Source organism: Salmo salar, chromosome 13 (genome assembly GCF_965601325.2).
Source record: "Salmo salar chromosome 13, fSalSal1, whole genome shotgun sequence".
Taxonomy (NCBI): domain Eukaryota; kingdom Metazoa; phylum Chordata; class Actinopteri; order Salmoniformes; family Salmonidae; genus Salmo; species Salmo salar.
This window is the reverse complement of record NC_138303.1, coordinates 11,840,599-12,095,000: the sequence shown is the minus strand read 5'-3', so window position 1 is coordinate 12,095,000 and position 254,402 is coordinate 11,840,599. Positions and strand designations below refer to the sequence as shown.

The following is a 254,402-nucleotide window of genomic DNA, read 5'->3' as shown; positions in this document are numbered from 1 at the left end:
ATGTTCACGCTGGGAGAGTCATTGGTTGAATCATTGGTTGATTGAGCCTGCTGTCTGATTTAAAAATGGAGTCATGTTTTGTAGCAATCGGTGTTTCACCGATTGCAAGATTATGCTAGCAGCAAGTATGGTTGTCCTTGTTCAATAGAGCCGTTGGGCTTGTTTATCTGCCAGGACAGTGCAGGATATCTAGGTTGATTAACTTCCCCTGGCTTTGTAAGGACTACAGCCTGAAGGAAGCCCTACTTCTTTGTTCCCACCCTCGAAGGCAGGCTTTTCAAAATCGGGGGCGATACTAGTTTACAGGTTCACGGAAGCTATATTACCATGCACTGATTTTGCTAAATAATTCGCTACAATCGTTGCTTCTGATGATTCCCCTTTCCAAGAAGAGCTGGACAACCATTTGTTTTAATGCTCTTTTACATAGGAACATACAGCCCTATTTATTTCAGCCAGAATACACAAAAGAGGAGCTGAGACAGCAAGGAAAAATAATTGCAAGACCAGCAAGCAGTGGCGGCAGCCTATACCAGCTGGACCAGGACTCTGGAGGGCAAATGACAAGTTGTTTTGTTGTCGGTAGCTAGCTAGCAATACAAGCTCTCTTTTTACACGAGGCAGTGTTGTACAGTACAATTTGGTAATTGATTCAGCCATAACGGGGCTTGCTAGTACCACTACAAGGCAAGCTAGTCAAGTTTAGCAAGCTAGTTAGCTGTGTATTTGTTATACCTAAAATGTACTGTAGTCTAAAGTTATAGCTAACTAGCTAACTGGCCTCTCATTAGGTGCAAAATTGGAGAAATGTTTTGATGATGATGGCGGACAGTAAAGTAATGACTTAAATTGGTCTTGGAGTAACTATACCTGTGTATTGTAGCTAGCTCGCTAACATGTGTCCATGAGATATCTCATATTAGTTTTGGAGTAACTAAACCTGTGTGTTTTAGCATGTGTCTGAGATGTCTCATATTCTACACCATTTATTTAACTAGGCAAGTCAGTTAAGAACAAACTCTTATTTTTAATGGTGGCCTAGGAACAGTGGGTTAACTGTCTTGTTCAGGGACAGAAGAACAGATTTTTACCATGTCAGCTCAGGGATTCAGTCTTGCAACCTTTTCGGTTACTAGTCCAACCCTCTAACCACTAGGCTACCTGCCACCCCTACCATGCTGCTATAGTAGAAATACAGACCGTACCAACGATTGCCCAAGAAAGTGTTATAGCGTTTTTGACTTTCTCCCACAGACAATACTGCTTTGATATAAATAAATTGATGACTCTCAAAAGCAGATCCCATAACAATTATCCCTTGTATCAAACTGACTCTGATCAACTCACTACACCACCCAAACGAAAGTATTCCCTTTGTAGAACTGTAGTATTTAGGCATTAGTAGTATATTTTTCTTCTACTGCACATTTTTTTTATTTGACCTTTTATTTAACTAGGCAAGTCAGTTAAGAACGGCAGAACGACAGATTTTTACCTCGTCAGCTCAGGGATTCAATCTTGCAGTCTTTCAGTTTCTAGTTCAACACTAACCACTAGCCTTCCTGCCACTCATATACATTGCCATAACTCTTCCTGCATATTGCTGTGTAACTCAGTCTCCAGAGCAAATAAACTTTGTCTTGAATACAAGCCATGTCTATTTATTTGCTATATTGACAGACTAATCGACTGTTTTATTGAAACATGTTTACTTGCCAACAAATTAAAGTTTAAATGAAACACCAACTCCATGCATCATTTGTTTTAGCAGTAAGACTGAAGCTAGTTTAGCCAAACACATGTCATGAATATCACAATGAATCGATCCAGAAGTTGAAGTCAAAACTTTATTGGTTTCTGATGCTGCTGGAATCATTTCGTCACTTGTCAGTATCTTTTATAAAAACTATTATATTAAACAACTCACCATTATATACATATGTACAACAGCTAGCAATATCTATACCGCAATGCAGTTGTGAGCATACTAGGCATTCTATAGTATACTACTACAATCTAACTGAATATGGATGTTGTGTTGGTTGAATGTTTCAGCCAGGTTCCAGAATGTTCTTCAGCTGGTGAACCTCTTCTTGTGTTGGGTTATGACAGCTGGTTTAGCAAGCTTTGGTGCTGTGGAAATGTTGGCAGGGATGTTAGGTTTGCGGGGGCTGTAATACTTAAACATTTTGTGATGTGTAACATTTAAGTTGGATGTATTTGAAACTATCTACATTGGTAAGTCCAAAATTACTTTTTAATTCTGTCATGGAAATAAATGTATTTCCTGTTACCAAGTCATTTACAGTTTCTATGCCTTTAGTTTTCCATGTGGACCAATTTATTGATGAATTCTGAAAAGCTATCCAAGGATTGTTCCATAAGATTGTGTTTTTAGGGAGTGATATTAGTTCTCGTAGAATACGTTACATTTTCTTCCATATTGTTATCAATACACACTCAAACAAGGTACTATATCCACCCACCCCACTCATTTCAATAGATCATGCATACTAACCTTCACAAACAATACCCACCCCCAACAGACACCAGTCAGTCACCCACACCATGCCCTCCTCACGAATACCTCCTTTTCTCCAATTTAGACTTCAAGCCTTGCATGAACAATCAACTAAGCTTCCATAATACAGAGAACTGCAGCAGAAGTTGTAGCATACTTGTAAACACACCAACTATGACAACAAGACACAGACCATGTTTATCCCTAGCACCAGTATAAGTATATGTTCATCATGGATTCATGTAAAGATTTAGTAGATTTTAGTAACATTTTTGGTGACTTGTTGCTGGGCTTGATGTTAATGCCTCTGCAAATGTTGATGGGATCAGACTCTAAATAGAACACATAGTCACGTTAGTCTCTGCGGTAGTTAGTTAGCCGGCTCCTGCACATACAGTTGTATACACTCTTAGAAATAAAGTAGAACCATACACGTTTCTTCGGGAACCCCTTTTTGGTGCTGGATAGAACCCTTTGCAGAGGGATCTAGAACCCTCTACTGTATGAAGGGTTCTTTAAACCTAGAAACCTTTATGAAGGGTTCTGCCTAGAACCCTCTATGACGGGTTCTAACAAGAACCATTTTATAATCTAAAGGTTCTTCCTAGAACCGTCTATGAAGGGTTCTACTGAGAACTGTTTTATCTTTGGAGGGTTCTTCCTAGAGCCCGCTGTGAACGGTTGCACCAGCCTTATTAGCCTTTAAAATGTCATTATTTATGACAGTCCTTTACATAAATCATAAGGCCTTTCTTTGAGGGACTAGTTATACCCTGACACGGTGGTGTTAGGAATCTCCTGGTTTACAGGCCCATCAGGCCTGTAAATCAAATTATGCTGGCTTGCAAAGTGATGTGTAATACCTATTGGAATCCAGCCATAGTTAAGATATCCAACAAGTGGAATTGTTATTGATTGAACACTGAGACTACCTCAACCATCCCAGTAATGGGTGCAATAATCTAATTAGAAACAGATTGGATACATTTACAAAACGAATGTGTAGCATCAAATTAATCAACCAATCAATGTGAAACACAGATATTACAGTAAAACAAAGAATAAATAAAATCTCCCTGAAATAGATCATGCTGAAAAATATTATACATGGTTCTATGTTGAAACCTTCTTGCCTTCCAAAGAATCATCAAAGGATGTTAAAGGTTCTAGGTAGAACCCTTTGCCTTACAAAGAAACCTTGTCTTTCAAAAAGGGTTCTTCTAATCAAAACGGTTCTTGGTAGATGGCTACCCGGACTATTTGCATTGTGTGCCCCCCCCCCCCCCCCCCCCCCCCGGACGTGATTTGATTTCATTTAGAACCCTATCCCTCCGCAAAGAACACTTTTTTCAGAGTGCAGTGGGACCCCCACACCAACATAGCAGCACCCACCTGTAGCGCGCGCTCCAGCAGGTATATATCTCTGGTCACCCCCAAAGCCAATTCCTCCTTTGGCCGTCTCTCCTTACAGTTCTCTGCTGCCAATGACTGGAACGAACTACAAAAATCTCTGAAACTGGAAACACTTATCTCCCTCACTAGCTTTAAGCACCAGCTGTCAGAGCAGCTTACAGATCACTGCACCTGTACATAGCCCATCTATAATTTAGCCTAAACAACTACCTCTTCCCCTACTGTATTTATTTATTTATTTATTTTGCTCCTTTGCACCCCATTATTTCTATTTCAACTTTGCAGTTTGTTCGACTACAATGTTTTACTTTCTATATTTTATTTACTTTGCCACCATGGCCTTTTTTGCCTTTACCTCCCTTAACTCACCTCATTTGCTCACACTGTATATAGACTAATTTTTCTACTGTATTATTGACTGTATGTTTGTTTAACTCCATGTGTAACTCTGTGTTGTTGTATATGTCGAACTGCTTTGCTTTATCTTGGCAAGGTCGCATTTGGAAATGAGAACTTGTTCTCAACTTTCCTACCTGGTTAAATAAAGGTGGAAAAAAAAAATATATATATGAATTTAGAGAGCCTAAATTAGTCCTTAATTAAAACTGTTTCAAATACTCTCTCTCCTTTCTCCCTCTCTGTCTCTCCCAATCTGGGACATTGATGTTGACAGTCTGAAAGGGTACATCTATATTTAAATTTTGTAGATGGTAATGATATTTACACTATTCTGTTGGTTATTATTCTGATAGAGTGCAAGCGGGGGATTGTACTGCATTCACAGGACAGCAAACCCAATTTCCTTTTAATTTGACAAGAAACAAGCTACAGCCAGGGAAATAAGAGATATCTGCTATTTCAAGCGCTCCTTTTTCATGCTTGTGTGTTTCATGTTTTCATGGAAACCGAGGAAGGGAGGTCACGAATATTAATGCCAGGGTATCAAGGGTAAGTGCAACTATGAAATAGCAATGATGCTATGAAATATACAACACACTTTCAATGTCAATGAAGAAAAAGTCATCCATTTCCTATCGTCTGTATGACTGGAGGAGTAGGTGCTAGGCTTTTCTGTCAGGGTTCTGTTCTCCTGTACTTCTTGCTGCCCTACAATATTAATGGCTGCCATTCTCTGTAATGATTCTGTTATTTTCCTCACAACAACAAAATAACATAACTACAACTCACATTCCCCAAAAATCACACACACACACGCACAAACACACAGATAATTATACACGCATGCACACATTCACACACACACTCAATAAAACGTAACTTCAACACCTGGTCCCAAGGATCACCAGCCTGCACAACGTTAAACACAGCTTTAGAAATATGACTCAAGGCAGCAAAACATCCCTTCTACAGGGTACCAGCAGAAACAACATGTTTGACCTAGATTTCTCTCACACACACACGTACACACGCACACACATACACACACAAACACATGCACACACACTCATACAAAATCACACACTTGTCAAAATCCCAATTTTCTAAAGCATCTTTTAAAAGAGGAATTGGGTCAAATGTTTGCGCAGCAGGTTGACTAAAGGTTGATTTAATATTATTATTTACTAGGAAACTATGAAATGACTCAGGGACGGACACAAGACAACGAGAGCCATGTCTAGTCAGACCTTTATCAGTCATTCTGGGATTGCAGTGCACACATGCCTTTTTTTCCCCCACCAGATTAAGATTCTGTGTTTTGTGGGTTTTGTCATCAGTTCTTTCCTCTCCTTCCATCCCTCCATTTATCCCATTTGTCTCCCTCTCTCTCTTTTGGTATCTGTCTCTCTTACTCCCTATTTCTCTTTCCTCTTCTCTCTCCACTCTAATATGCTCCTCCACTAGGTTCCTCTGAACAGTAGGGCTGTGGGAGCTCTCTGTTGCCTGGGAGGAGAGGAGAGGAGGATGCAGAATAGTGGGAGGCTGATTTCAAAGAGAAACACCTGACTAGTTGTGAAACCATGGTAATTACAGTTTTTAACAATCACTTTGGCAGTCATTTCAGAAACTTGTGGTCATTTTTCAAAACTCTAGACACAACTCAAAAGGGTCATCACTTGTAACACAGGCTGTCCAATGTTCAAAACATTGCATTGTGCATTCATATCTTTAAAGAAACCTTTGCACTTGCAGAATCATTGGTTCAAATAACTTATTTATCATGAAATACCATAGGAACATTCATTTAGATCACCCACACACAAGATACCGATAGTTTCACTGTGTAGTTGTTCGTACAATAATTAAACATTGTAGTACAAAATATGTGATACATGTTTCATTATGGTACTACACGTAAATACATCACTGTAAAAGGACTAGTAGAGAGAATACTACAGACACAGTGGAATCATTGAACAAAATATGACATTTATTGATGAAAAACAATAAAATCACAACATAGGTTTCTTTGAATCAAAGCAAAAATAATTAGCTACAAAAAAAGAAAAACAGTTAAAGGTCAACTGCAGTGTTCCTCACCTGGCTCACTGTAAAAAGCAAAACAAAGGTTTGATTACTGTACTTCTTTATTTCCATCAACCCTGTCTTGTGGATTTGGCCACAGGTTCTCATCCACATAACAATGGATGTTTTCATTAGCCAAACATCTTGGGAAGAATCTTCGGGCATGGGGAATCCAGGCCTGACACTGGTCTGACATGATGTCATTGCATGCGTCATCCATGGCCTGGAGAAGGGTGGCTTGTTCATGAGGGCGCCTATCATATACCTTCCACCTCCATGTGGAGAAAAAGTCCTCAATCGGGTTAAGGAAAGGAGAGTATGGGGGTAAGTACAGGGTGGTAAATTGTGGATGGGCCTGAAACTACGCTTGAGCATGGTGGAACCTGACATTATCCCACACAATGACATAGGTCATGCCATCAGCTCTACAGACCTGATTTAGCTCATCAAGGAAGGTTACATTCAAACAGCGAATCATGTGGCTGCCTGCAACTCAATATACAAAGTATATAGAATAGAGAGCTTTAGATGTTGATCGACCAAACATTAGAACGGGCAAGATGCGTAATCTAAGCAACTTTGACCATGGTATGATTGTTGATGCCACACATGGTGATTCCAGCATCTCAGAAACAGCTGCCTTCCTGTGATTTTTACGCACTGCAGTCTCTAGAGTTTACAGAGAATGGTGCGATAAACAAAACACATTCAGTGAGCGACAGTTCTGTGGGCAAAACACCTTGTTAATGAGAGAAGTCAGAGGAGAATATCCAGACTTCAAGCTAACAGAAAGGCCACAAATGCTCAAATAACAGCTGTTTAAAACAGTGGTGTGCAGAAGGGCATCTCTTAACGTACAACACCGTGAATAATTCAGGCTGTTGTGAAGGCAGGGGGGTCCTACCCAGTACTAGATAGGTGTACCTAATAAAGTGGCCAGTGTACAGTAATGTCAAATCTGAAAACATGGTCTGGAAAAGTGGTACATGGGACCATAGAAACAGTGTCTGATAAAGAATGATGATGAAATATTACATCCATAGATAATGTAGTCCAATTGGTTCATGTTCCACGGTAATTGGTGTTAATGGATCTCGTTATCCTGAAACTTTCATGATCTAAACATGGAATATTGTTTGTCAGTTTCCATAAAACTATGCATTAAGAGTAACGCAACATTTACTTATCATTTTGATCAGTTGTATCAACTGATAGTTAGATCATTGTAATGAAATGAATAGACAGTCATCTCAGATGTAATGTGTGAATTGCATTTTGAAATGGTAATACTTTGATGTTAAGTTGTGTCATTTTGAACAGGTGATTTTAGTTCAATGAACAAATGATCTTAACTGTATGTGTATTGTATCCAAGCAATTGGAAAAAGTGTTAGAGTTTTGAAAAATTTGCATTTTGATCATTGGTTGTGAGTTTTGTGTCTAGAGTTTTGAAAAATGACATCAAGGTTCCGAATCAAGGTTCCGAATTCAGTTTCTACCTGGAGAACTGCGCCAGGAGGCCCTTGGCAGTAATCCAATGGTCCTCTTCCAAATGTCTCTCTTTCACACACAAACACTACCCCCCCCATACTCCCCCAACACACACATTTTAAATACTTTTAAAAAAATCCACAAATCACATTACAGTCGAGAATAATTCGAACATTTTCAAATGTCATGGATATATGGACACTTATAGATACAGAAAGCACCTTCTTCTTATCCTCAGCCTTCTACTAGCTAGCTGCTGCTGTTGCACAACAGCCAAGTTGCACCCGGCTTTAGAACTCTGAGATTCAGCTAAAAAGATGTGACCGTTGTCAGAAATGCTACAAAAAGGTAGCACATCGTTGGCAGAAATATTCACGTGAGAGAGTTAAATTTAATTAAAACTATTGCGACAACAAACTTCTTCAGTCCAAATGAATCTAAGTCTAATAGTCACCTCATGGATGCTGTAGCCTCGTTTTAATCCAACGTCTAGGGTTGGGCAAATTTTTTGGGGATGTTAATGACCCTATCAAAAATATGGTGTAGTGGATCTCAGTAACGTTCATGCCAACGGTGGGTGTGGCTGGTGTGTGGAAGTCAGGCACAGGAGAGCAGAGATGAGTGGACAAAGCACTTTACTGAAGCAATCATTTGAAACAGAACGCAACTGCGTCACAAACAAACAAAAAGAACAAGTGAGGTAGCACAAAGTACAAAACCCACAGTACAAAGTACCGGCTGACACAAAGCACGGGTACAAAAACAACACCCGGCGCAAACCAGCCAGAAGCGTGAAACCTGACAATAAACAATTCCACACACAGACATGGGGGGAACAGAGGGTTAAATACATGACAAGTAATGAGGAAAATGTAAACCAGGTGCGTGGGAAAAACAAGACAAAACAAATGGAAAATTAAAGGTGGATCGGCGATGGCTAGAAGACCGGTAACGTCGATCGCCGAACGCCGCCCGAAAAAGGAGAGGAACCGACTTCGGCGGAAGTCATGACAGTACACCCCCTTGACGCGCGGCTCCAGCAGTGCGCCGACACCGGCCTCAGGACAACCCGGAGGGCGAAGACGAACAGAGTACGCCGGGGCCCCCTCGATGTCCAGGGGCGGAGGAACCTCCCACACCTCAGACTCCTGGAGCGGGCCAGCCATCACCGGCCTGAGGAGAGACACATGGAACGAGGAGTTAATACGAGATTATCGTAACCTGTAACTCACCTCGTTCAGTCTCCTCAGGACTTTAAATGGCCCCACAAACCGCGGACCCAGCTTCTGGCAGGGCAGGCGGAGGGGCAGGTTTCGGGTCAAGAGCCAGAGCCGGTCCCCCGGTGCGAACACCGGGGCCTCACTGCGGTGACGGTCTGCGCTGGCTTTCTGGTGCAGCATGGCGTGCTGAAGGTGAACATGGGCAGCGTCCCATGTCTCCTCCGCGTGCCGGAACCAGTCGTCCACTGCAGGAGCCTCAGTCTGACTTTGATGCCAAGGAGCCAGAACCGGCTGATTCCCCAGTACACACTGGAAGGGGGAGAGGTTAGTGGAGGAGTGACGGAGCGAGTTCTGGGCCATCTCTGCCCAGGGCCCGAACGCCGCCCACTCCCCCGGCCGGTCCTGGCAATAAGACCTCACCTTCTGGGAACCTCACCTTCTGGGAACCTGGTCTGTAAGAAAGGGTGAAAACAAAATGGGTGAAAAACATGGCCCACCTTGCCTGGCGAGGGTTCAATCTCCTCGCCGCCTGGATGTACTCCAGATTGCGGTGGTCAGTCCAGATGAGAAAAGGGTGTTTAGCCCCCTCAAGCCAATGTCTCCATGCCTTCAAAGCCTTGACGGCAGCCAACAGCTCCCGGTCCCCCACATCATAGTTTCGCTCCGCCAGGCTGAGCTTCCTCGAGAAGAAGGCACAGGGGTGAAGCTTCGGTGGCGTACCCGAGTGCTGAGAGAGCACGGCTCCTATCCGAGCCTCGGACGCGTCCACCTCCACTATGAATGCCAAAGAGGGATCTGGATGGGCCAGCACGGGAGCCGAGGTAAACAGAGCCCTCAGGTGACCAAAAGCCCTGTCCGCCTCAGCCGACCACTGCAAACGTACCGGTCCCCCCTTCAGCAGGGAGGTAATGGGAGCCGCTACCTGACCAAAACCCCGGATAAACCTCCGGTAGTAATTGGCAAACCCTAGCCACCGCTGCACCTCCTTTACCGTGGTGGGAGTCGGCCAATTACACACGGCTGAAATGCGGTCACTCTCCATCTCCACCCCTGGGGTGGAAATGCGGTACCCTAGGAAAGAGACGGACTGTTGGAAGAACAGGCATTTCTTAGCCTTGACATACAGGTCATGCTCCAACAGTCGACCAAGCACCCTGCGCACCAGGGACACATGCTTGGCGCGTGTAGCGGAGTATATCAGAATGTCGTCAATATACACCACTACACCCTACCCATGCAGGTCCCTGATAATCTCGTCTACAAAGGCTTGGAAGACTGATGGAGCATTCATCAACCCGTACGGCATGACGAGGTACTCATAATGCCCTGAGGTTGTACTGAACGCCGTCTTCCACTCGTCTCCCTCCCGGATACACACCAGGTTCTAAGCGCTCCTGAGATCTAGTTTGGTGAAGAAGCGCGCCACGTGCATTGACTCAATCGCAGTGCCGATAAGAGGTAGCGGGTAACTGTACCTCACAGTGATCTGACTAAGGCATCGATAGTCAATACACGAGCGCAGACCTCCCTCCTTCTTCTTCACAAAAAAGAAACTCGAGGATGCGGGTGAAGTGGAGGGCCGAATGTACCCCTGATGCAGGGATTCAGAGACATATGTTTCCATAGCCGCCGTCTCTGCCTGTGACAGGGGATACACGTGACTCCTGGGAAGTGCGGCGTCTACCAGGAGATTTATCGCACAATCCCCCCGTCGATGGGGTAGTAATTGAGTCGCCTTCTTTTTGGAGAAAGCGAGAGCCAAATCGACATATTCGGGGGGGAATGCGCACGGTGGAGACCTGGTCTGGACTTTCCACCGTAGTAGCACCAACGGAAGCTGAAACCTGACATTAAACAATTCCACACACAGACATGGGGGGAACAGAGGGTTGAATACACGACAAGTAATGAGGGAAATGTAAACCAGGTGTGTGGGGAAAAACAAGACAAAACAAATGGAAAATGAAAGGTGGATCGGCGATGGCTAGAAGACCAGTGACGTCGACCGCCAAACGTGTCATATTGGCTTACATAATGCATATGAATTATACTGAGATTTGAATTTAACACTGAGCTTCAAATAATGGATAAGTGACTATAATGAATAAGGTCGCTGCAGCTTAACAGGGTTTTCATCCTCTCCTAAGGCCAGGACTTTTTCCAGGATTTATTTTTAAACCATGTCACCTGATTAGAAAAACTGTTCCCATCATAGCCCATATGAAACGTTTCAACAACTAATGAATCACTGTCATACCCGAAAGGGTCTGGATTTATATTTGGTTAGGTTACCAAATCATGAAAAACTCTGTGCCCCAGCAAAAACATTTTCCCCCAACACTCTGGGACCTATGATGCCTCCTCTGGGACCTATGATGTCTCCTCTGGGACCTATGATGCCTCCTCTGGGACCTATGATGCCTCCTCTGGGCCTGTGGTGCCTCCTCTGGGCCTGTGGTGCCACCTCTGGGCCTGTGGTGCCACCTCTGGGCCTGTGGTGCCACCTCTGGATCTGTGCTCCAGTACATGACTACAGAATTAATATATATATAAAATCATTTTTAATTACATTATTCTAAAAGTATACTATGAAGATAGAAGATTAGATATTAGATCATGAAGTCATTTTTTAAGAGTATTGGTGATAAATCACAATCTGAAAAAAATACAAATAAAATGACTGTTCTAGTAATCTAGCTACAGTACAATAGCTAGCCATTTTGTTAACTGTAGCAAATGGTACATTACTATTATTAAAGTGAATGAGATTAAGGGTTATTTATTTGTGACATTTAATTTGCCATTAAGATGTGGCCATCTATTGCTACTATGGAACTAAATAATCAAAGTCATAATTTCTCAACGAGTCTGTGACCTTGGTTGCAGGGATTTGTTTTTGGGAGGTGCCCGTTTGAGCACATGCCCCCTAAAATGTCTGTGCACGGCCCTGCTGCGTGGGTCAAACATGAAATTTCAATGTGTCATGCATGATCAAGCCATTCACCTTGATATTTATAAAAAGCTGAAAAATTGTTAGTATTGCTATCTCTGTCTCCCTTTCTCTCTCTCTCTCTCTCTCTCACTCTATTAATCTCTTCCTCTCTCTCTCTCTCTCTCTGACACCCTCTCTCCCCCTCTCTCTCCCTGTCTTTGCCTCCCTCCCTCCCTCTCTCTCTGTTTCTAGTTGAAATCCATGAGCTGTGTGTTCCACAGTTAAGCATTGTTTACACACTAATCTAATTTGTAAATCAAATCAAATCAAATCAAATGTATTTATAAAGCCCTTCTTACATCAGCCAATGTCCCAAAGTGCTGTACAGAAACCCAGCCTAAAACCCCAAATAGCAAGCAATGCAGGTGTAGAAGCATGGTGGCTAGGAAAAACACCCTAGAAAGGCCAGAACCTAGTAAGAAACCTAGAGAGGAACCAGGCTATGAGGGGTGGCCAGTCCTCTTCTGGCTGTGCCGGGTGGAGACTATAACAGAACATGGCCAAACTGTTCAAATGTTCATAGATGACCAGCAGGGTCAAATAATAATAATAATCACAGTGGTTGTCGAGGGTGCAACAGGTCAGCACCTCATGAGTAAATGTCAGTTGGCTTTTCATAGCCGATCATTCAGAGTAACTCTACTGCTCCTGCTGTCTCTAGAGAGTTGAAAACAGCAGGTCTGGGACAGTTGGCATGTCCAGTGAACAGGTCAGGGTTCCATAGCCTCAGGCAGAACAGTTGAAACTGGAGCAGCAGCACGGCCATGTGGACTGCGGACAGCAAGGATTCATCAGGCCAGGTAGTCCTGAGGCATGGTCCTAGGGCTCAGGTCCTCCGAGAGAGAGAAAGAGAGAGAGAAAAAGAGAGAGCATACTTAAATTCACACAGGACACCGGATAAGACAGGAGAAATACTCTAGATACAACAGAATGACCCTAGCCCCCCGACACATAAACTACTGCAGCATAGATACTGGAGGCTGAGACAGGAGGGGTCGGGAGAAACTGTGGCCCCATCTGACGATACCCCCGGACAGGGCCAAACAGGCAGGATATAACCCCACCCACTTTGCCAAAGCACAGCCCCCACACCACTAGAGGGGTATCTTCAACCACCAACTTACTACCCTGAGACAAGGCCCACAGATCTCCGCCACGGCACAACCCAAGGGGGGGCTCCAACCCGGACAGGAAGATCACGTCAGTGAATCAACCCACTCAAGTGACGCACCTCTCCTAGGGACGGCATGGAAGAGCACCAGTAAGCCAGTGACTTAGCCCCTGTAATAGGGTTAGAGGCAGAGAGTTCCAGTGGAGAGAGGGGAACCGGCCAGGCAGAGACAGCAAGGGCGGTTCGTTGCTCCGGTGCCTTTCCGTTCACATTCACACTCCTGAGCCAAACTACACTCAATCATAGGACCTACTGAAGAGATGAGTCTTCAATAAAGACTTAAAGGTTGAGAACGAGTATGCGTCTCTCACATGGGTAGGCAGACCATTCCATAAAAATGTAGCTTTGTAGGAGAAAGCCCTGCCTCCAGCTGTTTGCTTAGAAATTCTAGGGACAGTAAGGAGGCCTGCATCTTGTGACCGTAGAGTACGTATAGGTATGTACGGCAGGACCAAATCGGAAAGATAGGTACAGTGAGGGAAAAAAGTATTTGATCCCCTGCTGATTTTGTACGTTTGCCCACTGACAAAGAAATGATCAGTCTATAATTTTAATGGTAGGTTTATTTGAACAGTGAGAGACAGAATAACAACAAAAAATCCAGAATAATGCATGTCAAAAATGTTATAAATTGATTTGCCTTTTAATGAGGGAAATAAGTATTTGACCCCCTCTCTATCAGAAAGATTTCTGTCTCCCAGGTGTCTTTTATACAGGTAACGAGCTGAGATTAGGAGCACACTCTTAATAAAGGGAAACTCTTAAACCTAATCTTAGTTTGTTACTTGTATAAAAGACACCTGTCCACAGAAGCAATCAATCAATCAGATTCCAAACTCTCCACCATGGCCAAGACCAAAGAGCTCTCCAAGGATGTCAGGGACAAGTTTGTAAACCTACACAAGGCTGGAAGGGGCTACAAGACCATCGCCAAGCAGCTTGGTGAGAAGGTGACAACAGTTGGTGCGATTATTTGTAAGTGGAAGAAACACAAAAGAACTGTCAATCTCCCTCGGCCTGGGGCTCCATGCAAGATCTCACCTCGTGGAGTAGCAATGATCATGAGAACAGTGAGCCCAGAACTACATGGGATGATCTCCCCCCTGCTCAAGAAAGCACATATACATGCCCGCCTGAAGTTTGCCAATGAACATCTGAATGATTCAGACGACAACTGGGTGAAAGTGTTGTGGTCAGATGAGACCAAAATGGAGCTCTTTGGCATCAACTCAACTTTGGAGGAGGAGGAATGCTGCCTATGACCACAAGAATACCATCCCCACCGTCAAACATGGAGGTGGAAACATTATGCTTTGGGGGTGTTTTTCTGCTAAGGGGACAGGACAACTTCACCGCATCAAAGGGATGATGGACGGGGCCATGTACCGTCAAATCTTGGGTGAGAACCTCCTTCCCTCAGCCAGGGCATTGAAAATTGGTCGTGGATGGGTATTCCAGCATAACAATGACCCAAAACACACGGCCAAGGCAACATAGGAGAGGCTCAAGAAGAAGCACATTAAGGTCCTGGAGTGGCCTAGCCAGTCTCCAGACCTTAATCCCAAAGAAAATCTGTGGAGGGAGCTGAAGGTTTGAGTTGCCAAAAGTCAGCCTCGAAACCTTAATGACTTGGAGAAGATCTGCAAAGAGGAGTGGGACAAAATCCCTCCTGAGATGTGTGCAAACCTGGTGGCCAACTACAAGAAACGTCTGACCTCTGTGATTGCCAACATGGGTTTTGCCACCAAGTACTAAGTCATGTTTTGCAGAGGGGTCAAATACTTATTTCCCTCATTAAAATGCAAATCAATTTATAACATTTTTGACATGCGTTTTTCTGGATTTTTTTGTTATTCTTTTTTGTAATTTTTGATATTTTGTTATTCTGTCTCTCACTGTTCAAATAAACTTACCATTAAAATTATAGACTGATAATTTCTTTTTCAGTGGGCAAATGTACAAAATCAGCAGGGGATCAAATACTTTTTTCTCTCACTGTAAGAGCAAGCCCATGTAATGCTTTGTAGGTTAGCAGTAAAACCTTGATATCAGCCCATGCCTCAAAAGGAAGCCAGTGTAGAGAGGCTAGCACAGGAGTAATATGATCACATTTTTTGGTTCTCGTCAAGATTCTAGCAGCCGTGTTTAGCACTAAATGAAGTTCATTTTGTGCTTTATCCGGGTAGCCAGAAAGTAGAGCGTTGCAGTTGTCTAACCTAGAAGTGACAAAAGCATGGATACATTTTTCTGCATCATTTTTGGACAGAAATGTTATGATTTTTGCAATGTTACGTAGATGGAAAAAAGCTGTCCTTGAAACAGTTTTGATATGTTCGTAAAAAGAGAGATCAAGGTCCAGAGTACTGCCGAGGTCCTTCACAGTTATATTTGAGACGACTGTACAACCATCAAGATTAATTGTCAGATTCAACAGAAGATCTCTTTGTTTCTTGGGACCTAGAACAAGCATCTCTGTTTTGTCCGAATTTAAAAGTAGAACATTTGCAGCCATCCACTTCCTTATGTCTGAAACACAGGCTTCCAGGGAGGGCAATTTTGGGACTTCACCATGTTTCATTGAAATGTACAGCTGTGTGTCAGCCGCATAGCAGTGAAAGTTAACATTTTGTTTCTGAATGACATCACCAAGAGGTAAATAGTGAAAACATAGTGAAAACAATAGTGGTCCTAAAACGGAAACTTGAGGAACACCGAAATTTACAGTTGATTTGTCAGAGGACAAACCATCCACAGAGACAAACTGATATCTTTCCGACAGATAAGATCTAAACCAGGCCAGAACTTGTCCGTGTAGACCAATTTGGCTTTCCAATCTCTCCAAAAGAATGTGGGGATCGATGGTATCAAAAGCAGCACTAAGGTCTAGGAGCACGAGGACAGATGCAGAGCCTCGGTCTGACGCCATTTAAAGGTAATTTACCACATTCACAAGTGCATTCTCAGTGCTATGATGGGATCTAACACCAGACTGAAGCGTTTCGTGTACATTGTTTGTCTTCAGGAAGGCAGTGAGTGGCTGCGCAAAAGCTTTTTCAAACATTTTTGAGAGGAATGGGAGATTCGATATAGGCCGATAGTTTTTATATTTCCTGGGTCAAGGTTTGGCTTTTTCAAGAGAGGCTTGAGAGGCTTAAAGAGAGGCTTAAATGGTGTTTCATGAAGCTCAGGCTTTCCCTGGGGAACTGCTCCAGGAGGCCAATGGCAGGGTTCAGAGAAAGAGCTGCATCATGAGGCCCATGGCAGGGTTCAGAGAAAGAGCTGCGTCATGAGGCCCATGGCAGGGTTCAGAGAAAGAGCTGCGTCAAGAGGGATCCGACATTACTCTACTATGAACTGGCCCTCCTCCAACTGTCTCAATCTCTCACACACACGCACACATGCGCACACACACACACACACACACACACATATATATATCTCGGTTGATTTATAGTTGTGTTTGTTCTTCACTGGTGGCCCTTTTTCTTTTGGTAACATGTCACACATTTTAAATACTATATTTGAATCTACAAATCACATTACAGTCGAGAAGGATTTAAACATTTCATAAGTCATGGATACAGTATATGGACACTTATGGATACAGAAAGCACCTTCTTCTCCATGCTGCAAAGCTGCCCAGCACAGGTGACATGGAGCAGTACCTTGCCAGCTCCTATGCAGGCCTGCAATCTGAAGGTCACATACTGTCAGCCTATGTACATGGCAGAGAATCCCAAATATCAGCACTACAAGATTGCACTAATAAGGAAGACTGTTTAGGCGTGACACGAGGGGATGGTATTTCAAGGACTTGTCAGCAATGGCCTGCTCCATGTAAGAGTCAAAATAACAAACCACTTTCTAAATGAGCACCACACACACACACACACATACAAACACATGCCTCTCTCCTCGCCCCCACAGCCATGGGAACCACGCAGTCCCAGAGAATAAGGAGGAAATAATCCTCCTGACTCCTGTCAACTAGCTAGTGGGGTACAACAAAACATTATTCCCTGGAAAGATCATGAAGGGAATGACCAATGAGCCAAATGAACGATGAAGGAACTCAATGAAAAACAACAACTACGCCTGCGTCACTGGAAAATATCTAGTGAGTGGACAAAGGCCTTTTGTCCTAAATGGCCCCCTATTCCCTATGGAGTGCACTACTTTTCACTAGGGCCTAGAGGGAATAGGGTGCCATTTGTGATACATTCAAGATATTATCTTCCAATGTGCTGTAGATAAACAACATACCCACAGCAACAGATTCAGTGAAGCATCTGTGTGATAACCAGGAAGCCATAACTACATGATGCCAACTGGCTTGCTGAGAGACCAGCTGTTGACTTTCCATTTCCACATTGTCAGCTCCAGCTCAGCTCCAGCTATCTCTGTGAGTAGTGGTCGATAGCCACACAATTGTGTGTGTGTGTGTGTGTGTGTGTGTGTGTGTGAGTAGTTGTTGTCTAGAGTGGGATCGTTGATGGCTCTCTCTCTCTCTCTCTCTCTCAATTAATTCAATTCAATATACTTTATCGACATGGTAAGTAAAACACTTCCATTGTCAAAGTAAATATATAACAACAACAGTCCAGTTAGACAAGAATATACTAGACTAGTAATAATTATGATATTCAACAATAATTACAACAAATATTTAGAAAAGGATAATATTAATAATCACGCTATATTTTCCACTGGCTGTCCCTCAGTTTACACACCCGGAAGCTTATAAGAAATCCTCCGACAAACCATCAAACAGGCAAAGCGAAAATACAGGACTGAGATCAAATCGCACTACACCGGCTCCAACACTCGTCGGATGTGGCAGGGCTTGCAAACCATTACAGAATACAAAGGGAAGCACAGCTGAAAGCTTCCCAGTGACACGAGCCTACCAGACAAGCTAAATTACTTCTATGCTCGCTTTGAGGCAAGTAACAATGAAACATGCATGAGAGTATCAGCTGTTCCGGATGACTGTGAGATCACACTCTCCGCAGCCGATATGAGTAAGACCTTTAAACAGGTCAACATTCACAAGGCCGCAGGGCCAGACAGATTACCTGGACATGTACTCCAAACATGCGCTGACCAACTGTCTTCGCTGACCAACTTTCTTCAACCTCTCCCTGTCTTAGTCTGTAATACCAACATGTTTCAAGCAGACCACCATAGTCCCTGTGCCCAAGAACACTAAGGTAACCTGCCTAAATGACTACCGACCCGTAGCACTCATGTCTGTAGCCATGAAAAGTTTTGAAAGGCTGGTCATGGCTCACATCAACACCATCATCCCAGATACCCTGGGCCCACTCCAATTCACACACCGCCCCAAGAGATCTACAGATGACGCAATCTCTATTGCACTTCACACTGCCCTCTCTCACTTGGACAAAAGGAACACCTACGTGAGAATGTTGTTCTTTGACTACAGCTCACCGTTCAAAACCCTAGTGCCCTCTAAGCTCATCACTAAGCTAAGTTCTCTGGGACTGAACACCTCCCTCTTCAACTGGATCCTGGACATCCTGACGGGCTGCCCCCAGGTGGTGAGGGTAAGCAATAACATATCCGCCACGCTGACCCTGAAATCGAAGACCCCTCAGGGGTGTGTGCTTAGTCCCCTCCCTGTTCACCAACAACTGCGTGGCCACATACAACACCAACTAAACTTTGCTGACGCCACGACGGTGGAAAGCCTGATCACCGACAATGATGAGACAGCCTATAGAGAGGAGGTCAGTGACCTGGCAGTGTGGTGCCAGGATAACAATCTCTCCCTCAACCTCAGCAAGACAAAGGAGCTAATCGTGGACTACAGGAAACGGCGGGCCGGGCACGCCCCCATTCACATCGACGGGGCTGTAGTGGAGCAGTTCGAGAGCTTCAAGGTCCTCGGTGTCCACATCAGTAAGTATCTATCATGGTCCTCACACACCAACACAGTAGTGAAGAGGGCACGACAACGCTTCTTCCCCCTCAGGAGGCTGAAAAGATTTGGCATGGGCCCCCAGATCCTCTTCTACAGTTGCACCATTGAGAGCATCTTTCTTGACTGGCTGCATCACTGCTTGGTATGGCAACTGCATGGCATCCGACCGCAAGGCGCTACAGAGGGTAGTGCGTACGGCCAAGTAGATCATCCAGGACCTCTATACCAGGCAGTGTGAGAGGAAGGCCCTAAAACTTTTCAAAGACTCCAGCCACCCAAGTCATAGGTTGTTCTTTCTGCTACCGCACGTTAAGTTGTACCGATGCACCAAGTCTGGAACCATCAGGACACTGAACCGCTTCTACCCCCAAGCCATAAGACTGCTAAAAAGTTTGTTAAATAGTTAACTATAGCTACCTGGACTATGTGCGTTTACCTTTTTTTGTCATCACATTTGCTGCTACTACTGTTTGATGTCTATCCTGTTGCATAGTCACTTTATTCCTAGTTAAATGTACAGTGCCTCCAGAAAGTATTCATACCCCTTGACTTATCCGCATTTTGTTGTGTTACAGCCTGAATTCAAAAATCCTTTAGGATTTTACCTGTGCTTAGCTCCATTCAGTTTATTTTTTATCCTGAAAAACTCCCCAGTCCTTAACAATTACAAGCATACCCATAACATGATGCATCAACCACTATGCTTGAACATATGACGAGAGGTACTCAGTAATGTGTTGTATTGGATTTTCCCCAAATATAACACTTTGTATTCTGGACATAAGGTTTACTGCTTTGCCACATTTTTAGCAGTATTACTTTAGTGCCTTGTTGAAAACAGGATGCATGTTTTGGAATATTTTTATTCTGTTCAGGCTTCCTTCTTTTCTATCAATTAGGTTAGTATTGTGGAGTAACTACAATGTTGTTGATCCATCCTCAGTTTTCTCCTATCACAGCCATTAAATTTTTTTAACTATTTTAAAGTCACCATTGTCCTCATGATGAACTCCCTGAGCGGTTTCCATCCTCTCCTGCAACTGAGTTAGGAACTACGCATGTATCTTTGTAGTGACGGGGTGTGTTGATACACCATCTAAAGGGTAATTAAAAACTTCACCATGCTCAAAGGGATATTCAATGTCTTTTTTTTTACACATCAACCAATAGGTGCCCTTCTTTTCAAGGCATTGGAAAACATCCCTAGTCTTGTGGTTGAATCTGTGTTTGAATTTCACTGCTCGACTGAGGGACCTTACAGATAATTGTATGTGTGGGGTACAGAGATGAGGTAGTCATTCGAAAACCATGTTAAACACTATTATTGCACAGAGAAAAATTTGTTAATGCAAATTAATTCAGGCTATAACACAACATAATGTGGAAAAAGTCAAGGAGTGTGAATACTTTCTGAAGGCACTGTACGTCCACTGTCTACCTCAATTACCTTGTACCCCTGCACATTGACTCTGTACAGGTAGCCCGTGTACTGTATATAGCCAAGTTATTGCTACTCATCGTGTATTTATTATTACTTTTATTATTATTATTATTATTATGTGTAATTACTTTTCTATTATTTCTCTATTTTCTTTCTCTCTGCATTGTTGGGAAGGGCCCGTAAAGTAAGCATGTCACTGTTAGTCTACACCTGTTGTTTACCAAGCATGTGACGGATAAAATTATATTGCATTTGACAGGCTCCCTATCTGTGTGTCACACGGCTCCTGTCAGTAGTTGTATTAACAAAAGGTGCAGCTCCAGTCATAGTTTATTATTTTAATGTCATACCAAGGATCATGGTCATACCAAGGATCATTTAGATATAAAAACATATATAGAACCAAATTGTTTAATGCTATTAGCCCATAGAAACCCATTGAATAACAGATTCATACATGGGAAAACAGACTTCAAAGGGAAGTATGTTTTGATGTCCTTGTTCAGCCACAACTCAGAGAAACGTAGGATATTACAGTCTTGATAGAATATGTCCGTCATATGAAATGATGGCAGAAACATTATGCACAACAACAAAAAAACGAGAAAAAAAAACCGTACAAAAACACAGAATTGGCCAGGAGCTATCTATTGCAGCATCATTTTTGCTTGTGGAGACAGCGGTGTGATCCAATGGTACCCTAGGCCCTTCATAGTGCGCTACTATTGACCAGGGCCCATATGGCCATTTGTGAAAACAGTAAGGCTGGCATACTTTGTTATGAATCAACATTAGCTTTACAACACTGTGGAGACTTTAGAGTCTAATGTGCTGTGGGGCATATTGTCAGCCTGGTGAGAGGTCTTTATACAGAGCTGTTATCTGTAGCCTGTAGACTTCTGGTAGAGGGACTCCTCTTGAGAGAGATAAATAGAGAGAGTTAGAGAGAGCTAGACAGAGAGAGAAAAGAGCCGTTAAATTCTACAACCACCTAAAAGGAAGCGATTCCCAAACCTTCCATAACAAAGCAATCACCTACAGAGAGATGAACCTCGAGAAGAGTCCCCTAACCAAGCTGGTCCTGGGGCTCTGTTCACAAACACAAACAGACCCCACAGAGCCCCAGGACAGCAACACAATTAGACCCAACAAAATCATGAGAAAAAAATAGATAATTACCAGACACATTGGAAAGAATTAACAAAAAAGCTGAGCGACCTAGAATGCTATTTGGCCCTAAACAGAGAGTACACAGTGGCAGAATACCAGACCACTGTGACTGACCCAAACTTAAGAAAAGCTTTGACTATGTACAGACTCAGTGAGCATAGCCTTGCTATTGAGAAAGGCCTCCATAGGCAGACCTGGCTCTCAAGAGAAGACAGGCTATGTGCACACTGCCCACAAAATGAGGTGGAAATTGAGCTGTACTTCATAACCTCCCGCCAAATGAATGACCATATTAGAGACACATATTTACCTCAGATTACACAGATCCACAAAGAATTCGAAAACAAACCCAATTTTGTAAACTCCCATATCTTTTGGGTGAAATACCACAGTGAGCCATCACAGCAGCTAGATTTGTAACATGTTACCAAAAGAAAAAGGGCCACCAGTGAAGAACAAACACAACTATAAATACAACCGAGATGTGTGTGTGTGTGTGTGTGTGTGTGTGTGTGTGTGTGTGTGTGTGTGTGTGTGTGTGTGTGTGTAAACTGAGGGACAGCCAGTGGAAAATATAGTGTGATTATTAATATTATCCTTTTCTAAATATTTGTTGTAATTGTTGTTTAATACCATAATTATTACTAGTCTAGTATATTCTTGTCTTACTGGACTGTTGTTGTTATATATTTACTTTGACAATGGAAGTGTTTTACTTACCATGTCGATAAAGTATATTGAATTGAATTCATTGAGAGAGAGAGCGATGCCAACGATACACTCCAGACCAGCATTTCTAAAACTCGCTCCTGGGGACCCCAAGGGGTCAATGTTTTGTTTTTTGCTTGATGATTAGTTGATTATTTGAATCAGTTGTGTAGTGCTAGGGCAAAAACCAAAACGTGCACCACTTGGGGTTCCGAGGACTGAGTTTGTGAAAACACTGCTCTAGACATATGCCATACTGACACCGTGACCTCCCCTGCTGGGTCCTGGAAATCAACAACTACTCACTCACACACACACACACACACACACACACACACACACACACACACACACACACACACACACACACACACACACAATTGTGTGGCTATCGACCACTACTCACAGAGATAGCTGGAGCTGAGCTGGAGCTGACAATGTGGAAATGGAAAGTCAACAGCTGGTCTCTCAGCAAGCCAGTTGGCATCATGTAGTTATGGCTTCCTGGTTATCACACAGATGCTTCACTGAATCTGTTGCTGTGGGTATGTTGTTCATCTACAGCACATTGGAAGATAATATCTTGAATGTATCACAAATGGCACCCTATTCCCTCTAGGCCCTAGTGAAAAGTAGTGCACTCCATAGGGAATAGGGGGCCATTTAGGACAAAAGGCTTAATCCTCCTTATTCTCTGGGACTGCGAGGTTCCCATGGCTGTGGGGGCGAGGAGAGAGGCCTGTGTGTGTGTGTGTGTGTGTGTGTGTGTGTGTGTGTGTGTGTGTGTGTGTGTGTGTGTGTGTGTGTGTGTATGTGTGGTGCTCATTTAGAAAGTGGTTTGTTATTTTGACTCTTACAGGGGGCAGGCCTTTGCTGACAAGTCCTTGAAATACCATCCCCTCGTGTCACGCCTAAACAATCTTCCTTATCAGTGCAATCTTGTAGTGCTGATATTTGGAAGTCTCTGCCATGTACATAGGCTGACAGTATGTGACCTTCAGATTGCAGGCCTGCGTAGGAGCTGGCAAGGTACTGCTCCATGTCACCTGTCCTGGGAAGCTTTGCAGCATGGAGAAGAAGGTGCTTTCTGTATCCATAAGTGTCCATATACTGTATACATGACCTATGAAATGTTTAAATCCTTCTCGACTGTAATGTGATTTGGAGATTCAAATATAGTATTTAAAATGTGTGTGTGTGCGTGTGTGTGAGAGATTGAGACAGTTGGAGGAGGGCCAGTTCATGGTAGAGTAATGTCGGATCCCTCCTCATGCAGCTCTTTCTCTGAACCCTGCCATGGGCCTCATGACGCAGCTCTTTCTCTGAACCCTGCCACGGGCCTCATGACGCAGCTATTTCTCTGTACCCTGCCATGGGCCTCCTGGCGCAGTTCCCCAGGGAAAGCCTGAGCTTCATGAAACACCATTTACAAATTAGATTAATGTGTAAACAATGCTAAATTGTGGAACACACAGCTCATGGATTTCAACTAGAAACAGAGAGAGAGGGAGGGAGGCAAAGACAGGGAGAGAGAGGGGGAGAGAGGGTGTCAGAGAGAGAGAGAGAGGAAGAGAGAAAGAAAGAGAGAGAGCGAGAGAGAGAGAGAGAGAGAGAGAGAGAAAGGGAGAGGGAGACAGAGATAGCAATACTGACAATTTTTCAGCTTTTTGTAAATATCAAGGTTAATGGCTTGATCATACATGACACATTGACATTTCATGTTTGACCCACACAGCAGGGCCATTCACAGACATTTTAGGGGGCATGTGCTCAAACGCGCACCTCCCAAAAACAAATCCCTGCAACCGAGGTCACAGACTCGTTGAGAAATGATGACTTTGATTATTTAGTTCCATAGAAGCAATACATTGCCACATCTTAATGTCAAATTAAATGACACAAATAAATAACCCTTAATCTCATTCACTTTAATAATAGTAATGTACCATTTGCTACAGTTAACAAAATGGATAACTAGCTACTTTTCTTTTATTGTGATTTTTCACCAATACTCTTATAAAATAATTTCACAATCGAATATCTAATCTTCTAGTGCCACGACTTCCGCCCAAGTTGGTTCCTCTCCTTGTTCGGGCGGCGTTCAGTGGTCGGCGTTGCCGGTCTTCTAGCCATCATCGATCCACTTTTCATTTTCCATTTGTTTTGTCTTGTCTTCCCACACACCTGGTTTCAATTCCCTCATTACATTTTGTGTATTTAATCCTCTGTTTCCCCCCATGTCCTTGTCTGGAATTGTTTATTGTAAGTACTTGTGCACGTTATGTCTGGTGTGCGACGGGTTTTGTACCCATTGATATATTGTTCTGTTTTCCGGTGGGTTTTCTAATTAAACTGCGCCGTTGTAAACACAGTTTTTACTCTCCTGCTCCTGACTTCTCTGCCGCCAGTACGCACCCCTTACATCTAGCTTCATAGTATACTTTTAAAATAATGTAATTTTAAAGTAATTTTAAATATAATAACTCTGTAGTCATGTACTTGACCACAGATCCGGAGGTGGCACCACAGGTCCCGCATTGTTGGGGTAAAATGTTTTTTTTGCTTGCGCTCTAAGTTTGTGATTTGGTTACCTAACCAGGTATAAATCCAGACCCTTTCGGGTATGACAGAGATTATGACAGACTAATTATTTGTTCAAAGGTTTTGTATGGGCTATAATAGGTTGTGGGGTGGCAGGTAGCCTAGTGGTTAGAGCTTTAGGCCAGTAACGGAAAGGTTTCTGACAAAGTAAAAATCTGTTTTTCTGCCCCTTAACAAGGTGTCACAGCTGTCATGGAAGAGAGAATGGGACCAAGGCGCAGCGGGTTGCGTGCTCAACATATTTATTATAAAAATGAGAACACCACGGAAAAACAATAAACAAACTAATGACAGGACCAGAGAAGCAGGCTCAACAAAAGCAGTGCTAACAAATAACTACCCACAAGTGACAAACAAAACACACACCTACTTATAGGACTCCCAATCAGAGGCAACTAGAAACACCTGCCTCCAATTGAGAGTCCAGCACCCAACCTACACATAGAATAACTAACCTAGAATATACCCATAGAAATACAAACATAAACCAGTGACCAACAAACCCCGTAATACATAAATCAACTACCTTCTGCCACGTCCTGACCAAACTACAATAACAAAATATCCTCTATACTGGTCAGGACGTGACACAAGGCAATGTTCCTAGGCTGTCATTGTAAATAATAAATTTTCTAAACTGACTTACCTAGTAAAAAATTATGAGGACAGTTTTTCTAATCAGGTGACATGGTTTAGAAAAACTCCTGGCCCTAGGGATGGTGAAAACCCTGTCAAACTTATGTATTGATTGAAGCTCAATGTTAAATTCAAATCTCAGTACAATTCATTTGCAGTATTTAAGACAATATCACACCAATGATTGGAGGATCACAACACACTCTCCGCCTCTCCTCATGATGCGTCTGGCCGTTACTGAGATCCACTACACCGTATTTTTGACAGGGTCATTAACATTAGGGTCATCAGAATTTTGCCCAAACCTAGACGTTGGATTAAAACCAGGCTACAGCGTACAGCGTCCATGAGGTGACTGAAGAAGTTTGTAGGCAAAACAGTTTTTTATACATTTTTTTTTTCAATTTAACTCTCTCACGTGAATCTTTCTGCCAAAATAAAAACTAACGATGTGCTACCTTTTTGTAATATTTCTGACAACGGTCACATCTTTTCAGCTGAATATCAGAGTTCTAAAACCGGGTGCAACTTGGCTGTTGTGCAACAGTAGCAGCTAGCTAGTAGAAGGCTGAGGATAAGAAGAAGGTGCTTTCTGTATCTATAAGTGTCCATATATCCATGACCTTAGAAATGTTTGAATTCTTCTCGACTGTAATGTGATTTGTGGATAAAAAAAAAGGATTTATAATGTGTGTGTGTGTGGGGGGAGGGGGGATGTTTGTGTGTGAGAGAGCGGCATTTGGAAGAGGTCCATAGGAGAGTAATGTCAGATCCCTGCCATGGGCCTCCTGATGAAGGTCTCTCTCTGAACCCTGCCATGGGCCTCCTGATGAAGTTCTCTCTCTGATCCCTGCCATGGGCCTCCTGATGAAGGTCTCTCTCTGAACCCTGCCATGGGCCTCCTGATGAAGTTCTCTCTCTGAACCCTGCCATGGGCCTCCTGATGAAGTTCTCTCTCTGAATCCTGCCATGGACCTCCTGGCGCAGTTTTCCAGGGAGTGCCTGAGTGTCATGCAACATTATTTACAAATAAGATTAATGTGATAAATATGTAATTAATATGCCGGGTACATATCAACAAGTCCCTTATACAATTAGAACACTCTCAACATTCTCTACATTCCCTACGTTCTCTACATTCTCAACATTCTCAACATTCGCAGCATTCTCTACATTCTCTACATTCCCTACGTTCTCTACATTCTCAACATTCTCTACATTCCCTACGTTCTCTACATTCTCAACATTCTCTACATTCTCTGTGTACTGAACACATGCAGGCAGAATATTCATCCTTAATTATTACCATGGTTTCACAACTAGTCAGGTGTTTCTCTTTGAAATCAGCCTCCCACTGTTCTGCATCCTCTTCTCTCCTTTCCTCTCCACTCCTCTCCTCTCCTCCCAGGCAACAGAGATCTCCCACAGCCCTGTAGCCTTACTGTTCAGAGGAAGCTAGTGGAGGAGCATATTAGAGAGGAGATGAGAGAGAGAGAGAGAGAGAGAGAGAGAAGAGGAGAGAGAGAGAGAAGTGGGGAGAGAGAGAAAGAACAGGAGAGAGAAGAGGAGAGAGAGAGAGAAGTGGGGGGAGAGAGAGAGAGAAGAGGAGTGAGAAGAGGAGAGAGAGAGAGAAGTGGGGAGTAAGAGAGACAGAGAGACCGAAAGAGAGAGGGGGGAGACAAATGGGTTAAATGGAGGGATGGAAGGAGAGGAAAGAACTGATGACAAAACACACAAAATACAGAATTTAATCGGGGGGGCATGTGTGCACTGCACTCCCAGAATGATGGATAAAGGTCTTATTGGACATAATAATCATATTAAATCAGCCTTTAGTCAACATGCTGTGCAATCATTTGACCCGATTCCTCTTTTAAAAGATGCTTTAGAAAACAGGGATTTTGACAAGTGTGTGTTTTTGTATGAGTGTGTGTGCATGTGTTTGTGTGCATACGTGTGTGTGTGTGTGTGTGTTTGTTTGTGTGTGCGTGCGTGAGATCATTGGGGGATTTGAGTTGTAGTTATGTTATTTTGTTGTTGTGAGGAAAATAACAGAATCCTTACAGAGAATGGCAGCCATTAATATTGTAGGGCAGCAAGAAGTACAGGAGAGCAGAACCCTAACAGAAAGGCCTAGCACCTACTCCTCCAGTCATACAGACCATAGGAAATGGATGACTTTTTCTTCATTGACATTGAAAGTGTGTTGTATATTTCATAGCATCATTGCTATTTCATAGTTGCACTTACCCTTGATACCCTGGCATTCATATTCGTGACCCACCTCGGTTTCCATGAAAACATGAAACACACAAGCATGAAAAAGGAGCGCTTGAAATAGCAGATATCTCTTATTTCCCTGGCTGTTGCTTGTTTCATGTCAAATTAAAAGGAAAATGTGTTTACTGTCCTGTGAATGGAGTAATATCCCCCGCTAGCACTCTATCAGAATAATAATCAACAGAGTAGTGTAAATATCATGACCACCTGCAATATTTAAAAATAGCTGAAACCTTTCAGACTTTCAACATCAATGTCTCTAAGAGAGAGAGAGAGAGAGAGAGAGAGGAGATTAGGAGAGACTGTGTGTTTGAAATAGTTTTAATGAATTTATGCTCACTCACATCTGACTCCCATTTTCTTGTTTCTCTCTCGCTGTCTCTCTCTCTCTAATGATTTACATTAACTGATTAATTAACCTCTTGAGGATACCGTAGGATAGGGGGCGCCACAGCGCATTTTGAAAAAAAATCGTTCCCATTTTCAACGGCCTACTAATCAAACTCAGAAGATAGGGCATGCATATACTTATTATATATGGATAGAAAACACTCTAAAGTTTCTAAAACAGTTTGAATGGTGTCTGTGAGTATAACAGAACTCAAATGGCAGTCAAAACCCCGAGACCGATTGAAACAGGAAGTGGAATTCTGAATTGTGGACTTGACTTCTCATCTTTCCTTATTAATCACACCGTTAACCATGGTTCAGTGAGCACTTCCTATTGCTTCCACTAGATGTCGCCAGTCCTTTCACAGTGGTTTGAGCCTTATAGAGTCAAAACTCAGTGAATGACACGAGTTTGAAATTGGTCACAGGGGATGGGCCATCACCATTATGACGCCGGCGGCCATGTCTGCCCCCACCTTTGGATACGGTTTTAAAGGCCATGACATCATCCCCCTCGAATCTTATTGGCTCTCTTGGTGTTAGAGGCCCTGAAGATTTATTTTATACAACGTTTGACATGTTTGAACGAACCTACATGCGCGAGCATTGCATTCATTCTGAACTTCAGAGCTGCGCTTCGAGAGAGCCATAGGACGCGCTACCAACATCAGGCTAATGGAACGTGAAGTATGGACTTTTTGACCGAAAATACATCTGTTGTGGACCTGGGATGCTTTCTGATGAAGACAACTAAAGGTAGGCGATTATTGACAATATTATAGAAGATAAGACGTGACATGAGATTCTTTCCAAGATGGCGCCGAGCTCTGTATATTAGCTAATTTTCTGAGTATCGCATCTCCTTTTATCGCAAAGTGTGATTACCCAGTAAAGTTAATTTAAAATCTGGTATGACGGGTGTTCTCAAGAGATATTCATCTATAAATGTTAGATTGACAATATACATTTAAAAAATCGTTATAGTATAGTAATTTAGGCAAATGCAGCATTGTTTACCGGGACGCTTTTGAGGGGAAATAATGAAGTCAACGTCAGACAGAGATGTAAAATGCTGTTTTTATATATAAATATGACCTTTATTGAACAAAAGAATGCATGCATTGTATAACATGATGTCCTAGGGGTGCCATCTGATGAAGTTTGTAAAAGGTTAGTGCTGCATTTAGCTGTTTTTTGATTATATGTGATGCAAGTGGTTGGTCGGAAAATGGCTATGAAGCTGCTTTTTACGATGGACTCATCTAATATAATCTAATGATTTGCTTTTCCTGTAAAACCTTTTTGAAATCGGACGACGTGGGTCGATTCAGGAGAGGTGTATCTATAAAAAAAAAAAAAAAAAAAAAAATTTTTTTTTTTTAAAATTATGATATTTTTTTAATGCTAATTGGCGATATGATTTTTCGCTGGATTTTGATCCCGCTAACGGGATCAGACGCTGAAGAGGTTTTAATCTACTATTTCTGAGGAGACTCAAATAAAAAATGGATTGTCCTCGAACGTTTACTCATAGCTTGGGACCCATCTCTCACTTGCTAACACCATATATAAAAATTAGATCTATGGGCGCTGTGGCTTAGTTGGTTAAAGCGCATGTCTAGTAAACAGGAGATCCTGAATTCAAATTTCAGCAGAGCCTTTTCAAGCATTTCATTGTACACATTGGCGGGGAGGTAATTCTGCTTTTCTCACCAATGGGTTTAGAGAATAAGGCGAGAGGAGATAACACGTTAGGAGTATGCAATTGAGATATTAAATGTCACAGAAAAAGGGTACTTTTTGAAGGAGTTCAAAGTTACCGACTGTCTAAAGCGCAACTGCTTCTTCAGTTTAATGTCAGTTCAAAAGGGTTGTATTTTGAACGAGTTAAAGCTTATTATGTGAGCGAAGAAACTCAAGAACTCTGCTTTTGGACAAAGTCCCCCAGCTCATGATAGGTAAAATACTTACATTAACTGATTCGTCTGCTGTTTCAGAGGATTTGACCATTTTTAAGCTCGAGAGCCAAATGTGAAATGTAGTGTCATCGAACAACCGAAATTCTAAAGAAATAGTGTATGATTCTGAATGTTTACTCATATCTCGCGACCCACCTATCACATATTAATAACCACTTTGGGTCCCAAACCATAGTTTAAGAATCCATGTCAGAGGTTCTTGAGGTTATTCATCTCGAAACCGAAATGTAAAATGTACTGTCGTCGAATGACCATAATTAAAAATAAATAGTATGTGGTTACAAAGATTTACTGATATCTCGCTACCCAGCTCTCACATGCTCAGGCCCACTTTGGTTCCCAAAACATAGATTAACAAACCCTGTTGCTAGACAATTGAAGGTGTCCATATCGATTCCAATATTAGTAAATGACATCTGTTTTGTGACGTGATTTTGCCAGACAGTGAAATGGGTTAAATGAATGAGACTGGTTTGATTCACATCGGTGTGGGTGTTAGTTACGCAACATACATCAATTCAATGGGTGCTGTGGCTTAGTTGGTTAAAGTGCCTGTCTAGTAAACAGGAGGTCCTGAGTTCAAATCTCAGCAGTACCTTTTCAAGCATTTCATTGTACACATTGGTGGAGAAGGTCAGAGGGGAGGGCACTCTGCTTTTCTCACCAATGGGTTTAGAGAATTAGGCAAGTCGAGAGAAGAGAAGACGTGAGGAGGATGCAATTGAGATATTCCAATGTCACGGAAAAAGGGCACTTTTTGAATGATTTAAAACGTACCGACTGTCAAAAGCTCAACTGCTTCTTCAGTTTATTTGTTATCGAGACCCAAATGAAAAGAGTTTCGCCAGGTTGTACACGTCACTTTCACAGAATAAGTAGGCTCTATAAGGCTGCTCTTGCAGCCAGCTGTGATCGTATAATGGTTAGTACTCTGCGTTGTGGCTGCAGCAACCCTGGTTTGAACCTGACTTACAGCACTGCAATGTCAGTTCAAAAGGGTTGTATTTTGAACGAGTAAAAACGTATTGTGTGAGCAAAGAAACTCAAGAACTCTGCTTTTGGACAAAGTCCCCCAGCTCATGATAGATAAAATACTGACATTAACTGATTCGTCTGCTGTTTCAGAGGATTTTACAATTTTTAAGCTCGAGAGCCAAATGTGAAATGTAGTGTCATCGAACAACCGAAATTCTAAAGAAATAGTGTTTGATTCTGAATGTTTACTCATATCTCGCGACCCACCTATGACATGTTAATAACCGCTTTGGGTCCCAAACCATAGTTTAAGAATCCATGTCAGAGGTTCTTGAGTTTATTCATCTCGAAACCCAAATGTAAAATGTTTTGTCCTCGAATGACTATAATTAAAAATAAATAATACGTGATTACAAATATTTGCTGATATCTCGCTACCCACCTCTCACATGCTCAGGCCCACTTTGGTTCCCAAAACATAGCTTAACAAACCCTGTTGCTAGACAATTGAAGGTGTCCATATCGATTCCAATATTGGTAAATGACATCTGTTTTGTGACGTGATTTTGCCAGACAGTGAAATGGGTTAAATGAATGAGACTGGTTTGATTCACATCAGTTTGGGTGTTGGTTACGCAACATACATCAAATCAACGGGTGCTGTGGCTTAGTTGGTTAAAGTGCCTGTCTAGTAAACAGGAGATCCTGAGTTCAAATCTCAGCAGTACCTTTTCAAGCATTTCATTGTACACATTGGTGGAGAAGGTCAGATGGGAGGGCACTCTGCTTTTCTCACCAATGGGTTTAGAGAATTAGGCAAGTCGAGAGAAGAGAAGACGTGAGGAGGATGCAATTGAGATATTCCATTGTCACGGAAAAATGGCTCTTTTTGAATGAGTTAAAACGTGCCGACTGTCAAAAGCGTAACTGCTTCTTCAGTTTATTCGTTATCGAGACCCAAATGAGAAGAGTTTCGCCAGGTTGTACACGTCACTTTCACAGAATAAGTAGGCTCTATAAGGCTGCTCTTGCAGCCAGCCGTGATCGTATAGTGGTTAGTACTCTGCGTTGTGGCTGCAGCAACCCTGGTTTGAACCCGGGTTACGGCACTGCAATGTCAGTTCGAAAGGGTTGTATTTTGAACGAGTAAAAACTTATTGTGTTAGCAAAGAAACTCAAGAACTCTGCTTTTGGACAAAGTCCCCCAGCTCATGATTGGTAAAATACTTACATTAACTGATTCGTCTGCTGTTTCAGAGGATTTTACCATTTTTAAGCTCGAGAGCCAAATGTGAAATGTAGTGTCATCGAACAAACGAAATTCTAAAGAAATAGTGTATGATTCTGAATGTTAACTCATATCTCACGACCCACCTATCACATATTAATAACCACTTTGGGTCCCAAACCATAGTTTAAGAATCCATGTCAGAGGTTCTTGAGGTTATTCATCTCGAAACCGAAATGTAAAATGTACTGTCCTCGAATGACCATAATTAAAAATAAATAGTATGTGGTTACAAAGATTTACTGATATCTCGCTACCCAGCTCTCACATGCTCAGGCCCACTTTGGTTCCCAAAACATAGATTAACAAACCCTGTTGCTAGACAATTGAAGGTGTCCATATCGATTCCAATATTAGTAAATGACATCTGTTTTGTGACGTGATTTTGCCAGACAGTGAAATGGGTTAAATGAATGAGACTGGTTTGATTCACATCGGTGTGGGTGTTAGTTACGCAACATACATCAATTCAATGGGTGCTGTGGCTTAGTTGGTTAAAGTGCCTGTCTAGTAAACAGGAGGTCCTGAGTTCAAATCTCAGCAGTACCTTTTCAAGCATTTCATTGTACACATTGGTGGAGAAGGTCAGAGGGGAGGGCACTCTGCTTTTCTCACCAATGGGTTTAGAGAATTAGGCAAGTCGAGAGAAGAGAAGACGTGAGGAGGATGCAATTGAGATATTCCAATGTCACGGAAAAAGGGCACTTTTTGAATGATTTAAAACGTACCGACTGTCAAAAGCTCAACTGCTTCTTCAGTTTATTTGTTATCGAGACCCAAATGAAAAGAGTTTCGCCAGGTTGTACACGTCACTTTCACAGAATAAGTAGGCTCTATAAGGCTGCTCTTGCAGCCAGCTGTGATCGTATAATGGTTAGTACTCTGCGTTGTGGCTGCAGCAACCCTGGTTTGAACCTGACTTACAGCACTGCAATGTCAGTTCAAAAGGGTTGTATTTTGAACGAGTAAAAACGTATTGTGTGAGCAAAGAAACTCAAGAACTCTGCTTTTGGACAAAGTCCCCCAGCTCATGATAGATAAAATACTGACATTAACTGATTCGTCTGCTGTTTCAGAGGATTTTACAATTTTTAAGCTCGAGAGCCAAATGTGAAATGTAGTGTCATCGAACAACCGAAATTCTAAAGAAATAGTGTTTGATTCTGAATGTTTACTCATATCTCGCGACCCACCTATGACATGTTAATAACCGCTTTGGGTCCCAAACCATAGTTTAAGAATCCATGTCAGAGGTTCTTGAGTTTATTAATCTCGAAACCCAAATGTAAAATGTTTTGTCCTCGAATGACTATAATTAAAAATAAATAATACGTGATTACAAATATTTGCTGATATCTCGCTACCCACCTCTCACATGCTCAGGCCCACTTTGGTTCCCAAAACATAGCTTAACAAACCCTGTTGCTAGACAATTGAAGGTGTCCATATCGATTCCAATATTGGTAAATGACATCTGTTTTGTGACGTGATTTTGCCAGACAGTGAAATGGGTTAAATGAATGAGACTGGTTTGATTCACATCAGTTTGGGTGTTGGTTACGCAACATACATCAAATCAACGGGTGCTGTGGCTTAGTTGGTTAAAGTGCCTGTCTAGTAAACAGGAGATCCTGAGTTCAAATCTCAGCAGTACCTTTTCAAGCATTTCATTGTACACATTGGTGGAGAAGGTCAGATGGGAGGGCACTCTGCTTTTCTCACCAATGGGTTTAGAGAATTAGGCAAGTCGAGAGAAGAGAAGACGTGAGGAGGATGCAATTGAGATATTCCATTGTCACGGAAAAATGGCTCTTTTTGAATGAGTTAAAACGTGCCGACTGTCAAAAGCGTAACTGCTTCTTCAGTTTATTCGTTATCGAGACCCAAATGAGAAGAGTTTCGCCAGGTTGTACACGTCACTTTCACAGAATAAGTAGGCTCTATAAGGCTGCTCTTGCAGCCAGCCGTGATCGTATAGTGGTTAGTACTCTGCGTTGTGGCTGCAGCAACCCTGGTTTGAACCCGGGTTACGGCACTGCAATGTCAGTTCGAAAGGGTTGTATTTTGAACGAGTAAAAACTTATTGTGTTAGCAAAGAAACTCAAGAACTCTGCTTTTGGACAAAGTCCCCCAGCTCATGATTGGTAAAATACTTACATTAACTGATTCGTCTGCTGTTTCAGAGGATTTTACCATTTTTAAGCTCGAGAGCCAAATGTGAAATGTAGTGTCATCGAACAAACGAAATTCTAAAGAAATAGTGTATGATTCTGAATGTTAACTCATATCTCACGACCCACCTATCACATATTAATAACCACTTTGGGTCCCAAACCATAGTTTAAGAATCCATGTCAGAGGTTCTTGAGGTTATTCATCTCGAAACCGAAATGTAAAATGTACTGTCCTCGAATGACCATAATTAAAAATAAATAGTATGTGGTTACAAAGATTTACTGATATCTCGCTACCCAGCTCTCACATGCTCAGGCCCACTTTGGTTCCCAAAACATAGATTAACAAACCCTGTTGCTAGACAATTGAAGGTGTCCATATCGATTCCAATATTAGTAAATGACATCTGTTTTGTGACGTGATTTTGCCAGACAGTGAAATGGGTTAAATGAATGAGACTGGTTTGATTCACATCGGTGTGGGTGTTAGTTACGCAACATACATCAATTCAATGGGTGCTGTGGCTTAGTTGGTTAAAGTGCCTGTCTAGTAAACAGGAGGTCCTGAGTTCAAATCTCAGCAGTACCTTTTCAAGCATTTCATTGTACACATTGGTGGAGAAGGTCAGAGGGGAGGGCACTCTGCTTTTCTCACCAATGGGTTTAGAGAATTAGGCAAGTCGAGAGAAGAGAAGACGTGAGGAGGATGCAATTGAGATATTCCAATGTCACGGAAAAAGGGCACTTTTTGAATGATTTAAAACGTACCGACTGTCAAAAGCTCAACTGCTTCTTCAGTTTATTTGTTATCGAGACCCAAATGAAAAGAGTTTCGCCAGGTTGTACACGTCACTTTCACAGAATAAGTAGGCTCTATAAGGCTGCTCTTGCAGCCAGCTGTGATCGTATAATGGTTAGTACTCTGCGTTGTGGCTGCAGCAACCCTGGTTTGAACCTGACTTACAGCACTGCAATGTCAGTTCAAAAGGGTTGTATTTTGAACGAGTAAAAACGTATTGTGTGAGCAAAGAAACTCAAGAACTCTGCTTTTGGACAAAGTCCCCCAGCTCATGATAGATAAAATACTGACATTAACTGATTCGTCTGCTGTTTCAGAGGATTTTACAATTTTTAAGCTCGAGAGCCAAATGTGAAATGTAGTGTCATCGAACAACCGAAATTCTAAAGAAATAGTGTTTGATTCTGAATGTTTACTCATATCTCGCGACCCACCTATGACATGTTAATAACCGCTTTGGGTCCCAAACCATAGTTTAAGAATCCATGTCAGAGGTTCTTGAGTTTATTCATCTCGAAACCCAAATGTAAAATGTTTTGTCCTCGAATGACTATAATTAAAAATAAATAATACGTGATTACAAATATTTGCTGATATCTCGCTACCCACCTCTCACATGCTCAGGCCCACTTTGGTTCCCAAAACATAGCTTAACAAACCCTGTTGCTAGACAATTGAAGGTGTCCATATCGATTCCAATATTGGTAAATGACATCTGTTTTGTGACGTGATTTTGCCAGACAGTGAAATGGGTTAAATGAATGAGACTGGTTTGATTCACATCAGTTTGGGTGTTGGTTACGCAACATACATCAAATCAACGGGTGCTGTGGCTTAGTTGGTTAAAGTGCCTGTCTAGTAAACAGGAGATCCTGAGTTCAAATCTCAGCAGTACCTTTTCAAGCATTTCATTGTACACATTGGTGGAGAAGGTCAGATGGGAGGGCACTCTGCTTTTCTCACCAATGGGTTTAGAGAATTAGGCAAGTCGAGAGAAGAGAAGACGTGAGGAGGATGCAATTGAGATATTCCATTGTCACGGAAAAATGGCTCTTTTTGAATGAGTTAAAACGTGCCGACTGTCAAAAGCGTAACTGCTTCTTCAGTTTATTCGTTATCGAGACCCAAATGAGAAGAGTTTCGCCAGGTTGTACACGTCACTTTCACAGAATAAGTAGGCTCTATAAGGCTGCTCTTGCAGCCAGCTGTGATCGTATAATGGTTAGTACTCTGCGTTGTGGCTGCAGCAACCCTGGTTTGAACCTGACTTACAGCACTGCAATGTCAGTTCAAAAGGGTTGTATTTTGAACGAGTAAAAACGTATTGTGTGAGCAAAGAAACTCAAGAACTCTGCTTTTGGACAAAGTCCCCCAGCTCATGATAGATAAAATACTGACATTAACTGATTCGTCTGCTGTTTCAGAGGATTTTACAATTTTTAAGCTCGAGAGCCAAATGTGAAATGTAGTGTCATCGAACAACCGAAATTCTAAAGAAATAGTGTTTGATTCTGAATGTTTACTCATATCTCGCGACCCACCTATGACATGTTAATAACCGCTTTGGGTCCCAAACCATAGTTTAAGAATCCATGTCAGAGGTTCTTGAGTTTATTCATCTCGAAACCCAAATGTAAAATGTTTTGTCCTCGAATGACTATAATTAAAAATAAATAATACGTGATTACAAATATTTGCTGATATCTCGCTACCCACCTCTCACATGCTCAGGCCCACTTTGGTTCCCAAAACATAGCTTAACAAACCCTGTTGCTAGACAATTGAAGGTGTCCATATCGATTCCAATATTGGTAAATGACATCTGTTTTGTGACGTGATTTTGCCAGACAGTGAAATGGGTTAAATGAATGAGACTGGTTTGATTCACATCAGTTTGGGTGTTGGTTACGCAACATACATCAAATCAACGGGTGCTGTGGCTTAGTTGGTTAAAGTGCCTGTCTAGTAAACAGGAGATCCTGAGTTCAAATCTCAGCAGTACCTTTTCAAGCATTTCATTGTACACATTGGTGGAGAAGGTCAGATGGGAGGGCACTCTGCTTTTCTCACCAATGGGTTTAGAGAATTAGGCAAGTCGAGAGAAGAGAAGACGTGAGGAGGATGCAATTGAGATATTCCATTGTCACGGAAAAATGGCTCTTTTTGAATGAGTTAAAACGTGCCGACTGTCAAAAGCGTAACTGCTTCTTCAGTTTATTCGTTATCGAGACCCAAATGAGAAGAGTTTCGCCAGGTTGTACACGTCACTTTCACAGAATAAGTAGGCTCTATAAGGCTGCTCTTGCAGCCAGCCGTGATCGTATAGTGGTTAGTACTCTGCGTTGTGGCTGCAGCAACCCTGGTTTGAACCCGGGTTACGGCACTGCAATGTCAGTTCGAAAGGGTTGTATTTTGAACGAGTAAAAACTTATTGTGTTAGCAAAGAAACTCAAGAACTCTGCTTTTGGACAAAGTCCCCCAGCTCATGATTGGTAAAATACTTACATTAACTGATTCGTCTGCTGTTTCAGAGGATTTTACCATTTTTAAGCTCGAGAGCCAAATGTGAAATGTAGTGTCATCGAACAACCGAAATTCTAAAGAAATAGTGTATGATTCTGAATGTTTACTCATATCTCACGACCCACCTATCACATGTTAATAACCGCTTTGGGTCCCAAACCATAGTTTAAGAATCCATGTCAGAGGTTCTTGAGTTTATTCATCTCGAAACCGAAATGTATAATGTACTGTCCTCGAATGACCATAATTAAAAATAAATATTACGTGATTACAACTATTTACTGATATCTCGCTACCCACCTCTCACATGCTCAGGCCCACTTTGGTTCGCAAAACATAGCTTAACAAACCCTGTTGCTAGACAATTGAAGGTGTCCATATCGATTCCAATATTGGTAAATGACATCTGTTTTGTGACGTGATTTTGCCAGACAGTGAAATGGGTTAAATGAATGAGACTGGTTTGATTCACATCAGTTTGGGTGTTAGTTACGCAACATACATCAAAACAACGGGTGCTGTGGCTTAGTTGGTTAAAGTGCCTGTCTAGTAAACTGGAGATCCTGAGTTCAAATCTCAGCAGTACCTTTTCAAGCATTTCATTGTACACATTGGTGGAGAAGGTCAGAAGGGAGGGCACTCTGCTTTTCTCACCAATGGGTTTAGAGAATTAGGCAAGTCGAGAGAAGACGTGAGGAGGATGTAATTGAGATATTCCAATGTCACGGAAAAGGGCACTTTTTGAATGAGTTAAAACGTACCGACTGTCAAAAGCGCAACTCCTTCTTCAGTTTATTCGTTATCGACACCCAACTGAAAAGAGTCTCGCCAGGTTGTACATGTCACTTTCACAGAATAAGTTGGCTCTATAAGGCTGCTCTTGCAGCCAGCCATGATCGTATAATGGTTAGTACTCTGCGTTGTGGCTGCAGCAACCCTGGTTTGAACCCGGGTTACGGCACTGCAATGTCAGTTCAAAAGGGTTGTATTTTGAACGAGTAAAAACTTATTGTGTTAGCAAAGAAACTCAAGAACTCTGCTTTTGGACAAAGTCCCCCAGCTCATGATAGGTAAAATACTTACATTAACTGATTCGTCTGCTGTTCCAGAGGATTTTACAATTTTTAAGCTCGAGAGCCAAATGTGAATTGTAGTATCATCGAACAACCGAAATTCTAAAGAAATAGTGTATGATTCTGAATGTTTACTCATATCTCGTGACCCACCTATCACATGTTAATAACCGCTTTGGGTCCCAAACCATAGTTTAAGAATCCATGTCAGAGGTTCTTGAGGTTATTCATCTCGAATCCCAAATGTAAAATGTACTGTCCTCGAATGACCATAATTAAAAAGAAATAGTATGTGATTACAAATATTTACTGATATGTCGCTACCCACCTCTCACATGCTCAGGCCCACTTTGGTTCCCAAAACATAGCTTAACAAACCCTGTTGCTAGACAATTGAAGGTGTCCATATTGATTCCAAAATTAGTAAATGACATCGGTTTTGTGACGTGATTTTGCCAGACAGAGATTAAATAGGTTAAATGAATGAGACGGGTTTGATTCACGTCGGTGTGGGTGTTAGTTACGCAACATACATCAAATCAACGGGTGCTGTGGCTTAGTTGGTTAAAGTGCCTGTCTAGTAAACTGGAGATCCTGAGTTCAAATCTCAGCAGTACCTTTTCAAGCATTTCATTGTACACATTGGTGGAGAAGGTCAGAAGGGAGGGCACTCTGCTTTTCTCACCAATGGGTTTAGAGAATTAGGCAAGTCGAGAGAAGACGTGAGGAGGATGCAATTGAGATATTCCATTGTCACGGAAAAATGGCTCTTTTTGAATGAGTTAAAACGTGCCGACTGTCAAAAGCGTAACTGCTTCTTCAGTTTATTCGTTATCGAGACCCAAATGAGAAGAGTTTCGCCAGGTTGTACACGTCACTTTCACAGAATAAGTAGGCTCTATAAGGCTGCTCTTGCAGCCAGCCGTGATCGTATAGTGGTTAGTACTCTGCGTTGTGGCCGCAGAAACCCCGGTTCGAATCTGGGTCACGGCACTCCAATGTCACCTCAAAAGGATTGTATTTTGAACGAGTAAAAACGTATTGTGTGAGCGAAGAAACTCAAGAACTCTGCTTTTGGACAAAGTCCCCCAGCTCATGAAAGGTAAAATACTTACATTAACTGATTCGTCTGCTGTTCCAGAGGATTTTACCATTTTTAAGCTCGAGAGCCAAATGTGAAATGTAGTGTCATCGAACAACCGAAATTCTGAAGAAATAGTGTATGATTCTGAATGTTTACTCATATCTCGCGACCCACCTATCACATGTTAATAACCGCTTTGGGTCCCAAACCAAAGTTTAAGAATCCATGTCAGAGGTTCTTGAGTTTATTCATCTCGAATCCCAAATGTAAAATGTACTGTCCTCGAATGACCATAATTAAAAAGAAATAGTATGTGATTACAAATATTTACTGATATCTCGCTACCCACCTCTCACATGCTCAGGCCCACTTTGGTTCCCAAAACATAGCTTAACAAATCCTGTTGCTAGACAATTGAAGGTGTCCATATCGATTCCAATATTGGTAAATGACATCTGTTTTGTGACGTGATTTTGCCAGACAGTGAAATGGGTTAAATGAATGAGACTGGTTTGATTCACATCAGTTTGGGTGTTGGTTACGCAACATACATCAAATCAACGGGTGCTGTGGCTTAGTTGGTTAAAGCGCCTGTCTAGTAAACAGGAGATCCTGAGTTCAAATCTCAGCAGTACCTTTTCAAGCATTTCATTGTACACATTGGTGGAGAAGGTCAGAGGGTAGGGAACTCCGCTTTTCACACCAATGGGTTTAGAGAATTAGGCAAGTCGAGAGAAGAGAAGACTTGAGGAGGATGCAATTGAGATATTCCAATGTCACGGAAAAAGGGCACTTTTTGAATGAGTTAAAACGTACCGACTGTCAAAAGCGCAACTGCTTCTTCAGTTTATTCGTTATCGAGACCCAAATGAAAAGAGTCTCGCCAGGTTGTACACGTCACTTTCACAGAATAAGTAGGCTCTATAATGCTGCTCTTGTAGCCAGCCATGATCATATAATGGTTAGTACTCTGCGTTGTGGCTGCAGCAACCCTGGTTTGAACCCGACTTACGGCACTGCAATGTCAGTTCAAAAGGGTTGTATTTTGAACGAGTAAAAACGTATTGTTTTAGCGAAGAAACTCAAGAACTCTGCTTTTGGACAAAGTCCCCCAGCTCATGATTGGTAAAATACTTACATTAACTGATTCGTCTGCTGTTTCAGAGGATTTTATCATTTTTAAGCTCGAGAGCCAAATGTGAAATGTAGTGTCATCGAACAACCGAAATTCTAAAGAAATAGTGTATGATTCTGAATGTTTACTCATATCTCGCGACCCACCTATAGCATGTTAATAACCGCTTTGGGTCCCAAACCATAGTTTAAGAATCCATGTCAGAGGTTCTTGAGGTTATTCATCTCGAATCCCAAATGTAAAATGTACTGTCCTCGAATGACTATAATTAAAAATAAATAATACGTGATTACAAATATTTGCTGATATCTCGCTACCCACCTCTCACATGCTCAGGCCCACTTTGGTTCCCAAAACATAGCTTAACAAATCCTGTTGCTAGACAATTGAAGGTGTCCATATCGATTCCAATATTGGTAAATGACATCTGTTTTGTGACGTGATTTTGCCAGACAGTGAAATGGGTTAAATGAATGAGACTGGTTTGATTCACATCAGTTTGGGTGTTGGTTACGCAACATACATCAAATCAACGGGTGCTGTGGCTTAGTTGGTTAAAGTGCCTGTCTAGTAAACAGGAGATCCTGAGTTCAAATCTCAGCAGTACCTTTTCAAGCATTTCATTGTACACATTGGTGGAGAAGGTCAGATGGGAGGGCACTCTGCTTTTCTCACCAATGGGTTTAGAGAATTAGGCAAGTCAAGAGAAGAGAAGACGTGAGGAGGATGCAATTGAGATATTCCATTGTCACGGAAAAATGGCTCTTTTTGAATGAGTTAAAACGTACCGACTGTCAAAAGCGTAACTGCTTCTTCAGTTTATTCGTTATCGAGACCCAAATGAGAAGAGTTTCGCCAGGTTGTACACGTCACTTTCACAGAATAAGTAGGCTCTATAAGGCTGCTCTTTCAGCCAGCCGTGATCGTATAGTGGTTAGTACTCTGCGTTGTGGCCGCAGAAACCCCGGTTCGAATCCGGGTCACGGCACTGCAATGTCACCTCAAAAGGATTGTATTTTGAACGAGTAAAAACGTATTGTGTGAGCGAAGAAACTCAAGAACTCTGCTTTTGGACAAAGTCCCCCAGCTCATGATAGGTAAAATACTTACATTAACTGATTCGTCTGCTGTTCCAGAGGATTTTACAATTTTTAAGCTCGAGAGCCAAATGTGAATTGTAGTATCATCGAACAACCGAAATTCTAAAGAAATAGTGTATGATTCTGAATGTTTACTCATATCTCGCGACCCACCTATCACATGTTAATAACCGCTTTGGGTCCCAAACCATAGTTTAAGAATCCATGTCAGAGGTTCTTGAGGTTATTCATCTCGAATCCCAAATGTAAAATGTACTGTCCTCGAATGACCATAATTAAAAAGAAATAGTATGTGATTACAAATATTTACTGATATGTCGCTACCCACCTCTCACATGCTCAGGCCCACTTTGGTTCCCAAAACATAGCTTAACAAACCCTGTTGCTAGACAATTGAAGGTGTCCATATTGATTCCAAAATTAGTAAATGACATCGGTTTTGTGACGTGATTTTGCCAGACAGAGATTAAATAGGTTAAATGAATGAGACGGGTTTGATTCACGTCGGTGTGGGTGTTAGTTACGCAACATACATCAAATCAACGGGTGCTGTGGCTTAGTTGGTTAAAGTGCCTGTCTAGTAAACTGGAGATCCTGAGTTCAAATCTCAGCAGTACCTTTTCAAGCATTTCATTGTACACATTGGTGGAGAAGGTCAGAAGGGAGGGCACTCTGCTTTTCTCACCAATGGGTTTAGAGAATTAGGCAAGTCGAGAGAGAGAGACGTGAGGAGGATGCAATTGAGATATTCCAATGTCACGGAAAAAGGGCACTTTTTGAATGAGTTAAAACGTACCGACTGTCAAAAGCGCAACTGCTTCTTCAGTTTATTCGTTATCGAGACCCAAATGAGAAGAGTTTCGCCAGGTTGTACACGTCACTTTCACAGAATAAGTAGGCTCTATAAGGCTGCTCTTGCAGCCAGCCGTGATCGTATAGTGGTTAGTACTCTGCGTTGTGGCCGCAGAAACCCCGGTTCGAATCCGGGTCACGGCACTGCAATGTCAGTTCCAAAAGGATTGTATTTTGAACGAGTAAAAACGTATTGTGTGAGCGAAGAAACTCAAGAACTCTGCTTTTGGACAAAGTCCCCCAGCTCATGATAGGTAAAATACTTACATTAACTGATTCGTCTGCTGTTTCAGAGGATTTTACCATTTTTAAGCTCGAGAGCCAAATGTGAAATGTAGTGTCATCGAACAACCGAAATTCTAAAGAAATAGTGTATGATTCTGAATGTTTACTCATATCTCGCGACCCACCTATCACATGTTAATAACCGCTTTGGGTCCCAAACCATAGTTTAAGAATCCATGTCAGAGGTTCTTGAGTTTATTCATCTCGAATCCCAAATGTAAAATGTACTGTCCTCGAATGACCATAATTAAAAAGAAATAGTATGTGATTACAAATATTTACTGATATCTCGCTACCCACCTCTCACATGCTCAGGCCCACTTTGGTTCCCAAAACATAGCTTAACAAATCCTGTTGCTAGACAATTGAAGGTGTCCATATCGATTCCAATATTGGTAAATGACATCTGTTTTGTGACGTGATTTTGCCAGACAGTGAAATGGGTTAAATGAATGAGACTGGTTTGATTCACATCAGTTTGGGTGTTGGTTACGCAACATACATCAAATCAACGGGTGCTGTGGCTTAGTTGGTTAAAGTGCCTGTCTAGTAAACAGGAGATCCTGAGTTCAAATCTCAGCAGTACCTTTTCAAGCATTTCATTGTACACATTGGTGGAGAAGGTCAGAGGGGAGGGCACTCTGCTTTTCTCACCAATGGGTTTAGAGAATTAGGCAAGTCGAGAGAAGAGAAGACGTGAGGAGGATGCAATTGAGATATTCCAATGTCACGGAAAAAGGGCACTTTTTGAATGAGTTAAAACGTACCGACTGTCAAAAGCGCAACTGCTTCTTCAGTTTATTCGTTATCGAGACCCAAATGAAAAGAGTCTCGCCAGGTTGTACATGTCACTTTCACAGAATAAGTAGGCTCTATAAGGCTGCTCTTGCAGCCAGCCATGATCGTATAATGGTTAGTACTCTGCGTTGTGGCTGCAGCAACCCTGGTTTGAACCCGGGTTACGGCACTGCAATGTCAGTTCAAAAGGGTTGTATTTTGAACGAGTAAAAATGTATTGTGTGAGCGAAGAAACTCAAGAACTCTGCTTTTGGACAAAGTCCCCCAGCTCATGATAGGTAAAATACTGACATTAACTGATTCGTCTGCTGTTTCAGAGGATTTTACAATTTTTAAGCTCGAGAGCCAAATGTGAAATGTAGTGTCATCGAACAACCGAAATTCTAAAGAAATAGTGTATGATTCTGAATGTTTACTCATATCTCGCGACCCACCTATCACATGTTAATAACCGCTTTGGGTCCCAAACCATAGTTTAAGAATCCATGTCAGAGGTTCTTGAGTTTATTCATCTCGAAACCGAAATGTAAAATGTACTGTCCTCGAATGACCATAATTAAAAATAAATAGTATGTGGTTACAAATATTTACTGATATCTCGCTACCCAGCTCTCACATGCTCAGGCCCACTTTGGTTCCCAAAACATAGATTAACAAACCCTGTTGCTAGACAATTGAAGGTGTCCATATCGATTCCAATATTAGTAAATGACATCTGTTTTGTGACGTCATTTTGACAGACAGAGATTAAATAGGTTAAATGAATGAGACTGGTTTGATTCACATCGGTGTGGGTGTTAGTTACGCAACATACATCAAATCAATGGGTGCTGTGGCTTAGTTGGTTAAAGTGCCTGTCTAGTAAACAGGAGATCCTGAGTTCAAATCTCAGCAGTACCTTTTCAAGCATTTCATTGTACACATTGGTGGAGAAGGTCAGAGGGGAGGGCACTCTACTTTTCTCACCAATGGGTTTAGAGAATTAGGCAAGTCGAGAGAAGAGAAGACGTGAGGAGGATGCAATTGAGATATTCCAATGTCACGGAAAAAGGGCACTTTTTGAATGAGTTAAAACGTACCGACTGTCAAAAGCGCAACTCCTTCTTCAGTTTATTCGTTATCGAGACCCAAATGAAAAGAGTTTCGCCAGGTTGTACATGTCACTTTCACAGAATAAGTAGGCTCTATAAGGCTGCTCTTGCAGCCAGCCGTGATCGTATAGTGGTTAGTACTCTGCGTTGTGGACGCAGCAACCCCGGTTCGAATCCGGGTCACGGCACTGCAATGTCAGTTCCAAAAAGGTTGTATTTTGAACGAGTAAAAATGTATTGTGTGAGCGAAGAAACTCAAGAACTCTGCTTTTGGACAAAGTCCCCCAGCTCATGATAGGTAAAATACTTACATTAACTCATTCGTCTGCTGTTTCAGAGGATTTTACAATTTTTAAGCTCGAGAGCCAAATGTGAAATGTAGTGTCATCGAACAACCGAAATTCTAAAGAAATAGTGTATGATTCTGAATGTTTACTCATATCTCGCGACCCACCTATCACATGTTAATAACCGCTTTGGGTCCCAAACCATAGTTTAAGAATCCATGTCAGAGGTTCTTGAGTTTATTCATCTCGAAACCGAAATGTAAAATGTACTGTCCTCGAATGACCATAATTAAAAATAAATAGTATGTGGTTACAAATATTTACTGATATCTCGCTACCCAGCTCTCACATGCTCAGGCCCACTTTGGTTCCCAAAACATAGATTAACAAACCCTGTTGCTAGACAATTGAAGGTGTCCATATCGATTCCAATATTAGTAAATGACATCTGTTTTGTGACGTGATTTTGCCAGACAGTGAAATGGGTTAAATGAATGAGACTGGTTTGATTCACATCGGTGTGGGTGTTAGTTACGCAACATACATCAAATCAATGGGTGCTGTGGCTTAGTTGGTTAAAGTGCCTGTCTAGTAAACAGGAGATCCTGAGTTCAAATCTCAGCAGTACCTTTTCAAGCATTTCATTGTACACATTGGTGGAGAAGGTCAGAAGGGAGGGCACTCTGCTTTTCTCACCAATGGGTTTAGAGAATTAGGCAAGTCGAGAGAAGAGAAGACGTGAGGAGGATGTAATTGAGATATTCCAATGTCACGGAAAAAGGGCACTTTTTGAATGAGTTAAAACGTACCGACTGTCAAAAGCGCAACTGCTTCTTCAGTTTATTCGTTATCGAGACCCAAATGAAAAGAGTTTCGCCAGGTTGTACATGTCACTTTCACAGAATAAGTAGGCTCTATAAGGCTGCTCTTGCAGCCAGCCGTGATCGTATAGTGGTTAGTACTCTGCGTTGTGGCTGCAGCAACCCCGGTTTGAATCCGGGTCACGGCACTGCAATGTCAGTTCAAAAGGGTTGTATTTTGAACGAGTAAAAACGTATTGTGTGAGCGAAGAAACTCAAGAACTCTGCTTTTGGACAAAGTCCCCCAGCTCATGATAGGTAAAATACTTACATTAACTGATTCGTCTGCTGTTTCAGAGGATTTTACCATTTTTAAGCTCGAGAGCCAAATGTGAAATGTAGTGTCATCGAACAACCGAAATTCTAAAGAAATAGTGTATGATTCTGAATGTTTACTCATATCTCGCGACCCACCTATCACATGTTAATAACCGCTTTGGGTCCCAAACCATAGTTTAAGAATCCATGTCAGAGGTTCTTGAGTTTATTCATCTCGAAACCCAAATGTAAAATGTACTGTCCTCGAATGACCATAATTAAAAAGAAATAGTATGTGATTACAAATATTTACTGATATCTCGCTACCCACCTCTCACATGCTCAGGCCCACTTTGGTTCCCAAAACATAGCTTAACAAACCCTGTTGCTAGACAATTGAAGGTGTCCATATCGATTCCAATATTAGTAAATGACATCTGTTTTGTGACGTGATTTTGCCAGACAGTGAAATGGGTTAAATGAATGAGACTGGTTTGATTCACATCGGTGTGGGTGTTAGTTACGCAACATACATCAAATCAACGGGTGCTGTGGCTTAGTTGGTTAAAGTGCCTGTCTAGTAAACAGGAGATCCTGAGTTCAAATCTCAGCAGTACCTTTTCAAGCATTTCATTGTACACATTGGTGGAGAAGGTCAGAAGGGAGGGCACTCTGCTTTTCTCACCAATGGGTTTAGAGAATTAGGCAAGTCGAGAGAAGAGAAGACGTGAGGAGGATGCAATTGAGATATTCCATTGTCACGGAAAAATGGCTCTTTTTGAATGAGTTAAAACGTACCGACTGTCAAAAGCGCAACTGCTTCTTCAGTTTATTCGTTATCGAGACCCAAATGAGAAGAGTTTCGCCAGGTTGTACATGTCACTTTCACAGAATAAGTAGGCTCTATAAGGCTGCTCTTGCAGCCAGCCGTGATCGTATAGTGGTTAGTACTCTGCGTTGTGGACGCAGCAACCCCGGTTCGAATCCGGGTCACGGCACTGCAATGTCAGTTCCAAAAAGGTTGTATTTTGAACGAGTAAAAACGTATTGTGTGAGCGAAGAAACTCAAGAACTCTGCTTTTGGACAAAGTCCCCCAGCTCATGATAGGTAAAATACTTACATTAACTGATTCGTCTGCTGTTTCAGAGGATTTTACCATGTTTAAGCTCGAGAGCCAAATGTGAAATGTAGTGTCATCGAACAACCGAAATTCTAAAGAAATAGTGTATGATTCTGAATGTTTACTCATATCTCGCGACCCACCTATCACATGTTAATAACCGCTTTGGGTCCCAAACCATAGTTTAAGAATCCATGTCAGAGGTTCTTGAGTTTATTCATCTCGAAACCGAAATGTAAAATGTACTGTCCTCGAATGACCATAATTAAAAAGAAATAGTATGTGATTACAAATATTTACTGATATCTCGCTACCCACCTCTCACATGCTCAGGCCCACTTTGGTTCCCAAAACATAGCTTAACAAACCCTGTTGCTAGACAATTGAAGGTGTCCATATCGATTCCAATATTAGTAAATGACATCTGTTTTGTGACGTGATTTTGCCAGACAGTGAAATGGGTTAAATGAATGAGACTGGTTTGATTCACATCGGTGTGGGTGTTAGTTACGCAACATACATCAAATCAACGGGTGCTGTGGCTTAGTTGGTTAAAGTGCCTGTCTAGTAAACAGGAGATCCTGAGTTCAAATCTCAGCAGTACCTTTTCAAGCATTTCATTGTACACATTGGTGGAGAAGGTCAGAAGGGAGGGCACTCTGCTTTTCTCACCAATGGGTTTAGAGAATTAGGCAAGTCGAGAGAAGAGAAGACGTGAGGAGGATGTAATTGAGATATTCCAATGTCACGGAAAAAGGGCACTTTTTGAATGAGTTAAAACGTACCGACTGTCAAAAGCGCAACTCCTTCTTCAGTTTATTCGTTATCGAGACCAAAATGAAAAGAGTTTCGCCAGTTTGTACATGTCACTTTCACAGAATAAGTAGGCTCTATAAGGCTGCTCTTGCAGCCAGCCGTGATCGTATAGTGGTTAGTACTCTGCGTTGTGGACGCAGCAACCCCGGTTTGAATCCGGGTCACGGCACTGCAATGTCAGTTCCAAAAGGGTTGTATTTTGAACGAGTAAAAACTGTATTGTGTGAGCGAAGAAACTCAAGAACTCTGCTTTTGGACAAAGTCCCCCAGCTCATGATAGGTAAAATACTTACATTAACTGATTCGTCTGCTGTTTCAGAGGATTTTACCATGTTTAAGCTCGAGAGCCAAATGTGAAATGTAGTGTCATCGAACAACCGAAATTCTAAAGAAATAGTGTATGATTCTGAATGTTTACTCATATCTCACGACCCACCTATCACATGTTAATAACCGCTTTGGGTCCCAAACCATAGTTTAAGAATCCATGTCAGAGGTTCTTGAGTTTATTCATCTCGAAACCCAAATGTAAAATGTATTGTCCTCGAATGACTATAATTAAAAAGAAATAATATGTGATTACAAATATTTACTGATATCTCGCTACCCACCTCTCACATGCTCAGGCCCACTTTGGTTCCCAAAACATAGCTTAACAAATCCTGTTGCTAGACAATTGAAGGTGTCCATATCGATTCCAATATTGGTAAATGACATCTGTTTTGTGACGTGATTTTGCCAGACAGTGAAATGGGTTAAATGAATGAGACTGGTTTGATTCACATCAGTTTGGGTGTTGGTTACGCAACATACATCAAATCAACGGGTGCTGTGGCTTAGTTGGTTAAAGCGCCTGTCTAGTAAACAGGAGATCCTGAGTTCAAATCTCAGCAGTACCTTTTCAAGCATTTCATTGTACACATTGGTGGAGAAGGTCAGATGGGAGGGCACTCTGCTTTTCTCACCAATGGGTTTAGAGAATTAGGCAAGTCGAGAGAAGAGAAGACGTGAGGAGGATGCAATTGAGATATTCCAATGTCACGGAAAAAGGGCACTTTTTGAATGAGTTAAAACGTACCGACTGTCAAAAGCGCAACTGCTTCTTCAGTTTATTCGTTATCGAGACCCAAATGAAAAGAGTCTCGCCAGGTTGTACATGTCACTTTCACAGAATAAGTAGGCTCTATAAGGCTGCTCTTGCAGCCAGCCATGATCGTATAATGGTTAGTACTCTGCGTTGTGGCTGCAGCAACCCTGGTTTGAACCCGGGTTACGGCACTGCAATGTCAGTTCAAAAGGGTTGTATTTTGAACGAGTAAAAACGTATTGTGTGAGCGAAGAAACTCAAGAACTCTGCTTTTGGACAAAGTCCCCCAGCTCATGATAGGTAAAATACTTACATTAACTGATTCGTCTGCTGTTTCAGAGGATTTTACAATTTTTAAGCTCGAGAGCCAAATGTGAAATGTAGTGTCATCGAACAACCGAAATTCTAAAGAAATAGTGTATGATTCTGAATGTTTACTCATATCTCGCGACCCACCTATCACATGTTAATAACCGCTTTGGGTCCCAAACCATAGTTTAAGAATCCATGTCAGAGGTTCTTGAGTTTATTCATCTCGAAACCCAAATGTAAAATGTACTGTCCTCGAATGACCATAATTAAAAATAAATAGTATGTGATTACAAATATTTACTGATATCTCGCTACCCACCTCTCACATGCTCAGGCCCACTTTGGTTCCCAAAACATAGCTTAACAAACCCTGTTGCTAGACAATTGAAGGTGTCCATATCGATTCCAATATTAGTAAATGACATCTGTTTTGTGACGTGATTTTGCCAGACAGTGAAATGGGTTAAATGAATGAGACTGGTTTGATTCACATCGGTGTGGGTGTTAGTTACGCAACATACGTCAAATCAACGGGTGCTGTGGCTTAGTTGGTTAAAGTGCCTGTCTAGTAAACAGGAGATCCTGAGTTCAAATCTCAGCAGTACCTTTTCAAGCATTTCATTGTACACATTGGTGGAGAAGGTCAGAAGGGAGGGCACTCTGCTTTTCTCACCAATGGGTTTAGAGAATTAGGCAAGTCGAGAGAAGAGAAGACGTGAGGAGGATGCAATTGAGATATTCCATTGTCACGGAAAAAGGGCTCTTTTTGAATGAGTTAAAACGTACCGACTGTCAAAGGCGCAACTGCTTCTTCAGTTTATTCGTTATCGAGACCCAAATGAGAAGAGTTTCGCCAGGTTGTACACGTCACTTTCACAGAATAAGTAGGCTCTATAAGGCTGCTCTTGCAGCCAGCCGTGATCGTATAGTGGTTAGTACTCTGCGTTGTGGACGCAGAAACCCCGGTTCGAATCCGGGTCACGGCACTGCAATGTCACCTCCAAAAAGGATTGTATTTTGAACGAGTAAAAACGTATTGTGTGAGCGAAGAAACTCAAGAACTCTGCTTTTGGACAAAGTCCCCCAGCTCATGATAGGTAAAATACTTACATTAACTGATTCGTCTGCTGTTCCAGAGGATTTTACAATTTTTAAGCTCGAGAGCCAAATGTGAATTGTAGTATCATCGAACAACCGAAATTCTAAAGAAATAGTGTATGATTCTGAATGTTTACTCATATCTCGCGACCCACCTATCACATGTTAATAACCGCTTTGGGTCCCAAACCATAGTTTAAGAATCCATGTCAGAGGTTCTTGAGGTTATTCATCTCGAATCCCAAATGTAAAATGTACTGTCCTCGAATGACCATAATTAAAAAGAAATAGTATGTGATTACAAATATTTACTGATATGTCGCTACCCACCTCTCACATGCTCAGGCCCACTTTGGTTCCCAAAACATAGCTTAACAAACCCTGTTGCTAGACAATTGAAGGTGTCCATATCGATTCCAATATTAGTAAATGACATCTGTTTTGTGACGTGATTTTGCCAGACAGTGAAATGGGTTAAATGAATGAGACTGGTTTGATTCACATCGGTGTGGGTGTTAGTTACGCAACATACATCAAATCAACGGGTGCTGTGGCTTAGTTGGTTAAAGTGCCTGTCTAGTAAACAGGAGATCCTGAGTTCAAATCTCAGCAGTACCTTTTCAAGCATTTCATTGTACACATTGGTGGAGAAGGTCAGAAGGGAGGGCACTCTGCTTTTCTCACCAATGGGTTTAGAGAATTAGGCAAGTCGAGAGAAGACGTGAGGAGGATGTAATTGAGATATTCCAATGTCACGGAAAAAGGGCACTTTTTGAATGAGTTAAAACGTACCGACTGTCAAAAGCGCAACTCCTTCTTCAGTTTATTCGTTATCGACACCCAACTGAAAAGAGTCTCGCCAGGTTGTACATGTCACTTTCACAGAATAAGTTGGCTCTATAAGGCTGCTCTTGCAGCCAGCCATGATCGTATAATGGTTAGTACTCTGCGTTGTGGCTGCAGCAACCCTGGTTTGAACCCGGTTACGGCACTGCAATGTCAGTTCAAAAGGGTTGTATTTTGAACGAGTAAAAACTTATTGTGTGAGCAAAGAAACTCAAGAACTCTGCTTTTGGACAAAGTCCCCCAGCTCATGATAGGTAAAATACTTACATTAACTGATTCGTCTGCTGTTTCAGAGGATTTTACAATTTTTAAGCTCGAGAGCCAAATGTGAAATGTAGTGTCATCGAACAACCGAAATTCTAAAGAAATAGTGTATGATTCTGAATGTTTACTCATATCTCGCGACCCACCTATCACATGTTAATAACCGCTTTGGGTCCCAAACCATAGTTTAAGAATCCATGTCAGAGGTTCTTGAGTTTATTCATCTCGAAACCGAAATGTAAAATGTACTGTCCTCGAATGACCATAATTAAAAAGAAATAGTATGTGATTACAAATATTTACTGATATCTCGCTACCCACCTCTCACATGCTCAGGCCCACTTTGGTTCCCAAAACATAGCTTAACAAACCCTGTTGCTAGACAATTGAAGGTGTCCATATCGATTCCAATATTAGTAAATGACATCTGTTTTGTGACGTGATTTTGCCAGACAGTGAAATGGGTTAAATGAATGAGACTGGTTTGATTCACATCGGTGTGGGTGTTAGTTACGCAACATACATCAAATCAACGGGTGCTGTGGCTTAGTTGGTTAAAGTGCCTGTCTAGTAAACAGGAGATCCTGAGTTCAAATCTCAGCAGTACCTTTTCAAGCATTTCATTGTACACATTGGTGGAGAAGGTCAGAAGGGAGGGCACTCTGCTTTTCTCACCAATGGGTTTAGAGAATTAGGCAAGTCGAGAGAAGAGAAGACGTGAGGAGGATGCAATTGAGATATTCCAATGTCACGGAAAAAGGGCACTTTTTGAATGAGTTAAAACGTACCGACTGTCAAAAGCGCAACTGCTTCTTCAGTTTATTCGTTATCGAGACCCAAATGAAAAGAGTTTCGCCAGGTTGTACACGTCACTTTCACAGAATAAGTAGGCTCTATAAGGCTGCTCTTGCAGCCAGCCGTGATCGTATAGTGGTTAGTACTCTGCGTTGTGGACTGCAGCAACCCCGGTTCGAATCCCGGTCACGGCACTGCAATGTCAGTTCCAAAAAGGTTGTATTTTGAACGAGTAAAAACGTATTGTGTGAGCGAAGAAACTCAAGAACTCTGCTTTTGGACAAAGTCCCCCAGCTCATGATAGGTAAAATACTTACATTAACTGATTCGTCTGCTGTTTCAGAGGATTTTACCATGTTTAAGCTCGAGAGCCAAATGTGAAATGTAGTGTCATCGAACAACCGAAATTCTAAAGAAATAGTGTATGATTCTGAATGTTTACTCATATCTCGCGACCCACCTATCACATGTTAATAACCGCTTTGGGTCCCAAACCATAGTTTAAGAATCCATGTCAGAGGTTCTTGAGTTTATTCATCTCGAAACCCAAATGTAAAATGTACTGTCCTCGAATGACTATAATTAAAAAGAAATAATATGTGATTACAAATATTTACTGATATCTCGCTACCCACCTCTCACATGCTCAGGCCCACTTTGGTTCCCAAAACATAGCTTAACAAATCCTGTTGCTAGACAATTGAAGGTGTCCATATCGATTCCAATATTGGTAAATGACATCTGTTTTGTGACGTGATTTTGCCAGACAGTGAAATGGGTTAAATGAATGAGACTGGTTTGATTCACATCGGTGTGGGTGTTGGTTACGCAACATACATCAAATCAACGGGTGCTGTGGCTTAGTTGGTTAAAGTGCCTGTCTAGTAAACAGGAGATCCTGAGTTCAAATCTCAGCAGTACCTTTTCAAGCATTTCATTGTACACATTGGTGGAGAAGGTCAGAAGGGAGGGCACTCTGCTTTTCTCACCAATGGGTTTAGAGAATTAGGCAAGTCGAGAGAAGAGAAGACGTGAGGAGGATGCAATTGAGATATTCCAATGTCACGGAAAAAGGGCACTTTTTGAATGAGTTAAAACGTACCGACTGTCAAAAGCGCAACTGCTTCTTCAGTTTATTCGTTATCGAGACCAAAATGAAAAGAGTTTCGCCAGTTTGTACATGTCACTTTCACAGAATAAGTAGGCTCTATAAGGCTGCTCTTGCAGCCAGCCGTGATCGTATAGTGGTTAGTACTCTGCGTTGTGGACGCAGCAACCCCGGTTCGAATCCGGGTCACGGCACTGCAATGTCAGTTCCAAAAAGGTTGTATTTTGAACGAGTAAAAATGTATTGTGTGAGCGAAGAAACTCAAGAACTCTGCTTTTGGACAAAGTCCCCCAGCTCATGATAGGTAAAATACTTACATTAACTGATTCGTCTGCTGTTTCAGAGGATTTTACAATTTGTAAGCTCGAGAGCCAAATGTGAAATGTAGTGTCATCGAACAACCGAAATTCTAAAGAAATAGTGTATGATTCTGAATGTTTACTCATATCTCGCGACCCACCTATCACATGTTAATAACCGCTTTGGGTCCCAAACCATAGTTTAAGAATCCATGTCAGAGGTTCTTGAGGTTATTCATCTCGAATCCCAAATGTAAAATGTACTGTCCTCGAATGACCATAATTAAAAAGAAATAGTATGTGATTACAAATATTTACTGATATCTCGCTACCCACCTCTCACATGCTCAGGCCCACTTTGGTTCCCAAAACATAGCTTAACAAATCCTGTTGCTAGACAATTGAAGGTGTCCATATCGATTCCAATATTGGTAAATGACATCTGTTTTGTGACGTGATTTTGCCAGACAGTGAAATGGGTTAAATGAATGAGACTGGTTTGATTCACATCGGTGTGGGTGTTAGTTACGCAACATACATCAAATCAACGGGTGCTGTGGCTTAGTTGGTTAAAGCGCCTGTCTAGTAAACAGGAGATCCTGAGTTCAAATCTCAGCAGTACCTTTTCAAGCATTTCATTGTACACATTGGCGGAGAAGGTCAGATGGGAGGGCACTCTGCTTTTCTCACCAATGGGTTTAGAGAATTAGGCAAGTCGAGAGAAGAGAAGACGTGAGGAGGATGCAATTGAGATATTCCATTGTCACGGAAAAAGGGCTCTTTTTGAATGAGTTAAAACGTACCGACTGTCAAAAGCGTAACTGCTTCTTCAGTTTATTCGTTATCGACACCCAACTGAAAAGAGTCTCGCCAGGTTGTACATGTCACTTTCACAGAATAAGTTGGCTCTATAAGGTTGCTCTTGCAGCCAGCCATGATCGTATAATGGTTAGTACTCTGCGTTGTGGCTGCAGCAACCCTGGTTTGAACCCGGTTTACGGCACTGCAATGTCAGTTCAAAAGGGTTGTATTTTGAACGAGTAAAAACGTATTGTGTGAGCGAAGAAACTCAAGAACTCTGCTTTTGGACAAAGTCCCCCAGCTCATGATTGGTAAAATACTTACATTAACTGATTCGTCTGCTGTTTCAGAGGATTTTACCATTTTTAAGCTCGAGAGCCAAATGTGAAATGTAGTGTCATCGAACAACCGAAATTCTAAAGAAATAGTGTATGATTCTGAATGTTTACGCATATCTCGCGACCCACCTATCACATGTTAATAACCGCTTTGGGTCCCAAACCATAGTTTAAGAATCCATGTCAGAGGTTCTTGAGTTTATTCATCTCGAAACCGAAATGTAAAATGTACTGTCCTCGAATGACCATAATTAAAAATAAATAGTATGTGGTTACAAATATTTACTGATATCTCGCTACCCAGCTCTCACATGCTCAGGCCCACTTTGGTTCCCAAAACATAGATTAACAAACCCTGTTGCTAGACAATTGAAGGTGTCCATATCGATTCCAATATTAGTAAATGACATCTGTTTTGTGACGTGATTTTGCCAGACAGTGAAATGGGTTAAATGAATGAGACTGGTTTGATTCACATCGGTGTGGGTGTTAGTTACGCAACATACATCAAATCAATGGGTGCTGTGGCTTAGTTGGTTAAAGTGCCTGTCTAGTAAACAGGAGATCCTGAGTTCAAATCTCAGCAGTACCTTTTCAAGCATTTCATTGTACACATTGGTGGAGAAGGTCAGAAGGGAGGGCACTCTGCTTTTCTCACCAATGGGTTTAGAGAATTAGGCAAGTCGAGAGAAGAGAAGACGTGAGGAGGATGTAATTGAGATATTCCAATGTCACGTAAAAAGGGCACTTTTTGAATGAGTTAAAACGTACCGACTGTCAAAAGCGCAACTCCTTCTTCAGTTTATTCGTTATCGAGACCAAAATGAAAAGAGTTTCGCCAGTTTGTACATGTCACGTTCACAGAATAAGTAGGCTCTATAAGGCTGCTCTTGCAGCCAGCCGTGATCGTATAGTGGTTAGTACTCTGCGTTGTGGACGCAGCAACCCCGGTTCGAATCCGGGTCACGGCACTGCAATGTCAGTTCCAAAAAGGTTGTATTTTGAACGAGTAAAAATGTATTGTGTGAGCGAAGAAACTCAAGAACTCTGCTTTTGGACAAAGTCCCCCAGCTCCTGATAGGTAAAATACTGACATTAACTGATTCGTCTGCTGTTTCAGAGGATTTTACAATTTTTAAGCTCGAGAGCCAAATGTGAAATGTAGTGTCATCGAACAACCGAAATTCTAAAGAAATAGTGTATGATTCTGAATGTTTACTCATATCTCGCGACCCACCTATCACATGTTAATAACCGCTTTGGGTCCCAAACCATAGTTTAAGAATCCATGTCAGAGGTTCTTGAGTTTATTCATCTCGAAACCGAAATGTAAAATGTACTGTCCTCGAATGACCATAATTAAAAATAAATAGTATGTGGTTACAAATATTTACTGATATCTCGCTACCCAACTCTCACATGCTCAGGCCCACTTTGGTTCCCAAAACATAGATTAACAAACCCTGTTGCTAGACAATTGAAGGTGTCCATATCGATTCCAATATTAGTAAATGACATCTGTTTTGTGACGTGATTTTGCCAGACAGTGAAATGGGTTAAATGAATGAGACTGGTTTGATTCACATCGGTGTGGGTGTTAGTTACGCAACATACATCAAATCAATGGGTGCTGTGGCTTAGTTGGTTAAAGTGCCTGTCTAGTAAACAGGAGATCCTGAGTTCAAATCTCAGCAGTACCTTTTCAAGCATTTCATTGTACACATTGGTGGAGAAGGTCAGAAGGGAGGGCACTCTGCTTTTCTCACCAATGGGTTTAGAGAATTAGGCAAGTCGAGAGAAGAGAAGACGTGAGGAGGATGTAATTGAGATATTTCAATGTCACGTAAAAAGGGCACTTTTTGAATGAGTTAAAACGTACCGACTGTCAAAAGCGCAACTCCTTCTTCAGTTTATTCGTTATCGAGACCAAAATGAAAAGAGTTTCGCCAGTTTTTACATGTCACGTTCACAGAATAAGTAGGCTCTATAAGGCTGCTCTTGCAGCCAGCTGTGATCGTATAGTGGTTAGTACTCTGCGTTGTGGACGCAGCAACCCCGGTTCGAATCCGGGTCACGGCACTGCAATGTCAGTTCCAAAAAGGTTGTATTTTGAACGAGTAAAAATGTATTGTGTGAGCGAAGAAACTCAAGAACTCTGCTTTTGGACAAAGTCCCCCAGCTCCTGATAGGTAAAATACTGACATTAACTGATTCGTCTGCTGTTTCAGAGGATTTTACAATTTTTAAGCTTGAGAGCCAAATGTGAAATGTAGTGTCATCGAACAACCGAAATTCTAAAGAAATAGTGTATGATTCTGAATGTTTACTCATATCTCGCGACCCACCTATCACATGTTAATAACCGCTTTGGGTCCCAAACCATAGTTTAAGAATCCATGTCAGAGGTTCTTGAGTTTATTCATCTCGAAACCAAAATGTAAAATGTACTGTCCTCGAATGACCATAATTAAAAATAAATAGTATGTGGTTACAAATATTTACTGATATCTCGCTACCCAGCTCTCACATGCTCAGGCCCACTTTGGTTCCCAAAACATAGATTAACAAACCCTGTTGCTAGACAATTGAAGGTGTCCATATCGATTCCAATATTAGTAAATGACATCTGTTTTGTGACGTGATTTTGCCAGACAGTGAAATGGGTTAAATGAATGAGACTGGTTTGATTCACATCGGTGTGGGTGTTAGTTACGCAACATACATCAAATCAATGGGTGCCGTGGCTTAGTTGGTTAAAGTGCCTGTCTAGTAAACAGGAGATCCTGAGTTCAAATCTCAGCAGTACCTTTTCAAGCATTTCATTGTACACATTGGTGGAGAAGGTCAGAAGGGAGGGCACTCTGCTTTTCTCACCAATGGGTTTAGAGAATTAGGCAAGTCGAGAGAAGAGAAGACGTGAGGAGGATGTAATTGAGATATTCCAATGTCACGGAAAAAGGGCACTTTTTGAATGAGTTAAAACGTACCGACTGTCAAAGGCGCAACTGCTTCTTCAGTTTATTCGTTATCGAGACCAAAATGAAAAGAGTTTCGCCAGTTTGTACATGTCACTTTCACAGAATAAGTAGGCTCTATAAGGCTGCTCTTGCAGCCAGCCGTGATCGTATAGTGGTTAGTACTCTGCGTTGTGGACGCAGCAACCCCGGTTCGAATCCGGGTCACGGCACTGCAATGTCAGTTCCAAAAAGGTTGTATTTTGAACGAGTAAAAATGTATTGTGTGAGCGAAGAAACTCAAGAACTCTGCTTTTGGACAAAGTCCCCCAGCTCATGATAGGTAAAATACTTACATTAACTCATTCGTCTGCTGTTTCAGAGGATTTTACCATTTGTAAGCTCGAGAGCCAAATGTGAAATGTAGTGTCATCGAACAACCGAAATTCTAAAGAAATAGTGTATGATTCTGAATGTTTACGCATATCTCGCGACCCACCTATCACATGTTAATAACCGCTTTGGGTCCCAAACCATAGTTTAAGAATCCATGTCAGAGGTTCTTGAGGTTATTCATCTCGAAATCCCAAATGTAAAATGTACTGTCCTCGAATGACCATAATTAAAAAGAAATAGTATGTGATTACAAATATTTACTGATATCTCGCTACCCACCTCTCACATGCTCAGGCCCACTTTGGTTCCCAAAACATAGCTTAACAAATCCTGTTGCTAGACAATTGAAGGTGTCCATATCGATTCCAATATTGGTAAATGACATCTGTTTTGTGATGTGATTTTGCCAGACAGTGAAATGGGTTAAATGAATGAGACTGGTTTGATTCACATCGGTGTGGGTGTTAGTTACGCAACATACATCAAATCAACGGGTGCTGTGGCTTAGTTGGTTAAAGCGCCTGTCTAGTAAACAGGACATCCTGTGTTCAAATCTCAGCAGTACCTTTTCAAGCATTTCATTGTACACATTGGCGGAGAAGGTCAGATGGGAGGGCACTCTGCTTTTCTCACCAATGGGTTTAGAGAATTAGGCAAGTCGAGAGAAGAGAAGACGTGAGGAGGATGCAATTGAGATATTCCATTGTCACGGAAAAAGGGCTCTTTTTGAATGAGTTAAAACATACCGACTGTCAAAAGCGTAACTGCTTCTTCAGTTTATTCGTTATCGACACCCAACTGAAAAGAGTCTCGCCAGGTTGTACATGTCACTTTCACAGAATAAGTTGGCTCTATAAGGTTGCTCTTGCAGCCAGCCATGATCGTATAATGGTTAGTACTCTGCGTTGTGGCTGCAGCAACCCTGGTTTGAACCCGGTTTACGGCACTGCAATGTCAGTTCAAAAGGGTTGTATTTTGAACGAGTAAAAACGTATTGTGTGAGCGAAGAAACTCAAGAACTCTGCTTTTGGACAAAGTCCCCCAGCTCATGATAGGTAAAATACTTACATTAACTGATTCGTCTGCTGTTTCAGAGGATTTTACAATTTTTAAGCTCGAGAGCCAAATGTGAAATGTAGTGTCATCGAACAACCGAAATTCTAAAGAAATAGTGTATGATTCTGAATGTTTACGCATATCTCGCGACCCACCTATCACATGTTAATAACCGCTTTGGGTCCCAAACCATAGTTTAAGAATCCATGTCAGAGGTTCTTGAGTTTATTCATCTCGAAACCGAAATGTAAAATGTACTGTCCTCGAATGACCATAATTAAAAATAAATAGTATGTGGTTACAAATATTTACTGATATCTCGCTACCCAGCTCTCACATGCTCAGGCCCACTTTGGTTCCCAAAACATAGATTAACAAACCCTGTTGCTAGACAATTGAAGGTGTCCATATCGATTCCAATATTAGTAAATGACATCTGTTTTGTGACGTGATTTTGCCAGACAGTGAAATGGGTTAAATGAATGAGACTGGTTTGATTCACATCGGTGTGGGTGTTAGTTACGCAACATACATCAAATCAATGGGTGCCGTGGCTTAGTTGGTTAAAGTGCCTGTCTAGTAAACAGGAGATCCTGAGTTCAAATCTCAGCAGTACCTTTTCAAGCATTTCATTGTACACATTGGTGGAGAAGGTCAGAAGGGAGGGCACTCTGCTTTTCTCACCAATGGGTTTAGAGAATTAGGCAAGTCGAGAGAAGAGAAGACGTGAGGAGGATGTAATTGAGATATTTCAATGTCACGTAAAAAGGGCACTTTTTGAATGAGTTAAAACGTACCGACTGTCAAAAGCGCAACTCCTTCTTCAGTTTATTCGTTATCGAGACCAAAATGAAAAGAGTTTCGCCAGTTTGTACATGTCACGTTCACAGAATAAGTAGGCTCTATAAGGCTGCTCTTGCAGCCAGCCGTGATCGTATAGTGGTTAGTACTCTGCGTTGTGGACGCAGCAACCCCGGTTCGAATCCGGGTCACGGCACTGCAATGTCAGTTCCAAAAAGGTTGTATTTTGAACGAGTAAAAATGTATTGTGTGAGCGAAGAAACTCAAGAACTCTGCTTTTGGACAAAGTCCCCCAGCTCCTGATAGGTAAAATACTGACATTAACTGATTCGTCTGCTGTTTCAGAGGATTTTACAATTTTTAAGCTCGAGAGCCAAATGTGAAATGTAGTGTCATCGAACAACCGAAATTCTAAAGAAATAGTGTATGATTCTGAATGTTTACTCATATCTCGCGACCCACCTATCACATGTTAATAACCGCTTTGGGTCCCAAACCATAGTTTAAGAATCCATGTCAGAGGTTCTTGAGTTTATTCATCTCGAAACCGAAATGTAAAATGTACTGTCCTCGAATGACCATAATTAAAAATAAATAGTATGTGGTTACAAATATTTACTGATATCTCGCTACCCAACTCTCACATGCTCAGGCCCACTTTGGTTCCCAAAACATAGATTAACAAACCCTGTTGCTAGACAATTGAAGGTGTCCATATCGATTCCAATATTAGTAAATGACATCTGTTTTGTGACGTGATTTTGCCAGACAGTGAAATGGGTTAAATGAATGAGACTGGTTTGATTCACATCGGTGTGGGTGTTAGTTACGCAACATACATCAAATCAATGGGTGCTGTGGCTTAGTTGGTTAAAGTGCCTGTCTAGTAAACAGGAGATCCTGAGTTCAAATCTCAGCAGTACCTTTTCAAGCATTTCATTGTACACATTGGTGGAGAAGGTCAGAAGGGAGGGCACTCTGCTTTTCTCACCAATGGGTTTAGAGAATTAGGCAAGTCGAGAGAAGAGAAGACGTGAGGAGGATGTAATTGAGATATTTCAATGTCACGTAAAAAGGGCACTTTTTGAATGAGTTAAAACGTACCGACTGTCAAAAGCGCAACTCCTTCTTCAGTTTATTCGTTATCGAGACCAAAATGAAAAGAGTTTCGCCAGTTTTTACATGTCACGTTCACAGAATAAGTAGGCTCTATAAGGCTGCTCTTGCAGCCAGCTGTGATCGTATAGTGGTTAGTACTCTGCGTTGTGGACGCAGCAACCCCGGTTCGAATCCGGGTCACGGCACTGCAATGTCAGTTCCAAAAAGGTTGTATTTTGAACGAGTAAAAATGTATTGTGTGAGCGAAGAAACTCAAGAACTCTGCTTTTGGACAAAGTCCCCCAGCTCCTGATAGGTAAAATACTGACATTAACTGATTCGTCTGCTGTTTCAGAGGATTTTACAATTTTTAAGCTTGAGAGCCAAATGTGAAATGTAGTGTCATCGAACAACCGAAATTCTAAAGAAATAGTGTATGATTCTGAATGTTTACTCATATCTCGCGACCCACCTATCACATGTTAATAACCGCTTTGGGTCCCAAACCATAGTTTAAGAATCCATGTCAGAGGTTCTTGAGTTTATTCATCTCGAAACCGAAATGTAAAATGTACTGTCCTCGAATGACCATAATTAAAAATAAATAGTATGTGGTTACAAATATTTACTGATATCTCGCTACCCAGCTCTCACATGCTCAGGCCCACTTTGGTTCCCAAAACATAGATTAACAAACCCTGTTGCTAGACAATTGAAGGTGTCCATATCGATTCCAATATTAGTAAATGACATCTGTTTTGTGACGTGATTTTGCCAGACAGTGAAATGGGTTAAATGAATGAGACTGGTTTGATTCACATCGGTGTGGGTGTTAGTTACGCAACATACATCAAATCAATGGGTGCCGTGGCTTAGTTGGTTAAAGTGCCTGTCTAGTAAACAGGAGATCCTGAGTTCAAATCTCAGCAGTACCTTTTCAAGCATTTCATTGTACACATTGGTGGAGAAGGTCAGAAGGGAGGGCACTCTGCTTTTCTCACCAATGGGTTTAGAGAATTAGGCAAGTCGAGAGAAGAGAAGACGTGAGGAGGATGTAATTGAGATATTTCAATGTCACGTAAAAAGGGCACTTTTTGAATGAGTTAAAACGTACCGACTGTCAAAAGCGCAACTCCTTCTTCAGTTTATTCGTTATCGAGACCAAAATGAAAAGAGTTTCGCCAGTTTGTACATGTCACGTTCACAGAATAAGTAGGCTCTATAAGGCTGCTCTTGCAGCCAGCCGTGATCGTATAGTGGTTAGTACTCTGCGTTGTGGACGCAGCAACCCCGGTTCGAATCCGGGTCACGGCACTGCAATGTCAGTTCCAAAAAGGTTGTATTTTGAACGAGTAAAAATGTATTGTGTGAGCGAAGAAACTCAAGAACTCTGCTTTTGGACAAAGTCCCCCAGCTCCTGATAGGTAAAATACTGACATTAACTGATTCGTCTGCTGTTTCAGAGGATTTTACAATTTTTAAGCTCGAGAGCCAAATGTGAAATGTAGTGTCATCGAACAACCGAAATTCTAAAGAAATAGTGTATGATTCTGAATGTTTACTCATATCTCGCGACCCACCTATCACATGTTAATAACCGCTTTGGGTCCCAAACCATAGTTTAAGAATCCATGTCAGAGGTTCTTGAGTTTATTCATCTCGAAACCGAAATGTAAAATGTACTGTCCTCGAATGACCATAATTAAAAATAAATAGTATGTGGTTACAAATATTTACTGATATCTCGCTACCCAACTCTCACATGCTCAGGCCCACTTTGGTTCCCAAAACATAGATTAACAAACCCTGTTGCTAGACAATTGAAGGTGTCCATATCGATTCCAATATTAGTAAATGACATCTGTTTTGTGACGTGATTTTGCCAGACAGTGAAATGGGTTAAATGAATGAGACTGGTTTGATTCACATCGGTGTGGGTGTTAGTTACGCAACATACATCAAATCAATGGGTGCTGTGGCTTAGTTGGTTAAAGTGCCTGTCTAGTAAACAGGAGATCCTGAGTTCAAATCTCAGCAGTACCTTTTCAAGCATTTCATTGTACACATTGGTGGAGAAGGTCAGAAGGGAGGGCACTCTGCTTTTCTCACCAATGGGTTTAGAGAATTAGGCAAGTCGAGAGAAGAGAAGACGTGAGGAGGATGTAATTGAGATATTTCAATGTCACGTAAAAAGGGCACTTTTTGAATGAGTTAAAACGTACCGACTGTCAAAAGCGCAACTCCTTCTTCAGTTTATTCGTTATCGAGACCAAAATGAAAAGAGTTTCGCCAGTTTGTACATGTCACGTTCACAGAATAAGTAGGCTCTATAAGGCTGCTCTTGCAGCCAGCCGTGATCGTATAGTGGTTAGTACTCTGCGTTGTGGACGCAGCAACCCCGGTTCGAATCCGGGTCACGGCACTGCAATGTCAGTTCCAAAAAGGTTGTATTTTGAACGAGTAAAAATGTATTGTGTGAGCGAAGAAACTCAAGAACTCTGCTTTTGGACAAAGTCCCCCAGCTCCTGATAGGTAAAATACTGACATTAACTGATTCGTCTGCTGTTTCAGAGGATTTTACAATTTTTAAGCTCGAGAGCCAAATGTGAAATGTAGTGTCATCGAACAACCGAAATTCTAAAGAAATAGTGTATGATTCTGAATGTTTACTCATATCTCGCGACCCACCTATCACATGTTAATAACCGCTTTGGGTCCCAAACCATAGTTTAAGAATCCATGTCAGAGGTTCTTGAGTTTATTCATCTCGAAACCGAAATGTAAAATGTACTGTCCTCGAATGACCATAATTAAAAATAAATAGTATGTGGTTACAAATATTTACTGATATCTCGCTACCCAGCTCTCACATGCTCAGGCCCACTTTGGTTCCCAAAACATAGATTAACAAACCCTGTTGCTAGACAATTGAAGGTGTCCATATCGATTCCAATATTAGTAAATGACATCTGTTTTGTGACGTGATTTTGCCAGACAGTGAAATGGGTTAAATGAATGAGACTGGTTTGATTCACATCGGTGTGGGTGTTAGTTACGCAACATACATCAAATCAATGGGTGCCGTGGCTTAGTTGGTTAAAGTGCCTGTCTAGTAAACAGGAGATCCTGAGTTCAAATCTCAGCAGTACCTTTTCAAGCATTTCATTGTACACATTGGTGGAGAAGGTCAGAAGGGAGGGCACTCTGCTTTTCTCACCAATGGGTTTAGAGAATTAGGCAAGTCGAGAGAAGAGAAGACGTGAGGAGGATGTAATTGAGATATTTCAATGTCACGTAAAAAGGGCACTTTTTGAATGAGTTAAAACGTACCGACTGTCAAAAGCGCAACTCCTTCTTCAGTTTATTCGTTATCGAGACCAAAATGAAAAGAGTTTCGCCAGTTTGTACATGTCACGTTCACAGAATAAGTAGGCTCTATAAGGCTGCTCTTGCAGCCAGCCGTGATCGTATAGTGGTTAGTACTCTGCGTTGTGGACGCAGCAACCCCGGTTCGAATCCGGGTCACGGCACTGCAATGTCAGTTCCAAAAAGGTTGTATTTTGAACGAGTAAAAATGTATTGTGTGAGCGAAGAAACTCAAGAACTCTGCTTTTGGACAAAGTCCCCCAGCTCCTGATAGGTAAAATACTGACATTAACTGATTCGTCTGCTGTTTCAGAGGATTTTACAATTTTTAAGCTCGAGAGCCAAATGTGAAATGTAGTGTCATCGAACAACCGAAATTCTAAAGAAATAGTGTATGATTCTGAATGTTTACTCATATCTCGCGACCCACCTATCACATGTTAATAACCGCTTTGGGTCCCAAACCATAGTTTAAGAATCCATGTCAGAGGTTCTTGAGTTTATTCATCTCGAAACCGAAATGTAAAATGTACTGTCCTCGAATGACCATAATTAAAAATAAATAGTATGTGGTTACAAATATTTACTGATATCTCGCTACCCAGCTCTCACATGCTCAGGCCCACTTTGGTTCCCAAAACATAGATTAACAAACCCTGTTGCTAGACAATTGAAGGTGTCCATATCGATTCCAATATTAGTAAATGACATCTGTTTTGTGACGTCATTTTGACAGACAGAGATTAAATAGGTTAAATGAATGAGACTGGTTTGATTCACATCGGTGTGGGTGTTAGTTACGCAACATACATCAAATAAATGGGTGCTGTGGCTTAGTTGGTTAAAGTGCCTGTCTAGTAAACAGGAGATCCTGAGTTCAAATCTCAGCAGTACCTTTTCAAGCATTTCATTGTACACATTGGTGGAGAAGGTCCGAGGGGAGGGCACTCTACATTTCTCAACAATGGGTTTAGAGAATTAGACAAGTCAAGAGAAGACGTGAGGAGGATGCAATTGAGATATTCCAATGTCACGGAAAAAGGGCACTTTTTGAATGAGTTAAAACGTACCGACTGTCAAAAGCGCAACTCCTTCTTCAGTTTATTCGTTATCGAGACCAAAATGAAAAGAGTTTCGCCAGTTTGTACATGTCACGTTCACAGAATAAGTAGGCTCTATAAGGCTGCTCTTGCAGCCAGCCGTGATCGTATAGTGGTTAGTACTCTGCGTTGTGGACGCAGCAACCCCGGTTCGAATCCGGGTCACGGCACTGCAATGTCAGTTCCAAAAAGGTTGTATTTTGAACGAGTAAAAATGTATTGTGTGAGCGAAGAAACTCAAGAACTCTGCTTTTGGACAAAGTCCCCCAGCTCCTGATAGGTAAAATACTGACATTAACTGATTCGTCTGCTGTTTCAGAGGATTTTACAATTTTTAAGCTCGAGAGCCAAATGTGAAATGTAGTGTCATCGAACAACCGAAATTCTAAAGAAATAGTGTATGATTCTGAATGTTTACTCATATCTCGCGACCCACCTATCACATGTTAATAACCGCTTTGGGTCCCAAACCATAGTTTAAGAATCCATGTCAGAGGTTCTTGAGTTTATTCATCTCGAAACCGAAATGTAAAATGTACTGTCCTCGAATGACCATAATTAAAAATAAATAGTATGTGGTTACAAATATTTACTGATATCTCGCTACCCAGCTCTCACATGCTCAGGCCCACTTTGGTTCCCAAAACATAGATTAACAAACCCTGTTGCTAGACAATTGAAGGTGTCCATATCGATTCCAATATTAGTAAATGACATCTGTTTTGTGACGTGATTTTGCCAGACAGAGATTAAATAGGTTAAATGAATGAGACTGGTTTGATTCACATCGGTGTGGGTGTTAGTTACGCAACATACATCAAATCAATGGGTGCTGTGGCTTAGTTGGTTAAAGTGCCTGTCTAGTAAACAGGAGATCCTGAGTTCAAATCTCAGCAGTACCTTTTCAAGCATTTCATTGTACACATTGGTGGAGAAGGTCAGAGGGGAGGGCACTCTGCTTTTCTCACCAATGGGTTTAGAGAATTAGGCAAGTCGAGAGAAGAGAAGACGTGAGGAGGATGCAATTGAGATATTCCAATGTCACGGAAAAAGGGCACTTTTTGAATGAGTTAAAACGTACCGACTGTCAAAAGCGCAACTGCTTCTTCAGTTTATTCGTTATCGAGACCCAAATGAAAAGAGTTTCGCCAGTTTGTACATGTCACTTTCACAGAATAAGTAGGCTCTATAAGGCTGCTCTTGCAGCCAGCCGTGATCGTATAGTGGTTAGTACTCTGCGTTGTGGACGCAGCAACCCCGGTTCGAATCCGGGTCACGGCACTGCAATGTCAGTTCCAAAAAGGTTGTATTTTGAACGAGTAAAAATGTATTGTGTGAGCGAAGAAACTCAAGAACTCTGCTTTTGGACAAAGTCCCCCAGCTCATGATAGGTAAAATACTTACATTAACTGATTCGTCTGCTGTTCCAGAGGATTTTACCATTTTTAAGCTCGAGAGCCAAATGTGAAATGTAGTGTCATCGAACAACCGAAATTCTAAAGAAATAGTGTATGATTCTGAATGTTTACGCATATCTCGCGACCCACCTATCACATGTTCATAACCGCTTTGGGTCCCAAACCATAGTTTAAGAATCCATGTCAGAGGTTCTTGAGTTTATTCATCTCGAATCCCAAATGTAAAATGTACTGTCCTCGAATGACCATAATTAAAAATAAATAGTATATGATTACAAATATTTACTGATATCTCGCTACCCACCTCTCACATGCTCAGGCCCACTTTGGTTCCCAAAACATAGCTTAACAAACTCTGTTGCTAGACAATTGAAGGTGTCCATATCGATTCCAATATTGGTAAATGACATCTGTTTTGTGACGTGATTTTGCCAGACAGTGAAATGGGTTAAATGAATGAGACTGGTTTGATTCACATCGGTGTGGGTGTTAGTTACGTAACATACGTCAAATCAACGGGTGCTGTGGCTTAGTTGGTTAAAGTGCCTGTCTAGTAAACAGGAGATCCTGAGTTCAAATCTCAGCAGTACCTTTTCAAGCATTTCATTGTACACATTGGTGGAGAAGGTCAGAAGGGAGGGCACTCTGCTTTTCTCACCTATGGGTTTAGAGAATTAGGCAAGTCGAGAGAAGAGAACACGTGAGGAGGATGGAATTGAGATATTCCATTGTCACGGAAAAATGGCTCTTTTTGAATTAGTTAAAACGTACCGACTGTCAAAAGCGCAACTCCTTCTTCAGTTTATTCGTTATCGAGACCCAAATGAGAAGAGTTTTGCCAGGTTGTACACGTCACTTTCACAGAATAAGTAGGCTCTATAAGGCCGCTCTTTCAGCCAGCCGGGATCGTATAGTGGTTAGTACTCTGCGTTGTGGCCGCAGAAACCCCGGTTCGAATCCGGGTCACGGCACTGCAATGTCACCTCAGAAGGATTGTTTTTGAACGAGTAAAAACGTATTGTGTGAGCGAAGAAACTCAAGAACTCTGCTTTTGGACAAAGTCCCCCAGCTCATGATAGGTAAAATACTTACATTAACTCATTCGTCTGCTGTTCCAGAGGATTTTACAATTTTTAAGCTCGAGAGCCAAATGTGAATTGTAGTATCATCGAACAACCGAAATTCTAAAGAAATAGTGTATGATTCTGAATGTTTACTCATATCTCGCGACCCACCTATCACATGTTAATAACCGCTTTGGGTCCCAAACCATAGTTTAAGAATCCATGTCAGAGGTTCCTGAGGTTATTCATCTCGAATCCCAAAAGTAAAATGTACTGTCCTCGAATGACCATAATTAAAAAGAAATAGTATGTGATTACAAATATTTACTGATATGTCGCTACCCTCCTCTCACATGCTCAGGCCCACTTTGGTTCCCAAAACATAGCCTGTTGCTAGACAATTGAAGGTGTCCATATCGATTCCAATATTGGTAAATGACATCTGTTTTGTGACGTGATTTTGCCAGACAGTGAAATGGGTTAAATGAATGAGACTGGTTTGATTCACATCAGTTTGGGTGTTGGTTACGCAACATACATCAAATCAACGGGTGCTGTGGCTTAGTTGGTTAAAGTGCCTGTCTAGTAAACAGGAGATCCTGAGTTCAAATCTCAGCAGTACCTTTTCAAGCATTTCATTGTACACATTGGTGGAGAAGGTCAGATGGGAGGGCACTTTGCTTTTCTCACCAATGGGTTTAGAGAATTAGGCAAGTCGAGAGAAGAGAAGACGTGAGGAGGATGCAATTGAGATATTCCATTGTCACGGAAAAATGGCTCTTTTTGAATGAGTTAAAACGTACCAACTGTCAAAAGCGTAACTGCTTCTTCAGTTTATTCGTTATCGAGACCCAAATGAGAAGAGTTTCGCCAGGTTGTACACATCACTTTCACAGAATAATTAGGCTCTATAAGGCTGCTCTTGCAGCTGGCCGTGATCGTATAGTGGTTAGTACTCTGCGTTGTGGCCGCAGAAACCCCGGTTCGAATCCGGGTCACGGCACTGCAATGTCACCTCAAAAGGATTCTATTTTGAACGAGTAAAAACGTATTGTGTGAGCGAAGAAACTCAAGAACTCTGCTTTTGGACAAAGTCCCCCAGCTCCTGATAGGTAAAATACTTACATTAACTGATTCGTCTGCTGTTCCAGAGGATTTTACCATTTTTAAGCTCGAGAGCCAAATGTGAATTGTAGTATCATCGAACAACCGAAATTCTAAAGAAATAGTGTATGATTCTGAATGTTTACTCATATCTCGCGACCCACCTATCACATGTTAATAACCGCTTTGGGTCCCAAACCATAGTTTAAGAATCCATGTCAGAGGTTCTTGAGTTTATTCATTTCCAAACCCAAATGTAAAATGTATTGTCCTCGAATTACTATAATTAAAAATAAATAATATGTGATTACAAATATTTGCTGATATCTCGCTACCCACCTCTCACATGCTCAGGCCCACTTTGGTTCCCAAAACATAGCTTAACAAACCCTGTTGCTAGACAATTGAAGTTGTCCATATCGATTCCAATATTAGTAAATAACATCTGTTTTGTGACGTGATTTTGCCAGACAGTGAAATGGGTTAAATGAATGAGACTGGTTTGATTCACATCGGTGTGGGTGTTAGTTACGCAACATACATCAAATCAATGGGTGCTGTGGCTTAGTTGGTTAAAGTGCCTGTCTAGTAAACAGGAGATCCTGAGTTCAAATCTCAGCAGTACCTTTTCAAGTATTTCATGGTACACATTGGTGGAGAAGGTCAGAAGGGAGGGCACTATGCTTTTCTCACCAATGGGTTTAGAGAATTAGGCAAGTCGAGAGAAGAGAAGACGTGAGGAGGATGTAATTGAGATATTCCAATGTCACGTAAAAAGGGCACTTTTTGAATGAGTTAAAACGTACCGACTGTCAAAAGCGCAACTCCTTCTTCAGTTTATTCGTTATCGAGACCAAAATGAAAAGAGTTTCGCCAGTTTGTACATGTCACTTTCACAGAATAAGTAAGCTCTATAAGGCTGCTCTTGCAGCCAGCTGTGATCGTATAGTGGTTAGTACTCTGCGTTGTGGACGCAGCAACCCCGGTTCGAATCCGGGTCACGGCACTGCAATGTCAGTTCCAAAAAGGTTGTATTTTGAACGAGTAAAAATGTATTGTGTGAGCGAAGAAACTCAAGAACTCTGCTTTTGGACAAAGTCCCCCAGCTCCTGATAGGTAAAATACTGACATTAACTGATTCGTCTGCTGTTTCAGAGGATTTTACAATTTTTAAGCTCGAGAGCCAAATGTGAAATGTAATGTCATCGAACAACCGAAATTCTAAAGAAATAGTGTATGATTCTGAATGTTTACTCATATCTCGCGACCAACCTATCACATGTTAATAACCGCTTTGGGTCCCAAACCATAGTTTAAGAATCCATGTCAGAGGTTCTTGAGTTTATTCATCTCGAAACCGAAATGTAAAATGTACTGTCCTCGAATGACTATAATTAAAAAGAAATAGTATGTGGTTACAAATATTTACTGATATCTCGCTACCCAGCTCTCACATGCTCAGGCCCACTTTGGTTCCCAAAACATAGATTAACAAACCCTGTTGCTAGACAATTGAAGGTGTCCATATCGATTCCAATATTAGTAAATGACATCTGTTTTGTGACGTCATTTTGACAGACAGAGATTAAATAGGTTAAATGAATGAGACTGGTTTGATTCACATCGGTGTGGGTGTTAGTTACGCAACATACATCAAATCAATGGGTGCTGTGGCTTAGTTGGTTAAAGTGCCTGTCTAGTAAACAGGAGATCCTGAGTTCAAATCTCAGCAGTACCTTTTCAAGCATTTCATTGTACACATTGGTGGAGAAGGTCAGAGGGGAGGGCACTCTACTTTTCTCACCAATGGGTTTAGAGAATTAGGCAAGTCGAGAGAAGAGAAGACGTGAGGAGGATGCAATTGAGATATTCCATTGTCACGGAAAAATGGCTCTTTTTGAATGAGTTAAAACGTACCGACTGTCAAAAGCGCAACTCCTTCTTCAGTTTATTCGTTATCGAGACCCAAATGAGAAGAGTTTCGCCAGGTTGTACATGTCACTTTCACAGAATAAGTTGGCTCTATAAGGCTGCTCTTGCAGCCAGCCATGATCGTATAATGGTTAGTACTCTGCGTTGTGGCTGCAGCAACCCTGGTTTGAACCCGGTTTACGGCACTGCAATGTCAGTTCAAAAGGGTTGTATTTTGAACGAGTAAAAACTAATTGTGTGAGCAAAGAAACAAAAGAACTCTGCTTTTGGACAAAGTCCCCCAGCTCATGATAGATAAAATACTGACATTAACTGATTCGTCTGCTGTTTCAGAGGATTTTACAATTTTTAAGCTCGAGAACCAAATGTGAAATGTAGTGTCATCGAACAACCGAAATTCTAAAGAAATAGTGTTTGATTCTGAATGTTTACTCATATCTCGCGACCCACCTATCACATGTTAATAAGCGCTTTGGGTCCCAAACCATAGTTTAAGAATCCATGTCAGAGGTTCTTGAGTTTATTCATCTCGAAACCCAAATGTAAAATGTATTGTCCTCGAATGACTATAATTAAAAATAAATAATACGTGATTACAAATATTTGCTGTTATCTCGCTACCCACCTCTCACATGCTCAGGCCCACTTTGGTTCCCAAAACATAGCTTAACAAACCCTGTTGCTAGACAATTGAAGGTGTCCATATTGATTCCAACATTAGTAAATGACATCTGTTTTGTGACGTGATTTTGCCAGACAGAGATTAAATAGGTTAAATGAATGAGACTGGTTTGATTCACATCGGTGTGGGTGTTAGTTACGCAACATACATCAAAACAACGGGTGCTCTGGCTTAGTTGGTTAAAGTGCCTGTCTAATAAACAGGAGATCCTGAGTTCAAATCTCAGCACTACCTTTTCAAGCATTTCATTGTACACATTGGTGGAGAAGGTCAGAAGGGAGGGCACTCTGCTTTTCTCACCAATGGGTTTAGAGAATTAGGCAAGTCGAGAGAATAGAAGACGTGAGGAGGATGTAATTGAGATATTCCAATGTCACGGAAAAAGGGCACTTTTTGAATGAGTTAAAACGTACCGACTGTCAAAGGCGCAACTGCTTCTTCAGTTTATTCGTTATCGAGACCAAAATGAAAAGAGTTTCGCCAGTTTGTACATGTCACTTTCACAGAATAAGTAGGCTCTATAAGGCTGCTCTTGCAGCCAGCCGTGATCGTATAGTGGTTAGTACTCTGCGTTGTGGTCGCAGCAACCCCAGTTCGAATCCGGGTCACGGCACTGCAATGTCAGTTCCAAAAAGGTTGTATTTTGAACGAGTAAAAACTGTATTGTGTGAGCGAAGAAACTCAAGAACTCTGCTTTTGGACAAAGTCCCCCAGCTCATGATAGATAAAATACTGACATTAACTGATTCGTCTGCTGTTTCAGAGGATTTTACAATTTTTAAGCTCGAGAGCCAAATGTGAAATGTAGTGTCATCGAACAACCGAAATTCTAAAGAAATAGTGTTTGATTCTGAATGTTTACTCATATCTCGCGACCCACCTATCACATGTTAATAACCGCTTTGGGTCCCAAACCATAGTTTAAGAATCCATGTCAGAGGTTCTTGAGTTTATTCATCTCGAAACCCAAATGTAAAATGTATTGTCCTCGAATGACTATAATTAAAAATAAATAATACGTGATTACAAATATTTGCTGATATCTCGCTACCCACCTCTCACATGCTCAGGCCCACTTTGGTTCCCAAAACATAGCTTAACAAACCCTGTTGCTAGACAATTGAAGGTGTCCATATCGATTCCAATATTGGTAAATGACATCTGTTTTGTGACGTGATTTTGCCAGACAGTGAAATGGGTTAAATGAATGAGACTGGTTTGATTCACATCGGTGTGGGTGTTGGTTACGCAACATACATCAAATCAACGGGTGCTGTGGCTTAGTTGGTTAAAGTGCCTGTCTAGTAAACAGGAGATCCTGAGTTCAAATCTCAGCAGTACCTTTTCAAGCATTTCATTGTACACATTGGTGGAGAAGGTCAGAAGGGAGGGCACTCTGCTTTTCTCACCAATGGGTTTAGAGAATTAGGCAAGTCGAGAGAAGAGAAGACGTGAGGAGGATGTAATTGAGATATTCCAATGTCACGGAAAAAGGGCACTTTTTGAATGAGTTAAAACGTACCGACTGTCAAAAGCGCAACTCCTTCTTCAGTTTATTCGTTATCGAGACCCAAATGAGAAGAGTTTCGCCAGGTTGTGCATGTCACTTTCACAGAATAAGTAGGCACTATAAGGCTGCTCTTGCAGCCAGCCATGATCGTATAATGGTTAGTACTCTGCGTTGTGGCTGCAGCAACCCTGGTTTGAACCTGACTTACAGCACTGGCGCAACTGCTTCTTCAGTTTATTCGTTATCGAGACCAAAATGAAAAGAGTTTCGCCAGTTTGTACATGTCACTTTCACAGAATAAGTAGGCTCTATAAGGCTGCTCTTGCAGCCAGCCGTGATCGTATAGTGGTTAGTACTCTGCGTTGTGGACGCAGCAACCCCGGTTCGAATCCGGGTCACGGCACTGCAATGTCAGTTCCAAAAAGGTTGTATTTTGAACGAGTAAAAATGTATTGTGTGAGCGAAGAAACTCAAGAACTCTGCTTTTGGACAAAGTCCCCCAGCTCATGATAGGTAAAATACTTACATTAACTGATTCGTCTGCTGTTTCAGAGGATTTTACCATGTTTAAGCTCGAGAGCCAAATGTGAAATGTAGTGTCATCGAACAACCGAAATTCTAAAGAAATAGTGTATGATTCTGAATGTTTACGCATATCTCACGACCCACCTATCACATGTTAATAACCGCTTTGGGTCCCAAACCATAGTTTAAGAATCCATGTCAGAGGTTCTTGAGTTTATTCATCTCGAAACCCAAATGTAAAATGTATTGTCCTCGAATGACTATAATTAAAAAGAAATAATATGTGATTACAAATATTTACTGATATCTCGCTACCCACCCCTCACATGCTCAGGCCCACTTTGGTTCCCAAAACATAGCTTAACAAACCCTGTTGCTAGACAATTGAAGGTGTCCATATCGATTCCAATATTAGTAAATGACATCTGTTTTGTGACGTGATTTTGCCAGACAGTGAAATGGGTTAAATGAATGAGACTGGTTTGATTCACATCGGTGTGGGTGTTAGTTACGCAACATACATCAAATCAACGGGTGCTGTGGCTTAGTTGGTTAAAGTGCCTGTCTAGTAAACAGGAGATCCTGAGTTCAAATCTCAGCAGTACCTTTTCAAGCATTTCATTGTACACATTGGTGGAGAAGGTCAGAAGGGAGGGCACTCTGCTTTTCTCACCAATGGGTTTAGAGAATTAGGCAAGTCGAGAGAAGAGAAGACGTGAGGAGGATGTAATTGAGATATTCCAATGTCACGGAAAAAGGGCTCTTTTTGAATGAGTTAAAACGTACCGACTGTCAAAAGCGCAACTCCTTCTTCAGTTTATTCGTTATCGAGACCCAAATGAGAAGAGTTTCGCCAGGTTGTACACGTCACTTTCACAGAATAAGTAGGCTCTATAAGGCTGCTCTTGCAGCCAGCCGTGATCGTATAGTGGTTAGTACTCTGCGTTGTGGCCGCAGAAACCCCGGTTCGAATCCGGTTCACGGCACTGCAATGTCACCTCAAAAGGATTGTATTTTGAACGAGTAAAAATGTATTGTGTGAGCGAAGAAACTCAAGAACTCTGCTTTTGGACAAAGTCCCACAGCTCATGATAGGTAAAATACTTACATTAACTGATTCGTCTGCTGTTAAACAGGAGATCCTGAGTTCAAATCTCAGCAGTACCTTTTCAAGCATTTCATTGTACACATTGGTGGAGAAGGTCCGAGGGGAGGGCACTCTACATTTCTCAACAATGGGTTTAGAGAATTAGACAAGTCGAGAGAAGAGAAGACGTGAGGAGGATGCAATTGAGATATTCCAATGTCACGGAAAAAGGGCACTCTTTGAATGAGTTAAAACATACCGACTGTCAAAGGCGCAACTGCTTCTTCAGTTTATTCGTTATCGAGACCAAAATGAAAAGAGTTTCGCCAGTTTGTACATGTCACTTACACAGAATAAGTAGACTCTATAAGGCTGCTCTTGCAGCCAGCCGTGATCGTATAGTGGTTAGCACTCTGCGTTGTGGACGCAGCAACCCCGGTTCGAATCCGGGTCACGGCACTGCAATGTCAGTTGCAAAAAGGTTGTATTTTGAACGAGTAAAAATGTATTGTGTGAGCGAAGAAACTCAAGAACTCTGCTTTTGGACAAAGTCCCCCAGCTCATGATAGGTAAAATACTTACATTAACTGATTCGTCTGCTGTTTCAGAGGATTTTACCATGTTTAAGCTCGAGAGCCAAATGTGAAATGTAGTGTCATCGAACAACCGAAATTCTAAAGAAATAGTGTATGATTCTGAATGTTTACGCATATCTCACGACCCACCTATCACATGTTAATAACCGCTTTGGGTCCCAAACCATAGTTTAAGAATCCATGTCAGAGGTTCTTGAGTTTATTCATCTCGAAACCCAAATGTAAAATGTATTGTCCTCGAATGACTATAATTAAAAAGAAATAATATGTGATTACAAATATTTACTGATATCTCGCTATCCACCCCTCACATGCTCAGGCCCACTTTGGTTCCCAAAACATAGATTAACAAACCCTGTTGCTAGACAATTGAAGGTGTCCATATCGATTCCAATATTAGTAAATGACATCTGTTTTGTGACGTGATTTTGCCAGACAGTGAAATGGGTTAAATGAATGAGACTGGTTTGATTCACATCGGTGTGGGTGTTAGTTACGCAACATACATCAAATCAATGGGTGCTGTGGCTTAGTTGGTTAAAGTGCCTGTCTAGTAAACAGGAGATCCTGAGTTCAAATCTCAGCAGTACCTTTTCAAGCATTTCATTGTACACATTGGTGGAGAAGGTCAGAAGGGAGGGCACTCTGCTTTTCTCACCAATGGGTTTAGAGAATTAGGCAAGTCGAGAGAAGAGAAGACGTGAGGAGGATGTAATTGAGATATTTCAATGTCACGTAAAAAGGGCACTTTTTGAATGAGTTAAAACGTACCGACTGTCAAAAGCGCAACTCCTTCTTCAGTTTATTCGTTATCGAGACCAAAATGAAAAGAGTTTCGCCAGTTTGTACATGTCACGTTCACAGAATAAGTAGGCTCTATAAGGCTGCTCTTGCAGCCAGCCGTGATCGTATAGTGGTTAGTACTCTGCGTTGTGGACGCAGCAACCCCGGTTCGAATCCGGGTCACGGCACTGCAATGTCAGTTCCAAAAAGGTTGTATTTTGAACGAGTAAAAATGTATTGTGTGAGCGAAGAAACTCAAGAACTCTGCTTTTGGACAAAGTCCCCCAGCTCCTGATAGGTAAAATACTGACATTAACTGATTCGTCTGCTGTTTCAGAGGATTTTACAATTTTTAAGCTCGAGAGCCAAATGTGAAATGTAGTGTCATCGAACAACCGAAATTCTAAAGAAATAGTGTATGATTCTGAATGTTTACTCATATCTCGCGACCCACCTATCACATGTTAATAACCGCTTTGGGTCCCAAACCATAGTTTAAGAATCCATGTCAGAGGTTCTTGAGTTTATTCATCTCGAAACCGAAATGTAAAATGTACTGTCCTCGAATGACCATAATTAAAAATAAATAGTATGTGGTTACAAATATTTACTGATATCTCGCTACCCAGCTCTCACATGCTCAGGCCCACTTTGGTTCCCAAAACATAGATTAACAAACCCTGTTGCTAGACAATTGAAGGTGTCCATATCGATTCCAATATTAGTAAATGACATCTGTTTTGTGACGTCATTTTGACAGACAGAGATTAAATAGGTTAAATGAATGAGACTGGTTTGATTCACATCGGTGTGGGTGTTAGTTACGCAACATACATCAAATAAATGGGTGCTGTGGCTTAGTTGGTTAAAGTGCCTGTCTAGTAAACAGGAGATCCTGAGTTCAAATCTCAGCAGTACCTTTTCAAGCATTTCATTGTACACATTGGTGGAGAAGGTCCGAGGGGAGGGCACTCTACATTTCTCAACAATGGGTTTAGAGAATTAGACAAGTCGAGAGAAGAGAAGACGTGAGGAGGATGCAATTGAGATATTCCAATGTCACGGAAAAAGGGCACTTTTTGAATGAGTTAAAACATACCGACTGTCAAAGGCGCAACTGCTTCTTCAGTTTATTCGTTATCGAGACCAAAATGAAAAGAGTTTCGCCAGTTTGTACATGTCACTTTCACAGAATAAGTAGACTCTATAAGGCTGCTCTTGCAGCCAGCCGTGATCGTATAGTGGTTAGTACTCTGCGTTGTGGACGCAGCAACCCCGGTTCGAATCCGGGTCACGGCACTGCAATGTCAGTTCCAAAAAGGTTGTATTTTGAACGAGTAAAAATGTATTGTGTGAGCGAAGAAACTCAAGAACTCTGCTTTTGGACAAAGTCCCCCAGCTCATGATAGGTAAAATACTTACATTAACTGATTCGTCTGCTGTTTCAGAGGATTTTACCATGTTTAAGCTCGAGAGCCAAATGTGAAATGTAGTGTCATCGAACAACCGAAATTCTAAAGAAATAGTGTATGATTCTGAATGTTTACGCATATCTCACGACCCACCTATCACATGTTAATAACCGCTTTGGGTCCCAAACCATAGTTTAAGAATCCATGTCAGAGGTTCTTGAGTTTATTCATCTCGAAACCCAAATGTAAAATGTATTGTCCTCGAATGACTATAATTAAAAAGAAATAATATGTGATTACAAATATTTACTGATATCTCGCTATCCACCCCTCACATGCTCAGGCCCACTTTGGTTCCCAAAACATAGCTTAACAAACCCTGTTGCTAGACAATTGAAGGTGTCCATATCGATTCCAATATTAGTAAATGACATCTGTTTTGTGACGTGATTTTGCCAGACAGTGAAATGGGTTAAATGAATGAGACTGGTTTGATTCACATCGGTGTGGGTGTTAGTTACGCAACATACATCAAATCAATGGGTGCTGTGGCTTAGTTGGTTAAAGTGCCTGTCTAGTAAACAGGAGATCCTGAGTTCAAATCTCAGCAGTACCTTTTCAAGCATTTCATTGTACACATTGGTGGAGAAGGTCAGAAGGGAGGGCACTCTGCTTTTCTCACCAATGGGTTTAGAGAATTAGGCAAGTCGAGAGAAGAGAAGACGTGAGGAGGATGTAATTGAGATATTTCAATGTCACGTAAAAAGGGCACTTTTTGAATGAGTTAAAACGTACCGACTGTCAAAAGCGCAACTCCTTCTTCAGTTTATTCGTTATCGAGACCAAAATGAAAAGAGTTTCGCCAGTTTGTACATGTCACGTTCACAGAATAAGTAGGCTCTATAAGGCTGCTCTTGCAGCCAGCCGTGATCGTATAGTGGTTAGTACTCTGCGTTGTGGACGCAGCAACCCCGGTTCGAATCCGGGTCACGGCACTGCAATGTCAGTTCCAAAAAGGTTGTATTTTGAACGAGTAAAAATGTATTGTGTGAGCGAAGAAACTCAAGAACTCTGCTTTTGGACAAAGTCCCCCAGCTCCTGATAGGTAAAATACTGACATTAACTGATTCGTCTGCTGTTTCAGAGGATTTTACAATTTTTAAGCTCGAGAGCCAAATGTGAAATGTAGTGTCATCGAACAACCGAAATTCTAAAGAAATAGTGTATGATTCTGAATGTTTACTCATATCTCGCGACCCACCTATCACATGTTAATAACCGCTTTGGGTCCCAAACCATAGTTTAAGAATCCATGTCAGAGGTTCTTGAGTTTATTCATCTCGAAACCGAAATGTAAAATGTACTGTCCTCGAATGACCATAATTAAAAATAAATAGTATGTGGTTACAAATATTTACTGATATCTCGCTACCCAGCTCTCACATGCTCAGGCCCACTTTGGTTCCCAAAACATAGATTAACAAACCCTGTTGCTAGACAATTGAAGGTGTCCATATCGATTCCAATATTAGTAAATGACATCTGTTTTGTGACGTCATTTTGACAGACAGAGATTAAATAGGTTAAATGAATGAGACTGGTTTGATTCACATCGGTGTGGGTGTTAGTTACGCAACATACATCAAATAAATGGGTGCTGTGGCTTAGTTGGTTAAAGTGCCTGTCTAGTAAACAGGAGATCCTGAGTTCAAATCTCAGCAGTACCTTTTCAAGCATTTCATTGTACACATTGGTGGAGAAGGTCCGAGGGGAGGGCACTCTACATTTCTCAACAATGGGTTTAGAGAATTAGACAAGTCGAGAGAAGAGAAGACGTGAGGAGGATGCAATTGAGATATTCCAATGTCACGGAAAAAGGGCACTTTTTGAATGAGTTAAAACATACCGACTGTCAAAGGCGCAACTGCTTCTTCAGTTTATTCGTTATCGAGACCAAAATGAAAAGAGTTTCGCCAGTTTGTACATGTCACTTTCACAGAATAAGTAGACTCTATAAGGCTGCTCTTGCAGCCAGCCGTGATCGTATAGTGGTTAGTACTCTGCGTTGTGGACGCAGCAACCCCGGTTCGAATCCGGGTCACGGCACTGCAATGTCAGTTCCAAAAAGGTTGTATTTTGAACGAGTAAAAATGTATTGTGTGAGCGAAGAAACTCAAGAACTCTGCTTTTGGACAAAGTCCCCCAGCTCATGATAGGTAAAATACTTACATTAACTGATTCGTCTGCTGTTTCAGAGGATTTTACCATGTTTAAGCTCGAGAGCCAAATGTGAAATGTAGTGTCATCGAACAACCGAAATTCTAAAGAAATAGTGTATGATTCTGAATGTTTACGCATATCTCACGACCCACCTATCACATGTTAATAACCGCTTTGGGTCCCAAACCATAGTTTAAGAATCCATGTCAGAGGTTCTTGAGTTTATTCATCTCGAAACCCAAATGTAAAATGTATTGTCCTCGAATGACTATAATTAAAAAGAAATAATATGTGATTACAAATATTTACTGATATCTCGCTATCCACCCCTCACATGCTCAGGCCCACTTTGGTTCCCAAAACATAGCTTAACAAACCCTGTTGCTAGACAATTGAAGGTGTCCATATCGATTCCAATATTAGTAAATGACATCTGTTTTGTGACGTGATTTTGCCAGACAGTGAAATGGGTTAAATGAATGAGACTGGTTTGATTCACATCGGTGTGGGTGTTAGTTACGCAACATACATCAAATCAATGGGTGCTGTGGCTTAGTTGGTTAAAGTGCCTGTCTAGTAAACAGGAGATCCTGAGTTCAAATCTCAGCAGTACCTTTTCAAGCATTTCATTGTACACATTGGTGGAGAAGGTCAGAAGGGAGGGCACTCTGCTTTTCTCACCAATGGGTTTAGAGAATTAGGCAAGTCGAGAGAAGAGAAGACGTGAGGAGGATGTAATTGAGATATTTCAATGTCACGTAAAAAGGGCACTTTTTGAATGAGTTAAAACGTACCGACTGTCAAAAGCGCAACTCCTTCTTCAGTTTATTCGTTATCGAGACCAAAATGAAAAGAGTTTCGCCAGTTTGTACATGTCACGTTCACAGAATAAGTAGGCTCTATAAGGCTGCTCTTGCAGCCAGCCGTGATCGTATAGTGGTTAGTACTCTGCGTTGTGGACGCAGCAACCCCGGTTCGAATCCGGGTCACGGCACTGCAATGTCAGTTCCAAAAAGGTTGTATTTTGAACGAGTAAAAATGTATTGTGTGAGCGAAGAAACTCAAGAACTCTGCTTTTGGACAAAGTCCCCCAGCTCCTGATAGGTAAAATACTGACATTAACTGATTCGTCTGCTGTTTCAGAGGATTTTACAATTTTTAAGCTCGAGAGCCAAATGTGAAATGTAGTGTCATCGAACAACCGAAATTCTAAAGAAATAGTGTATGATTCTGAATGTTTACTCATATCTCGCGACCCACCTATCACATGTTAATAACCGCTTTGGGTCCCAAACCATAGTTTAAGAATCCATGTCAGAGGTTCTTGAGTTTATTCATCTCGAAACCGAAATGTAAAATGTACTGTCCTCGAATGACCATAATTAAAAATAAATAGTATGTGGTTACAAATATTTACTGATATCTCGCTACCCAGCTCTCACATGCTCAGGCCCACTTTGGTTCCCAAAACATAGATTAACAAACCCTGTTGCTAGACAATTGAAGGTGTCCATATCGATTCCAATATTAGTAAATGACATCTGTTTTGTGACGTCATTTTGACAGACAGAGATTAAATAGGTTAAATGAATGAGACTGGTTTGATTCACATCGGTGTGGGTGTTAGTTACGCAACATACATCAAATCAATGGGTGCTGTGGCTTAGTTGGTTAAAGTGCCTGTCTAGTAAACAGGAGATCCTGAGTTCAAATCTCAGCAGTACCTTTTCAAGCATTTCATTGTACACATTGGTGGAGAAGGTCAGAGGGGAGGGCACTCTGCTTTTCTCACCAATGGGTTTAGAGAATTAGGCAAGTCGAGAGAAGAGAAGACGTGAGGAGGATGCAATTGAGATATTCCAATGTCACGGAAAAAGGGCACTTTTTGAATGAGTTAAAACGTACCGACTGTCAAAGGCGCAACTGCTTCTTCAGTTTATTCGTTATCGAGACCAAAATGAAAAGAGTTTCGCCAGTTTGTACATGTCACTTTCACAGAATAAGTAGGCTCTATAAGGCTGCTCTTGCAGCCAGCCGTGATCGTATAGTGGTTAGTACTCTGCGTTGTGGACGCAGCAACCCCGGTTCGAATCCGGGTCACGGCACTGCAATGTCAGTTCCAAAAAGGTTGTATTTTGAACGAGTAAAAACTGTATTGTGTGAGCGAAGAAACTCAAGAACTCTGCTTTTGGACAAAGTCCCCCAGCTCATGATAGGTAAAATACTGACATTAACTGATTCGTCTGCTGTTTCAGAGGATTTTACAATTTTTAAGCTCGAGAGCCAAATGTGAAATGTAGTGTCATCGAACAACCGAAATTCTAAAGAAATAGTGTATGATTCTGAATGTTTACTCATATCTCGCGACCCACCTATCACATGTTAATAACCGCTTTGGGTCCCAAACCATAGTTTAAGAATCCATGTCAGAGGTTCTTGAGTTTATTCATCTCGAAACCGAAATGTAAAATGTACTGTCCTCGAATGACCATAATTAAAAATAAATAGTATGTGGTTACAAATATTTACTGATATCTCGCTACCCAGCTCTCACATGCTCAGGCCCACTTTGGTTCCCAAAACATAGATTAACAAACCCTGTTGCTAGACAATTGAAGGTGTCCATATCGATTCCAATATTAGTAAATGACATCTGTTTTGTGACGTGATTTTGCCAGACAGTGAAATGGGTTAAATGAATGAGACTGGTTTGATTCACATCGGTGTGGGTGTTAGTTACGCAACATACATCAAATCAATGGGTGCTGTGGCTTAGTTGGTTAAAGTGCCTGTCTAGTAAACAGGAGATCCTGAGTTCAAATCTCAGCAGTACCTTTTCAAGCATTTCATTGTACACATTGGTGGAGAAGGTCAGAGGGGAGGGCACTCTGCTTTTCTCACCAATGGGTTTAGAGAATTAGGCAAGTCGAGAGAAGAGAAGACGTGAGGAGGATGCAATTGAGATATTCCAATGTCACGGAAAAAGGGCACTTTTTGAATGAGTTAAAACGTACCGACTGTCAAAAGCGCAACTCCTTCTTCAGTTTATTCGTTATCGAGACCCAACTGAAAAGAGTCTCGCCAGGTTGTACATGTCACTTTCACAGAATAAGTAGGCTCTATAAGGCTGCTCTTGCAGCCAGCCGTGATCGTATAGTGGTTAGTACTCTGCGTTGTGGACGCAGCAACCCTGGTTCGAATCCGGGTCACGGCACTGCAATGTCAATTCCAAAAAGGGTGTATTTTGAACGAGTAAAAATGTATTGTGTGAGCGAAGAAACTCAAGAACTCTGCTTTTGGACAAAGTCCCCCAGCTCGTGATAGGTAAAATACTGACATTAACCTGTTGGGTCTAGGGGGCAGCATTTGCACGTCTGGATAAAAAAAATGTACCCGATTTAATCTGGTTACTAATCCTACCCAGTAACTAGAATATGCATATACTTATTATATATGGATAGAAAACACTCTAAAGTTTCTAAAACTGTTTGAATGGTGTCTGTGAGTATAACAGAACTCATTTGGCAGGCAAAACCCTGAGACATTTTCTGACAGGAAGTGGATACCTGATGTGTTGTATTGACTTTAAACCTATCCCATTGAAAAACACAGGGGCTTAGGAATATTTTGGCACTTCCTATTGCTTCCACTAGATGTCACCAGCCTTTACAAAGTGTTTTGAGTCTTCTGGAGGGAGATCTGACCGAACAAGAGCCATGGAACGATGATGTCCCATTAGACACCTGGCGCGCGAGTTCATGTTGGGTACCCTCGTTCCAATACGTTATAAAAGAGTATGCATTCGTCCAGCTTGAATATTATTCATGTTCTGGTTAAAAAAGGCCCTAATGATTTATGCTATACAACGTTTGACATGTTTGAACGAACGGAAATATATTTTTTCCCCTCGTTCATGACGAGAAGTCCGGCTGGCTTACATCATGTGCTAACGAGACGGAGATTTTTGGACATAAATGATGAGCTTTTTTGAACAAAACTACATTCGTTATGGACCTGTGATGTGATACCTGGAAGTGACATCTGATGAAGAGAATCAAAGGTAATGGATTATTTACATAGTATTTTCGATTTTAGATCTCCCCAACATGACGTCTAGTCTGTATCGCAACGCGTATTTTTCTGGGCGCAGTGCTCAGATTATTGCAAAGTGTGATTTCCCAGTAAGGTTATTTTTAAATCTGGCAAGTTGATTGCGTTCAAGAGATGTAAATCTATAATTCTTTAAATGACAATATAATATTTTACCAATGTTTTCTAATTTTAATTATTTAATTTGTGACGCTGACTTGACTGCCGGTTATTGGAGGGAAACGATTTCCTCAACATCAATGCCATAGTAAAACGCTGTTTTTGGATATAAATATGAACTTGATAGAACTAAAAATGCATGCATTGTCTAACATAATGTCCTAGGAGTGTCATCTGATGGAGATTGTAAAAGGTTAGTGCATCATTTTAGCTGGTTTTATGGTTTTGGTGACCCTGTCTTTGACTTGACAAAACATTACACACAACTCTTGTAAATGTACTGTCCTAACATACTCTAAATTTATGCTTTCGCCGTAAAACCTTTTTGAAATCGTAAAACGTGGTTAGATTAAGGAGATGTTTATCTTTCAAATGGTGTAAAATAGTTGTATTTTTGAAAAATTTGAATTTTGACATTTATTTGGATTCAAATTTGCCGCTCTTGAAATGCACCTGCTGTTGATGGAGTGCACCACGGGTGGCACGCTAGCGTCCCACCTAGCCCCAAGAGGTTAACTCATTCGTCTGCTGTTTCAGAGGATTTTACAATTTTTAAGCTCGAGAGCCAAATGTGAAATGTAGTGTCATCGAACAACCGAAATTCTAAAGAAATAGTGTATGATTCTGAATGTTTACTCATATCTCGCGACCCACCTATCACATGTTAATAACCGCTTTGGGTCCCAAACCATAGTTTAAGAATCCATGTCAGAGGTTCTTGAGTTTATTCATCTCGAAACCGAAATGTAAAATGTACTGTCCTCGAATGACCATAATTAAAAATAAATAGTATGTGGTTACAAATATTTACTGATATCTCGCTACCCAGCTCTCACATGCTCAGGCCCACTTTGGTTCCCAAAACATAGATTAACAAACCCTGTTGCTAGACAATTGAAGGTGTCCATATCGATTCCAATATTAGTAAATGACATCTGTTTTGTGACGTCATTTTGACAGACAGAGATTAAATAGGTTAAATGAATGAGACTGGTTTGATTCACATCGGTGTGGGTGTTAGTTACGCAACATACATCAAATCAATGGGTGCTGTGGCTTAGTTGGTTAAAGTGCCTGTCTAGTAAACAGGAGATCCTGAGTTCAAATCTCAGCAGTACCTTTTCAAGCATTTCATTGTACACATTGGTGGAGAAGGTCAGAGGGGAGGGCACTCTGCTTTTCTCACCAATGGGTTTAGAGAATTAGGCAAGTCGAGAGAAGAGAAGACGTGAGGAGGATGCAATTGAGATATTCCAATGTCACGGAAAAAGGGCACTTTTTGAATGAGTTAAAACGTACCGACTGTCAAAGGCGCAACTGCTTCTTCAGTTTATTCGTTATCGAGACCAAAATGAAAAGAGTTTCGCCAGTTTGTACATGTCACTTTCACAGAATAAGTAGGCTCTATAAGGCTGCTCTTGCAGCCAGCCGTGATCGTATAGTGGTTAGTACTCTGCGTTGTGGACGCAGCAACCCCGGTTCGAATCCGGGTCACGGCACTGCAATGTCAGTTCCAAAAAGGTTGTATTTTGAACGAGTAAAAATGTATTGTGTGAGCGAAGAAACTCAAGAACTCTGCTTTTGGACAAAGTCCCCCAGCTCATGATAGGTAAAATACTTACATTAACTGATTCGTCTGCTGTTTCAGAGGATTTTACAATTTTTAAGCTCGAGAGCCAAATGTGAAATGTAGTGTCATCGAACAACCGAAATTCTAAAGAAATAGTGTATGATTCTGAATGTTTACGCATATCTCACGACCCACCTATCACATGTTAATAACCGCTTTGGGTCCCAAACCATAGTTTAAGAATCCATGTCAGAGGTTCTTGAGTTTATTCATCTCGAAACCGAAATGTAAAATGTATTGTCCTCGAATGACTATAATTAAAAAGAAATAATATGTGATTACAAATATTTACTGATATCTCGCTACCCACCTCTCACATGCTCAGGCCCACTTTGGTTCCCAAAACATAGCTTAACAAACCCTGTTGCTAGACAATTGAAGGTGTCCATATCGATTCCAATATTAGTAAATGACATCTGTTTTGTGACGTGATTTTGCCAGACAGTGAAATGGGTTAAATGAATGAGACTGGTTTGATTCACATCGGTGTGGGTGTTAGTTACGCAACATACATCAAATCAATGGGTGCTGTGGCTTAGTTGGTTAAAGTGCCTGTCTAGTAAACAGGAGATCCTGAGTTCAAATCTCAGCAGTACCTTTTCAAGCATTTCATTGTACACATTGGTGGAGAAGGTCAGAAGGGAGGGCACTCTGCTTTTCTCACCAATGGGTTTAGAGAATTAGGCAAGTCGAGAGAAGAGAAGACGTGAGGAGGATGCAATTGAGATATTCCAATGTCACGGAAAAAGGGCACTTTTTGAATGAGTTAAAACGTACCGACTGTCAAAAGCGCAACTGCTTCTTCAGTTTATTCGTTATCGAGACCAAAATGAAAAGAGTTTCGCCAGTTTGTACATGTCACTTTCACAGAATAAGTAGGCTCTATAAGGCTGCTCTTGCAGCCAGCCGTGATCGTATAGTGGTTAGTACTCTGCGTTGTGGACGCAGCAACCCCGGTTCGAATCCGGGTCACGGCACTGCAATGTCAGTTCCAAAAAGGTTGTATTTTGAACGAGTAAAAATGTATTGTGTGAGCGAAGAAACTCAAGAACTCTGCTTTTGGACAAAGTCCCCCAGCTCATGATAGGTAAAATACTTACATTAACTGATTCGTCTGCTGTTTCAGAGGATTTTACCATGTTTAAGCTCGAGAGCCAAATGTGAAATGTAGTGTCATCGAACAACCGAAATTCTAAAGAAATAGTGTATGATTCTGAATGTTTACGCATATCTCACGACCCACCTATCACATGTTAATAACCGCTTTGGGTCCCAAACCATAGTTTAAGAATCCATGTCAGAGGTTCTTGAGTTTATTCATCTCGAAACCCAAATGTAAAATGTATTGTCCTCGAATGACTATAATTAAAAAGAAATAATATGTGATTACAAATATTTACTGATATCTCGCTACCCACCCCTCACATGCTCAGGCCCACTTTGGTTCCCAAAACATAGCTTAACAAACCCTGTTGCTAGACAATTGAAGGTGTCCATATCGATTCCAATATTAGTAAATGACATCTGTTTTGTGACGTGATTTTGCCAGACAGTGAAATGGGTTAAATGAATGAGACTGGTTTGATTCACATCGGTGTGGGTGTTAGTTACGCAACATACATCAAATCAATGGGTGCTGTGGCTTAGTTGGTTAAAGTGCCTGTCTAGTAAACAGGAGATCCTGAGTTCAAATCTCAGCAGTACCTTTTCAAGCATTTCATTGTACACATTGGTGGAGAAGGTCAGAAGGGAGGGCACTCTGCTTTTCTCACCAATGGGTTTAGAGAATTAGGCAAGTCGAGAGAAGAGAAGACGTGAGGAGGATGTAATTGAGATATTTCAATGTCACGTAAAAAGGGCACTTTTTGAATGAGTTAAAACGTACCGACTGTCAAAAGCGCAACTCCTTCTTCAGTTTATTCGTTATCGAGACCAAAATGAAAAGAGTTTCGCCAGTTTGTACATGTCACTTTCACAGAATAAGTAGGCTCTATAAGGCTGCTCTTGCAGCCAGCCGTGATCGTATAGTGGTTAGTACTCTGCGTTGTGGACGCAGCAACCCCGGTTCGAATCCGGGTCACGGCACTGCAATGTCAGTTCCAAAAAGGTTGTATTTTGAACGAGTAAAAATGTATTGTGTGAGCGAAGAAACTCAAGAACTCTGCTTTTGGACAAAGTCCCCCAGCTCATGATAGGTAAAATACTGACATTAACTGATTCGTCTGCTGTTTCAGAGGATTTTACAATTTTTAAGCTCGAGAGCCAAATGTGAAATGTAGTGTCATCGAACAACCGAAATTCTAAAGAAATAGTGTATGATTCTGAATGTTTACTCATATCTCGCGACCCACCTATCACATGTTAATAACCGCTTTGGGTCCCAAACCATAGTTTAAGAATCCATGTCAGAGGTTCTTGAGTTTATTCATCTCGAAACCGAAATGTAAAATGTACTGTCCTCGAATGACCATAATTAAAAATAAATAGTATGTGGTTACAAATATTTACTGATATCTCGCTACCCAGCTCTCACATGCTCAGGCCCACTTTGGTTCCCAAAACATAGATTAACAAACCCTGTTGCTAGACAATTGAAGGTGTCCATATCGATTCCAATATTAGTAAATGACATCTGTTTTGTGACGTCATTTTGACAGACAGAGATTAAATAGGTTAAATGAATGAGACTGGTTTGATTCACATCGGTGTGGGTGTTAGTTACGCAACATACATCAAATCAATGGGTGCTGTGGCTTAGTTGGTTAAAGTGCCTGTCTAGTAAACAGGAGATCCTGAGTTCAAATCTCAGCAGTACCTTTTCAAGCATTTCATTGTACACATTGGTGGAGAAGGTCCGAGGGGAGGGCACTCTACATTTCTCAACAATGGGTTTAGAGAATTAGACAAGTCGAGAGAAGAGAAGACGTGAGGAGGATGCAATTGAGATATTCCAATGTCACGGAAAAAGGGCACTTTTTGAATGAGTTAAAACATACCGACTGTCAAAGGCGCAACTGCTTCTTCAGTTTATTCGTTATCGAGACCAAAATGAAAAGAGTTTCGCCAGTTTGTACATGTCACTTTCACAGAATAAGTAGGCTCTATAAGGCTGCTCTTGCAGCCAGCCGTGATCGTATAGTGGTTAGTACTCTGCGTTGTGGACGCAGCAACCCCGGTTCGAATCCGGGTCACGGCACTGCAATGTCAGTTCCAAAAAGGTTGTATTTTGAACGAGTAAAAATGTATTGTGTGAGCGAAGAAACTCAAGAACTCTGCTTTTGGACAAAGTCCCCCAGCTCATGATAGGTAAAATACTTACATTAACTGATTCGTCTGCTGTTTCAGAGGATTTTACCATGTTTAAGCTCGAGAGCCAAATGTGAAATGTAGTGTCATCGAACAACCGAAATTCTAAAGAAATAGTGTATGATTCTGAATGTTTACGCATATCTCACGACCCACCTATCACATGTTAATAACCGCTTTGGGTCCCAAACCATAGTTTAAGAATCCATGTCAGAGGTTCTTGAGTTTATTCATCTCGAAACCCAAATGTAAAATGTATTGTCCTCGAATGACTATAATTAAAAAGAAATAATATGTGATTACAAATATTTACTGATATCTCGCTACCCACCCCTCACATGCTCAGGCCCACTTTGGTTCCCAAAACATAGCTTAACAAACCCTGTTGCTAGACAATTGAAGGTGTCCATATCGATTCCAATATTAGTAAATGACATCTGTTTTGTGACGTGATTTTGCCAGACAGTGAAATGGGTTAAATGAATGAGACTGGTTTGATTCACATCGGTGTGGGTGTTAGTTACGCAACATACATCAAATCAATGGGTGCTGTGGCTTAGTTGGTTAAAGTGCCTGTCTAGTAAACAGGAGATCCTGAGTTCAAATCTCAGCAGTACCTTTTCAAGCATTTCATTGTACACATTGGTGGAGAAGGTCAGAAGGGAGGGCACTCTGCTTTTCTCACCAATGGGTTTAGAGAATTAGGCAAGTCGAGAGAAGAGAAGACGTGAGGAGGATGTAATTGAGATATTCCAATGTCACGTAAAAAGGGCACTTTTTGAATGAGTTAAAACGTACCGACTGTCAAAAGCGCAACTCCTTCTTCAGTTTATTCGTTATCGAGACCAAAATGAAAAGAGTTTCGCCAGTTTGTACATGTCACTTTCACAGAATAAGTAGGCTCTATAAGGCTGCTCTTGCAGCCAGCCGTGATCGTATAGTGGTTAGTACTCTGCGTTGTGGACGCAGCAACCCCGGTTCGAATCCGGGTCACGGCACTGCAATGTCAGTTCCAAAAAGGTTGTATTTTGAACGAGTAAAAATGTATTGTGTGAGCGAAGAAACTCAAGAACTCTGCTTTTGGACAAAGTCCCCCAGCTCCTGATAGGTAAAATACTGACATTAACTGATTCGTCTGCTGTTTCAGAGGATTTTACAATTTTTAAGCTCGAGAGCCAAATGTGAAATGTAGTGTCATCGAACAACCGAAATTCTAAAGAAATAGTGTATGATTCTGAATGTTTACTCATATCTCGCGACCCACCTATCACATGTTAATAACCGCTTTGGGTCCCAAACCATAGTTTAAGAATCCATGTCAGAGGTTCTTGAGTTTATTCATCTCGAAACCGAAATGTAAAATGTACTGTCCTCGAATGACCATAATTAAAAATAAATAGTATGTGGTTACAAATATTTACTGATATCTCGCTACCCAGCTCTCACATGCTCAGGCCCACTTTGGTTCCCAAAACATAGATTAACAAACCCTGTTGCTAGACAATTGAAGGTGTCCATATCGATTCCAATATTAGTAAATGACATCTGTTTTGTGACGTCATTTTGACAGACAGAGATTAAATAGGTTAAATGAATGAGACTGGTTTGATTCACATCGGTGTGGGTGTTAGTTACGCAACATACATCAAATAAATGGGTGCTGTGGCTTAGTTGGTTAAAGTGCCTGTCTAGTAAACAGGAGATCCTGAGTTCAAATCTCAGCAGTACCTTTTCAAGCATTTCATTGTACACATTGGTGGAGAAGGTCCGAGGGGAGGGCACTCTACATTTCTCAACAATGGGTTTAGAGAATTAGACAAGTCGAGAGAAGAGAAGACGTGAGGAGGATGCAATTGAGATATTCCAATGTCACGGAAAAAGGGCACTTTTTGAATGAGTTAAAACATACCGACTGTCAAAGGCGCAACTGCTTCTTCAGTTTATTCGTTATCGAGACCAAAATGAAAAGAGTTTCGCCAGTTTGTACATGTCACTTTCACAGAATAAGTAGGCTCTATAAGGCTGCTCTTGCAGCCAGCCGTGATCGTATAGTGGTTAGTACTCTGCGTTGTGGACGCAGCAACCCCGGTTCGAATCCGGGTCACGGCACTGCAATGTCAGTTCCAAAAAGGTTGTATTTTGAACGAGTAAAAATGTATTGTGTGAGCGAAGAAACTCAAGAACTCTGCTTTTGGACAAAGTCCCCCAGCTCATGATAGGTAAAATACTTACATTAACTGATTCGTCTGCTGTTTCAGAGGATTTTACCATGTTTAAGCTCGAGAGCCAAATGTGAAATGTAGTGTCATCGAACAACCGAAATTCTAAAGAAATAGTGTATGATTCTGAATGTTTACGCATATCTCACGACCCACCTATCACATGTTAATAACCGCTTTGGGTCCCAAACCATAGTTTAAGAATCCATGTCAGAGGTTCTTGAGTTTATTCATCTCGAAACCCAAATGTAAAATGTATTGTCCTCGAATGACTATAATTAAAAAGAAATAATATGTGATTACAAATATTTACTGATATCTCGCTATCCACCCCTCACATGCTCAGGCCCACTTTGGTTCCCAAAACATAGCTTAACAAACCCTGTTGCTAGACAATTGAAGGTGTCCATATCGATTCCAATATTAGTAAATGACATCTGTTTTGTGACGTGATTTTGCCAGACAGTGAAATGGGTTAAATGAATGAGACTGGTTTGATTCACATCGGTGTGGGTGTTAGTTACGCAACATACATCAAATCAATGGGTGCTGTGGCTTAGTTGGTTAAAGTGCCTGTCTAGTAAACAGGAGATCCTGAGTTCAAATCTCAGCAGTACCTTTTCAAGCATTTCATTGTACACATTGGTGGAGAAGGTCAGAAGGGAGGGCACTCTGCTTTTCTCACCAATGGGTTTAGAGAATTAGGCAAGTCGAGAGAAGAGAAGACGTGAGGAGGATGCAATTGAGATATTCCAATGTCACGGAAAAAGGGCACTTTTTGAATGAGTTAAAACGTACCGACTGTCAAAGGCGCAACTGCTTCTTCAGTTTATTCGTTATCGAGACCAAAATGAAAAGAGTTTCGCCAGTTTGTACATGTCACTTTCACAGAATAAGTAGGCTCTATAAGGCTGCTCTTGCAGCCAGCCGTGATCGTATAGTGGTTAGTACTCTGCGTTGTGGACGCAGCAACCCCGGTTCGAATCCGGGTCACGGCACTGCAATGTCAGTTCCAAAAAGGTTGTATTTTGAACGAGTAAAAATGTATTGTGTGAGCGAAGAAACTCAAGAACTCTGCTTTTGGACAAAGTCCCCCAGCTCATGATAGGTAAAATACTTACATTAACTGATTCGTCTGCTGTTTCAGAGGATTTTACCATGTTTAAGCTCGAGAGCCAAATGTGAAATGTAGTGTCATCGAACAACCGAAATTCTAAAGAAATAGTGTATGATTCTGAATGTTTACGCATATCTCACGACCCACCTATCACATGTTAATAACCGCTTTGGGTCCCAAACCATAGTTTAAGAATCCATGTCAGAGGTTCTTGAGTTTATTCATCTCGAAACCCAAATGTAAAATGTATTGTCCTCGAATGACTATAATTAAAAAGAAATAATATGTGATTACAAATATTTACTGATATCTCGCTATCCACCCCTCACATGCTCAGGCCCACTTTGGTTCCCAAAACATAGCTTAACAAACCCTGTTGCTAGACAATTGAAGGTGTCCATATCGATTCCAATATTAGTAAATGACATCTGTTTTGTGACGTGATTTTGCCAGACAGTGAAATGGGTTAAATGAATGAGACTGGTTTGATTCACATCGGTGTGGGTGTTAGTTATGCAACATACATCAAATCAATGGGTGCTGTGGCTTAGTTGGTTAAAGTACCTGTCTAGTAAACAGGAGATCCTGAGTTCAAATCTCAGCAGTACCTTTTCAAGCATTTCATTGTACACATTGGTGGAGAAGGTCAGAAGGGAGGGCACTCTGCTTTTCTCACCAATGGGTTTAGAGAATTAGGCAAGTCGAGAGAAGAGAAGACGTGAGGAGGATGTAATTGAGATATTTCAATGTCACGTAAAAAGGGCACTTTTTGAATGAGTTAAAACGTACCGACTGTCAAAAGCGCAACTCCTTCTTCAGTTTATTCGTTATCGAGACCAAAATGAAAAGAGTTTCGCCAGTTTGTACATGTCACTTTCACAGAATAAGTAGGCTCTATAAGGCTGCTCTTGCAGCCAGCTGTGAACGTATAGTGTATAGTACTCTGCGTTGTTGACGCAGCAACCCTGGTTCGAATCCGGGTCACGGCACTGCAATGTCAATTCCAAAAAGCTTGTATTTTGAACGAGTAAAAATGTATTGTGTGAGCGAAGAAACTCAAGAACTCTGCTTTTGGACAAAGTCCCCCAGCTCATGATAGGTAAAATACTTACATTAACTGATTCGTCTGCTGTTTCAGAGGATTTTACAATTTTTAAGCTCGAGAGCCAAATGTGAAATGTAGTGTCATCGAACAACCGAAATTCTAAAGAAATAGTGTATGATTCTGAATGTTTACGCATATCTCGCGACACACCTATCACATGTTAATAACCGCTTTGGGTCCCAAACCATAGTTTAAGAATCCATGTCAGAGGTTCTTGAGTTTATTCATCTCGAAACCGAAATGTAAAATGTACTGTCCTCGAATGACCATAATTAAAAATAAATAGTATGTGGTTACAAATATTTACTGATATCTCGCTACCCAGCTCTCACATGCTCAGGCCCACTTTGGTTCCCAAAACATAGATTAACAAACCCTGTTGCTAGACAATTGAAGGTGTCCATATCGATTCCAATATTAGTAAATGACATCTGTTTTGTGACGTCATTTTGACAGACAGAGATTAAATAGGTTAAATGAATGCGACTGGTTTGATTCACATCGGTGTGGGTGTTAGTTACGCAACATACATCAAATCAATGGGTGCTGTGGCTTAGTTGGTTAAAGTGCCTGTCTAGTAAACAGGAGATCCTGAGTTCAAATCTCAGCAGTACCTTTTCAAGCATTTCATTGTACACATTGGTGGAGAAGGTCAGAGGGGAGGGCACTCTGCTTTTCTCACCAATGGGTTTAGAGAATTAGGCAAGTCGAGAGAAGAGAAGACGTGAGGAGGATGTAATTGAGATATTCCAATGTCACGGAAAAAGGGCACTTTTTGAATCAGTTAAAACGTACCGACTGTCAAAGGCGCAACTGCTTCTTCAGTTTATTCGTTATCGAGACCAAAATGAAAAGAGTTTCGCCAGTTTGTACATGTCACTTTCACAGAATAAGTAGGCTCTATAAGGCTGCTCTTGCAGCCAGCCGTGATCGTATAGTGGTTAGTACTCTGCGTTGTGGACGCAGCAACCCCGGTTCAAATTCGGCTCACGGCACTGCAATGTCAGTTCCAAAAAGGTTGTATTTTGAACGAGTAAAAATGTATTGTGTGAGCGAAGAAACTCAAGAACTCTGCTTTTGGACAAAGTCCCCCAGCTCATGATAGGTAAAATACTTACATTAACTGATTCGTCTGCTGTTTCAGAGGATTTTACCATGTTTAAGCTCGAGAGCCAAATGTGAAATGTAGTGTCATCGAACAACCGAAATTCTAAAGAAATAGTGTATGATTCTGAATGTTTACGCATATCTCACCACCCACCTATCACATGTTAATAACCGCTTTGGGTCCCAAACCATAGTTTAAGAATCAATGTCAGAGGTTCTTGAGTTTATTCATCTCGAAACCCAAATGTAAAATGTATTGTCCTCGAATGACTATAATTAAAAAGAAATAATATGTGATTACAAATATTTACTGATATCTCGCTACCCACCTCTCACATGCTCAGGCCCACTTTGGTTCCCAAAACATAGCTTAACAAACCCTGTTGCTAGACAATTGAAGGTGTCCATATCGATTCCAATATTAGTAAATGACATCTGTTTTGTGACGTGATTTTGACAGACAGTGAAATGGGTTAAATGAATGAGACTGGTTTGATTCACATCGGTGTGGGTGTTAGTTACGGAACATACATCAAAGCAATGGGTGCTGTGGCTTAGTTGGTTAAAGTGCCTGTCTAGTAAACAGGAGATCCTGAGTTCAAATCTCAGCAGTACCTTTTCAAGCATTTCATTGTACACATTGGTGGAGAAGGTCAGAAGGGAGGGCACTCTGCTTTTCTCACCAATGGGTTTAGAGAATTAGGCAAGTCGAGAGAAGAGAAGACGTGAGGAGGATGTAATTGAGATATTCCAATGTCACGGAAAAAGGGCACTTTTTGAATGAGTTAAAACGTACCGACTGTCAAAAGCGCAACTGCTTCTTCAGTTTATTCGTTATCGAGACCAAAATGAGAAGAGTTTCGCCAGGTTGTACATGTCACTTTCACAGAATAAGTAGGCTCTATAAGGCTGCTCTTGCAGCCAGCCGTGATCGTATAGTGGTTAGTACTCTGCGTTGTGGACGCAGCAACCCCGGTTCGAATCCGGGTCACGGCACTGCAATGTCAGTTCCAAAAAGGTTGTATTTTGAACGAGTAAAAACGTATTGTGTGAGCGAAGAAACTCAAGAACTCTGCTTTTGGACAAAGTCCCCCAGCTCATGATAGGTAAAATACTTACATTAACTGATTCGTCTGCTGTTTCAGAGGATTTTACCATGTTTAAGCTCGAGAGCCAAATGTGAAATGTAGTGTCATCGAACAACCGAAATTCTAAAGAAATAGTGTATGATTCTGAATGTTTACTCATATCTCGCGACCCACCTATCACATGTTAATAACCGCTTTGGGTCCCAAACCATAGTTTAAGAATCCATGTCAGAGGTTCTTGAGTTTATTCATCTCGAAACCGAAATGTAAAATGTACTGTCCTCGAATGACCATAATTAAAAATAAATAGTATGTGGTTACAAATATTTACTGATATCTCGCTACCCAGCTCTCACATGCTCAGGCCCACTTTGGCTCCCAAAACATAGATTAACAAACCCTGTTGCTAGACAATTGAAGGTGTCCATATCGATTCCAATATTAGTAAATGACATCTGTTTTGTGACATCATTTTGACAGACAGAGATTAAATAGGTTAAATGAATGAGACTGGTTTGATTCACATCGGTGTGGGTGTTAGTTACGCAACATACATCAAATCAATGGGTGCTGTGGCTTAGTTGGTTAAAGTACCTGTCTAGTAAACAGGAGATCCTGAGTTCAAATCTCAGCAGTACCTTTTCAAGCATTTCATTGTACACATTGGTGGAGAAGGTCAGAGGGGAGGGCACTCTACATTTCTCACCAATGGGTTTAGAGAATTAGACAAGTCGAGAGAAGAGAAGACGTGAGGAGGATGCAATTGAGATATTCCAATGTCACGGAAAAAGGGCACTTTTTGAATGAGTTAAAACGTACCGACTGTCAAAGGCGCAACTGCTTCTTCAGTTTATTCGTTATCGAGACCAAAATGAAAAGAGTTTCGCCAGTTTGTACATGTCACTTTCACAGAATAAGTAGGCTCTATAAGGCTGCTCTTGCAGCCAGCTGTGATCGTATAGTGGTTAGTACTCTGCGTTGTGGACGCAGAAACCCCGGTTTGAATCCGGGTCACGGCACTGCAATGTCAGTTCCAAAAAGGTTGTATTTTGAACGAGTAAAAATGTATTGTGTGAGCGAAGAAACTCAAGAACTCTGCTTTTGGACAAAGTCCCCCAGCTCATGATAGGTAAAATACTTACATTAACTGATTCGTCTGCTGTTTCAGAGGATTTTACCATGTTTAAGCTCGAGAGCCAAATGTGAAATGTAGTGTCATCGAACAACCGAAATTCTAAAGAAATAGTGTATGATTCTGAATGTTTACGCATATCTCACGACCCACCTATCACATGTTAATAACCGCTTTGGGTCCCAAACCATAGTTTAAGAATCCATGTCAGAGGTTCTTGAGTTTATTCATCTCGAAACCCAAATGTAAAATGTATTGTCCTCGAATGACTATAATTAAAAAGAAATAATATGTGATTACAAATATTTACTGATATCTCGCTACCCACCTCTCACATGCTCAGGCCCACTTTGGTTCCCAAAGCATAGCTTAACAAATCCTGTTGCTAGACAATTGAAGGTGTCCATATCGATTCCAATATTGGTAAATTACATCTGTTTTGTGAAGTGATTTTGCCAGACAGTGAAATGGGTTAAATGAATGAGAATGGTTTGATTCACATCAGTTTGGGTGTTGGTTACGCAACATACATCAAATCAACGGGTGCTGTGGCTTAGTTGGTTAAAGTGCCTGTCTAGTAAACAGGAGATCCTGAGTTCAAATCTCAGCAGTACCTTTTCAAGCATTTCATTGTACACATTGGTGGAGAAGGTCAGATGGGAGGGCACTCTGCTTTTCTCACCAATGGGTTTAGAGAATTAGGCAAGTCGAGAGAAGAGAAGACGTGAGGAGGATGCAATTGAGATATTCCATTGTCACGGAAAAATGGCTCTTTTTGAATGAGTTAAAACGTACCGACTGTCAAAAGCGTAACTGCTTCTTCAGTTTATTCGTTATCGAGACCCAAATGAGAAGAGTTTCGCCAGGTTGTACATGTCACTTTCACAGAATAAGTAGGCTCTATAAGGCTGCTCTTGCAGCCAGCCGTGATCGTATAGTGGTTAGTACTCTGCGTTGTGGACGCAGCAACCCCGGTTCGAATCCGGGTCACGGCACTGCAATGTCAGTTCCAAAAAGGTTGTATTTTGAACGAGTAAAAATGTATTGTGTGAGCGAAGAAACTCAAGAACTCTGCTTTTGGACAAAGTCCCCCAGCTCATGATAGGTAAAATACTTACATTAACTGATTCGTCTGCTGTTTCAGAGGATTTTACCATGTTTAAGCTCGAGAGCCAAATGTGAAATGTAGTGTCATCGAACAACCGAAATTCTAAAGAAATAGTGTATGATTCTGAATGTTTACTCATATCTCGCGACCCACCTATCACATGTTAATAACCGCTTTGGGTCCCAAACCATAGTTTAAGAATCCATGTCAGAGGTTCTTGAGTTTATTCATCTCGAAACCGAAATGTAAAATGTACTGTCCTCGAATGACCATAATTAAAAATAAATAGTATGTGGTTACAAATATTTACTGATATCTCGCTACCCAGCTCTCACATGCTCAGGCCCACTTTGGTTCCCAAAACATAGATTAACAAACCCTGTTGCTAGACAATTGAAGGTGTCCATATCGATTCCAATATTAGTAAATGACATCTGTTTTGTGACGTCATTTTGACAGACAGAGATTAAATAGGTTAAATGAATGAGACTGGTTTGATTCACATCGGTGTGGGTGTTAGTTACGCAACATACATCAAATCAATGGGTGCTGTGGCTTAGTTGGTTAAAGTACCTGTCTAGTAAACAGGAGATCCTGAGTTCAAATCTCAGCAGTACCTTTTCAAGCATTTCATTGTACACATTGGTGGAGAAGGTCAGAGGGGAGGGCACTCTACATTTCTCACCAATGGGTTTAGAGAATTAGACAAGTCGAGAGAAGAGAAGACGTGAGGAGGATGCAATTGAGATATTCCAATGTCACGGAAAAAGGGCACTTTTTGAATGAGTTAAAACGTACCGACTGTCAAAGGCGCAACTGCTTCTTCAGTTTATTCGTTATCGAGACCAAAATGAAAAGAGTTTCGCCAGTTTGTACATGTCACTTTCACAGAATAAGTAGGCTCTATAAGGCTGCTCTTGCAGCCAGCCGTGATCGTATAGTGGTTAGTACTCTGCGTTGTGGACGCAGCAACCCCGGTTCGAATCCGGGTCACGGCACTGCAATGTCAGTTCCAAAAAGGTTGTATTTTGAACGAGTAAAAATGTATTGTGTGAGCGAAGAAACTCAAGAACTCTGCTTTTGGACAAAGTCCCCCAGCTCATGATAGGTAAAATACTTACATTAACTGATTCGTCTGCTGTTTCAGAGGATTTTACCATTTTTAAGCTCGAGAGCCAAATGTGAAATGTAGTGTCATCGAACAACCGAAATTCTAAAGAAATAGTGTATGATTCTGAATGTTTACGCATATCTCGCGACCCACCTATCACATGTTAATAACCGCTTTGGGTCCCAAACCATAGTTTAAGAATCCATGTCAGAGGTTCTTGAGTTTATTCATCTCGAAACCGAAATGTAAAATGTACTGTCCTCGAATGACCATAATTAAAAATAAATAGTATGTGGTTACAAATATTTACTGATATCTCGCTACCCAGCTCTCACATGCTCAGGCCCACTTTGGTTCCCAAAACATAGCTTAACAAACCCTGTTGCTAGACAATTGAAGGTGTCCATATCGATTCCAATATTAGTAAATGACATCTGTTTTGTGACGTGATTTTGCCAGACAGTGAAATGGGTTAAATGAATGAGACTGGTTTGATTCACATCGGTGTGGGTGTTAGTTACGCAACATACATCAAATCAATGGGTGCTGTGGCTTAGTTGGTTAAAGTGCCTGTCTAGTAAACAGGAGATCCTGAGTTCAAATCTCAGCAGTACCTTTTCAAGCATTTCATTGTACACATTGGTGGAGAAGGTCAGAAGGGAGGGCACTCTGCTTTTCTCACCAATGGGTTTAGAGAATTAGGCAAGTCGAGAGAAGAGAAGACGTGAGGAGGATGTAATTGAGATATTCCAATGTCACGTAAAAAGGGCACTTTTTGAATGAGTTAAAACGTACCGACTGTCAAAAGCGCAACTCCTTCTTCAGTTTATTCGTTATCGAGACCAAAATGAAAAGAGTTTCGCCAGTTTGTACATGTCACTTTCACAGAATAAGTAGGCTCTATAAGGCTGCTCTTGCAGCCAGCCGTGATCGTATAGTGGTTAGTACTCTGCGTTGTGGACGCAGCAACCCCGGTTCGAATCCGGGTCACGGCACTGCAATGTCAATTCCAAAAAGGTTGTATTTTGAACGAGTAAAAATTTATTGTGTGAGCGAAGAAACTCAAGAACTCTGCTTTTGGACAAAGTCCCCCAGCTCATGATAGGTAAAATACTTACATTAACTGATTCGTCTGCTGTTTCAGAGGATTTTACAATTTTTAAGCTCGAGAGCCAAATGTGAAATGTAGTGTCATCGAACAACCGAAATTCTAAAGAAATAGTGTATGATTCTGAATGTTTACGCATATCTCGCGACACACCTATCACATGTTAATAACCGCTTTGGGTCCCAAACCATAGTTTAAGAATCCATGTCAGAGGTTCTTGAGTTTATTCATCTCGAAACCGAAATGTAAAATGTACTGTCCTCGAATGACCATAATTAAAAATAAATAGTACGTGGTTACAAATATTTACTGATATCTCGCTACCCAGCTCTCACATGCTCAGGCCCACTTTGGTTCCCAAAACATAGATTAACAAACCCTGTTGCTAGACAATTGAAGGTGTCCATATCGATTCCAATATTAGTAAATGACATCTGTTTTGTGACGTCATTTTGACAGACAGAGATTAAATAGGTTAAATGAATGCGACTGGTTTGATTCACATCGGTGTGGGTGTTAGTTACGCAACATACATCAAATCAATGGGTGCTGTGGCTTAGTTGGTTAAAGCGCCTGTCTAGTAAACAGGAGATCCTGAGTTCAAATCTCAGCAGTACCTTTTCAAGCATTTCATTGTACACATTGGCGGAGAAGGTCAGATGGGAGGGCACTCTGCTTTTCTCACCAATGGGTTTAGAGAATTAGGCAAGTCGAGAGAAGAGAAGACGTGAGGAGGATGCAATTGAGATATTCCATTGTCACGGAAAAAGGGCTCTTTTTGAATGAGTTAAAACATACCGACTGTCAAAAGCGTAACTGCTTCTTCAGTTTATTCGTTATCGACACCCAACTGAAAAGAGTCTCGCCAGGTTGTACATGTCACTTTCACAGAATAAGTTGGCTCTATAAGGTTGCTCTTGCAGCCAGCCATGATCGTATAGTGGTTAGTACTCTGCGTTGTGGACGCAGGAACCCTGGTTCGAATCCGGGTCACGGCACTGCAATGTCAATTCCAAAAAGGTTGTATTTTGAACGAGTAAAAATGTATTGTGTGAGCGAAGAAACTCAAGAACTCTGCTTTTGGACAAAGTCCCCCAGCTCATGATAGGTAAAATACTTACATTAACTCATTCGTCTGCTGTTTCAGAGGATTTTACAATTTTTAAGCTCGAGAGCCAAATGTGAAATGTAGTGTCATCGAACAACCGAAATTCTAAAGAAATAGTGTATGATTCTGAATGTTTACGCATATCTCGCGACACACCTATCACATGTTAATAACCGCTTTGGGTCCCAAACCATAGTTTAAGAATCCATGTCAGAGGTTCTTGAGTTTATTCATCTCGAAACCGAAATGTAAAATGTACTGTCCTCGAATGACCATAATTAAAAATAAATAGTACGTGGTTACAAATATTTACTGATATCTCGCTACCCAGCTCTCACATGCTCAGGCCCACTTTGGTTCCCAAAACATAGATTAACAAACCCTGTTGCTAGACAATTGAAGGTGTCCATATCGATTCCAATATTAGTAAATGACATCTGTTTTGTGACGTCATTTTGACAGACAGAGATTAAATAGGTTAAATGAATGCGACTGGTTTGATTCACATCGGTGTGGGTGTTAGTTACGCAACATACATCAAATCAATGGGTGCTGTGGCTTAGTTGGTTAAAGTGCCTGTCTAGTAAACAGGAGATCCTGAGTTCAAATCTCAGCAGTACCTTTTCAAGCATTTCATTGTACACATTGGCGGAGAAGGTCAGATGGGAGGGCACTCTGCTTTTCTCACCAATGGGTTTAGAGAATTAGGCAAGTCGAGAGAAGAGAAGACGTGAGGAGGATGCAATTGAGATATTCCATTGTCACGGAAAAAGGGCTCTTTTTGAATGAGTTAAAACATACCGACTGTCAAAAGCGTAACTGCTTCTTCAGTTTATTCGTTATCGACACCCAACTGAAAAGAGTCTCGCCAGGTTGTACATGTCACTTTCACAGAATAAGTTGGCTCTATAAGGTTGCTCTTGCAGCCAGCCATGATCGTATAGTGGTTAGTACTCTGCGTTGTGGACGCAGCAACCCTGGTTCGAATCCGGGTCACGGCACTGCAATGTCAATTCCAAAAAGGTTGTATTTTGAACGAGTAAAAATGTATTGTGTGAGCGAAGAAACTCAAGAACTCTGCTTTTGGACAAAGTCCCCCAGCTCATGATAGGTAAAATACTTACATTAACTCATTCGTCTGCTGTTTCAGAGGATTTTACAATTTTTAAGCTCGAGAGCCAAATGTGAAATGTAGTGTCATCGAACAACCGAAATTCTAAAGAAATAGTGTATGATTCTGAATGTTTACGCATATCTCGCGACACACCTATCACATGTTAATAACCGCTTTTTGTCCCAAACCATAGTTTAAGAATCCATGTCAGAGGTTCTTGAGTTTATTCATCTCGAAACCGAAATGTAAAATGTACTGTCCTCGAATGACCATAATTAAAAATAAATAGTACGTGGTTACAAATATTTACTGATATCTCGCTACCCAGCTCTCACATGCTCAGGCCCACTTTGGTTCCCAAAACATAGATTAACAAACCCTGTTGTTAGACAATTGAAGGTGTCCATATCGATTCCAATATTAGTAAATGACATCTGTTTTGTGACGTCATTTTGACAGACAGAGATTAAATAGGTTAAATGAATGCGACTGGTTTGATTCACATCGGTGTGGGTGTTAGTTACGCAACATACATCAAATCAATGGGTGCTGTGGCTTAGTTGGTTAAAGCGCCTGTCTAGTAAACAGGAGATCCTGAGTTCAAATCTCAGCAGTACCTTTTCAAGCATTTCATTGTACACATTGGCGGAGAAGGTCAGATGGGAGGCCACTCTGCTTTTCTCACCAATGGGTTTAGAGAATTAGGCAAGTCGAGAGAAGAGAAGACGTGAGGAGGATGCAATTGAGATATTCCAATGTCACGGAAAAAGGGCACTTTTTGAATGAGTTAAAACGTACCGACTGTCAAAGGCGCAACTGCTTCTTCAGGTTATTCGTTATCGAGACCAAAATGAAAAGAGTTTCGCCAGTTTGTACATGTCACTTTCACAGAATAAGTAGGCTCTATAAGGCTGCTCTTGCAGCCAGCCGTGATCGTATAGTGGTTAGTACTCTGCGTTGTGGACGCAGCAACCCCGGTTCAAATCCGGGTCACGGCACTGCAATGTCAGTTCCAAAAAGGTTGTATTTTGAACGAGTAAAAATGTATTGTGTGAGCGAAGAAACTCAAGAACTCTGCTTTTGGACAAAGTCCCCCAGCTCATGATAGGTAAAATACTTACATTAACTGATTCGTCTGCTGTTTCAGAGGATTTTACCATGTTTAAGCTCGAGAGCCAAATGTGAAATGTAGTGTCATCGAACAACCGAAATTCTAAAGAAATAGTGTATGATTCTGAATGTTTACTCATATCTCGCGACCCACCTATAGCATGTTAATAACCGCTTTGGGTCCCAAACCATAGTTTAAGAATCCATGTCAGAGGTTCTTGAGTTTATTCATCTCGAAACCGAAATGTAAAATGTACTGTCCTCGAATGACCATAATTAAAAATAAATAGTATGTGGTTACAAATATTTACTGATATCTCGCTACCCAGCTCTCACATGCTCAGGCCCACTTTGGTTCCCAAAACATAGCTTAACAAACCCTGTTGCTAGACAATTGAAGGTGTCCATATCGATTCCAATATTAGTAAATGACATCTGTTTTGTGACGTCATTTTGACAGACAGAGATTAAATAGGTTAAATGAATGAGACTGGTTTGATTCACATCGGTGTGGGTGTTAGTTACGCAACATACATCAAATCAATGGGTGCTGTGGCTTAGTTGGTTAAAGTGCCTGTCTAGTAAACAGGAGATCCTGAGTTCAAATCTCAGCAGTACCTTTTCAAGCATTTCATTGTACACATTGGTGGAGAACATCAGAAGGGAGGGCACTCTGCTTTTCTCACCAATGGGTTTAGAGAATTAGGCAAGTCGAGAGAAGAGAAGACGTGAGGAGGATGTAATTGAGATATTCCAATGTCACGTAAAAAGGGCACTTTTTGAATGAGTTAAAACGTACCGACTGTCAAAAGCGCAACTCCTTCTTCAGTTTATTCGTTATCGAGACCAAAATGAAAAGAGTTTCGCCAGTTTGTACATGTCACTTTCACAGAATAAGTAGGCTCTATAAGGCTGCTCTTGCAGCCAGCTGTGATCGTATAGTGGTTTGTACTCTGCGTTGTGGACGCAGCAACCCCGGTTCGAATCCGGGTCACGGCACTGCAATGTCAGTTCCAAAAAGGTTGTATTTTGAACGAGTAAAAATGTATTGTGTGAGCGAAGAAACTCAAGAACTCTGCTTTTGGACAAAGTCCCCCAGCTCCTGATAGGTAAAATACTGACATTAACTGATTCGTCTGCTGTTTCAGAGGATTTTACAATCTTTAAGCTCGAGAGCCAAATGTGAAATGTAGTGTCATCGAACAACCGAAATTCTAAAGAAATAGTGTATGATTCTGATTGTTTACGCATATCTCACGACCCACCTATCACATGTTAATAACCGCTTTGGGTCCCAAACCATAGTTTAAGAATCCATGTCAGAGGTTCTTGAGTTTATTCATCTCGAAACCCAAATGTAAAATGTATTGTCCTCGAATGACTATAATTAAAAAGAAATAATATGTGATTACAAATATTTACTGATATCTCGCTACCCACCTCTCACATGCTCAGGCCCACTTTGGTTCCCAAAACATAGCTTAACAAACCCTGTTGCTAGACAATTGAAGATGTCCATATCGATTCCAATATTAGTAAATGACATCTGTTTTGTGACGTGATTTTGCCAGACAGTGAAATGGGTTAAATGAATGAGACTGGTTTGATTCACATCGGTGTGGGTGTTAGTTACGCAACATACATCAAATCAATGGGTGCTGTGGCTTAGTTGGTTAAAGTGCCTGTCTAGTAAACAGGAGATCCTGAGTTCAAATCTCAGCAGTACCTTTTCAAGCATTTCATTGTACACATTGGTGGAGAAGGTCAGAAGGGAGGGCACTCTGCTTTTCTCACCAATGGGTTTAGAGAATTAGGCAAGTCGAGAGAAGAGAAGACGTGAGGAGGATGTAATTGAGATATTCCAATGTCACGTAAAAAGGGCACTTTTTGAATGAGTTAAAACGTACCGACTGTCAAAAGCGCAACTCCTTCTTCAGTTTATTCGTTATCGAGACCAAAATGAAAAGAGTTTCGCCAGTTTGTACATGTCACTTTCACAGAATAAGTAGGCTCTATAAGGGTGGTCTTGCAGCCAGCCGTGATCGTATAGTGCTTAGTACTCTGCGTTGTGGACGCAGCAACCCCGGTTCGAATCCGGGTCACGGCACTGCAATGTCAGTTCCAAAAAGGTTGTATTTTGAACGAGTAAAAATGTATTGTGTGAGCGAAGAAACTCAAGAACTCTGCTTTTGGACAAAGTCCCCCAGCTCCTGATAGGTAAAATACTGACATTAACTGATTCGTCTGCTGTTTCAGAGGATTTTACAATTTTTAAGCTCGAGAGCCAAATGTGAAATGTAGTGTCATCGAACAACCGAAATTCTAAAGAAATAGTGTATGATTCTGAATGTTTACGCATATCTCGCGACACACCTATCACATGTTAATAACCGCTTTGGGTCCCAAACCATAGTTTAAGAATCCATGTCAGAGGTTCTTGAGTTTATTCATCTCGAAACCGAAATGTAAAATGTACTGTCCTCGAATGACCATAATTAAAAATAAATAGTATGTGGTTACAAATATTTACTGATATCTCGCTACCCAGCTCTCACATGCTCAGGCCCACTTTGGTTCCCAAAACATAGATTAACAAACCCTGTTGCTAGACAATTGAAGGTGTCCATATCGATTCCAATATTAGTAAATGACATCTGTTTTGTGACGTGATTTTGCCAGACAGTGAAATGGGTTAAATGAATGAGACTGGTTTGATTCACATCGGTGTGGGTGTTAGTTACGCAACATACATCAAATCAATGGGTGCTGTGGCTTAGTTGGTTAAAGTGCCTGTCTAGTAAACAGGAGATCCTGAGTTCAAATCTCAGCAGTACCTTTTCAAGCATTTCATTGTACACATTGGTGGAGAAGGTCAGATGGGAGGGCACTCTGCTTTTCTCACCAATGGGTTTAGAGAATTAGGCAAGTCGAGAGAAGAGAAGACGTGAGGAGGATGCAATTGAGATATTCCAATGTCACGGAAAAAGGGCACTTTTTGAATGAGTTAAAACGTACCGACTGTCAAAGGCGCAACTGCTTCTTCAGTTTATTCGTTATCGAGACCCAAATGAAAAGAGTTTCGCCAGGTTGTACATGTCACTTTCACAGAATAAGTAGGCTCTATAAGGCTGCTCTTGCAGCCAGCTGTGATCGTAGAGTGGTTAGTACTCTGCGTTGTGGACGCAGCAACCCCGGTTCGAAACCAGGTCACGGCACTGCAATGTCAGTTCCAAAAAGGTTGTATTTTGAACGAGTAAAAATGTATTGTGTGAGCGAAGAAACTCAAGAACTCTGCTTTTGGACAAAGTCCCCCAGCTCATGATAGGTAAAATACTTACATTAACTCATTCGTCTGCTGTTTCAGAGGATTTTACAATTTTTAAGCTCGAGAGCCAAATGTGAAATGTAGTGTCATCGAACAACCGAAATTCTAAAGAAATAGTGTATGATTCTGAATGTTTACGCATATCTCGCGACACACCTATCACATGTTAATAACTGCTTTGGGTCCCAAACCATAGTTTAAGAATCCATGTCAGAGGTTCTTGAGTTTATTCATCTCGAAACCGAAATGTAAAATGTACTGTCCTCGAATGACCATAATTAAAAATAAATAGTATGTGGTTACAAATATTTACTGATATCTCGCTACCCAGCTCTCACATGCTCAGGCCCACTTTGGTTCCCAAAACATAGATTAACAAACCCTGTTGCTAGACAATTGAAGGTGTCCATATCGATTCCAATATTAGTAAATGACATCTGTTTTGTGACGTGATTTTGCCAGACAGTGAAATGGGTTAAATGAATGAGACTGGTTTGATTCACATCGGTGTGGGTGTTAGTTACGCAACATACATCAAATCAATGGGTGCTGTGGCTTAGTTGGTTAAAGTGCCTGTCTAGTAAACAGGAGATCCTGAGTTCAAATCTCAGCAGTACCTTTTCAAGCATTTCATTGTACACATTGGTGGAGAAGGTCAGAAGGGAGGGCACTCTGCTTTTCTCACCAATGGGTTTAGAGAATTAGGCAAGTCGAGAGAAGAGAAGACGTGAGGAGGATGTAATTGAGATATTCCAATGTCACGTAAAAAGGGCACTTTTTGAATGAGTTAAAACGTACCGACTGTCAAAAGCGCAACTCCTTCTTCAGTTTATTCGTTATCGAGACCAAAATGAAAAGAGTTTCGCCAGTTTGTACATGTCACTTTCACAGAATAAGTAGGCTCTATAAGGCTGCTCTTGCAGCCAGCTGTGATCGTATAGTGGTTAGTACTCTGTGTTGTGGAAGCAGCAACCCCGGTTCGAATCTGGTTCACGGCACTGCAATGTCAGTTCCAAAAAGGTTGTATTTTGAACGAGTAAAAATGTGTTGTGTGAGAGAAGAAACTCAAGAACTCTGCTTTTGGACAAAGTCCCCCAGCTCCTGATAGGTAAAATACTGACATTAACTGATTCGTCTGCTGTTTCAGAGGATTTTACAATTTTTAAGCTCGAGAGCCAAATGTGAAATGTAGTGTCATCGAACAACCGAAATTCTAAAGAAATAGTGTATGATTCTGAATGTTTATGCATATCTCGCGACACACCTATCACATGTTAATAACCGCTTTGGGTCCCACACCATAGTTTAAGAATCCATGTCAGAGGTTCTTGAGTTTATTCATCTCGAAACCGAAATGTAAAATGTACTGTCCTCGAATGACCATAATTAAAAATAAATAGTATGTGGTTACAAATATTTACTGATATCTCGCTACCCAGCTTTCACATGCTCAGGCCCACTTTGGTTCCCAAAACATAGATTAACAAACCCTGTTGCTAGACAATTGAAGGTGTCCATATCGATTCCAATATTAGTAAATGACATCTGTTTTGTGACGTGATTTTGCCAGACAGTGAAATGGGTTAAATGAATGAGACTGGTTTGATTCACATCGGTGTGGGTGTTAGTTACGCAACATACATAAAATCAATGGGTGCTGTGGCTTAGTTGGTTAAAGTGCCTGTCTAGTAAACAGGAGATCCTGAGTTCAAATCTCAGCAGTACCTTTTCAAGCATTTCATTGTACACATTGGTGGAGAAAGTCAGAAGGGAGGGCACTCTGCTTTTCTCACCAATGGGTTTAGAGAATTAGGCAAGTCGAGAGAAGAGAAGACGTGAGGAGGATGTAATTGAGATATTCCAATGTCACGTAAAAAGGGCACTTTTTGAATGAGTTAAAACGTACCGACTGTCAAAAGCGCAACTCCTTCTTCAGTTTATTCGTTATCGAGACCAAAATGAAAAGAGTTTCGCCAGTTTGTACATGTCACTTTCACAGAATAAGTAGGCTCTATAAGGCTGCTCTTGCAGCCAGCTGTGATCGTATAGTGGTTAGTGCTCTGTGTTGTGGAAGCAGCAACCCCGGTTCGAATCTGGGTCACGGCACTGCAATGTCAGTTCCAAAAAGGTTGTATTTTGAACGAGTAAAAATGTGTTGTGTGAGAGAAGAAACTCAAGAACTCTGCTTTTGGACAAAGTCCCCCAGCTCCTGATAGGTAAAATACTGACATTAACTGATTCGTCTGCTGTTTCAGAGGATTTTACAATTTTTAAGCTCGAGAGCCAAATGTGAAATGTAGTGTCATCGAACAACCGAAATTCTAAAGAAATAGTGTATGATTCTGAATGTTTATGCATATCTCGCGACACACCTATCACATGTTAATAACCGCTTTGGGTCCCAAACCATAGTTTAAGAATCCATGTCAGAGGTTCTTGAGTTTATTCATCTCGAAACCGAAATGTAAAATGTACTGTCCTCGAATGACCATAATTAAAAATAAATAGTATGTGGTTACAAATATTTACTGATATCTCGCTACCCAGCTTTCACATGCTCAGGCCCACTTTGGTTCCCAAAACATAGATTAACAAACCCTGTTGCTAGACAATTGAAGGTGTCCATATCGATTCCAATATTAGTAAATGACATCTGTTTTGTGACGTGATTTTGCCAGACAGTGAAATGGGTTAAATGAATGAGACTGGTTTGATTCACATCGGTGTGGGTGTTAGTTACGCAACATACATCAAATCAATGGGTGCTGTGGCTTAGTTGGTTAAAGTGCCTGTCTAGTAAACAGGAGATCCTGAGTTCAAATCTCAGCAGTACCTTTTCAAGCATTTCATTGTACACATTGGTGGAGAAAGTCAGAAGGGAGGGCACTCTGCTTTTCTCACCAATGGGTTTAGAGAATTAGGCAAGTCGAGAGAAGAGAAGACGTGAGGAGGATGTAATTGAGATATTCCAATGTCACGTAAAAAGGGCACTTTTTGAATGAGTTAAAACGTACCGACTGTCAAAAGCGCAACTCCTTCTTCAGTTTATTCGTTATCGAGACCAAAATGAAAAGAGTTTCGCCAGTTTGTACATGTCACTTTCACAGAATAAGTAGGCTCTATAAGGCTGCTCTTGCAGCCAGCTGTGATCGTATAGTGGTTAGTGCTCTGTGTTGTGGACGCAGCAACCCCGGTTCGAATCTGGGTCACGGCACTGCAATGTCAGTTCCAAAAAGGTTGTATTTTGAACGAGTAAAAATGTGTTGTGTGAGCGAAGAAACTCAAGAACTCTGCTTTTGGACAAAGTCCCCCAGCTCCTGATAGGTAAAATACTGACATTAACTGATTCGTCTGCTGTTTCAGAGGATTTTACAATTTTTAAGCTCGAGAGCCAAATGTGAAATGTAGTGTCATCGAACAACCGAAATCCTAAAGAAATAGTGTATGATTCTGAATGTTTACGCATATCTCACGACCCACCTATCACATGTTAATAACCGCTTTGGGTCCCAAACCATAGTTTAAGAATCCATGTCAGAGGTTCTTGAGTTTATTCATCTCGAAACCGAAATGTAAAATGTACTGTCCTCGAATGACCATAATTAAAAATAAATAGTATGTGGTTACAAATATTTACTGATATCTCGCTACCCAGCTCTCACATGCTCAGGCCCACTTTGGTTCCCAAAACATAGATTAACAAACCCTGTTGCTAGACAATTGAAGGTGTCCATATCGATTCCAATATTAGTAAATGGCGCAACTGCTTCTTCAGGTTATTCGTTATTGAGACCAAAATGAAAAGAGTTTCGCCAGTTTGTACATGTCACTTTCACAGAATAAGTAGGCTCTATAAGGCTGCTCTTGCAGCCAGCCGTGATCGTATAGTGGTTAGTACTCTGCGTTGTGGACGCAGCAACCCTGGTTCGAATCCGGGTCACGGCACTGCAATGTCAGTTCCAAAAAGGTTGTATTTTGAACGAGTAAAAATGTATTGTGTGAGCGAAGAAACTCAAGAACTCTGCTTTTGGACAAAGTCCCCCAGCTCATGATAGGTAAAATACTTACATTAACTGATTCGTCTGCTGTTTCAGAGGATTTTACCATGTTTAAGCTCGAGAGCCAAATGTGAAATGTAGTGTCATCGAACAACCGAAATTCTAAAGAAATAGTGTATGATTCTGAATGTTTACGCATATCTCGCGACACACCTATCACATGTTAATAACCGCTTTGGGTCCCAAACCATAGTTTAAGAATCCATGTCAGAGGTTCTTGAGTTTATTCATCTCGAAACCGAAATGTAAAATGTACTGTCCTCGAATGACCATAATTAAAAATAAATAGTATGTGGTTACAAATATTTACTGATATCTCGCTACCCAGCTCTCACATGCTCAGGCCCACTTTGGTTCCCAAAACATAGATTAACAAACCCTGTTGCTAGACAATTGAAGGTGTCCATATCGATTCCAATATTAGTAAATGACATCTGTTTTGTGACGTGATTTTGCCAGACAGTGAAATGGGTTAAATGAATGAGACTGGTTTGATTCACATCGGTGTGGGTGTTAGTTACGCAACATACATCAAATCAATGGGTGCTGTGGCTTAGTTGGTTAAAGTGCCTGTCTAGTAAACAGGAGATCCTGAGTTCAAATCTCAGCAGTACCTTTTCAAGCATTTCATTGTACACATTGGTGGAGAAGGTCAGAAGGGAGGGCACTCTGCTTTTCTCACCAATGGGTTTAGAGAATTAGGCAAGTCGAGAGAAGAGAAGACGTGAGGAGGATGTAATTGAGATATTCCAATGTCACGTAAAAAGGGCACTTTTTGAATGAGTTAAAACGTACCGACTGTCAAAAGCGCAACTCCTTCTTCAGTTTATTCGTTATCGAGACCAAAATGAAAAGAGTTTCGCCAGTTTGTACATGTCACTTTCACAGAATAAGTAGGCTCTATAAGGCTGCTCTTGCAGCCAGCTGTGATCGTATAGTGGTTAGTACTCTGTGTTGTGGAAGCAGCAACCCCGGTTCGAATCTGGGTCACGGCACTGCAATGTCAGTTCCAAAAAGGTTGTATTTTGAACGAGTAAAAATGTGTTGTGTGAGAGAAGAAACTCAAGAACTCTGCTTTTGGACAAAGTCCCCCAGCTCCTGATAGGTAAAATACTGACATTAACTGATTCGTCTGCTGTTTCAGAGGATTTTACAATTTTTAAGCTCGAGAGCCAAATGTGAAATGTAGTGTCATCGAACAACCGAAATTCTAAAGAAATAGTGTATGATTCTGAATGTTTATGCATATCTCGCGACACACCTATCACATGTTAATAACCGCTTTGGGTCCCAAACCATAGTTTAAGAATCCATGTCAGAGGTTCTTGAGTTTATTCATCTCGAAACCGAAATGTAAAATGTACTGTCCTCGAATGACCATAATTAAAAATAAATAGTATGTGGTTACAAATATTTACTGATATCTCGCTACCCAGCTTTCACATGCTCAGGCCCACTTTGGTTCCCAAAACATAGATTAACAAACCCTGTTGCTAGACAATTGAAGGTGTCCATATCGATTCCAATATTAGTAAATGACATCTGTTTTGTGACGTGATTTTGCCAGACAGTGAAATGGGTTAAATGAATGAGACTGGTTTGATTCACATCGGTGTGGGTGTTAGTTACGCAACATACATCAAATCAATGGGTGCTGTGGCTTAGTTGGTTAAAGTGCCTGTCTAGTAAACAGGAGATCCTGAGTTCAAATCTCAGCAGTACCTTTTCAAGCATTTCATTGTACACATTGGTGGAGAAAGTCAGAAGGGAGGGCACTCTGCTTTTCTCACCAATGGGTTTAGAGAATTAGGCAAGTCGAGAGAAGAGAAGACGTGAGGAGGATGTAATTGAGATATTCCAATGTCACGTAAAAAGGGCACTTTTTGAATGAGTTAAAACGTACCGACTGTCAAAAGCGCAACTCCTTCTTCAGTTTATTCGTTATCGAGACCAAAATGAAAAGAGTTTCGCCAGTTTGTACATGTCACTTTCACAGAATAAGTAGGCTCTATAAGGCTGCTCTTGCAGCCAGCTGTGATCGTATAGTGGTTAGTGCTCTGTGTTGTGGACGCAGCAACCCCGGTTCGAATCTGGGTCACGGCACTGCAATGTCAGTTCCAAAAAGGTTGTATTTTGAACGAGTAAAAATGTGTTGTGTGAGCGAAGAAACTCAAGAACTCTGCTTTTGGACAAAGTCCCCCAGCTCCTGATAGGTAAAATACTGACATTAACTGATTCGTCTGCTGTTTCAGAGGATTTTACAATTTTTAAGCTCGAGAGCCAAATGTGAAATGTAGTGTCATCGAACAACCGAAATCCTAAAGAAATAGTGTATGATTCTGAATGTTTACGCATATCTCACGACCCACCTATCACATGTTAATAACCGCTTTGGGTCCCAAACCATAGTTTAAGAATCCATGTCAGAGGTTCTTGAGTTTATTCATCTCGAAACCGAAATGTAAAATGTACTGTCCTCGAATGACCATAATTAAAAATAAATAGTATGTGGTTACAAATATTTACTGATATCTCGCTACCCAGCTCTCACATGCTCAGGCCCACTTTGGTTCCCAAAACATAGATTAACAAACCCTGTTGCTAGACAATTGAAGGTGTCCATATCGATTCCAATATTAGTAAATTACATCTGTTTTGTGACGTCATTTTGACAGACAGAGATTAAATAGGTTAAATTAATGAGACTGGTTTTATTCACATCGGTGTGGGTGTTAGTTACGCAACATACATGAAATCAACGGGTGCTGTGGCTTAGTTGGTTAAAGTGCCTGTCTAGTAAACAGGAGATCCTGAGTTCAAATCTCTGCAGTACCTTTTCAAGCATTTCATTGTACACATTGGTGGAGAAGGTCAGAGGGGAGGGCACTCCACTTTTCTCACCAATGGGTTTAGAGAATTAGGCAAGTCGAGAGAAGAGAAGACGTGAGGAGGATGCAATTGAGATATTCCAATGTCACGGAAAAAGGGCACTTTTTGAAATAGTTAAAACGTACCGACTGTCAAAGGCGCAACTGCTTCTTCAGTTTATTCGTTATCGAGACCAAAATGAAAAGAGTTTCGCCAGTTTGTACATGTCACTTTCACAGAATAAGTAGGCTCTATAAGGCTGCTCTTGCAGCCAGCCGTGATCGTATAGTGGTTAGTACTCTGCGTTGTGGACGCAGCAACCCTGGTTCGAATCCGGGTCACGGCACTGCAATGTCAGTTCCAAAAAGGTTGTATTTTGAACGAGTAAAAATGTATTGTGTGAGCGAAGAAACTCAAGAACTCTGCTTTTGGACAAAGTCCCCCAGCTCATGATAGGTAAAATACTTACATTAACTGATTCGTCTGCTGTTTCAGAGGATTTTACCATGTTTAAGCTCGAGAGCCAAATGTGAAATGTAGTGTCATCGAACAACCGAAATTCTAAAGAAATAGTGTATGATTCTGAATGTTTACGCATATCTCGCGACACACCTATCACATGTTAATAACTGCTTTGGGTCCCAAACCATAGTTTAAGAATCCATGTCAGAGGTTCTTGAGTTTATTCATCTCGAAACCGAAATGTAAAATGTACTGTCCTCGAATGACCATAATTAAAAATAAATAGTATGTGGTTACAAATATTTACTGATATCTCGCTACCCAGCTCTCACATGCTCAGGCCCACTTTAGTTCCCAAAACATAGATTAACAAACCCTGTTGCTAGACAATTGAAGGTGTCCATATCGATTCCAATATTAGTAAATGACATCTGTTTTGTGACGTGATTTTGCCAGACAGTGAAATGGGTTAAATGAATGAGACTGGTTTGATTCACATCGGTGTGGGTGTTAGTTACGCAACATACATCAAATCAATGGGTGCTGTGGCTTAGATGGTTAAAGTGCCTGTCTAGTAAACAGGAGATCCTGAGTTCAAATCTCAGCAGTACCTTTTCAAGCATTTCATTGTACACATTGGTGGAGAAGGTCAGAAGGGAGGGCACTCTGCTTTTCTCACCAATGGGTTTAGAGAATTAGGCAAGTCGAGAGAAGAGAAGACGTGAGGAGAATGTAATTGAGATATTCCAATGTCACGTAAAAAGGGCACTTTTTGAATGAGTTAAAACGTACCGACTGTCAAAAGCGCAACTCCTTCTTCAGTTTATTCGTTATCGAGACCAAAATGAAAAGAGTTTCGCCAGTTTGTACATGTCACTTTCACAGAATAAGTAGGCTCTATAAGGCTGCTCTTGCAGCCAGCTGTGATCGTATAGTGGTTAGTACTCTGTGTTGTGGAAGCAGCAACCCCGGTTCGAATCTGGGTCACGGCACTGCAATGTCAGTTCCAAAAAGGTTGTATTTTGAACGAGTAAAAATGTGTTGTGTGAGAGAAGAAACTCAAGAACTCTGCTTTTGGACAAAGTCCCCCAGCTCCTGATAGGTAAAATACTGACATTAACTGATTCGTCTGCTGTTTCAGAGGATTTTACAATTTTTAAGCTCGAGAGCCAAATGTGAAATGTAGTGTCATCGAACAACCGAAATTCTAAAGAAATAGTGTATGATTCTGAATGTTTACGCATATCTCGCGACACACCTATCACATGTTAATAACCGCTTTGGGTCCCAAACCATAGTTTAAGAATCCATGTCAGAGGTTCTTGAGTTTATTCATCTCGAAACCGAAATGTAAAATGTACTGTCCTCGAATGACCATAATTAAAAATAAATAGTATGTGGTTACAAATATTTACTGATATCTCGCTACCCAGCTCTCACATGCTCAGGCCCACTTTGGTTCCCAAAACATAGATTAACAAACCCTGTTGCTAGACAATTGAAGGTGTCCATATCGATTCCAATATTAGTAAATGACATCTGTTTTGTGACGTGATTTTGCCAGACAGTGAAATGGGTTAAATGAATGAGACTGGTTTGATTCACATCGGTGTGGGTGTTAGTTACGCAACATACATCAAATCAATGGGTGCTGTGGCTTAGTTGGTTAAAGTCCCTGTCTAGTAAACAGGAGATCCTGAGTTCAAATCTCAGCAGTACCTTTTCAAGCATTTCATTGTACACATTGGTGGAGAAGGTCAGAAGGGAGGGCACTCTGCTTTTCTCACCAATGGGTTTAGAGAATTAGGCAAGTCGAGAGAAGAGAAGACGTGAGGAGGATGTAATTGAGATATTCCAATGTCACGTAAAAAGGGCACTTTTTGAATGAGTTAAAACGTACCGACTGTCAAAAGCGCAACTCCTTCTTCAGTTTATTCGTTATCGAGACCAAAATGAAAAGAGTTTCGCCAGTTTGTACATGTCACTTTCACAGAATAAGTAGGCTCTATAAGGCTGCTCTTGCAGCCAGCTGTGATCGTATAGTGGTTAGTACTCTGCGTTGTGGACGCAGCAACCCCGGTTCGAATCTGGGTCACGGCACTGCAATGTCAGTTCCAAAAAGGTTGTATTTTGAACGAGTAAAATGTATTGTGTGAGCGAAGAAACTCAAGAACTCTGCTTTTGGACAAAGTCCCCCAGCTCATGATAGGTAAAATACTTACATTAACTGATTCGTCTGCTGTTTCAGAGGATTTTACCATGTTTAAGCTCGAGAGCCAAATGTGAAATGTAGTGTCATCGAACAACTGAAATTCTAAAGAAATAGTGTATGATTCTGAATGTTTATGCATATCTCGCGACACACCTATCACATGTTAATAACCGCTTTGGGTCCCAAACCATAGTTTAAGAATCCATGTCAGAGGTTCTTGAGTTTATTCATCTCGAAACCGAAATGTAAAATGTACTGTCCTCGAATGACCATAATTAAAAATAAATAGTATGTGGTTACAAATATTTACTGATATCTCGCTACCCAGCTCTCACATGCTCAGGCCCACTTTGGTACCCAAAACATAGATTAACAAACCCTGTTGCTAGACAATTGAAGGTGTCCATATCGATTCCAATATTAGTAAATTACATCTGTTTTGTGACGTCATTTTGACAGACAGAGATTAAATAGGTTAAATTAATGAGACTGGTTTTATTCACATCGGTGTGGGTGTTAGTTACGCAACATACATGAAATCAACGGGTGCTGTTGCTTAGTTGGTTAAAGTGCCTGTCTAGTAAACAGGAGATCCTGAGTTCAAATCTCAGCAGTACCTTTTCAAGCATTTCATTGTACACATTGGTGGAGAAGGTCAGAGGGGAGGGCACTCTACTTTTCTCACCAATGGGTTTAGAGAATTAGGCAAGTCGAGAGAAGAGAAGACGTGAGGAGGATGCAATTGAGATATTCCAATGTCACGGAAAAAGGGCACTTTTTGAAATAGTTAAAACGTACCGACTGTCAAAGGCGCAACTGCTTCTTCAGTTTATTCGTTATCGAGACCAAAATGAAAAGAGTTTCGCCAGTTTGTACATGTCACTTTCACAGAATAAGTAGGCTCTATAAGGCTGCTCTTGCAGCCAGCCGTGATCGTATAGTGGTTAGTACTCTGCGTTGTGGACGCAGCAACCCTGGTTCGAATCCGGGTCACGGCACTGCAATGTCAGTTCCAAAAAGGTTGTATTTTGAACGAGTAAAAATGTATTGTGTGAGCGAAGAAACTCAAGAACTCTGCTTTTGGACAAAGTCCCCCAGCTCATGATAGGTAAAATACTTACATTAACTGATTCGTCTGCTGTTTCAGAGGATTTTACCATGTTTAAGCTCGAGAGCCAAATGTGAAATGTAGTGTCATCGAAAAACCGAAATTCTAAAGAAACAGTGTATGATTCTGAATGTTTACGCATATCTCGCGACACACCTATCACATGTTAATAACCGCTTTGGGTCCCAAACCATAGTTTAAGAATCCATGTCAGAGGTTCTTGAGTTTATTCATCTCGAAACCGAAATGTAAAATGTACTGTCCTCGAATGACCATAATTAAAAATAAATAGTATGTGGTTACAAATATTTACTGATATCTCGCTACCCAGCTCTCACATGCTCAGGCCCACTTTGGTTCCCAAAACATAGATTAACAAACCCTTTTGCTAGACAATTGAAGGTGTCCATATCGATTCCAATATTAGTAAATGACATCTGTTTTGTGACGTCATTTTGACAGACAGAGATTAAATAGGTTAAATGAATGAGACTGGTTTGATTCACATCGGTGTGGGTGTTAGTTACGCAACATACATCAAATCAATGGGTGCTGTGGCTTAGTTGGTTAAAGTGCCTGTCTAGTAAACAGGAGATCCTGAGTTCAAATCTCAGCAGTACCTTTTCAAGCATTTCATTGTACACATTGGTGGAGAAGGTCAGAAGGGAGGGCACTCTGCTTTTCTCACCAATGGGTTTAGAGAATTAGGCAAGTCGAGAGAAGAGAAGACGTGAGGAGGATGCAATTGAGATATTCCATTGTCACGGAAAAATGGCTCTTTTTGAATGAGTTAAAACGTGCCGACTGTCAAAAGCGTAACTGCTTCTTCAGTTTATTCGTTATCGAGACCCAAATGAGAAGAGTTTCGCCAGGTTGTACACGTCACTTTCACAGAATAAGTAGGCTCTATAAGGCTGCTCTTGCAGCCAGCCGTGATCGTATAGTGGTTAGTACTCTGCGTTGTGGCCGCAGAAACCCTGGTTCGAATCTGGGTCACGGCACTCCAATGTCACCTCAAAAGGATTGTATTTTGAACGAGTAAAAACGTATTGTGTGAGCGAAGAAACTCAAGAACTCTGCTTTTGGACAAAGTCCCCCAGCTCATGATAGGTAAAATACTTACATTAACTGATTCGTCTGCTGTTTCAGAGGATTTTACCATGTTTAAGCTCGAGAGCCAAATGTGAAATGTAGTGTCATCGAACAACTGAAATTCTAAAGAAATAGTGTATGATTCTGAATGTTTACGCATATCTCGCGACACACCTATCACATGTTAATAACTGCTTTGGGTCCCAAACCATAGTTTAAGAATCCATGTCAGAGGTTCTTGAGTTTATTCATCTCGAAACCGAAATGTAAAATGTACTGTCCTCGAATGACCATAATTAAAAATAAATAGTATGTGGTTACAAATATTTACTGATATCTCGCTACCCAGCTCTCACATGCTCAGGCCCACTTTGGTACCCAAAACATAGATTAACAAACCCTGTTGCTAGACAATTGAAGGTGTCCATATCGATTCCAATATTAGTAAATTACATCTGTTTTGTGACGTCATTTTGACAGACAGAGATTAAATAGGTTAAATTAATGAGACTGGTTTTATTCACATCGGTGTGGGTGTTAGTTACGCAACATACATCAAATCAACGGGTGCTGTGGCTTAGTTGGTTAAAGCGCCTGTCTAGTAAACAGGAGATCCTGAGTTCAAATCTCAGCACTACCTTTTCAAGCATTTCATTGTACACATTGGTGGAGAAGGTCAGAGGGTAGGGAACTCCGCTTTTCACACCAATGGGTTTAGAGAATTAGGCAAGTCGAGAGAAGAGAAGACTTGAGGAGGATGCAATTGAGATATTCCAATGTCACGGAAAAAGGGCACTTTTTGAATGAGTTAAAACGTACCGACTGTCAAAAGCGCAACTGCTTCTTCAGTTTATTCGTTATCGAGACCCAAATGAAAAGAGTCTCGCCAGGTTGTACACGTCACTTTCACAGAATAAGTAGGCTCTATAATGCTGCTCTTGTAGCCAGCCATGATCATATAATGGTTAGTACTCTGCGTTGTGGCTGCAGCAACCCTGGTTTGAACCCGACTTACGGCACTGCAATGTCAGTTCAAAAGGATTGTTTTTGAACGAGTAAAAACGTATTGTGTGAGCGAAGAAACTCAAGAACTCTGCTTTTGGACAAAGTCCCCCAGCTCATGATTGGTAAAATACTTACATTAACTGATTCGTCTGCTGTTTCAGAGGATTTTACCATTTTTAAGCTCGAGAGCCAAATGTGAAATGTAGTGTCATCGAACAACCGAAATTCTAAAGAAATAGTGTATGATTCTGAATGTTTACGCATATCTCACGACCCACCTATCACATGTTAATAACGGCTTTGGGTCCCAAACCATAGTTTAAGAATCCATGTCAGAGGTTCTTGAGGTTATTCATCTCGAATCCCAAATGTAAAATGTACTGTCCTCGAATGACCATAATTAAAAAGAAATAGTATGTGATTACAAATATTTACTGATATGTCGCTACCCACCTCTCACATGCTCAGGCCCACTTTGGTTCCCAAAACATAGCTTAACAAATCCTGTTGCTAGACAATTGAAGGTGTCCATATCGATTCCAATATTCGTAAATGACATCTGTTTTGTGACGTGATTTTGCCAGACAGTGAAATGGGTTAAATGAATGAGACTGGTTTGATTCACATCAGTTTGGGTGTTGGTTACGCAACATACGTCAAATCAACGGGTGCTGTGGCTTAGTTGATTAAAGTGCCTGTCTAGTAAACAGGAGATCCTGAGTTTAAATCTCAGCAGTACCTTTTCAAGCATTTCATTGTACACATTGGTGGAGAAGGTCAGATGGGAGGGCACTCTGCTTTTCTCACCAATGGGTTTAGAGAATTAGGCAAGTCGAGAGAAGAGAAGACGTGAGGAGGATGCAATTGAGATATTCCATTGTCACGGAAAAAGGGCTCTTTTTGAATGAGTTACAACGTACCGACTGTCAAAAGCGTAACTGCTTCTTCAGTTTATTCGTTATCGAGACCCAAATGAGAAGAGTTTCGCCAGGTTGTACACGTCACTTTCACAGAATAAGTAGGCTCTATAAGGCTGCTCTTTCAGCCAGCCGTTATCGTATAGTGGTTAGTACTCTGTGTTGTGGCCGCAGAAACCCCGGTTCGAATCCGGGTCACGGCACTGCAATGTCACCTCAAAAGGATTGTTTTTGAACGAGTAAAAACGTATTGTGTGAGCGAAGAAACTCAAGAACTCTGCTTTTGGACAAAGTCCCCCAGCTCATGATAGGTAAAATACTTACATTAACTGATTCGTCTGCTGTTCCAGAGGATTTTACAATTTTTAAGCTCGAGAGCCAAATGTGAATTGTAGTATCATCGAACAACCGAAATTCTAAAGAAATAGTGTATGATTCTGAATGTTTACTCATATCTCGCGACCCACCTATCACATGTTAATAACCGCTTTGGGTCCCAAACCATAGTTTAAGAATCCATGTCAGAGGTTCTTGAGGTTATTCATCTCGAATCCCAAATGTAAAATGTACTGTCCTCGAATGACCATAATTAAAAAGAAATAGTATGTGATTACAAATATTTACTGATATGTCGCTACCCACCTCTCACATGCTCAGGCCCACTTTGGTTCCCAAAACATAGCTTAACAAACCCTGTTGCTAGACAATTGAAGGTGTCCATATTGATTCCAAAATTAGTAAATGACATCGGTTTTGTGACGTGATTTTGCCAGACAGTGAAATGGGTTAAATGAATGAGACTGGTTTGATTCACATCGGTGTGGGTGTTAGTTACGCAACATACGTCGAATCAACGGGTGCTGTGGCTTAGTTGGTTATTGTGCCTGTCTAGTAAACAGGAGATCCTGAGTTCAAATCTCAGCAGTACCTTTTCAAGCATTTCATTGTACACATTGGTGGAGAAGGTCAGAAGGGAGGGCACTCTGCTTTTCTCACCAATGGGTTTAGAGAATTAGGCAAGTCGAGAGAAGAGAAGACGTGAGGAGGATGCAATTGAGATATTCCATTGTCACGGAAAAAGGGCACTTTTTGAATGAGTTAAAACGTACCGACTGTCAAAGGTGCAACTGCTTCTTCAGTTTATTCGTTATCGAGACCAAAATGAAAAGAGTTTCGCCAGTTTGTACATGTCACTTTCACAGAATAAGTAGGCTCTATAAGGCTGCTCTTGCAGCCAGCCGTGATCGTATAGTGGTTAGTACTCTGCATTGTGGACGCAGCAACCCCGGTTCGAATCCGGGTCACGGCACTGCAATGTCAGTTCCAAAAAGGTTGTATTTTGAACGAGTAAAAATGTATTGTGTGAGCGAAGAAACTCAAGAACTCTGCTTTTGGACAAAGTCCCCCAGCTCATGATAGGTAAAATACTTACATTAACTGATTCGTCTGCTGTTTCAGAGGATTTTACCATGTTTAAGCTCGAGAGCCAAATGTGAAATGTAGTGTCATCGAACAACCGAAATTCTAAAGAAATAGTGTATGATTCTGAATGTTTACTCATATCTCGCGACCCACCTATCACATGTTAATAACCGCTTTGGGTGCCAAACCATAGTTTAAGAATCCATGTCAGAGGTTCTTGAGTTTATTCATCTCGAAACCGAAATGTAAAATGTACTGTCCTCGAATGACCATAATTAAAAAGAAATAGTATGTGATTACAAATATTTACTGATATCTCGCTACCCACCTCTCACATGCTCAGGCCCACTTTGGTTCCCAAAACATAGCTTAACAAACCCTGTTGCTAGACAATTGAAGGTGTCCATATCGATTCCAATATTAGTAAATGACATCTGTTTTGTGACGTGATTTTGCCAGACAGTGAAATGGGTTAAATGAATGAGACTGGTTTGATTCACATCAGTTTGGGTGTTGGTTACGCAACATACGTCAAATCAACGGGTGCTGTGGCTTAGTTGATTAAAGTGCCTGTCTAGTAAACAGGAGATCCTGAGTTTAAATATCAGCAGTACCTTTTCAAGCATTTCATTGTACACATTGGTGGAGAAGGTCAGATGGGAGGGCACTCTGCTTTTCTCACCAATGGGTTTAGAGAATTAGGCAAGTCGAGAGAAGAGAAGACGTGAGGAGGATGCAATTGAGATATTCCATTGTCACGGAAAAAGGGCTCTTTTTGAATGAGTTACAACGTACCGACTGTCAAAAGCGTAACTGCTTCTTCAGTTTATTCGTTATCGAGACCCAAATGAGAAGAGTTTCGCCAGGTTGTACACGTCACTTTCACAGAATAAGTAGGCTCTATAAGGCTGCTCTTTCAGCCAGCCGTTATCGTATAGTGGTTAGTACTCTGTGTTGTGGCCGCAGAAACCCCGGTTCGAATCCGGGTCACGGCACTGCAATGTCACCTCAAAAGGATTGTTTTTGAACGAGTAAAAACGTATTGTGTGAGCGAAGAAACTCAAGAACTCTGCTTTTGGACAAAGTCCCCCAGCTCATGATAGGTAAAATACTTACATTAACTGATTCGTCTGCTGTTCCAGAGGATTTTACAATTTTTAAGCTCGAGAGCCAAATGTGAATTGTAGTATCATCGAACAACCGAAATTCTAAAGAAATAGTGTATGATTCTGAATGTTTACTCATATCTCGCGACCCACCTATCACATGTTAATAACCGCTTTGGGTCCCAAACCATAGTTTAAGAATCCATGTCAGAGGTTCTTGAGGTTATTCATCTCGAATCCCAAATGTAAAATGTACTGTCCTCGAATGACCATAATTAAAAAGAAATAGTATGTGATTACAAATATTTACTGATATGTCGCTACCCACCTCTCACATGCTCAGGCCCACTTTGGTTCCCAAAACATAGCTTAACAAACCCTGTTGCTAGACAATTGAAGGTGTCCATATTGATTCCAAAATTAGTAAATGACATCGGTTTTGTGACGTGATTTTGCCAGACAGTGAAATGGGTTAAATGAATGAGACTGGTTTGATTCACATCGGTGTGGGTGTTAGTTACGCAACATACGTCGAATCAACGGGTGCTGTGGCTTAGTTGGTTATTGTGCCTGTCTAGTAAACAGGAGATCCTGAGTTCAAATCTCAGCAGTACCTTTTCAAGCATTTCATTGTACACATTGGTGGAGAAGGTCAGAAGGGAGGGCACTCTGCTTTTCTCACCAATGGGTTTAGAGAATTAGGCAAGTCGAGAGAAGAGAAGACGTGAGGAGGATGCAATTGAGATATTCCATTGTCACGGAAAAAGGGCACTTTTTGAATGAGTTAAAACGTACCGACTGTCAAAGGTGCAACTGCTTCTTCAGTTTATTCGTTATCGAGACCAAAATGAAAAGAGTTTCGCCAGTTTGTACATGTCACTTTCACAGAATAAGTAGGCTCTATAAGGCTGCTCTTGCAGCCAGCCGTGATCGTATAGTGGTTAGTACTCTGCATTGTGGACGCAGCAACCCCGGTTCGAATCCGGGTCACGGCACTGCAATGTCAGTTCCAAAAAGGTTGTATTTTGAACGAGTAAAAATGTATTGTGTGAGCGAAGAAACTCAAGAACTCTGCTTTTGGACAAAGTCCCCCAGCTCATGATAGGTAAAATACTTACATTAACTGATTCGTCTGCTGTTTCAGAGGATTTTACCATGTTTAAGCTCGAGAGCCAAATGTGAAATGTAGTGTCATCGAACAACCGAAATTCTAAAGAAATAGTGTATGATTCTGAATGTTTACTCATATCTCGCGACCCACCTATCACATGTTAATAACCGCTTTGGGTGCCAAACCATAGTTTAAGAATCCATGTCAGAGGTTCTTGAGTTTATTCATCTCGAAACCGAAATGTAAAATGTACTGTCCTCGAATGACCATAATTAAAAAGAAATAGTATGTGATTACAAATATTTACTGATATCTCGCTACCCACCTCTCACATGCTCAGGCCCACTTTGGTTCCCAAAACATAGCTTAACAAACCCTGTTGCTAGACAATTGAAGGTGTCCATATCGATTCCAATATTAGTAAATGACATCTGTTTTGTGACGTGATTTTGCCAGACAGTGAAATGGGTTAAATGAATGAGACTGGTTTGATTCACATTGGTGTGGGTGTTAGTTACGCAACATACGTCAAATCAACGGGTGCTGTGGCTTAGTTGGTTAAGGTGCCTGTCTAGTAAACAGGAGATCCTGAGTTCAAATCTCAGCAGTACCTTTTCAAGCATTTCATTGTACACATTGGTGGAGAAGGTCAGAAGGGAGGGCACTCTGCTTTTCTCACCAATGGGTTTAGAGAATTAGGCAAGTCGAGAGAAGAGAAGACGTGAGGAGGATGTAATTGAGATATTCCAATGTCACGGAAAAAGGGCACTTTTTGAATGAGTTAAAACGTACCGACTGTCAAAGGCGCAACTGCTTCTTCAGTTTATTCGTTATCGAGACCAAAATGAAAAGAGTTTCGCCAGTTTGTACATGTCACTTTCACAGAATAAGTAGGCTCTATAAGGCTGCTCTTGCAGCCAGCCGTGATCGTATAGTGGTTAGTACTCTGCGTTGTGGACGCAGCAACCCCGGTTCGAATCCGGGTCACGGCACTGCAATGTCAGTTCCAAAAAGGTTGTATTTTGAACGAGTAAAAATGTATTGTGTGAGCGAAGAAACTCAAGAACTCTGCTTTTGGACAAAGTCCCCCAGCTCATGATAGGTAAAATACTTACATTAACTGATTCGTCTGCTCTTTCAGAGGATTTTACCATGTTTAAGCTCGAGAGCCAAATGTGAAATGTAGTGTCATCGAACAACCGAAATTCTAAAGAAATAGTGTATGATTCTGAATGTTTACGCATATCTCACGACCCACCTATCACATGTTAATAACCGCTTTGGGTCCCAAACCATAGTTTAAGAATCCATGTCAGAGGTTCTTGAGTTTATTCATCTCGAAACCCAAATGTAAAATGTATTGTCCTCGAATGACTATAATTAAAAAGAAATAATATGTGATTACAAATATTTACTGATATCTCGCTACCCACCTCTCACATGCTCAGGCCCACTTTGGTTCCCAAAACATAGCTTAACAAATCCTGTTGCTAGACAATTGAAGGTGTCCATATCGATTCCAATATTGGTAAATTACATCTGTTTTGTGACGTGATTTTGCCAGACAGTGAAATAGGTTAAATGAATGAGACTGGTTTGATTCACATCGGTGTGGGTGTTAGTTACGCAACATACGTTAAATAAACGGGTGATGTGGCTTAGTTGGTTAAAGCGCCTGTCTAGTAAACAGGAGATCCTGAGTTCAAATCTCAGCAGTACCTTTTCAAGCATTTCATTGTACACATTGGCGGAGAAGGTCAGATGGGAGGGCACTCTGCTTTTCTCACCAATGGGTTTAGAGAATTAGGCAAGTCGAGAGAAGAGAAGACGTGAGGAGGATGCAATTGACATATTCCATTGTCACGGAAAAATGGCTCTTTTTGAATGAGTTAAAACGTACCGACTGTCAAAAGCGTAACTGCTTCTTCAGTTTATTCGTTATCGAGACCCAAATGAGAAGAGTTTCGCCAGGTTGTACATGTCACTTTCACAGAATAAGTAGGCTCTATAAGGCTGCTCTTGCAGCCAGCCGTGATCGTATAGTGGTTTGTACTCTGCGTTGTGGCCGCAGAAACCCCGGTTCGAATCCGGGTCACGGCACTGCAATGTCACCTCAAAAGGATTGTATTCTGAACGAGTAAAAACGTATTGTGTGAGCGAAGAAACTCAAGAACTCTGCTTTTGGACAAAGTCCCCCAGCTCATGATAGGTAAAATACTTACATTAACTGAGTCGTCTGCTGTTCCAGAGGATTTTACAATTTTTAAGCTCGAGAGCCAAATGTGAATTGTAGTATCATCGAACAACCGAAATTCCAAAGAAATAGTGTATGATTCTGAATGTTTACTCATATCTCGCGACCCACCTATCACATGTTAATAACCGCTTTGGGTCACAAACCATAGTTTAAGAATCCATGTCAGAGGTTCTTGAGTTTATTCATCTCGAAACTGAAATGTAAAATGTACTGTCCTCGAATGACCATAATTAAAAAGAAATAGTATGTGATTACAAATATTTACTGATATCTCGCTACCCACCTCTCACATGCTCAGGCCCACTTTGGTTCCCAAAACATAGCTTAACAAACCCTGTTGCTAGACAATTGAAGGTGTCCATATCGATTCCAATATTAGTAAATGACATCTGTTTTGTGACGTGATTTTGCCAGACAGTGAAATGGGTTAAATGAATGAGACTGGTTTGATTCACATCGGTGTGGGTGTTAGTTACGCAACATACGTCAAATCAACAGGTGCTGTGGCTTAGTTGGTTAAAGTGCCTGTCTAGTAAACAGGAGATCCTGAGTTCAAATCTCAGCAGTACCTTTTCAAGCATTTCATTGTACACATTGGTGGAGAAGGTCAGAAGGGAGGGCACGCTGCTTTTCTCACCAATGGGTTTAGAGAATTAGGCAAGTCGAGAGAAGAGAAGACGTGAGGAGGATGTAATTGAGATATTCCAATGTCACGGAAAAAGGGCACTTTTTGAATGAGTTAAAACGTACCGACTGTCAAAGGCGCAACTGCTTCTTCAGTTTATTCGTTATCGAGACCAAAATGAAAAGAGTTTCGCCAGTTTGTACATGTCACTTTCACAGAATAAGTAGGCTCTATAAGGCTGCTCTTGCAGCCAGCCGTGATCGTATAGTGGTTAGTACTCTGCGTTGTGGACGCAGCAACCCCGGTTCGAATCCCGGTCACGGCACTGCAATGTCAGTTCCAAAAAGGTTGTATTTTGAACGAGTAAAAATGTATTGTGTGAGCGAAGAAACTCAAGAACTCTGCTTTTGGACAAAGTCCCCCAGCTCATGATAGGTAAAATACTTACATTAACTGATTCGTCTGCTGTTTCAGAGGATTTTACCATGTTTAAGCTCGAGAGCCAAATGTGAAATGTAGTGTCATCGAACAACCGAAATTCTAAAGAAATAGTGTATGATTCTGAATGTTTACGCATATCTCACGACCCACCTATCATATGTTAATAACCGCTTTGGGTCCCAAACCATAGTTTAAGAATCCATGTCAGAGGTTCTTGAGTTTATTCATCTCGAAACCGAAATGTAAAATGTACTGTCCTCGAATGACTATAATTAAAAAGAAATAATATGTGATTACAAATATTTACTGATATCTCGCTACCCACCTCTCACATGCTCAGGCCCACTTTGGTTCCCAAAACATAGCTTAACAAATCCTGTTGCTAGACAATTGAAGGTGTCCATATCGATTCCAATATTGGTAAATTACATCTGTTTTGTGACGTGATTTTGCCAGACAGTGAAATGGGTTAAATGAATGAGACTGGTTTGATTCACATCGGTGTGGGTGTTAGTTACGCAACATACGTCAAATCAACGGGTGCTGTGGCTTAGTTGGTTAAAGTGCCTGTCTAGTAAACAGGAGATCCTGAGTTCAAATCTCAGCAGTACCTTTTCAAGCATTTCATTGTACACATTGGTGGAGAAGGTCAGAAGGGAGGGCACGCTGCTTTTCTCAACAATGGGTTTAGAGAATTAGGCAAGTCGAGAGAAGAGAAGACGTGAGGAGGATGTAATTGAGATATTCCAATGTCATGGAAAAAGGGCACTTTTTGAATGAGTTAAAACGTACCGACTGTCAAAGGCGCAACTGCTTCTTCAGTTTATTCGTTATCGAGACCAAAATGAAAAGAGTTTCGCCAGTTTGTACATGTCACTTTCACAGAATAAGTAGGCTCTATAAGGCTGCTCTTCCAGCCAGCCGTGATCGTATAGTGGTTAGTACTCTGCGTTGTGGACGCAGCAACCCCGGTTCGAATCCAGGTCACGGCACTGCAATGTCAGTTCCAAAAAGGTTGTATTTTGAACGAGTAAAAATGTATTGTGTTAGCGAAGAAACTCAAGAACTCTGCTTTTGGACAAAGTCCCCCAGCTCATGATTGGTAAAATACTTACATTAACTCATTCGTCTGCTGTTTCAGAGGATTTTACCATTTGTAAGCTCGAGAGCCAAATGTGAAATGTAGTGTCATCTTACAACCGAAATTCGAAAGAAATAGTGTATGATTCTGAATGTTTACGCATATCTCGCGACCCACCTATCACATGTTAATAACCGCTTTGGGTCCCAAACCATAGTTTAAGAATCCATGTCAGAGGTTCTTGAGGTTATTCATCTCAAATCCCAAATGTAAAATGTACTGTCCTCGAATGACCATAATTAAAAAGAAATAGTATGTGATTACAAATATTTACTGATATCTCGCTACCCACCTCTCACATGCTCAGGCCCACTTTGGTTCCCAAAACATAGCTTAACAAATCCTGTTGCTAGACAATTGAAGGTGTCCATATCGATTCCAATATTGGTAAATGACATCTGTTTTGTGATGTGATTTTGCCAGACAGTGAAATGGGTTAAATGAATGAGACTGGTTTGATTCACATCGGTGTGGGTGTTAGTTACGCAACATACATCAAATCTACGGGTGCTGTGGCTTAGTTGGTTAAAGCGCCTGTCTAGTAAACAGGACATCCTGTGTTCAAATCTCAGCAGTACCTTTTCAAGCATTTCATTGTACACATTGGCGGAGAAGGTCAGATGGGAGGGCACTCTGCTTTTCTCACCAATGGGTTTAGAGAATTAGGCAAGTCGAGAGAAGAGAAGACGTGAGGAGGATGCAATTGAGATATTCCATTGTCACGGAAAAAGGGCTCTTTTTGAATGAGTTAAAACATACCGACTGTCAAAAGCGTAACTGCTTCTTCAGTTTATTCGTTATCGACACCCAACTGAAAAGAGTCTCGCCAGGTTGTACATGTCATTTTCACAGAATAAGTTGGCTCTATAAGGTTGCTCTTGCAGCCAGCCATGATCGTATAATGGTTAGTACTCTGCGTTGTGGCTGCAGCAACCCTGGTTTGAACCCGGTTTACGGCACTGCAATGTCAGTTCAAAAGGGTTGTATTTTGAACGAGTAAAAACTTATTGTGTGAGCAAAGAAACTCAAGAACTCTGCTTTTGGACAAAGTCCCCCAGCTCATGATAGATAAAATACTGACATTAACTGATTCGTCTGCTGTTTCAGAGGATTTTACCATTTTTAAGCTCGAGAGCCAAATGTGAAATGTAGTGTCATCGAACAAACGAAATTCTAAAGAAATAGTGTTTGATTCTGAATGTTTACTCATATCTCGCGACCCACCTATCACATGTTAATAACCGCTTTGGGTCCCAAACCATAGTTTAAGAATCCATGTCAGAGGTTCTTGAGTTTATTCATCTCTAAACCCAAATGTAAAATGTATTGTCCTCGAATGACTATAATTAAAAATAAATAATACGTGATTACAAATATTTGCTGATATCTCGCTACCCACCTGTCACATGCTCAGGCCCACTTTGGTTCCCAAAACATAGCTTAACAAACCCTGTTGCTAGACAATTGAAGGTGTCCATATTGATTCCAACATTAGTAAATGACATCTGTTTTGTGACGTGATTTTGCCAGACAGAGATTAAATAGGTTAAATGAATGAGACTGGTTTGATTCACATCGGTGTGGGTGTTAGTTACGCAACATACATCAAATCAACGGGTCCTGTGGCTTAGTTGGTTAAAGTGCCTGTCTAGTAAACAGGAGATCCTGAGTTCAAATCTCAGCAGTACCTTTTCAAGCATTTCATTGTACACATTGGTGGAGAAGGTCAGAAGGGAGGGCACTCTGCTTTTCTCACCAATGGGTTTAGAGAATTAGGCAAGTCTTGAGAAGAGAAGACGTGAGGAGGATGTAATTGAGATATTCCTATGTCACGGAAAAAGGGCACTTTTTGAATGAGTTAAAACATACCGACTGTCAAAAGCGTAACTCCTTCTTCAGTTTATTCGTTATCGACACCCAACTGAAAAGAGTCTCGCCAGGTTGTACATGTCACTTTCACAGAATAAGTAGGCTCTATAAGGCTGCTCTTGCAGCCAGCCGTGATCGTATAGTGGTTAGTACTCTGCGTTGTGGACGCAGGAACCCTGGTTCGAATCCGGGTCACGGCACTGCAATGTCAATTCCAAAAAGGTTGTATTTTGAACGAGTAAAAATGTATTGTGTGAGCGAAGAAACTCAAGAACTCTGCTTTTGGACAAAGTCCCCCAGCTCATGATAGGTAAAATACTGACATTAACTAATTCGTCTGCTGTTTCAGAGGATTTTACAATTTTTAAGCTCGAGAGCTAAATGTGAAATGTAGTGTCATCGAACAACCGAAATTCTAAAGAAATAGTGTATGATTCTGAATGTTTACTCATATCTCGCGACCCACCTATCACATGTTAATAACCGCTTTGGGTCCCAAACCATAGTTTAAGAATCCATGTCAGAGGTTCTTGAGTTTATTCATCTCGAAACCGAAATGTAAAATGTACTGTCCTCGAATGAATATAATTAAAAATAAATAGTATGTTGTTACAAATATTTACTGATATCTCGCTACCCAGCTCTCACATGCTCAGGCCCACTTTGGTTCCCAAAACATAGATTAACAAACCCTGTTGCTAGACAATTGAAGGTGTCCATATCGATTCCAATATTAGTAAATGACATCTGTTTTGTGATGTGATTTTGCCAGACAGAGATTAAATAGGTTAAATGAATGCGACTGGTTTGATTCACATCGGTGTGGGTGTTAGTTACGCAACATACATCAAATCAATGGGTGCTGTGGCTTAGTTGGTTAAAGTGCCTGTCTAGTAAACAGGAGATCCTGAGTTCAAATCTCAGCACTACCTTTTCAAGCATTTCATTGTACACATTGGTGGAGAACGTCAGAAGGGAGGGCACTCTGCTTTTCTCACCAATGGGTTTAGAGAATTAGGCAAGTCGAGAGAAGAGAAGACGTGAGGAGGATGTAATTGAGATATTCCAATGTCACGTAAAAAGGGCACTTTTTGAATGAGTTAAAACGTACCGACTGTCAAAAGCGCAACTCCTTCTTCAGTTTATTCGTTATCGAGACCAAAATGAAAAGAGTTTCGCCAGTTTGTACATGTCACTTTCACAGAATAAGTAGGCTCTATAAGACTGCTCTTGCAGCCAGCTGTGATCGTATAGTGGTTAGTACTCTGCGTTGTGGACGCAGCAACCCCGGTTCGAATCCGGGTCACGGCACTGCAATGTCAGTTCCAAAAAGGTTGTATTTTGAACGAGTAAAAATGTATTGTGTGAGCGAAGAAACTCAAGAACTCTGCTTTTGGACAAAGTCCCCCAGCTCCTGATAGGTAAAATACTGACATTAACTGATTCGTCTGCTGTTTCAGAGGATTTTACCATTTTTAAGCTCGAGAGCCAAATGTGAAATGTAGTGTCATCGAACAACCGAAATTCTAAAGAAATAGTGTATGATTCTGAATGTTTACACATATCTCGCGACACACCTATCACATGTTAATAACCGCTTTGGGTCCCAAACCATAGTTTAAGAATCCATGTCAGAGGTTCTTGAGTTTTTTCATCTCGAAACCGAAATGTAAAATGTACTGTCCTCGAATGACCATAATTAAAAATAAATAGTATGTGGTTACAAATATTTACTGATATCTCGCTACCCAGCTCTCACATGCTCAGGCCTACTTTGGTTCCCAAAACATAGCTTAACAAACCCTGTTGCTAGACAATTGAAGGTGTCCATATCGATTCCAATATTAGTAAATGACATCTGTTTTGTGACGTCATTTTGACAGACAGAGATTAAATAGGTTAAATGAATGAGACTGGTTTGATTCACATCGGTGTGGGTGTTAGTTACGCAACATACATCAAATCAATGGGTGCTGTGGCTTAGTTGGTTAAAGTGCCTGTCTAGTAAACAGGAGATCCTGAGTTCAAATCTCAGCAGTACCTTTTCAAGCATTTCATTGTACACATTGGTGGAGAACGTCAGAAGGGAGGGCACTCTGCTTTTCTCACCAATGGGTTTAGAGAATTAGGCAAGTCGAGAGAAGAGAAGACGTGAGGAGGATGTAATTGAGATATTCCAATGTCACGTAAAAAGGGCACTTTTTGAATGAGTTAAAACGTACCGACTGTCAAAAGCGCAACTCCTTCTTCAGTTTATTCGTTATCGAGACCAAAATGAAAAGAGTTTCGCCAGTTTGTACATGTCACTTTCACAGAATAAGTAGGCTCTATAAGGCTGCTCTTGCAGCCAGCTGTGATCGTATAGTGGTTAGTACTCTGCGTTGTGGACGCAGCAACCCCGGTTCGAATCCGGGTCACGGCACTGCAATGTCAGTTCCAAAAAGGTTGTATTTTGAACGAGTAAAAATGTATTGTGTGAGCGAAGAAACTCAAGAACTCTGCTTTTGGACAAAGTCCCCCAGCTCCTGATAGGTAAAATACTGACATTAACTGATTCGTCTGCTGTTTCAGAGGATTTTACAATCTTTAAGCTCGAGAGCCAAATGTGAAATGTAGTGTCATCGAACAACCGAAATTCTAAAGAAATAGTGTATGATTCTGAATGTTTACGCATATCTCACGACCCACCTATCACATGTTAATAACCGCTTTGGGTCCCAAACCATAGTTTAAGAATCCATGTCAGAGGTTCTTGAGTTTATTCATCTCGAAACCCAAATGTAAAATGTATTGTCCTCGAATGACTATAATTAAAAAGAAATAATATGTGATTACAAATATTTACTGATATCTCGCTACCCACCTCTCACATGCTCAGGCCCACTTTGGTTCCCAAAACATAGCTTAACAAACCCTGTTGCTAGACAATTGAAGATGTCCATATCGATTCCAATATTAGTAAATGACATCTGTTTTGTGACGTGATTTTGCCAGACAGTGAAATGGGTTAAATGAATGAGACTGGTTTGATTCACATCGGTGTGGGTGTTAGTTACGCAACATACATCAAATCAATGGGTGCTGTGGCTTAGTTGGTTAAAGTGCCTGTCTAGTAAACAGGAGATCCTGAGTTCAAATCTCAGCAGTACCTTTTCAAGCATTTCATTGTACACATTGGTGGAGAAGGTAGAAGGGAGGGCACTCTGCTTTTCTCACCAATGGGTTTAGAGAATTAGGCAAGTCGAGAGAAGAGAAGACGTGAGGAGGATGTAATTGAGATATTCCAATGTCACGTAAAAAGGGCACTTTTTGAATGAGTTAAAACGTACCGACTGTCAAAAGCGCAACTCCTTCTTCAGTTTATTCGTTATCGAGACCAAAATGAAAAGAGTTTCGCCAGTTTGTACATGTCACTTTCACAGAATAAGTAGGCTCTATAAGGCTGCTCTTGCAGCCAGCTGTGATCGTATAGTGGTTAGTACTCTGCGTTGTGGACGCAGCAACCCCGGTTCGAATCCGGGTCACGGCACTGCAATGTCAGTTCCAAAAAGGTTGTATTTTGAACGAGTAAAAATGTATTGTGTGAGCGAAGAAACTCAAGAACTCTGCTTTTGGACAAAGTCCCCCAGCTCCTGATAGGTAAAATACTGACATTAACTGATTCGTCTGCTGTTTCAGAGGATTTTACCATTTTTAAGCTCGAGAGCCAAATGTGAAATGTAGTGTCATCGAACAACCGAAATTCTAAAGAAATAGTGTATGATTCTGAATGTTTACGCATATCTCGCGACACACCTATCACATGTTAATAACCGCTTTGGGTCCCAAACCATAGTTTAAGAATCCATGTCAGAGGTTCTTGAGTTTTTTCATCTCGAAACCGAAATGTAAAATGTACTGTCCTCGAATGACCATAATTAAAAATAAATAGTATGTGGTTACAAATATTTACTGATATCTCGCTACCCAGCTCTCACATGCTCAGGCCTACTTTGGTTCCCAAAACATAGCTTAACAAACCCTGTTGCTAGACAATTGAAGGTGTCCATATCGATTCCAATATTAGTAAATGACATCTGTTTTGTGACGTCATTTTGACAGACAGAGATTAAATAGGTTAAATGAATGAGACTGGTTTGATTCACATCGGTGTGGGTGTTAGTTACGCAACATACATCAAATCAATGGGTGCTGTGGCTTAGTTGGTTAAAGTGCCTGTCTAGTAAACAGGAGATCCTGAGTTCAAATCTCAGCAGTACCTTTTCAAGCATTACATTGTACACATTGGTGGAGAACGTCAGAAGGGAGGGCACTCTGCTTTTCTCACCAATGGGTTTAGAGAATTAGGCAAGTCGAGAGAAGAGAAGACGTGAGGAGGATGTAATTGAGATATTCCAATGTCACGTAAAAAGGGCACTTTTTGAATGAGTTAAAACGTACCGACTGTCAAAAGCGCAACTTCTTCTTCAGTTTATTCGTTATCGAGACCAAAATGAAAAGAGTTTCGCCAGTTTGTACATGTCACTTTCACAGAATAAGTAGGCTCTATAAGGCTGCTCTTGCAGCCAGCTGTGATCGTATAGTGGTTAGTACTCTGCGTTGTGAACGCAGCAACCCCGGTTCGAATCCGGGTCACGGCACTGCAATGTCAATTCCAAAAAGGTTGTATTTTGAACGAGTAAAAATTTATTGTGTGAGCGAAGAAACTCAAGAACTCTGCTTTTGGACAAAGTCCCCCAGCTCATGATAGGTAAAATACTTACATTAACTGATTCGTCTGCTGTTTCAGAGGATTTTACAATTTTTAAGCTCGAGAGCCAAATGTGAAATGTAGTGTCATCGAACAACCGAAATTCTAAAGAAATAGTGTATGATTCTGAATGTTTACGCATATCTCGCGACACACCTATCACATGTTAATAACCGCTTTGGGTCCCAAACCATAGTTTAAGAATCCATGTCAGAGGTTCTTGAGTTTATTCATCTCGAAACCGAAATGTAAAATGTACTGTCCTCGAATGACCATAATTAAAAATAAATAGTACGTGGTTACAAATATTTACTGATATCTCGCTACCCAGCTCTAACATGCTCAGGCCCACTTTGGTTCCCAAAACATAGATTAACAAACCCTGTTGCTAGACAATTGAAGGTGTCCATATCGATTCCAATATTAGTAAATGACATCTGTTTTGTGACGTCATTTTGACAGACAGAGATTAAATAGGTTAAATGAATGCGACTGGTTTGATTCACATCGGTGTGGGTGTTAGTTACGCAACATACATCAAATCAATGGGTGCTGTGGCTTAGTTGGTTAAAGCGCCTGTCTAGTAAACAGGAGATCCTGACTTCAAATCTCAGCACTACCTTTTCAAGCATTTCATTGTACACATTGGTGGAGAAGGTCAGAAGGGAGGGCACTCTGCTTTTCTCACCAATGGGTTTAGAGAATTAGGCAAGTCGAGAGAAGAGAAGACGTGAGGAGGATGCAATTGAGATATTCCATTGTCACGGAAAAAGGGCTCTTTTTGAATGAGTTAAAACATACCGACTGTCAAAAGCGTAACTGCTTCTTCAGTTTATTCGTTATCGACACCCAACTGAAAAGAGTCTCGCCAGGTTGTACATGTCACTTTCACAGAATAAGTTGGCTCTATAAGGTTGCTCTTGCAGCCAGCCATGATCGTATAGTGGTTAGTACTCTGCGTTGTGGACGCAGCAACCCTGGTTCGAATCCGGGTCACGGCACTGCAATGTCAATTCCAAAAAGGTTGTATTTTGAACGAGTAAAAATGTATTGTGTGAGCGAAGAAACTCAAGAACTCTGCTTTTGGACAAAGTCCCCCAGCTCATGATAGGTAAAATACTTACATTAACTCATTCGTCTGCTGTTTCAGAGGATTTTACAATTTTTAAGCTCGAGAGCCAAATGTGAAATGTAGTGTCATCGAACAACCGAAATTCTAAAGAAATAGTGTATGATTCTGAATGTTTACGCATATCTCGCGACACACCTATCACATGTTAATAACCGCTTTGTGTCCCAAACCATAGTTTAAGAATCCATGTCAGAGGTTCTTGAGTTTATTCATCTCGAAACCGAAATGTAAAATGTACTGTCCTCGAATGACCATAATTAAAAATAAATAGTACGTGGTTACAAATATTTACTGATATCTCGCTACCCAGCTCTCACATGCTCAGGCCCACTTTGGTTCCCAAAACATAGATTAACAAACCCTGTTGCTAGACAATTGAAGGTGTCCATATCGATTCCAATATTAGTAAATGACATCTGTTTTGTGACGTCATTTTGACAGACAGAGATTAAATAGGTTAAATGAATGCGACTGGTTTGATTCACATCGGTGTGGGTGTTAGTTACGCAACATACATCAAATCAATGGGTGCTGTGGCTTAGTTGGTTAAAGCGCCTGTCTAGTAAACAGGAGATCCTGAGTTCAAATCTCAGCAGTACCTTTTCAAGCATTTCATTGTACACATTGGCGGAGAAGGTCAGATGGGAGGGCACTCTGCTTTTCTCACCAATGGGTTTAGAGAATTAGGCAAGTCGAGAGAAGAGCAGACGTGAGGAGGATGCAATTGAGATATTCCAATGTCACGGAAAAAGGACACTTTTTGAATGAGTTAAAACGTACCGACTGTCAAAGTCGCAACTGCTTCTTCAGTTTATTCGTTATCGAGACCAAAATGAAAAGAGTTTCGCCAGTTTGTACATGTCACTTTCACAGAATAAGTAGGCTCTATAAGGCTGCTCTTGCAGCCAGCCGTGATCGTATAGTGGTTAGTACTCTGCGTTGTGGACGCAGCAACCCTGGTTCGAATCCGGGTCACGGCACTGCAATGTCAATTCCAAAAAGGTTGTATTTTGAACGAGTAAAAATGTATTGTGTGAGCGAAGAAACTCAAGAACTCTGCTTTTGGACAAAGTTCCCCAGCTCATGATAGGTAAAATACTTACATTAACTCATTCGTCTGCTGTTTCAGAGGATTTTACCATTTTTAAGCTCGAGAGCTAAATGTGAAATGTAGTGTCATCGAACAACCGAAATTCTAAAGAAATAGTGTATGATTCTGAATGTTTACTCATATCTCGCGACCCACCTATCACATGTTAATAACCGCTTTGGGTCCCAAACCATAGTTTAAGAATCCATGTCAGAGGTTCTTGAGTTTATTCATCTCGAAACCGAAATGTAAAATGGACTGTCCTCGAATGAATATAATTAAAAATAAATAGTATGTTGTTACAAATATTTACTGATATCTCGCTACCCAGCTCTCACATGCTCAGGCCCACTTTGGTTCCCAAAACATAGATTAACAAACCCTGTTGCTAGACAATTGAAGGTGTCCATATCGATTCCAATATTAGTAAATGACATCTGTTTTGTGACGTCATTTTGACAGACAGAGATTAAATAGGTTAAATGAATGAGACTGGTTTGATTCACATCGGTGTGGGTGTTAGTTACGCAACATACATCAAATCAATGGGTGCTGTGGCTTAGTTGGTTAAAGTGCCTGTCTAGTAAACAGGAGATCCTGAGTTCAAATCTCAGCAGTACCTTTTCAAGCATTTCATTGTACACATTGGTGGAGAACGTCAGAAGGGAGGGCACTCTGCTTTTCTCACCAATGGGTTTAGAGAATTAGGCAAGTCGAGAGAAGAGAAGACGTGAGGAGGATGTAATTGAGATATTCCAATGTCACGTAAAAAGGGCACTTTTTGAATGAGTTAAAACGTACCGACTGTCAAAAGCGCAACTCCTTCTTCAGTTTATTCGTTATCGAGACCAAAATGAAAAGAGTTTCGCCAGTTTGTACATGTCACTTTCACAGAATAAGTAGGCTCTATAAGGCTGCTCTTGCAGCCAGCTGTGATCGTATAGTGGTTAGTACTCTGCGTTGTGGACGCAGCAACCCCGGTTCGAATCCGGGTCACGGCACTGCAATGTCAGTTCCAAAAAGGTTGTATTTTGAACGAGTAAAAATGTATTGTGTGAGCGAAGAAACTCAAGAACTCTGCTTTTGGACAAAGTCCCCCAGCTCCTGATAGGTAAAATACTGACATTAACTGATTCGTCTGCTGTTTCAGAGGATTTTACAATCTTTAAGCTCGAGAGCCAAATGTGAAATGTAGTGTCACCGAACAACCGAAATTCTAAAGAAATAGTGTATGATTCTGAATGTTTACGCATATCTCACGACCCACCTATCACATGTTAATAACCGCTTTGGGTCCCAAACCATAGTTTAAGAATCCATGTCAGAGGTTCTTGAGTTTATTCATCTCGAAACCCAAATGTAAAATGTATTGTCCTCGAATGACTATAATTAAAAAGAAATAATATGTGATTACAAATATTTACTGATATCTCGCTACCCACCTCTCACATGCTCAGGCCCACTTTGGTTCCCAAAACATAGCTTAACAAACCCTGTTGCTAGACAATTGAAGATGTCCATATCGATTCCAATATTAGTAAATGACATCTGTTTTGTGACGTGATTTTGCCAGACAGTGAAATGGGTTAACTTCTTGGGGCTAGGTGGGACGCTAGCGTGCCACCCGTGGTGCACTCCATCAACAGCAGGTGCATTTCAAGAGCGGCAAATTTGAATCCAAATAAATGTCAAAATTCAAATTTTTCAAAAATACAACTATGTTACACCATTTGAAAGATAAACATCTCCTTAATCTAACCACGTTTTACGATTTCAAAAAGGTTTTACGGCGAAAGCATAAATTTAGAGTATGTTAGGACAGTACATTTACAAGAGTTGTGTGTAATGTTTTGTCAAGTCAAAGACAGGGTCACCAAAACCATAAAACCAGCTAAAATGATGCACTAACCTTTTACAATCTCCATCAGATGACACTCCTAGGACATTATGTTAGACAATGCATGCATTTTTAGTTCTATCAAGTTGATATTTATATCCAAAAACAGCGTTTTACTATGGCATTGATGTTGAGGAAATCGTTTCCCTCCAATAACCGGCAGTCAAGTCAGCGTCACAAATTAAATAATTAAAATTAGAAAACATTGGTAAAATATTATATTGTCATTTAAAGAATTATAGATTTACATCTTTTGAACGCAATCAACTTGCCAGATTTAAAAATAACCTTACTGGGAAATCACACTTTGCAATAATCTGAGCACTGCGCCCGGAAAAATACGCGTTGCGATACAGACTAGACGTCATGTTGGGGAGATCTAAAATCGAAAATACTATGTAAATAATCCATTACCTTTGATTCTCTTCATCAGATGTCACTTCCAGGTATCACAGGTCCATAACGAATGTAGTTTTGTTCAAAAAAGCTCATCATTTATGTCCAAAAATCTCCGTCTCGTTAGCACATGATGTAAGCCAGCCGGACTTCTCGTCATGAACGAGGGGAAAAAATATATTTCCGTTCGTTCAAACATGTCAAACGTTGTATAGCATAAATCATTAGGGCCTTTTTTAACCAGAACATGAATAATATTCAAGGTGGACGAATGCATAGTCTTTTATAACGTATTGGAACGAGGGTACCCAACATGAACTAGCGCGCCAGGTGTCTAATGGGACATCAACGTTCCATGGCTCTTGTTCGGTCAGATCTCCCTCCAGAAGACTCAAAACACTTTGTAAAGGCTGGTGACATCTAGTGGAAGCAATAGGAAGTGCCAAAATATTCCTAAACCCCTGTGTTTTTCAATGGGATAGGTTTAAAGTCAATACAACACATCAGGTATCCACTTCCTGTCAGAAAATGTCTCAGGGTTTTGCCTGCCAAATGAGTTCTGTTATACTCACAGACACCATTCAAACAGTTTTGGAAACTTTAGAGTGTTTTCTATCCATATATAATAAGTATATGCATATTCTAGTTACTGGGTAGGATTAGTAACCAGATTAAATCGGGTACATTTTTTTTATCCAGACGTGCAAATGCTGCCCCCTAGACCCAACAGGTTAAATGAATGAGACTGGTTTGATTCACATCGGTGTGGGTGTTAGTTACGCAACATACATCAAATCAACGGGTGCTGTGGCTTAGTTGGTTAAAGTGCCTGTCTAGTAAACAGGAGATCCTGAGTTCAAATCTCAGCAGTACCTTTTCAAGCATTTCATTGTACACATTGGTGGAGAAGGTCAGAAGGGAGGGCACTCTGCTTTTCTCACCAATGGGTTTAGAGAATTAGGCAAGTCGAGAGAAGAGAAGACGTGAGGAGGATGTAATTGAGATATTCCAATGTCACGTAAAAAGGGCACTTTTTGAATGAGTTAAAACGTACCGACTGTCAAAAGCGCAACTCCTTCTTCAGTTTATTCGTTATCGAGACCAAAATGAAAAGAGTTTCGCCAGTTTGTACATGTCACTTTCACAGAATAAGTAGGCTCTATAAGGCTGCTCTTGCAGCCAGCCGTGATCGTATAGTGGTTAGTACTCTGCGTTGTGGACGCAGCAACCCCGGTTCGAATCCGGGTCACGGCACTGCAATGTCAATTCCAAAAAGGTTGTATTTTGAACGAGTAAAAATTTATTGTGTGAGCGAAGAAACTCAAGAACTCTGCTTTTGGACAAAGTCCCCCAGCTCATGATAGGTAAAATACTTACATTAACTGATTCGTCTGCTGTTTCAGAGGATTTTACAATTTTTAAGCTCGAGAGCCAAATGTGAAATGTAGTGTCATCGAACAACCGAAATTCTAAAGAAATAGTGTATGATTCTGAATGTTTACGCATATCTCGCGACACACCTATCACATGTTAATAACCGCTTTGGGTCCCAAACCATAGTTTAAGAATCCATGTCAGAGGTTCTTGAGTTTATTCATCTCGAAACCGAAATTTAAAATGTACTGTCCTCGAATGACCATAATTAAAAATAAATAGTACGTGGTTACAAATATTTACTGATATCTCGCTACCCAGCTCTAACATGCTCAGGCCCACTTTGGTTCCCAAAACATAGATTAACAAACCCTGTTGCTAGACAATTGAAGGTGTCCATATCGATTCCAATATTAGTAAATGACATCTGTTTTGTGACGTCATTTTGACAGACAGAGATTAAATAGGTTAAATGAATGCGACTGGTTTGATTCACATCGGTGTGGGTGTTAGTTACGCAACATACATCAAATCAATGGGTGCTGTGGCTTAGTTGGTTAAAGCGCCTGTCTAGTAAACAGGAGATCCTGAGTTCAAATCTCAGCAGTACCTTTTCAAGCATTTCATTGTACACATTGGCGGAGAAGGTCAGATGGGAGGGCACTCTGCTTTTCTCACCAATGGGTTTAGAGAATTAGGCAAGTCGAGAGAAGAGAAGACGTGAGGAGGATGCAATTGAGATATTCCAATGTCACGGAAAAAGGACACTTTTTGAATGAGTTAAAACGTACCGACTGTCAAAGTCGCAACTGCTTCTTCAGTTTATTCGTTATCGAGACCAAAATGAAAAGAGTTTCGCCAGTTTGTACATGTCACTTTCACAGAATAAGTAGGCTCTATAAGGCTGCTCTTGCAGCCAGCCGTGATCGTATAGTGGTTAGTACTCTGCGTTGTGGACGCAGCAACCCTGGTTCGGATCCGGGTCACGGCACTGCAATGTCAATTCCAAAAAGGTTGTATTTTGAACGAGTAAAAATGTATTGTGTGAGCGAAGAAACTCAAGAACTCTGCTTTTGGACAAAGTTCCCCAGCTCATGATAGGTAAAATACTTACATTAACTCATTCGTCTGCTGTTTCAGAGGATTTTACCATTTTTAAGCTCGAGAGCCAAATGTGAAATGTAGTGTCATCGAACAACCGAAATTCTAAAGAAATAGTGTATGATTCTGAATGTTTACGCATATCTCGCGACACACCTATCACATGTTAATAACCGCTTTGGGTCCCAAACCATAGTTTAAGAATCCATGTCAGAGGTTCTTGAGTTTTTTCATCTCGAAACCGAAATGTAAAATGTACTGTCCTCGAATGACCATAATTAAAAATAAATAGTATGTGGTTACAAATATTTACTGATATCTCGCTACCCAGCTCTCACATGCTCAGGCCCACTTTGGTTCCCAAAACATAGCTTAACAAACCCTGTTGCTAGACAATTGAAGGTGTCCATACCGATTCCAATATTAGTAAATGACATCTGTTTTGTGACGTCATTTTGACAGACAGAGATTAAATAGGTTAAATGAATGCGACTGGTTTGATTCACATCGGTGTGGGTGTTAGTTACGCAACATACATCAAATCAAAGGGTGCTGTGGCTTAGTTGGTTAAAGTTCCTGTCTAGTAAACCGGAGATCCTGAGTTCAAATCTCAGCAGTACCTTTTCAAGCATTTCATTGTACACATTGGTGGAGAATGTCAGAGGGGAGGGCACTCTGCTTTTCTCACCAATGGGTTTAGAGAATTAGGCAAGTCGAGAGAAGAGAAGACGTGAGGAGGATGTAATTGAGATATTCCAATGTCACGGAAAAAGGGCACTTTTTGAATGAGTTAAAACGTACCGACTGTCAAAGGCGCAACTGCTTCTTCAGGTTATTCGTTATCGAGACCAAAATGAAAAGAGTTTCGCCAGTTTGTACATGTCACTTTCACAGAATAAGTAGGCTCTATAAGGCTGCTCTTGCAGCCAGCCGTGATCGTATAGTGGTTAGTACTCTGCGTTGTGGACGCAGCAACCCCGGTTCAAATCCGGGTCACGGCACTGCAATGTCAGTTCCAAAAAGGTTGTATTTTGAACGAGTAAAAATGTATTGTGTGAGCGAAGAAACTCAAGAACTCTGCTTTTGGACAAAGTCCCCCAGCTCATGATAGGTAAAATACTTACATTAACTGATTCGTCTGCTGTTTCAGAGGATTTTACAATTTTTAAGCTCGAGAGCCAAATGTGAAATGTAGTGTCATCGAACAACCGAAATTCTAAAGAAATAGTGTATGATTCTGAATGTTTACGCATATCTCGCGACACACCTATCACATGTTAATAACCGCTTTGGGTCCCAAACCATAGTTTAAGAATCCATGTCAGAGGTTCTTGAGTTTATTCATCTCGAAACCCAAATGTAAAATGTACTGTCCTCGAATGACCATAATTAAAAATAAATAGTACGTGGTTACAAATATTTACTGATATCTCGCTACCCAGCTCTCACATGCTCAGGCCCACTTTGGTTCCCAAAACATAGATTAACAAACCCTGTTGCTAGACAATTGAAGGTGTCCATATCGATTCCAATATTAGTAAATGACATCTGTTTTGTGACGTCATTTTGACAGACAGAGATTAAATAGGTTAAATGAATGCGACTGGTTTGATTCACATCGGTGTGGGTGTTAGTTACGCAACATACATCAAATCAATGGGTGCTGTGGCTTAGTTGGTTAAAGCGCCTGTCTAGTAAACAGGAGATCCTGAGTTCAAATCTCAGCAGTACCTTTTCAAGCATTTCATTGTACACATTGGCGGAGAAGGTCAGATGGGAGGGCACTCTGCTTTTCTCACCAATGGGTTTAGAGAATTAGGCAAGTCGAGAGAAGAGAAGACGTGAGGAGGATGCAATTGAGATATTCCATTGTCACGGAAAAAGGGCTCTTTTTGAATGAGTTAAAACATACCGACTGTCAAAAGCGTAACTGCTTCTTCAGTTTATTCGTTATCGACACCCAACTGAAAAGAGTCTCGCCAGGTTGTACATGTCACTTTCACAGAATAAGTTGGCTCTATAAGGATGCTCTTGCAGCCAGCCGTGATCGTATAGTGGTTAGTACTCTGCGTTGTGGACGCAGCAACCCTGGTTCGAATCCGGGTCACGGCACTGCAATGTCAATTCCAAAAAGGTTATATTTTGAACGAGTAAAAATGTATTGTGTGAGCGAAGAAACTCAAGAACTCTGCTTTTGGACAAAGTCCCCCAGCTCATGATAGGTAAAATACTTACATTAACTCATTCGTCTGCTGTTTCAGAGGATTTTACAATTTTTAAGCTCGAGAGCCAAATGTGAAATGTAGTGTCATCGAACAACCGAAATTCTAAAGAAATAGTGTATGATTCTGAATGTTTACGCATATCTCGCGACACACCTATCACATGTTAATAACCGCTTTGGGTCCCAAACCATAGTTTAAAGAATCCATGTCAGAGGTTCTTGAGTTTATTCATCTCGAAACCGAAATGTAAAATGTACTGTCCTCGAATGACCATAATTAAAAAGAAATAGTATGTGGTTACAAATATTTACTGATATCTCGCTACCCAGCTCTCACATGCTCAGGCCCACTTTGGTTCCCAAAACATAGATTAACAAACCCTGTTGCTAGACAATTGAAGGTGTCCATACCGATTCCAATATTAGTAAATGACATCTGTTTTGTGACGTCATTTTGACAGACAGAGATTAAATAGGTTAAATGAATGCGACTGGTTTGATTCACATCGGTGTGGGTGTTAGTTACGCAACATACATCAAATCAAAGGGTGCTGTGGCTTAGTTGGTTAAAGTTCCTGTCTAGTAAACCGGAGATCCTGAGTTCAAATCTCAGCAGTACCTTTTCAAGCATTTCATTGTACACATTGGTGGAGAATGTCAGAGGGGAGGGCACTCTGCTTTTCTCACCAATGGGTTTAGAGAATTAGGCAAGTCGAGAGAAGAGAAGACGTGAGGAGGATGTAATTGAGATATTCCAATGTCACGGAAAAAGGGCACTTTTTGAATGAGTTAAAACGTACCGACTGTCAAAGGCGCAACTGCTTCTTCAGGTTATTCGTTATCGAGACCAAAATGAAAAGAGTTTCGCCAGTTTGTACATGTCACTTTCACAGAATAAGTAGGCTCTATAAGGCTGCTCTTGCAGCCAGCCGTGATCGTATAGTGGTTAGTACTCTGCGTTGTGGACGCAGCAACCCCGGTTCAAATCCGGGTCACGGCACTGCAATGTCAGTTCCAAAAAGGTTGTATTTTGAACGAGTAAAAATGTATTGTGTGAGCGAAGAAACTCAAGAACTCTGCTTTTGGACAAAGTCCCCCAGCTCATGATAGGTAAAATACTTACATTAACTGATTCGTCTGCTGTTTCAGAGGATTTTACAATTTTTAAGCTCGAGAGCCAAATGTGAAATGTAGTGTCATCGAACAACCGAAATTCTAAAGAAATAGTGTATGATTCTGAATGTTTACGCATATCTCGCGACACACCTATCACATGTTAATAACCGCTTTGGGTCCCAAACCATAGTTTAAGAATCCATGTCAGAGGTTCTTGAGTTTATTCATCTCGAAACCGAAATGTAAAATGTACTGTCCTCGAATGACCATAATTAAAAATAAATAGTACGTGGTTACAAATATTTACTGATATCTCGCTACCCAGCTCTAACATGCTCAGGCCCACTTTGGTTCCCAAAACATAGATTAACAAACCCTGTTGCTAGACAATTGAAGGTGTCCATATCGATTCCAATATTAGTAAATGACATCTGTTTTGTGACGTCATTTTGACAGACAGAGATTAAATAGGTTAAATGAATGCGACTGGTTTGATTCACATCGGTGTGGGTGTTAGTTACGCAACATACATCAAACCAATGGGTGCTGTGGCTTAGTTGGTTAAAGCGCCTGTCTAGTAAACAGGAGATCCTGAGTTCAAATCTCAGCAGTACCTTTTCAAGCATTTCATTGTACACATTGGTGGAGAAGGTCAGAAGGGAGGGCACTCTGCTTTTCTCACCAATGGGTTTAGAGAATTAGGCAAGTCGAGAGAAGAGAAGACGTGAGGAGGATGTAATTGAGATATTCCAATGTCACGTAAAAAGGGCACTTTTTGAATGAGTTAAAACCTACCGACTGTCAAAAGCGCAACTCCTTCTTCAGTTTATTCGTTATCGAGACCCAACTGAAAAGAGTCTCGCCAGGTTGTACATGTCACTTTCACAGAATAAGTTGGCTCTATAAGGTTGCTCTTGCAGCCAGCCATGATCGTATAGTGGTTAGTACTCTGCGTTGTGGACGCAGCAACCCTGGTTCGAATCCGGGTCACGGCACTGCAATGTCAATTCCAAAAAGGTTGTATTTTGAACGAGTAAAAATGTATTGTGTGAGCGAAGAAACTCAAGAACTCTGCTTTTGGACAAAGTCCCCCAGCTCATGATAGGTAAAATACTTACATTAACTGATTCGTCTGCTGTTTCAGAGGATTTTACCATTTTTAAGCTCGAGAGCCAAATGTGAAATGTAGTGTCATCGAACAACCGAAATTCTAAAGAAATAGTGTATGATTCTGAATGTTTACGCATATCTCGCGACACACCTATCACATGTTAATAACCGCTTTGGGTCCCAAACCATAGTTTAAGAATCCATGTCAGAGGTTCTTGAGTTTATTCATCTCGAAACCGAAATGTAAAATGTACTGTCCTCGAATGACCATAATTAAAAATAAATAGTACGTGGTTACAAATATTTACTGATATCTCGCTACCCAGCTCTTACATGCTCAGGCCCACTTTGGTTCCCAAAACATAGCTTAACAAACCCTGTTGCTAGACAATTGAAGGTGTCCATATCGATTCCAATATTAGTAAATGACATCTGTTTTGTGACGTGATTTTGCCAGACAGTGAAATGGGTTAAATGAATGAGACTGGTTTGATTCACATCGGTGTGGGTGTTAGTTACGCAACATACATCAAATCAATGGGTGGTGTGGCTTAGTTGGTTAAATTCCCTGTCTAGTAAACAGGAGATCCTGAGTTCAAATCTCAGCAGTACCTTTTCAAGCATTTCATTGTACACATTGGCGGAGAAGGTCAGATGGGAGGGCTCTCTGCTTTTCTCACCAATGGGTTTAGAGAATTAGGCAAGTCGAGAGAAGAGAAGACGTGAGGAGGATGCAATTGAGATATTCCATTGTCACGGAAAAAGGGCTCTTTTTGAATGAGTTAAAACATACCGACTGTCAAAAGCGTAACTGCTTCTTCAGTTTATCCGTTATCGACACCCAACTGAAAAGAGTCTCGCCAGGTTGTACATGTCACTTTCACAGAATAAGTAGGCTCTATAAGGCTGCTCTTGCAGCCAGCCGTGATCGTATAGTGGTTAGTACTCTGCGTTGTGGACGCAGCAACCCTGGTTCGAATCCGGGTCACGGCACTGCAATGTCAGTTCCAAAAAGGTTGTATTTTGAACGAGTAAAAATTTATTGTGTGAGCGAAGAAACTCAAGAACTCTGCTTTTGGACAAAGTCCACCAGCTCATGATAGGTAAAATACTTACATTAACTGATTCGTCTGCTGTTTCAGAGGATTTTACCATGTTTAAGCTCGAGAGCCAAATGTGAAATGTAGTGTCATCGAACAACCGAAATTCTAAAGAAATAGTGTATGATTCTGAATGTTTACGCATATCTCACGACCCACCTATCACATGTTAATAACCGCTTTGGGTCCCAAACCATAGTTTAAGAATCCATGTCAGAGGTTCTTGAGTTTATTCATCTCGAAACCCAAATGTAAAATGTATTGTCCTCGAATGACTATAATTAACCTCTTGGGGCTAGGTGGGACGCTAGCGTGCCACCCGTGGTGCACTCCATCAACAGCAGGTGCATTTCAAGAGCGGCAAATTTGAATCCAAATAAATGTCAAAATTCAAATTTTTCAAAAATACAACTATGTTACACCATTTGAAAGATAAACATCTCCTTAATCTAACCACGTTTTACGATTTCAAAAAGGTTTTACGGCGAAAGCATAAATTTAGAGTATGTTAGGACAGTACATTTACAAGAGTTGTGTGTAATGTTTTGTCAAGTCAAAGACAGGGTCACCAAAACCATAAAACCAGCTAAAATGATGCACTAACCTTTTACAATCTCCATCAGATGACACTCCTAGGACATTATGTTAGACAATGCATGCATTTTTAGTTCTATCAAGTTGATATTTATATACAAAAACAGCGTTTTACTATGGCATTGATGTTGAGGAAATCGTTTCCCTCCAATAACCGGCAGTCAAGTCAGCGTCACAAATTAAATAATTAAAATTAGAAAACATTGGTAAAATATTATATTGTCATTTAAAGAATTATAGATTTACATCTTTTGAACGCAATCAACTTGCCAGATTTAAAAATAACCTTACTGGGAAATCACACTTTGCAATAATCTGAGCACTGTGCCCAGAAAAATACGCGTTGCGATACAGACTAGACGTCATGTTGGGGAGATCTAAAATCGAAAATACTATGTAAATAATCCATTACCTTTGATTCTCTTCATCAGATGTCACTTCCAGGTATCACAGGTCCATAACGAATGTAGTTTTGTTCAAAAAAGCTCATCATTTATGTCCAAAAATCTCAGTCTCGTTAGCACATGATGTAAGCCAGCCGGACTTCTCGTCATGAACGAGGGGAAAAAATATATTTCCGTTCGTTCAAACATGTCAAACGTTGTATAGCATAAATCATTAGGGCCTTTTTTAACCAGAACATGAATAATATTCAAGGTGGACGAATGCATAGTCTTTTATAACGTATTGGAACGAGGGTACCCAACATGAAGTAGCGCGCCAGGTGTCTAATGGGACATCACCGTTCCATGGCTCTTGTTCGGTCAGATCTCCCTCCAGAAGACTCAAAACACTTTGTAAAGGCTGGTGACATCTAGTGGAAGCAATAGGAAGTGCCAAAATATTCCTAAACCCCTGTGTTTTTCAATGGGATAGGTTTAAAGTCAATACAACACATCAGGTATCCACTTCCTGTCAGAAAATGTCTCAGGGTTTTGCCTGCCAAATGAGTTCTGTTATACTCACAGACACCATTCAAACAGTTTTGGAAACTTTAGAGTGTTTTCTATCCATATATAATAAGTATATGCATATTCTAGTTACTGGGTAGGATTAGTAACCAGATTAAATCGGGTACATTTTTTTTATCCAGACGTGCAAATGCTGCCCCCTAGACCCAACAGGTTAAAAAGAAATAATATGTGATTACAAATATTTACTGATATCTCGCTACCCACCTCTCACATGCTCAGGCCCACTTTGGTTCCCAAAACATAGCTTAACAAACCCTGTTGCTAGACAATTGAAGGTGTCCATATCGATTCCAATATTAGTAAATGACATCTGTTTTGTGACGTGATTTTGCCAGACAGTGAAATGGGTTAAATGAATGAGACTGGTTTGATTCACATCGGTGTGGGTGTTAGTTACGCAACATACATCAAATCAATGGGTGCTGTGGCTTAGTTGGTTAAAGTGCCTGTCTAGTAAACAGGAGATCCTGAGTTCAAATCTCAGCAGTACCTTTTCAAGCATTTCATTGTACACATTGGTGGAGAAGGTCAGAGGGGAGGGCACTCTACTTTTCTCACCAATGGGTTTAGAGAATTAGGCAAGTCGAGAGAAGAGAAGACGTGAGGAGGATGCAATTGAGATATTCCATTGTCACGGGAAAATGGCTCTTTTTGAATGAGTTAAAACGTACCGACTGTCAAAAGCGTAACTGCTTCTTCAGTTTATTCGTTATCGAGACCCAAATGAGAAGAGTTTCGCCAGGTTGTACACGTCACTTTCACAGAATAAGTAGGCTCTATAAGGCTGCTCTTGCAGCCAGCCGTGATCGTATAGTGGTTAGTACTCTGCGTTGTGGCTGCAGAAACCCTGGTTTGAATCTGGGTCACGGCACTGCAATGTCACCTCAAAAGGATTGTATTTTGAATGAGTAAAAACGTATTGTGTGAGCGAAGAAACTCAAGAACTCTGCTTTTGGACAAAGTCTCCCAGCTCATGATAGGTAAAATACTTACATTAACTGATTCGTCTGCTGTTCCAGAGGATTTTACAATTTTTAAGCTCGAGAGCCAAATGTGAATTGTAGTATCATCGAACAACCGAAATTCTAAAGAAATAGTGTATGATTCTGAATGTTTACTCATATCTCACGACCCACCTATCACATGTTAATAACCGCTTTGGGTCCCAAACCATAGTTTAAGAATCCATGTCAGAGGTTCTTGAGTTTATTCATCTCGAAACCGAAATGTAAAATGTACTGTGCTCGAATGACCATACTTAAAAATAAATAGTATATGATTACAAATATTTACTGATATCTCACTACCCACCTCTCACATGCTCAGGCCCACTTTGGTTCCCAAAACATAGCTTAACAAATCCTGTTGCTAGACAATTGAAGGTGTCCATATCGATTCCAATATTAGTAAATGACATCTGTTTTGTGACGTGATTTTGCCAGACAGTGAAATGGGTTAAATGAATGAGACTGGTTTGATTCACATCGGTGTGGGTGTTAGTTACGCAACATACATCAAATCAATGGGTGGTGTGGCTTAGTTGGTTAAAGTGCCTGTCTAGTAAACAGGAGATCCTGAGTTCAAATCTCAGCAGTACCTTTTCAAGCATTTCATTGTACACATTGGCGGAGAAGGTCAGATGGGAGGGCTCTCTGCTTTTCTCACCAATGGGTTTAGAGAATTAGGCAAGTCGAGAGAAGAGAAGACGTGAGGAGGATGCAATTGAGATATTCCATTGTCACGGAAAAAGGGCTCTTTTTGAATGAGTTAAAACATACCGACTGTCAAAAGCGTAACTGCTTCTTCAGTTTATCCGTTATCGACACCCAACTGAAAAGAGTCTCGCCAGGTTGTACATGTCACTTTCACAGAATAAGTAGGCTCTATAAGGCTGCTCTTGCAGCCAGCCGTGATCGTATAGTGGTTAGTACTCTGCGTTCTGGACGCAGCAACCCTGGTTCGAATCCGGGTCACGGCACTGCAATGTCAGTTCCAAAAAGGTTGTATTTTGAACGAGTAAAAATGTATTGTGTGAGCGAAGAAACTCAAGAACTCTGCTTTTGGACAAAGTCCACCAGCTCATGATAGGTAAAATACTTACATTAACTGATTCGTCTGCTGTTTCAGAGGATTTTACCATGTTTAAGCTCGAGAGCCAAATGTGAAATGTAGTGTCATCGAACAACCGAAATTCTAAAGAAATAGTGTATGATTCTGAATGTTTACGCATATCTCACAACCCACCTATCACATGTTAATAACCGCTTTGGGTCCCAAACCATAGTTTAAGAATCCATGTCAGAGGTTCTTGAGTTTATTCATCTCGAAACCCAAATGTAAAATGTATTGTCCTCGAATGACTATAATTAAAAAGAAATAATATGTGATTACAAATATTTACTGATATCTCGCTACCCACCTCTCACATGCTCAGGCCCACTTTGGTTCCCAAAACATAGCTTAACAAACCCTGTTGCTAGACAATTGAAGGTGTCCATATCGATTCCAATATTAGTAAATGACATCTGTTTTGTGACGTGATTTTGCCAGACAGTGAAATGGGTTAAATGAATGAGACTGGTTTGATTCACATCGGTGTGGGTGTTAGTTACGCAACATACATCAAATCAATGGGTGCTGTGGCTTAGTTGGTTAAAGTGCCTGTCTAGTAAACAGGAGATCCTGAGTTCAAATCTCAGCAGTACCTTTTCAAGCATTTCATTGTACACATTGGTGGAGAAGGTCAGAGGGGAGGGCACTCTACTTTTCTCACCAATGGGTTTAGAGAATTAGGCAAGTCGAGAGAAGAGAAGACGTGAGGAGGATGCAATTGAGATATTCCAATGTCACGGAAAAAGGGCACTTTTTGAATGAGTTAAAACGTACCGACTGTCAAAGGCGCAACTGCTTCTTCAGTTTATTCGTTATCGAGACCAAAATGAAAAGAGTTTCGCCAGTTTGTACATGTCACTTTCACAGAATAAGTAGGCTCTATAAGGCTGCTCTTGCAGCCAGCCGTGATCGTATAGTGGTTAGTACTCTGCGTTGTGGACGCAGCAACCCTGGTTCGAAACCGGGTCACGGCACTGCAATGTCAATTCCAAAAAGGTTGTATTTTGAACGAGTAAAAATGTATTGTGTGAGCGAAGAAACTCAAGAACTCTGCTTTTGGACAAAGTCCCCCAGCTCCTGATAGGTAAAATACTGACATTAACTCATTCGTCTGCTGTTTCAGAGGATTTTACAATTTTTAAGCTCGAGAGCCAAATGTGAAATGTAGTGTCATCGAACAACCGAAATTCTAAAGAAATAGTGTATGATTCTGAATGTTTACTCATATCTCGCGACCCACCTATCACATGTTAATAACCGCTTTGGGTCCCAAACCATAGTTTAAGAATCCATGTCAGAGGTTCTTGAGTTTATTCATCTCGAAACCGAAATGTAAAATGTACTGTCCTCGAATGACCATAATTAAAAATAAATAGTATGTGGTTACAAATATTTACTGATATCTCGCTACCCAGCTCTCACATGCTCAGGCCCACTTTGGTTCCCAAAACATAGATTAACAAACCCTGTTGCTAGACAATTGAAGGTGTCCATATCGATTCCAATATTAGTAAATGACATCTGTTTTGTGACGTCATTTTGACAGACAGAGATTAAATAGGTTAAATGAATGAGACTGGTTTGATTCACATCGGTGTGGGTGTTAGTTACGCAACATACATCAAATCAATGGGTGCTGTGGCTTAGTTGGTTAAAGTGCCTGTCTAGTAAACAGGAGATCCTGAGTTCAAATCTCAGCAGTACCTTTTAAAGCATTTCATTGTACACATTGGTGGAGAAGGTCAGAGGGGAGGGCACTCTGCTTTTCTCACCAATGGGTTTAGAGAATTAGGCAAGTCGAGAGAAGAGAAGACGTGAGGAGGATGTAATTGAGATATTCCAATGTCACGTAAAAAGGGCACTTTTTGAATGAGTTAAAACGTACCGACTGTCAAAAGCGCAACTCCTTCTTCAGTTTATTCGTTATCGAGACCAAAATGAAAAGAGTTTCGCCAGTTTGTACATGTCACTTTCACAGAATAAGTAGGCTCTATAAGGCTGCTCTTGCAGCCAGCTGTGATCGTATAGTGGTTAGTACTCTGTGTTGTGGACGCAGCAAACCCGGTTCGAATCTGGGTCACGGCACTGCAATGTCAGTTCCAAAAAGGGTGTATTTTGAACGAGTAAAAATGTGTTGTGTGAGAGAAGAAACTCAAGAACTCTGCTTTTGGACAAAGTCCCCCAGCTCCTGATAGGTAAAATACTGACATTAACTCATTCGTCTGCTGTTTCAGAGGATTTTACCATTTTTAAGCTCGAGAGCCAAATGTGAAATGTAGTGTCATCGAACAACCGAAATTCTAAAGAAATAGTGTATGATTCTGAATGTTTACTCATATCTCGCGACCAACCTATCACATGTTAATAACCGCTTTGGGTCCCAAACCATAGTTTAAGAATCCATGTCAGAGGTTCTTGAGTTTATTCATCTCGAAACCGAAATGTAAAATGTACTGTCCTCGAATGACCATAATTAAAAATAAATAGTATGTGGTTACAAATATTTACTGATATCTCGCTACCCAGCTCTCACATGCTCAGGCCCACTTTGGTTCCCAAAACATAGATTAACAAACCCTGTTGCTAGACAATTGAAGGTGTCCATATCGATTCCAATATTAGTAAATGACATCTGTTTTGTGACGTCATTTTGACAGACAGAGATTAAATAGGTTAAATGAATGAGACTGGTTTGATTCACATCGGTGTGGGTGTTAGTTACGCAACATACATCAAATCAATGGGTGCTGTGGCTTAGTTGGTTAAAGTGCCTGTCTAGTAAACAGGAGATCCTGAGTTCAAATCTCAGCAGTACCTTTTCAAGCATTTCATTGTACACATTGGTGGAGAAGGTCAGAGGGGAGGGCACTCTACTTTTCTCACCAATGGGTTTAGAGAATTAGGCAAGTCGAGAGAAGAGAAGACGTGAGGAGGATGCAATTGAGATATTCCAATGTCACGGAAAAAGGGCACTTTTTGAATGAGTTAAAACGTACCGACTGTCAAAGGCGCAACTGCTTCTTCAGTTTATTCGTTATCGAGACCAAAATGAAAAGAGTTTCGCCAGTTTGTACATGTCACTTTCACAGAATAAGTAGGCTCTATAAGGCTGCTCTTGCAGCCAGCCGTGATCGTAGAGTGGTTAGTACTCTGCGTTGTGGACGCAGCAACCCCGGTTCGAAACCAGGTCACGGCACTGCAATGTCAGTTCCAAAAAGGTTGTATTTTGAACGAGTAAAAATGTGTTGTGTGAGAGAAGAAACTCAAGAACTCTGCTTTTGGACAAAGTCCCCCAGCTCCTGATAGGTAAAATACTGACATTAACTGATTCGTCTGCTGTTTCAGAGGATTTTACAATTTTTAAGCTCGAGAGCCAAATGTGAAATGTAGTGTCATCGAACAACCGAAATTCTAAAGAAATAGTGTATGATTCTGAATGTTTATGCATATCTCGCGACACACCTATCACATGTTAATAACCGCTTTGGGTCCCAAACCATAGTTTAAGAATCCATGTCAGAGGTTCTTGAGTTTATTCATCTCGAAACCGAAATGTAAAATGTACTGTCCTCGAATGACCATAATTAAAAATAAATAGTATGTGGTTACAAATATTTACTGATATCTCGCTACCCAGCTTTCACATGCTCAGGCCCACTTTGGTTCCCAAAACATAGATTAACAAACCCTGTTGCTAGACAATTGAAGGTGTCCATATCGATTCCAATATTAGTAAATGACATCTGTTTTGTGACGTGATTTTGCCAGACAGTGAAATGGGTTAAATGAATGAGACTGGTTTGATTCACATCGGTGTGGGTGTTAGTTACGCAACATACATCAAATCAATGGGTGCTGTGGCTTAGTTGGTTAAAGTGCCTGTCTAGTAAACAGGAGATCCTGAGTTCAAATCTCAGCAGTACCTTTTCAAGCATTTCATTGTACACATTGGTGGAGAAAGTCAGAAGGGAGGGCACTCTGCTTTTCTCACCAATGGGTTTAGAGAATTAGGCAAGTCGAGAGAAGAGAAGACGTGAGGAGGATGTAATTGAGATATTCCAATGTCACGTAAAAAGGGCACTTTTTGAATGAGTTAAAACGTACCGACTGTCAAAAGCGCAACTCCTTCTTCAGTTTATTCGTTATCGAGACCAAAATGAAAAGAGTTTCGCCAGTTTGTACATGTCACTTTCACAGAATAAGTAGGCTCTATAAGGCTGCTCTTGCAGCCAGCTGTGATCGTATAGTGGTTAGTGCTCTGTGTTGTGGACGCAGCAACCCCGGTTCGAATCTGGGTCACGGCACTGCAATGTCAGTTCCAAAAAGGTTGTATTTTGAACGAGTAAAAATGTGTTGTGTGAGCGAAGAAACTCAAGAACTCTGCTTTTGGACAAAGTCCCCCAGCTCCTGATAGGTAAAATACTGACATTAACTGATTCGTCTGCTGTTTCAGAGGATTTTACAATTTTTAAGCTCGAGAGCCAAATGTGAAATGTAGTGTCATCGAACAACCGAAATCCTAAAGAAATAGTGTATGATTCTGAATGTTTACGCATATCTCACGACCCACCTATCACATGTTAATAACCGCTTTGGGTCCCAAACCATAGTTTAAGAATCCATGTCAGAGGTTCTTGAGTTTATTCATCTCGAAACCGAAATGTAAAATGTACTGTCCTCGAATGACCATAATTAAAAATAAATAGTATGTGGTTACAAATATTTACTGATATCTCGCTACCCAGCTCTCACATGCTCAGGCCCACTTTGGTTCCCAAAACATAGATTAACAAACCCTGTTGCTAGACAATTGAAGGTGTCCATATCGATTCCAATATTAGTAAATTACATCTGTTTTGTGACGTCATTTTGACAGACAGAGATTAAATAGGTTAAATTAATGAGACTGGTTTTATTCACATCGGTGTGGGTGTTAGTTACGCAACATACATGTAATCAACGGGTGCAGTGGCTTAGTTGGTTAAAGTGCCTGTCTAGTAAACAGGAGATCCTGAGTTCAAATCTCTGCAGTACCTTTTCAAGCATTTCATTGTACACATTGGTGGAGAAGGTCAGAGGGGAGGGCACTCTACTTTTCTCACCAATGGGTTTAGAGAATTAGGCAAGTCGAGAGAAGAGAAGACGTGAGGAGGATGCAATTGAGATATTCCAATGTCACGGAAAAAGGGCACTTTTTGAAATAGTTAAAACGTACCGACTGTCAAAGGCGCAACTGCTTCTTCAGTTTATTCGTTATCGAGACCAAAATGAAAAGAGTTTCGCCAGTTTGTACATGTCACTTTCACAGAATTAGTAGGCTCTATAAGGCTGCTCTTGCAGCCAGCCGTGATCGTATAGTGGTTAGTACTCTGCGTTGTGGACGCAGCAACCCTGGTTCGAATCCGGGTCACGGCACTGCAATGTCAGTTCCAAAAAGGTTGTATTTTGAACGAGTAAAAATGTATTGTGTGAGCGAAGAAACTCAAGAACTCTGCTTTTGGACAAAGTCCCCCAGCTCATGATAGGTAAAATACTTACATTAACTGATTCGTCTGCTGTTTCAGAGGATTTTACCATGTTTAAGCTCGAGAGCCAAATGTGAAATGTAGTGTCATCGAACAACCGAAATTCCAAAGAAATAGTGTATGATTCTGAATGTTTACGCATATCTCGCGACACACCTATCACATGTTAATAACTGCTTTGGGTCCCAAACCATAGTTTAAGAATCCATGTCAGAGGTTCTTGAGTTTATTCATCTCGAAACCGAAATGTAAAATGTACTGTCCTCGAATGACCATAATTAAAAATAAATAGTATGTGGTTACAAATATTTACTGATATCTCGCTACCCAGCTCTCACATGCTCAGGCCCACTTTGGTTCCCAAAACATAGATTAACAAACCCTGTTGCTAGACAATTGAAGGTGTCCATATCGATTCCAATATTAGTAAATGACATCTGTTTTGTGACGTGATTTTGCCAGACAGTGAAATGGGTTAAATGAATGAGACTGGTTTGATTCACATCGGTGTGGGTGTTAGTTACGCAACATACATCAAATCAATGGGTGCTGTGGCTTAGTTGGTTAAAGTGCCTGTCTAGTAAACAGGAGATCCTGAGTTCAAATCTCAGCAGTACCTTTTCAAGCATTTCATTGTACACATTGGTGGAGAAGGTCAGAAGGGAGGGCACTCTGCTTTTCTCACCAATGGGTTTAGAGCATTAGGCAAGTCGAGAGAAGAGAAGACGTGAGGAGGATGTAATTGAGATATTCCAATGTCACGTAAATAGGGCACTTTTTGAATGAGTTAAAACGTACCGACTGTCAAAAGCGCAACTCCTTCTTCAGTTTATTCGTTATCGAGACCAAAATGAAAAGAGTTTCGCCAGTTTGTACATGTCACTTTCACAGAATAAGTAGGCTCTATAAGGCTGCTCTTGCAGCCAGCTGTGATCGTATAGTGGTTAGTACTCTGTGTTGTGGAAGCAGCAACCCCGGTTCGAATCTGGGTCACGGCACTGCAATGTCAGTTCCAAAAAGGTTGTATTTTGAACGAGTAAAAATGTGTTGTGTGAGAGAAGAAACTCAAGAACTCTGCTTTTGGACAAAGTCCCCCAGCTCCTGATAGGTAAAATACTGACATTAACTGATTCGTCTGCTGTTTCAGAGGATTTTACAATTTTTAAGCTCGAGAGCCAAATGTGAAATGTAGTGTCATCGAACAACCGAAATTCTAAAGAAATAGTGTATGATTCTGAATGTTTATGCATATCTCGCGACACACCTATCACATGTTAATAACCGCTTTGGGTCCCAAACCATAGTTTAAGAATCCATGTCAGAGGTTCTTGAGTTTATTCATCTCGAAACCGAAATGTAAAATGTACTGTCCTCGAATGACCATAATTAAAAATAAATAGTATGTGGTTACAAATATTTACTGATATCTCGCTACCCAGCTCTCACATGCTCAGGCCCACTTTGGTTCCCAAAACATAGATTAACAAACCCTGTTGCTAGACAATTGAAGGTATCCATATCGATTCCAATATTAGTAAATGACATCTGTTTTGTGACGTGATTTTGCCAGACAGTGAAATGGGTTAAATGAATGAGACTGGTTTGATTCACATCGGTGTGGGTGTTAGTTACGCAACATACATCAAATCAATGGGTGCTGTGGCTTAGTTGGTTAAAGTGCCTGTCTAGTAAACAGGAGATCCTGAGTTCAAATCTCAGCAGTACCTTTTCAAGCATTTCATTGTACACATTGGTGGAGAAAGTCAGAAGGGAGGGCACTCTGCTTTTCTCACCAATGGGTTTAGAGAATTAGGCAAGTCGAGAGAAGAGAAGACGTGAGGAGGATGTAATTGAGATATTCCAATGTCACGTAAAAAGGGCACTTTTTGAATGAGTTAAAACGTACCGACTGTCAAAAGCGCAACTCCTTCTTCAGTTTATTCGTTATCGAGACCAAAATGAAAAGAGTTTCGCCAGTTTGTACATGTCACTTTCACAGAATAAGTAGGCTCTATAAGGCTGCTCTTGCAGCCAGCTGTGATCGTATAGTGGTTAGTGCTCTGTGTTGTGGACGCAGCAACCCCGGTTCGAATCTGGGTCACGGCACTGCAATGTCAGTTCCAAAAAGGTTGTATTTTGAACGAGTAAAAATGTGTTGTGTGAGCGAAGAAACTCAAGAACTCTGCTTTTGGACAAAGTCCCCCAGCTCCTGATAGGTAAAATACGGACATTAACTGATTCGTCTGCTGTTTCAGAGGATTTTACAATTTTTAAGCTCGAGAGCCAAATGTGAAATGTAGTGTCATCGAACAACCGAAATCCTAAAGAAATAGTGTATGATTCTGAATGTTTACGCATATCTCACGACCCACCTATCACATGTTAATAACCGCTTTGGGTCCCAAACCATAGTTTAAGAATCCATGTCAGAGGTTCTTGAGTTTATTCATCTCGAAACCCAAATGTAAAATGTATTGTCCTCGAATGACTATAATTAAAAATAAATAATATGTGATTACAAATATTTACTGATATCTCGCTACCCACCTCTCACATGCTCAGGCCCACTTTGGTTCCCAAAACATAGCTTAACAAACCCTGTTGCTAGACAATTGAAGGTGTCCATATCGATTCCAATATTAGTAAATTACATCTGTTTTGTGACGTGATTTTGCCAGACAGTGAAATGGGTTAAATGAATGAGACTGGTTTGATTCACATCGGTGTGGGTGTTAGTTACGCAACATACATCAAATCAATGGGTGCTGTGGCTTAGTTGGTTAAAGTGCCTGTCTAGTAAACAGGAGATCCTGAGTTCAAATCTCAGCAGTACCGTTTCAAGCATTTCATTGTACACATTGGTGGAGAAGGTCAGAGGGGAGGGCACTCTACTTTTCTCACCAATGGGTTTAGAGAATTAGGCAAGTCGAGAGAAGAGAAGACGTGAGGAGGATGCAATTGAGATATTCCAATGTCACGGAAAAAGGGCACTTTTTGAATGAGTTAAAACGTACCGACTGTCAAAGGCGCAACTGCTTCTTCAGTTTATTCGTTATCGAGACCAAAATGAAAAGAGTTTCGCCAGTTTGTACATGTCACTTTCACAGAATAAGTAGGCTCTATAAGGCTGCTCTTGCAGCCAGCCGTGATCGTATAGTGGTTAGTACTCTGCGTTGTGGACGCAGCAACCCCGGTTTGAAACCAGGTCACGGCACTGCAATGTCAGTTCCAAAAAGGTTGTATTTTGAACGAGTAAAAATGTATTGTGTGAGCGAAGAAACTCAAGAACTCTGCTTTTGGACAAAGTCCCCCAGCTCATGATAGGTAAAATACTTACATTAACTGATTCGTCTGCTTTTTCAGAGGATTTTACCATGTTTAAGCTCGAGAGCCAAATGTGAAATGTAGTGTCATCGAACAACCGAAATTCTTAAGAAATACTGTATGATTCTGAATGTTTACGCATATCTCACGACCCACCTATCACATGTTAATAACCGCTTTGGGTCCCAAACCATAGTTTAAGAATCCATGTCAGAGGTTCTTGAGTTTATTCATCTCGAAACCCAAATGTAAAATGTATTGTCCTCGAATGACTATAATTAAAAATAAATAATATGTGATTACAAATATTTACTGATATCTCGCTACCCACCTCTCACATGCTCAGGCCCACTTTGGTTCCCAAAACATAGCTTAACAAACCCTGTTGCTAGACAATTGAAGGTGTCCATATCGATTCCAATATTAGTAAATGACATCTGTTTTGTGACGTGATTTTGCCAGACAGTGAAATGGGTTAAATGAATGAGACTGGTTTGATTCACATCGGTGTGGGTGTTAGTTACGCAACATACATCAAATCAATGGGTGCTGTGGCTTAGTTGGTTAAAGTGCCTGTCTAGTAAACAGGAGATCCTGAGTTCAAATCTCAGCAGTACCTTTTCAAGCATTTCATTGTACACATTGGTGGAGAAGGTCAGAGGGGAGGGCACTCTACTTTTCTCACCAATGGGTTTAGAGAATTAGGCAAGTCGAGAGAAGAGAAGACGTGAGGAGGATGCAATTGAGATATTCCAATGTCACGGAAAAAGGGCACTTTTTGAATGAGTTAAAACGTACCGACTGTCAAAGGCGCAACTGCTTCTTCAGTTTATTCGTTATCGAGACCAAAATGAAAAGAGTTTCGCCAGTTTGTACATGTCACTTTCACAGAATAAGTAGGCTCTATAAGGCTGCTCTTGCAGCCAGCCGTGATCGTATAGTGGTTAGTACTCTGCGTTGTGGACGCAGCAACCCCGGTTTGAAACCAGATCACGGCACTGCAATGTCAGTTCCAAAAAGGTTGTATTTTGAACGAGTAAAAATGTATTGTGTGAGCGAAGAAACTCAAGAACTCTGCTTTTGGACAAAGTCCCCCAGCTCATGATAGGTAAAATACTTACATTAACTGATTCGTCTGCTTTTTCAGAGGATTTTACCATGTTTAAGCTCGAGAGCCAAATGTGAAATGTAGTGTCATCGAACAACCGAAATTCTTAAGAAATACTGTATGATTCTGAATGTTTACGCATATCTCACGACCCACCTATCACATGTTAATAACCGCTTTGGGTCCCAAACCATAGTTTAAGAATCCATGTCAGAGGTTCTTGAGTTTATTCATCTCGAAACCCAAATGTAAAATGTATTGTCCTCGAATGACTATAATTAAAAAGAAATAATATGTGATTACAAATATTTACTGATATCTCGCTACCCACCTCTCACATGCTCAGGCCCACTTTGGTTCCCAAAACATAGCATAACAAACCCTGTTGCTAGACAATTGAAGGTGTCCATATCGATTCCAATATTAGTAAATGACATCTGTTTTGTGACGTGATTTTGCCAGACAGTAAAATGGGTTAAATGAATGAGACTGGTTTGATTCACATCGGTGTGGGTGTTAGTTACGCAACATACATCAAATCAATGGGTGCTGTGGCTTAGTTGGTTAAAGTCCCTGTCTTTTAAACAGGAGATCCTGAGTTCAAATCTCAGCAGTACCTTTTCAAGCATTTCATTGTACACATTGGTGGAGAAGGTCAGAAGGGAGGGCACTCTGCTTTTCTCACCAATGGGTTTAGAGAATTAGGCAAGTCGAGAGAAGAGAAGACGTGAGGAGGATGTAATTGAGATATTCCAATGTCACGTAAAAAGGGCACTTTTTGAATGAGTTAAAACGTACCGACTGTCAAAAGCGCAACTCCTTCTTCAGTTTATTCGTTATCGAGACCAAAATGAAAAGAGTTTCGCCAGTTTGTACATGTCACTTTCACAGAATAAGTAGGCTCTATAAGGCTGCTCTTGCAGCCAGCTGTGATCGTATAGTGGTTAGTACTCTGCGTTGTGGACGCAGCAACCCCGGTTCGAATCTGGGTCACGGCACTGCAATGTCAGTTCCAAAAAGGTTGTATTCTGAACGAGTAAAATGTATTGTGTGAGCGAAGAAACTCAAGAACTCTGCTTTTGGACAAAGTCCCCCAGCTCATGATAGGTAAAATACTTACATTAACTGATTCGTCTGCTGTTTCAGAGGATTTTACCATGTTTAAGCTCGAGAGCCAAATGTGAAATGTAGTGTCATCGAACAACTGAAATTCTAAAGAAATAGTGTATGATTCTGAATGTTTATGCATATCTCGCGACACACCTATCACATGTTAATAACTGCTTTGGGTCCCAAACCATAGTTTAAGAATCCATGTCAGAGGTTCTTGAGTTTATTCATCTCGAAACCGAAATGTAAAATGTACTGTCCTCGAATGACCATAATTAAAAATAAATAGTATGTGGTTACAAATATTTACTGATATCTCGCTACCCAGCTCTCACATGCTCAGGCCCACTTTGGTACCCAAAACATAGATTAACAAACCCTGTTGCTAGACAATTGAAGGTGTCCATATCGATTCCAATATTAGTAAATTACATCTGTTTTGTGACGTCATTTTGACAGACAGAGATTAAATAGGTTAAATTAATGAGACTGGTTTTATTCACATCGGTGTGGGTGTTAGTTACGCAACATACATGAAATCAACGGGTGCTGTGGCTTAGTTGGTTAAAGTGCCTGTCTAGTAAACAGGAGATCCTGAGTTCAAATCTCAGCAGTACCTTTTCAAGCATTTCATTGTACACATTGGTGGAGAAGGTCAGAGGGGAGGGCACTCTACTTTTCTCACCAATGGGTTTAGAGAATTAGGCAAGTCGAGAGAAGAGAAGACGTGAGGAGGATGCAATTGAGATATTCCAATGTCACGGAAAAAGGGCACTTTTTGAAATGAGTTAAAACGTACCGACTGTCAAAGGCGCAACTGCTTCTTCAGTTTATTCGTTATCGAGACCAAAATGAAAAGAGTTTCGCCAGTTTGTACATGTCACTTTCACAGAATAAGTAGGCTCTATAAGGCTGCTCTTGCAGCCAGCCGTGATCGTATAGTGGTTAGTACTCTGCGTTGTGGACGCAGCAACCCCGGTTCGAATCCGGGTCACGGCACTGCAATGTCAGTTCCAAAAAGGTTGTATTTTGAACGAGTAAAAATGTATTGTGTGAGCGAAGAAACTCAAGAACTCTGCTTTTGGACAAAGTCCCCCAGCTCCTGATAGGTAAAATACTGACATTAACTGATTCGTCTGCTGTTTCAGAGGATTTTACAATTTTTAAGCTCGAGAGCCAAATGTGAAATGTAGTGTCATCGAACAACCGAAATCCTAAAGAAATAGTGTATGATTCTGAATGTTTACGCATATCTCACGACCCACCTATCACATGTTAATAACCGCTTTGGGTCCCAAACCATAGTTTAAGAATCCATGTCAGAGGTTCTTGAGTTTATTCATCTCGAAACCCAAATGTAAAATGTATTGTCCTCGAATGACTATAATTAAAAATAAATAATATGTGATTACAAATATTTACTGATATCTCGCTACCCACCTCTCACATGCTCAGGCCCACTTTGGTTCCCAAAACATAGCTTAACAAACCCTGTTGCTAGACAATTGAAGGTGTCCATATCGATTCCAATATTAGTAAATGACATCTGTTTTGTGACGTGATTTTGCCAGACAGTGAAATGGGTTAAATGAATGAGACTGGTTTGATTCACATCGGTGTGGGTGTTAGTTACGCAACATACATCAAATCAATGGGTGCTGTGGCTTAGTTGGTTAAAGTGCCTGTCTAGTAAACAGGAGATCCTGAGTTCAAATCTCAGCAGTACCTTTTCAAGCATTTCATTGTACACATTGGTGGAGAAGGTCAGAGGGGAGGGCACTCTACTTTTCTCACCAATGGGTTTAGAGAATTAGGCAAGTCGAGAGAAGAGAAGACGTGAGGAGGATGCAATTGAGATATTCCAATGTCACGGAAAAAGGGCACTTTTTGAATGAGTTAAAACGTACCGACTGTCAAAGGCGCAACTGCTTCTTCAGTTTATTCGTTATCGAGACCAAAATGAAAAGAGTTTCGCCAGTTTGTACATGTCACTTTCACAGAATAAGTAGGCTCTATAAGGCTGCTCTTGCAGCCAGCCGTGATCGTATAGTGGTTAGTACTCTGCGTTGTGGACGCAGCAACCCCGGTTTGAAACCAGGTCACGGCACTGCAATGTCAGTTCCAAAAAGGTTGTATTTTGAACGAGTAAAAATGTATTGTGTGAGCGAAGAAACTCAAGAACTCTGCTTTTGGACAAAGTCCCCCAGCTCATGATAGGTAAAATACTTACATTAACTGATTCGTCTGCTTTTTCAGAGGATTTTACCATGTTTAAGCTCGAGAGCCAAATGTGAAATGTAGTGTCATCGAACAACCGAAATTCTTAAGAAATACTGTATGATTCTGAATGTTTACGCATATCTCACGACCCACCTATCACATGTTAATAACCGCTTTGGGTCCCAAACCATAGTTTAAGAATCCATGTCAGAGGTTCTTGAGTTTATTCATCTCGAAACCCAAATGTAAAATGTATTGTCCTCGAATGACTATAATTAAAAAGAAATAATATGTGATTACAAATATTTACTGATATCTCGCTACCCACCTCTCACATGCTCAGGCCCACTTTGGTTCCCAAAACATAGCATAACAAACCCTGTTGCTAGACAATTGAAGGTGTCCATATCGATTCCAATATTAGTAAATGACATCTGTTTTGTGACGTGATTTTGCCAGACAGTGAAATGGGTTAAATGAATGAGACTGGTTTGATTCACATCGGTGTGGGTGTTAGTTACGCAACATACATCAAATCAATGGGTGCTGTGGCTTAGTTGGTTAAAGTCCCTGTCTAGTAAACAGGAGATCCTGAGTTCAAATCTCAGCAGTACCTTTTCAAGCATTTCATTGTACACATTGGTGGAGAAGGTCAGAAGGGAGGGCACTCTGCTTTTCTCACCAATGGGTTTAGAGAATTAGGCAAGTCGAGAGAAGAGAAGACGTGAGGAGGATGTAATTGAGATATTCCAATGTCACGTAAAAAGGGCACTTTTTGAATGAGTTAAAACGTACCGACTGTCAAAAGCGCAACTCCTTCTTCAGTTTATTCGTTATCGAGACCAAAATGAAAAGAGTTTCGCCAGTTTGTACATGTCACTTTCACAGAATAAGTAGGCTCTATAAGGCTGCTCTTGCAGCCAGCTGTGATCGTATAGTGGTTAGTACTCTGCGTTGTGGACGCAGCAACCCCGGTTCGAATCTGGGTCACGGCACTGCAATGTCAGTTCCAAAAAGGTTGTATTTTGAACGAGTAAAATGTATTGTGTGAGCGAAGAAACTCAAGAACTCTGCTTTTGGACAAAGTCCCCCAGCTCATGATAGGTAAAATACTTACATTAACTGATTCGTCTGCTGTTTCAGAGGATTTTACCATGTTTAAGCTCGAGAGCCAAATGTGAAATGTAGTGTCATCGAACAACTGAAATTCTAAAGAAATAGTGTATGATTCTGAATGTTTATGCATATCTCGCGACACACCTATCACATGTTAATAACCGCTTTGGGTCCCAAACCATAGTTTAAGAATCCATGTCAGAGGTTCTTGAGTTTATTCATCTCGAAACCGAAATGTAAAATGTACTGTCCTCGAATGACCATAATTAAAAATAAATAGTATGTGGTTACAAATATTTACTGATATCTCGCTACCCAGCTCTCACATGCTCAGGCCCACTTTGGTTCCCAAAACATAGATTAACAAACCCTGTTGCTAGACAATTGAAGGTGTCCATATCGATTCCAATATTAGTAAATTACATCTGTTTTGTGACGTCATTTTGACAGACAGAGATTAAATAGGTTAAATTAATGAGACTGGTTTTATTCACATCGGTGTGGGTGTTAGTTACGCAACATACATGAAATCAACGGGTGCTGTGGCTTAGTTGGTTAAAGTGCCTGTCTAGTAAACAGGAGATCCTGAGTTCAAATCTCAGCAGTACCTTTTCAAGCATTTCATTGTACACATTGGTGGAGAAGGTCAGAGGGGAGGGCACTCTACTTTTCTCACCAATGGGTTTAGAGAATTAGGCAAGTCGAGAGAAGAGAAGACGTGAGGAGGATGCAATTGAGATATTCCAATGTCACGGAAAAAGGGCACTTTTTGAAATAGTTAAAACGTACCGACTGTCAAAGGCGCAACTGCTTCTTCAGTTTATTCGTTATCGAGACCAAAATGAAAAGAGTTTCGCCAGTTTGTACATGTCACTTTCACAGAATAAGTAGGCTCTATAAGGCTGCTCTTGCAGCCAGCCGTGATCGTATAGTGGTTAGTACTCTGCGTTGTGGACGCAGCAACCCTGGTTCGAATCCGGGTCACGGCACTGCAATGTCAGTTCCAAAAAGGTTGTATTTTGAACGAGTAAAAATGTATTGTGTGAGCGAAGAAACTCAAGAACTCTGCTTTTGGACAAAGTCCCCCAGCTCATGATAGGTAAAATACTTACATTAACTGATTCGTCTGCTGTTTCAGAGGATTTTACCATGTTTAAGCTCGAGAGCCAAATGTGAAATGTAGTGTCATCGAAAAACCGAAATTCTAAAGAAATAGTGTATGATTCTGAATGTTTACGCATATCTCGCGACACACCTATCACATGTTAATAACCGCTTTGGGTCCCAAACCATAGTTTAAGAATCCATGTCAGAGGTTCTTGAGTTTATTCATCTCGAAACCGAAATGTAAAATGTACTGTCCTCGAATGACCATAATTAAAAATAAATAGTATGTGGTTACAAATATTTACTGATATCTCGCTACCCAGCTCTCACATGCTCAGGCCCACTTTGGTTCCCAAAACATAGATTAACAAACCCTTTTGCTAGACAATTGAAGGTGTCCATATCGATTCCAATATTAGTAAATGACATCTGTTTTGTGACGTCATTTTGACAGACAGAGATTAAATAGGTTAAATGAATGAGACTGGTTTGATTCACATCGGTGTGGGTGTTAGTTACGCAACATACATCAAATCAATGGGTGCTGTGGCTTAGTTGGTTAAAGTGCCTGTCTAGTAAACAGGAGATCCTGAGTTCAAATCTCAGCAGTACCTTTTCAAGCATTTCATTGTACACATTGGTGGAGAAGGTCAGAAGGGAGGGCACTCTGCTTTTCTCACCAATGGGTTTAGAGAATTAGGCAAGTCGAGAGAAGAGAAGACGTGAGGAGGATGCAATTGAGATATTCCATTGTCACGGAAAAATTGCTCTTTTTGAATGAGTTAAAACGTGCCGACTGTCAAAAGCGTAACTGCTTCTTCAGTTTATTCGTTATCGAGACCCAAATGAGAAGAGTTTCGCCAGGTTGTACACGTCACTTTCACAGAATAAGTAGGCTCTATAAGGCTGCTCTTGCAGCCAGCCGTGATCGTATAGTGGTTAGTACTCTGCGTTGTGGCCGCAGAAACCCCGGTTCGAATCTGGGTCACGGCACTCCAATGTCACCTCAAAAGGATTGTATTTTGAATGAGTAAAAACGTATTGTGTGAGCGAAGAAACTCAAGAACTCTGCTTTTGGACAAAGTCCCCCAGCTCATGATAGGTAAAATACTTACATTAACTGATTCGTCTGCTGTTCCAGAGGATTTTACCATTTTTAAGCTCGAGAGCCAAATGTGAATTGTAGTATCATCGAACAACCGAAATTCTAAAGAAATAGTGTATGATTCTGAATGTTTACTCATATCTCGCGACCCACCTATCACATGTTAATAACCGCTTTGGGTCCCAAACCAAAGTTTAAGAATCCATGTCAGAGGTTCTTGAGTTTATTCATCTCGAATCCCAAATGTAAAATGTACTGTCCTCGAATGACCATAATTAAAAAGAAATAGTATGTGATTACAAATATTTACTGATATCTCGCTACCCACCTCTCACATGCTCAGGCCCACTTTGGTTCCCAAAACATAGCTTAACAAATCCTGTTGCTAGACAATTGAAGGTGTCCATATCGATTCCAATATTGGTAAATGACATGTGTTTTGTGACGTGATTTTGCCAGACAGTGAAATGGGTTAAATGAATGAGACTGGTTTGATTCACATCAGTTTGGGTGTTGGTTACGCAACATACATCAAATCAACGGGTGCTGTGGCTTAGTTGGTTAAAGCGCCTGTCTAGTAAACAGGAGATCCTGAGTTCAAATCTCAGCAGTACCTTTTCAAGCATTTCATTGTACACATTGGTGGAGAAGGTCAGAGGGTAGGGAACTCCGCTTTTCACACCAATGGTTTTAGAGAATTAGGCAAGTCGAGAGAAGAGAAGACTTGAGGAGGATGCAATTGAGATATTCCAATGTCACGGAAAAAGGGCACTTTTTGAATGAGTTAAAACGTACCGACTGTCAAAAGCGCAACTGCTTCTTCAGTTTATTCGTTATCGAGACCCAAATGAAAAGAGTCTCGCCAGGTTGTACACGTCACTTTCACAGAATAAGTAGGCTCTATAATGCTGCTCTTGTAGCCAGCCATGATCATATAATGGTTAGTACTCTGCGTTGTGGCTGCAGCAACCCTGGTTTGAACCCGACTTACGGCACTGCAATGTCAGTTCAAAAGGATTGTTTTTGAACGAGTAAAAACGTATTGTGTGAGCGAAGAAACTCAAGAACTCTGCTTTTGGACAAAGTCCCCCAGCTCATGATTGGTAAAATACTTACATTAACTGATTCGTCTGCTGTTTCAGAGGATTTTACCATTTTTAAGCTCGAGAGCCAAATGTGAAATGTAGTGTCATCGAACAACCGAAATTCTAAAGAAATAGTGTATGATTCTGAATGTTTACGCATATCTCACGACCCACCTATCACATGTTAATAACGGCTTTGGGTCCCAAACCATAGTTTAAGAATCCATGTCAGAGGTTCTTGAGGTTATTCATCTCGAATCCCAAATGTAAAATGTACTGTCCTCGAATGACCATAATTAAAAAGAAATAGTATGTGATTACAAATATTTACTGATATGTCGCTACCCACCTCTCACATGCTCAGGCCCACTTTGGTTCCCAAAACATAGCTTAACAAATCTCACAGAATAAGTAGGCTCTATAAGGCTGCTCTTTCAGCCAGCCTTGATCGTATAGTGGTTAGTACTCTGTGTTGTGGCCGCAGAAACCCCGGTTCGAATCCGGGTCACGGCACTGCAATGTCACCTCAAAAGGATTGTTTTTGAACGAGTAAAAACGTATTGTGTGAGCGAAGAAACTCAAGAACTCTGCTTTTGGACAAAGTCCCCCAGCTCATGATAGGTAAAATACTTACATTAACTGATTCGTCTGCTGTTCCAGAGGATTTTACAATTTTTAAGCTCGAGAGCCAAATGTGAATTGTAGTATCATCGAACAACCGAAATTCTAAAGAAATAGTGTATGATTCTGAATGTTTACTCATATCTCGCGACCCACCTATCACATGTTAATAACCGCTTTGGGTCCCAAACCATAGTTTAAGAATCCATGTCAGAGGTTCTTGAGGTTATTCATCTCGAATCCCAAATGTAAAATGTACTGTCCTCGAATGACCATAATTAAAAAGAAATAGTATGTGATTACAAATATTTACTGATATCTCGCTACCCACCTCTCACATGCTCAGGCCCACTTTGGTTCCCAAAACATAGCTTAACAAATCCTGTTGCTAGACAATTGAAGGTGTCCATATCGATTCCAATATTGGTAAATGACATGTGTTTTGTGACGTGATTTTGCCAGACAGTCAAATGGGTTAAATGAATGAGACTGGTTTTATTCACATCAGTTTGGGTGTTGGTTACGCAACATACAAAAATCAACGGGTGCTGTGGCTTAGTTGGTTAAAGTGCCTGTCTAGTAAACAGGAGATCCTGAGTTCAAATCACAGCAGTACCTTTTCAAGCATTTCATTGTGCACATTGGTGGAGAAGGTCAGATGGGAGGGCACTCTGCTTTTCTCACCAATGGGTTTAGAGAATTAGGCAAATTGAGAGAACACGTGAGGAGGATGTAATTGAGATATTCCAATGTCACGGAAAAAGGGCACTTTTTGAATGAGTTAAAACGTACCGACTGTCAAAAGCGCAACTCCTTCTTCAGTTTATTCGTTATCGAGACCAAAATGAAAAGAGTTTCGCCAGTTTGTACATGTCACTTTCACAGAATAAGTAGGCTCTATAAGGCTGCTCTTGCAGCCAGCCATGATCGTATAATGGTTAGTACTCTGCGTTGTGGCTGCAGCAACCCTGGTTTGAACCTGACTTACAGCACTGCAATGTCAGTTCAAAAGGGTTGTATTTTGAACGAGTAAAAACTTATTGTGTGAGCAAAGAAACTCAAGAACTCTGCTTTTGGACAAAGTCCCCCAGCTCATGATAGGTAAAATACTTACATTAACTCATTCGTCTGCTGTTCCAGAGGATTTTACAATTTTTAAGCTCGAGAGCCAAATGTGAATTGTAGTATCATCGAACAACCGAAATTCTAAAGAAATAGTGTATGATTCTGAATGTTTTCTCATATCTCGCGACCCACCTATCACATGTTAATAACCGCTTTGGGTCCCAAACCATAGTTTAAGAATCCATGTCAGAGGTTCTTGAGTTTATTCATCTCGAAACCCAACTGTAAAATGTATTGTCCTCGAATGACTATAATTAAAAATAAATAATATGTGATTACAAATATTTGCTGATATCTCGCTACCCACCTCTCACATGCTCAGGCCCACTTTGGTTCCCAAAACATAGCTTAACAAACCCTGTTGCTAGACAATTGAAGGTGTCCATATTGATTCCAAAATTAGTAAATGACATCGGTTTTGTGACGTGATTTTGCCAGACAGAGATTAAATAGGTTAAATGAATGAGACGGGTTTGATTCACGTCGGTGTGGGTGTTAGTTACGCAACATACCTGAAATCAACGGGTGCTGTGGCTTAGTTGGTTAAAGTGCCTGTCTAGTAAACAGGAGATCCTGAGTTCAAATCTCAGCAGTACCTTTTCAAGCTTTTCATTGTACACATTGGTGGAGAAGGTCAGAAGGGAGGGCACTCTGCTTTTCTCACCTATGGGTTTAGAGAATTAGGCAAGTCGAGAGAAGAGAAGACGTGAGGAGGATGTAATTGAGATATTCCAATGTCACGGAAAAAGGGCACTTTTTGAATGAGTTAAAACGTACCGACTGTCAAAAGCGCAACTCCTTCTTCAGTTTATTCGTTATCGACACCCAACTGAAAAGAGTCTCGCCAGGTTGTACATGTCACTTTCACAGAATAAGTTGGCTCTATAAGGCTGCTCTTGCAGCCAGCCATGATCGTATAATGGTTAGTACTCTGCGTTGTGGCTGCAGCAACCCTGGTTTGAACCCGGTTTATGGCACTGCAATGTCAGTTCAAAAGGGTTGTATTTTGAACGAGTAAAAACTTATTGCGTTAGTGAAGAAACTCAAGAACTCAGCTTTTGGACAAAGTCCCCCAGCTCATGATTGGTAAAATACTTACATTAACTGTTTCGTCTGCTGTTTCAGAGGATTTTACCATTTTTAAGCTCGAGAGCCAAATGTGAAATGTAGTGTCATCGAACAACCAAAATTCTAAAGAAATAGTGTATGATTCTGAATGTTTACGCATATCTCACAACCCACCTATCACATGTTAATAACCGCTTTGGGTCCCAAACCATAGTTTAAGAATCCATGTCAGAGGTTCTTGAGGTTATTCATCTCGAATCCCAAATGTAAAATGTACTGTCCTCGAATGACCATAATTAAAAATAAATAGTATATGATTACAAATATTTACTGATATCTCGCTACCCACCTCTCACATGCTCAGGCCCACTTTGGTTCCCAAAACATAGCTTAACAAACCCTGTTGCTAGACAATTGAAGGTGTCCATATCGATTCCAATATTGGTAAATGACATCTGTTTTGTGACGTGATTTTGCCAGACAGTGAAATGGGTTAAATGAATGAGACTGGTTTGATTCACATCGGTGTGGGTGTTAGTTACGCAACATACGTCAAATCAACGGGTGCTGTGGCTTAGTTGGTTATTGTGCCTGTCTAGTAAACAGGAGATCCTGAGTTCAAATCTCAGCAGTACCTTTTCAAGCATTTCATTGTACACATTGGTGGAGAAGGTCAGAAGGGAGGGCACTCTGCTTTTCTCACCAATGGGTTTAGAGAATTAGGCAAGTCGAGAGAAGAGAAGACGTAAAATAATGTTTGTTGGGGATATCAATGTAAACGGGTGTGAGATTCCATTCAAGAGCGCAAAGGATTTTATTAAAGTGCTGGGAGTAAACATTGGTGTAAAGGAGAAAGAGGCAAAAGATATAACTTGGACTGGGATCCTTAATAAAGTCAAGCTAACGTTGAATTTCTGGAAAAATAGAAAACTAAAGTTACAAGGGAAAGTAATTGTTGCAAATGCTTTGGTATTATCCAAATTTGTGTATGTTTTGGGAGTCCTGGACATGCCGGAGTGGGTCCTAAATGAATTGAATAATGTGGTGTCAAATTTTATATGGGATGGTAAAGGAGTGAGAATATCTCAGAAAACATTGATTGCTGACTATGTGGATGGAGGTTTAAAACTTGTAGATTTAGGTGTCAAAAGAAAAGCTATTAGGATAAAAACAGTAAAGAAATATTTGTATGACAGTGAAGATTATGGCTGGAAACACTTCTTTAGAGTCTACTTAGAGGAGAGTGGTGGTTGTGAGGATAATGGTTTATTGATGGGGCTTAAAAGGGCAATGTTTGAAAAGGTACCAGATTTTTATAAAGAGGTGCTAAATGCATGGGCAGAGTTGTTGCCTAATGTATATTATGAATGTGGACATATTGACCTGATTATGAATCAACCTATATTTCTGAATGAGAAAATCAAGAACAAAGAAAAAGTTTTGTATAATAAAGTATTTATGAGTGCAGGTCTACGGCAAATAAAAGATTATACTTATGAGGTAATTCCAGGGTTTTTACCTGGGGAAGCTATTTTTGACATAATCAATGAATGGGATGAAGAGGTGGGAAGGGGAACAGTGAATAATATGTATGACAAGATAAAGAATAGTATACCAAGAGCATGGGTTGATTTAATAAATAGTGAAGTTGAAAGAGAAGATTTATTTGTATTTCCTAATTTGTTCATTGGTAGCAGTAAGAAGAAAGTACATTTATCTAGTATACCAGTGAAAAGATTGTATAGAATAATGGTAGGAAAAGTGTGTAGAAGGCCGGCTGCTGAGAAATTTTGGAAAGTAGTTTTTCCGGAATTGGATGAAAAAAAGATATGGGGAAATTTAAATGTAAAATATAATAGTAAGGAGTGTGAAAATAATGATTTCAAACTAAGACATAATAGAATATTTACAAAGGTGGTGCTAAAGAAAATTAATTGTGAGATAGAAAGGGAATGCGACGTATGTGGACGTTTCCCGGAAACGCTTATGCATTTGTTTATAGAATGTGAGGATTTAAAATATTTTTTTTGTAAAGTTAAGGAAATGTTATGTAGAAACTGGGGGGGAGATTTCGTGAAAAAGTATGCGTGGGAGGAACTTTTGTTATTTGGAGTGTCTGGTAAATGTGAGGGTGCTAATGTGTGTTTGTTGAATATGGTTTTGAGTTTTGTGAGGTATGCTATTTTTTGTAGGAGGAATTATGTTTCTTTTGACAGAAAGAGGGTTCAGGTGTGGAGTATCTTTATAGCACTGTTCAGTAAACACATAGATATGTTGTTTAATTATGGGATGGAACATTTTGATGAGTCTTTTGTTGAAGAGAGTGGGTTAATTTCACGAGAGGAGAGTGGAGGTATCACTTATAATTTTTGAAAGCACTGTTTTGATATTTTCTTTGTTGATAATTTGATAGGGGGTGAATTGTTCACCTGCCTCTGTTAGTCTAGTGTCTTCTGTATTGTTCTCTGTGGATTGTACTGTAAACAGTAGATTGTACTGTAAATATTGTAAACAAACATTTTTGATAATAAAAAAATAAAAATAAAAAAAAAGGTGCGGGCTGTGGGGCTGAGTAAACAGGAGATCCTGAGTTCAAATCTCAGCAGTACCTTTTCAAGCATTTCATTGTACACATTGGTGGAGAAGGTCAGATGGGAGGGCACTCTGCTTTTCTCACCAATGGGTTTAGAGAATTAGGCAAGTCGAGAGAAGAGAAGACGTGAGGAGGATGCAATTGAGATATTCCATTGTCACGGAAAAATGGCTCTTTTTGAATGAGTTAAAACGTACCGACTGTCAAAAGCGCAACTGCTTCTTCAGTTTATTCGTTATCGAGACCCAAATGAGAAGAGTTTCGCCAGGTTGTACACGTCACTTTCACAGAATAAGTAGGCTCTATAAGGCTGCTCTTGCAGCCAGCCGTGATCGTATAGTGGTTAGTACTCTGCGTTGTGGCCGCAGAAACCCCGGTTCGAATCTGGGTCACGGCACTGCAATGTCAGTTCCAAAAAGGTTGTATTTTGAACGAGTAAAAATGTATTGTGTGAGCGAAGAAACTCAAGAACTCTGCTCTTGGACAAAGTCCCCCAGCTCATGATAGGTAAAATACTTACATTAACTGATTCGTCTGCTGTTTCAGAGGATTTTACCATGTTTAAGCTCGAGAGCCAAATGTGAAATGTAGTGTCATCGAACAACCGAAATTCTAAAGAAATAGTGTATGATTCTGAATGTTTACGCATATCTCACGACCCACCTATCACATGTTAATAACCGCTTTGGGTCCCAAACCATAGTTTAAGAATCCATGTCAGAGGTTCTTGAGTTTATTCATCTCGAAACCCAAATGTAAAATGTATTGTCCTCGAATGACTATAATTAAAAAGAAATAATATGTGATTACAAATATTTACTGATATCTCGCTACCCACCTCTCACATGCTCAGGCCCACTTTGGTTCCCAAAACATAGCTTAACAAACCCTGTTGCTAGACAATTGAAGGTGTCCATATCGATTCCAATATTAGTAAATGACATCTGTTTTGTGACGTGATTTTGCCAGACAGTGAAATGGGTTAAATGAATGAGACTGGTTTGATTCACATCGGTGTGGGTGTTAGTTACGCAACATACATCAAATCAATGGGTGCTGTGGCTTAGTTGGTTAAAGTGCCTGTCTAGTAAACAGGAGATCCTGAGTTCAAATCTCAGCAGTACCTTTTCAAGCATTTCATTGTACACATTGGTGGAGAAGGTCAGAGGGGAGGGCACTCTGCTTTTCTCACCAATGGGTTTAGAGAATGAGGCAAGTCGAGAGAAGAGAAGACGTGAGGAGGATGCAATTGAGATATTCCATTGTCACGGAAAAAGGGCACTTTTTGAATGAGTTAAAACGTACCGACTGTCAAAGGCGCAACTGCTTCTTCAGTTTATTCGTTATCGAGACCCAAATGAGAAGAGTTTCGCCAGGTTGTACACGTCACTTTCACAGAATAAGTAGGCTCTATAAGGCTGCTCTTGCAGCCAGCCGTGATCGTATAGTGGTTAGTACTCTGCGTTGTGGACGCAGAAACCCCGGTTCGAATCCGGGTCACGGCACTGCAATGTCAGTTCCAAAAAGGTTGTATTTTGAACGAGTAAAAATGTATTGTGTGAGCGAAGAAACTCAAGAACTCTGCTTTTGGACAAAGTCCCCCAGCTCATGATAGGTAAAATACTTACATTAACTGATTCGTCTGCTGTTTCAGAGGATTTTACCATGTTTAAGCTCGAGAGCCAAATGTGAAATGTAGTGTCATCGAACAACCGAAATTCTAAAGAAATAGTGTATGATTCTGAATGTTTACGCATATCTCACGACCCACCTATCACATGTTAATAACCGCTTTGGGTCCCAAACCATAGTTTAAGAATCCATGTCAGAGGTTCTTGAGTTTATTCATCTCGAAACCCAAATGTAAAATGTATTGTCCTCGAATGACTATAATTAAAAAGAAATAATATGTGATTACAAATATTTACTGATATCTCGCTATCCACCCCTCACATGCTCAGGCCCACTTTGGTTCCCAAAACATAGCTTAACAAACCCTGTTGCTAGACAATTGAAGGTGTCCATATCGATTCCAATATTAGTAAATGACATCTGTTTTGTGACGTGATTTTGCCAGACAGTGAAATGGGTTAAATGAATGAGACTGGTTTGATTCACATCGGTGTGGGTGTTAGTTACGCAACATACATCAAATAAATGGGTGCTGTGGCTTAGTTGGTTAAAGTGCCTGTCTAGTAAACAGGAGATCCTGAGTTCAAATCTCAGCAGTACCTTTTCAAGCATTTCATTGTACACATTGGTGGAGAAGGTCAGAGGGGAGGGCACTCTACTTTTCTCACCAATGGGTTTAGAGAATTAGGCAAGTCGAGAGAAGAGAAGACGTGAGGAGGATGCAATTGAGATATTCCAATGTCACGGAAAAAGGGCACTTTTTGAATGAGTTAAAACGTACCGACTGTCAAAGGCGCAACTGCTTCTTCAGTTTATTCGTTATCGAGACCAAAATGAAAAGAGTTTCGCCAGTTTGTACATGTCACTTTCACAGAATAAGTAGGCTCTATAAGGCTGCTCTTGCAGCCAGCCGTGATCGTATAGTGGTTAGTACTCTGCGTTGTGGACGCAGCAACCCCGGTTCGAATCTGGGTCACGGCACTGCAATGTCAGTCCCAAAAAGGTTGTATTTTGAACGAGTAAAAATGTATTGTGTGAGCGAAGAAACTCAAGAACTCTGCTTTTGGACAAAGTCCCCCAGCTCATGATAGGTAAAATACTTACATTAACTGATTCGTCTGCTGTTTCAGAGGATTTTACCATTTTTAAGCTCGAGAGCCAAATGTGAAATGTAGTGTCATCGAACAACCGAAATTCTAAAGAAATAGTGTATGATTCTGAATGTTTACTCATATCTCGCGACCCACCTATCACATGTTAATAACCGCTTTGGGTCCCAAACCATAGTTTAAGAATCCATGTCAGAGGTTCTTGAGTTTATTCATCTCGAAACCCAAATGTAAAATGTACTGTCCTCGAATGACCATAATTAAAAAGAAATAGTATGTGATTACAAATATTTACTGATATCTCGCTACCCACCCCTCACATGCTCAGGCCCACTTTGGTTCCCAAAACATAGCTTAACAAACCCTGTTGCTAGACAATTGAAGGTGTCCATATCGATTCCAATATTAGTAAATGACATCTGTTTTGTGACGTCATTTTGACAGACAGAGATTAAATAGGTTAAATGAATGAGACTGGTTTGATTCACATCGGTGTCGGTGTTAGTTACGCAACATACATCAAATAAATGGGTGCTGTGGCTTAGATGGTTAAAGTGCCTGTCTAGTAAACAGGAAATCCTGAGTTCAAATCTCAGCAGTACCTTTTCAAGCATTTCATTGTACACATTGGTGGAGAAGGTCAGAGGGGAGGGCACTCTACATTTCTCAACAATGGGTTTAGAGAATTAGACAAGTCGAGAGAAGAGAAGACGTGAGGAGGATGCAATTGAGATATTCCAATGTCACGGAAAAAGGGCACTTTTTGAATGAGTTAAAACATACCGACTGTCAAAGGCGCAACTGCTTCTTCAGTTTATTCGTTATCGAGACCAAAATGAAAAGAGTTTCGCCAGTTTGTACATGTCACTTTCACAGAATAAGTAGACTCTATAAGGCTGCTCTTGCAGCCAGCCGTGATCGTATAGTGGTTAGTACTCTGCGTTGTGGACGCAGAAACCCCGGTTCGAATCCGGGTCACGGCACTGCAATGTCAGTTCCAAAAAGGTTGTATTTTGAACGAGTAAAAATGTATTGTGTGAGCGAAGAAACTCAAGAACTCTGCTTTTGGACAAAGTCCCCCAGCTCATGATAGGTAAAATACTTACATTAACTGATTCGTCTGCTGTTTCAGAGGATTTTACCATGTTTAAGCTCGAGAGCCAAATGTGAAATGTTGTGTCATCGAACAACCGAAATTCTAAAGAAATAGTGTATGATTCTGAATGTTTACGCATATCTCACGACCCACCTATCACATGTTAATAACCGCTTTGGGTCCCAAACCATAGTTTAAGAATCCATGTCAGAGGTTCTTGAGTTTATTCATCTCGAAACCCAAATGTAAAATGTATTGTCCTCGAATGACTATAATTAAAAAGAAATAATATGTGATTACAAATATTTACTGATATCTCGCTATCAACCCCTCACATGCTCAGGCCCACTTTGGTTCCCAAAACATAGCTTAACCTCTTGGGGCTAGGTGGGACGCTAGCGTGCCACCCGTGGTGCACTCCATCAACAGCAGGTGCATTTCAAGAGCGGCAAATTTGAATCCAAATAAATGTCAAAATTCAAATTTTTCAAAAATACAACTATGTTACACCATTTGAAAGATAAACATCTCCTTAATCTAACCACGTTTTACGATTTCAAAAAGGTTTTACGGCGAAAGCATAAATTTAGAGTATGTTAGGACAGTACATTTACAAGAGTTGTGTGTAATGTTTTGTCAAGTCAAAGACAGGGTCACCAAAACCATAAAACCAGCTAAAATGATGCACTAACCTTTTACAATCTCCATCAGATGACACTCCTAGGACATTATGTTAGACAATGCATGCATTTTTAGTTCTATCAAGTTCATATTTATATCCAAAAACAGCGTTTTACTATGGCATTGATGTTGAGGAAATCGTTTCCCTCCAATAACCGGCAGTCAAGTCAGCGTCAGAAATTAAATAATTAAAATTAGAAAACATTGGTAAAATATTATATTGTCATTTAAAGAATTATAGATTTACATCTCTTGAACGCAATCAACTTGCCAGATTTAAAAATAACCTTACTGGGAAATCACACTTTGCAATAATCTGAGCACTGTGCCCAGAAAAATACGCGTTGCGATACAGACTAGACGTCATGTTGGGGAGATCTAAAATCGAAAATACTATGTAAATAATCCATTACCTTTGATTCTCTTCATCAGATGTCACTTCCAGGTATCACAGGTCCATAACGAATGTAGTTTTGTTCAAAAAAGCTCATCATTTATGTCCAAAAATCTCCGTCTCGTTAGCACATGATGTAAGCCAGCCGGACTTCTCGTCATGAACGAGGGGAAAAAATATATTTCCGTTCGTTCAAACATGTCAAACGTTGTATAGCATAAATCATTAGGGCCTTTTTTAACCAGAACATGAATAATATTCAAGGTGGACGAATGCATACTCTTTTATAACGTATTGGAACGAGGGTACCCAACATGAACTAGCGCGCCAGGTGTCTAATGGGACATCACCGTTCCATGGCTCTTGTTCGGTCAGATCTCCCTCCAGAAGACTCAAAACACTTTGTAAAGGCTGGTGACATCTAGTGGAAGCAATAGGAAGTGCCAAAATATTCCTAAACCCCTGTGTTTTTCAATGGGATAGGTTTAAAGTCAATACAACACATCAGGTATCCACTTCCTGTCAGAAAATGTCTCAGGGTTTTGCCTGCCAAATGAGTTCTGTTATACTCACAGACACCATTCAAACAGTTTTGGAAACTTTAGAGTGTTTTCTATCCATATATAATAAGTATATGCATATTCTAGTTACTGGGTAGGATTAGTAACCAGATTAAATCGGGTACATTTTTTTTATCCAGACGTGCAAATGCTGCCCCCTAGACCCAACAGGTTAACAAACCCTGTTGCTAGACAATTGAAGGTGTCCATATCGATTCCAATATTAGTAAATGACATCTGTTTTGTGACGTGATTTTGCCAGACAGTGAAATGGGTTAAATGAATGAGACTGGTTTGATTCACATCGGTGTGGGTGTTAGTTACGCAACATACATCAAATCAATGGGTGCTGTGGCTTAGTTGGTTAAAGTGCCTGTCTAGTAAACAGGAGATCCTGAGTTCAAATCTCAGCAGTACCTTTTCAAGCATTTCATTGTACACATTGGTGGAGAAGGTCAGAAGGGAGGGCACTCTGCTTTTCTCACCAATGGGTTTAGAGAATTAGGCAAGTCGAGAGAAGAGAAGACGTGAGGAGGATGTAATTGAGATATTTCAATGTCACGTAAAAAGGGCACTTTTTGAATGAGTTAAAACATACCGACTGTCAAAAGCGCAACTCCTTCTTCAGTTTATTCGTTATCGAGACCAAAATGAAAAGAGTTTCCCCAGTTTGTACATGTCACTTTCACAGAATAAGTAGGCTCTATAAGGCTGCTCTTGCAGCCAGCTGTGATCGTATAGTGTTTAGTACTCTGCGTTGTTGACGCAGCAACCCTGGTTCGAATCTGGGTCACGGCACTGCAATGTCAATTCCAAAAAGCTTGTATTTTGAACGAGTAAAAATGTATTGTGTGAGCGAAGAAACTCAAGAACTCTGCTTTTGGACAAAGTCCCCCAGCTCATGATAGGTAAAATACTTACATTAACTGATTCGTCTGCTGTTTCAGAGGATTTTACAATTTTTAAGCTCGAGAGCCAAATGTGAAATGTAGTGTCATCGAACAACCGAAATTCTAAAGAAATAGTGTATGACTCTGAATGTTTACTCATATCTCGCGACCCACCTATCACATGTTAATAACCGCTTTGGGTCCCAAACCATAGTTTAAGAATCCATGTCAGAGGTTCTTGAGTTTATTCATCTCGAAACCGAAATGTAAAATGTACTGTCCTCGAATGACCATAATTAAAAATAAATAGTATGTGGTTACAAATATTTACTGATATCTCGCTACCCAGCTCTCACATGCTCAGGCCCACTTTGGTTCCCAAAACATAGATTAACAAATCCTGTTGCTAGACAATTGAAGGTGTCCATATCGATTCCAATATTAGTAAATGACATCTGTTTTGTGACGTCATTTTGACAGACAGAGATTAAATAGGTTAAATGAATGAGACTGGTTTGATTCACATCGGTGTGGGTGTTAGTTACGCAACATACATCAAATCAATGGGTGCTGTGGCTTAGTTGGTTAACTCATTCGTCTGCTGTTTCAGAGGATTTTACAATTTTTAAGCTCGAGAGCCAAATGTGAAATGTAGTGTCATCGAACAACCGAAATTCTAAAGAAATAGTGTATGATTCTGAATGTTTACTCATATCTCGCGACCCACCTATCACATGTTAATAACCGCTTTGGGTCCCAAACCATAGTTTAAGAATCCATGTCAGAGGTTCTTGAGTTTATTCATCTCGAAACCGAAATGTGAAATGTACTGTCCTCGAATGACCATAATTAAAAATAAATAGTATGTGGTTACAAATATTTACTGATATCTCGCTACCCAGCTCTCACATGCTCAGGCCCACTTTGGTTCCCAAAACATAGATTAACAAACCCTGTTGCTAGACAATTGAAGGTGTCCATATCGATTCCAATATTAGTAAATGACATCTGTTTTGTGACGTCATTTTGACAGACAGAGATTAAATAGGTTAAATGAATGAGACTGGTTTGATTCACATAGGTGTGGGTGTTAGTTACGCAACATACATCAAATCAACGGGTGCTGTGGCTTAGTTGGTTAAAGCGCTTGTCTAGTAAACAGGAGATCCTGAGTTCAAATCTCAGCAGTACCTTTTCAAGCATTTCATTGTACACATTGGTGGAGAAGGTCAGAGGGGAGGGCACTCTGCTTTTCTCACCAATGGGTTTAGAGAATTAGGCAAGTCGAGAGAAGAGAAGACGTGAGGAGGATGTAATTGAGATATTCCAATGTCACGGAAAAAGGGCACTTTTTGAATCAGTTAAAACGTACCGACTGTCAAAGGCGCAACTGCTTCTTCAGTTTATTCGTTATCGAGACCAAAATGAAAAGAGTTTCGCCAGTTTGTACATGTCACTTTCACAGAATAAGTAGGCTCTATAAGGCTGCTCTTGCAGCCAGCCGTGATCGTATAGTGGTTAGTACTCTGCGTTGTGGACGCAGCAACCCCGGTTCAAATCCGGGTCACGGCACTGCAATGTCAGTTCCAAAAAGGTTGTATTTTGAACGAGTAAAAATGTATTGTGTGAGCGAAGAAACTCAAGAACTCTGCTTTTGGACAAAGTCCCCCAGCTCATGATAGGTAAAATACTTACATTAACTGATTCGTCTGCTGTTTCAGAGGATTTTACCATGTTTAAGCTCGAGAGCCAAATGTGAAATGTAGTGTCATCGAACAACCGAAATTCTAAAGAAATAGTGTATGATTCTGAATGTTTACGCATATCTCACCACCCACCTATCACATGTTAATAACCGCTTTGGGTCCCAAACCATAGTTTAAGAATCCATGTCAGAGGTTCTTGAGTTTATTCATCTCGAAACCCAAATGTAAAATGTATTGTCCTCGAATGACTATAATTAAAAAGAAATAATATGTGATTACAAATATTTACTGATATCTCGCTACCCACCTCTCACATGCTCAGGCCCACTTTGGTTCCCAAAACATAGCTTAACAAACCCTGTTGCTAGACAATTGAAGGTGTCCATATCGATTCCAATATTAGTAAATTACATCTGTTTTGTGACGTGATTTTGCCAGACAGTGAAATGGGTTAAATGAATGAGACTGGTTTGATTCACATCGGTGTGGGTGTTAGTTACGCAACATACATCAAATCAATGGGTGCTGTGGCTTAGTTGGTTAAAGTGCCTGTCTAGTAAACAGGAGATCCTGAGTTCAAATCTCAGCAGTACCTTTTCAAGCATTTCATTGTACACATTGGTGGAGAAGGTCAGAAGGGAGGGCACTCTGCTTTTCTCACCAATGGGTTTAGAGAATTAGGCAAGTCGAGAGAAGAGAAGACGTGAGGAGGATGCAATTGAGATATTCCAATGTCACGTAAAAAGGGCACTTTTTGAATGAGTTAAAACGTACCGACTGTCAAAAGCGCAACTCCTTCTTCAGTTTATTCGTTATCGAGACCAAAATGAAAAGAGTTTCGCCAGTTTGTACATGTCACTTTCACAGAATAAGTAGGCTCTATAAGGCTGCTCTTGCAGCCAGCTGTGATCGTATAGTGGTTAGTACTCTGCGTTGTGGACGCAGAAACCCCGGTTCGAATCCGGGTCACGGCACTGCAATGTCAGTTCCAAAAAGGTTGTATTTTGAACGAGTAAAAATGTATTGTGTGAGCGAAGAAACTCAAGAACTCTTCTTTTGGACAAAGTCCCCCAGCTCATGATAGGTAAAATACTTACATTAACTGATTCGTCTGCTGTTTCAGAGGATTTTACCATGTTTAAGCTCGAGAGCCAAATGTGAAATGTAGTGTCATCGAACAACCGAAATTCTAAAGAAATAGTGTATGATTCTGAATGTTTACGCATATCTCACGACCCACCTATCACATGTTAATAACCGCTTTGGGTCCCAAACCATAGTTTAAGAATCCATGTCAGAGGTTCTTGAGTTTATTCATCTCGAAACCCAAATGTAAAATGTATTGTCCTCGAATGACTATAATTAAAAAGAAATAATATGTGATTACAAATATTTACTGATATCTCGCTACCCACCTCTCACATGCTCAGGCCCACTTTGGTTCCCAAAACATAGCTTAACAAATCCTGTTGCTAGACAATTGAAGGTGTCCATATCGATTCCAATATTGGTAAATTACATCTGTTTTGTGACGTGATTTTGCCAGACAGTGAAATGGGTTAAATGAATGAGAATGGTTTGATTCACATCAGTTTGGGTGTTGTTTACGCAACATACATCAAATCAACGGGTGCTGTGGCTTAGTTGGTTAAAGTGCCTGTCTAGTAAACAGGAGATCCTGAGTTCAAATCTCAGCAGTTCCTTTGCAAGCATTTCATTGTACACATTGGTGGAGAAGGTCAGATAGGAGGGCACTCAGCTTTTCTCACCAATGGGTTTAGAGAATTAGGCAAGTCGAGAGAAGAGAAGACGTGAGGAGGATGCAATTGAGATATTCCATTGTCACCGAAAAATGGCTCTTTTTGAATGAGTTAAAACGTACCGACTGTCAAAAGCGTAACTGCTTCTTCAGTTTATTCGTTATCGAGACCCAAATGAGAAGAGTTTCGCCAGGTTGTACATGTCACTTTCACAGAATAAGTAGGCTCTATAAGGCTGCTCTTGCAGCCAGCCGTGATCCTATAGTGGTTTGTACTCTGTGTTGTGGCTGCAGAAACCCCGGTTCGAATCCGGGTCACGGCACTGCAATGTCATCTCAAAAGGATTGTATTCTGAACGAGTAAAAACGTATTGTGTGAGCGAAGAAACTCAAGAACTCTGCTTTTGGACAAAGTCCCCCAGCTCATGATAGGTAAAATACTTACATTAACTGAGTCGTCTGCTGTTCCAGAGGATTTTACCATTTTTAAGCTCGAGAGCCAAATGTGAATTGTAGTATCATCGAACAACCGAAATTCCAAAGAAATAGTGTATGATTCTGAATGTTTACTCATATCTCGCGACCCACCTATCACATGTTAATAACCGCTTTGGGTCCCAAACCATAGTTTAAGAATCCATGTCAGAGGTTCTTGAGTTTATTCATCTCGAAACCGAAATGTAAAATGTACTGTCCTCGAATGACCATAATTAAAAAGAAATAGTATGTGATTACAAATATTTACTGATATCTCGCTACCCACCTCTCACATGCTCAGGCCCACTTTGGTTCCCAAAACATAGCTTAACAAACCCTGTTGCTAGACAATTGAAGGTGTCCATATCGATTCCAATATTAGTAAATGACATCTGTTTTGTGACGTGATTTTGCCAGACAGTGAAATGGGTTAAATGAATGAGACTGGTTTGATTCACATCAGTTTGGGTGTTAGTTACGCAACATACGTCAAATCAACGGGTGCTGTGGCTTAGTTGGTTAAAGTGCCTGTCTAGTAAACAGGAGATCCTGAGTTCAAATCTCAGCAGTACCTTTTCAAGCATTTCATTGTACACATTGGTGGAGAAGGTCAGAAGGGAGGGCACTCTGCTTTTCTCACCAATGGGTTTAGAGAATTAGGCAAGTCGAGAGAAGAGAAGACGTGAGGAGGATGTAATTGAGATATTCCAATGTCACGGAAAAAGGGCACTTTTTGAATGAGTTAAAACGTACCGACTGTCAAAGGCGCAACTGCTTCTTCAGTTTATTCGTTATCGAGACCAAAATGAAAAGAGTTTCGCCAGTTTGTACATGTCACTTTCACAGAATAAGTAGGCTCTATAAGGCTGCTCTTGCAGCCAGCCGTGATCGTATAGTGGTTAGTACTCTGCGTTGTGGACGCAGCAACCCCGGTTCGAATCCGGGTCACGGCACTGCAATGTCAGTTCCAAAAAGGTTGTATTTTGAACGAGTAAAAATGTATTGTGTGAGCGAAGAAACTCAAGAACTCTGCTTTTGGACAAAGTCCCCCAGCTCATGATAGGTAAAATACTTACATTAACTGATTCGTCTGCTGTTTCAGAGGATTTTACCATGTTTAAGCTCGAGAGCCAAATGTGAAATGTAGTGTCATCGAACAACCGAAATTCTAAAGAAATAGTGTATGATTCTGAATGTTTACTCATATCTCGCGACCCACCTATCACATGTTAATAACCGCTTTGGGTCCCAAACCATAGTTTAAGAATCCATGTCAGAGGTTCTTGAGTTTATTCATCTCGAACCCGAAATGTAAAATGTACTGTCCTCGAATGACCATAATTAAAAATAAATAGTATGTGGTTACAAATATTTACTGATATCTCGCTACCCAGCTGTCACAAGCTCAGGCCCACTTTGGTTCCCAAAACATAGATTAACAAACCCTGTTGCTAGACAATTGAAGGTGTCCATATCGATTCCAATATTAGTAAATGACATCTGTTTTGTGACGTCATTTTGACAGACAGAGATTAAATAGGTTAAATGAATGAGACTGGTTTGATTCACATCGGTGTGGGTGTTAGTTACGCAACATACATCAAATCAATGGGTGCTGTGGCTTAGTTGGTTAAAGTACCTGTCTAGTAAACAGGAGATCCTGAGTTCAAATCTCAGCAGTACCTTTTCAAGCATTTCATTGTACACATTGGTGGAGAAGGTCAGAGGGGAGGGCACTCTACATTTCTCACCAATGGGTTTAGAGAATTAGACGAGAGAAGAGAAGACGTGAGGAGGATGCAATTGAGATATTCCATTGTCACGGAAAAATGGCTCTTTTTGAATGAGTTAAAACGTACCGACTGTCAAAAGCGTAACTGCTTCTTCAGTTTATTCGTTATCGAGACCCAAATGAGAAGAGTTTCGCCAGGTTGTACATGTCACTTTCACAGAATAAGTAGGCTCTATAAGGCTGCTCTGGCAGCCAGCCGTGATCGTATAGTGGTTTGTACTCTGCGTTGTGGCCGCAGAAACCCCGGTTCGAATCCGGGTCACGGCACTGCAATGTCACCTCAAAAGGATTGTATTCTGAACGAGTAAAAACGTGTTGTGTGAGCGAAGAAACTCAAGAACTCTGCTTTTGGACAAAGTCCCCCAGCTCATGATAGGTAAAATACTTACATTAACTGAGTCGTCTGCTGTTCCAGAGGATTTTACAATTTTTAAGCTCGAGAGCCAAATGTGAATTGTAGTATCATCGAACAACCGAAATTCCAAAGAAATAGTGTATGATTCTGAATGTTTACTCATATCTCGCGACCCACCTATCACATGTTAATAACCGCTTTGGGTCCCAAACCATAGTTTAAGAATCCATGTCAGAGGTTCTTGAGTTTATTCATCTCGAAACCGAAATGTAAAATGTACTGTCCTCGAATGACCATAATTAAAAAGAAATAGTATGTGATTACAAATATTTACTGATATCTCGCTACCCACCTCTCACATGCTCAGGCCCACTTTGGTTCCCAAAACATAGCTTAACAAACCCTGTTGCTAGACAATTGAAGGTGTCCATATCGATTCCAATATTAGTAAATGACATCTGTTTTGTGACGTGATTTTGCCAGACAGTGAAATGGGTTAAATGAATGAGACTGGTTTGATTCACATCGGTGTGTGGGTGTTAGTTACGCAACATACGTCAAATCAACGGGTGCTGTGGCTTAGTTGGTTAAAGTGTCTGTCTAGTAAACAGGAGATCCTGAGATCAAATCTCAGCAGTACCTTTTCAAGCATTTCATTGTACACATTGGTGGAGAAGGTCAGAAGGGAGGGCACTCTGCTTTTCTCACCAATGGGTTTAGAGAATTAGGCAAGTCGAGAGAAGAGAAGACGTGAGGAGGATGTAATTGAGATATTCCAATGTCACGGAAAAAGGGCACTTTTTGAATGAGTTAAAACGTACCGACTGTCAAAGGAGCAACTGCTTCTTCAGTTTATTCGTTATCGAAACCAAAATGAAAAGAGTTTCGCCAGTTTGTACATGTCACTTTCACAGAATAAGTAGGCTCTATAAGGCTGCTTTTGCAGCCAGCCGTGATCGTATAGTGGTTAGTACTCTGCATTGTGGACGCAGCAACCCCGGTTCGAATCCGGGTCACGGCACTGCAATGTCAGTTCCAAAAAGGTTGTATTTTGAACGAGTAAAAATGTATTGTGTGAGCGAAGAAACTCAAGAACTCTGCTTTTGGACAAAGTCCCCCAGCTCATGATAGGTAAAATACTTACATTAACTGATTCGTCTGCTGTTTCAGAGGATTTTACCATGTTTAAGCTCGAGAGCCAAATGTGAAATGTAGTGTCATCTTACAACCGAAATTCGAAAGAAATAGTGTATGATTCTGAATGTTTACGCATATCTCGCGACCCACCTTTCACATGTTCATAACCGCTTTGGGTCCCAAACCATAGTTTAAGAATCCATGTCAGAGGTTCTTGAGGTTATTCATCTCGAATCCCAAATGTAAAATGTACTGTCCTCGAATGACCATAATTAAAAAGAAATAGTATGTGATTACAAATATTTACTGATATCTCGCTACCCACCTCTCACATGCTCAGGCCCACTTTGGTTCCCAAAACATAGCTTAACAAATCCTGTTGCTAGACAATTGAAGGTGTCCATATCGATTCCAATATTGGTAAATGACATCTGTTTTGTGATGTGATTTTGCCAGACAGTGAAATGGGTTAAATGAATGAGACTGGTTTGATTCACATCGGTGTGGGTGTTAGTTACGCAACATACATCAAATCTATGGGTGCTGTGGCTTAGTTGGTTAAAGCGCCTGTCTAGTAAACAGGAGATCCTGCGTTCAAATCTCAGCAGTACCTTTTCAAGCATTTCATTGTACACATTGGCGGAGAAGGTCAGATGGGAGGGCACTCTGCTTTTCTCACCAATGGGTTTAGAGAATTAGGCAAGTCGAGAGAAGAGAAAACGTGAGGAGGATGCAATTGAGATATTCCATTGTCACGGAAAAAGGGCTCTTTTTGAATGAGTTAAAACATACCGAGTGTCAAAAGCGTAACTGCTTCTTCAGTTTATTCGTTATCGACACCCAACTGAAAAGAGTCTCGCCAGGTTGTACATGTCACTTTCACAGAATAAGTTGGCTCTATAAGGTTGCTCTTGCAGCCAGCCATGATCGTATAATGGTTAGTACTCTGCGTTGTGGCTGCAGCAACCCTGGTTTGAACCCGGTTTACGGCACTGCAATGTCAGTTCAAAAGGGTTGTATTTTGAACGAGTAAAAACTTATTGTGTGAGCAAAGAAACTCAAGAACTCTGCTTTTGGACAAAGTCCCCCAGCTCATGATAGATAAAATACTGACATTAACTGATTCGTCTGCTGTTTCAGAGGATTTTACAATTTTTAAGCTCGAGAGCCAAATGTGAAATGTAGTGTCATCGAACAAACGAAATTCTAAAGAAATAGTGTTTGATTCTGAATGTTTACTCATATCTCGCGACCCACCTATCACATGTTAATAACCGCTTTGGGTCCCAAACCATAGTTTAAGAATCCATGTCAGAGGTTCTTGAGTTTATTCATCTCGAAACCGAAATGTAAAATGTACTGTCCTCGAATGAATATAATTAAAAATAAATAGTATGTTGTTGCAAATATTTACTGATATCTCGCTACCCAGCTCTCACATGCTCAGGCCCACTTTGGTTCCCAAAACATAGATTAACAAACCCTGTTGCTAGACAATTGAAGGTGTCCATATCGATTCCAATATTAGTAAATGACATCTGTTTTGTGATGTGATTTTGCCAGACAGAGATTAAATAGGTTAAATGAATGCGACTGGTTTGATTCACATCGGTGTGGGTGTTAGTTACGCAACATACATCAAATCAATGGGTGCTGTGGCTTAGTTGGTTAAAGCGCCTGTCTAGTAAACAGGAGATCCTGTGTTCAAATCTCAGCAGTACCTTTTCAAGCATTTCATTGTACACATTGGCGGAGAAGGTCAGATGGGAGGGCACTCTGCTTTTCTCACCAATGAGTTTAGAGAATTAGGCAAGTCGAGAGAAGAGAAGACGTGAGGAGGATGCAATTGAGATATTCCAATGTCACGGAAAAAGGACACTTTTTGAATGAGTTAAAACGTACCGACTGTCAAAGTCGCAACTGCTTCTTCAGTTTATTCGTTATCGAGACCAAAATGAAAAGAGTTTCGCCAGTTTGTACATGTCACTTTCACAGAATAAGTAGGCTCTATAAGGCTGCTCTTGCAGCCAGCCGTGATCGTATAGTGGTTAGTACTCTGCGTTGTGGACGCCGCAACCCTGGTTCGAATCCGGGTCACGGCACTGCAATGTCAATTCCAAAAAGGTTGTATTTTGAATGAGTAAAAATCTATTGTGTGAGCGAAGAAACTCAAGAACTCTGCTTTTGGACAAAGTTCCCCAGCTCATGATAGGTAAAATACTTACATTAACTCATTCGTCTGCTGTTTCAGAGGATTTTACCATTTTTAAGCTCGAGAGCCAAATGTGAAATGTAGTGTCATCGAACAACCGAAATTCTAAAGAAATAGTGTATGATTCTGAATGTTTACTCATATCTCGCGACCCACCTATCACATGTTAATAACCGCTTTGGGTCCCAAACCATAGTTTAAGAATCCATGTCAGAGGTTCTTGAGTTTATTCATCTCGAAACCGAAATGTAAAATGTACTGTCCTCGAATGACCATAATTAAAAATAAATAGTATGTGGTTACAAATATTTACTGATATCTCGCTACCCAGCTCTCACATGCTCAGGCCCACTTTGGTTCCCAAAACATAGATTAACAAACCCTGTTGCTAGACAATTGAAGGTGTCCATATCGATTCCAATATTAGTAAATGACATCTGTTTTGTGACGTCATTTTGACAGACAGAGATTAAATAGGTTAAATGAATGAGACTGGTTTGATTCACATAGGTGTGGGTGTTAGTTACGCAACATACATCAAATCAACGGGTGCTGTGGCTTAGTTGGTTAAAGCGCCTGTCTAGTAAACAGGAGATCCTGAGTTCAAATCTCAGCAGTACCTTTTCAAGCATTTCATTGTACACATTGGTGGAGAAAGTCAGAGGGGAGGGCACTCTGCTTTTCTCACCAATGGGTTTAGAGAATTAGGCAAGTCGAGAGAAGAGAAGACGTGAGGAGGATGTAATTGAGATATTCCAATGTCACGGAAAAAGGGCACTTTTTGAATCAGTTAAAACGTACCGACTGTCAAAGGCGCAACTGCTTCTTCAGTTTATTCGTTATCGAGACCAAAATGAAAAGAGTTTCGCCAGTTTGTACATGTCACTTTCACAGAATAAGTAGGCTCTATAAGGCTGCTCTTGCAGCCAGCCGTGATCGTATAGTGGTTAGTACTCTGCGTTGTGGACGCAGCAACCCCGGTTCAAATCCGGGTCACGGCACTGCAATGTCAGTTCCAAAAAGGTTGTATTTTGAACGAGTAAAAATGTATTGTGTGAGCGAAGAAACTCAAGAACTCTGCTTTTGGACAAAGTCCCCCAGCTCATGATAGGTAAAATACTTACATTAACTGATTCGTCTGCTGTTTCAGAGGATTTTACCATGTTTAAGCTCGAGAGCCAAATGTGAAATGTAGTGTCATCGAACAACCGTAATTCTAAAGAAATAGTGTATGATTCTGAATGTTTACGCATATCTCACGACCCACCTATCACATGTTAATAACCGCTTTGGGTCCCAAACCATAGTTTAAGAATCCATGTCAGAGGTTCTTGAGTTTATTCATCTCGAAACCCAAATGTAAAATGTATTGTCCTCGAATGACTATAATTAAAAAGAAATAATATGTGATTACAAATATTTACTGATATCTCGCTATCCACCCCTCACATGCTCAGGCCCACTTTGGTTCCCAAAACATAGCTTAACAAACCCTGTTGCTAGACAATTGAAGGTGTCCATATCGATTCCAATATTAGTAAATGACATCTGTTTTGTGACGTGATTTTGCCAGACAGTGAAATGGGTTAAATGAATGAGACTGGTTTGATTCACATCGGTGTGGGTGTTAGTTACGCAACATACATCAAATCAACGGGTGCTGTGGCTTAGTTGGTTAAACTGCCTGTCTAGTAAACAGGAGATCCTGAGTTCAAATCTCAGCAGTACCTTTTCAAGCATTTCATTGTACACATTGGTGGAGAAGGTCAGAAGGGAGGGCACTCTGCTTTTCTCACCAATGGGTTTAGAGAATTAGGCAAGTCGAGAGAAGAGAAGACGTGAGGAGGATGTAATTGAGATATTTCAATGTCACGTAAAAAGGGCACTTTTTGAATGAGTTAAAACGTACCGACTGTCAAAAGCGCAACTCCTTCTTCAGTTTATTCGTTATCGAGACCAAAATGAAAAGAGTTTTGCCAGTTTGTACATGTCACGTTCACAGAATAAGTAGGCTCTATAAGGCTGCTCTTGCAGCCAGCTGTGATCGTATACTGGTTAGTACTCTGCGTTGTGGACGCAGCAACCCCGGTTTGAATCCGGGTCATGGCACTGCAATGTCAGTTCCAAAAAGGTTGTATTTTGAACGAGTAAAAATGTATTGTGTGAGCGAAGAAACTCAAGAACTCTGCTTTTGGACAAAGTCCCCCAGCTCCTGATAGGTAAAATACTGACATTAACTGATTGGTCTGCTGTTTCAGAGGATTTTACAATGTTTAAGCTCGAGAGCCAAATGTGAAATGTAGTGTCATCGAACAACCGAAATTCTAAAGAAATAGTGTATGATTCTGAATGTTTACTCATATCTCGCGACCCACCTATCACATGTTAATAACCGCTTTGGGTCCCAAACCATAGTTTAAGAATCCATGTCAGAGGTTCTTGAGTTTATTCATCTCGAAACCGAAATGTAAAATGTACTGTCCTCGAATGACCATAATTAAAAATAAATAGTATGTGGTTACAAATATTTACTGATATCTCGCTACCCAGCTCTCACATGCTCAGGCCCACTTTGGTTCCCAAAACATAGATTAACAAACCCTGTTGCTAGACAATTGAAGGTGTCCATATCGATTCCAATATTAGTAAATGACATCTGTTTTGTGACGTGATTTTGACAGACAGTGAAATGGGTTAAATGAATGAGACTGGTTTGATTCACATCGGTGTGGGTGTTAGTTACGGAACATACATCAAATCAATGGGTGCTGTGGCTTAGTTGGTTAAAGTGCCTGTCTAGTAAACAGGAGATCCTGAGTTCAAATCTCAGCAGTACCTTTTCAAGCATTTCATTGTACACATTGGTGGAGAAGGTCAGAAGGGAGGGCACTCTGCTTTTCTCACCAATGGGTTTAGAGAATTAGGCAAGTCGAGAGAAGAGAAGACGTGAGGAGGATGTAATTGAGATATTCCAATGTCACGTAAAAAGGGCACTTTTTGAATGAGTTAAAACGTACCGACTGTCAAAAGCGCAACTCCTTCTTCAGTTTATTCGTTATCGAGACCAAAATGAAAAGAGTTTCGCCAGTTTGTACATGTCACTTTCACAGAATAAGTAGGCTCTATAAGGCTGCTCTTGCAGCCAGCTGTGATCGTATAGTGGTTAGTACTCTGCGTTGTGGACGCAGAAACCCCGGTTTGAATCCGGGTCACGGCACTGCAATGTCAGTTCCAAAAAGGTTGTATTTTGAACGAGTAAAAATGTATTGTGTGAGCGAAGAAACTCAAGAACTCTGCTTTTGGACAAAGTCCCCCAGCTCATGATAGGTAAAATACTTACATTAACTCATTCGTCTGCTGTTTCAGAGGATTTTACCATGTTTAAGCTCGAGAGCCAAATGTGAAATGTAGTGTCATCGAACAACCGAAATTCTAAAGAAATAGTGTATGATTCTGAATGTTTACGCATATCTCACCACCCACCTATCACATGTTAATAACCGCTTTGGGTCCCAAACCATAGTTTAAGAATCCATGTCAGAGGTTCTTGAGTTTATTCATCTCGAAACCCAAATGTAAAATGTATTGTCCTCGAATGACTATAATTAAAAAGAAATAATATATGATTACAAATATTTACTGATATCTCGCTACCCACCTCTCACATGCTCAGGCCCACTTTGGTTCCCAAAACATAGCTTAACAAATCCTGTTGCTAGACAATTGAAGGTGTCCATATCGATTCCAATATTGGTAAATTACATCTGTTTTGTGAAGTGATTTTGCCAGACAGTGAAATGGGTTAAATGAATGAGAATGGTTTGATTCACATCAGTTTGGGTGTTGGTTACGCAACATACATCAAATCAACGGGTGCTGTGGCTTAGTTGGTTAAAGTACCTGTCTAGTAAACAGGAGATCCTGAGTTCAAATCTCAGCAGTACCTTTTCAAGCATTTCATTGTACACATTGGTGGAGAAGGTCAGATGGGAGGGCACTCTGCTTTTCTCACCAATGGGTTTAGAGAATTAGGCAAGTCGAGAGAAGAGAAGACGTGAGGAGGATGCAATTGAGATATTCCATTGTCACGGAAAAATGGCTCTTTTTGAATGAGTTAAAACGTACCGACTGTCAAAAGCGTAACTGCTTCTTCAGTTTATTCGTTATCGAGACCCAAATGAGAAGAGTTTCGCCAGGTTGTACATGTCACTTTCACAGAATAAGTCGGCTCTATAAGGCTGCTCTTGCAGCCAGCCGTGATCGTATAGTGGTTAGTACTCTGCGTTGTGGACGCAGCAACCCCGGTTCGAATCCGGGTCACGGCACTGCAATGTCAGTTCCAAAAAGGTTGTATTTTGAACGAGTAAAAATGTATTGTGTGAGCGAAGAATCTCAAGAACTCTGCTTTTGGACAAAGTCCCCCAGCTCATGATAGGTAAAATACTTACATTAACTGATTCGTCTGCTGTTTCAGAGGATTTTACCATGTTTAAGCTCGAGAGCCAAATGTGAAATGTAGTGTCATCGAACAACCGAAATTCTAAAGAAATAGTGTATGATTCTGAATGTTTACTCATATCTCGCGACCCACCTATCACATGTTAATAACCGCTTTGGGTCCCAAACCATAGTTTAAGAATCCATGTCAGAGGTTCTTGAGTTTATTCATCTCGAACCCGAAATGTAAAATGTACTGTCCTCGAATGACCATAATTAAAAATAAATAGTATGTGGTTACAAATATTTACTGATATCTCGCTACCCAGCTGTCACATGCTCAGGCCCACTTTGGTTCCCAAAACATAGATTAACAAACCCTGTTGCTAGACAATTGAAGGTGTCCATATCGATTCCAATATTAGTAAATGACATCTGTTTTGTGACGTCATTTTGACAGACAGAGATTAAATAGGTTAAATGAATGAGACTGGTTTGATTCACATCGGTGTGGGTGTTAGTTACGCAACATACATCAAATCAATGGGTGCTGTGGCTTAGTTGGTTAAAGTACCTGTCTAGTAAACAGGAGATCCTGAGTTCAAATCTCAGCAGTATCTTTTCAAGCATTTCATTGTACACATTGGTGGAGAAGGTCAGAGGGGAGGGCACTCTACATTTCTCACCAATGGGTTTAGAGAATTAGACGAGAGAAGAGAAGACGTGAGGAGGATGCAATTGAGATATTCCAATGTCACGGAAAAAGGGCACTTTTTGAATGAGTTAAAACGTACCGACTGTCAAAGGCGCAACTGCTTCTTCAGTTTATTCGTTATCGAGACCAAAATGAAAAGAGTTTCGCCAGTTTGTACATGTCACTTTCACAGAATAAGTAGGCTCTATAAGGCTGCTCTTGCAGCCAGCCGTGATCGTATAGTGGTTAGTACTCTGCGTTGTGGACGTAGCAACCCCGGTTCGAATCCGGGTCACGTCACTGCAATGTCAGTTCCAAAAAGGTTGTATTTTGAACGAGTAAAAATGTATTGTGTGAGCGAAGAAACTCAAGAACTCTGCTTTTGGACAAAGTCCCCCAGCTCATGATAGGTAAAATACTTACATTAACTGATTCGTCTGCTGTTTCAGAGGATTTTACCATTTGTAAGCTCGAGAGCCAAATGTGAAATGTAGTGTCATCGAACAACCGAAATTCTAAAGAAATAGTGTATGATTCTGAATGTTTACGCATATCTCGCGACCCACCTATCACATGTTAATAACCGCTTTGGGTCCCAAACCATAGTTTAAGAATCCATGTCAGAGGTTCTTGAGGTTATTCATCTCGAATCCCAAATGTAAAATGTACTGTCCTCGAATGACCATAATTAAAAAGAAATAGTATGTGATTACAAATATTTACTGATATCTCGCTACCCACCTCTCACATGCTCAGGCCCACTTTGGTTCCCAAAACATAGCTTAACAAATCCTGTTGCTAGACAATTGAAGGTGTCCATATCGATTCCAATATTGGTAAATGACATCTGTTTTGTGATGTGATTTTGCCAGACAGTGAAATGGGTTAAATGAATGAGACTGGTTTGATTCACATCCGTGTGGGTGTTAGTTACGCAACATACATCAAATCTATGGGTGCTGTGGCTTAGTTGGTTAAAGCGCCTGTCTAGTAAACAGGAGATCCTGAGTTCAAATCTCAGCAGTACCTTTTCAAGCATTTCATTGTACACATTGGCGGAGAAGGTCAGATGGGAGGGCACTCTGCTTTTCTCACCAATGGGTTTAGAGAATTAGGCAAGTCGAGAGAAGAGAAGACGTGAGGAGGATGCAATTGAGATATTCCATTGTCACGGAAAAATGGCTCTTTTTGAATGAGTTAAAACGTACCGACTGTCAAAAGCGTAACTGCTTCTTCAGTTTATTCGTTATCGAGACCCAAATGAGAAGAGTTTCGCCAGGTTGTACATGTCACTTTCACAGAATAAGTAGGCTCTATAAGGCTGCTCTGGCAGCCAGCCGTGATCGTATAGTGGTTTGTACTCTGCGTTGTGGCTGCAGAAACCCCGGTTCGAATCCGGGTCACGGCACTGCAATGTCACCTCAAAAGGATTGTATTCTGAACGAGTAAAAACGTGTTGTGTGAGCGAAGAAACTCAAGAACTCTGCTTTTGGACAAAGTCCCCCAGCTCATGATAGGTAAAATACTTACATTAACTGAGTCGTCTGCTGTTCCAGAGGATTTTACAATTTTTAAGCTCGAGAGCCAAATGTGAATTGTAGTATCATCGAACAACCGAAATTCCAAAGAAATAGTGTATGATTCTGAATGTTTACTCATATCTCGCGACCCACCTATCACATGTTAATAACCGCTTTGGGTCCCAAACCATAGTTTAAGAATCCATGTCAGAGGTTCTTGAGTTTATTCATCTCGAAACCGAAATGTAAAATGTACTGTCCTCGAATGACCATAATTAAAAAGAAATAGTATGTGATTACAAATATTTACTGATATCTCGCTACCCACCTCTCACATGCTCAGGCCCACTTTGGTTCCCAAAACATAGCTTAACAAACCCTGTTGCTAGACAATTGAAGGTGTCCATATCGATTCCAATATTAGTAAATGACATCTGTTTTGTGACGTGATTTTGCCAGACAGTGAAATGGGTTAAATGAATGAGACTGGTTTGATTCACATCGGTGTGGGTGTTAGTTACGCAACATACGTCAAATCAACGGGTGCTGTGGCTTAGTTGGTTAAAGTGCCTGTCTAGTAAACAGGAGATCCTGAGTTCAAATCTCAGCAGTACCTTTTCAAGCATTTCATTGTACACATTGGTGGAGAAGGTCAGAAGGGAGGGCACTCTGCTTTTCTCACCAATGGGTTTAGAGAATTAGGCAAGTCGAGAGAAGAGAAGACGTGAGGAGGATGTAATTGAGATATTCCAATGTCACGGAAAAAGGGCACTTTTTGAATGAGTTAAAACGTACCGACTGTCAAAGGCGCAACTGCTTCTTCAGTTTATTCGTTATCGAGACCAAAATGAAAAGAGTTTCGCCAGTTTGTACATGTCACTTTCACAGAATAAGTAGGCTCTATAAGGCTGCTCTTGCAGCCAGCCGTGATCGTATAGTGGTTAGTACTCTGCATTGTGGACGCAGCAACCCCGGTTCGAATCCGGGTCACGGCACTGCAATGTCAATTCCAAAAAGGTTGTATTTTGAACGAGTAAAAATGTATTGTGTGAGCGAAGAAACTCAAGAACTCTGCTTTTGGACAAAGTCCCCCAGCTCATGATTGATAAAATACTTACATTAACTGATTCGTCTGCTGTTTCAGAGGATTTTACCATTTTTAAGCTCGAGAGCCAAATGTGAAATGTAGTGTCATCGAACAACCGAAATTCTAAAGAAATAGTGTATGATTCTGAATGTTTACTCATATCTCGTGACCCACCTATCACATGTTAATAACCGCTTTGGGTCCCAAACCATAGTTTAAGAATCCATGTCAGAGGTTCTTGAGGTTATTCATCTCGAATCCCAAATGTAAAATGTACTGTCCTCGAATGACCATAATTAAAAAGAAATAGTATGTGATTACAAATATTTACTGATATCTCGCTACCCAGCTCTCACATGCTCAGGCCCACTTTGGTTCCCAAAACATAGATTAACAAACCCTGTTGCTAGACAATTGAAGGTGTCCATATCGATTCCAATATTAGTAAATGACATCTGTTTTGTGACGTGATTTTGCCAGACAGTGAAATGGGTTAAATGAATGAGACTGGTTTGATTCACATCGGTGTGGGTGTTAGTTACGCAACATACATCAAATCAATGGGTGCTGTGGCTTAGTTGGTTAAAGTGCCTGTCTAGTAAACAGGAGATCCTGAGTTCAAATCTCAGCAGTACCTTTTCAAGCATTTCATTGTACACATTGGTGGAGAAGGTCAGAGGGGAGGGCACTCTACTTTTCTCACCAATGGCTTTAGAGAATTAGGCAAGTCGAGAGAAGAGAAGACGTGAGGAGGATGCAATTGAGATGTTCCAATGTCACGGAAAAAGGGCACTTTTTGAATGAGTTAAAACGTACCGACTGTCAAAGGCGCAACTGCTTCTTCAGTTTATTCGTTATCGAGACCAAAATGAAAAGAGTTTCGCCAGTTTGTACATGTCACTTTCACAGAATAAGTAGGCTCTATAAGGCTGCTCTTGCAGCCAGCCGTGATCGTATATAGTGGTTAGTACTCTGCGTTGTGGACGCAGAAACCCTGGTTCGAATCTGGGTCACGGCACTGCAATGTCAATTCCAAAAAGGTTGTATTTTGAACGAGTAAAAATGTATTGTGTGAGTGAAGAAACTCAAGAACTCTGCTTTTGGACAAAGTCCCCCAGCTCATGATTGATAAAATACTTACATTAACTGATTCGTCTGCTGTTTCAGAGGATTTTACCATTTTTAAGCTCGAGAGCCAAATGTGAAATGTAGTGTCATCGAACAACCGAAATTCTAAAGAAATAGTGTATGATTCTGAATGTTTACTCATATCTCGTGACCCACCTATCACATGTTCATAACCGCTTTGGGTCCCAAACCATAGTTTAAGAATCCATGTCAGAGGTTCTTGAGGTTATTCATCTCGAATCCCAAATGTAAAATGTACTGTCCTCGAATGACCATAATTAAAAAGAAATAGTATGTGATTACAAATATTTACTGATATCTCGCTACCCACCTCTCACATGCTCAGGCCCACTTTGGTTCCCAAAACATAGCTTAACAAATCCTGTTGCTAGACAATTGAAGGTGTCCATATCGATTCCAATATTGGTAAATGACATCTGTTTTGTGACGTGATTTTGCCAGACAGTGAAATGGGTTAAATGAATGAGACTGGTTTGATTCACATCAGTTTGGGTGTTGGTTATGCAACATACATCAAATCAATGGGTGCTGTGGCTTAGTTGGTTAAAGTACCTGTCTAGTAAACAGGAGATCCTGAGTTCAAATCTCAGCAGTACCTTTTCAAGCATTTCATTGTACACATTGGTGGAGAAGGTCAGAAGGGAGGGCACTCTGCTTTTCTCACCAATGGGTTTAGAGAATTAGGCAAGTCGAGAGAAGAGAAGACGTGAGGAAGATGTAATTGAGATATTCCAATGTCACGGAAAAAGGGCACTTTTTGAATGAGTTAAAACGTACCGACTGTCAAAAGCGCAACTCCTTCTTCAGTTTATTCGTTATCGACACCCAACTGAAAAGAGACTCGCCAGGTTGTACATGTCACTTTCACAGAATAAGTTGGCTCTATAAGGCTGCTCTTGCAGCCAGCCATGATCGTATAATGGTTAGTACTCTGCGTTGTGGCTGCAGCAACCCTGGTTTGAACCCGACTTACGGCACTGCAATGTCAGTTCAAAAGGGTTGTATTTTGAACGAGTAAAAACTTATTGTTTTAGCGAAGAAACTCAAGAACTCTGCTTTTGGACAAAGTCCCCCAGCTCATGATTGATAAAATACTTACATTAACTGATTCGTCTGCTGTTTCAGAGGATTTTACCATTTTTAAGCTCGAGAGCCAAATGTGAAATGTAGTGTCATCGAACAACCGAAATTCTAAAGAAATAGTGTATGATTCTGAATGTTTACGCATATCTCACGACCCACCTATCACATGTTAATAACCGCTTTGGGTCCCAAACCATAGTTTAAGAATCCATGTCAGAGGTTCTTGAGTTTATTCATCTCGAAACCCAAATGTAAAATGTATTGTCCTCGAATGACTATAATTAAAAAGAAATAATATGTGATTACAAATATTTACTGATATCTCGCTACCCACCTCTCACATGCTCAGGCCCACTTTGGTTCCCAAAACATAGCTTAACAAACCCTGTTGCTAGACAATTGAAGGTGTCCATATCGATTCCAATATTAGTAAATGACATCTGTTTTGTGACGTGATTTTGCCAGACAGTGAAATGGGTTAAATGAATGAGACTGGTTTGATTCACATCGGTGTGGGTGTTAGTTACGCAACATAGATCAAATCAACAGGTGCTGTGGCTTAGTTGGTTAAAGTACCTGTCTAGTAAACAGGAGATCCTGACTTCAAATCTCTGCAGTACCTTTTCAAGCATTTCATTGTACACATTGGTGGAGAAGGTCAGAGGGGAGGGCACTCTGCTTTTCTCACCAATGGGTTTAGAGAATTAGGCAAGTTGAGAGAAGAGTAGACGTGAGGAGGATGCAATTGAGATATTCCAATGTCACGGAAAAAGGGCACTTTTTGAATGAGTTAAAATGTACCGACTGTCAAAAGCGCAACTGCTTATTCAGTTTATTCGTTATCGAGACCCAACTGAAAAGAGTCTCGCCAGGTTGTACACGTCACTTTCACAGAATAAGTCGGCTCTATAAGGCTGCTCTTGCAGCCAGCCGTGATCGTATAGTGGTTAGTACTCTGCGTTGTGGACGCAGCAACCCCGGTTCGAATCCGGGTCACGGCACTGCAATGTCAGTTCCAAAAAGGTTGTATTTTGAACGAGTAAAAATGTATTGTGTGAGCGAAGAATCTCAAGAACTCTGCTTTTGGACAAAGTCCCCCAGCTCATGATAGGTAAAATACTTACATTAACTGATTCGTCTGCTGTTTCAGAGGATTTTACCATGTTTAAGCTCGAGAGCCAAATGTGAAATGTAGTGTCATCGAACAACCGAAATTCTAAAGAAATAGTGTATGATTCTGAATGTTTACTCATATCTCGCGACCCACCTATCACATGTTAATAACCGCTTTGGGTCCCAAACCATAGTTTAAGAATCCATGTCAGAGGTTCTTGAGTTTATTCATCTCGAACCCGAAATGTAAAATGTACTGTCCTCGAATGACCATAATTAAAAATAAATAGTATGTGGTTACAAATATTTACTGATATCTCGCTACCCAGCTGTCACATGCTCAGGCCCACTTTGGTTCCCAAAACATAGATTAACAAACCCTGTTGCTAGACAATTGAAGGTGTCCATATCGATTCCAATATTAGTAAATGACATCTGTTTTGTGACGTCATTTTGACAGACAGAGATTAAATAGGTTAAATGAATGAGACTGGTTTGATTCACATCGGTGTGGGTGTTAGTTACGCAACATACATCAAATCAATGGGTGCTGTGGCTTAGTTGGTTAAAGTACCTGTCTAGTAAACAGGAGATCCTGAGTTCAAATCTCAGCAGTATCTTTTCAAGCATTTCATTGTACACATTGGTGGAGAAGGTCAGAGGGGAGGGCACTCTACATTTCTCACCAATGGGTTTAGAGAATTAGACGAGAGAAGAGAAGACGTGAGGAGGATGCAATTGAGATATTCCAATGTCACGGAAAAAGGGCACTTTTTGAATGAGTTAAAACGTACCGACTGTCAAAGGCGCAACTGCTTCTTCAGTTTATTCGTTATCGAGACCAAAATGAAAAGAGTTTCGCCAGTTTGTACATGTCACTTTCACAGAATAAGTAGGCTCTATAAGGCTGCTCTTGCAGCCAGCCGTGATCGTATAGTGGTTAGTACTCTGCGTTGTGTACGTAGCAACCCCGGTTCGAATCCGGGTCACGTCACTGCAATGTCAGTTCCAAAAAGGTTGTATTTTGAACGAGTAAAAATGTATTGTGTGAGCGAAGAAACTCAAGAACTCTGCTTTTGGACAAAGTCCCCCAGCTCATGATAGGTAAAATACTTACATTAACTGATTCGTCTGCTGTTTCAGAGGATTTTACCATTTGTAAGCTCGAGAGCCAAATGTGAAATGTAGTGTCATCGAACAACCGAAATTCTAAAGAAATAGTGTATGATTCTGAATGTTTACGCATATCTCGCGACCCACCTATCACATGTTAATAACCGCTTTGGGTCCCAAACCATAGTTTAAGAATCCATGTCAGAGGTTCTTGAGGTTATTCATCTCGAATCCCAAATGTAAAATGTACTGTCCTCGAATGACCATAATTAAAAAGAAATAGTATGTGATTACAAATATTTACTGATATCTCGCTACCCACCTCTCACATGCTCAGGCCCACTTTGGTTCCCAAAACATAGCTTAACAAATCCTGTTGCTAGACAATTGAAGGTGTCCATATCGATTCCAATATTGGTAAATGACATCTGTTTTGTGATGTGATTTTGCCAGACAGTGAAATGGGTTAAATGAATGAGACTGGTTTGATTCACATCCGTGTGGGTGTTAGTTACGCAACATACATCAAATCTATGGGTGCTGTGGCTTAGTTGGTTAAAGCGCCTGTCTAGTAAACAGGAGATCCTGAGTTCAAATCTCAGCAGTACCTTTTCAAGCATTTCATTGTACACATTGGCGGAGAAGGTCAGATGGGAGGGCACTCTGCTTTTCTCACCAATGGGTTTAGAGAATTAGGCAAGTCGAGAGAAGAGAAGACGTGAGGAGGATGCAATTGAGATATTCCATTGTCACGGAAAAATGGCTCTTTTTGAATGAGTTAAAACGTACCGACTGTCAAAAGCGTAACTGCTTCTTCAGTTTATTCGTTATCGAGACCCAAATGAGAAGAGTTTCGCCAGGTTGTACATGTCACTTTCACAGAATAAGTAGGCTCTATAAGGCTGCTCTGGCAGCCAGCCGTGATCGTATAGTGGTTTGTACTCTGCGTTGTGGCTGCAGAAACCCCGGTTCGAATCCGGGTCACGGCACTGCAATGTCACCTCAAAAGGATTGTATTCTGAACGAGTAAAAACGTGTTGTGTGAGCGAAGAAACTCAAGAACTCTGCTTTTGGACAAAGTCCCCCAGCTCATGATAGGTAAAATACTTACATTAACTGAGTCGTCTGCTGTTCCAGAGGATTTTACAATTTTTAAGCTCGAGAGCCAAATGTGAATTGTAGTATCATCGAACAACCGAAATTCCAAAGAAATAGTGTATGATTCTGAATGTTTACTCATATCTCGCGACCCACCTATCACATGTTAATAACCGCTTTGGGTCCCAAACCATAGTTTAAGAATCCATGTCAGAGGTTCTTGAGTTTATTCATCTCGAAACCGAAATGTAAAATGTACTGTCCTCGAATGACCATAATTAAAAAGAAATAGTATGTGATTACAAATATTTACTGATATCTCGCTACCCACCTCTCACATGCTCAGGCCCACTTTGGTTCCCAAAACATAGCTTAACAAACCCTGTTGCTAGACAATTGAAGGTGTCCATATCGATTCCAATATTAGTAAATGACATCTGTTTTGTGACGTGATTTTGCCAGACAGTGAAATGGGTTAAATGAATGAGACTGGTTTGATTCACATCGGTGTGGGTGTTAGTTACGCAACATACGTCAAATCAACGGGTGCTGTGGCTTAGTTGGTTAAAGTGCCTGTCTAGTAAACAGGAGATCCTGAGTTCAAATCTCAGCAGTACCTTTTCAAGCATTTCATTGTACACATTGGTGGAGAAGGTCAGAAGGGAGGGCACTCTGCTTTTCTCACCAATGGGTTTAGAGAATTAGGCAAGTCGAGAGAAGAGAAGACGTGAGGAGGATGTAATTGAGATATTCCAATGTCACGGAAAAAGGGCACTTTTTGAATGAGTTAAAACGTACCGACTGTCAAAGGCGCAACTGCTTCTTCAGTTTATTCGTTATCGAGACCAAAATGAAAAGAGTTTCGCCAGTTTGTACATGTCACTTTCACAGAATAAGTAGGCTCTATAAGGCTGCTCTTGCAGCCAGCCGTGATCGTATAGTGGTTAGTACTCTGCATTGTGGACGCAGCAACCCCGGTTCGAATCCGGGTCACGGCACTGCAATGTCAATTCCAAAAAGGTTGTATTTTGAACGAGTAAAAATGTATTGTGTGAGCGAAGAAACTCAAGAACTCTGCTTTTGGACAAAGTCCCCCAGCTCATGATTGATAAAATACTTACATTAACTGATTCGTCTGCTGTTTCAGAGGATTTTACCATTTTTAAGCTCGAGAGCCAAATGTGAAATGTAGTGTCATCGAACAACCGAAATTCTAAAGAAATAGTGTATGATTCTGAATGTTTACTCATATCTCGTGACCCACCTATCACATGTTAATAACCGCTTTGGGTCCCAAACCATAGTTTAAGAATCCATGTCAGAGGTTCTTGAGGTTATTCATCTCGAATCCCAAATGTAAAATGTACTGTCCTCGAATGACCATAATTAAAAAGAAATAGTATGTGATTACAAATATTTACTGATATCTCGCTACCCAGCTCTCACATGCTCAGGCCCACTTTGGTTCCCAAAACATAGATTAACAAACCCTGTTGCTAGACAATTGAAGGTGTCCATATCGATTCCAATATTAGTAAATGACATCTGTTTTGTGACGTGATTTTGCCAGACAGTGAAATGGGTTAAATGAATGAGACTGGTTTGATTCACATCGGTGTGGGTGTTAGTTACGCAACATACATCAAATCAATGGGTGCTGTGGCTTAGTTGGTTAAAGTGCCTGTCTAGTAAACAGGAGATCCTGAGTTCAAATCTCAGCAGTACCTTTTCAAGCATTTCATTGTACACATTGGTGGAGAAGGTCAGAGGGGAGGGCACTCTACTTTTCTCACCAATGGCTTTAGAGAATTAGGCAAGTCGAGAGAAGAGAAGACGTGAGGAGGATGCAATTGAGATGTTCCAATGTCACGGAAAAAGGGCACTTTTTGAATGAGTTAAAACGTACCGACTGTCAAAGGCGCAACTGCTTCTTCAGTTTATTCGTTATCGAGACCAAAATGAAAAGAGTTTCGCCAGTTTGTACATGTCACTTTCACAGAATAAGTAGGCTCTATAAGGCTGCTCTTGCAGCCAGCCGTGATCGTATATAGTGGTTAGTACTCTGCGTTGTGGACGCAGAAACCCTGGTTCGAATCTGGGTCACGGCACTGCAATGTCAATTCCAAAAAGGTTGTATTTTGAACGAGTAAAAATGTATTGTGTGAGTGAAGAAACTCAAGAACTCTGCTTTTGGACAAAGTCCCCCAGCTCATGATTGATAAAATACTTACATTAACTGATTCGTCTGCTGTTTCAGAGGATTTTACCATTTTTAAGCTCGAGAGCCAAATGTGAAATGTAGTGTCATCGAACAACCGAAATTCTAAAGAAATAGTGTATGATTCTGAATGTTTACTCATATCTCGTGACCCACCTATCACATGTTCATAACCGCTTTGGGTCCCAAACCATAGTTTAAGAATCCATGTCAGAGGTTCTTGAGGTTATTCATCTCGAATCCCAAATGTAAAATGTACTGTCCTCGAATGACCATAATTAAAAAGAAATAGTATGTGATTACAAATATTTACTGATATCTCGCTACCCACCTCTCACATGCTCAGGCCCACTTTGGTTCCCAAAACATAGCTTAACAAATCCTGTTGCTAGACAATTGAAGGTGTCCATATCGATTCCAATATTGGTAAATGACATCTGTTTTGTGACGTGATTTTGCCAGACAGTGAAATGGGTTAAATGAATGAGACTGGTTTGATTCACATCAGTTTGGGTGTTGGTTATGCAACATACATCAAATCAATGGGTGCTGTGGCTTAGTTGGTTAAAGTACCTGTCTAGTAAACAGGAGATCCTGAGTTCAAATCTCAGCAGTACCTTTTCAAGCATTTCATTGTACACATTGGTGGAGAAGGTCAGAAGGGAGGGCACTCTGCTTTTCTCACCAATGGGTTTAGAGAATTAGGCAAGTCGAGAGAAGAGAAGACGTGAGGAAGATGTAATTGAGATATTCCAATGTCACGGAAAAAGGGCACTTTTTGAATGAGTTAAAACGTACCGACTGTCAAAAGCGCAACTCCTTCTTCAGTTTATTCGTTATCGACACCCAACTGAAAAGAGACTCGCCAGGTTGTACATGTCACTTTCACAGAATAAGTTGGCTCTATAAGGCTGCTCTTGCAGCCAGCCATGATCGTATAATGGTTAGTACTCTGCGTTGTGGCTGCAGCAACCCTGGTTTGAACCCGACTTACGGCACTGCAATGTCAGTTCAAAAGGGTTGTATTTTGAACGAGTAAAAACTTATTGTTTTAGCGAAGAAACTCAAGAACTCTGCTTTTGGACAAAGTCCCCCAGCTCATGATTGATAAAATACTTACATTAACTGATTCGTCTGCTGTTTCAGAGGATTTTACCATTTTTAAGCTCGAGAGCCAAATGTGAAATGTAGTGTCATCGAACAACCGAAATTCTAAAGAAATAGTGTATGATTCTGAATGTTTACGCATATCTCACGACCCACCTATCACATGTTAATAACCGCTTTGGGTCCCAAACCATAGTTTAAGAATCCATGTCAGAGGTTCTTGAGTTTATTCATCTCGAAACCCAAATGTAAAATGTATTGTCCTCGAATGACTATAATTAAAAAGAAATAATATGTGATTACAAATATTTACTGATATCTCGCTACCCACCTCTCACATGCTCAGGCCCACTTTGGTTCCCAAAACATAGCTTAACAAACCCTGTTGCTAGACAATTGAAGGTGTCCATATCGATTCCAATATTAGTAAATGACATCTGTTTTGTGACGTGATTTTGCCAGACAGTGAAATGGGTTAAATGAATGAGACTGGTTTGATTCACATCGGTGTGGGTGTTAGTTACGCAACATAGATCAAATCAACAGGTGCTGTGGCTTAGTTGGTTAAAGTACCTGTCTAGTAAACAGGAGATCCTGACTTCAAATCTCTGCAGTACCTTTTCAAGCATTTCATTGTACACATTGGTGGAGAAGGTCAGAGGGGAGGGCACTCTGCTTTTCTCACCAATGGGTTTAGAGAATTAGGCAAGTTGAGAGAAGAGTAGACGTGAGGAGGATGCAATTGAGATATTCCAATGTCACGGAAAAAGGGCACTTTTTGAATGAGTTAAAATGTACCGACTGTCAAAAGCGCAACTGCTTATTCAGTTTATTCGTTATCGAGACCCAACTGAAAAGAGTCTCGCCAGGTTGTACACGTCACTTTCACAGAATAAGTCGGCTCTATAAGGCTGCTCTTGCAGCCAGCCGTGATCGTATAGTGGTTAGTACTCTGCGTTGTGGCTGCAGCAACCCTGGTTTGAACCCGACTTACGGCACTGCAATGTCAGTTCCAAAAAGGTTGTATTTTGAACGAGTAAAAATGTATTGTGTGAGCGAAGAAACTCAAGAACTCTGCTTTTGGACAAAGTCCGACAGCTCGTGATAGGTAAAATACTTACATTAACTGATTCGTCTGCTGTTTCAGAGGATTTTTACCATTTTTAAGCTCGAGAGCCAAATGTGAAATGTAGTGTCATCGAACAACCGAAATTCTAAAGAAATAGTGTATGATTCTGAATGTTTACGCATATCTCACGACCCACCTATCACATGTTCATAACCGCTTTGGGTCCCAAACCATAGTTTAAGAATCCATGTCAGAGGTTCTTGAGGTTATTCATCTCGAATCCCAAATGTAAAATGTACTGTCCTCGAATGACCATAATTAAAAAGAAATAGTATGTGATTACAAATATTTACTGATATCTCGCTACCCACCTCTCACATGCTCAGGCCCACTTTGGTTCCCAAAACATAGCTTAACAAATCCTGTTGCTAGACAATTGAAGGTGTCCATATCGATTCCAATATTGGTAAATGACATCTGTTTTGTGACGTGATTTTGCAAGACAGTGAAATGGGTTAAATGAATGAGACTGGTTTGATTCACATCGGTGTGGGTGTTAGTTACGCAACATACATCAAGTCAATGGGTGCTGTGGCTTAGTTGGTTAAAGTCCCTGTCTAGTAAACAGGAGATCCTGAGTTCAAATCTCAGCAGTACCTTTTCAAGCATTTCATTGTACACATTGGTGGAGAAGGTCAGAAGGGAGGGCACGCTGCTTTTCTCACCAATGGGTTTAGAGAATTAGGCAAGTCGAGAGAAGAGAAGACGTGAGGAGGATGTAATTGAGATATTCCAATGTCACGGAAAAAGGGCACTTTTTGAATGAGTTAAAACGTACCCACTGTGTAAAGCTCAACTGGTTCTTCAGTTGAGCTTCATAAAAAGAGTTTAGACAGCTTGTACACGTCACTGTCCCAGCATGAGTAGCCTCTATAATTTTGTAATGATGTAATTTTATGTATAATAACTTTGTTGTGATGATCCGTCCGGCTGTTACCAAGACCACCATTTTTCACATTTTTGACCTAGATGTTGGATTAAAACGAGGCTACAATATCCATAAGGTGACTTACATCCATTTGGACTGAATACGTTTGTAGGGGCAACAGGTTTAATTAAATTCACATTGCTGCCCAATAAAAATCAACGATGTACTATCTTTGGTAGTATTTAGGACAATGCTAACATCTTTTCAGACGAATCTCAGAGTGGGTGGAACTCTTTGCTTTGCTACAGTAGCAGCTAGCTAGTAGAAGGTTAGCAGCTGTAGCTAGATAGCTTACACAGTTACATAGCTTACACAGTTGGATAAGAAGCAAATTGAAAGGTAGTTAGGTTGGTATATTTAGCTATGGAAAGTTTTTCATATTGTTGAAGTCATCCAGAGCTCAAACAAATAAGCTAGTGAATGTCTTTGTCTGCTATTATAGCCAGTTTGATAAAACAAACTTTGGGAACTTGGGGAAAACTGCCACGCTGCTAATTTGTAATACATGCACACACCAGAACAGACAAGTGATGTTAGAAGATCCAGAGCAAATTCTGGCCCTTACCTTATTCATTAATTAATTCCACTCCCTCCTCTATCAATGCTTTTTATTATTGTAATTATAATCCAAATTTGCTCTGACTGATCAACACAGTGTCAAGTTACTTTTCAACGTGTTCCCAAAAGCTAAAAGTAGCAAGGGTGCAGGTTGCACACGAAGCAGCATCATAATGATCATTGCTTGCTAACTTGGTTAGCTATATCATAAAACATAACTGTTTTTAAATACATCAACTTATTTAGATTTTTTTTATTTTTTTTATTTTACCAAGCAAGGGAAATAAACTTTCAATCAGTACTGAGCAATTAACAAAAAACATTTTGGAACGAACGTGCACCGTCATCACCAGACTGTCCATTTAAGTAGAGTGTCAAATTGATATAATCTCGGTCGTTTCGAGGACACTACATTTCTCATTTGGGTCTCGAGCTTTAAAATTGTAAAAAAAACTCTGAAATAGCAGAATAATCATTTAATGGGGGACTTTGTCAAATGGCAGAGTTGTTGAGTATCTTAGTTTACACAGTAAGTTTTAACTCGTTCAAAATACAGCCCTTTTGCCATTTCGTAGCTTAACGGTTAGCGTCACCGCCCTGGGATTTGACGGTCCTGGGTTCAGGGATATTTTGACCATTCTCTTTCATGTATGTATGTATGTTTTTGACACCCGCTCCCTTTCCCAAAACACACACACACACCGACGTGTACACGCACGCACAGTGTGTGCTTATTGTAATTTATCAGGTGTCTCTTAAAAGAGCCTTTGGGTTTGTTGGGTATCGTTGAGTCGCAAGGGACAGGGAGTGTGACGTGTACTAGCACTAGTGAGCGTGTCTTTCTGCTACGGAGGAGAGAACGGTGGAGAGACCAGCTCTTAAACTCTCAAGGAAGAAGTCGTTGCCCTCATCTGTCAGATGCACACCATCCCTACGGTAGTAATGCATGCGATAAGTTACACAGGTTGTAAACGTTTCTCCTTTACAGGTGCCACTTTCTGTCATTTGAGAAGAAATGTGTCAAGCTGGCTCACCTGGAGCTGACAAATGACGTATGCTTATTAATTCATATGCACACCAGTGGAGGCTCCTCAGAGGAGAAAGGGGAGGACCATCCTCCTCAGTGAATTTAAGAAAAATGAAAATAGTGAAACATTAAAAAAGTGATCCTTTTTAGATAAAACTATATGAAATATATTCACGTCAACAAATAATTGATCAAAACACAATGTTTTGCAATGAAGCTCTACAGTAGCTTCAACAGCAGTCTGTAGGGTAGCACCATGGTGTAGCCGGGGGATAGCTAGCTTCCGTCCTCCTCTTGTTACATTAACTTCTATACAAAATCTAGCAGGCTCTTGGTTCTCACCACCTTCCATAGACTTACACAGTAATTATGATAACTTCCGGAGGACGTCCTCCAACCTATCAGAGCTGTTGCAGCATGAACTGACATGTTGTCTACCTAATCAAAGGTTCAGAGATTAAATATAGTACTGAAAGCATAAGCTACAGCTAGTTAGCACTGCAGCGCATAAAATGTGATGAGTAGTTGATTCAAAGAGAGAGAAAGACAATAGTTGAACAGTTATAAACAAATTAATTTCTTCCAAAATTAAGGAGAAGCAAGAAAGAGATGTTTTATTTTAACTTACTTAACTAGCAAATGCAGCTAGCTAGTTTAGCCTTCTCAGACACCAGGTTCAAACAGAGAGGGATGCTGCTTTAGCTAGTATCGGAGCACCAAGTGTGTGATAAATATTTTTTTGGGGGTATCTGTACTTTACTATTTATATTTTGGACAACTTTTACATTTACTCCACTACATTCATAAAGAAAAGAATGTACTTTTTACTCCATATATTTTCCTTGACACCCAAAAGTAATAGTTACATTTGAATACTTAGCAGGACAGTAAAATTGTCTAATTCACGCACTTATCAAGAGAACATCCCTGGTCATCCCTACTGTCTCTGATATGGCAGACTCACTAAACACAAATTCTTAGTTTGTTAAATGATGTCTGAGTGTTGAAGTGTGCCCATGGCTGTCCGTAAATGTTTAAAACAAGAAAATCATGCTGTCTGGTTTGCTTAATATAAGGAATTTGAAATTATTTATACTTTTACTTTTGATACTTAAGTATATTTTAGCGATTACATTTACTTTTAATACTTAAGTATATTTAAAACCAAATACTTTTAGACTTTTACTCAAGTTGTATTTTACTGGGTGACTTTCACTTTTACTCAAGTAGGACAATTGGGTACTTTTTCATCACTGTGGTAATGTGTGCTCTTTTACTGGAATTGGACAGCTGTGTACATCATTGTTTAGAACATTTGTAGCTGAAGGATTTAGAGCACCTATCCAATGTAAAATTTGTAAATATGTATTCTTAAAAAAAAATGGTACTTGTCTAATGACTAGTATTTATATGTGTTTCTCAGCAGTTTATCATTTGTCACCGTGTTTGTATCAGGAGTTACCAAAATTGCTATTGACCAGCCACAGGGTTATGCAGGCATATTTTATTAACACACCTGATTCTACCGCTCAGCTGTTCATCAAGACCTCAGCTGTTCATCAAGACCTCAGCTGTTCATTAAGACCTGAGGTGTTCATCAAGACCTCAGCTGTTCATCGAGACCTGAGCTGTTCATCAAGACCTCAGCTGTTCATCAAGACCTCAGCTGTTCATCGAGACCTCAGCTGTTCATCAAGACCTCAGCTGTTCATCAAGACCTGAGCTGTTCATCAAGACCTGAGCTGTTCCTCAAGACCTGAGCTGTTCATCGAGACCTGAGCTGTTCATCGAGACCTGAGCTGTTTATCGAGACCTGAGCTGTTCATCGAGACCTGAGCTGTTCATCGAGACCTTAGCTGTTTATCGAGACCTCAGCTGTTCATCGAGACCTCAGCTGTTCATCGAGACCTGAGTTGTTCATCGAGACCTCAGCTGTTTTACAGGAACGTAGAGTGGTTAGTGGTTTTTCCCTTTCCTCTGGAAAATCAGCTGTTAATATTAAATAAATACTAATAACTACATTATTTCTGTTGCCATTTGTCCTTATTGTGTACTTTACTTTATGGCTATGTCCCATATGGCACCGTATCTCCTATAGAGCCTTCTATGGCTATGTCCCAAATGGCACCGTATCCCCTATAGAGCCTTCTATGGCTATGTTCCATATGGCACTGTATCTCCTATAGAGCACTAGTTTTGATATAATAATATAGCCTATCTAACCAATCAGATACAGCCTATCTAACCAATCAGATACAGCCTATCTAACCAGATACATTACCACTACCTCTGGGATATAGCCTGTCTAACCAATCAGATTCCACCTATCTAACCAATCAGATACAGCCTATCTAACCAATCAGATACAGCATATCTAACCAGAAACATTACCACTACCTCTAGGATATAGACTGTCTAACTAATCAGATACTGCCTATCTAACCAATCAGATACAGCCTATGTAACAAGATACAGTACCACTGGCTCTGTGATATAGCCTGTCTAACCAATCAGATACAGCCTATCTAACCAATCAGATACAGCCTATGTAACAAGATACAGTACCACTGCCTCTGTGATATAGCCTGTCTAACCAGTCAGATACATCCTGTCTAACCAATCAGATCCAGCCTATTTAACCAGATACATTACCACTACCTCTGGGATATAGCCTATCTAACCAATCAGATACAGCCTATCTAACCAATTAGATACAGCCTATGTAACAAGATACAGTACCACTGCCTCTGTGATATAGCCTATCTAACCAATCCGATACCGCCTATCTAACCAATCAGAAAGTATGGAGAGAATGTTGACATGTCATCCAATGTGCCTATATAGCAAACTATTCCTTCATTTCCTTCACACACTATGGCTGCGTCCCAAATGGCACCATATTCCCTACATTGTGCACCCCTTTTCACCAGAGCAGGGCTCACTATGTAGGGAATGGAGTGCCATTTGGGATGAAAGCTATGACAGGTATGAGGCTGTATTTGATATCTTCACTGACTATACTCCATGGAATTCCTCTCTCTACTCTCCTAGGAGCATAGAAACAGACACAATATATATTTGATTAGGAGCTCTGTTTACGCCATGTTGAGCACAGCATCTCTGTTCATCTATTCTCTAGCTCTGGGACCCAGTAAAGCTGCAAAAGAGATATGCGTCCCAAATGGCACCCTATTCCCTATAAAGTGCACTGCTTTTGACCCGAGGGTAGTGCACTAAATAGGGAATGTAGTGCCATTTGGTAGCATCGTATTAACAGACTGTAAATAATTTATGTAAGCTCGCGAGATCTGTCCGGTTGTTTGGGACACACAGAGGGAAGAATATGATGAGTTGTTAATACAAACAAGACATGTGGTTAAAGAGAATGGTGAAACCAACATTTTGTGTGGTCCTCCTCAAAAAACAGAAAGCACAGGTTTGATTGTGCACTTTGGGCAAATTCCAGGACAGCTAGAGTTTGTCTAGCTAACCCCACCAATCATTCTACCTCACCAGCAATTACTCGACGGCTCCAAAAACAGTAAAACACAAGATTAGATATTTAGCTTAAAACAGCAGGTCACAGTTTAACGTAACTGCAACACATAATGTTCTTGTGTAATAACAAACATTACATTATAGGAGTGCACTATGTAATCACAATAAAAAAAAAAAAATTTAAACACTGGTCAATCCCATTATTGCATCACATGCTGTTCTTTAGGCAACAACCAGTGCAGAATTACATGTACAGAAAGGTGAGTCTGTAGGAAAAGAGAACACACACATACACACACACACATACACACACACATTAAATGGTTTTGAGCAGGTGCTGGAGATCAAATATGATAGATTCTGATATAAATGTTTGTCAGTGTCCGTAGTGCACTACTTTGACCATAGGGCTCTGATCAAAAGTATTGCACTACTTTAACCATAGGGCCCTGATCAAAAGTAGTGCACTACTTTGACCATAGGGCCCTGATCAAAAGTAGTGCATTTCATTCGGAATAGGGTACAATTTGGGACGCACAATCAGTATCACCAACATCCTTCATTGTGATGATTGACATGTGTGATCAGTGTCTGACAAAGATGAGCATGTGGTTCCTTCCCCCCTGTAGTTATTGGTTTACCTATCCTCCCCCTCTCTCACCCCTCAAAGCAGGCAGACACTCCTACCTGACTGCATTAAACACTCACCCCTCACCTGAAATTTGATTTGATTTGGAAGGCAGGCAGGTAGTCACAGACTTCCTCCCCCTTCCCCCACTAACCAAGCAGGCAGTCGCACACCTCTCCCCCACTCAGCTCAGCCCACTAACAAGGCAGTCATACACTGTAAAAATACATTTAAAATAATAATAAACACCCACAAATGTAGTTGTTTCAACAAATTATTATGAATTAGCTGGTACCACAGCCTTTTCTTTGTTTACTAAACTTTTCGGTCCAATTGTTACCTGAACAAAACCAAAAAAATGTTAGACCAAACTTAGTTCCAACTTTTGGTTCACAGCATTCCAATCTTCCTGCTACACCACCACGCCTGTGTCAAATATCACTCATCTCTTGACTATCCTCTCATCATTGATTTTATTTTTCTTATTTAAGGAAGTTTAGGTTTTTCTGTATAGTTGTGTAATGTTGGTGGGGTCATATTACTTTGTTTTAATGCTACTCCTTATGAACAATAAAATTGTTTTTCTTGAGGGTACTTTTGACAGAGCTGAGATTTACTTTGAAGTGTAAAGCGACACAATACAGGTGAAATCAATTATTCACACAGACATGGAGGCGTAGCAGGAAGATTGGAATGCTGTGAACCAAAAGATTGTGACTTCAAATCCCAAGTGAGGACATGTTGAGTAATAATTACGGTATGAATTAAAAAGCTTTATATAATCATATTTGGAAAGTATTAAGACCCCTTGACTTTTTCCACATTTTGTTATGTTACAGCCTTATTCTAAAATGGATTACATAGGTTTTTTCCCTCATCAATCTACACACAATAACCCATAATGACAAAGCAAAAACAGTTTTTTAGAAATTTTAGCAAATGTATAAAAAATAATAATATTTCTGATATATCACATTTACGTAAAAATTCTGACCCTTTACTCAGTACTTTGAAGCACCTTTGGCAGCGATTACAGCCTCGAGTCTTCCAGGGTATGACACTACAAGCTTGGCACACCTGTATTTGGGGGGTTTCTCCCATTCTTCTCTGCAGATCCTCTCAAGCTCTGTCAGGTTGGATGGGGAGCATTGCTGCGTAGCTATTTTCAGGATGTTCAATCGGGTTCAAGTCCGGGCTCTGGCTGGGCCACTCAAAAACATTCAGAGACTTGTCCCGAAGCCACTCCTGTGTTGTCTTGGCTGTGTGCATAGGGTTATTGTCCTGTTGGAAAGTGAACTGTCGCCCCAGTCTGAGGTGCTGAGCGCTCTGTAGAAGGTTTTCACCAAGGATCTCTCTGTAATTTTCTCCGTTCATCTTTCCCTCAATCCTGACTAGTCTCCCAGTCCCTGCCGCTGAAAAACATCCCCACAGCATGAAGCTGCCACCACCATGCTTCACCAAAGGGATGGTGCCAGGTTTCCTCCAGACGTGATGCAGTGATGGTTGTCCATTTGAAGGTTCTCCCATCTCCACAGACGAGCTCTGGAGCTCTGGCAGAGTGACCATAGGGTTCTTGGTCACCTCCCTGACCAAGGCCCTTCTCCCCAGATGGCTCAGTTTGGCTTGTGGGCCAGCTCTAGGAAGAGTCTTGGTGGTTCCAAACTTCTTCCATTTAAGAATGATGGAGGCCACTGTGTTCTTGGGGACCTTCAATGCTATAGAAATGTTTTGATACCCTTCCCCAGATCTGTGCCTTGACACAATCCAGTCTCGGATCTCTACGGACAATTCCTTTGACCTCATGGCTTGGTTTTTGCACTGACATCAAATCAAATCAAATTGTATTTGTCACATGTGCCGAATACAACAGGTGTAGACCTTATAGTGAAATGCTTACTTACAAGCCCTTAACTAACAATGCCATTTTAAGAAAAATAAGTGTTAAGTAAAAAATAGATAAGCAAAAAATTGAAAATAAAAGGAGCAAATAATTAAACAGCAGCAGTAAAATAACAATAGCGAGGCTATATGCAGGGGGTAATGTGAATGTGCGGGGGCACCAGTTAGTGAAGGTAATTGAGGTAATATGTACATGTAGGTAGAGTTACGATGATTGTGCATAGATAATAAACAGAGAGTAGCAGCAGCGTAAAAGAGGGGTTTGGGTAGCCCATTTATTAGCTGTTCAAGGCTATTATGGCTTGGTGGTAGAAGCTGCTAAAAAGAAGCCTTTTGGACCTAGACTTGGCACTCCGGTACCGCTTGCTGTGCAGTAGCAGAGAGAACAGTCTATGACTAGGGTGTCTGGAGTCTTTGACTATTTTTAGGGCCTTCCTCTGACATTGCCTGGTATAGCGGTCCTGGATGGCAGGAAGCTTGGTCCCATTGATGTGCTGGGCCGTATGCACTACCCTCTGCAGTGCCTTGTGGTCGAAGGCTGAGCAGTTGCCATGCCAGGCAGTGATGCAACCAGTCAGGATGCTCTCGATGGTGCAGCTGTAGAACCTTTTGAGGATCTGAGGACCCATGCCAAATATTTTCAGTCTCCTGAGGGGGAATAGGCTTTGTCATGCCCTCTTCACGACTGTCTTAGTGTGTTTGGACCATAATAGTTTGTTGGTGATGTGGACACCAAGGAACTTGAAGCTCTCAACCTGCTCCACTACAGCCCTATCGATGTTAATGTGGGTGTGCTCGGTCCTCCTTTTCCTGTAGTCCACAATCATCTCCTTTGTCTTGATCTCATTGAGGGAGAGGTTGTTGTAGTCTGTAATAGTTTGCAAGCCCTGCCACATCCAACGAGCATCAGATCCAATGTAGTAAGATTCAATCTTGATCCTGTATTGACGCTTTGCTTGTTTGATGGTTCGTTGGAGGGTATAGCAGGATTTATTATACGCTTCCGGGTTAGAGTCCCGCTCCTTGAAAGCAGCAGCTCTACCCTTTAGCTCAGTGCGGATGTTGCCTGTAATCCATGGCTTCTGGTTGAGGTAATCTCAGCAAAAAAGGAAACGGCCCTTTTTCAGGACCCTGTCTTCCAAAGATAATTCGGAAAAATCAAAATAACTTCACAGATCTTCATTGTAAAGGGTTTAAACACTGTTTCTCATGCTTTTTCAATGAACCATAAACAATTAATGAACATGCACCTGTGGAACGGTCGTTAAGACACTAACAGCTTACAGACGGTAGGCAATTAAGGTCACAGTTATGAAAACTTAGGACACTAAAGAGGCCTTTCTACTGACTCTGAAAAACAACAAAAGAAAGATGCCCAGGGTTCCTGCTCATCTGCGTGAACGTGCCTTAGGCATGCTGCAAGGAGGCATGAGGACTGCAGGTGTGGCCAGGGCAATAAATTGCAATGTCCGTACTGTGAGATGCCTAAGATAGCGCTACAGGGAGACAGGATGGACAGCTGATCATCCTCGCAGTGGCAGACCACGTGTAACAACATCTGCACAGGATCGGTACATCCGAACATCACAGCTGCGGGACATGTAGAGGATGGCAACAACAACTGCCCGAGTTACACCAGGAATGCACAATCCCTCCATCAATGCTTAGACTGTCCGCAATAGGCTGAGAGAGGCTGGACTGAGGGCTTGTTGGCCTGTTGTAAGGCAGGTCCTCACCAGACATCACCGGCAACAATGTCGCCTATGGGCACAAACCCACCGTCGCTGGACCAGTCAGGACTGGCAAAAAGTGCTCTTCACTGACGAGTCGGGGTTTTGTCTTACCAAGGGTGATGGTCGGATTCGCGTTTATCGTCGAAGGAATGAGTGTTACACAAATAACAAACTAAAAAACGCGGACAACAGCACTATTGGTAAGGGGATTGTAAAACAGCAGCGATCTCCTCCATCGCCATTATTATGTCAACTGTGGGACCTTATATAGAAAGGTGTGTGCCTTTCCAAATCATGTCCAATCAATTGAATTTACCACAGGTGGACTTCAATCAGGTTGTAGAAACATCTCAAGGATGATCAATGGAAACAGGATCCACCTGAGCTCAATTTCGTGTAAATAAGTATTATTTTTAGCAAAAATATCTAAGGACCTGTTTTTGCTTTGTCATTATGGGTATTGTGTGTAGATTGATGAGGATTTTTTTATTAGTGATCCATTTTAGAATAAGGCTGTAACGTAACAAAATGTGGAAAAAGGGAAGGGGTCTGAATACTTTCCAAATGCACTGTATGTCAAATATGCAAATTGAAAACATTGAATGTTAAAAGCATTGTGTGTGTAACTAGTTCCACAGCCTTTCTTTAGGAAACAGGTCCAAATAATTATTTCCAGTTGGATGAAAATATGAGACAATTTGAGCAAACATATTTGAAGTTGACTGAATTTTTGCCCAAGTTTTCTCATGTTGGAGCTGTTTTGCAACTAAAAATGATATTCCCGCCATATTTTGTTTCTGTAAGTATCACATATCCTCTTCTCCTCCAGCTATAGCACATCTGCCCTAGCCTAGCTCCCTGCCCTGCCCATGCTCCTTGCCCTAGCCTCACTCCCTGCCTGCCTGCCTGCCTGCCTGCCTGCCTGCCTGCCTGCCTGCCTGCCTGCCTGCCTGCCTGCCTGCCTGCCTGCCTGCCTGCCTGCCTGCCTGCCTGCCTGCCTGCCTGCCTGCCTGCCTCCTGCCTAGTCCATGTTATGTAAGTGAGTGTAAGAGCACAGTGCACCATCTGGGACCTCTCTCTCTCGCTCTCTCTCTCTTCTCTCTCTCTCTCTCTCTCTCTCTCTCTCTCTTTGAGACAGGACAAGAGCCATCACTCACTCACTGGTGAGCCCAAACCTCACATTGCTGAGTGTTCCACAGACAGAAAACTGGGGATTCATCCCAAATAGCACCCTGTTCTCTATTTAGTGCTCTACTTTTGACCACACTCTAAAGTAGTGTACTAAGGAAAAGAGAGCCATTTGGAGCACGACCTGGGCGAGAAGGCATACTTAAATAGTAATTGATCCTGGGACCATTGATTCTACACTGGACACACTTATTTTGTCTATACTGTTAACGACCTGTTTTAAAATCAGTATTGATTTCTGACTATCACGTATATAGGGAAATTAACTTCGATTCAATATAATTGATCATTTCTAAAGGGTAAGGATGGACACAGTTTATTTAATTGCATCCATAAAGGTATTTGTAATGGTAATTCAAGACCATTAAATCAATATAATTGTCTCTACAGTTATGTATTTTATTCTGGAAATATCATTATTAGTGTCATAAAATCTAAATGCGGCTGTTATAAAAGTTGTCTACTGTAGTGGACCCCAGGAAGTGTAGCTGCTGCCTATACAAGAGCTAATGGGATAACAAAAAAAAACAGGAGAAAAAAAAAGTACTATTTTATTTTTGTTTCTGTAAGTATCACATATCCTTTTCACCCCCTCCAGCTACAGCCAATCTGCCCTACCATGACGTAGCTCCCTGCCCTAGCCTAGCTCCCTTCCCTAGCTCTCTGCCCTAGCTCCCTGTCTTAGCTCCCTGCCCTAGCCTAGCTCCCTGCCCTAGTTGCCTGCCCTAGCCTAGCACCCTTCACTAGCTCCCTGTCCTAGCCTAGCTCCCTTCACTAATCTAGCTCCCTGCCCTAGCCTAGCTCCTTGTACTAACCTAGCTCCCTGCCCTAACCTAGCTCCCTGCCCTAATCTAACTCCCTGCCCTAATTCTAGCTCCCTGCCCGCCTGTCTCCTGCTTAGTCCATGTTATGTAAGGGAGTGTCAGAGCACAGTACACCATCTGGGACCTCTTTCCCTCTTAATGTAGCTCTTTCTCTCTCTCTCTTTTCATTACTCTCTCCCTCTCTGTCTCTCTCGCTCTCTTTCTCTCTCTGTCCACCTTTGAACCAGAGACAGGACAAGAGCCATCACTCACTCACTGGTGAGCCCAAACCTCACACTGCTGAGTGTTCCACAGACACTGCTCTAACACAGACAGAAAACTGGGGATTCATCCCAAATAGCACCCTGTTGTAACGATCGTCGTCGGGTGATGAGGAAGCGGACCAAAACGCAGCTGGGAGTGAACACATGTTTATTCTTTACACTTGAAATAAACACGTACACAAAAACAAGAAAATGCCGATACGTTAACTGCTCTTAACACAAAGAGACAACACCCCACAAACAGCGTGGGGGAAAGAGGAACTTAAATGTGATCCCAATCAGAGACAACTAGCGACAGCTGTCTCTGATTGGGAATCGACAGAACCCAACATAGAAATAAACCGCACAGAGCAAACACAAGGCTATAACGCAAACATCGAAAACAAACCCAGGAAAAATACCCAACATGACACACCCTGACCCAAAATACCCGAGTTCACCTGGTCAGGGCGTGACACCTGTTCCCTATTTAGTGCACTACTTTTGACCACAGCCTAAAGTAGTGTACTAAGGAAAAGAGTGCCATTTGGAACATGACATGGGCGAGAAGGCATACTTAAATAGTAATTGATCCTGGGACCATTGATCCTACACTGGATATACTTATTTTGTCTATAATGATAATGACACGTTTTAAAATCAGTGTTGATTTCTGACTATCACGTATATAAGGGAATTAACTTAGTTTCATTCGATTCAATTGAATTGATCATTTCTAAAGGTTAAGGATGGACACAGTTTATTTAATTGCATCCATAAAAGCATTTGTAATGATAATTCAAGACCATTAAATCAATATAACTGTCTTTACAGTGTCATAAAATCTAAACACATCTGTTATAAAAGTTGTCTACTGTAGTGGACCACAGGAAGAGTAACTGCTGCCTCTACAAGAGCTAATCGGGATCCAAAAAAAGGAAACAAACTAACAATAAGTAGTAGTAATGCTATTATTACAGACTTCTAACAATGGCTGATGCCCCCAGATGACGAAGGTAGGAAACAACATCTCCACTTTGCTGATCCTCAACACTGGGGCCCCACAAGGGTGCGTGCTCAGCCCCCTCCTGTATTCCCTGTTCACTCATGACTGCGTGGCCATGCACACCTCCAACTCAATCGTCAAGTGTGCAGACGACACAACAGTAGTTGGCTTGATGACCAACAACGACGAGACAGCCTGTAGGAAGGAGGTGAGGGCACTCGGAGTGTGGTGTCAGGAAAACAACCTCTCACTCAACGTCAATAAACAAAGGAGATAATCGTGAACTTCAGGAAGCAGCAGAGGGAGCACCCCCCTATCCACATTGACAGGACAGCAGTGGAGAAGGTGGAAATTTTAAGTTCCTCAGCGTACACATCACGGACAAACTGAAATGGTCCACCCACACAGTTAGAGTGGTGAAGAATCCGCAACAGCGCCTGCCTCATTAACCTCAGGAGGCTGAATAAATGTGGCTTGGCACCTAAAACCCTCACAAACTTTTACAGATGCACAATTGAGAGCATCCTGTCGGGCTGTATCACCGCCTGGTACTGCAACTGCACCGTCCACACCCGCAGGGCTCTCCAGAAGGTGGTGCAATCTACACAATGCATCACTGGGGGCAAACTACCTGCCCTCCAGGACACCTACAGCACCCGATGTCACAGGAGGGCCAAAAAGATCATCAAGGAGAACAACCACCCGAGCCACTGCCTGTTCACCCTGCTACCATCCAGAAGGCAAGGTCAGTACAGGTGCATCAAAGCTGGGAAAGAGAGACTGAAAAATGTAATCTATCTCAAGGCTGATGTTAAACAGCCATCACTAACAAAGAAAGGCTGCTGCCTACATACAGACTTTAAATCATTGGCCACTTTAATAAATGGATCACTAGTCACTTAAATAATGCCACTTTAATAATGTTTACATGTCTTGCATTACTCATCTCATATGTATATACTGTATTTTATACCATCTATTGCATCTTGCCTATGCCGCTTGGTCATTGCTCATCCATATATTTATATGTATATATTCTTATTCCATTCCTTTACTTAGATTTGTATGTATTAGGTAGTTGTGGAATTATTAGATATTACTGCACTGTCGGAATTAAGCACAAGCATTTCGCTACACTCGCAATAACATCTGCTAACCACGTGTATGTGACCAATCAAATTTGATTGATTTTAGTTGGACTGCAGTCTACTGCATAACATCCTCTTTTATTTTTCTCTCGTTCATTGTCTCCTATTCGAAGTCTCCTTTCAGAGGGATTTGATTTGAACCACTCACACCCTTGTCACAACAGAGTAATCAACGGGCGATGCCTGAGACACCCGTTGATTGTGAGTAACGTTTCCACAATCGAATTGACACCGGGGCAGTATGGGGTGGGAGGGAGAATAACTAAATCCCAAATAAATAGTCTAGGATATCCTCGGAGTAAACCTACTATATAAATCAAAGAGTGAGTTCAATCGCCATTCGCCCGTTGGCACAAAGAGAGAGAGAGACATCTATGGGACGGCCACGGCAGCACAGTACAACCGTTTTCTCCTTAATTTCTCGATACATTGGAAGAAACAAGAGGGACGCAACTGCAATGGCAGAGTTGGAATTATGGCAATGACCATTGGCTTCAAAAGAATAGTTTGAAATCAGAGAATAGCCTAATGAAACCGGAAAGTGAAATCATAGAATACATTCATGAAACAGAGAAGGTTCAAATCAGAGTAATAGCATAATGACACAGAGAAGGAGAAATCAGAGCGTGTGGGACCAAAACAAAGAAGAGCGAGAGACAAGCGCGAAAAAAAATTATTTTAGGTCACGCATTGCTTTGACTCTCAAAGCACAACGGGAAAGAGCACAGCATGGAGAGAAAGAAACCTCTGCCCACTGGGCACAGACGTCAATTCAACGTCTATTCCAAGTTGGTTCAAATTAATTTCATTGGGTTGTAACAACGTTGATTCAACCAGTGTGTGCTCAGTGTTCGTACTTCGTCCACTAAATACTTTCCAAGACGATTTTTCTTCTTGAAGTGGTATTTTTTTTAAACTGGCAACTGAGAAATTGTAGCTAAAATAGGTTAAGACGAAGATGATGAAGTGACTACCTGGGGGTAAATAATAAACAATACTCGGCGGCACGGTCCCTTCCCCGAGCGCAGGTGGATCCAGCTAAGCGGCGGAACAGGGTTTTGGACGAGGACAGGAGCGGCAACGCACCAACCACAATAACCTCTGAACTACCAGTCTACTACACCGTCAAAGAATAGGCCTGCCATTCATTCCTAGATCTGCTTCTGGGTGTCCATATGATGCTAAATCGCTTCACAAACTGGATGTGTATCAGAACTTCAGTATGGTGAAAATGGAATAATCCAAGTGATGTGGCCACTGTAGAACGGACATTGAATGGGCGCACAGCGCACAAATCAATTTGCACTATAGGAGTGTAACCCTACTCAACTGATTATTTTGTTGGCTTTCCAAGCGTGCTTTTGTTGGAATAATACCTAGTTCTCTCATTTGGACTATAATAGGCTGTAAGGATGTCTGAAGCACTCGCCCCAGCCCAGGTGCTCTACATCGGCATGGAGGTGGTGATTGCCTTTTTTTCCGTCCTGGGTAATGTAATGGTGGTCTGGGCGGTGAAAATTAACAAGTCGTTGAGAGACACAACATTCTGTTTCATCGTTTCTCTGGCCCTGGCGGATATCGCAGTGGGAGCCCTCGTCATCCCCTTGGCGATAACTATCAGCATCGGACTCCAAACTCACTTCTACAGCTGCCTGATGGTCGCGTGCACGGTGCTGGTACTGACGCAAAGTTCCATCCTGGCCCTCCTGGCCATTGCGATTGACCGCTATCTCAGGGTCAAGATTCCAACCAGGTAAACCCAACCAGCTCATTGTGTCTTCTATGTACACTGACCATCACACAGGAGGTTGGTGGCACCTTAATTGGGGAGAACTAGCTCGTGGTAATGACTGGAGTGGAATTAGTGGAATGGTATCAAATATATCAAACACATGGTTTCCATGTGTTTGATGCCATTCTATTTGCTCTGTTCCAGACATTATTATGAGCCTGTTCTCTCCTGTGCCATCCAGTTATAGGTTACTATATTAGCAGGTGGATAAAATGCACTACTGAGGATGATGAGGATGTAAGAAAACGGTTATATGAGGATGAAGGGAAGAAGGAGGTGATGAAGAGGGTGTAATGATGATGAGGAGGAGGGGCTGATGAGGATGTAATGAAGAGGGTGTAGTGATGAGGAGGAGAAGGAGGTGTGGAGGGGGAAGAGGAGAAGGAGTTGTGGAGGGGGAGGAGGATGAGAAGGAGGGGCAGGAGGAGGAGGTGTGGAGGGGGAGGAGGATGAGAAGGAGGTGTGGAGGGGGAAGAGGAGAAGGAGGTGTGGAGGGGAAGGAGGAGGAGAAGGAGAAGGGGTGGTGGAAGAGAAGGAGGTGTGGATGGGGAGGAGGAGGTGTGAAGGGGGAGGAGGAGAAGGAGAGGGGGTGGTGGAAGAGAAGGAAGTGGGGAGGAGGAGGTATGGATGGGGAGGAGGAGATGTGGAGGGGGAGGAGGAGAAGGAGGTGTGGAGGGGGAAGAGGAGAAGGAGGTGTGGAGGGGGAGGAGGAGGTGGTGTGGAGGGGAAGGAGGAGGAGAAGGAGAGGGGGTGGTGGAAGAGAAGGAGGTGTGGATGGGGAGGAGGAGAAGGAGAGGGGGTAGTGGAAGAGAAGGAAGTGGGGAGGAGGAGGTGTGGATGGGGAGGAGGAGATGTGGAGGGGAAGGGGAGAAGGAGGTGTGTACTTGCTTATAGCTGCTATACTCACTCACACACACACATACACACACACACACTCTCTCACACACACATTTCCTCTCCTGACATTCATTTATCTGTTTCTTATTTGACTAGGATGTCCTATATCCTATCCTCACTGCCAATACCCTGTAGGCATGGAGTAGGGAGGGCCTCTGACATACTGGTATTGACATGACAGCTTAACACACACGCACACGCACACACAGTAAGGCAAGCACGCAAACATGTGAAGACACACACACACACACACTGACAGCTTACCATAGCAGAGCTGATACAAGCAGCTCTAATTAGCTTTTTTTGTCCTCAGGAATGCATTGAAGGAAGGATGAGAAACTAACAAGCTGTCACTGTGTGGAGAAAATCACATCTCTGTCTGTCTTACTCTTTCTTCTCTGCTGTCACTGTGTGGAGAAAATCACATCTCTGTCTGTCTTACTCTTCTCTGCTGTCACTGTGCTGCTTTTTGCTGTTCAACTTACAGTATTTGTCCTTTTTCTATGGGACTTACTGAAAGATATTAGAGGAGAATACCATAGAGGATACCGTTGAGGGGCCAAAACGCGTCGGCTTATTTAATTAATAAAAGAGCATCTATGCGTTATACTTTTTTGTTTGTTTTTGCAGTATTTTGGGGAGACAGCTTTCTTTTTTGCAAGATGAGGATATTGGTTTGTGTTACAGTGGACTGAGTGAGTCTGTGACAGTAACATAAATGACACACCTACTACAGCTGCCATGTTCAGAGTGAAACAAAAGGTTTGGGGCTATGCTGCGGAGGAGAAGCAGAGAGAGACTGAGGAGGAGAATGGGGCTATGCTGCTGAGGAGAAGCAGAGGGAGACTGAGGAGGAGCTTGGGGCTATGCTGTGGAGGAGAAGCAGAGAGAGACTGAGGAGGAGAATGGGGCTATGCTGCTGAGGAGAAGCAGAGGGAGGCTGAGGAGGAGCTTGGGGCTATGCTGCGTAGGAGAAGCAGAGGGAGGCTGCGGAGGAGAATGGGGCTATGCTGCTGAGGAGAAGCAGAGGGAGACTGAGGAGGAGCTTGGGGCTATGCTGCGGAGGAGAATCAGAGGGAGACTGAGGAGGAGAGAATGTGGTACATTTGTTGTAGAATATTGTTAGACGGTGATATACTTGCTTTGAATCCTTTTTTAACGAAGCCACTTTGACTTGTGAGATAGATTGGGAATGGTTCATTTGTCATTGCAGAGAGAGAGCTGGAGAGAGATTGGGAATTTATCATGAGAATGAGAGAGACAGAGAGAGAGCGAAAGAAAGAAAGAAAGAAAGAAAGAAAGAAAGAAAGAAAGAAAGAAAGAAAGAAAGAAAGAAAGAAAGAAAGAGAAGAGAAAGAAAGAAAGAGAAGAAAGAAAGAAAGAAAGAAAGAAGGAGAGAGAGATTGGGAATTTGTCATGAGAATGAAAGAGACAGAGAGAGAGAGAGAGACAGAAAGAGAGAAAGAGCTAGGGAGATATTGGGAATTTGTCATGGCAATGAGAGACAGAGAGAGAGAAAGAAAGAAAGAAAGAGAAATAGAGAGAGAGAAAAGGATTGTCTCTTCCTGGCAGTAGCATAGCTGAATCTCATTATTTACTGTCTTTGATGTATTTTTCTATTATTAAACCTTCTCAAGTTATCAGTTAGCTCATACGTGTCATCGCCTCTTTCGCAACACTTTTAACACTTCTACAGAAAATAACACTTCAAATGAGGCAGTACTATAATTCAACTATTTCCCATTATAAACCAATCAATGATTCCACAGTAGTTGTTCTGTATGACCAAAGGACCGTATAAAAAAGGAACTGTCCCTATTGGACCATATGAAAAAATAAATGGTCCCTATTGGACCATATGAAAAAGGAACTGTCCCTATTGGACCATATGAAAAAATAAATGGTCCCTATTGGACCATATGAAAAAGGAACTGTCCACATTGGACCATATGAAAAAATAAATGGTCCCTATTGGACCATATGAAAAAGGAACTGTCCCTATGAAAAAATAAATGGTCCCTATTGGACCATATGAAAAAGGAACTGTCCCTATTGGACCATATGAAAAAAATAAATGGTCCCTATTGGACCATATGAAAAAGGAACTGTCCACATTGGACAATTTAGTGTCAATATTGGATTAAAATCAATTTCTGGATTTTGTTTCATCATTAAACAGTTGTCATCATCATCATCATACATGTAATATACCCTAATAATGCATCAATCTAAATCCAACCTGTAAAATACACACAGGCCTATATAGCTTAAGAGAGGGTAGTTGAAATGCCACTCCCACCACCTCTCACTAATCTACATGATATGCACATGGACAGAGTAACGCAAGAGGAAACAATAGGCGGTGTGAATCATTTTGTACGTTTGATAAGAAACCATTTCTGTTGTTATTAAACCGTCAGGCTGTTATGGGAGCTATGTGCGTTATCTACACTAGAGTGTGTGTGTGTGTGTGCGTGTGTGTGTGTGTGTGTGTGTGTGTGTGTGTGTGTGTGTGTAAATAAAAAGATTGCACAGGTTGGAGGGAGGAGGGATGAAAGAGAAGGCATATCATGAGTATAGTTCTACATTTTGTAGTTTTCTTTATGTTGAAAAGCTGTTTTTAAAAAGGGGTTAGCACGTACACTACCATGCTTTTCTTGTTTGTGGTGCAGGGAGTTACAGAAACAAAGTTAACATTGTACTTTTATTGTCAATGTTTAAAAACCTTTTTTTAAGATCAAGTGAGATTCTCACAAACGTTTTTTGTGAATCTCACTTTTTCTTGAAGCTATAAGTGTGTGGTGAACCAACTCCTTGTGTTATGGTATAGGTGACTAACTCCTTGTGTTATGGTATAGGTGACTAACTCCTTGTGTTATGGTATAGGTGACTAACTCCTTCTGTTATGGTATAGGTGACTAACTCCTTGTGTTATGGTATAGGTGACTAACTCCATGTGTTATGGTACAGGTGACTAACTCCTTGTGTTATGGTATAGGTGACTAACTCCCTAACCGCCTGGTTTCTCTCTATCTCTACAGCTATAAGCGTGTGGTGACAAAGCAGCGAGCGGCCGTGGCGGTGGTGGTGTGTTGGACTGTGGCCTTCATTGTGGGCTTGACCCCCATGCTGGGCTGGAACAACCTCTGGAGGTAGATAGCTATGTATTTTAAATTAGTTGTGTGTTGTTTGCTAATTGCGATGTGACATTGGTTGTGTCCGAAATGGCTTCCTATTCCCTATATAGTGCACTACTTTTGAACAGGGCCCCATAGGGTTGCCGTTTCAGGCTCCCCAATTTTCCTTTCAATCATGTATTTATAAATAATTCACCTATTCTAGTTCTGCTATTGATACTATGTATCTATAATCTACCCAATTCAAAGTAAATAACACCTCTCTCTATCTCGCTCTCCCCCCTCCCCCGTACCCTCTCAATTCAATTCAAGGGCTTTATTGGCATGGGAAACATATGTTAACATTGCCAAAGCAAGTGAAATAGATAATAAACAAAAGTGAAATAAACAATAAAAATTAACAGTAAACATTACAGTTCCAAAATAATAAAGACATTTCAAACGTCATATTATGTATATATAGTGTTGTAACAATGTGCAAATAGTGAAAGTACAAAAAGGAAAATAAATAAACATAAATATGGGTTATATTTACAATGATGTTTGTTATTCACTGGTTGCCCTTTTCTTGTGGCAACAGGTCACACATCTTGCTGCTGTGATGGTACACTGTGGTATTTCACCCAGTAGATATGGGAGTTTATCAAAATTGGTTTGTTTTCGAATTCTTTGTGGATCTGTGTAATCTGAGGGAAATATGTGTCTCTAATATTGTCATACAAGGCTATGCTCACTGAGTCTGTACATAGTCAAAGCTTTCCCTAAGTCTGGGTCAGTCACAGTGGTCAGGTATTCTGCCACTGTGTACTCTCTGTTTAGGGCCAAGTAGCATTCTAGTTTGCTAAAAAAAAAAGTTAATTCTTTCCAATGTGTCAAGTAATGATCTTTTTGTTGTCTCATGATTTGGTTGGTTCTAATTATGTTGCTGTCCTGGGGCTCTGTGGGGTCTGGAGCAGCTTGCTTAGGGAACTCTTCTCCAGGTTCATCTCTCTGTAGGTGATGGCTTTGTTATGGAAGGTTTGGAAATCGCTTCCTTTTAGGTGGTTGTAGAATTTAACCGCTCTTTTCTGGATTTTGATAATTAGCGGGTATCGGCTAATTCTGCTCTGCATGCATTATTTGGTGTTTTACATTGTACACAGAGGATATTTTAGCAGAATTCTACATGCAGAGTCTCAATTTGGTGTTTGTCCCATTTTGTGAATTCTTGGTTGGTGAGCGGACCCCAGACCTCACAACCATAAAGGGCAATGTGTTCTATAACTGATTCAAGTATTTTTTGCCAAATCCTAATTGGTATGTCGAATTTGATGTTCCTTTTGATGGCATAGAAGGCCCTTCTTGTCTTGTCTCTCAGCTCGTTCACAGCTTTGTGGAAGTTATCTGTGGCGCTGATGTATAGGCCGAGGTATGTATAGATTTTTTTGTTTGCTCTAGGGCAACGGTGTCTAGATGGAATTTGTATTTGTGGTCCTGGCGACTGGACCTTTTTTGGAACACCATTATTTTTGTCTTACTGAGATTTACAGTAAAGGCCCAGGTTTGGCAGAATTTGTGCAGAAGATCTAGGTGCTGCTGTAGGCCCTCCTTACTTGGGGACAGAAGCACCAGATCATCAGCAAACAGTAGACATTTGACTTCAGATTCTAGTAGGGTGAGGCCGGGTGCTGCAGACTGTTCTAGTGCCTTCGCAAATTTGTTGATATATATGTTGAAGAGGGTGGGGCTTAAGCTGCATCCCTGTCTCACCCCACGGCCCTGTGGAAAGAAATGTGTGTGTTTTTTGCCCATTTTAACTGCACACTTGTTGTTTGTGTACATGGATTTTATAGTGTCGTATGTTTTTCCCCAACACCACTTTCCATAAATTTGTATAGCAGACCTTCATGCCAAATTGAGTCAAAGGCTTTTTTGAAACCAACAAAGCATGAGAAGACGTTGCCTTTGTTTTGCTTTGTTTGTTTATCATTTAAGGTGTGCAGGGTGAATACGTGGTCTGACGTACGGTAGTTTGGTAAAAAGCCAATTTGACATTTGCTCAGTACATTGTTTTCATTGAGGAAATATACAAGTCTGCTGTTAACCCCCTCTCTATCCCCCCCTTTCTCTTCCTCCCTACAGGCTACAGCAGAACAGTTCCCTGAACGAGGATCTCATCATCACCTGTCAGTTTGAGAACGTAATCAGCATGGACTATATGGTCTACTTCAACTTCTTCGGCTGGGTATTATAACATCTCTCTATATGTAGTATATAATCTGGGTATTATAACATCTCTCTATATGTAGTATATCAGCTGGGTAATATAACATCTCTGTTTATGTAGTATATCAGCTGGGTAATATAACATCTCTCTTTATGTAGTATATCAGCTGGGTATTATAACATCTCTCTTTATGTAGTATATCAGCTGGGTATTATAACATCTCTCTTTATGTAGAATATCAGCTGGGTATTATAACATCTCTCTTTATGTAGTATATCAGCTGGGTATTATAACATCTCTCTTTATGTAGTATATCAGCTGGGTATTATAACATCTCTCTTTATGTAGAATATCAGCTGAGTATTATAACATCTCTCTTTATGTAGTATATCAGCTGGGTATTATAACATCTCTCTTTATGTAGTATATCAGCTGGGTATTATAACATCTCTCTATATGTAGTATATCAGCTGGGTATTATAACATCTCTCTTTATGTAGTATATCAGCTGGGTATTATAACATCTCTCTTTATGTAGTATATCAGCTGGGTATTATAACATCTCTCTTTATGTAGTATATCAGCTGGGTATTATAACATCTCTCTTTATGTAGTATATCAGCTGGGTATTATAACATCTCTCTTTATGTAGTGTATCTTATGTTCATAAGACTTGAAGTCAGGGCGTCTGATGTTTGTTGAATGAACTAAAGCATTTCAGGGATACATACATTGTTGTTTATTAGCTCTGTAGCTCAACTAGTGCATGGGTAAAACATGGTACTGGAGTTAACCAGGACTGGACTATTTTCCACTACAGGTCCTGCCTCCTTTACTCCTCATGCTGGTCATTTACACAGAGATCTTCTACATGATCCACAAGCAACTCAACAAGAAGGTGAGGTGACCACCACCACCTCCTCCCATCTATGTAGCCTCGCCCCACCTCTGTTTGTGATATCTTGCCAATTCCTTGTCACTCATTGTCATGCCAAACAGGAGACCAAACAAGTCTCATAAGTCACACCCGACTACCACATCCCCATAGTATTACTTACCCTCTTGCTATTTTGCACCCCAGTATCTCAATTGCACATCATCATCTGAACTCCAGTATTAATGCTAAATTGTAATTATTTTCACCTCTAGGGCCTATTTATTGCCTACCTCCCTACTTCTACATTTGCACACACTGTACATAGATTTTTCTATTTTTATTTTATTTTGTGTTATTGACTACGTTTGTTTATGTGTAACTCTGTGTTGTTGTTTTTGTCGCACTGCTTTGCTTTATCTTGGTCAGGTCGCAGTTGTATATGAGAACTTGTTCTCAACTGGCCTACCTGGTTAAATAAAGATGAGTTGGCAAAAACAGAAACAGACTAGAACCTAGGCCACTAGATGATCTATCTAGGGGAAAATGGATCCCCTATAAAAGCTATATAAATTATTATTTGTTAATTACAATAATACATTATTAAAGGTAATCTTTATTCTTACAGGCTTGCACCACCAACCACACCGATCCCAACAAGTACTACAACAAGGAACTCAAACTGGCCAAGTCGCTGGCCCTGGTCCTCTTCCTGTTCGCCATCAGCTGGCTTCCCCTCCACATCATCAACTGTATCACGTTGTTCTGTCCGACCTGCGACAAACCCCTGTTCCTGATCTACATCGCTATATTACTCACGCACGGCAACTCAGCCGTCAACCCCATCGTCTACGCCTTCCGCATAAAGAAGTTCCGAGACGCTTTCCTGAAGATCTGGAAGCAGTACTTCTGTTGTAAGGACGTACCTGCCATTTTGAACCAGCCTAGTGAGAAGGATAGGCAAGAGAACCAGAATGGCAATGGAAACGGGAACGGGAATCCTAATCCGAACAGAGACTCACAGCCAGCTCTATCGCCACCGCAAGAAGGGCAGCAGCCTTCACTAGAGCAGATGCAGGAGGCCAAGCCCCAACGGCTACAGTCTCACAATGATGACCCAACACAGCAGAAACCCCCAATGGAGCTCAACAATATCTAACTAACCCCAGAACAAAAGGGCGTTTCTACATTGATGTGTCTGAAACCCTATGAGTTTCTATGTCTTGGGAGATGAATAGAGATTTTTTAACAGGAGTCAGAGGCATCCTCATAGTCATTCTGAATGTATAGCTAGCTACCAATGGATGAGTGTGACATGATGAAAGAAAAGTTTAACCAGTTTACTTTTTGTACCTTGCACCTGAAAGTCATTGGATGTGTGTGTACACTTTTTTTGAATGGAGTGTGGCATGATACCTACTGAATGGAAGGATTCAGGAGCAGAGTTTGGCAACTTGCAGGACTTGTAAAGATATCTTACAGACAGTGAAATCACATTTTAACAGGCGGAGGTGTATTTGAGTTTTAGGCGGAGGAAAAAACATTGAAAAGGAGTATTAGGGTTTATACGGTAAAAACATTGAAAAGGAGTATATAGCCCCACGGTGGAGGTGTCATAATACCCATAATACCTAGCGGTCAAACAGGTAAATGGTTCCAATCGTTTTTCCACCATTCATTTTTCCCATAGGGGACTTTAGAAACACTTCAAATAAGGGCTGTGTTTCATGTATGCTTGCCCTGGCGTGACGGTTTGATAACCATGTAAATCTCTCTCAGACAAAGTGACTTTTATCAATATATTCGCCTCTATTTACTCTCAGATTCGAAAATGCCAGTTAGCATCAAAGTAGAAATCCCTGCACATCATCTCTAGCTGACACCTTTGCTAACAGGTATTGTGTCAGTTTAAAACTTGCATAAGACAATTAACAGAATTGTCCATTTAAAGAAATGTAGCCAATTTATTAATTACCACATTTAGCTAACATTGACCCTGCTGGTTATCTATGAATGTTTGAACATCTTGGCCATGTACTGTTATATTTCTCAATCCGGCACAGCCAGAAGAGGATATGCAGAGGATACCCCTCAGAGCCTGGTTCCTCTCTAGGTTTCTTCCTAGGTTACTGCCTTTCTAGGGAGTTTTTCTTAGCCACCATGCTTCTACATCTGCATTGCTTGGTGTTTGGGGTTTTAGGCTGGGTTTCTGTATAGCACTTTGTGACATCAGCTGATGTAAAAAGTGCTTTATAAATACATTTGATTGATTGATTCATAGTTAATCCAGAGATTCTTACCTTTGCCTCGATTCAGCAGTCTCATCCAGATCAACATGGCATTTTTAGTTCTTTATGATAGCCACACTAGCAACTAATTAGCATTTAATTTTGGGGTGGTGAAAACAGGCAAATATATTGATCAATTTCACCTTGTCCTAGAGAGATTTATATGGTTATCAAAACGTCACGCCAGGGTAAGCCTACAAAAAACATCCCTTATTTTAAGTGTTTTATAAATCCCCTATGGAAAAAAATGTATTGTGGAAAACCGATTGGAATCATTTCCCTCTTTGACCGTTTGGTTTTATGGGTATTATGACTCATTCTGTGGTACTCTATTAGGGTTTATATGGTAAAACCATTGAAAATGAGTATTAAAGTTTATACGGTAAAGACACTGAAAAATAGTATTAGGGTTTATACTGTAAAAACACTGAAAAGGAGTATTAGGGTTTATACTGTAAAAACACTGAAAAAGGAGTATTAGGGTTTATACTGTAAAAACACTGAAAAAGGAATATTTGGGTTTTATACGCTAAAAAAGGGCAATGAAAAAATTGCAATAATGTAAGGGCACTATTCAATCAGATCTGCTTTAGCCGTCATCCGTATAGTGGTTGTTATGGAGGTGTCGGAGATGAAACTGCTTTAGAGCTGTCAAGTCCACAAGCTGCTCCTGGCATTATATCTAAAGCGGACATTGCCATTGGCTGCACGGAATCCTATGTAGCCTTGTTTACAATTTCGAATGTTCGATGTAATCTAGGCTGATAGAAATCCTCATTCTTTTGTATAATGATTTTCAATTTGAGCATCATCTATATAGCCTAGACTTTCTCATTCTGAACTTCTAACGTGAATGGGAGGGGTGTGGCTTTGTGACAATGATTAAGAGCAGCTGCTCACCGATTTGACAGCTCTAACGTAATTACACCTCCGACACAGCCAAAACGTCAGGTATACGGGTTTTCGGTTATCGCCAGTTAACGCTTGATCTGATTGAATCTAGGCCTAAGTCTCTTTGATAATGAGACATTTTAATAACAAACTAATCTGAAGACACTAAGCTTCAACTTACGTTAACAGAACAGTGGGTCTTTATGACATTGTGAAATTGGAAAGGAACTGATAATTGATACGATTCTCATCACAAAATGTGCAAAATACAACACTGACTGTGAGGTTAATCAATGTCACGTTATTAAATGTTTTACATTTTACAATGTACAAAGATGGCTTATGAACCAAATTTTTTTTTGCATTATTTAAAAAAAAATCTTTATTTAACTAGGCAAGTCAAGAACAAATTCTTATTTACAATGACGGCCTACCCCGGGCCAAACCCGGAAGACGCTGGGCCAATTGTGTGCCGCCCTATGGGACTCCCAATCACAGCCGGAAGTGATTCAGCCTGGATAAAACAACATGAAAATGTGACTTAAAAGGGTTCCAGATGTTCCAATTATCAAATGATAAGGTTCATCTTCCTGCTGTTTATTAAACTGTATTGATTTGTGCTGAGAAAGGCTTAATATGAATGTAATGATGTGAATGTCAATTAAATATAGCTACTGTGGCAGCTCATCAGCTGTGAATGAACACATCTTGATTCAGAAGTTAAGACACAAGAAGCACAGCAGAGGAATGAGTGGAGCTCTGTTCTCTTCTCCCCTCCCCTCTACACCACTGCTCTCCCCTCCTGCTCTCCTCTCCCTTCTACACCACTGCTCTCCCCTCCTCCTCTCCCTCCCCTCTACACCACTGCTCTCCCTCCCCTCTACACCGCTGCTCTCCCCTCCTCCTCTTCCTCCCCTCTACACCGCTGCTCTCCTCTCCCTCCCCTCTACACCACTGCTCTCCCCTCCTCCTCTCCCTCCCCTCTACACCACTGCTCTCCCTCCCCTCTACACCGCTGCTCTCCCCTCCTCCTCTTCCTCCCCTCTACACCGCTGCTCTCCTCTCCCTCCCCTCTACACCACTGCTCTCCCCTCCTCCTCTCCCTCCCCTCTACACCACTGCTCTCCCTCCCCTCTACACCGCTGCTCTCCCCTCCTCCTCTCCCTCCCCTCTACACCGCTGCTCTCCTCTCCCTCCCCTCTACACCACTGCTCTCCCCTCCTCTCCCTCCCCTCTACACCGCTGCTCTCCTCTCCCTCCCCTCTACACCACTGTTCTCTTCTCCCTCCCCTTTACACCTCTGCTCTCCTCTCCCTCCCCTCTACACCGCTGCTCTCCTCTCCCTCCCCTCTACACCGCTGCTCTCCTCTCCCTCCCCTCTACACCGCTGCTCTCCTCTCCCTCCCCTCTACACCACTGCTCTCCTCTCCCTCCCCTCTACACCGCTGCTCTCCTCTCCCTCCCCTCTACACCGCTGCTCTCCTCTCCCTCCCCTCTACACCACTGCTCTCTTCTCCCTCCCCTTTACACCTCTGCTCTCTTCTCCCTCACCTCTGCTCTCCTCTCCCTCCCCTCTACACCTCTGCTCTCCTCTCCCTCCCCTCTACACCACTGCTCTCTTCTCCCTCCCCTTTACACCTCTGCTCTCCTCTCCCTCCCCTCTACACCTCTGCTCTCCTCTCCCTCCCCTCTACACCTCTGCTCTCTTCTCCCTCCCCTTTACACCTCTGCTCTCCTCTCCCTCCCCTCTACACCGCTGCTCTCCCCTCCTCCTCTCCCTCCCCTCTACACCGCTGCTCTCCCCTCCTCCTCTCCCTCACATCTACACCACTCCTCTCCCTCCCCTCTACACCACTGCTCTCCTCTCCTTCCCCTCTACACTGCTGCTCTCCTCTCCCTCCTCTCTACACCACTGCTCTCTTCTCCCTCCCCTTTACACCACTGCTCTCCTCTCCTTCCCCTCTACACCTCTGCTCTCCTCTCCCTCCCCTCTACACCACTCCTCTCCCTCCCCTCTACACCACTGCTCTCCTCTCCCTCCCCTCTACACCACTGCTCTCCCTCCCCTCTACACCACTGCTCTCCTCTCCCTCCCCTCTACACCACTGCTCTCCCTTCCCTCTACACCGCTGCTCTCCCCTCTACACCGCTCCTCTCCTCTCACTTCCCTCTCCACCGCTGCTCTCCCTCCCCTCTACACCGCTCCTCTCATCTCACTTCCATCCTCACCGCTGCTCTCCCCTCCCCTCTACACCACTCCTCTCCTTTCCCCCTACACCGCTGCTCTCCTCTCCCTCCTCTCTACACCGCTGCTCTCCTCTCCCTTCCCTCTACACCGCTGCTCTCCCCTCTACACCGCTCCTCTCCTTTCCCCCTACACCACTGCTCTCCTCTCCCTCCCCTCTACACCTCTGCTCTCCTCTCCCACCCCTCCCCACCGCTGCTCTCCTCTCCCTCCCCTCTACACCGCTGGGAGGACAAACGATAAGGACAAAAAGGTGTCTGCGCTGACGCGACGGTTTTGTAACTCCTCAATTTGAATTATCCTTCCCTCCCTCCTTCCTCACTCCATCGCTCCCTCCAATACTACATTCCTCCTTCCCTCCGCCCAATAATACTGATCTGCTACAGAGAGAAGAGACAGAGAGAGAAGAGAGAGAGAGAAATACGCACATGGGAGGGGCTGGGGGGATTCATTCCAACTGAAGGAGCTTTTGAATAAAATTCTCTTTAGCCCTTCCTTTCAGAGCCTGGTATCTGTGTGTGTGATTGGCTGTGGGCTGGGGCTGTGGATGGGGATGTCAGCATAGAGAAGATGCTCTTAAGAAGCGTTTATCCCTCTTCTGAAACCAGCTGGAGATAAGAGTTGCTTGGCTTTTTGATCCCACTCTCTCTGCTCTCTACAGCTTCTCTGTGTCAATGTCCCAAATGGCTCCCTATCCCCTATGTATGTCACAAGTAGTGCACTATATAGAGAATAGGGTGCCATTTGTGACTCAGTCGTACATTAATCGTATTCAAGACTACATGCCACTGAATGTCACTTCTTCGGGCCACAGCCTTAATCAGTGTTTTAATCTGTCTGGACTAACTGACTGACTGGCTGAGGATTCAAAATGAAAATTCAGATTCAGACTGTATCTATAGAATTACTGTATCTAGCTCAACTGTTTTTTGCTTTGTTTGCATAATGCTCCGCTTGTACGTAGCCTGATTGGCCGGCTGCCTGTTTTTGTGTTATCATGCCAACTTCTTGTCACTCACTGTCATGGCTTAATGACAGCTACGGATTTGACAACAGCACAGATCTGGGATCAGGCTAGCTTGGAATGGCATCCTGCACGTCCTTCTTTTTTTGGATATTTTTTTTTACATTGTTTGTGTCTCAAATGGCATCCTGTTCACATATAGAGAACACTACTTTCATCCAGGGCCCATGGTAGTGCATAGGGCTTCGGTCAAAACTAGTGCACTATATCAGGAATAGGGTGCCATTTGTAATGCACACATCATCTTTGACCACACTCGCTATTGGTACAGTGTGAGAAAGAGAATGTATTATATTGAAGTTTGTTGTACAGTATAAATGTCTTTTTTTTACCTTTATTTAACTAGGCAAGTCAGTTAAGAACAAATTCTTATTTGTAATGACAGCCTACCAGGGAACAGTGGGTTAACTGCTTTTTTCAGGGGCAGAACAACAGATTTATACCTTGTCAGCTCGGGGATTTGATATTGCAACCTTCCAGTTACTAGTCCAATGCTCTAACCACTAGACTACCTGCCGCCCCAAATGGCTATATGACTGATGCCATGCCCAGATTGTGTCTAATGATGCTTTAGGCAATAGGTGTATATATGTAATACTGAGATATTATTTCTACAGAAGTCTTATCATAACCATAATCTCTATCCAATGGATGCATACTGAAATAATCAGGGCCCGTATTTACCACAAAGTGTCTCAGAGAAAGAGTGCTGATCAAGGGTCAGGTCCTTCCTTGTCCATGTAATGTTATTTATAATGATCTGAAAGGCTGAACTGATCCTAGATCAGCACAGCTACACTGAGACTGTGAATGCAGACCCAGTTGTGTTAAAAAAATGTCAAAGGGGAAATTGTTTAACTTTAATCCACTACTACCTGTATATTGATGTGATGATGAGATATGTATTTAAATATCACACTTGGAGAATAAACAAAAAAAGAATGACTGAATAAATGTTATTATCATGTTATTCAACAGTTGTGCTACTGTAATGTTACTGGTGCCATGTGGAGATAATGTTGTAATGTTACTAGTGCCATGTAGAGATAATGTTGTAATGTTACTGGCACCATGTAGAGATAATGTTGTAATGTTACTAGTGCCATGTGGAGATAATGTTGTAATGTTATTTGTACCATGTAGAGATAATGTTGTACCGTTACTGGTGCCATGTAGAGATAATGTTGTAACGTTACTGGTGTCATGTAGAGATAATGTTGTAATGTTACTGGTGCCATGTAGAGATAATGTTGTAATGTTATTGGTACCATGTAGAGATAATGTAATGTTATTGGTACCATGTAGAGATAATGTTGTAACGTTACTGGTGCCATGTAGAGATAATGTTGTAATGTTATTGGTACCATGTAGAGATAATGTTGTAATGTTATTGGTACCATGTAGAGATAATGTTGTAACGTTACTGGTGCCATGTAGAGATAATGTTGTAATGTTATTGGTACCATGTAGAGATAATGTTGTAACGTTACTGGTGCCATGTAGAGATAATGCCATAATGTTATTGGTACCATGTAAAGATAATGTTGTAACGTTACTGGTGTCATGCAGAGATATTGCCGTAATGTTATCGGCACCATGTAGAGATAATGTTGTAACATTACTGGTGCCATGTAGAGATAATGCTGTAATGTTATTGGTACCATGTAGAGATAATGTTGTGCATCCTATGAACTAACATGGGCCCTGGATAGGGTTGCAAAGCTACCGGTAATTTACCAAAGTTACGTGAATTTCAGTAATTTTGGTAATTAACAGAAAATATATGGCAATCTATCATAAATTTGGTAATTTATATTTGAATGATTTTGTAAAACAAAAATCTGATTCAAGGGAAAATAGCCTAATTAACGAAAAAAGCATCTAATCAACAATGGCATTATTTTAAATTAACTCTGCAACTCGTCCAACTATTGATTTTTCCCCCAACTGTCATCAGTTTGATGCTAAAACATTGACAACAAATACATATTGACATAGTAAAATAAATTAAAGTGTGTAAAAAAAAATATATATATATATATTTCATTCCCGAAACCCTCATATTATACACCAATGGTATTCACTTAATTGCTGGTTTATATGTAGGATAATGTTTAACAGCTTTGTCATTCAATAGTTTTATTTTTAAATCATATTATTTCATGATTTCATACATTTTACATGTGATCAGGCCAGAGAGCGGGCCAGAGTAAATAACAGACACCTGTGATAATCTGAAGTACCCCCAAAAGGGCAATTAGATGCCTCTTGTAATAGATTACATCAAATCCTTGAAATATTCTACAATTCTGGTAGTTTACTGGTAAACTTTGAAGGTTTCCAGTAATATACCCTTCCTTTGCAACCCTAGCCCTGGGCAAAAGCAATGTACAAAGGGTGTAATTTGGGACGCAGACATTGAATACGTCCACATCACTAAAGTTGCTAGGTGATCACTGATGATCAACAGCTACTTAAAGCTTCCAGAAAGAACAGAGAACTATAGTAACAGACAGTATGTAATGTCATGTAAAATGTAGCATGCCAGCATTCTGTACATTATACCTCCATAAGCAAGCAAGCATATACTTTGGCAACATTACAGCATGTAGGCCAAGACAACAGATTATATGAAGGCATTAGGTCTATACATACAAACACAAAGCATACAGGAAATGTATTTAACCAGTTAAGTGTCAGTGGTTCTTCCTAACTAACGTCACACTTCCATTGGAATGTATTTTGGAACACTTCTTACCAATGGCATTCAAAATCAAGCACATGATACTGATGTGAGCATGGTGCAGAAAGCATATCGTATTATTAGTCACAGTGGCGTAGACAGAAATTCGTAGGTGGGTGGACCTGTGAAAATTTGGGTGGGCCAAAAAATACTTTCAAAAAGTGCAGTTTTATAGCTAATCTCATGCTATTCTACACATTTTGCAATGAGGCTGAGAGAAAATGTTATTTATTTTCTTTAAAGCTAATTTCCTGCAATTCTACACATTTTGACAATGGGAAAAATGGGCAGTTTTGTTGTTGATCTTTCCTCAGTTTTATCCTATCACATCAATAAAACTTTGTAACTGTTTTAAAGTCACCATTGGCCTCATGGTGTAATCCCTGAGCGGTTTCCTTCCTCTCCGGCAACTGAGTTCGGAAGCACGCCTGCATTTTTGTAGTGACTGGGTGTATTGATACACCATCCAAAGTGTAATTAATAACTGCACCATGCTCAAAGGGATATATTCAGTGTCTGCTTATTTTTTTTACCCATCTACAATAGTTGCCCTTCTTTATGAGTCATCTGAAAACCTCCCTGGTCTATGTTGTTGAATCTGTGTTTGAAATTCACTGCTCGACTGAGGGACCTTAAAGATATTTGTATTTGTGCGGTACAGAGATTAGGTAGACATTCAAAAATCATGTTAAACACTATTATTGCAGACAGAGTGAGTCCTTGCAATTTATGATGTGACTTGTTAAGCACATTTTTACTCCTGAATTTATTTAGGCTTATCATAGCAAAGGGGTTGAATAGTTATTAACTCAAGACATTTCAGCTTTACATTTTTTATTACTTTGTACAATTTTTTTCTAACATTATTCCATTTTGACATTATGGGGTAATCATTTTAAATTAAGGCAGTAACACAACAAAATATGGAAAAAGTCAAGGGGTGTGAATACTTTCCGAAGGCACTGTAGCGCATCTCAGGCTTTTCTACACATTTTGCCATGAGGCTGAGATATTTTTAAATAATTTTTAAAGGTAATTAAAGCGAACAATATAGGTGTGTTGACTGTGATAAAGGCACTGGATTATGAGCTGTCTTGTTTGCTAAATGAACAAATGAAATAGGCAGTGGCATGGTGCATATAGCCATAGAAAGCCCAGTGACGTATGCCTCAATGGAGTCAAATTCATGGGTTATTGGGGGTGTGGCTTTCAGTTAGTTATTTTTGGCAACCCATCTCATGTGAGTGAATGTTATTCCAGTTCATCTGTTCTGTTAAATTTTATAAAATCTGACTTACCCACTGCACCACTTGCTATAAATTATATCTGATGGTGTTTGCATGTTTAGGTAAAAATACAAATAATGTCCCATTTGGAACACTGACAAGTAAAGAGCATAAAAATAATCAAAATAAATCAAATAAAAATGTGTTTATTTATTTATTTATTTTGCTCAATCTGATTGGGTGGGCCTGGCCCAACCATGCCTAAGCCCCAGATTAGTCACCACTTCCTGACTCATAATTACCAGAATGACAATCAACAGGTCAACAACATGTTAATGGTAATAGTGGCTACGTAGCTGCTGTCTAAATTGCTTATTATCCCATATGTGATACAGCAAGGCAGTGGGATGGGCACTTGGTTGCTTAAGAGATAAGAGTTATTGCTTGGTTGAGCACTCCAATTCTGTTCTGAGGTCTCTGACTGAATGCAAAGAATATCTGGGTACAAGGTGTGTGTGTATGTGTGCGTGTGTGTCTATGAATGAATTAATGCAAAGAATCTCTGGATATTTGAGGGGCAGCTTGACGTTTCCCCTAGCCTAAGTACCAGATCTGTTCATGCTGTCTTGCCTTCTCCATGACAGCAGTGGAGTTGGCACGACAGCACAAACAGATCTGGGACTCAGGCTAGCCAGACCATGGGGTTCTTGTGATAACTATTTTATTGCAATTTTTTGTAAGGACATGAGACTTAACAACCCCACAGTAGAATCTCATGTCATTTTCTCCTGCTTTTAAAATCAATATGGCAGGAAATGCAGCAGACATCATTATTACAAATTGAAATACAATCTTTTTCGGTTTATATTTACAACAGATGGTCTGGTTTATAATTATACTACAGATGGTCTGGTTTATAATTATACTACAGATGGTCTGGTTTATAATTATACTACAGATGGTCTGGTTTATAATTATACTACAGATGGTCTGGTTTATACAATGAAGGTCGATGTTTTTTTGTTCTATATTCCAGGTGTTTTACATGTAAGGTATAATCAATGAGGGGCTGTGGAGTTCTATGCAAATAGGACTCAATCCTCAGCAATGTGATTCAATTTTCAGACCTGTCCCAAGTCAAACCCTATCACCTACATAGTGCACTACTTTTGACCAAGGCCCAGAGCGGAGTAGTGCACTATGTAGGGTATAGGGTGCCATTTAGGACACATCGCTTGTTACCTTATCTTAGCAGCCCTTCCTGAGCAAATTCCTTCTGTTTCTGGGTGAGAGTGGAGATATCTTGTTAAAGTCCTTCTGTTTCTGGGTGAGAGTGGATATCGTGTTAAAGTCCTGTTTCTGGGTGAGCGAGGAGATATCGTGTTAAAGTCCTTCTGTTTCTGGGTGAGAGTGGATATCGTGTTAAAGTCCTGTTTCTGGGTGAGAGTGGATATCGTGTTGAAGTCCTGTTTCTGGGTGAGCGAGGAGATATCGTGTTAAAGTCCTTCTGTTTCTGGGTGAGAGTGGATATCGTGTTGAAGTCCTGTTTCTGGGTGAGGGTGGATATCGTGTTAAAGTCCTTCTGTTTCTGGGTGAGAGTGGATATCGTGTTGAAGTCCTGTTTCTGGGTGAGAGTGGATATCGTGTTGAAGTCCTGTTTCTGGGTGAGGGTGGATATTGTGTTAAAGTCCTTCTGTTTCTGGGTGAGGGTGGATATCGTGTTAAAGTCCTTCTGTTTCTGGGTGAGAGTGGATATCGTGTTGAAGTCCTGTTTCTGGGTGAGAGTGGATATCGTGTTAAAGTCCTTCTGTTTCTGGGTGAGAGTGGATATCGTGTTAAAGTCCTTCTGTTTCGGGGTGAGAGTGGATATCGTGTTAATGTCCTGTTTCTGGGTGAGAGTGGATATCGTGTTAATGTCCTGTTTCTGGGTGAGAGTGGATATCGTTTTAAAGTCCTTCTGTTTCTGGGTGAGAGTGGATATCGTGTTAAAGTCCTTCTGTTTCTGGGTGAGGGTGGATATCGTGTTAAAGTCCTGTTTCTGGGTGAGAGTGGAGATATTGTGTTAAAGTCCTTCTGTTTCTGGGTGAGGGTGGATATCGTGTTGAAGTCCTGTTTCTGGGTGAGGGTGGATATCGTGTTGAAGTCCTTCTGTTTCTGGGTGAGGGTGGATATCGTGTTAAAGTCCTTCTGTTTCTGGGTGAGGGTGGATATCGTGTTGAAGTCCTGTTTCTGGGTGAGAGTGGATATCGTGTTGAAGTCCTGTTTCTGGGTGAGAGTGGATATCGTGTTGAAGTCCTGTTTCTGGGTGAGAGTGGAGATATCGTGTTAAAGTCCTTCTGTTTCTGGGTGAGGGTGGATATCGTGTTAAAGGTCAAGAGTATAGATAAGAGGACGAGGAAACAGCTACAGCCTTTTACATTAGTGATGCATCTGAAATGGCACCCTACTCTCTTCATAGTGCACTACTTTCGACCAGGGACAGTAGGGACGCATCCCATATCATTCGGGCGCCAAGGAAAGGAAACGGTGACCTTTCTCTCAACTGGCCTATTGTCCTTGAGGCTCCAGTAATGTGGGTGTAGAAACCAACCAGAAACCACAGTTCCACAGGAGGGAGAAGAGGGAGAGAAGGGGGGGAATTCTACCTTTCTCCTTTTTCAACCATCTTGTTTGTTGTTCACATTCTTTCTGAGGTTAACTTTAAAGTCCTTTAGTCCAAAGTGAAGGACTTCTCTTCACACCTAGTCAGACTTTATTTGCAACTTGTAACCTAATGATGTCCTTGTTTAGGATAAAATGCCCTCCACCGTGTATTGTACACAGATGGCTTATGAACCAAAACAAAATAAACATATATACTTTTTTAATAATATATATATATATATATATATATATATATATATATATATACATACATATATATATATATATATATATATATATATATATATATATATATATATACTGCTCAAAAAAATAAAGGGAACACTTAAACAACACAATGTAACTCCAAGTCAATCACACTTCTAGGAAGCAACACTGATTGACAATAAATTTCACATGCTGTTGTGCAAATGGAATAGACAACAGGTGGAAAGTATAGGCAATTAGCAAGACACCCCCAATAAAGGAGTGGTTATGCAGGTGGTAACCACAGACAACTTCTCAGTTCCTATGCTTCCTGGCTGATGTTTTGGTCACTTCTGAATGCTGTCGGTGCTCTCACTCTTGTGGTAGCATGAGACGGAGTCTACAACCCACACAAGTGGCTCAGGTAGTGCAGCTCATCCAGGATGGCACATCAATGCGAGCTGTGGCAGAAAGGTTTGCTGTGTCTGTCAGCGTAGTGTCCAGAGCATGGAGGCGCTACCAGGAGACAGGCCAGTACATCAGGGGACGTGGAGGAGGCCGTAGGAGGGCAACAACCCAGCAGCAGGACCGCTACCTCCGCCTTTGTGCAAGGAGGAGCAGGAGGAGCACTGCCAGAGCCCTGCAAAATGACCTCCAGCAGGCCACAAATGTGCATGTGTCTGCTCAAACGGTCAGAAACAGACTCCATGAGGGTGGTATGAGGGCCCGACGTCCACAGGTGGGGGTTGTGCTTACAGCCCAACACCGTGCAGGACGTTTGGCATTTGCCAGAGAACACCAAGATTGGCAAATTCGCCACTGGCGCCCTGTGCTCTTCCCAGATGAAAGCAGGTTCACACTGAGCATGTGACAGACGTGACAGAGTCTGGAGACGCCGTGGAGAACGTTCTGCTGCCTGCAACATCCTCCAGAATGACCGGTTTGGCGGTGGGTCAGTCATGGTGTGGGGTGGCATTTCTTTGGGGGGCCGCACAGCCCTCCATGTGCTCGCCAGAGGTAGCCTGACTGCCATTAGGTACCGAGATGAGATCCTCAGACCCCTTGTGAGACCATATGCTGGTGCAGTTGGCCCTGGGTTCCTCCTAATGCAAGACAATGCTAGACCTCATGTGGCTGGAGTGTGTCAGCAGTTCCTGCAAGAGGAAGGCATTGATGCTATGGACTGGCCCGCCCGTTCCCCAGACCTGAATCCAATTGAGCACATCTGGGACATCATGTCTCGCTCCATCCACCAACACCACGTTGCACCACAGACTGTCCAGGAGTTGGCGGATGCTTTAGTCCAGGTCTGGGAGGAGATCCCTCAGGAGACCATCTGCCACCTCGTCAGGAGCATGCCCAGGCATTGTAGGGAGGTCATACAGGCACGTGGAGGCCACACACACTACTGAGCCTCATTTTGACTTGTTTTAAGGACATTACATCAAAGTTGGATCAGCCTGTAGTGTGGTTTTCCACTTTCATTTTGAGTGTGACTCCAAATCCAGGCCTCCATGGGTTGATAAATTGGATTTACATTGATTATTTTTGTGTGATTTCGTTGTCAGCACATTCAACTATGTAAAGAAAAAAGTATTTAATAAGATTATTTAATTCATTCAGATCTAGGATGTGTTATTTTAGTGTTCCCTTTATTTTTTTGAGCAGTGTGTATATATATATATATATATATATATATATATATATATATATTACCTTTATTTAACTATGCAAGTCAGTTAACAACAAATTCTTATTTACAATGACAGCCTACACCGGCCCAACCCGGACGACGCTGGGCCAATTGTGTACCGCCCTATGGGACTCCCAATCACGGCCGGTTGTGATACTGCCTGTTAAAGTCCTTCTTAAAGATGTTTGTTTGGTCGTTTTGTTTTTGACTCTTGGAGATAGCGTACCTTCCACCTTCCTCCATACTGTACATGCTGCTCAGAAGGCTTGCTGTTACTTAGTGTTGTGAGTCCCACTGTGGGCCCTAATGACAGACTGCCCTCTGCTGGGCATTAGCGGTAATTCAAGCAGGTTGTGCTCAGTAGTGTTAAAAGGGTATATCAGCCCACAAATAGAGGGCACCAGGGTTACAGCTGTGGTTCTCTAATGCAAAGCCGCAGGAAGTAGGGATGCTGAAGGTGCAGCAGCACCCCTTTAAAAAAAAAAATGATACTAAAATGTTTCTTTTTTTCATGTTTGGAGAAAAAAAATGCACAAAATGATTGAACTAAGCCTTTATTACTCCTGTGTGAGCAGAGAAAACACTCCTCAGCACCGCACAACCAAATGATCTCAGCAGTCTCTCTGTTTTGGCCCTCAGATGAACTGACTAAGAGGTTATATATGCTCTATAAAAGAGCCACGACCTTTATCTCAGTTCATTCATTTATGATTCTACAGCCAAATATAGACAGCAGTGATGGAAAAAGTAAAAGACTAAAGTAAAAGTGAAAATCACCCAGTAAAATACTACTTGAGTAAAAATGTAAAAGTATTTGGTTTTAAATATACTTAGGTATCAAAAGTAAAAGTATATATCATTTTAAATTCCTTATATTAAGCAAACCAGACAGCATCATTTTCTTGTTTTTTTTTATTTACGGATAGCCAGGGACATGCTCCAACACGCAGACATAATTTACAAGCAAAGCATGTGTTTAGTGAGTCCGCCAGATCAGCGGCAGTAGGGATGACCAGGGAGGTTCTCTTGGTAAGTGTATGAGTTAGACCATTTTGTTGTCTTGCTAAGCATTCAAAATGTAACAAATACTTTTGGGTGTCAGGAGTAAAAAGTACATACTTTTCTTTAGGAATGTAGTGAAGTAAAAGTTGTCAAAAATATAAATAGTAAAGTACAGATACCCTAAAAAAAAATATTTAAGTACTACTTTCAAGTATTTTTACTTAAGTACTTTACAACACTGATAGACACAATACACAAACAACATCTAGCAGTTTTGAAATGTCAAATCTGTGACTCTCTGGATGAATTCAGTTTACAGACTCCTCCTGGATGTGGGGTCCATTTCTAACACACATAACATATGACATCAACCCTCCAGCACCAGAACCACATATAGAACATCTAAATAAATATAGCTCCGAAAATATAGTTTCCCTCCAAAAATACTCTAATTTCCCCTTGCCCCGCAGTACAAAGCTATTCCCCACCAAAAGCTTAATTAAAGTAACTCAAGTCACGTTCACCAGCAAATTTGAAAGGTTGTTATGTCTAAAGTTTGAGAGCAGTGGTGTCTATGTTCAGGGGAATTAGGTAGAATATCTTTAACACAGTACCATATAATACTGTTACCCAATTCCCTGTACTGCAGGACAATACTGTTACCCAACTCCCTGTACTGCAGGACAATACTGTTACCCAACTCCCTGTACTATAGGACAATACTGTTACCCAACTCCCTGTACTATAGGACAATACTGTTACCCAACTCCCTGTACTGTAGGACAATACTGTTACCCAACTCCCTGTACTGTAGGGCAATACTGTTACCCAACTACCTGTACTGTAGGACAATACTGTTACCCAACTCCCTGTACTGTAGGACAATACTGTTACCCAACTACCTGTACTGTAGGACAATACTGTTACCTAACTCTCCGTACTGTAGGACAATACTGTTACCTAACTCCCTGTACTGTTGGACAATACATTTACATTTTACATTTACGTCATTTAGCAGACGCTCTTATCCAGAGTGACTTACAAATTGGTGCATTCACCTTATGATATCCAGTGGAACAACCACTTTACAATAGTACATCTATATCTTTTTTTTTTAAACATTTTAATTTTATTAATTATGTTTTTTTTGGGGGGGGGGGGGGTTAGAAAGACTACTATAACCTATCCCAGGTATTCCTTAAAGAGGTGGGGTTTCAGGTGTCTACGGAAGGTGGTGATTGACTCCGCTGTCCTGGCGTCGTGAGGGAGCTTGTTCCACCATTGGGGTGCCAGAGCAGCGAACAGTTTTGACTGGGCTGAGCAGGTACTGTGCTTCCGCAGAGGTAGGGGGGCCAGCAGGCCAGAGGTGGATGAACGCAGTGCCCTTGTTTGGGTGTAGGGCCTGATCAGAGCCTGAAGGTACGGAGGTGCCGTTCCCCTCACAGCTCCGTAGGCAAGCACCATGGTCTTATAGCAGATGCGAGCTTCAACTGGAAGCCAGTGGAGTGTGCGGAGGAGCGGGGTGACGTGAGAGAACTTGGGAAGGTTGAACACCAGACGGGCTGCGGCGTTCTGGATGAGTTGTAGGGGTTTAATGGCACAGGCAGGGAGCCCCGCCAACAGGGAGTTGCAGTAATCCAGACGGGAGATGACAAGTGCCTGGATTTGGACCTGCGCCGCTTCCTGTGTAAGGCAGGGTCGTACTCTGCAAATGTTGTATAGCATGAACCTACAGGATCGGGTCACCGCCTTGATGTTAGCGGAGAACGACAGGGTGTTGTCCAGGGTCACACCGAGGCTCTTAGCACTCTGGGAGGAGGACACAATGGAGTTGTCCACCGTGATGGCGAGATCATGGAAAGGGCAGTCCTTCCCCGGGAGGAAGAGCAGATCCGTCTTGCCAAGGTTCAGCTTGAGGTGGTGATCCGTCATCCACACTGATATGTCTGCCAGACATGCAGAGATGCGATTTGCCACCTGGTTATCAGAAGGGGGAAAGGAGAAGATTAATTGAGTGTCATCTGCCATAGCAATGATAGGAGAGACCATGTGAGGATATGACAGAGCCAAGTGACTTGGTGTATAGCGAGAATAGGAGAGGGCCTAGAACTGAGCCCTGGGGGACACCAGTGGTGAGAGCATGTGGTGCGGAGACGGATTCTCGCCACGCCAACTGGTAGGAGCGACCTGTCAGGTAGGACGCAATCCAAGAGTGAGTCGCGCCGGAGATACCCAACTCGGAATGGGTGGAGAGGAGGATCTGATGGTTCACAGTATCAAAGGCAGCAGATAGGTCTAGAAGGATGAGAGCAGAGGAGAGAGAGTTAGCTTTAGCAGTGCGGAGAGCCTCCGTGACACAGAGAAGAGCAGTCTCAGTTGAATGAACAGCCTTGAAACCTGACTGATTTGGATCGAGAAGGTCATTCTGAGAGAGATAGCAGGAGAGCTGGCCAAGGACGGCACGTTCAAGAGTTTTGGAGAGAAAAGAAAGAAGGGATACTGGTCTGTAGTTGTTGACATCGGAGGGATCGCGTGTAGGTTTTTTGAAAAGGGGTGCAACTCTCGCTCTCTTGAAGACGGAAGGGACGTAGCCAGCGGTCAAGGATGAGTTGATGAGCGAGGTGAGGTAATGGAGAAGGTCTCCGGAAATGGTCTGGAGAAGAGAGGAGGGGATAGGGTCAAGCGGGCAGGTTGTTGGGCGGCCGGCCGTCACAAGACGCAAGATTTCATCTGGAGAGAGAGGGGAGAAAGAGGTCAAAGCATAGGGTAGGGCAATGTGAGCAGGACTATCAAATTGTCAGTGAAGAGCTGATTGGTCACTAGCAATGTGACCAATCAAATCAAATTGTATTGGTCACATACACGTTTAGCAGATGTTATTGCGGTTGTAGCGAAATGATTGTGTTTATAGCTCCAACAGTGCAGTAATATCTAACAAGTAATATCTAACAATTTCACAACATATACATAAAACACACAAGTCTAAGTAAAGGAATGGAATTAAGAATATATAAATATATGGATGAGCAATGTCAGAGTGGCATGGACTAAGATACAGTAGAATAGTATAGGATACGGTATATAAACTCAGCAAAAAAAGAAACGTCCCTTTTTCAGGACCCTGTCTTTCAAAGATAATTCGTAAAAATCCAAATAACTTCACAGATCTTCATTGTAAAGGGTTTAAACACTGTTTCCCATGCTTGTTCAATGAACCATAAACAATTAATGAACATGCACCTGTGGAACGGTCGTTAAGACACTAACAGCTTACAGACGGTAGGCAATTAAGGTCACAGTTATAAAAACTTAGGACACTAAAGAGGCATTTCTACTGACTCTGAAAAACTCCAAAAGAAAGATGCCTAGGGCCCCTGCTCATCTGCGTGAACGTGCCTTAGGCATGCTGCAATGAGGCATGAGGACCGCAGATGTGGCCAGGGCAATAAATTGCAATGTCTGTACTAAGACAGAGCTACAGGGAGACAGGACGGACAGCTGATCGCCCTCGCAGTGGCAGACCACATGTAACAACACCTACACAGGATCGGTACATCCGAACATCACACCTGCGGGACAGGTACAGGATGACAACAACAACTGCCCGAGTTACACCAGGAACGCACAATCCCTCCATCAGTGCTCAGACTGTCCGCAATAGGCTGAGAGAGGCTGGACTGATGGCTTGTAGGCCTGTTGTAAGGCAGGTCTTCACCAGACATCACCGGCAACAACGTTGCCTATGGCCACAAACCCACCGTCGCAGGCACCAGACAGGACTGGAAAAAGTGCTCTTCACTGACGAGTCGCGGTTTTGACTCTCAAGGGGTGATGGTCCGATTCGCGTTTATCATCGAAGGAATGAGCGTTACACCGAGGCCTGTACTCTGGAGTGGGATCGATTTGGAGGTGGAGGGTCCGTCATGGTCTGGGGCGGTGTGTCACAGGATCATCGGACTGAGCTTGTTGTCATTGCAGGCATTCTCAGTGCTGTGCGTTACAGGGAAGACCTCCTCCTCCCTCATGTGGTACCCTTCCTGCAGGCTCATCCTGACATGACCCTCCAGCATGACAATGCCACCAGCCATACTGCTCATTCTGTGTGTGATTTCCTGCAAGACAGGAATGTCAGTGTTCTGCCATGGCCAGCCCGGAGCCCGGATCTCAATCCCATTGAGCACGTCTGGGACCTGTTGGATCGGAGGGTGAGGACTTGCAGGTGCCTTGGTGGAAGAGTGGGATAACATCTCACAGCAAGAATTGGCAACTCTGGTGCAGTCCATGAGGAGGAGATGCACTGCAGTACTTAATGCAGCTGGTGGCCACACCAGATACTGACTTTTGATTTTGACCCCCCCCCCCCTTTGTTCAGGGACACATTATTCAATTTATGTTAGTCACATGTCTGTGGAACTTGTTCAGTTTACGTCTCAGTTGTTGAATCTTGTTATGTTCATACAAATATTTACACATGTTAAGTTTGCTGAAAATAAATGCAGTTGACAGTGAGAGGACTTTTTTTGTTGTTGCTGAGTTTACATATGAGACGGGTAATGCAAATATGTAACATTATTATAGTGACTAGTGTTCCATTTATTAAAGTGGCCAGTGATTTCAAGTCTATGTATGTAGGCAGCGGCCTCTATTGTGCTAGTGATGGCTATTTAACAGTCTGATGGCCTTGAGATAGAAACTGTTTTTCAGTCTCTGATAGCAGTGTGAACAGGCAGTGGCTCAGGTGGTTGTTGTCATTGATGATCTTTTTGGCCTTCCTGTGACATTGGGTGCTGTAGGTGTCCTGGAGTGAAGGTAGTTTGCCCCCAGTGATGCGTTGCGAAGACCACACCACCCTCTGGAGAGCCCTGCGGTTGCGGGCAGTGCAGTTGCCGTACAGGCATTGATAAAAGCCCGACAGGATGCTATCAAATGTGCATCTGTAAAAGTTTGTTTTAGGTGCCACGCCAAATTTCTTCAGCCTCCTGAGGTTGAAGAGTCGCTGTTGCGCCTTCTTCACCACATTGTCTGTGTGGGTGGCCATTTCAGTTTGTCATTGATGTGTACACCAAGGAACTTGAAGCTTTCCACCTTCTCCACTGCGGTCCTGTCAATGTGGATAGGGGGGTGCTCCCACTGCTGTTTCCTGAAGTCCATGATCATCTCCAAGATGGCGTAGCAGTTCAGACGTCCTTTACCCTCCTCTTGTCGTGTCCCGTGTATATATATATTTACATATTTTTCTTCGCATATCTTTTTACATTTTTTCTTCTAAAAACTCAACCTCAAAGCACTCTCCTGCAACCCGCCTCACCAATTTAAAAAAAGAAAGTATTATTTACCTCAAATCTGAAATCCACAACAGAAGCAAGCCAGAGGTTAGCCATTTTCACTGGCTAACGTTGGAGTTCAGCTAGCCATGGTTAGCTGTCCTCAGCTATCCATTAGCTCGAAAAGCTATCGCCAGTTTTTGTACAGCGCGACTCAGACCAGAGCATACCGGACCTATTCTCTCTCCTTTCCCCGATCTCTACCGCAGGCTCTGGACATTTACACCTGGATCTTGCAGCTAAC

At 41.1% G+C, this 254,402-nt stretch overlaps 1 protein-coding gene and 240 non-coding genes across 241 annotated transcripts; all 241 read left to right on the top strand.

The window, feature by feature from the left end:
- The first annotated feature begins 30,964 nt into the window (after positions 1–30,964).
- trnat-agu (transfer RNA threonine (anticodon AGU)) lies at positions 30,965–31,038 on the top strand. The gene has a single exon. It is a non-coding gene; the product is annotated as a tRNA-Thr (tRNA).
- A 1,033-nt stretch (positions 31,039–32,071) lies between these two features.
- trnat-agu (transfer RNA threonine (anticodon AGU)) lies at positions 32,072–32,145 on the top strand. Its single transcript has one exon. It is a non-coding gene; the product is annotated as a tRNA-Thr (tRNA).
- Positions 32,146–33,178: 1,033 nt separating this feature from the next.
- Positions 33,179–33,252, top strand: trnat-agu (transfer RNA threonine (anticodon AGU)). The gene has a single exon. It is a non-coding gene; the product is annotated as a tRNA-Thr (tRNA).
- A 1,033-nt stretch (positions 33,253–34,285) lies between these two features.
- On the top strand, positions 34,286–34,359 carry trnat-agu (transfer RNA threonine (anticodon AGU)). Its single transcript has one exon. It is a non-coding gene; the product is annotated as a tRNA-Thr (tRNA).
- Positions 34,360–35,392: 1,033 nt separating this feature from the next.
- Positions 35,393–35,466, top strand: trnat-agu (transfer RNA threonine (anticodon AGU)). The gene has a single exon. It is a non-coding gene; the product is annotated as a tRNA-Thr (tRNA).
- A 1,033-nt stretch (positions 35,467–36,499) lies between these two features.
- trnat-agu (transfer RNA threonine (anticodon AGU)) lies at positions 36,500–36,573 on the top strand. The gene has a single exon. It is a non-coding gene; the product is annotated as a tRNA-Thr (tRNA).
- Positions 36,574–37,606: 1,033 nt separating this feature from the next.
- On the top strand, positions 37,607–37,680 carry trnat-agu (transfer RNA threonine (anticodon AGU)). Its single transcript has one exon. It is a non-coding gene; the product is annotated as a tRNA-Thr (tRNA).
- Positions 37,681–38,713: 1,033 nt separating this feature from the next.
- trnat-agu (transfer RNA threonine (anticodon AGU)) lies at positions 38,714–38,787 on the top strand. Its single transcript has one exon. It is a non-coding gene; the product is annotated as a tRNA-Thr (tRNA).
- Positions 38,788–39,817: 1,030 nt separating this feature from the next.
- trnat-agu (transfer RNA threonine (anticodon AGU)) lies at positions 39,818–39,891 on the top strand. The gene has a single exon. It is a non-coding gene; the product is annotated as a tRNA-Thr (tRNA).
- A 302-nt stretch (positions 39,892–40,193) lies between these two features.
- trnah-gug (transfer RNA histidin (anticodon GUG)) lies at positions 40,194–40,265 on the top strand. Its single transcript has one exon. It is a non-coding gene; the product is annotated as a tRNA-His (tRNA).
- A 654-nt stretch (positions 40,266–40,919) lies between these two features.
- trnat-agu (transfer RNA threonine (anticodon AGU)) lies at positions 40,920–40,993 on the top strand. The gene has a single exon. It is a non-coding gene; the product is annotated as a tRNA-Thr (tRNA).
- Positions 40,994–42,026: 1,033 nt separating this feature from the next.
- trnat-agu (transfer RNA threonine (anticodon AGU)) lies at positions 42,027–42,100 on the top strand. The gene has a single exon. It is a non-coding gene; the product is annotated as a tRNA-Thr (tRNA).
- A 307-nt stretch (positions 42,101–42,407) lies between these two features.
- Positions 42,408–42,479, top strand: trnah-gug (transfer RNA histidin (anticodon GUG)). Its single transcript has one exon. It is a non-coding gene; the product is annotated as a tRNA-His (tRNA).
- Positions 42,480–43,136: 657 nt separating this feature from the next.
- trnat-agu (transfer RNA threonine (anticodon AGU)) lies at positions 43,137–43,210 on the top strand. The gene has a single exon. It is a non-coding gene; the product is annotated as a tRNA-Thr (tRNA).
- A 305-nt stretch (positions 43,211–43,515) lies between these two features.
- Positions 43,516–43,587, top strand: trnah-gug (transfer RNA histidin (anticodon GUG)). The gene has a single exon. It is a non-coding gene; the product is annotated as a tRNA-His (tRNA).
- Positions 43,588–44,242: 655 nt separating this feature from the next.
- trnat-agu (transfer RNA threonine (anticodon AGU)) lies at positions 44,243–44,316 on the top strand. Its single transcript has one exon. It is a non-coding gene; the product is annotated as a tRNA-Thr (tRNA).
- A 1,036-nt stretch (positions 44,317–45,352) lies between these two features.
- Positions 45,353–45,426, top strand: trnat-agu (transfer RNA threonine (anticodon AGU)). Its single transcript has one exon. It is a non-coding gene; the product is annotated as a tRNA-Thr (tRNA).
- Positions 45,427–45,733: 307 nt separating this feature from the next.
- Positions 45,734–45,805, top strand: trnah-gug (transfer RNA histidin (anticodon GUG)). The gene has a single exon. It is a non-coding gene; the product is annotated as a tRNA-His (tRNA).
- A 655-nt stretch (positions 45,806–46,460) lies between these two features.
- On the top strand, positions 46,461–46,534 carry trnat-agu (transfer RNA threonine (anticodon AGU)). The gene has a single exon. It is a non-coding gene; the product is annotated as a tRNA-Thr (tRNA).
- Positions 46,535–47,567: 1,033 nt separating this feature from the next.
- On the top strand, positions 47,568–47,641 carry trnat-agu (transfer RNA threonine (anticodon AGU)). The gene has a single exon. It is a non-coding gene; the product is annotated as a tRNA-Thr (tRNA).
- Positions 47,642–47,948: 307 nt separating this feature from the next.
- Positions 47,949–48,020, top strand: trnah-gug (transfer RNA histidin (anticodon GUG)). The gene has a single exon. It is a non-coding gene; the product is annotated as a tRNA-His (tRNA).
- Positions 48,021–48,675: 655 nt separating this feature from the next.
- Positions 48,676–48,749, top strand: trnat-agu (transfer RNA threonine (anticodon AGU)). The gene has a single exon. It is a non-coding gene; the product is annotated as a tRNA-Thr (tRNA).
- Positions 48,750–49,056: 307 nt separating this feature from the next.
- Positions 49,057–49,128, top strand: trnah-gug (transfer RNA histidin (anticodon GUG)). The gene has a single exon. It is a non-coding gene; the product is annotated as a tRNA-His (tRNA).
- Positions 49,129–49,784: 656 nt separating this feature from the next.
- On the top strand, positions 49,785–49,858 carry trnat-agu (transfer RNA threonine (anticodon AGU)). The gene has a single exon. It is a non-coding gene; the product is annotated as a tRNA-Thr (tRNA).
- A 1,033-nt stretch (positions 49,859–50,891) lies between these two features.
- On the top strand, positions 50,892–50,965 carry trnat-agu (transfer RNA threonine (anticodon AGU)). The gene has a single exon. It is a non-coding gene; the product is annotated as a tRNA-Thr (tRNA).
- A 307-nt stretch (positions 50,966–51,272) lies between these two features.
- Positions 51,273–51,344, top strand: trnah-gug (transfer RNA histidin (anticodon GUG)). The gene has a single exon. It is a non-coding gene; the product is annotated as a tRNA-His (tRNA).
- Positions 51,345–52,000: 656 nt separating this feature from the next.
- On the top strand, positions 52,001–52,074 carry trnat-agu (transfer RNA threonine (anticodon AGU)). The gene has a single exon. It is a non-coding gene; the product is annotated as a tRNA-Thr (tRNA).
- Positions 52,075–53,101: 1,027 nt separating this feature from the next.
- Positions 53,102–53,175, top strand: trnat-agu (transfer RNA threonine (anticodon AGU)). Its single transcript has one exon. It is a non-coding gene; the product is annotated as a tRNA-Thr (tRNA).
- Positions 53,176–54,210: 1,035 nt separating this feature from the next.
- Positions 54,211–54,284, top strand: trnat-agu (transfer RNA threonine (anticodon AGU)). Its single transcript has one exon. It is a non-coding gene; the product is annotated as a tRNA-Thr (tRNA).
- A 307-nt stretch (positions 54,285–54,591) lies between these two features.
- On the top strand, positions 54,592–54,663 carry trnah-gug (transfer RNA histidin (anticodon GUG)). Its single transcript has one exon. It is a non-coding gene; the product is annotated as a tRNA-His (tRNA).
- Positions 54,664–55,318: 655 nt separating this feature from the next.
- Positions 55,319–55,392, top strand: trnat-agu (transfer RNA threonine (anticodon AGU)). The gene has a single exon. It is a non-coding gene; the product is annotated as a tRNA-Thr (tRNA).
- A 1,033-nt stretch (positions 55,393–56,425) lies between these two features.
- trnat-agu (transfer RNA threonine (anticodon AGU)) lies at positions 56,426–56,499 on the top strand. Its single transcript has one exon. It is a non-coding gene; the product is annotated as a tRNA-Thr (tRNA).
- Positions 56,500–56,806: 307 nt separating this feature from the next.
- Positions 56,807–56,878, top strand: trnah-gug (transfer RNA histidin (anticodon GUG)). The gene has a single exon. It is a non-coding gene; the product is annotated as a tRNA-His (tRNA).
- A 655-nt stretch (positions 56,879–57,533) lies between these two features.
- trnat-agu (transfer RNA threonine (anticodon AGU)) lies at positions 57,534–57,607 on the top strand. The gene has a single exon. It is a non-coding gene; the product is annotated as a tRNA-Thr (tRNA).
- Positions 57,608–57,914: 307 nt separating this feature from the next.
- On the top strand, positions 57,915–57,986 carry trnah-gug (transfer RNA histidin (anticodon GUG)). The gene has a single exon. It is a non-coding gene; the product is annotated as a tRNA-His (tRNA).
- Positions 57,987–58,641: 655 nt separating this feature from the next.
- Positions 58,642–58,715, top strand: trnat-agu (transfer RNA threonine (anticodon AGU)). Its single transcript has one exon. It is a non-coding gene; the product is annotated as a tRNA-Thr (tRNA).
- A 307-nt stretch (positions 58,716–59,022) lies between these two features.
- trnah-gug (transfer RNA histidin (anticodon GUG)) lies at positions 59,023–59,094 on the top strand. Its single transcript has one exon. It is a non-coding gene; the product is annotated as a tRNA-His (tRNA).
- Positions 59,095–59,750: 656 nt separating this feature from the next.
- On the top strand, positions 59,751–59,824 carry trnat-agu (transfer RNA threonine (anticodon AGU)). The gene has a single exon. It is a non-coding gene; the product is annotated as a tRNA-Thr (tRNA).
- Positions 59,825–60,857: 1,033 nt separating this feature from the next.
- Positions 60,858–60,931, top strand: trnat-agu (transfer RNA threonine (anticodon AGU)). Its single transcript has one exon. It is a non-coding gene; the product is annotated as a tRNA-Thr (tRNA).
- Positions 60,932–61,238: 307 nt separating this feature from the next.
- trnah-gug (transfer RNA histidin (anticodon GUG)) lies at positions 61,239–61,310 on the top strand. The gene has a single exon. It is a non-coding gene; the product is annotated as a tRNA-His (tRNA).
- Positions 61,311–61,965: 655 nt separating this feature from the next.
- On the top strand, positions 61,966–62,039 carry trnat-agu (transfer RNA threonine (anticodon AGU)). Its single transcript has one exon. It is a non-coding gene; the product is annotated as a tRNA-Thr (tRNA).
- Positions 62,040–62,346: 307 nt separating this feature from the next.
- On the top strand, positions 62,347–62,418 carry trnah-gug (transfer RNA histidin (anticodon GUG)). The gene has a single exon. It is a non-coding gene; the product is annotated as a tRNA-His (tRNA).
- A 655-nt stretch (positions 62,419–63,073) lies between these two features.
- Positions 63,074–63,147, top strand: trnat-agu (transfer RNA threonine (anticodon AGU)). Its single transcript has one exon. It is a non-coding gene; the product is annotated as a tRNA-Thr (tRNA).
- A 307-nt stretch (positions 63,148–63,454) lies between these two features.
- Positions 63,455–63,526, top strand: trnah-gug (transfer RNA histidin (anticodon GUG)). Its single transcript has one exon. It is a non-coding gene; the product is annotated as a tRNA-His (tRNA).
- A 655-nt stretch (positions 63,527–64,181) lies between these two features.
- On the top strand, positions 64,182–64,255 carry trnat-agu (transfer RNA threonine (anticodon AGU)). Its single transcript has one exon. It is a non-coding gene; the product is annotated as a tRNA-Thr (tRNA).
- A 307-nt stretch (positions 64,256–64,562) lies between these two features.
- trnah-gug (transfer RNA histidin (anticodon GUG)) lies at positions 64,563–64,634 on the top strand. The gene has a single exon. It is a non-coding gene; the product is annotated as a tRNA-His (tRNA).
- Positions 64,635–65,289: 655 nt separating this feature from the next.
- Positions 65,290–65,363, top strand: trnat-agu (transfer RNA threonine (anticodon AGU)). The gene has a single exon. It is a non-coding gene; the product is annotated as a tRNA-Thr (tRNA).
- Positions 65,364–65,670: 307 nt separating this feature from the next.
- Positions 65,671–65,742, top strand: trnah-gug (transfer RNA histidin (anticodon GUG)). The gene has a single exon. It is a non-coding gene; the product is annotated as a tRNA-His (tRNA).
- Positions 65,743–66,400: 658 nt separating this feature from the next.
- Positions 66,401–66,474, top strand: trnat-agu (transfer RNA threonine (anticodon AGU)). Its single transcript has one exon. It is a non-coding gene; the product is annotated as a tRNA-Thr (tRNA).
- Positions 66,475–66,776: 302 nt separating this feature from the next.
- trnah-gug (transfer RNA histidin (anticodon GUG)) lies at positions 66,777–66,848 on the top strand. Its single transcript has one exon. It is a non-coding gene; the product is annotated as a tRNA-His (tRNA).
- Positions 66,849–67,506: 658 nt separating this feature from the next.
- On the top strand, positions 67,507–67,580 carry trnat-agu (transfer RNA threonine (anticodon AGU)). The gene has a single exon. It is a non-coding gene; the product is annotated as a tRNA-Thr (tRNA).
- A 307-nt stretch (positions 67,581–67,887) lies between these two features.
- trnah-gug (transfer RNA histidin (anticodon GUG)) lies at positions 67,888–67,959 on the top strand. The gene has a single exon. It is a non-coding gene; the product is annotated as a tRNA-His (tRNA).
- Positions 67,960–68,614: 655 nt separating this feature from the next.
- trnat-agu (transfer RNA threonine (anticodon AGU)) lies at positions 68,615–68,688 on the top strand. Its single transcript has one exon. It is a non-coding gene; the product is annotated as a tRNA-Thr (tRNA).
- Positions 68,689–68,995: 307 nt separating this feature from the next.
- On the top strand, positions 68,996–69,067 carry trnah-gug (transfer RNA histidin (anticodon GUG)). Its single transcript has one exon. It is a non-coding gene; the product is annotated as a tRNA-His (tRNA).
- A 643-nt stretch (positions 69,068–69,710) lies between these two features.
- trnat-agu (transfer RNA threonine (anticodon AGU)) lies at positions 69,711–69,784 on the top strand. Its single transcript has one exon. It is a non-coding gene; the product is annotated as a tRNA-Thr (tRNA).
- Positions 69,785–70,091: 307 nt separating this feature from the next.
- Positions 70,092–70,163, top strand: trnah-gug (transfer RNA histidin (anticodon GUG)). The gene has a single exon. It is a non-coding gene; the product is annotated as a tRNA-His (tRNA).
- A 654-nt stretch (positions 70,164–70,817) lies between these two features.
- On the top strand, positions 70,818–70,891 carry trnat-agu (transfer RNA threonine (anticodon AGU)). Its single transcript has one exon. It is a non-coding gene; the product is annotated as a tRNA-Thr (tRNA).
- A 307-nt stretch (positions 70,892–71,198) lies between these two features.
- trnah-gug (transfer RNA histidin (anticodon GUG)) lies at positions 71,199–71,270 on the top strand. Its single transcript has one exon. It is a non-coding gene; the product is annotated as a tRNA-His (tRNA).
- A 658-nt stretch (positions 71,271–71,928) lies between these two features.
- trnat-agu (transfer RNA threonine (anticodon AGU)) lies at positions 71,929–72,002 on the top strand. Its single transcript has one exon. It is a non-coding gene; the product is annotated as a tRNA-Thr (tRNA).
- Positions 72,003–74,147: 2,145 nt separating this feature from the next.
- trnat-agu (transfer RNA threonine (anticodon AGU)) lies at positions 74,148–74,221 on the top strand. Its single transcript has one exon. It is a non-coding gene; the product is annotated as a tRNA-Thr (tRNA).
- Positions 74,222–74,719: 498 nt separating this feature from the next.
- On the top strand, positions 74,720–74,791 carry trnah-gug (transfer RNA histidin (anticodon GUG)). The gene has a single exon. It is a non-coding gene; the product is annotated as a tRNA-His (tRNA).
- Positions 74,792–75,446: 655 nt separating this feature from the next.
- trnat-agu (transfer RNA threonine (anticodon AGU)) lies at positions 75,447–75,520 on the top strand. Its single transcript has one exon. It is a non-coding gene; the product is annotated as a tRNA-Thr (tRNA).
- Positions 75,521–75,827: 307 nt separating this feature from the next.
- Positions 75,828–75,899, top strand: trnah-gug (transfer RNA histidin (anticodon GUG)). Its single transcript has one exon. It is a non-coding gene; the product is annotated as a tRNA-His (tRNA).
- Positions 75,900–76,387: 488 nt separating this feature from the next.
- trnah-gug (transfer RNA histidin (anticodon GUG)) lies at positions 76,388–76,459 on the top strand. The gene has a single exon. It is a non-coding gene; the product is annotated as a tRNA-His (tRNA).
- Positions 76,460–77,114: 655 nt separating this feature from the next.
- On the top strand, positions 77,115–77,188 carry trnat-agu (transfer RNA threonine (anticodon AGU)). Its single transcript has one exon. It is a non-coding gene; the product is annotated as a tRNA-Thr (tRNA).
- Positions 77,189–77,495: 307 nt separating this feature from the next.
- Positions 77,496–77,567, top strand: trnah-gug (transfer RNA histidin (anticodon GUG)). Its single transcript has one exon. It is a non-coding gene; the product is annotated as a tRNA-His (tRNA).
- Positions 77,568–78,225: 658 nt separating this feature from the next.
- On the top strand, positions 78,226–78,299 carry trnat-agu (transfer RNA threonine (anticodon AGU)). Its single transcript has one exon. It is a non-coding gene; the product is annotated as a tRNA-Thr (tRNA).
- A 307-nt stretch (positions 78,300–78,606) lies between these two features.
- trnah-gug (transfer RNA histidin (anticodon GUG)) lies at positions 78,607–78,678 on the top strand. The gene has a single exon. It is a non-coding gene; the product is annotated as a tRNA-His (tRNA).
- Positions 78,679–79,333: 655 nt separating this feature from the next.
- Positions 79,334–79,407, top strand: trnat-agu (transfer RNA threonine (anticodon AGU)). Its single transcript has one exon. It is a non-coding gene; the product is annotated as a tRNA-Thr (tRNA).
- Positions 79,408–79,714: 307 nt separating this feature from the next.
- Positions 79,715–79,786, top strand: trnah-gug (transfer RNA histidin (anticodon GUG)). The gene has a single exon. It is a non-coding gene; the product is annotated as a tRNA-His (tRNA).
- A 658-nt stretch (positions 79,787–80,444) lies between these two features.
- trnat-agu (transfer RNA threonine (anticodon AGU)) lies at positions 80,445–80,518 on the top strand. Its single transcript has one exon. It is a non-coding gene; the product is annotated as a tRNA-Thr (tRNA).
- Positions 80,519–80,825: 307 nt separating this feature from the next.
- trnah-gug (transfer RNA histidin (anticodon GUG)) lies at positions 80,826–80,897 on the top strand. The gene has a single exon. It is a non-coding gene; the product is annotated as a tRNA-His (tRNA).
- Positions 80,898–81,552: 655 nt separating this feature from the next.
- On the top strand, positions 81,553–81,626 carry trnat-agu (transfer RNA threonine (anticodon AGU)). Its single transcript has one exon. It is a non-coding gene; the product is annotated as a tRNA-Thr (tRNA).
- Positions 81,627–81,933: 307 nt separating this feature from the next.
- Positions 81,934–82,005, top strand: trnah-gug (transfer RNA histidin (anticodon GUG)). Its single transcript has one exon. It is a non-coding gene; the product is annotated as a tRNA-His (tRNA).
- A 658-nt stretch (positions 82,006–82,663) lies between these two features.
- Positions 82,664–82,737, top strand: trnat-agu (transfer RNA threonine (anticodon AGU)). Its single transcript has one exon. It is a non-coding gene; the product is annotated as a tRNA-Thr (tRNA).
- Positions 82,738–83,044: 307 nt separating this feature from the next.
- trnah-gug (transfer RNA histidin (anticodon GUG)) lies at positions 83,045–83,116 on the top strand. The gene has a single exon. It is a non-coding gene; the product is annotated as a tRNA-His (tRNA).
- Positions 83,117–83,772: 656 nt separating this feature from the next.
- trnat-agu (transfer RNA threonine (anticodon AGU)) lies at positions 83,773–83,846 on the top strand. Its single transcript has one exon. It is a non-coding gene; the product is annotated as a tRNA-Thr (tRNA).
- Positions 83,847–84,153: 307 nt separating this feature from the next.
- Positions 84,154–84,225, top strand: trnah-gug (transfer RNA histidin (anticodon GUG)). The gene has a single exon. It is a non-coding gene; the product is annotated as a tRNA-His (tRNA).
- A 2,101-nt stretch (positions 84,226–86,326) lies between these two features.
- Positions 86,327–86,400, top strand: trnat-agu (transfer RNA threonine (anticodon AGU)). Its single transcript has one exon. It is a non-coding gene; the product is annotated as a tRNA-Thr (tRNA).
- A 307-nt stretch (positions 86,401–86,707) lies between these two features.
- trnah-gug (transfer RNA histidin (anticodon GUG)) lies at positions 86,708–86,779 on the top strand. The gene has a single exon. It is a non-coding gene; the product is annotated as a tRNA-His (tRNA).
- A 655-nt stretch (positions 86,780–87,434) lies between these two features.
- On the top strand, positions 87,435–87,508 carry trnat-agu (transfer RNA threonine (anticodon AGU)). The gene has a single exon. It is a non-coding gene; the product is annotated as a tRNA-Thr (tRNA).
- A 307-nt stretch (positions 87,509–87,815) lies between these two features.
- Positions 87,816–87,887, top strand: trnah-gug (transfer RNA histidin (anticodon GUG)). Its single transcript has one exon. It is a non-coding gene; the product is annotated as a tRNA-His (tRNA).
- Positions 87,888–88,542: 655 nt separating this feature from the next.
- trnat-agu (transfer RNA threonine (anticodon AGU)) lies at positions 88,543–88,616 on the top strand. Its single transcript has one exon. It is a non-coding gene; the product is annotated as a tRNA-Thr (tRNA).
- A 307-nt stretch (positions 88,617–88,923) lies between these two features.
- Positions 88,924–88,995, top strand: trnah-gug (transfer RNA histidin (anticodon GUG)). The gene has a single exon. It is a non-coding gene; the product is annotated as a tRNA-His (tRNA).
- A 658-nt stretch (positions 88,996–89,653) lies between these two features.
- trnat-agu (transfer RNA threonine (anticodon AGU)) lies at positions 89,654–89,727 on the top strand. Its single transcript has one exon. It is a non-coding gene; the product is annotated as a tRNA-Thr (tRNA).
- Positions 89,728–90,034: 307 nt separating this feature from the next.
- On the top strand, positions 90,035–90,106 carry trnah-gug (transfer RNA histidin (anticodon GUG)). Its single transcript has one exon. It is a non-coding gene; the product is annotated as a tRNA-His (tRNA).
- Positions 90,107–90,761: 655 nt separating this feature from the next.
- On the top strand, positions 90,762–90,835 carry trnat-agu (transfer RNA threonine (anticodon AGU)). Its single transcript has one exon. It is a non-coding gene; the product is annotated as a tRNA-Thr (tRNA).
- Positions 90,836–91,142: 307 nt separating this feature from the next.
- trnah-gug (transfer RNA histidin (anticodon GUG)) lies at positions 91,143–91,214 on the top strand. The gene has a single exon. It is a non-coding gene; the product is annotated as a tRNA-His (tRNA).
- A 658-nt stretch (positions 91,215–91,872) lies between these two features.
- trnat-agu (transfer RNA threonine (anticodon AGU)) lies at positions 91,873–91,946 on the top strand. The gene has a single exon. It is a non-coding gene; the product is annotated as a tRNA-Thr (tRNA).
- Positions 91,947–92,253: 307 nt separating this feature from the next.
- On the top strand, positions 92,254–92,325 carry trnah-gug (transfer RNA histidin (anticodon GUG)). The gene has a single exon. It is a non-coding gene; the product is annotated as a tRNA-His (tRNA).
- A 655-nt stretch (positions 92,326–92,980) lies between these two features.
- Positions 92,981–93,054, top strand: trnat-agu (transfer RNA threonine (anticodon AGU)). Its single transcript has one exon. It is a non-coding gene; the product is annotated as a tRNA-Thr (tRNA).
- Positions 93,055–93,361: 307 nt separating this feature from the next.
- trnah-gug (transfer RNA histidin (anticodon GUG)) lies at positions 93,362–93,433 on the top strand. Its single transcript has one exon. It is a non-coding gene; the product is annotated as a tRNA-His (tRNA).
- A 655-nt stretch (positions 93,434–94,088) lies between these two features.
- On the top strand, positions 94,089–94,162 carry trnat-agu (transfer RNA threonine (anticodon AGU)). Its single transcript has one exon. It is a non-coding gene; the product is annotated as a tRNA-Thr (tRNA).
- A 1,037-nt stretch (positions 94,163–95,199) lies between these two features.
- On the top strand, positions 95,200–95,273 carry trnat-agu (transfer RNA threonine (anticodon AGU)). The gene has a single exon. It is a non-coding gene; the product is annotated as a tRNA-Thr (tRNA).
- Positions 95,274–96,307: 1,034 nt separating this feature from the next.
- trnat-agu (transfer RNA threonine (anticodon AGU)) lies at positions 96,308–96,381 on the top strand. Its single transcript has one exon. It is a non-coding gene; the product is annotated as a tRNA-Thr (tRNA).
- A 307-nt stretch (positions 96,382–96,688) lies between these two features.
- trnah-gug (transfer RNA histidin (anticodon GUG)) lies at positions 96,689–96,760 on the top strand. Its single transcript has one exon. It is a non-coding gene; the product is annotated as a tRNA-His (tRNA).
- A 658-nt stretch (positions 96,761–97,418) lies between these two features.
- trnat-agu (transfer RNA threonine (anticodon AGU)) lies at positions 97,419–97,492 on the top strand. The gene has a single exon. It is a non-coding gene; the product is annotated as a tRNA-Thr (tRNA).
- Positions 97,493–97,799: 307 nt separating this feature from the next.
- trnah-gug (transfer RNA histidin (anticodon GUG)) lies at positions 97,800–97,871 on the top strand. Its single transcript has one exon. It is a non-coding gene; the product is annotated as a tRNA-His (tRNA).
- A 655-nt stretch (positions 97,872–98,526) lies between these two features.
- trnat-agu (transfer RNA threonine (anticodon AGU)) lies at positions 98,527–98,600 on the top strand. Its single transcript has one exon. It is a non-coding gene; the product is annotated as a tRNA-Thr (tRNA).
- Positions 98,601–98,907: 307 nt separating this feature from the next.
- On the top strand, positions 98,908–98,979 carry trnah-gug (transfer RNA histidin (anticodon GUG)). The gene has a single exon. It is a non-coding gene; the product is annotated as a tRNA-His (tRNA).
- Positions 98,980–99,637: 658 nt separating this feature from the next.
- trnat-agu (transfer RNA threonine (anticodon AGU)) lies at positions 99,638–99,711 on the top strand. The gene has a single exon. It is a non-coding gene; the product is annotated as a tRNA-Thr (tRNA).
- A 307-nt stretch (positions 99,712–100,018) lies between these two features.
- Positions 100,019–100,090, top strand: trnah-gug (transfer RNA histidin (anticodon GUG)). The gene has a single exon. It is a non-coding gene; the product is annotated as a tRNA-His (tRNA).
- Positions 100,091–100,745: 655 nt separating this feature from the next.
- Positions 100,746–100,819, top strand: trnat-agu (transfer RNA threonine (anticodon AGU)). Its single transcript has one exon. It is a non-coding gene; the product is annotated as a tRNA-Thr (tRNA).
- A 307-nt stretch (positions 100,820–101,126) lies between these two features.
- Positions 101,127–101,198, top strand: trnah-gug (transfer RNA histidin (anticodon GUG)). Its single transcript has one exon. It is a non-coding gene; the product is annotated as a tRNA-His (tRNA).
- Positions 101,199–101,856: 658 nt separating this feature from the next.
- Positions 101,857–101,930, top strand: trnat-agu (transfer RNA threonine (anticodon AGU)). Its single transcript has one exon. It is a non-coding gene; the product is annotated as a tRNA-Thr (tRNA).
- A 307-nt stretch (positions 101,931–102,237) lies between these two features.
- Positions 102,238–102,309, top strand: trnah-gug (transfer RNA histidin (anticodon GUG)). The gene has a single exon. It is a non-coding gene; the product is annotated as a tRNA-His (tRNA).
- Positions 102,310–102,967: 658 nt separating this feature from the next.
- On the top strand, positions 102,968–103,041 carry trnat-agu (transfer RNA threonine (anticodon AGU)). The gene has a single exon. It is a non-coding gene; the product is annotated as a tRNA-Thr (tRNA).
- Positions 103,042–103,348: 307 nt separating this feature from the next.
- Positions 103,349–103,420, top strand: trnah-gug (transfer RNA histidin (anticodon GUG)). Its single transcript has one exon. It is a non-coding gene; the product is annotated as a tRNA-His (tRNA).
- Positions 103,421–104,078: 658 nt separating this feature from the next.
- On the top strand, positions 104,079–104,152 carry trnat-agu (transfer RNA threonine (anticodon AGU)). The gene has a single exon. It is a non-coding gene; the product is annotated as a tRNA-Thr (tRNA).
- A 307-nt stretch (positions 104,153–104,459) lies between these two features.
- Positions 104,460–104,531, top strand: trnah-gug (transfer RNA histidin (anticodon GUG)). The gene has a single exon. It is a non-coding gene; the product is annotated as a tRNA-His (tRNA).
- A 658-nt stretch (positions 104,532–105,189) lies between these two features.
- On the top strand, positions 105,190–105,263 carry trnat-agu (transfer RNA threonine (anticodon AGU)). Its single transcript has one exon. It is a non-coding gene; the product is annotated as a tRNA-Thr (tRNA).
- Positions 105,264–106,297: 1,034 nt separating this feature from the next.
- trnat-agu (transfer RNA threonine (anticodon AGU)) lies at positions 106,298–106,371 on the top strand. The gene has a single exon. It is a non-coding gene; the product is annotated as a tRNA-Thr (tRNA).
- Positions 106,372–107,405: 1,034 nt separating this feature from the next.
- trnat-agu (transfer RNA threonine (anticodon AGU)) lies at positions 107,406–107,479 on the top strand. Its single transcript has one exon. It is a non-coding gene; the product is annotated as a tRNA-Thr (tRNA).
- A 1,034-nt stretch (positions 107,480–108,513) lies between these two features.
- trnat-agu (transfer RNA threonine (anticodon AGU)) lies at positions 108,514–108,587 on the top strand. Its single transcript has one exon. It is a non-coding gene; the product is annotated as a tRNA-Thr (tRNA).
- A 1,034-nt stretch (positions 108,588–109,621) lies between these two features.
- On the top strand, positions 109,622–109,695 carry trnat-agu (transfer RNA threonine (anticodon AGU)). The gene has a single exon. It is a non-coding gene; the product is annotated as a tRNA-Thr (tRNA).
- Positions 109,696–110,729: 1,034 nt separating this feature from the next.
- trnat-agu (transfer RNA threonine (anticodon AGU)) lies at positions 110,730–110,803 on the top strand. The gene has a single exon. It is a non-coding gene; the product is annotated as a tRNA-Thr (tRNA).
- A 1,038-nt stretch (positions 110,804–111,841) lies between these two features.
- Positions 111,842–111,913, top strand: trnah-gug (transfer RNA histidin (anticodon GUG)). The gene has a single exon. It is a non-coding gene; the product is annotated as a tRNA-His (tRNA).
- A 655-nt stretch (positions 111,914–112,568) lies between these two features.
- trnat-agu (transfer RNA threonine (anticodon AGU)) lies at positions 112,569–112,642 on the top strand. The gene has a single exon. It is a non-coding gene; the product is annotated as a tRNA-Thr (tRNA).
- A 1,034-nt stretch (positions 112,643–113,676) lies between these two features.
- trnat-agu (transfer RNA threonine (anticodon AGU)) lies at positions 113,677–113,750 on the top strand. The gene has a single exon. It is a non-coding gene; the product is annotated as a tRNA-Thr (tRNA).
- A 1,037-nt stretch (positions 113,751–114,787) lies between these two features.
- trnat-agu (transfer RNA threonine (anticodon AGU)) lies at positions 114,788–114,861 on the top strand. Its single transcript has one exon. It is a non-coding gene; the product is annotated as a tRNA-Thr (tRNA).
- Positions 114,862–115,168: 307 nt separating this feature from the next.
- Positions 115,169–115,240, top strand: trnah-gug (transfer RNA histidin (anticodon GUG)). The gene has a single exon. It is a non-coding gene; the product is annotated as a tRNA-His (tRNA).
- A 655-nt stretch (positions 115,241–115,895) lies between these two features.
- trnat-agu (transfer RNA threonine (anticodon AGU)) lies at positions 115,896–115,969 on the top strand. The gene has a single exon. It is a non-coding gene; the product is annotated as a tRNA-Thr (tRNA).
- A 1,034-nt stretch (positions 115,970–117,003) lies between these two features.
- On the top strand, positions 117,004–117,077 carry trnat-agu (transfer RNA threonine (anticodon AGU)). The gene has a single exon. It is a non-coding gene; the product is annotated as a tRNA-Thr (tRNA).
- Positions 117,078–118,113: 1,036 nt separating this feature from the next.
- On the top strand, positions 118,114–118,187 carry trnat-agu (transfer RNA threonine (anticodon AGU)). The gene has a single exon. It is a non-coding gene; the product is annotated as a tRNA-Thr (tRNA).
- A 307-nt stretch (positions 118,188–118,494) lies between these two features.
- Positions 118,495–118,566, top strand: trnah-gug (transfer RNA histidin (anticodon GUG)). The gene has a single exon. It is a non-coding gene; the product is annotated as a tRNA-His (tRNA).
- Positions 118,567–119,224: 658 nt separating this feature from the next.
- On the top strand, positions 119,225–119,298 carry trnat-agu (transfer RNA threonine (anticodon AGU)). The gene has a single exon. It is a non-coding gene; the product is annotated as a tRNA-Thr (tRNA).
- Positions 119,299–119,605: 307 nt separating this feature from the next.
- On the top strand, positions 119,606–119,677 carry trnah-gug (transfer RNA histidin (anticodon GUG)). Its single transcript has one exon. It is a non-coding gene; the product is annotated as a tRNA-His (tRNA).
- Positions 119,678–120,334: 657 nt separating this feature from the next.
- On the top strand, positions 120,335–120,408 carry trnat-agu (transfer RNA threonine (anticodon AGU)). Its single transcript has one exon. It is a non-coding gene; the product is annotated as a tRNA-Thr (tRNA).
- A 1,032-nt stretch (positions 120,409–121,440) lies between these two features.
- Positions 121,441–121,514, top strand: trnat-agu (transfer RNA threonine (anticodon AGU)). Its single transcript has one exon. It is a non-coding gene; the product is annotated as a tRNA-Thr (tRNA).
- A 1,032-nt stretch (positions 121,515–122,546) lies between these two features.
- Positions 122,547–122,620, top strand: trnat-agu (transfer RNA threonine (anticodon AGU)). Its single transcript has one exon. It is a non-coding gene; the product is annotated as a tRNA-Thr (tRNA).
- Positions 122,621–122,927: 307 nt separating this feature from the next.
- Positions 122,928–122,999, top strand: trnah-gug (transfer RNA histidin (anticodon GUG)). The gene has a single exon. It is a non-coding gene; the product is annotated as a tRNA-His (tRNA).
- Positions 123,000–124,760: 1,761 nt separating this feature from the next.
- On the top strand, positions 124,761–124,834 carry trnat-agu (transfer RNA threonine (anticodon AGU)). The gene has a single exon. It is a non-coding gene; the product is annotated as a tRNA-Thr (tRNA).
- A 307-nt stretch (positions 124,835–125,141) lies between these two features.
- trnah-gug (transfer RNA histidin (anticodon GUG)) lies at positions 125,142–125,213 on the top strand. Its single transcript has one exon. It is a non-coding gene; the product is annotated as a tRNA-His (tRNA).
- Positions 125,214–125,868: 655 nt separating this feature from the next.
- On the top strand, positions 125,869–125,942 carry trnat-agu (transfer RNA threonine (anticodon AGU)). The gene has a single exon. It is a non-coding gene; the product is annotated as a tRNA-Thr (tRNA).
- Positions 125,943–126,249: 307 nt separating this feature from the next.
- Positions 126,250–126,321, top strand: trnah-gug (transfer RNA histidin (anticodon GUG)). The gene has a single exon. It is a non-coding gene; the product is annotated as a tRNA-His (tRNA).
- Positions 126,322–126,976: 655 nt separating this feature from the next.
- Positions 126,977–127,050, top strand: trnat-agu (transfer RNA threonine (anticodon AGU)). Its single transcript has one exon. It is a non-coding gene; the product is annotated as a tRNA-Thr (tRNA).
- A 307-nt stretch (positions 127,051–127,357) lies between these two features.
- On the top strand, positions 127,358–127,429 carry trnah-gug (transfer RNA histidin (anticodon GUG)). The gene has a single exon. It is a non-coding gene; the product is annotated as a tRNA-His (tRNA).
- A 654-nt stretch (positions 127,430–128,083) lies between these two features.
- On the top strand, positions 128,084–128,157 carry trnat-agu (transfer RNA threonine (anticodon AGU)). The gene has a single exon. It is a non-coding gene; the product is annotated as a tRNA-Thr (tRNA).
- A 1,034-nt stretch (positions 128,158–129,191) lies between these two features.
- Positions 129,192–129,265, top strand: trnat-agu (transfer RNA threonine (anticodon AGU)). The gene has a single exon. It is a non-coding gene; the product is annotated as a tRNA-Thr (tRNA).
- A 307-nt stretch (positions 129,266–129,572) lies between these two features.
- Positions 129,573–129,644, top strand: trnah-gug (transfer RNA histidin (anticodon GUG)). Its single transcript has one exon. It is a non-coding gene; the product is annotated as a tRNA-His (tRNA).
- Positions 129,645–130,299: 655 nt separating this feature from the next.
- trnat-agu (transfer RNA threonine (anticodon AGU)) lies at positions 130,300–130,373 on the top strand. Its single transcript has one exon. It is a non-coding gene; the product is annotated as a tRNA-Thr (tRNA).
- A 1,036-nt stretch (positions 130,374–131,409) lies between these two features.
- trnat-agu (transfer RNA threonine (anticodon AGU)) lies at positions 131,410–131,483 on the top strand. The gene has a single exon. It is a non-coding gene; the product is annotated as a tRNA-Thr (tRNA).
- A 307-nt stretch (positions 131,484–131,790) lies between these two features.
- Positions 131,791–131,862, top strand: trnah-gug (transfer RNA histidin (anticodon GUG)). The gene has a single exon. It is a non-coding gene; the product is annotated as a tRNA-His (tRNA).
- A 658-nt stretch (positions 131,863–132,520) lies between these two features.
- On the top strand, positions 132,521–132,594 carry trnat-agu (transfer RNA threonine (anticodon AGU)). Its single transcript has one exon. It is a non-coding gene; the product is annotated as a tRNA-Thr (tRNA).
- Positions 132,595–132,901: 307 nt separating this feature from the next.
- Positions 132,902–132,973, top strand: trnah-gug (transfer RNA histidin (anticodon GUG)). The gene has a single exon. It is a non-coding gene; the product is annotated as a tRNA-His (tRNA).
- Positions 132,974–133,631: 658 nt separating this feature from the next.
- Positions 133,632–133,705, top strand: trnat-agu (transfer RNA threonine (anticodon AGU)). Its single transcript has one exon. It is a non-coding gene; the product is annotated as a tRNA-Thr (tRNA).
- A 307-nt stretch (positions 133,706–134,012) lies between these two features.
- Positions 134,013–134,084, top strand: trnah-gug (transfer RNA histidin (anticodon GUG)). The gene has a single exon. It is a non-coding gene; the product is annotated as a tRNA-His (tRNA).
- A 655-nt stretch (positions 134,085–134,739) lies between these two features.
- Positions 134,740–134,813, top strand: trnat-agu (transfer RNA threonine (anticodon AGU)). Its single transcript has one exon. It is a non-coding gene; the product is annotated as a tRNA-Thr (tRNA).
- A 306-nt stretch (positions 134,814–135,119) lies between these two features.
- trnah-gug (transfer RNA histidin (anticodon GUG)) lies at positions 135,120–135,191 on the top strand. Its single transcript has one exon. It is a non-coding gene; the product is annotated as a tRNA-His (tRNA).
- Positions 135,192–135,849: 658 nt separating this feature from the next.
- trnat-agu (transfer RNA threonine (anticodon AGU)) lies at positions 135,850–135,923 on the top strand. Its single transcript has one exon. It is a non-coding gene; the product is annotated as a tRNA-Thr (tRNA).
- Positions 135,924–136,230: 307 nt separating this feature from the next.
- Positions 136,231–136,302, top strand: trnah-gug (transfer RNA histidin (anticodon GUG)). Its single transcript has one exon. It is a non-coding gene; the product is annotated as a tRNA-His (tRNA).
- Positions 136,303–136,960: 658 nt separating this feature from the next.
- On the top strand, positions 136,961–137,034 carry trnat-agu (transfer RNA threonine (anticodon AGU)). The gene has a single exon. It is a non-coding gene; the product is annotated as a tRNA-Thr (tRNA).
- Positions 137,035–137,341: 307 nt separating this feature from the next.
- trnah-gug (transfer RNA histidin (anticodon GUG)) lies at positions 137,342–137,413 on the top strand. The gene has a single exon. It is a non-coding gene; the product is annotated as a tRNA-His (tRNA).
- A 658-nt stretch (positions 137,414–138,071) lies between these two features.
- trnat-agu (transfer RNA threonine (anticodon AGU)) lies at positions 138,072–138,145 on the top strand. Its single transcript has one exon. It is a non-coding gene; the product is annotated as a tRNA-Thr (tRNA).
- Positions 138,146–138,452: 307 nt separating this feature from the next.
- Positions 138,453–138,524, top strand: trnah-gug (transfer RNA histidin (anticodon GUG)). The gene has a single exon. It is a non-coding gene; the product is annotated as a tRNA-His (tRNA).
- Positions 138,525–139,182: 658 nt separating this feature from the next.
- Positions 139,183–139,256, top strand: trnat-agu (transfer RNA threonine (anticodon AGU)). Its single transcript has one exon. It is a non-coding gene; the product is annotated as a tRNA-Thr (tRNA).
- A 307-nt stretch (positions 139,257–139,563) lies between these two features.
- trnah-gug (transfer RNA histidin (anticodon GUG)) lies at positions 139,564–139,635 on the top strand. The gene has a single exon. It is a non-coding gene; the product is annotated as a tRNA-His (tRNA).
- Positions 139,636–141,728: 2,093 nt separating this feature from the next.
- trnat-agu (transfer RNA threonine (anticodon AGU)) lies at positions 141,729–141,802 on the top strand. The gene has a single exon. It is a non-coding gene; the product is annotated as a tRNA-Thr (tRNA).
- Positions 141,803–142,109: 307 nt separating this feature from the next.
- trnah-gug (transfer RNA histidin (anticodon GUG)) lies at positions 142,110–142,181 on the top strand. The gene has a single exon. It is a non-coding gene; the product is annotated as a tRNA-His (tRNA).
- Positions 142,182–142,839: 658 nt separating this feature from the next.
- On the top strand, positions 142,840–142,913 carry trnat-agu (transfer RNA threonine (anticodon AGU)). The gene has a single exon. It is a non-coding gene; the product is annotated as a tRNA-Thr (tRNA).
- A 1,037-nt stretch (positions 142,914–143,950) lies between these two features.
- trnat-agu (transfer RNA threonine (anticodon AGU)) lies at positions 143,951–144,024 on the top strand. The gene has a single exon. It is a non-coding gene; the product is annotated as a tRNA-Thr (tRNA).
- A 307-nt stretch (positions 144,025–144,331) lies between these two features.
- Positions 144,332–144,403, top strand: trnah-gug (transfer RNA histidin (anticodon GUG)). The gene has a single exon. It is a non-coding gene; the product is annotated as a tRNA-His (tRNA).
- Positions 144,404–145,061: 658 nt separating this feature from the next.
- Positions 145,062–145,135, top strand: trnat-agu (transfer RNA threonine (anticodon AGU)). The gene has a single exon. It is a non-coding gene; the product is annotated as a tRNA-Thr (tRNA).
- Positions 145,136–145,442: 307 nt separating this feature from the next.
- trnah-gug (transfer RNA histidin (anticodon GUG)) lies at positions 145,443–145,514 on the top strand. The gene has a single exon. It is a non-coding gene; the product is annotated as a tRNA-His (tRNA).
- A 659-nt stretch (positions 145,515–146,173) lies between these two features.
- On the top strand, positions 146,174–146,247 carry trnat-agu (transfer RNA threonine (anticodon AGU)). Its single transcript has one exon. It is a non-coding gene; the product is annotated as a tRNA-Thr (tRNA).
- A 307-nt stretch (positions 146,248–146,554) lies between these two features.
- trnah-gug (transfer RNA histidin (anticodon GUG)) lies at positions 146,555–146,626 on the top strand. Its single transcript has one exon. It is a non-coding gene; the product is annotated as a tRNA-His (tRNA).
- Positions 146,627–147,284: 658 nt separating this feature from the next.
- On the top strand, positions 147,285–147,358 carry trnat-agu (transfer RNA threonine (anticodon AGU)). The gene has a single exon. It is a non-coding gene; the product is annotated as a tRNA-Thr (tRNA).
- Positions 147,359–147,665: 307 nt separating this feature from the next.
- On the top strand, positions 147,666–147,737 carry trnah-gug (transfer RNA histidin (anticodon GUG)). The gene has a single exon. It is a non-coding gene; the product is annotated as a tRNA-His (tRNA).
- A 1,036-nt stretch (positions 147,738–148,773) lies between these two features.
- trnah-gug (transfer RNA histidin (anticodon GUG)) lies at positions 148,774–148,845 on the top strand. The gene has a single exon. It is a non-coding gene; the product is annotated as a tRNA-His (tRNA).
- A 2,093-nt stretch (positions 148,846–150,938) lies between these two features.
- Positions 150,939–151,012, top strand: trnat-agu (transfer RNA threonine (anticodon AGU)). The gene has a single exon. It is a non-coding gene; the product is annotated as a tRNA-Thr (tRNA).
- Positions 151,013–152,045: 1,033 nt separating this feature from the next.
- On the top strand, positions 152,046–152,119 carry trnat-agu (transfer RNA threonine (anticodon AGU)). The gene has a single exon. It is a non-coding gene; the product is annotated as a tRNA-Thr (tRNA).
- Positions 152,120–152,426: 307 nt separating this feature from the next.
- On the top strand, positions 152,427–152,498 carry trnah-gug (transfer RNA histidin (anticodon GUG)). The gene has a single exon. It is a non-coding gene; the product is annotated as a tRNA-Gln (tRNA).
- Positions 152,499–153,153: 655 nt separating this feature from the next.
- Positions 153,154–153,227, top strand: trnat-agu (transfer RNA threonine (anticodon AGU)). The gene has a single exon. It is a non-coding gene; the product is annotated as a tRNA-Thr (tRNA).
- A 307-nt stretch (positions 153,228–153,534) lies between these two features.
- trnah-gug (transfer RNA histidin (anticodon GUG)) lies at positions 153,535–153,606 on the top strand. The gene has a single exon. It is a non-coding gene; the product is annotated as a tRNA-His (tRNA).
- Positions 153,607–154,264: 658 nt separating this feature from the next.
- On the top strand, positions 154,265–154,338 carry trnat-agu (transfer RNA threonine (anticodon AGU)). Its single transcript has one exon. It is a non-coding gene; the product is annotated as a tRNA-Thr (tRNA).
- A 1,037-nt stretch (positions 154,339–155,375) lies between these two features.
- On the top strand, positions 155,376–155,449 carry trnat-agu (transfer RNA threonine (anticodon AGU)). The gene has a single exon. It is a non-coding gene; the product is annotated as a tRNA-Thr (tRNA).
- A 1,034-nt stretch (positions 155,450–156,483) lies between these two features.
- On the top strand, positions 156,484–156,557 carry trnat-agu (transfer RNA threonine (anticodon AGU)). Its single transcript has one exon. It is a non-coding gene; the product is annotated as a tRNA-Thr (tRNA).
- Positions 156,558–157,594: 1,037 nt separating this feature from the next.
- Positions 157,595–157,668, top strand: trnat-agu (transfer RNA threonine (anticodon AGU)). Its single transcript has one exon. It is a non-coding gene; the product is annotated as a tRNA-Thr (tRNA).
- Positions 157,669–157,975: 307 nt separating this feature from the next.
- trnah-gug (transfer RNA histidin (anticodon GUG)) lies at positions 157,976–158,047 on the top strand. The gene has a single exon. It is a non-coding gene; the product is annotated as a tRNA-His (tRNA).
- Positions 158,048–158,702: 655 nt separating this feature from the next.
- Positions 158,703–158,776, top strand: trnat-agu (transfer RNA threonine (anticodon AGU)). The gene has a single exon. It is a non-coding gene; the product is annotated as a tRNA-Thr (tRNA).
- A 1,034-nt stretch (positions 158,777–159,810) lies between these two features.
- Positions 159,811–159,884, top strand: trnat-agu (transfer RNA threonine (anticodon AGU)). The gene has a single exon. It is a non-coding gene; the product is annotated as a tRNA-Thr (tRNA).
- Positions 159,885–160,918: 1,034 nt separating this feature from the next.
- trnat-agu (transfer RNA threonine (anticodon AGU)) lies at positions 160,919–160,992 on the top strand. The gene has a single exon. It is a non-coding gene; the product is annotated as a tRNA-Thr (tRNA).
- Positions 160,993–162,026: 1,034 nt separating this feature from the next.
- Positions 162,027–162,100, top strand: trnat-agu (transfer RNA threonine (anticodon AGU)). Its single transcript has one exon. It is a non-coding gene; the product is annotated as a tRNA-Thr (tRNA).
- A 2,144-nt stretch (positions 162,101–164,244) lies between these two features.
- trnat-agu (transfer RNA threonine (anticodon AGU)) lies at positions 164,245–164,318 on the top strand. The gene has a single exon. It is a non-coding gene; the product is annotated as a tRNA-Thr (tRNA).
- Positions 164,319–164,626: 308 nt separating this feature from the next.
- Positions 164,627–164,698, top strand: trnah-gug (transfer RNA histidin (anticodon GUG)). The gene has a single exon. It is a non-coding gene; the product is annotated as a tRNA-His (tRNA).
- A 655-nt stretch (positions 164,699–165,353) lies between these two features.
- trnat-agu (transfer RNA threonine (anticodon AGU)) lies at positions 165,354–165,427 on the top strand. The gene has a single exon. It is a non-coding gene; the product is annotated as a tRNA-Thr (tRNA).
- Positions 165,428–166,461: 1,034 nt separating this feature from the next.
- Positions 166,462–166,535, top strand: trnat-agu (transfer RNA threonine (anticodon AGU)). The gene has a single exon. It is a non-coding gene; the product is annotated as a tRNA-Thr (tRNA).
- Positions 166,536–167,571: 1,036 nt separating this feature from the next.
- trnat-agu (transfer RNA threonine (anticodon AGU)) lies at positions 167,572–167,645 on the top strand. The gene has a single exon. It is a non-coding gene; the product is annotated as a tRNA-Thr (tRNA).
- A 307-nt stretch (positions 167,646–167,952) lies between these two features.
- On the top strand, positions 167,953–168,024 carry trnah-gug (transfer RNA histidin (anticodon GUG)). The gene has a single exon. It is a non-coding gene; the product is annotated as a tRNA-His (tRNA).
- A 658-nt stretch (positions 168,025–168,682) lies between these two features.
- On the top strand, positions 168,683–168,756 carry trnat-agu (transfer RNA threonine (anticodon AGU)). Its single transcript has one exon. It is a non-coding gene; the product is annotated as a tRNA-Thr (tRNA).
- A 307-nt stretch (positions 168,757–169,063) lies between these two features.
- trnah-gug (transfer RNA histidin (anticodon GUG)) lies at positions 169,064–169,135 on the top strand. Its single transcript has one exon. It is a non-coding gene; the product is annotated as a tRNA-His (tRNA).
- A 654-nt stretch (positions 169,136–169,789) lies between these two features.
- trnat-agu (transfer RNA threonine (anticodon AGU)) lies at positions 169,790–169,863 on the top strand. Its single transcript has one exon. It is a non-coding gene; the product is annotated as a tRNA-Thr (tRNA).
- Positions 169,864–171,497: 1,634 nt separating this feature from the next.
- On the top strand, positions 171,498–171,571 carry trnat-agu (transfer RNA threonine (anticodon AGU)). The gene has a single exon. It is a non-coding gene; the product is annotated as a tRNA-Thr (tRNA).
- A 1,031-nt stretch (positions 171,572–172,602) lies between these two features.
- Positions 172,603–172,676, top strand: trnat-agu (transfer RNA threonine (anticodon AGU)). The gene has a single exon. It is a non-coding gene; the product is annotated as a tRNA-Thr (tRNA).
- A 1,033-nt stretch (positions 172,677–173,709) lies between these two features.
- Positions 173,710–173,783, top strand: trnat-agu (transfer RNA threonine (anticodon AGU)). The gene has a single exon. It is a non-coding gene; the product is annotated as a tRNA-Thr (tRNA).
- Positions 173,784–176,064: 2,281 nt separating this feature from the next.
- trnah-gug (transfer RNA histidin (anticodon GUG)) lies at positions 176,065–176,136 on the top strand. The gene has a single exon. It is a non-coding gene; the product is annotated as a tRNA-His (tRNA).
- A 655-nt stretch (positions 176,137–176,791) lies between these two features.
- Positions 176,792–176,865, top strand: trnat-agu (transfer RNA threonine (anticodon AGU)). Its single transcript has one exon. It is a non-coding gene; the product is annotated as a tRNA-Thr (tRNA).
- Positions 176,866–177,172: 307 nt separating this feature from the next.
- trnah-gug (transfer RNA histidin (anticodon GUG)) lies at positions 177,173–177,244 on the top strand. Its single transcript has one exon. It is a non-coding gene; the product is annotated as a tRNA-His (tRNA).
- A 655-nt stretch (positions 177,245–177,899) lies between these two features.
- Positions 177,900–177,973, top strand: trnat-agu (transfer RNA threonine (anticodon AGU)). The gene has a single exon. It is a non-coding gene; the product is annotated as a tRNA-Thr (tRNA).
- A 307-nt stretch (positions 177,974–178,280) lies between these two features.
- On the top strand, positions 178,281–178,352 carry trnah-gug (transfer RNA histidin (anticodon GUG)). The gene has a single exon. It is a non-coding gene; the product is annotated as a tRNA-His (tRNA).
- Positions 178,353–179,010: 658 nt separating this feature from the next.
- Positions 179,011–179,084, top strand: trnat-agu (transfer RNA threonine (anticodon AGU)). The gene has a single exon. It is a non-coding gene; the product is annotated as a tRNA-Thr (tRNA).
- Positions 179,085–179,391: 307 nt separating this feature from the next.
- Positions 179,392–179,463, top strand: trnah-gug (transfer RNA histidin (anticodon GUG)). The gene has a single exon. It is a non-coding gene; the product is annotated as a tRNA-His (tRNA).
- Positions 179,464–181,556: 2,093 nt separating this feature from the next.
- Positions 181,557–181,630, top strand: trnat-agu (transfer RNA threonine (anticodon AGU)). The gene has a single exon. It is a non-coding gene; the product is annotated as a tRNA-Thr (tRNA).
- A 1,590-nt stretch (positions 181,631–183,220) lies between these two features.
- Positions 183,221–183,294, top strand: trnat-agu (transfer RNA threonine (anticodon AGU)). The gene has a single exon. It is a non-coding gene; the product is annotated as a tRNA-Thr (tRNA).
- A 307-nt stretch (positions 183,295–183,601) lies between these two features.
- trnah-gug (transfer RNA histidin (anticodon GUG)) lies at positions 183,602–183,673 on the top strand. The gene has a single exon. It is a non-coding gene; the product is annotated as a tRNA-His (tRNA).
- A 655-nt stretch (positions 183,674–184,328) lies between these two features.
- Positions 184,329–184,402, top strand: trnat-agu (transfer RNA threonine (anticodon AGU)). The gene has a single exon. It is a non-coding gene; the product is annotated as a tRNA-Thr (tRNA).
- Positions 184,403–184,709: 307 nt separating this feature from the next.
- trnah-gug (transfer RNA histidin (anticodon GUG)) lies at positions 184,710–184,781 on the top strand. The gene has a single exon. It is a non-coding gene; the product is annotated as a tRNA-His (tRNA).
- Positions 184,782–185,436: 655 nt separating this feature from the next.
- trnat-agu (transfer RNA threonine (anticodon AGU)) lies at positions 185,437–185,510 on the top strand. The gene has a single exon. It is a non-coding gene; the product is annotated as a tRNA-Thr (tRNA).
- Positions 185,511–186,543: 1,033 nt separating this feature from the next.
- Positions 186,544–186,617, top strand: trnat-agu (transfer RNA threonine (anticodon AGU)). The gene has a single exon. It is a non-coding gene; the product is annotated as a tRNA-Thr (tRNA).
- A 307-nt stretch (positions 186,618–186,924) lies between these two features.
- Positions 186,925–186,996, top strand: trnah-gug (transfer RNA histidin (anticodon GUG)). The gene has a single exon. It is a non-coding gene; the product is annotated as a tRNA-His (tRNA).
- Positions 186,997–187,654: 658 nt separating this feature from the next.
- On the top strand, positions 187,655–187,728 carry trnat-agu (transfer RNA threonine (anticodon AGU)). Its single transcript has one exon. It is a non-coding gene; the product is annotated as a tRNA-Thr (tRNA).
- Positions 187,729–188,030: 302 nt separating this feature from the next.
- trnah-gug (transfer RNA histidin (anticodon GUG)) lies at positions 188,031–188,102 on the top strand. The gene has a single exon. It is a non-coding gene; the product is annotated as a tRNA-His (tRNA).
- A 656-nt stretch (positions 188,103–188,758) lies between these two features.
- On the top strand, positions 188,759–188,832 carry trnat-agu (transfer RNA threonine (anticodon AGU)). The gene has a single exon. It is a non-coding gene; the product is annotated as a tRNA-Thr (tRNA).
- A 307-nt stretch (positions 188,833–189,139) lies between these two features.
- On the top strand, positions 189,140–189,211 carry trnah-gug (transfer RNA histidin (anticodon GUG)). The gene has a single exon. It is a non-coding gene; the product is annotated as a tRNA-His (tRNA).
- A 655-nt stretch (positions 189,212–189,866) lies between these two features.
- On the top strand, positions 189,867–189,940 carry trnat-agu (transfer RNA threonine (anticodon AGU)). Its single transcript has one exon. It is a non-coding gene; the product is annotated as a tRNA-Thr (tRNA).
- Positions 189,941–190,976: 1,036 nt separating this feature from the next.
- Positions 190,977–191,050, top strand: trnat-agu (transfer RNA threonine (anticodon AGU)). Its single transcript has one exon. It is a non-coding gene; the product is annotated as a tRNA-Thr (tRNA).
- A 307-nt stretch (positions 191,051–191,357) lies between these two features.
- On the top strand, positions 191,358–191,429 carry trnah-gug (transfer RNA histidin (anticodon GUG)). Its single transcript has one exon. It is a non-coding gene; the product is annotated as a tRNA-His (tRNA).
- Positions 191,430–192,087: 658 nt separating this feature from the next.
- Positions 192,088–192,161, top strand: trnat-agu (transfer RNA threonine (anticodon AGU)). Its single transcript has one exon. It is a non-coding gene; the product is annotated as a tRNA-Thr (tRNA).
- Positions 192,162–192,468: 307 nt separating this feature from the next.
- trnah-gug (transfer RNA histidin (anticodon GUG)) lies at positions 192,469–192,540 on the top strand. The gene has a single exon. It is a non-coding gene; the product is annotated as a tRNA-His (tRNA).
- Positions 192,541–193,195: 655 nt separating this feature from the next.
- trnat-agu (transfer RNA threonine (anticodon AGU)) lies at positions 193,196–193,269 on the top strand. Its single transcript has one exon. It is a non-coding gene; the product is annotated as a tRNA-Thr (tRNA).
- Positions 193,270–194,303: 1,034 nt separating this feature from the next.
- On the top strand, positions 194,304–194,377 carry trnat-agu (transfer RNA threonine (anticodon AGU)). The gene has a single exon. It is a non-coding gene; the product is annotated as a tRNA-Thr (tRNA).
- A 307-nt stretch (positions 194,378–194,684) lies between these two features.
- Positions 194,685–194,756, top strand: trnah-gug (transfer RNA histidin (anticodon GUG)). The gene has a single exon. It is a non-coding gene; the product is annotated as a tRNA-His (tRNA).
- A 655-nt stretch (positions 194,757–195,411) lies between these two features.
- On the top strand, positions 195,412–195,485 carry trnat-agu (transfer RNA threonine (anticodon AGU)). Its single transcript has one exon. It is a non-coding gene; the product is annotated as a tRNA-Thr (tRNA).
- Positions 195,486–195,792: 307 nt separating this feature from the next.
- On the top strand, positions 195,793–195,864 carry trnah-gug (transfer RNA histidin (anticodon GUG)). The gene has a single exon. It is a non-coding gene; the product is annotated as a tRNA-His (tRNA).
- A 658-nt stretch (positions 195,865–196,522) lies between these two features.
- Positions 196,523–196,596, top strand: trnat-agu (transfer RNA threonine (anticodon AGU)). The gene has a single exon. It is a non-coding gene; the product is annotated as a tRNA-Thr (tRNA).
- A 1,029-nt stretch (positions 196,597–197,625) lies between these two features.
- trnat-agu (transfer RNA threonine (anticodon AGU)) lies at positions 197,626–197,699 on the top strand. Its single transcript has one exon. It is a non-coding gene; the product is annotated as a tRNA-Thr (tRNA).
- A 1,033-nt stretch (positions 197,700–198,732) lies between these two features.
- On the top strand, positions 198,733–198,806 carry trnat-agu (transfer RNA threonine (anticodon AGU)). The gene has a single exon. It is a non-coding gene; the product is annotated as a tRNA-Thr (tRNA).
- A 307-nt stretch (positions 198,807–199,113) lies between these two features.
- On the top strand, positions 199,114–199,185 carry trnah-gug (transfer RNA histidin (anticodon GUG)). Its single transcript has one exon. It is a non-coding gene; the product is annotated as a tRNA-His (tRNA).
- Positions 199,186–199,840: 655 nt separating this feature from the next.
- On the top strand, positions 199,841–199,914 carry trnat-agu (transfer RNA threonine (anticodon AGU)). Its single transcript has one exon. It is a non-coding gene; the product is annotated as a tRNA-Thr (tRNA).
- A 1,036-nt stretch (positions 199,915–200,950) lies between these two features.
- Positions 200,951–201,024, top strand: trnat-agu (transfer RNA threonine (anticodon AGU)). Its single transcript has one exon. It is a non-coding gene; the product is annotated as a tRNA-Thr (tRNA).
- A 1,033-nt stretch (positions 201,025–202,057) lies between these two features.
- Positions 202,058–202,131, top strand: trnat-agu (transfer RNA threonine (anticodon AGU)). The gene has a single exon. It is a non-coding gene; the product is annotated as a tRNA-Thr (tRNA).
- Positions 202,132–202,438: 307 nt separating this feature from the next.
- trnah-gug (transfer RNA histidin (anticodon GUG)) lies at positions 202,439–202,510 on the top strand. Its single transcript has one exon. It is a non-coding gene; the product is annotated as a tRNA-His (tRNA).
- A 658-nt stretch (positions 202,511–203,168) lies between these two features.
- trnat-agu (transfer RNA threonine (anticodon AGU)) lies at positions 203,169–203,242 on the top strand. Its single transcript has one exon. It is a non-coding gene; the product is annotated as a tRNA-Thr (tRNA).
- A 1,029-nt stretch (positions 203,243–204,271) lies between these two features.
- Positions 204,272–204,345, top strand: trnat-agu (transfer RNA threonine (anticodon AGU)). The gene has a single exon. It is a non-coding gene; the product is annotated as a tRNA-Thr (tRNA).
- Positions 204,346–205,378: 1,033 nt separating this feature from the next.
- trnat-agu (transfer RNA threonine (anticodon AGU)) lies at positions 205,379–205,452 on the top strand. Its single transcript has one exon. It is a non-coding gene; the product is annotated as a tRNA-Thr (tRNA).
- A 307-nt stretch (positions 205,453–205,759) lies between these two features.
- On the top strand, positions 205,760–205,831 carry trnah-gug (transfer RNA histidin (anticodon GUG)). The gene has a single exon. It is a non-coding gene; the product is annotated as a tRNA-His (tRNA).
- A 655-nt stretch (positions 205,832–206,486) lies between these two features.
- Positions 206,487–206,560, top strand: trnat-agu (transfer RNA threonine (anticodon AGU)). The gene has a single exon. It is a non-coding gene; the product is annotated as a tRNA-Thr (tRNA).
- A 1,036-nt stretch (positions 206,561–207,596) lies between these two features.
- Positions 207,597–207,670, top strand: trnat-agu (transfer RNA threonine (anticodon AGU)). The gene has a single exon. It is a non-coding gene; the product is annotated as a tRNA-Thr (tRNA).
- Positions 207,671–208,703: 1,033 nt separating this feature from the next.
- trnat-agu (transfer RNA threonine (anticodon AGU)) lies at positions 208,704–208,777 on the top strand. Its single transcript has one exon. It is a non-coding gene; the product is annotated as a tRNA-Thr (tRNA).
- Positions 208,778–209,812: 1,035 nt separating this feature from the next.
- On the top strand, positions 209,813–209,886 carry trnat-agu (transfer RNA threonine (anticodon AGU)). Its single transcript has one exon. It is a non-coding gene; the product is annotated as a tRNA-Thr (tRNA).
- A 14,343-nt stretch (positions 209,887–224,229) lies between these two features.
- On the top strand, positions 224,230–236,754 carry LOC106566400 (adenosine receptor A1). Its single transcript, XM_014134388.3, has 5 exons — positions 224,230–225,719; positions 229,697–229,807; positions 231,914–232,016; positions 232,819–232,896; positions 233,501–236,754. The coding sequence occupies exons 1-5, from the start codon at positions 225,379–225,381 to the stop codon at positions 234,029–234,031; spliced, it is 1,164 nt and encodes a 387-aa protein (XP_013989863.2). The 5' UTR covers positions 224,230–225,378; the 3' UTR covers positions 234,032–236,754.
- The last annotated feature ends 17,648 nt before the right edge of the window (positions 236,755–254,402 follow it).

What these genes read in the sequence shown, in the direction of transcription:
- LOC106566400 (XM_014134388.3), top strand. Translation starts at nt 225,379, where the DNA reads ATGTCTGAAGCACTCGCCCCAGCCCAGGTGCTCTACATCGGCATGGAG. An exon ending in ACTTCAACTTCTTCGGCTGG is followed by an intron (nt 232,017 to 232,818) that starts GTATTATAACAT and finishes TTTCCACTACAG; the next exon opens with GTCCTGCCTCCTTTACTCCT. An exon ending in ACAAGCAACTCAACAAGAAG is followed by an intron (nt 232,897 to 233,500) that starts GTGAGGTGACCA and finishes TTATTCTTACAG; the next exon opens with GCTTGCACCACCAACCACAC.